We start from the raw sequence: 288,358 nt of genomic DNA, 5'->3' as shown, positions 1-288,358 counted from the left end.
CTTCCTAAATTGTCTTGTTCCTTGGCTATTGCCTCATCGAGACTGAGCTTTTTACAAAACCTCCTGATGTGTCCTGCCTCCCCACAGTAATAACACTGTCGTCCTCTCAAAGGGACTTCTTGAGGTCTCTCAACCCTTCGTGCACCGGTCAGTACTGGCCTACCTCTGCCTCCTCCTGGTGGTGGACCCGCCCACCCTGCACTTTCTCTAGCTACAGCAACCATGATCTTAGCCTTGGCCTTTACTTTTTCTTCCTCCCTCCTTAAATACACCTTCAATGCCTCCTTTAATAACTCATTAATGTCCTTCTCCTGCCAATCTTCCATCTTTTCCAGTTTTCTCCGTATATCAGGCCAAGATTTGGTAACAAATTGGACTTTTAGTAGCATTTGACCTTCCAGGGTGTCTGGGTCTATTCTAGAGTACAACTGGAAATTCCGCCTTAGGCGATTAAGCCAGGCAGCAGGAGCTTCATCTTTCTCCTGTGCACCCTCCAATGCCAATTGGGTATTAGTTCCTTTGGGAACTGACTCTTTGATCCCCCGTATTATCAAAGACCTATATTCCCTCATGGCCTTCCTCCCCTCCTCCTGATTAGGGTTCCAGTTGTGCTCCGTTAGTGGCAATTTCTGTTCACCTGATGGCACCTGGGGTCCTGGACTGTAATCTTTCTCCCAAATTTTTATGCCAGCCGCCCTTATCATCTGGACCTCTTCTGGGGAAAATAATATACTCAGGATGGAATTCATCTCCCCCCAAGTGTAGATATTTGGACCTAGAAATTGATCCACTTGTTTGGCTATGCCCACTGGGTCCTCAACCAAATGCCCCAACTCTTTCTTGAATCCTCTCACCTCAGAAGCAGTCAGGGGAGCATTCACAAAGCCAACACCTCCCGCTACTCCTCCCATAGGGACCTCTCTGAGGGGAAAGAGTCTCTCTGCCTTGGAGGTCTTGGATCTGGTGCTACAGTATGGCCCATCTTCAGATGCCAAACTACTTTGAGGGTTTTCTGGGTTACCCTGAATGTTCTGCCCATCAGCAGGTGTATTTGCTGATAGTTGTCTATCGGGTGAGGAGGCATTTGTGTCCCAGGTAGAAGGAGGTAAAGGGACAGCAATAGGAGGGGGAGAAGAGCCTGAGTAGATATTAAGCGGAGCTGGAGAAGGGGTGTAGAATGCATCAGGTGGAGTATGCACTCGTGGTGGTGCAGAAGGAACTGGAGGAGATACTGGGTTTATCATAGCAGAAGCTGAAGAGGTGGAAGGAGGAGTTTGGGCAGGTGGTAATGAGATGGCAGCCGGGGGAGGATCCGGACCTGCCCTTTGAGGTGCTTGAAGAAGAGGATTATAAGGTGGAGGGGCAGAAGGAGGGAAATAATCCAGGGGGTCCCATCTTTTACTAGTTCTATCATCCCCTCCTTCATTCCCCTCTTTCTTACTCTGTACCTTACAAATTCGCACCCCTTCATCCCCAACAGCGCTCTTTACGCAGCAAGATACATACAGTAATTGCTCAGGATCAGTATCACCTCGAGCTGTCAGATAATTATTTAATTGTTGGCACATCCACTTATCCTTTGTCCCACACCAAGGCCATCCTCCTTGCACCTCTAATTCTGGCCAGACTTCCATACAATAATGGATCATTTTCACTTTATCTAATCCCTCCGTGGCCTCTATAGAATCCCATTTTGCTAACAGTTCTCCTAAGGGACTATTGGGATGTATATCCCTCAGTCTCTTGCCAGTCTTTTTACTACTACAACATCCCATTTTTCAGGTTTCAATAAAAAATCCCGAAGATGCCTCTACTGACCGGGAATTTAAAAAAAACCTTCTTTGAGGAGCTCCAGCCTCCTCCACTGAACTTCAAATTTCTGCCTGATGCTCAGGACTTTATACTGAAACAACTGCCCAATCTCTTGATTGCCCAACTTCCCAGCGTCAGGTCTTACATCTATCGGGACTTGAACACACGAAGCCCCGGCCAAGAATCCGGGTCGTGCCTGACACCCTCAGTCAGGAAAAACAACTGCCTGATTTTTAGTTTGCCTAACCTGCCAATTTTTAGGCTTCACCGTATCAGGACTTAAAAGCAAACCGCAGCCTCCTTCGCTGGGGTTTGTGCCTGACTCCTTTGTCAGGACTTACTTTGCCTGCAGGGCTTGTGAACCACCCGAATCCTTCTCGGGACTGACAAATCTTACTCGAATCCTTCTCGAGACTTACAAAAGTGCCTGACCTCCCTTTGTCAGGACTTTGGGGTGTGTGCCACTCATACACAGTAATTTACTCCGCATGCCCGGAGTGGGGGGGCCCTTTATTCCCCCTTGGGAGACGACTTCACTCACGCTAATTCCACTCGCGTCCCCCTGTTCCTGGCCGCTTTTCTCGCGAAAAGCCGGAACCGCAGTACTGAGGGGTCCACTCTCGCTTCGAAGGTCCGGCTGCCAGCCCTCGTCTCACTCACAAACACATGCGCACGTCTCCCACTCCCGCCACCGAGTTTCTCACCAGTCCGGTGCTCCGGTGCTCCTCTGCGTCGCTGTTCTGAGCTGGTCCCTCTGGTCCTGGTAGCCAGCTGTCCTCTGAAGATCCAAGATGGCCAGTCCTGAGTCCTCTTGCGGCGTGGCTATCCCGGACGAGCGCCCCCAGCTGAAATAAACAAAAAGGGCCAGGAGACTTCTTCTCCTGTGTAATGCCTTTATTAAAAAGTGATCAGCTCAGGATTGGGCGGCTCGACGGTCTGCAGCGTCCGTCGTCTCTCCCAAGGCGACTCAGAGGAGGAGGATATGCGCAGCTCTGTCCACTAGGGGCAGAGCTGGGGGAAATCCAGTCCTCGTGGGAGCCTTTACGGCGTGATGTCCCCGTCAGATGTTACCTCGGTCCGGGTCTCCAGACCCCCCAGTCCTGGCCCGGGGGATCTCGAGGACAGGGTGAGGAACGATGAAGGTTTCCCGCATCTCTGCAGGCCCAGCGCTCTGCTCCTCACATCCAGACATCACTCCAGTCTCTCAACTCTTAGGTGGCTCGTTGTTTTTGGGGTTTCTCCATGAGTTTGGAGATGGGGGTCCCACAAAGCATTCTGGTCTTGGGAGTCACTTTGCATAACCCCCCCCACCTTCTCAGGTGTCTTCCCTATTCTGAGAAAGGTAAAACTTAGCTTCGGGCAAGGTCCCCACCCAGGAGAAGGGCCATTACCTCGCCCCAGCCAGGGCTTTTACTAATACAAAAACAACCATTAACGACAACGACCCGTGATTACAATAACAAAACACACAGAACTTGGGCAGGGCCAGTGATCTGGCTGCCTTTTTGAAACTTTTTCTCATAAAAAAAATATTAACCGAGTTTTTGTTCATAACACCCGGTATGTTTATTTACGGCGCCGGATGCATACGGAGAAAATTCTCCTCAAAAGGCATGCGTGCCCCTGAAGATCTCAGGTCTCCTTTTATCCCCCCTTCCAAATGCATATGCATACAATTTCACAATAGGTTCATACATATTCATTCTGCGCGACATTTATTGCCAGTTCTCCTTTATCAAAGGAATTCTTAGGTCGGGGGCAAATTGACCTTGTGGTCATTTCTGTTTTTCTTTCTCTGTCGTCTTGCTGTCTCCGGCATCTGACTTTTCCTTCACCTTTGGCCTCACAGACTTTTCACCTCTCTTAGACACTTCACCTAATTCAGAATGGATCTCTACTCTGTCTCACTGGCATTTTGTATCTCTCTGTTCCCGTGGGGTTTGTGAAATTTGGCAATGTTGCAGCCTGAATAGCTGCTAGTAAAGTCCAGAGTAAGGAAGTAAAAAGGGCATTTGCATGGTATCCACAGATGTTTTATTCAGCCACGCGGTATGATAAGATGTAATATGTTCAGGGTCCCAGGCACACTGTTGGGGAGTCCAGGTTTCTCTCTACCCAGAGGTCAGGGCTAGACAGTGGCATACGGGCAGTACAAAGACAAGGGCCAATGGGGGAAATAGGGAGGGAGTGGCTCAGGGACATAGGAACGGGCATAGGAACAGGGGAAGGAGCCAGTGGGGTCTTAACAGCTTTTTGAGGGAAGCTTCTTGTATCTCCCTAACCTAGGGGATGCCCCCCAGGGTCCCCACATGGCAATTTTGTATTTAGCTGTTATTTGCTGTTATTTTTGGCCTGTTTGTTGTGGTGTGTTTGTTTTACTCTCCCTTTGCTTGATTTGTTCTCCCTTTGCTTGAAGTTGGAATGCTCTGTTCCCCCCCATGTTGTAATGGTTCTGCCCAGGTTCTCCCTCCTCTCCCAGTTAAATGTCAATATTTCTGGTCTCCATGGCGCCAAATGTATGCAGTTCTACTCCTCCCCGGTTACCCTGACAACTCAATGTATCCTTTCCCCTACTCCTCCCTGTTATGAACAAAAATTCGGTTAATATTTTTTTTGTGAGAAAAAGTTACAAAAAGGCAGCCAGATCACTGTAGCTGCCGAAGTTCTTCGTGTTTTGTTATTGTAATCACGGGTCGTTGTGGCTAATGGCTCCTTTTGTATTAGCAGAGCCTTGCCTGAGGCTAAGGTGTACTTTTCCCTGAAGGGTGAAGAGACCTGAGAGGGTGGGGGGGGCTATGCAAAGTGACTCCAAGGACCAGCATGCTGTGGGACCCCTACTCCAAACGTGCAAGAACCCCAAAAATAACGAGCCAAATAAGAGTTGAGAGACTGGAGTGATGTCTGGACGTGAGGAGCCGAGTGCTGAGCCTGCAGAGACGCGGAACACCTTCGGACCCTCTCGCCCTGACCATGAGAGTTGACCCCGGCGGTGAGACCAAGCTGACGGAGTGGGAGGGGCACCATCTGACGGGGGACACCACGCCTTAAGGGCTCCCTCAGCTCTGCCCCTAGTGGACAGAGCTGCGCATGTCCTCTGAGTCGCCTTGGGAGAGACGACGGACGCTGCAGACCCGTCGAGCCGCCCAATCCTGAGCTGATCACTTTTAATAAAGGCATTAAAAAGGAGAAGAAGTGTCCTGGCCCTGTTTATTTCACTCCCCAGGGCCCTGCCAGTCACTCCCTGCTCACTCCCTTTTCTCCAGAAGCTTCTCTCCAGGGTTTGAAGTGATTGGGTCAGGGACTGGGGCCCCCCCTTTTTGCTGTACCCATTGGTCTCCTGTGTATGTCAATCCCTTGTACCCCCTTCCCCCCTGGATTCCCATTGGTCTCTGTATTGGTTCCACCCCTACCACCCACTCCCTTTATAACCACATGTATCAGGTGTCAAATCCTCTTTGTTTTGTTGGCTCCCCTGGACACCATTAAAGCCGGACTTTGCCCCAAAACAGAGAGCGATCTTTATTCCTGTTCATCACAGCGATTCCGGGTCTCGTCCGCACCTGGCAGCACCTACAGCCATAGCGCTGGGTGACTGCTTGAGGCACTCTCCGGAAGCCAAGCTATCGGGACAAGTGCCCCTCCGTACTGCTAGCGGTTGCTGGCTGGCTAGCCTGGGCGATTGACACTAACACCACCGCTGCACCGCTGCACTGTTGACATTCTGTTTGTTAGTAAACTTATTTTTTCATTTATATCTACTCCTATTTTGTTCCTTATTCGTGGAAAGGTGTTGTGATCCACTCAAATCACAGAAGAGCAAAGATAACTAACTCTCTGTGAATAGGACGGAATGAACCCAGAAAGTTTGAATATTCCCCAAATCAGATAAAAACCAAATAAAGTTAGATGTTGATTCCAAAAAAAATGGTGTATTTTATTTAATAGTAAAAGAGGCAAAGAGGAAGGAAGGAAGGAAGGAAGGAAGGAAGGAAGGAAGGAAGGAAGGAAGGAAGGAAGGAAGGAAGGAAGGAAGGAAGGAAGGAAGGAAGGAAGGAAGGAAGGAAGGAAGGAAGGAAGGAAGGAAGGAAGGAAGGAAGGAAGGAAGGAAGGAAGGAAGGAAGGAAGGAAGGAAGGAAGGAAGGAAGGAAGGAAGGAAGGAAGGAAGGAAGGAAGGAAGGAAGGAAGGAAGGAAGGAAGGAAGGAAGGTGTGGGAGGGACAGGGGGAGTGACAGAGACAGATTGAGTAGAAACATATTGAAAGAAATAAGAGACTTGTCTTTACAAATGGACTGTGGGTCTGCTGGTAGAAAAAACTAGCACTGAGAGATAAAAGAAACAGTGGGAAGGATTCCACTGATTGATGAATGAAATGAGACCTGTCTTTACAAATTGTAGGTCTGATGATAAATAACATTGGATACTGAGAGAAGAAAGAAACAATGGGAAAAACCATAAATTCCATAAGGAATTCCACTGAGTGACACAAGGAAAAGACAAAGGGGGGGAAGTATACATTAGAAGGGGGTATTAGGCAATTCAGGAAGTCTGTACCTCCTAAGTACCTCAGCCAATGAGGAAAGAGAGAGGGACATGTGGCCAGGAAATTAGGATAAAAAGGAGGCTGCATCCTCCAAAAATTTGAGACACCAGGGAAAATGTCCCTTTATTTGAATAAAGTAAAGGGACTCCTCTGTCTCCTTTTTGGACATAAGCCTCTGGTGTTTGTGGATTAATTGTTCTGACAATATCACTCCCCAGTGGGTCCCAACGGCGTCTTCTTGTTCCCCTTCATCCTGTCTTCTTGGTGGTGAGGATGCCTCGCCAAAAAGTATAGAATCCAATGGATTAATAGATGATTAAGCATATGGGAACGCCCAGGTACCTCCCTTGCAGGGTGCTAGGTTTGACATAGTCCCTTGCAAGACTGTGGATCTGTTGCATCATTTTGCATCATGTGCAGTGCTCTGGTGGAGGGTCTGGGGACACCTTTGGGGGATCTTTTGATGCGCCATGACACCCCCTCATCTGCACCCCATGTGAATATCCTGTAGAAATGGCTTTTCTGGGGTGAGGGGGGCCCCTCATGTGGGCTAGTCTGCACAGCAGAGGATGGGCATTCACTGCCTCTGAGCAGAGCCTTTTCTCCACCATACATCGAAAATCTTCTTTCTCCCCCCTGGATTGGGGGAGTGTGTGCAAGCCTGGCAGCAGATAAGCCTGGTGCTAATAGTCTCCACCTCAAAGCTGCTGGGCTGGGCCCTGCTGTGGATGCTCTTCCAGATGCTTTGAGGAATAGTGTCGCTTTTCTTATCTCTATCCCTTGGTGGTTTAAGTCACAGTTAGGGTTTCAGCCCCGATGCCCGTTCAGGGTGGGCTTCGGTGGTCTTCTGTGCAGCTTTTGTTATACACTTTTGCTGTAACAGACAAAAGTCCTTCATAAAAATGTTTAAGCCATAAACCATAACATTTCAGTCTCCGACAAAAATAATTGGTTGGAATTAAGAGGAGGTTACTAATTTTAATGTGCCCATCACTTTAAATTGTCTTAAACCAAGACACCATTTAGGGGTCTGACTGGGGTGGGAATGCCCACTGGGGGATGCTCTCATGGCCAGGGAGTCCTTTGTGTGCCTGGACTCAGGGAAGGGGCAAATTCTCTTCTGAAACGCAGCCTCATTCTGCAGTTTTACCATGCTGGTTGAGGACCAGACACCAGCGGGTGACCTGGTGGGCTAAAACATGCTCTGGAGTCAACACTCACATGTATAGTGGTAAAACAAGACTGTCCCACAAGTGTCCTTCCATCCCTCCCACTGGTGGATCAGCTGTGCTGCCCTGCCACTACAACTTGTTATAGATGAGTAATGCGATGGTTGACTCTCACAATTAAGGGGCCAATATTATGTATATGTTAAGAGAAATTCTGTAGATATATAGTTATGTTTCCCCTCCCCCTTGCATTGTTATCACGGGATGGACTTAGTAGTTGGGGCATTTGGGAGGGTCAGGTTGTTACTATGGCAACACCTGACCTCCAATCAAGATGTAGGAAAGTGATCTCCACCACTGGACAGCGAAGAAGGAGTCGATTGACAAGACTTTGGGAGGGGCTAGAAGTATAAAAGGCGGAACATCCATTTTGTAGATGAGCACATGGTGACTTAATCCTTTGCTGCTGGTGCTGTATTCTTTTTTTTAATTCAGTCTTCTGTTGTATTTTTGATAAGGTTTTAATAAACATTTTAAATTTTTTGAAGGTGAGTATCATTTCTCACAAGCTCCTCTCTCCCCTTCTGCTCAATCATCCACTCCTACCTTCCCATTTAACCTCCTTGGGAGCAGCGGGGAAGGTGTTGTGGAGTGGATTTCAGGCAGGCAGAATTTCTGCGTTCACCCTCTCAAACAGGATGCCTTAGGATAAGCTGTGGCCACCCAGCTGTAGAGAAAACCACAAGCATTCCCCAGTCAGGGCCAGCCCTACCAGGACAGCACAGCCTCCATTCTCCTCTTGTAATCACAGTAATTAAATAAAAACTTAAGTCTTTCTTTTGGCACCACACATTGCTGGAAATGACACAAAGTTTAATTTTTTTTTTTTACATAACTTTAGTCAGGTTTTTTTTTCACCTTTGCCTACGGGGAAAGGAATTGAAGTTTCTTTTCAAAGCACTCTGAGGCCTGATGAGCTTAACATATCAGCAGACTGGGAGTAGCACAGAAGATAGACAAAAGATAATGACAAATAATGACCATCAGCTCCAAGCATCACTCCTGGCATGGTCAGAGACACCTGGCCTGGGAAAATATAGATAAGAGAACGAAGAACGAGAACCTAATTAACACTGAAGGTGAAGGGATGAATAACCAATAGGAAACCAAATACTAAAAACTGTGTAACTTGGGACCAATGAACATTGAACCCATGAATTGCTCTGGGTTTTGATTGTATAAGTATGTGAAAATCTAGTAAAGAGTAATGTGTGATGGAATGATTTTCTCTGCACAACCTGGGCAATGTGGATGAAATGATTTCTGTTGCACATCCTGGCCAAAATAAAATAACGCCTTAATTCTCTAACACAAAAAATGTTGTTAGATAGTTTTTGTTTTCCCCATTGTTTCAGAGACAATGTGATGTTGGAACCCTGGATGCTGAGAATTTTAGACTTTCTGTGTTGAAAGGCACAGACCCTCAAGAGAATACTATATTTGACCTGAGGGCATGGAGAAGGCTTCCAAAATTGATTGATAGCACTGGGATTATGGGTGTGTAGTTTGAATAGAAGTGTATAATATCACATGGTGGAAAACTTAGAGTTTAAGGTTTTAGACTATAGTAATATACATAAAGCTAAGATGGAAGTTTTAGGGCAGTGACTAGTCCTTCTTCTTCACCACCTTCTTCATGGGTTTGGGTGGTATTTTGTAATTGGACAGAAAAGTCTGCATTGCGGGACACGGATGATTAGTTATTTGGGTTAAAAGTAAAAATAATTTAGGTGTCATTTCTTAATTGGATAGTTTTTCCTTAAAAGACCTTGCATAGATAGATATGGGGCCATTTTGTAGCTTGTTAGTGAAATGCTGTAGAACTCACGGCTCGTAAGACTGTAATATAGATAAGAATTAATAAACATCTGAGTCCGAACAAAAAATACCATCTCTGCGCATTTAATCCTGACCCTGACCAAGGCAGAAAAAGAAGATAAAACTCGACAATGTGACATCAGCCTATGCAGCCTCTGGATGAGTATGCCAGCTAAAAGCAATCATTTGACATAATCACTATGCTTGGCAGTCGTGTAAGGGAACAAATACATGCAGGCAGCAGCACCAGAGATATTTTTTTCATCTTGGGTTGCAAGGCCACCGCAGGATGCCACACACTGGAGATGGGCACTGGCCAGCAACTTAGTCCATTGATTGTTGCTCCTTGGCAATTGTCAGAAAAATTAATCCACAGACACCAGAGGTTTATGTCCAAAAAGGAGACAGAGGAGTCCCTTTACTTTATTCAAATAAAGAGAGAGGCAATGGGACATTTTCCCTGGAGTCTTTTAAATTTTTTGAGGAAGCAGTCTCCTTTTTATCCTAATTTCCCCGACGCATGTCCCTCTCTCTTTCCCCATTGGCTGAGGTACTTAAGAGGTACAGACTTCCCGAATTGCCTAATACCTAAGACCCCCTTCTAATGTATACTTCCCCTCTTTGTGTGGTAGTGAAACAGCAGGCCAAAGGCCTGCAAACTGAATCCCGAGTTGAGCTGACAGAAGTCATGAGAAAGCTGTCAGCTCTTCATGAGAACAGAGTTCTGCAGCAGTGAAAAACAACTTGTTTTTCCTCAGAAAGAGCTCTAAGACTGTGGAAAACAACCTGCTTTTCCTGAGAAAGAACTTTAGGACTGTGATAAACATTAGCCACCTGTATAAACTGGTTTTGCACCGTTAGATAGAAAAATGAAAACGGTTTTTCACAAACAACTTTTGCTGCACGTACACACCAGGGTTTTGAGTGACTAATCAAGACAGGGTCACAGCTTGTTACTGACTGATTGGGGGTAGACAGGGGATGTTTTTAAAAAACCATATAAAAAGGGACACACAAAATAAACCAGGATCAATCCCTTCTTTTTGCACCATTTAACATGTCCTGCATCCTTCTTTATCAAACACCATAGTGACCCCTTTGTCTTTTCCTTGTGTCACTCAGTGGAATTCCTAATGGAATTTGTGGTTCTTCTCATTGTTTCCTTCATCTCAAAGTATTCAATTTCATTTATCAGCAGACCTACGGACAAGTCTCTCTCATTCTATTCATCAATCAGTGGAATCCTTCCTATTGTTTCTTTTATCTCTCAATGCTAGTTTTATCAACCAGCAGACTCACTGTTTGTAAAGATAAGTCCAGCATTCCTTTCAGTGAAGAGGGCGCAAGGGCAAGAAACAGAAACCCACTTACCAAAACTTTATGAATACATTCATAGTCCAAGCTGTCATTTTTAAAGGCTCTAGTTTTACTTTAAACATCACAGCTGTCTAAAGGTGTTGGAAGCTTCTGTGTACCCAGCCAGGAGTCAACAAAGGGTGGCAGGGGGATGGAGGAGAGGAAGGTGCCGGCTTGTGCTGAGAATGCTGTCACCAAGCAATGCTCTTGTCTTCAGCTTTCTCCTTTGGGTCCTCCAGCACACTGATAAGGCACCTCCTTGTCACCCTGGCATCTGTAGCTGGCTCCAACCTGCACTTCATGGTGAGATGGGAAACATGCATGGTTATGAAAATTCAGAATTTTAGAGGCATATAATGTACTTAGGCAGTTGGTGGGGAAAACAGAAAATGTTTAGCAAGTTTGTAGAAGCAGATACAACTTGTACCAAGGACACAGAGGAACATAATTTGCTAGGTAGAAACAGATTGTAATAGAACATAGAAATTTAGTTGCTAGGCAAAGCCGTAAAGGTAAACGTATAATGTGTGAGCTCAGTAAAGCAGAACTTAAGGTATTGTTAAAACCCATAAAGAAGAACCCCAAACAGGCAGGACCAGGCTCATGGTTTTGGCCAGGACAAACTGACCTGGGAGAAAGCCAAAACTCCACTGCACCTGCCCAGAAGAAAAGGTCAAGCAACGAACACCAAGGAAGATGATGTTGCTTCATCAAAGACCCTCACCAATGACCAGCAGCAGGCATGGCACCACCAAAGACTCTGGGCGGGGAATGGGCGGGCAGGGAGGTGTGAGCTTGTGGCATCAATGTGTACTTAAACCTGGAACCTGTCTCACCAGGTATACATGTTTTTGGTGGAAATATCCCCCATGCATCCCAGCTAGAATAAAATATACCTGCTGTCCAATTTTTAATTGTTAAGTCCTTATTCTGCAACTCACAGGACAGCTCTGAAATGGCTTCAGCTGCAGGCAAACAGGCATCAATGCAGTGTGGAAAGTTGCCATCCTTTGTTGCTACCCAGGGGTGCTCAGCCCTCCCCATTCACCATGCACAGGGGGATAATTCAGTGGAATCACTTGCTGAGCTGTAATTTTCCTTCTAATTCATTTCTCATCACTTTGTGGGATGGTGAGACACACCAGGCTCACTAAGCCACCAGACTGACATTTCTGCTATCAGCTCCAGTATCATCTCTACTTGCAGCAAGGTGCCTGACATCCAGCTTCTCTGTTACCATCATGTCCCCCCCACAAGAACCCCACCACTGCCAAGTAGCAAGAGTGAAGAGCCCCTGGGGTCCCAGAAATTACTTGCTCACACCCAGGTTTGTATACCAGCAAGGCAAAACAGCGAGGAAGAAAAGTAGGGTAGAAATGATGCTCCAGTCAGAAAAAGTATTGTTAACCAATTTATACCTTCTCGGCTTTCCTCTTCATATGTGTGGGGATCCCTGTGTCCTCCTCTCCAGGTGCTGGCACCTATTACCCAGAAGAAAAGGTCTGACCACCGCAAAGTCACCCAGAGAGTAGACCTGCCTGCTGGCTGTGGGTTCCTAGTTCTCTCTTCATCACAACGAGGCACTGTGATGGTGCCTTCTCCCTGCCCAGCAGTGCAAAACCTACTTCTGAGAAGTCATCTTCAGGGGCACCAAAGAAATCCAATGCGACTGTGTCCCCCCCATCTATCACTAACTTGAGGGCTGCAGAGACCATTTACTCTGGATGCCTATTGCTGAAACAGGCCAGCCATGGCCAGGACATCACCAGACAGCTCCTGCATCCCACCCTCAGCAAGCAAAATGCCAAGCAGATGACAGCCCTCAACCTGCTGTGTCCCCAGGGCTTAGGGTCCAGTGGCTTGCTGAGTGCCAAGCATTGGAAGCAGCAAGCCAGGGTGAGTGTGTACCTTTAGGTGTGGCTAGAGAAAGGCAGGATGGCCATCATGTGAGCGTATGATGGGTTTGTTCAGGGAGCCAGAAGAAGGGATTTATTTGCCTTGGGGCAGGCAAAGCCAACTTTGCCAGCTGGCAGTCAAGCATGCAACAATGTCATGGATACTTACAACATCATCCTCTCCCTGTGGCTCTACACGCACCACCTGTTTGCCCCTCTCCCCTGATAGCCCCACTGCTGGTATGATCCCCATTGCCAGTCTGAGTCAGGATGGAGTTGACAGGAAAATTAATCCATAAACACCAGAGGTTTATGTCCAAAAAGGAGACAGAGTGTCGGAACTCAGTACATCCCTCTGGGTGTCCAGAGCTGCCGGGGCCCCTGCTGGGGGGCTCAGAGACCCTGGCATGCAACCCAGAACACCTGTGGGTTTGATTATGACCCGTGGAGCAAATTGCCAGCTTTGTATGAGGACCTGAAAGTCACAGAAGTTTAAATTGTGTAATAATAAAATTATCACTGGGTGAAGGGGTGGATTTTGGGTTTTTTTTGGAATGGGGGTTTTGGGGACAAGATGGAGGGACTTGGGTGTGTCTAGTCTTTCTTCTTGTTCTTCTTTATTTCCATCTTCTGCTGTGATGCTGGCACTTTGGGATTGGTTTAGAATAGAAGTTCACTGTTTAACATAGGTGATAGGTATTGGAAAGTAATTGTAAACATGGTATATGTAGTTTGTAGTAAAAAGAGACAACACCGCCACTGAGCGTGGTCAGAGTGCTGCTGGCTGCCCTGCTGAGCGGACCTCAGCTGGGCAGGAGAAAAATTTCAGAAAACTGAAGAGCTCTGACTCATTCTTCGGATACGCGGGCTGAAACAGAGACTTTTCACATATCTCAAGGCTGTGATTAACAGCATAACTCCTGAGTACAGAGGAGTCCCGTTACTTTATTCAAATAAAGGGAGAGGCCATGAGGCATTTCCACTGGGGTCTCTCAAATTTTTGGAGGAAGTAGCCTCCTTTTTATCCTAATTTCCCAGCCGCATGTCCCTCTCTTTCCCCATTGTCTGAGGTACTTGAGAGGTACAGACTTCCCCAAATGCCTAATACCTAAGACCCCTTCTAATGTATACTCACCCCCCCCCTCCTGCCATTTGTCTTTTTCTTTGTGTCTCTGTTCTTTTTCTCTAAATCTAGGGATTTAGCACAATTCTTAGTGAGTAGCAGTTTGTGTCAATTAGTGGAATTCCTATGAAATTTATGGCTTCCCCCATTGCTTCTTTGGCCTCGCTCTATCTGGCCTTATCTACCATCAGGCCTACAGTTTGTTTGTAAAGACACCTTCTCATTCCTTTCAATCCCTCCTCTTCTTATTTTCTCAATAATTGTCTTTACAAACCTTAGTTATCATTGACTTTGTGTTCTTGGGTTCTTTTTCGTTTTGCAACTATTTGCAGTGACATCATTTTGTCTTCTTGTAGTAATTTCTGGATTAACAGTCCTGGCTGCTACCTCTGTCTCCTTGATCACATGTTGAATAAGTTGCACTAAGCAAGGGATCATATATGGTAAAAAGATGAGAGTTGCTACAGTGCATAAGAGGAAAAAAAGCATTTGTTTAACCCATAGTCCTCCAGGTAACCACAAAAACGTTCCATTCTTATCCTTTCCATGTTTGACTGGTACATGACCTAACTTTCTTATTCCGTTTGTTATTTGTTTCACCACTTTTCCATTGTCATCTATTTGCAAACAGCAGTTTGAGTAATTTAATTTTTCACACGCTCCCCCTTCTTCTCCTAATAGATAATCTAATACCATCCAATGTTGAAATATTGCATTTTTCATCTGATCGGATTGGTCAGCAAGAAGGTCAAGAGCTGTAGCTGTCTTCTTGGTTATTATTTCAAAGACAGCTTGTAACCTAATTATCTGATTTAAATTATAAATAGGTTCTCTGGCACCTGATATTGATTCATTAGGATTCTGTGTGGCTGGTCCATAGTGTTGTATGATTCGCCCAGGTGGCCATTCATCTTTTCCCAGTTTTGGGTGCTCCCTCCAGCCAGGTGTTGGGGTTGGTTTTTTTTTCCTTTTCTTTCCTTTCCTTGTTACTTGTGGAATTTTTTTCCCATTGAGTTGCTAAGAAGCACTGATGACTGGGTGCTTGAGATAGCCAGGAGGGGGAACTCCTCTGGTTTTTGGGAGTTTCTCTGGGGGAGACAGAGATAACACAAGAATGGGGGGCAGGTAAAAAGACGGGGTTGGGGGCAGCTGCCCTCTCTCGCTCTTTGGCATTGAAGGAGGATGGCCAGGCTGTCGCTTACTGCAGGGAGAATTCACCAGCACCGCTGGAGCTCAGCCCTGAGGGACCTATCACCATCTGCTCGTGTGCCCCGGGAGTCCTGAACTTCGCCTCTCCCTGCCCTGCTTGGAGCTGGGCCGCTGCTGCCCCGCCACTGCTGTTCTTCGGTACTGCTCTGGATTTCTCCATGCTGTAGCTCACACCCTGCTGCCTTTCCGGCACTTGCAGATACTGCCGCGGAACTTCTGAAACATTTCACTCACCAGCCCAGGATTTTTGCTCATTCCTGTGGGCTGTGACGGTAACTTCACCAAAGAGGAAAGTGCCTGCAGTCAAGAAGACTGTTACTGGGTTCCTGGTTCTGTTTGTTGTTAATGTCATAGTTATTGTTTTGTTTGCCTTGTGTGAAAAACGCCATGCACTTGTGTTAAAATTTTAGAAGTTTAATAGTAATAAAAATAGTAATGAAAATAGTAATAAAAATTAGGACAATAAGAATTTGGACAATCAAAGTTAGGACAATAAAAGACAATAAAAAGCAAGGAATTATGGACGTCCGGGTGCTTTGCTCTGCCACAAAGCACATTTTGCTAACAAAGGATTAACCCTTAAAAGCAATAGCAAATTGCATATTCATGTGTGTCACACATGATTCAAGCATTCCTTTCAAACTAAGGATGTTTTCTGCTTAATGTCAACTTCTGCCCTCATCTTGTAAATCAGTTTTCTTGGTTCCTGGGATTCTGGGCCTTCCCAATAAGGAAGCAATCAATCTTCTCTTGGGGTCTTGTTGTCTTGTTGCTGTTATCTCTATCCAGATAGGATAATCCAAAGAATTTCTTGATTATCTTTTTCATTCCTTGAGCTAGTTACAAAAAGTATCTTACATCACATAGTTTCTATTTTAATATTATCTTATAGCCTAAAAACTATATTTACCACACTACTTAAAAGAGATTAATGCAGCATAACTTTCCAACATAATGCATATAGTAATAATTTTAATATTTTTGAAGAGTCAATAATATAATATAATCATATAATATGCATTTTTCACACCTTGTTATACTTACTAGTAAAGAACTGTTATTCTTATCCTCATATCTTTGCCTGAGACCCCCCTTAATTTCACAATTATACTAATTTGGACGGAGGAGGTTTACATTCTCTGTTCCAAGGGAGGCTCCTGCCTTCCCTAGCAGACACCTGTCTTTCAAACCAAGACACCAGGGATGCATTAATTGACCACTTTTCTCTAATTGAATCATCATATACCTTGATTCCTACCGGTTTTCCCTGAAGTTGTGCTAGCAAAAAGAACAATGGTCTAATATACCCTACATAACATATCCCTGACCAGTTTGGAGGTAACTTGAGATAGGAATGTTTGCCACCCATGGCCAGTTGTCAGATTTTCCTGGCCCTCCGCAGACCCAACAATTGCCCAGGGTAAAAGTTTTTTGCTACTTCTTCTCCTAGGACTTGTTTTGTGGAGATAAATGAAACTCTCCAACTTTGTGAAAGTTGTAAAGCTGGTATGTTTATTACAGCGCTGGACACATGTGGAGGCTACTCTCTTTAAAAGACATGCGTACCTCTGGGAACTCCAGATCCTTTTTTATCCCTCTCTCAAATACATATGCATGCAATTTCACAATAGGTTCATACATATTCATTTTTACAAATTTTGCGTAACATTTGCCACTAGTTCTTCTTTATCAGAAAGAATTCCTAGGTCAGGTTGGCCTGCTCTCATAGCAGTCTTTCTGTCTGCTCCCCCCTTATCTCTGTCTTTCGGCTGAAGCAGTTTCTCCGAGCACAGGCTTTTTATGAGAACAGGTAGTCAGACTAAACAGCTATATTTTCAAACTACAGACTTAACTCAAAGATGTACATTTCACCTAAATCAAAATGGATTTCTACTCTGGAAAATTTCCCCCCTTTCCTAGAAAATAAGTAAATTCTTTTACTTAATGGAAATCTCTACGACAATAAGTGTCTCAATGCTTTACCATGTACGTTTGATAAGGAGGTTAACACAGCTACTTGCTGTAGTACTCTCCAATTCTAAATTACCAATATAATGAATAACTGTAAACTTATTCTAACTAATATTAACAAAACTACAATGGGATGTCACAACTTATTAAAGATTCTATTTGCAATTGGTGATCACTTAAATATCACATCTTACTACTGATAATCTGCATTTTGTTTTATTCTTTGCAGAATTCTGGGTATTTCTTTTGTATCATGTTGGAAAGTAATTAAAGTTTTCTCTTTGCTTTCTTGGATTTCTTTCAAGATCTCCAGTAGGTCTTGGTGCTTAATTAATTGTTTCACTAATATAAGGTCTATCTTAAGAGGAATAGTTGATAGTCTGTGATACATTGTGTAATTGGTTTTAATCAACTGGTGGGATGTCACTGGGGCTAAGTACGAAAAATCACACCCGATACTCTTAACAAAATTACAAATACAAAAATTAGAATGATTTCTACTAGACAAAATAACATTGTTTTTTGTCACAGTGGTCACAAGGGTTTTCAGGGTGAGAGAGAGAGACGAGAATGTTGACCTAATGTTCAGAAGGCTTGATTTATTATTTTATGATATATATTACATTATGACTATACTAAAAGAATAGAAAGAAAAGTTCTCAGAAGGCTAGCTAAGCTAAGAATAGAAAAGGAAAAATAACAAAGGGCTGTGTCTCAGCAGAGAGTGAGACCCAGCTCTGCCGTGAGTGGTCAGTAAATCCAAACAAACACCCGAGACCAATCACGCATCCACCTGTTGCATTTCACAGCAGCAGATAACCATTGTTTACATTTTTTTGCTGAGGCCACAGCTTCTCAGAAGAGGAAAAATCCTAAAGAAAGGATTTTTCACAAAAGATGTCTGTGACAGTTGTTATCAATGTTTACAGCAGCACAAGCAGTTCTCAAGCACACACAACTTTTACCAGTATACACGAGCACAGTTTTCTGGTCAGTGACTGGATGAATTTCAAAGTGACAAATACTCTCTTCAGTATCCAAACACACATCCTGAGCATTAATAGTATTGCTTTCACAAATGAGTCCCATCTGTTCTCTAGTAATGCAGGATTCTAAGTTTACTGTCTGCCACTTTTCATTCATCTTTCGTGCCCACACTCTATGTTCTGAAGGATAGAGCACTGTTTTTTCATTATTTAATCCTAGTGCAAAGATGGGGTGGATAGCATAAACAGTGGCATTATGTATGGTAAGCACAAAGGCAGTGGCCACATAAGAAGCAGGATCATAGGTGAAATTTACTATAGTCTACTAGGATTGAAACTTCTTTTCAAAATCAATTGCATTATCTCAGACAACTTTTTGAATTGCAGATGGAAAATTACCTTCACCCCCTTCCCGTATGATCAGAGCTGCTGTTGCTTGCATCTATAACTCTGCTTGTATACAACTGAAAGCTAAAGACACATTATCTTGAACTGTACTAAGCGCTTCTACTATTAGTTTGTGGTCTTGGTCTCTGGCCTTTTCTTACTTTGGCAGTACTTTTGAAAACTGCTACTGGCTAGTTCTTAATGCCAATAGAGATTACTGTAAAGGCTGCTTCAATTTTGCTAAGCCACCTGCTGCAGTGGCCAGCTTATTCATCAGTATTTCTGAATCAATTTTAATTAAAACTCCTAATAATGTCTCTAATATCTCAGTTAGATCTCTTTAATTCTGCTCTTGAGGTATATCTCTCTTTGTAACCATGTTGTCTAGCCCTCAAAGGATGTTCTTAGGCAAGAGGAGCAGGCTGGCTGAATTTTTGAGATTTTAATTTGCATTCACAACTCAACATTTTTGAGACACTATTCTGGACTGAACAACAGTTGTTGTTCACTCACATTCTTCACTATGCATGGGCCTATTTCATACGCTTAAGGTTCAAGTTTGGGTTGGGTCTGAACTATTTGACTGTTGGGGAGGATGGAACAGGAAAGCCTTATAAATATGATTGCCTGGCAAAAGATTTTGAGAATATAGAAACTATAAGCGAGATTGAAATGAACAACTGGAAAACAATGGTGCGGCCAGCTGAAAGTAATCTCCTCTTGATGAAACAACACCCTCTGCAAGCAGGCAGGTCCAAGGGTCAGAGCAGGCCCTGCCAGATTGGCAGAAGGGGTCCAAAGAGGAGTTTTTAGGGTTTAAAATGTAACACAGTATGGTAATGTAGTGATTCTTATAGGCTGTATGGAAATGCTATAGGATTTGTATGTTGTACTAGATTGGTTAGTGAGAATTAGAATATTCAATACAGAAGATGATTTATTGTATTGTAACGGGAACTTTGCTCCCTTCACTTCTTCTTCTTCTTCTTCTTCTTCTTCTTCTTCTTCTTCTTCTTCTTCTTCTTCTTCTTCTTCTTACTTTTTCACTCACTCACCTACTTACTTTCCATTTACCCTCCTATACTTTTACATTCTTACTTCTCATCCTCTCTACCCCTCTCTTCTCTCGGGCCTGCTCCGAGCTGCGGCTGGCAGCTCCCAGCAGGGCCCTGCACCCACGCCCTTTGCAATAAACCGATAGTTCCATGACCTGGCTGCAGAGATCTCTCATCTCCGTCCATCCCGACCGTGCGTGACCCCCATCACTCCTACATTTGAGTACTAGTGTGAGTTGTATAAGGTCTTGCTGTTGTAAAAAGTGTAGTATCAATTTAAAATATAAATGAGAGCTCGATAGCATCACGAGCTCAAAGACAAGTCACGTCTACAGGCTGTATTAGAGTGAATTTACACTAACAGTCTGATTCACTTCAGCTGTCACAAACTTCTTGGTGTTTGTATACAGGAGAGGTTGAGACAATAATTTCATCTGGTCTCTTATAAGCTGTCTTATTGACTACTTGGCACTCTATTTTGATTTCTTTTCTTCTGATCTCATGAAGTGTCTACAGTTCCCGTTCCTGCCACTCTTGCTCTTCATATACTTGATTTCCGTGAATTACTACAGTGGATAGGTTTAAATATTTTATCTCCAAAGGTTGTCTTATGGATCTAGTATACTGATTAAAGCCTGGGACTAGGGCTATTCAGCATTGCTTTGGATAGATATACTCCCTAATTCTAAGACTCTAGTTATAATTATATACAAAGAAATTCTGTAAGTGAAAGTACGAACTACCCCCAGGCGCAATATACTCATTTTGCCTAAGTTTTAGTCTCAGTTCATTGTCTCCTGGTGTCACTCTTTAAGGGGCTTCTGGGGCATTCTTCACTCAAGAGTGATGGATCTAGCCATTCTTTTCTTTGATCTTGATTGCAGGGAAGGTGGTGAGAAGCACCTGGAAGAGTTTCTTTCACTGTGGTTCTAGAGTCTTTTCTGCAAGAGGCTTAACATATACATAATCCCCAGGCTGTATGTTATGTACTGGCTTATCGAACTCTCTGCTCCGAGTTCTAGCCACGTGTTTCTCAATTTCTCTGAGCTGTTTGCTTAAAGACACTATGTAGGTGGCCAATGTTAACTCCCCAATGTGGGTGGACATTTTATTTTGTATCCTATATGGTCTTCTATAAAGCATTTCAAAGGGACTCAGCTTTTCTTTAGCTTGAGTTTTAGTTCGAATTCGCAATAGTGCCAGTGGAAGAGCTTGGGGCCAGGGTAGATTAACTTCTTGCTCTAGACTTACAATCTGCTGCTTAATCAAATGATTCATTTTCTCTACTTGGCCGCTTGATTGGGGGCGATATGGAGTGTGAAGCTCTCAATTTATGCCTAGGTGGCTACTAATCTGTTGCACTATTTTGGAAATGAAATGTGATCTTCTATGTGAGGATATTGTGGCTGGAACTCTGAAGCGTGGTATTATTTCTTGTAATAATACTGTGATCACTTCTTGAGCTTTGACAGTTCTGGTGGGGAATGCTTCTGGCCACCCTGAAAATGTATCTGTCAATACCAATTATACCGATACTCCCCTTTCCTTGGGAGTTCTGAAAAGTCAATTTGCCACTGCTGTCCAGGCCCATGGCTTCTCCTAATCTGGCTGAGTTTCAGCCTGGGGGTATTTTTGGGGTTAGTCTGGAGGCAAAGATCACACTGTCGGGTTACTTGAGTAATAGTGGCATATAAATTCTTAGCAACGATACTTTTAATCAAGTAGGTGTATAGGGCATCTATTCTACAGTGTGCTTTCTGGTGTTATTCTCTTACTAGTGACTACAATAAATGAGAAGAGATTACTAGCTTCTCTTCAATGGTAACTCACTTTTCTTGGTTAGATGTCCTTTTTTGATCTTCAATTAGTTTTCTATCTGTCGCAGACATTTCTCCACAGAAATCCTTTCTTTCGGATTTCTGCGTCTTCTGGAGGCCAGAGGCTTCAGAGGACAAGGTAAACAATTATTATCAGCTGCTGTGGAATGCAACAGGGACACCTTGATTGGCTCATTTCCTATGTTTATAATTAAGGGCCAATCACCAGTGCAAGCTAGGGGACTGAGTCCTTGGCCACAACTTTGTTATAGATTCTTTCTTTCTATCTTTTCTTAGCCTAGCCTAGCTGCTCTGCAAACCTCTCTCTATATTCTATTAGTCTAGTAATAATGTATTATATATAATATCTTAATAAATCAAGCCTTCTGATTCAAGAAACAAGATTCACCGTCTCTCTATCACCACCAGCGCCCACTCAGGCGCGGTAATACTATCTTTCTTATTATATTCTGGCTTAATTTCAAGGGAAATTTGTCTATCTGGAATTAGGACTCCTTCAACAGTTACTTCACCTTTTGCTGCTTATTTTGCCTCTCTATCTGCTAGTTCATTTCCTTCTAATTCTGAGCTCACTCTTTGGTGTGCCTGAATATGCATAATTGCTACCTTTTCAGGCAGATGAACTGCTTCTAGCAGCTGGATTATCTCTTGTGCATGTTTGATGTTCTTTCTCTGTGAGGTCAGCAGTTCTCTCTCTTTCTAGATGGCTTCATGTGCATGCATGACTCTGAATGCATACCTTGAGCCTGTATAGATGTTTATTTTCTTTCTTTTTGCTATTTCCAAGGCACGAGTCAGGGCAATTATCTTGGCCATCTGCGCAGAGGTGCCTGTTAGTAAGGGTCTGAATTCTATTACTTCACTGCATGTAGTCACTGCGTGTCTAACATGCTGCTTTCCACTGGCAACGTAGCTACTCTCGTCAGTGAACTAGGTCTCTGCATCATCTAAAAGAGTGTCCTTTAAGTCTGGGTGGCTGGAGTAGGTAGCTTCAGTGGTCTCCAGGCAATCACGGTGTACTGCTTCTCTTTGATTTCTACTGAGAAAAGATTCTGGGTTGATAATATTAGTCACAACTATCTCTATATAATCTTGCTCTACCATGATGGTCTGGTATTTCAGAAACCTCTGTGGTGAAAGCCAGTGGCTGTCCTTTTCTGACAGTACTGTGGACACTGTGTGGGACACTAGCACAGTCATTTTTTGTCCTAGGGTAAACTTGCATGCTACTTGAATATTCAGCATGACTGCTGCTGCAGCTCTGAGGCAACCTGGCCATCCTTTGGCTGTTGCATGTAGTTGCTTGGAGAAGTAAGCAACTGCCCTCCAGTATGGACTCAAGTCCTGAGCTAATATTCTTAGGGCAATTCCCTGTCTTTCATGGGAAGATGGAAAGAATGGTTTACTTACATCTGGAAGTCCCAAAGCTGGAGTTGACATGAGGGCACTCTTTAGCTGGTGAAAGGCCCATGTGGTTTCCTTTGTCTACTGGAGATTTCTGTTTCCATCGGCAATAAGAGCATAGAGAGGTCTGACGAGCAGTCCATAATTATAAACTCACAGCCAGCACTACCCTGCTATGCCTAAGAAGCTTCAGAGTTCTTTCGTTGTCTGGGGTTTCGGGGTTTGGCATATGGCTTCTTTGCGAGTCTGCTGTAATGTCTATTGCTCAGCTCTCACCTCGTACCTCAGGTAGATTACTTTCTGTTTTACTATTTGTGCCTTTTTCTTTGATACTCTGTATCCTTGAAGTCCTACAAAATTCAAAAGGCTTACTGTCCAGGCCACACATTCTTCCCTCCTCCACGAGGCTACTAGAAGATCATCCATGTACTGCAACAGCCTTCCTTCTTTTTGTGGAGCTTCCCAGGACTCTAGATCTTTTGCAAGTTGTTCTCCAAACAGAGTCAGGGAATTTTTGAAGCTTTGAGGAAGCATGAACCATGTTAGCTGTGTTTTGCACTCACTTTTGGGGCTTTCTCATTTGAATGCAAAAATTTTCTGGCTGGCTTCGTGGATAGGGAGGCAAAAGAAGGCATCTCTGAGGTCTAAAACAGTAAACTAGGCTAGCTCAGGTGGTAGACAAGTTAATAAAGTATATGGATTTGCTACCACAGGATACAAATCTTCTGTTACTTTATTGACAGCCCTCAAATCCTGTACTATCTGGTATAACTTATCAGATTTCTGAAAGGGTAAAATGGAAGTATTGAAATCACATTGGCATTCTTTCAATAATCCTAATCACAGAAAATTTTCAATGATTGGGCTGATTCCTTCTCTGTCTTCTTTCTTTAGGGGGTACTGCTTAATTCTCACTGGTTGTGTCCCTTCCTTAAGCTTCATTACTATGAGGGAGGCATTTTTCACTCTCCTTGGTATATCAGAGGCCCATACCCCAGGAAATTCTTGAGTTAGTATCTCTTCATTGATTTCCTCCTGAATTTCAGTAGCTTTTAAGTTTAAACTTAATACCTCTATGTACTTTTGATCATTCTCCTCCAGAGTAACCTCTCAATTTTTGAATCTAATGGTTGCTTGTAACTGCTCCAATAACTCTCTCCCTGAAAATGCCTTTGGTGAATTGGGCATATACAAAAACTCATGAATACTCCATTGTTTTCTTAATTTATACTTCAAAGGTTTGCAAAAATATGCCCTTTCAGACTGGCCAGTTGCTCCCTGCACTACAACATATTCATTTTCTACAGGTACTAAAGCTTTATTTAAAACTGAACATGTGGCCCCTGTATCAACCAAAAATTCTACCCTTTTTCCCTTCTTCCCCTAGCTTCATTGTTATAACCAGTGGATCCGCTGGGGAAGAGCTTCACGGTCTTCCGCAGTTTTTTGTATGTGTGCAGCCACTTGTTGGTCACCTCATCTCTGTTCTGGGCATTGATCTTTCTAGTGACCAGTTCTTTTGCAGATCGCACATTGGTTCCTGCCCAGACAAGGTGGTCCTTGTCTGGGTGGTCCCTGGTTGCGTTTTCTTTGCCTTGCCTCTTGTACCACTGCTACCAACTTTTTCATTCCTTGTTTATATCCTTCTTCTTGGTTACTAAATACTCTTTATGCCTCTTCTAGCAAGACTTCGAGATTTCTCCCTTCCGGCCCCCCAGTCTTCTGAAGTTTATGTCTAATATCTCTTGCAGACTGCCCCAAAAATGAATTAACTAGCTGATTCATCCCTATCTCAGACACTGGATACAATGATGTATGACCATGCATAGCATTCCTTAAACACTCTAGAAACTCAGATGGAGTCTCGGAAGGCTCCTGCTTTAGGGGATATAAGGCAGACTAATTTATGGTTTTTGGAATAGCTCTTTCCACCCTTGTTGCTATCCACTCTTGATAATCTACTAATTTCTTTACATCTGCTGATACATTAGGGTCCTATTCTGGGTCTTGGAGGGGGAAATATTATTTTACATCTAGCTGCTCGGTCTTGCAGCAATCTTCTTCCAAAGTCTCTGCTGTCTTTAAGATCAGCTGTTTTTCTTTTTCAGTTAAAGCATCCAGTAGTAACTGGATGTCAGCCTAATGTGTTGCTTGATAACATATTGTAGATGTTTGGCAGTAAGTATCGGATCGATACAATAATTCTTTGCAATCTTTTCCTATGCCTCTAAATCAAGAGTGGTAAATGGCACTTTAATCATTAATCTCCCTCCTTCTGGTCTCACTGCCTCTTGCAGAGGGGCCTGTAATGCTGCTTGCCTCCTAGTTCTAGATGCAACTGGACTGTCAGGGCGGGGGGAGAAGGGGGGGGGTTTGAGGCAGAGTGGAAATTTTCCAGGGTAGAAATCCATTTTGATTTAGGTGGAACGTACATCTTTGAGTTAAGTCTGTAGCTTGCTGTTAAGTCTGACTGCCTGTTCTCTTGAAGGGGCGAAGGACAAGAGAGAGGGGGGAGGAGGGGGGCAGACAGAGCAGGGTAACCTGACCCAGGAGGTTTTTCTGAAGAATTAGTGTCAAGTGTCACTCGAAATCAGTGGAATGAATATGTATGAACCTATTGTGAAATTGCATGCATATTGAGAGGGAGATAAAAGGCGATCTGGAGTTCTCAGAGGTACGCATGTCATTTTAGAGGAAGGATTCCCACGTGCGTCCAGCACTGTAATAAACATACCGACTTTACAACTTTAACAAAATTGTGGAGTTTTGTTTATCTCCGCAAAATAGGTTTCTAGTGGATGTGTCTTCCCAGCCTGAGTCCTCCTCCTTTTTGGGGAAGTTCTCTTCCTCTTCATCTTCATCTTCAACCTCCCTTCTCCTAGGAGGAGCTTTTGTCAAATCAAATGTATTTCATTCTTGCCCTTCAGAATGATAAACGTTGTCTGACCTCATACACTGTTGTCCTATACTGCATGCTGAACAACAACGTTTGATTTGCCCCCTCTTTGCCTTGTTTTCATTTTCAAGGGCTAACACCAGCAGGTCCGAGGCTGGTCTGATCTCACAGTCTCTTTCCCATTCTTGGTGATTTTTTAAAACATAAAACATATCAGCATATGAAACTTCATCTTATTTACCTCTCCATCTTAAAAACAACATTAACTGCAATAAGATATTATATTCTGAAGTTCCAGGTGGTGGCCACTTCGCTCAGTCCTCTAACCTGTATAATGGCCACCAGTGCATGCAATATCGGATAAGATCCTTTTCTATTCTCAGAGCCCCCCCTGCTAGTGACTTCCTTCCAGTGGGCCAAGATGCACTCTAAGGGGCTAGCTCAAGAACCTTCTTTGCTCTGGTTAGTTCTCATTATCTCCTTCTCCTTGACCTATCTTGCTTCCACCCAAACCTCTCTTCACAGAGCTTCACATTCATTTCCCCATTTTCCTCCCCCACACAACTCCAGGTGGCAGGTATCAGATGCGATCTCTCACACATAAGCTTTAAGATCTTAGGTTCTGAATCAGCTTGATCAGGAAACTTCAATTTGCACTCAGCGCATATGCCTTGACACTTATTAGAATAGCAATACCAGCGTCTCTCACAAACTCTGCACTGCAATAGTACCCAAGCAGCGTGTCAGCCTCTTGATGCACCAAAAGCCCTCAGGAATTGCCCACAGAGGCAGGCTATTCTGTTTATCACAGGGAACTCTAAATCTTCCACAGCAGGTTGTTCCCAGTCCAGACTTACTATAGTACCAGCTGAAGTCCGATAAAGCCCCTCTAAATGAACTTGTTTGTCTCCTCTATCTATCTAATAATTCACAGGATTCACAAACTCTCAGGGGTTGAGTCCAAACCATAGGGGCAGAGTAACTCTTTGAGTTTGTCTAGCCACAGCAAAAATGTGCACAATCTACACCACAAATCACCACCTTTATACAATGAATGTCTTCACCCATGCTTTTCCACTTGCTCCCTGCCCCCACAGCCCGCCCCAGCCGGTGCCTCAGGCCTCACTTGGTCCCTTCAGATGCGGGTAGAAACCCCCCCCCCCCCACTGTAGGTATACTCGCTCGTTCTCTTTTGTACACCACTCACTTGCATGATTACAAACACATTAACATTAACCACACAATGCATTAACTATGCAATGATACAGTGTCCAGACACCACACACACACACACACACACACACACACACACACACACACGAGTTCACTCGACTCACCCCCAGAGTCACTAGCGGCCACTCTATCGTAAAGTGAACCTCCGTCTCTAGTCCAGCGGTTCTATTGACCGGGCTGCCTGCAGGCACAGGAATGAGGCTGAGCATTCAGACGTCTCTGAGTGACTTATTCAGCCATTCTATCTTTTTTCCCCCCAGGGGCTACTCAATACATACCATATCCTCCACACACCAGCAGGTCCTTGTCTGTCTCCACAGGAGGCAAGCCGAGACAAGTGGAGCTCCTCCGAGAAAAAAACCCGGGGTGCGCCTTGGAAGTCCGTCTATCCCTCTGCGTCTGCGAGGACAGAGATGGTCTCTCCTGCCTGGCTTTGCCAAAATGTTTTGTGGAGATAAACAAAATTCTACAACTTTTGTGAAAGTTGTGAAGCCGGTATGTTTATTACAGCGCTGGACGCATGTGGAGGTTACTCTCTTTAAAAGACATGTGTACCTCTGGGAACTCCAGATCCTTTTTTATCCCTCTCTCAAATACATATGCATGCATTTTCACAATAGGTTCATACATATTCATTTTTTACAAATTTTGCGTGACATTTGCTGCTAGTTCTTCTTTATCAGAAAGAATTCCTAGGTCAGGTTGGCCTGCTCTCATAGCAGTTTCTCTGTCTCTCTGTCTCCCCCCCTTATCTCTGTCTTTCACTGAAGCAGTTTCTCTGAGCCTACGCTTTTTACAAGAACAGGCAGTCAGACTAAACAGCTATGTTTTCAAACTACAGACTTAACTCAAAGATGTACATTTCACCTAAATCAAAATGGATTTCTACTCTGGAAAATTTCTACTCTGTCTCAGACTAAAAAAATTATTCTTCCACCTCTGGCCCAAGCCTAACTGACAATATAAAGGTAAAATTATTAAGAAAAACATTCCAATGGTGTAATCTAATTTCCTAATACAATTTTCACATTGTCTTCTGCACCACCTGTGATGAGTGAAGGCACAGAAACAGCTTAGCATAAAGAAAACAATGACAGTTGAGGATTAGCCCCCAATGACTGGAGATCTGAAAGGAGGGATGCCCATATAGACTATTTCAGCAGACAGTCTGTGGGTAGGCATGTGAGGCTACCCCCGATGTTGACACACTGACTGCTGCTCCAGTCCACTCCTGTGGAGTGTCAGTCATGGTTTCCCATCCTTCTCCCCCAGCTGAGATTTCCAAGTCTCTGGGGCTTCTGAGACCTTGACCCAAGTGTGATGGGTACACCCGTGATCAGCTGTCTTTACGGCCGTTTCTGTGGTCAGTAACACTTGGAAAGGTCCACGCCACTTCACCACCAGGGGTGCTTCTTTCTACTCCTTAACTAGGACCCAATTTCCTGGTTGGATGTTACGAACAGCAAATACCAAATGCAGGGTCCGTGCCAGCTGAGCTTCCTGTTGAAGAGATTTCACAAGAGAGTATTCTGGACACATATTTTTTAAATATACATCACTTATTTCTACCCCCCCACACTAGGTTGAGAATTACAAGGGTAAGCAATTCCAAACATCAATTCAAAGGGAGATAATTGAATATCTCTCCTGGGTCTGGCCCTTATTGTTGTTAAAGCCAGTGGCAAAAGCTGTACTCACAGCATCTGAATTTCTATCACCAGCTCCAGAAGGTGTTTCTTTATTTCTCCATTCATTCTTTCAACCCAGCCCAAGCTCTGGGGGTTCCACAGGGCATGGAGATTCCATTGTATTCCTAAAGCAGTCATAACCCCTTGAAGGATTTTCCCTGTAAAATGAGTTTCCCTATTCTGAGTCTATTGCTTCTACAATCCCATATCTTGGAATTATTTGTTCTAAAAATACTTTAATAACTGATACTGTAGTTGCTGAAACATCTGGAAATGCTTCTGGTCACCCTGTTAGTTGACATACTATTACCAGAAGATATTTAAACTTTGCCACTCGGGGTATTTTGGTAAAATCAGCCTGGTATCTTTGGAAGGGGCATACAGCCCAAGGCCTCCCTCCCCTGGCAGTTTTCTTCGTAACCCTGTTATTGGTTTTAACATAAAACAAACAACCCTCAATAGCTCACTTTGCCAAAGTAAAAAGACTCACAGTAACATATATTTTGAGGAAGGCTTGTGCCAGTTCTGGAGACCCCCAATGACTCCTTTCATGAAGTTGTTTTAATATCTGTAAAGACAGAGCTTTTGGTATCCATTGTTTATTATTTCTTGTAAACCAATTATCTCATCTTTCCTTTGTCCCACTCTTTTTAAATATCTCAACCTCCTCTGGTGGAAAACACAGTTTTTCTGGCAACAGTAGGGTTACTGGGAGCAAGGGGAGGATCTTAAAGATTTCTGGTAACAGTGCAACTTTCCAAGCTTCTTCATCAGCCAGTTGGTTACCCAATGCCTCCTTTGAGTACCCTGCCTGGTGTCCCTTAATGTGTATTATTGCTGCCCTTTTTGGTAAATTCACCACCTCCAATAGGTGAGAAATTAGGCTCTCATGAGCTAACATTTTTCCGCTGCAGGTTAATAAACCTCTTTCTTCCTATAATTTTCCAAATGCATGTATCACCCCATATGTATGTTTAGAATCAGTAAAAATATCCACTATCTTGTCCTGATATAATTTAGAGGGTCTCACAAGCACATACAGCTCCACTGTCTGAGCTGATCATGTGAGTGGCAACCTCCTATGATGGCATACAGCTGGACTGCATGCTTCATAAGAGGAGAAGGGGGGTTTGGCTACAGAGAGCCAATCCCTGATGAAAGCATAAGCAGGCAGCTATTGGTCAGTGAGGTGGGTGGTAACCAATCATAGCCACTCAGGTTTGAACACGTAGTCTCATGAATGACCTATATAAGAGGTATGCCTGCCATTAAAATTCTCTCTGCTGCTCGTATCTCCGTCTCCCCCCACCACGACAACTTCCCCCCTTCCTTTAATTCCCTTCCATTAGCAATAGCATATCCCACAAATCACTTCCCTTCTACCACTCTTGAAGACCCATCAATAAACACATTTTCTCCCTCAGGCCAGAGAGTGTCTCATTAATCTTCCCTATCCTGAGTCTGGAGATCTATCACTTGAATGCAATTATAGGTTTCTTCTTAGCCCTCCTCTTCAGGGCCATTCACAGAGGCTGAGTTAAACCCTTCCACACTTTTCAATTCTAAATCCTCCTGTTCCATTAAACAAGATTCATTCTGTTATAAATAACTATGTAGCTGATGGCTTTCACTGTTATGTGTTGGCTTTTGCAAATTATTATTATTAATCCCAACAATTATGATGCAGTACAGTTTGTAATCACTTTTTGACTGGTTTTGATATAGTATAATTTGCCAGCTTTTGTGGCCAGTGCTCTGGCCATGTGTATTTTATCTAGGCATTAGTGTGATAAACATATATTGCAGTTTAGGCTTTTGCAAAATATTAAAATAGAGACTAGGTTAACTTTTGCAGGATGCTTTCATTTTTGTAACTAATTGACAATACTGACTTAGATAAGTTTGTGGATATGGCCAAAAGTGTATGATTAGATAACATTGAAGGAATCACACAGATAACATGGAAAGAAAGGATGCGAAAAAGACTTCTACCACTGACCATGGGGCTATCAATAATTCCCCATTCGTTGTTGTGAGGAAATGGCATACACTACTCCCAAAAATCAAATCTACATTATTGCATGGCAGGTCAAAGGTCGAACAAAGCTAGAGAATTCCTGGAATATGTAAAAGAACTCAAAGGAATGTTTGAATATGTAAAATCTTCATGAATATGCATCTGATCAGTGCAATGAAAAAGTATATAAGGAAAGTTGTTACAACTAACTGGTGTGCTTCTGGCACTTTGCCAGGCACCCCAGTGCTGGATGCTGTTCCTTTTATCCCTTATTAAACTTTCAAAATTTTAAAGAGTGAGCCTTGTTTCTCACAATACTGTAAAAACCAAGTGCTGGTCATCCACTTAGAGGCTCTTTCAGTTAACAAAGCTTTACCCTGATCGGAAACTTTAACAATCAGATATCCTCCCTGTTGGGAAGGATGAAAGCTTAACAATAAAGTCTCACAGATATGTATGCTTGCCAGAAAGATTTTTGAATGCAGAATCTGAAGAAGGAATGGAAATGAAAGCAAGTTTTGATATAGAATAAAAGAATTTCTGAGCCAGTCTTACTGGATAACTAAGAAGGCAAATGGTATGTTAGTTAAAAGGGGTTTTTATGACTTAAAGGATAAACCCACCTTCAACAGGAAGATGTTTTTACCAAGCAGAAAGATATCACAGGCAAACAAGAATGCCGATGTTGCAAGTAGAAAAAATGTCTCAGAATTTTCCACTGCAAGAAAACTGAAAAACAACTTCTAGCTTAAACTGTAATGTACTAACTTTTAGTGATTGGAGAATAGTAACATGAATATGTGCAAGAATTCTGTGTATCTCAGGCTGTTGTATGAGTCCAACCCAGCTAGCTCTGGACTCTGGCCCACATGGTCTTACATGAACAAAGTAAAAGACGAGAAGAGCTCTTCTCCACGTGGGGACGAGTGTCCTGTTTATTGGCTTGGGAGGAGACACTTCCAGGTGAAACCTTCCAGGTGTAAAAAGGGCATGACATCCTTGCAGTGGACTTTTTTACCTGAGGGGATGGGGGCGGGGAAAGAGGACCGCGGCCAATGGGATACCATTGAGGAGGGGCGAGGGGAGGGGTAACCAGGGGTCAGACCACCAGGGGATATAGCAGAGGGGTGAATGAGGGAAAGACCATGTGATGGGAAAGGGTGATAGTGGAGCCCTGGAAAAAGTTAAAGATAGCATCTAAAATGTTAGGCTTTGTGCTTTCCCAGATCAACTGCACCTGCGTAAGCAGTATGATAAATTATATAATTGTTAGATGTGATGATTGTTTAGTAATTAAATGTAATTATTATATAACCATAAGAAGAATAATGAGAAACTATGTTGGAAATTCAGAGAGGGGCTAAATTTATGTATACAATAGAACAATATAAGTTAATAATTAACGTGAAAGTTATGTAACGATAGAGTATTGTCATGGTTTGGGTCTGTTACAGAGCCAGTGCCCCCATGAGAATACCCTCTCCCTGGTGTCTGCTGTGAGATGTGACCAGGAATAAGCAAAGCAGGCTCCAGCTTAGAAATAAAGAAAACTTTATTACCTAAACTACAAGAGCAGAAGGAAAAAAAAACTATAAGGGAAAAAATTGAAAACCTTACAAAAAGCACTTTCCTCCTCCCCACCACCAAAATTTCCCAATCCAATACATTCCCCCCAAATCACCAACTGCCCAGTCTGGCACCACCCTTTAGAATACTCAAACTTCAGTCCATGAAGAGGAGAGGAGTCCTTCTTGCACCACAGGCTTCCCCTGGAAACACACTGAAACCTCGTGTGCTTCCATGTCACTCAGCACCGCCCGGAAAGTCCTTTTGCCATTTGTGACATCTTCCTTCCATGCCCGGTGCTCTCACCACTGTGCATGGACCAGAGCTGCTTTTAGGGTTGTCTTTTAAGGATGCCTTGTCTCACTCTAAAAAAGGCACAGTCTCTGCTTTGGGACATCTGTCCCCCCCATTTTTTCCCACCCCCTGGGGCCGAGGGGTACCCACAATGAACCCTCCTGGTTTTGAGGCACTGCCTCCCCCTAAATGCAGTCTCTGTGTCACAGGAATAAAACTGGTTCAGTCTATGGCCAACAAGAAAAGTCCAGCCAAAAGGCCACTCCAATCATCTCTCTCCCCACTCAGCCAGTCTTCTCCACTTCCCTTGGGCCAGTTCCTTGTTATATCATCTCTTATCTCTCTTCTCATTCAGCTCTGAGGAGGATCAGCATTTTTGCGAGGTCCCAATCATGAAAGAAAGGGGTTAAAAATTTCAGTCTCTGCCTGTCCCAGAGCTCCGGCACTCCCACACTCGCTGCTGCTCCGGCCGGGCACCTTCTCGCTGCACTCCCCCCCCCCTTCTCCTCCTGGGCCGGCTGCTATCACATTCCGTCGTCGCCGGTCTCCCTCTCTCTCTCTCCTGAGAGGGCTGGGGGGGGGGGGGGGGTGGCTGCCCGATGCCTCCTGGGGCTCCTCCACCCTTCCATCCTCAAGGGCCTCCTCACCCCCCATTTCTGTCCAGGCCCAGGCCTACCACATGGCTGCCCCCCCCCGCCCAGCAGCAGCAGCTGGACGAGGGAGGGTGATCCGACCTCTTTCCCTCGAAGTCCCAAGAGAGCCTCCCAGGGCCGAAGCTCTGGTTTTTAACCCCTGTGTGTTCTCGGAGGTGTGTCCAAACCCCACTGGCCACACCAGGTGCCAATATCAAAATCTGAACACCCATTGGTTTGACCACAGCATCCCAGAATTCCCACGTCTTCCTGGTCAAACCGCCACAAGTATAAAACATGATCATTTCGGATGTATGGTTGGAATCAGATTTGGGTTGAATATAACCCGATTCCCAGCGCTCCTAATAAAAAGCACCGCATATAATCCCCCGTGATTATGTGTTTTTGAACACTAACAAGGGGAAATACCAATCTACGTGACATAACATACTCAGTACAAATTTCCCATCACTCAGTGCAAACAACAACTAAATAAACTATTTAGTGCAATACAACACCTCCCCCTTTTCTCTTAACTAAAATTAAAAGGAAATGCATTGGACTATTTCTGCTGCAGATTATGAATTTGTCCACCACTCATGATTTGCGGGCCTGTCAATTTGCTTTAGTTCCACAAACTTTGTGTGGTTGACTTCTGAGGTAGTGGAGACCAAACCGTTGATAGCCTTTAAAAGTATGCGACGTAGAATCCCAAATGCTAACATGACTAGGAAAAGAACAACAAAAACCAACAAAATTGTCCTAATTATAGAAGTCCACCACCTCGAGAGTCCCCAGTCCTTGAACAGTCTGCTGAACCAGTCCTCAGATTCCTGCTTGACTCGTCCGATCAGGCTTTTCACTTCTCAGAGAGCTGCGTGAACGTTGGGTGCTTTTGATGCTAGGTTCAAGCAGCACAGTCCCTCAAATTCCTGGCACTTGTGTCCATGCAGCAGCAGGAGGAAATCTATGCCCGCACGATTTTGGAGTGTGGCCTGCCTGGTAATCTCCTTGTTCTCTAGGAGGGAGCTGATGGATGTCAAGTTTGCCTGTTTGACTACCCAGCACTCTAGGTGGCCCAATTCACCTAGACCTTTGGCTGCTGCAACCCATGGAAGGAACAGGGATACAGCAACTCTTTTTGACTTGGCCCAATGGAAGATTACTGCAACACAATTTGGGTCCAAATTGTCAACGCTTCTCTTTTGAATTTTGCTGACCGAATTGTTCTTATGAGTCCACTCGCCAATCATGGTTTGGTTGGGTGTCAACAGGGACAACCACCCAATGGTACATGGCCCTCCTAAAAGCTGAGAAGGGATTCCTGCCCATGCTCGATCCCCACAAATTAAAAACAAACCTTTAGGGAGGCTTTTGGGATGTGAATGGTACGGATTGTCTGCTGCAACATGGCTTAAAACCTTACACCACCTTTTGGCAGTGAATTCTTCTCAGTACTGTTTAATGTTGTTAAAAGGTTTGGTGTTGGAACGTGTGATAAAGAAGTGTATGCAGTATGGTGCAGGGGAGGAACCCAACAGCTCTAGCTCTTGAGGCTCCTGAGCAGCTTTGGGTAACTTTGGCAGCCACTCTTCTATGGGGTTTTTAATCATTACAGCTTGCTGGTGACGGATATTGTGTGGTTGCGTGTGATTTAGTTTGGGACTTGGGTGAGGTACAGGCATATCTAACTTGTCTGTAATCTCTCCAGCTTGCAATGGAATCCCTACCAGGCAGGTAGACATTGGGTCTTTTGCTGCTGCTGTGGACAGGCATATATTTTCCTGTTGGAGTGTCTATGCCAGGATCACCCAGATGTTTTGGCGTGGCTGAGGAACGATCCACGCAGCTGTCAGACTGCTTAGCGTGAACAGGATGACAACTCAGACAGGGCTCATCGTGAGGTTAGGTAGGAGGTAGATTTCCTTTTCTACAAAGGAAAACAAACAATTAAAAAAAAAACACATTCAAGTTCATGGGTCTGCCGGAATGCAGATAACTCTTTTAGGAAGATTCTTCCGTCTTTTTCCGGCGGCGTCTTCTCTTTGAGGTGACAGCTGCTTGCTTCTCATCCTCGTCTGTTGGAGCTGGATTTTTGGAGACAAAAGGTTTTACCCACTTTTGGGGTATCCATCGAGGGCCTGAGGGGGTGGATACACACGCAAAACCACGCCGCCAGGTGACAAGCTCATAAGGACCCATGGTTTCCCAAGTTTCTGGGTCCTTAATGAGAACTGGTGGACGCTGTGACAACTTAAACCGGTTGTTATTATTGAAATGACGTATTACTGGAGGATTCATGTTTTTAAATGAACAATTCAAAAAATTGATGGTAAACAGGGCTTTGAAGAGCTTTTGTTGTGGAGTCATCCACGCTGCAGAATTGCCCTGCCTAGCCAGGACTTCTTTGAGTGTATGGTGGGCACGCTCAATCACAGCTTGACCTGTGGGGGAGTGGGGAATGCCTGTCTTATGCTCCACTCCCCAATGCTGGACAAACTCTTGGAACTCCTTGGAGGCATACGCTGGGCCATTGTCAGTCCTTATCTCCCTAGGGATCCCCAATACTGAAAAGGCTTGCAGCAAGTGTTGTTTGACATGCACAGCCCTTTCCCCTGAGTGGGCAGAGGCATAAACCGCACCTGAGTATGTGTCTATGCTGACATGCACATATTTCATGCGGCCAAAACTGGGAATGTGTGTGATGTCTGTCTGCCACACTTCGCAGCTCCCAAGGCCTCGGGGATTAACCCCAACACCCAGTGATGGCACTGCCTGAAGCTGGCAATTGGGACAGGTGGCCACAATGGCTCGAGCCTGACTTCATGTTAGCTGGAACCGACGGAATAGACCTGGAACATTTTGATGGTATTGCTGGTGACTTAGCTTTACCTGTTGAAAGATGTCTGGAAGGCGTGCCATTTCTGCTTGGGCGGCAAGGGAATCTGCTTTGCGATTACCTTCTGCCACCTCACCTGGCAAATTGGTGTGCGACCTCACGTGCATCACATAGAACAGGTGCTCCCGCTGGGAACTAAATAAATTAGTTTTGAGAGCAACCTGAAGAGATGTTCGTTCTCGATGTCTTTGAGAACTGCCTCCTCCGCCCTGGACACTACTCCCGCCACATAGGCTAAATTGATAACCAAATTAATTGGCTCTGAGAACTTCTCAAAGGCTCTCACGACTGTGGCCAGTTCAGCGGTCTGGGGCGACCTCTCCACAAACTCAACATCAGCTTCCCAATGCTTGGTCTGGGGATTTCTCCAAGTCATCACCAACTTGTGGGATGCCCCAGACACATCAGTGAACACTGTAAACGCCTTGAGTGGCCTACAATTCCTTTTTTCAGGAGCAATGAGGTGGAATTCCTCATTGAACAGCTTGTGTGACGCGGCCTGGACTGATACCTGTCCACTGTAGCTGTCCAGGGATAGCTGGAGACTGGCATTGCTCTGGAGCATGTCCGCAAACCCTTTTTTGGTCAACCTCTGAGGAGAGTTCTTTCTTTCCCTCCTTAGAAAGGTGGACTGGAAGGTGAATACACTGAAAGTCACAACCGGCCAGCTCAAGCAATCTTAACCTGGCCTTCAAGATCAGCTGAACTATCAGCTCCTGTGGCTGTGTGATGGTTTTGGATTGCTGATGGGAGAGGAAAACCCACTCTATGATTAGAAGTGGATCCTTCAGCCCTTCAAACCACTGGAATATCAACCCATGTATGTGTGGTAACTTGCCCAAAACAATGAATTTGAAAGGCAGCTTGGGCTTATAATGATGAGCCTGCCTCTCGGCCAAAGCCTTCTGCACTTTTTGGAGGGCAGTTTTTGCCTCTGGGGTCAGTTCACTGGGAGAAGATAGCTCTCTCTCTCCCTTCAGTAAATTGAGAAGGGGAGCTAGGTCCCTGTTGGTGAGGCCCAACCAAGGCCTGACCCAGTTCAAAGACCCACACAAGGAATGGAGATCTGCTAGGGTTTTGGGATCACTCTTAATTTCCAATTTCTGCAGAACAATGGTCAACGCAGTGATTTCCAAGCCCAGGTACTTCCAAGGTGGCATCCTCTGACCCTTGTCTTCCTGCAGTTGGAATCCAGCAGAGGTTAAAACTTTAACCACTAGGTCAAGTGTGTCTTGGAGTATTATGTCATCGGGGACACACACAAGCACATCATCCATGTAGTGCAGGATGATTGCGTCTTTTTTCTGGGTGCACACTGGGGACAGCAATGAAGCCACGTACCCCGGGCAGATGGATGGACTGCATTTCATCCCTTGAGGCAATACTTTTCAGTGGTAGCGCTTCATTGGGGCTTTTCGATTGGTGGTTGGAACTGAGAACGCAAACCGTGGTGCATCTTCCGGGTGTAGGGGAATATGGAAGAAACAGTCCTTGATGTCTAGGACAGCCAATTGCCAATTTTGGGGGAGCATCGTTGGGAAGGGCATCCCTGGTTGGAGAGACCCCATGTCCTCAATTACCTTGTTAATTTCTCTTAAATCATGGAGGAGCTGCCACTTATCCTTCCCTGGCTTTTTTTATTATGAAAACCAGGGAATTCCAGCAGCTAGTTGTCTCTTCAATGCGTCCTTTAGCCAATTGTTCTTTCACAAGCTCCTCAAGCGCCTCTATCTTTTCCTTACTGAGTGGCCACTGTTGTACCCAGACTGGATCATTATCTAGCCATGTTAACTTGTGGGCAGGGCAGTCCACAGTAGCCACTTCTAAAATCCTGGGGTGTCTTAGGGATGAACAATTTGACCCCCCACTGCGACATGGTGTCTCCACCCCACAAGGGAGCTTTGTAATCAGTGACAAATGGGAAGACACTGGCCAATTTTCCGTTTGGTCCCTCAATTTGCACCATGTTTTTTGATATCTTTGCCAATGTGACTCCTCCTACACCTTGGATTTTACCAGCCACGGGCTGCAAATCCCAATGTGACGGCCACAACCTTTCAGGTATGATTGTCACATCTGCCCCTGTGTCAAGCAACCCTTCCACGTGAAGATGTTCTGCTCCACGCATTTGGTTGCATCCCATAATGGGTTTGTCCTTGCCAACCACTTCTGCCCAGTATGTACCTGGTGCCTTGTCATCTACTGAAATTTCTGCAGGAACGGGGATGGCCTGGGCGATGATTTGCCCCTTGGCCAAATAGAAGGGTGGCTGTGGACAGCACGCCAGGAGAATGAGGTTAGGTATGTCCCCTTTGATGGTCATGGGAGCCACCTCAATCTCAATGGGTGTGTGTGCAGTGTCCCCAATAACAAAGTACTCACTGTCCAATCTTGTGCGATCTTTTGTCAAGTTCTGCGAGTCCTCTGGTAGGTCCACTCCAATGACTGTCCACTGGGTAGATCTGAAAACAAAAGCTTTGGTGGTCACAAGCTTTGAGCGTTTGTGAGGCCGCCAGATTTTATCCTGTATACAGTTATTTTGCTTTCCCGCACCCAGCTTCCCTTCTTCCCCCTTTTCTGTTTTGAGGGAGGTTTTCCCCTGAGAGAAGCCCGCTGCATTTATGTCATGGCGCGGGGTGGGCGTGCGCTCGTGTTCTAGTTTTTTGGTGTGAAGGGTATCTTTTGTTGCTGGCTTTGGGGGCAGTCATGGGCAAAGTGTCCTGCTTTTTGCATCTGAAGCAAATGACATGTTGAAGGTGCTCTGATTACATCTGTTGCCTTCTCGCTCCTGGAGATACAGCTGCCACAGTCTCTGGGTTTTTCGGCCTTGACCACGCCTCCCATGCAGCAAACAGTTCCGCCTTCCTAGCACACGCTTCGATCATCTCTGCCAGTGTAGGTGGGGGGTTGAGAGGCAGTCCCAGGAGCACCCAGCTGCAGACTTCATTGGCATTCTTCTGTGCCATCTCTTTCACTATCTCCACTTGTGTCTTGCGGTCTCATACTTGTCTCTCATCCTGTGCATGGAGCCAGTTGACAAAGTGCAAGAAACTTTCTGAAGGAGACTGTTTAATGTCAAGGAAACTACCACTAGGTTCCACAGTTGGTAGCTGGTTTAAAGCCTTATCCACAGCCTTTGAAATCTTATCTAGAATGTATTTTGATAACACCTGAGCTTGGTCCTCAGGCTTAGCTCACTCCCCCTTGCCGCACAGATGTTCTTAAGTAATGTTATTATTTTCTAAATCTTTGGCACCCTGAGGGATTTGCTTAAGTTCCTCCAAGAGATCCCTGAGAGATCTCTTCCAGGAGCTTTCCCATAGATCAAACTCTGACTGGGTAAGCAGGCACCAGAAAAGATCTAGGAGGTCAGTAGGAACCAATTCAAGGGATGTTAACATAGCTCTCATCATGCTTCTAAAAATTTTGCTTTCTCGCAAATTCTAACTGACTTTTACATAACTCGCGCTTTGTCTGATAGGAGAAGGGCTGGTAGGTTCTAGGGCCGCTTCTACTACCTGTGTATTGAACAGGGGCTACCAAGGAAATTACTTCTTCCTCCCAGTTTTGAACCCCAGGGTTTTCCCTTTCAGCCCCACCCCCGTGGGACCCGGCAGGGGGACCACCCCCTCCCCCAGTCCCACCCTCATATGAACTAGACAAGGGAATAACCCCCACCCCAGCCCCACTCCCTTGGGAAGCAGGCGGGGAAACACCGCTCACCCCACCCGCTTGAGGACTCGGAGGGGGCACACCCCCTGCCTCTGACCCCCCCCCACCCCGACGCCTTGGTATCTGGGAGGGGGGACATCCTCTCCCCTGTGGGAACTCAGCACAGCAGTCCTGATGTGCAGAGTCACCGAGACAACCCTTGGGGGGGCTCGGAGGTCCTGGAATGTTGCCAGAAGTGTTTGGTGGTTGGACTTTGACCCTGCACAGGATGTGACAGCTGTATGAGGATGGGAGGATCACACGGGGATAAATGGTGAAGGGATAGATTAATTATGGTGCGAAACACAGGTTTTAGAATCTCGGTACAGGGGGGTTCTATGGGGACAAGATGGAGGAATTAGGGCGTGTCCTGTCCTTCTTCTTCTTCTTCTTGTCATCCATCTTCAGTGGTGGTGGTGGCACTTTGGGATTGGTTCTTACTGGATGTGCACTTGTCAATAAGGGTGAAAAGTATTGGGGGGAACAGGTAAATATCTTATACATAGTTTTTAGTATAAAGATAAGTGACCGCCCCGAGGGCAGGCAGTGTGCTCATGGCTGGCTTGCTGTGCGGACCTCTGTCGGGCCGGGGGAAAATATTGTAGATAAAAATTAATAAACAACACCGAAGACCGAAAAACCTGAAGACTCCTTTCGTCCTTTGGAGTGCGGGCTGCCCCAAGGCCATCCCGAGCCTTTCCAGGCCATTGGAACAGCCAAGGGACGGGGCAACCAGCTTCTGCCGAAGAAGGTTCGTAGCAGAGCAGCCCGGATCGGAACCAGAAAGACGCCTCTGGATCCATCTCCTGTGACCTGCTGGATGGAGATTGGGAGCCTTCGGACTGCTCTGACAACAGAGATTCAGTGAGAAGGTCGAAATTAAGAACATGGGGGGCACACTTTCCCAAGAACAGCTGGGAATTTTGTCCGCCTTACAAGGCGTGGCAGAGACGTATACAGTCGGGATTCCAAAGAAGTAGCTGAAACAGCTTTTATTGTGGGTGAGACTCAATTACCCGTTTTCAGAGACACGTCTGTTGTTCGAAGTAGGGTTTTGGCAAGAAATTAATAGGCACCTCTATCTCCTAGCCACGAAAAAAGACGAGACAGCCTTAAAATTGCTGTCTCCGGCAAGGATTATGTTAGAAGGCATATCAGTGCAGTCAAAACGACTGGAAAGGCAACAAGCTGTTGCGGGTCCCTCAGGAGCAGGGGGAGGAGAGCAAGGCTCTAGGCAGAGATTGGCTCTGGCCCCAGTTAGCCAGGGGGAAAAAGCTCTCGAGGAACGGGAGCAGGGAATAATATCATTGCCTCCGATCCCACCACCCAGAAAGCCTAAGAGATTCCTAAAATGCCCTGAAACCCCAGAGAGTACAGGGACTTCAGGCTCTGACTCAGAAGCGGCGGGGTCAGAAGGGGGGGGTCCAAGGGGGAGAAAAAGGGTCGGGGGAAGTGCTTTCTCGCGGCAGGCACGGCGGGGCGGCGGCGTGTAGAAGTCCATCTGAAAATCCTTCATTTTTTGCCTCACAATTGTCATGAGAAAAGACTACCGAAGAGTTAAAAGTGCTGAGCCGGTTGGGAAAGAAAGTCTCCTGCTTATCTAGTGTGTTCACAAGTGATGCTTGCAGAACACGCCATGCTGTACTCGAAGGGGGCATGCTGCCCTTTTCTGGACAATTGAACTGGACTTTCTTCCAAACTCCTGAGCTGGCTGGACTGAGCTCTGGGGTGGCTCCGCCCCGCTCCATGAGAAGACCCCTCTTGCCTGTCTTCAACCACCGTGACAGACCAACAGAGATGCGAATCCCCTCATCAAGGAACCAAGAACCCCTCTGGCACCCTATTGACACCCCCATGGCACCCCCATGGCACCCCCCTGGCAACCTCCTTCCAGAGACTGGGACTGTACTCCCTCCCAACTCAGGGAGGGGGAAAACTTAACGTACATGTGAGCATTCGGCCATGAAAACAATGGACTTCTCCCCTCCATGGAAACCTAATTTCAGTTACCTTCCCCCAACCAAGAACAGTATATATATTGGGGTTCGGCCCGACTGTCCTTTGAGATCTCCCCAAGACGTGTACCAGCGAGTTTCGGCGGCGGGACCCCGAAGACATCACGTCTTGGTAGCTATACCCCATTCCCTGACCTTCTTTCCTCCCTTTTTTTTTCCTTGTCTTACCCTTCTCTTCCCCGGATCCCTTAACCAAACGCATATTTAACTGTGGTTATAATCAATAAATTGCACCTTGTTGATTTGTTACTGCAAAACCCCTGTGCCTCTTGTTGGTTATTTTTGCACCCAAAAATCATTCGTCACCCGTTTATTTCGGGCGGACCTTCACAGGGGCGAAAGGGATTGTGGGGAGAAGAGAAGTAATTTGAGGGCTCAAACACGTGGATGCCGCCATTTTGGGCTCCGACCATGCGGTCAGCGGTATCTTAAATGCCAACCATGTGGTCGTAGCCATTTTTGGAATAGGGGGGATCAGAACGCAAAATTGGGGTAACAGGAACTAGGTTAGAGGGGTGCAGGGAAGGTGTTCTGTCAGCCTGCACACAACTGCCAGAGCCAGGGTACTGAGAGGGAGGTGGGAGGCCAGGGAAACAGTGGCAGTGCCAGGTACCCTGTGATTGCCGGGGAGCCTCGCTCATCTCTCTCAGGTCAGGGGCAGAGGGTTTGGGAGGAGGGGTGGGAGAAGCCATGGGAGGGGAAATTTGATCTGGCAGTCCCTTCAAATCCCTCTTTAGCACTTCTTTCCAAATCACCAGGAACACAGGAAAAAATTGAGACACTGTCCCATCTCCCTGTTCCACTTTCGTCGGTAACAAGGTTCCAATTTTGTCGCAGGCAGAAACAGAATTAACATTTCCACTACTTAGAGTATCTAAAACTAGGGTATAAATGTTTCTCTGTGCTGCATAAAACTTTGCACCCATTCTGATGTTATTTGCTCTCTGCAGCACTCAATCTACCTTCTTTACAGCCAGCACAAACAATAAACGGAAAGCACTGAGTCCACAGCCAATCCGAGAAACAATCTGGGCAGCCTCCCCGTTCCTCCTCTCCGGGGGAGAGACAGAACTGCTTCCGTACAAACTGCATGGCTTTTAAAATGGTGAGCGGCAGCTGATGGCTCCCCCCGCTCCACGTGGCCACCATGCGGGTGCTCAGAGCCACCTGCGCTGGTCTGCTGGGGTCCGCCACTGCCCAGGTGCGACCGCTCATGGCAAAAACATGAGCCGCAGCCACTCTGCCACTGCCCACGCTGGCCGTGGCACCAAGATTACTGCAGAACCTGCCCGGACAGCTGAATCACTCTGTGCGCAACGGTGCGGCCGCTCCTCGGAGCTGTGTGCCGACCGGGACCCGACCGATGGAACCATGCAGCCTCCGGAACCATGCACAGGCACTGGCGCAGAACTGGATCGGCTCCACCTGCGTTCGACACAAACCCTCTTTGGGACTGGACCTTTCCCTGAACTGGGAGCTCACCCCCACCCTCTGGGGGCCCTCCCGGGGTCCCACTACCACTCGCAGGGAATACTCACCCTTCTTGGGGACTTTGGCTAGCTGGGAGAGATGTAAAGAAGTCCTCGTCCGAAATCAGTCTGCTGTAGGCACGGCAGGTTCCCGATCCCACCCTCTAGCCTTCTTGACGACAAAAACACGATGAAGAAGTCAGAGGAAGGTGAAAGTCCCAAAAGCTAACATAATCCACTCATGGGAATTACCAGCTCCTTCGTGACCATTGTGGGAGACGACCACTTGGGGCGCCACCTCCAAGAATTCCATGTATCTCAGGCTGTTATATGAGTCCAACCCAGCTAGCTCTGGACTCTGGCCCACACGGTCTTACATGGACAAAGTAAAAGACGAGAAGAGCTCTTCTCCACGTGGGGACGAGTGTCCTGTTTATTGGCTTGGGAGGAGACACTTCCAGGTGAAACCTTCCAGGTGTAAAAGAGGGCGTGACATCCTTGCAGTGGATTTTTATACCTGAGGGAATTGGGGTGGGGAAAGAGGACCGCGGCCAATGGGATACCATTGAGGAGGGGTGAGGGGAGGGGTAACCAGGGGTCAGACCACCAGGGGATATAGCAGAGGGGTGCATGAGGGAAAGACCATGTGATGGGAGAGGGGAAATAACAATCTATGTGACATAACATACTCAGTACAAATTTCCCATCACCCAGTGCAAAAAAACAACTAAATAAACTATTTAGTGCAATACAACAAATATGGTAATTATAGTAGTCATGACAGGCTATGGGTAAAAGTTAAAGTATAGAATAGTTCTTCTCTATTAAGATGCTCAGCAAAGTATATAATGCATTGTAACCAAAACTAAGGGGTCTCCAGGCCTGCCTGCAGCTGGAGCTGACAGCTGTAGGCACAGGCTCTGTCACCCATGACCCTGGACTGCTGTAATATCTTGGATGTAATAAACTGCATTTTGAAGAGCCATCTGGAGTGCCGCATCTCTCATTCAGGCTCTTACTCCTCCCATTATCAGTTTTCAGGCCTCACTTACCATCAAGGCTGTGGCTGCACAGTTCTGCAGACAATGAGGCCAGCTTCTGGCCACTGGGTCTAACAGCTTAGAAAAATAAGCAGCAGGCAGTCGTGTTCCCCCATGCTCCTGTACCAAAATTCCTTTAGCATGGCCCTGTTTAACATCCACCTATAACTCAAATTTCTTTTCTGAGTCTGGAAGAGCTCAGACTGGGGCATGAACCAATGTCTTTTAATTTTCTAAAGCTTTGCTCTCCTTCTGGTGTCCATACCACAATATAAGGACTGTCCTGTGTTAAAAAGTCATATAAAGGTCTGGCCACAATAGAAAAATCTTCAATCCATGCTCTGCAGTACCCCACCAACCCTAAAAACTGCCATAGCTCCTTTTTTTTTTTTTCCTGGAATAATGGTGCTTGCAAAATTTCTTGTATTCTTTCTGGATCAATACACCATAACTCTCCAGTCAAAATATGTCCCAGATATTTAACCTTTTTGGTTTTTAGTAACCAGTTGCTCTTTATCACAATTTTTTGTATCAATTCCGCTCTAGGGGTAGGGAGATGACTAACAAATTAATCAAGGAAAGATAACAAAATATTTTCCCCTAAATTTTTCCTATAGCACCCGCAGAGGAAGCTGCATCATAAACACCTAGGCCTGCATAAGGACACCACCATCCCGACAAGGCAGCAGTGGCAGAATTGGCTTCAGGATTAGAATCTGACAATTCTACTTCTCCACAACAAACTATAGACTGGTGGGGTGGTTCCTCACAAGATAGGAGTTGCAGAATTGGCTTCAGGACTGAAACCTGCGAACTCTGTCTTTATACAACAAAACACACAAAAAGTAGAGCGGTGTGGGTCCCTTCAAAACAGGAGCCTTTCGGCTCCACACAAAACTCCACGTAGACAAGGGAATTAATTTCCCAAATGTATTTATCACAATTTCCACAATTCTTTTCAGAGAAGGATGTGTTCAAACTTCTAAGCCTACAGAAGAAATCGCAAGTTCCACAACCCCTTGAATAATCAGAGATCTTTTTGACAATTTTCCCCCCTTAGGGATAAAATTGAAGGTGTCTCGAGAGGCCCCTGTGTCTCCAAGGAAAAACACTACCTCTCAATCTGGACTCAGCTTAAAAATTAAGAAGGGTACCATTGTGGTGGGTCCCTGGTATAATGGGAGCTCCTGACAGCCCTAACAATCCATCTCCATTAGCCTCTGGACTTCCTCCTCCTCCTTGTGCTCTCTCTTTATCACACACCATAAACCAGAGCCAGTCTCTGTCTTGCCACAGTGTCCAAACACAGCTCCCACCCGCCCCCTCCGGGTGTCCCGGTGGGCACAACTGGCAGCATCACTGGCGGCCCACTGGGCGTCCCGCAGCCTCATGGGGATCAGAGACCACTGCTGCCCCTGCCCGGGTGTGGAGGGGGTCAGGCACCACCTGGCACTGAGTCCTGGCTGCCCCACAGCCCCCATAGGCCCCACAGGCTGTGCTCCCGCTCCCACACTTCTGCACCCAGTCCTGCAGCTCCTTGCCTCAACCATCTCTCTCCACACTCCCACTCAACCAATTCTGTTAATCCACACCAACACTATCTGTCCGTCCCCTGTTGTCGAGACCCCCTCTTGGCTCCCCTTAATGCCCCCCCCCCGGTATGGATTGTCAAGACCCTTTCTCAACTTTCCCTTATTGCTCCCCCTGGGCATGGATTGTCAGACCCCTTCTTGACTCTCCCTTAATTACTTCTGGGAGAATGTGTAAACCAAGCCCCTTCCTGGCTTTATGTTTTCAACCCTCCATAGGTGCCTTTTTTCACCTGTGCTACCCTCCATGGGTGCCCTCCCGGGTTTACTCCCCAAAGATGCCATTGTACTCACCAGTGAGATTTTCAGGGGTCCTTCCTTGTGGACTCCTCCTGGTCCGCCACTCATCTGTCTCCTGGACGGTATCAAGAACTAATCAATCGCCCAGCGCCAGCCACCACCAAGGGAATGTTAAAAATGACCATATAATATTGGCTTTCAAATTTATGTATTAGCTTTTGCATGTTGTTATTGATCATAAGTGTTTAGATATGGTACAAATTATAACTCCTTGTTGCTTGTTCATATAACATAATCTATCAGTTCAAGTATGTACTGTATCGTTTATAGAAATAGTAGTGTAATTAATATAATCTTTATGTATAGCTTATAGAAATAGTGGCACGATGAAAGTATTATAGACCTTAGCAAAACATAAGATGTGAAAAGGCTTCTGTGTAACTAAGAAAACAGTGTAAAGCCATCTGCGGACTGACCTCTCCAAGTGATAACAGTGACACGTGACAGAGTACCGGAGGAGACTGGGGAAGAACTCGTTAACTCCTCTTATCAGAAACAGGGATGAAACCATCGGAAGAAATAAAATTTATTGACTTGATCTCAGGAGGTCATACAAATAAGTCAGGATGGGAAACCTAAACACAAGGAGTCCCTGGAACACCAAAAGCTCTCAGGAATGTTTGAATAATGTATAAGCTAATGAATATGCATGTAACCCCAGCAATGTAACCGTATATAGAGAACAGGATTTTAAGCGATTTTTGTGTTCTTTGACTGTTTGCCAAAAGCACACCAGCATTGGAAATATTGTCCTTCTTTTATCCTTTTATCCTTTTATTAAACTTTTAAGAAATTCCAAAGAGTGAAGTCTGTTTTTCACAATTTGGAGGTCCCACTGAGATATACCTCCAGTCTCTGTGGCTCCAGGGGTCTCTGGGTCTCTGGTGGGAGGTGTCCCACTTAAATTACAGCAGCCCACCTGGGCTTTCCCTGCTGCTACAAGAAACTGCTGGTTAATCCTCAGCCAGAAGGATAAAAAGGACAAAAAGAGAAAGTGAAGTAAAACTCCCTAAGAAATCATGGGAACTCCTAAACCAGCGCACAAAGAACCTAGACGGGTGAGTATATGGCAAAAAAAAGGGGATTGTGAAAAATCCGGGAGTGTGTGTACCTGTGTGTGAGATGTGGATGGGACAGTCCCCAATCTGCAAAGCGATTGCAGAGTCTTTCTAACTGCATTTCCATCTCCCTGCGAGGGGCCGGGCCTGTGACTACATGCGAATGATGTAGACTGAGTGATAACCCAGAATGCAGAAGGATTAGCTACCTTGGGGTTAAAACAGGGATTAAGGAAACAAAGGGGACTGGAATTGCCTGTAATTTTGACTGCAGGAATCCTAATTCTGAAGTAGTACTGCGTTCAACCCATGTCTGAGTGCCTGTAGGAATCTTGGCTATATTGAGGGTTGTGTTGGCGCAGAATCTGTGTGAAAAACAAGGTTCACTCTCCTGTAAAAATTTAAACGTTTCATAAAGGACAATAGGAGACAAAGACAATAAAGTAAAGATATACAGCCAGGTGCTTCTTGGCACGTAGCCAAGAGCACACCTGCTATTTTGGAAAAACCCTTTATATACCATTTCTATTGTATCGGCCTGTTACATATTCATAAACAATTATGCATATTAAACTTTTCCCCAAACTAGTTTACTGTGAATGTGTTCACAGGGGTCCCAGGTTGAGAGAAGAGACGAGGATTTGACTCCATGTTTCAGAAGGCTTGATTTATTATTTTATGATATATATTACATTAAAACTATACTAAAAGAATAGAAGAAAAGATTTCATCAGAAAGCTAGCTAAGAATAGAATAAGAAGGAATGATAACAAAAGCTCTGTCTCGGACTCTCTGTCCGAGCCAGCTGGGCTGTGATTGGCCATTAATTAGAAACATCTAACATGGACTAATCAAAGATCTACCTGTTGCATTCCACAGCAGCAGATAATAGATGTTTACATTTTGTTCTTGAGGTCTCTCAGCTTCTCAGGAGGAAAAATCCTAAGGAAAGGATTTTTCATAAAAGATGTCTACGACAGTTTACATGTTCCAAGAATTGTTTAGCATATTTCCTCCTCAGGTCCACCTTTTTAGAGCATGCGTATTTCTTGGCTGTGGTTTTAGTTCATTCTTATCATCACCTCCAGTTTTGGGCTTTGGTCCATACTTTCTTCATACCATGAGTGTTGCTAGTTAGCATATCTGTAGCAGGTGTCCTCATCATATGTTCATTGGATGTTATCCCATCCAAGCAGGCATTTTAACACAAGCATACCATATCAGCTATTTCTAAGTTTTAGCTAACAACAGAAAGAAAAAATATATAGCAAAGTTACTCTAACATTATGCATATAACATCCATTTTAATATTTGCAAAAAGCCAATATTATAATATGTATCTATAACAATCCCCCCTCTTATTCTTTATAAATCATTTGGCTTGAGCAATATTTCTTGTTCACTTGTACGTTTTGGTCTATGCTGGTGATTAGCTGAATAAAACAGGTTATCAAGGAAGAAATATCAAACCAGGAAGATGCTTAGCTTTTTCTATCATCCTATTCCCAATTGTCCTGGTTCAGGGCAAATTTGGGATAAAAGCATCATATAGTCAACCCAGGACACCAATACAGCTGGTTTTTAAATACTGATTCCCATTTTTGGACAGGTACCTGTGTCATTTGTCTGATATCTTTTGTTATTTCCAAGATGACATCCCCATTGTTATCTATTTTCAAGAATCTGATATATTAAACTTTCCACAAACAACCCCTTCTTTAGCCAATAGTCTAAAGCCAACCTATCCTGATACACTATGGTTTTTGTTTGGGTTTGTTGACTTGATATTAATTCCAATGCCTGTGCAGTTTTGTTTGTTATTATCTCTGTAACTGCTTGGAGTCTTAAAATATGATTCAGCATATAATTTGGGGCCAATACAGAGTTAGATTGCTGTGCTGGTTTTATCTTTTTTTTGTTAATTGTTCTTTTACCAAATCTTGGACTATACCTCTAAAGGCAAATGTAAAACAGATCCATCTCTCTCCTTTTGGACATTTACTTCCCCAACTATTACCACTTGTTCCTAAGTTTCTTGCAATACAGTATTTTTCCCCCATTTTTCCTACAGGTACTTAATTTGGATTGGTTATAACAGTGACTGTTGACATGAGTGTATGTAATAAAAGAGGAACTTAAGTTTCTTTCCAAGAAAAGCTTTCGGTAGCATTTGTGACAACATCATGCCGGTATCCCGAAAGGGAAAAGAGAACAAATGAGTGACAGAAACAGGAATAACAGAGGTCCAGTATGGCTTATACTCCCACCTCCCATGCCTGTAAGGTTGCAACCCACAGCAGGTGTATATGATCTTCTTGGTGGCGAGGACAGTGGCCAATCCGGTCTTGCCCTCTTTTTCCCCTGTCACTTCCTTTTTGCTAATTTCCAGGCAAATAGTTTTTGACACTTAACTGTAGTTTCCCAACCATTCCTCAGGTATCTCCCATTCAACAGGCACTAATAATTTCCATCCACAAAGCAAAGTTATTATTTCATTTGTTTTGAGTTCTATCTGCATAGGGGATAGATTTAGTACTCGGCACTTTTTGCAAGAAGAGCATCGATTTTGTGAACTACAATACCAATTTTTTCCTCATTTTAATAATTTACATTTATCACAGCTAGCGTGTCCGGTATTGGGATGAATCAAACAGGGTATATGGTGTGGCACTGATGGAGGTTGTAAAGCCTCCTCTTCTGTGTATAAGTCACAGGCTAAGGCCAGAATATGAGAACTCTCTGACCAAAGTAGTCCTGATCCTCCTATTTGAAGTGTAAGTATTCCTCCCCAAGGAGGTTGTCGGGGGTGTCTCAGGACTTGTCCAAGCAGCACTTGAAACCTCTGATGAAAGCCTGGCCTTATTTCCCAATTAGGAGTGATTCTTTGTACATTTCTTTGATTACTTGGGTCTTCCCAAACCATTACCACCCAGTCCCCATTTGAGAGTCAATTTGTTATCACCCAGTTTAGATGTGATAGTCCTTTCCACAGGTTCCTTCACAGGTCCTTTAATTCTCCTGGCATGAATCCACCCTCTTTCCCTGGTTTGGATTGCTGCTTCAGTAGTACCTGTAAAGGACTTCTTAATAGCACAGGGACAGTGACAAAAGGAAAAGAACACTACATCACCTTTTGCCATCAGCATTCTCCAAAACTTTCTGGGTTTAGCAAAAAACTTTTTTCCACACTTGCCTCTTCTTTTTGTATCCAGCTGTGCTAACAGCTGCAGAAGCAAATTCTTCTTGTTGTGAGTCACAATTAGTTAAACAAGAAAGGCCAGGCCAATTTTAACATGATGAATCACATCTATTGCTTTTTACCCTCTGAGCAATATTTAACTGTTTTAGCATCACAGACCCATTCCTCAGAAGAAAAGCCCCCCCTCCTAACAGCAAGAAATAAGAAAAGAAACAAACAGAAAGAAAAAAGAAATCTTGCTTTTAAAATAAACCAACTTTGTGAGGTGGACAATTAGCAAGAGATTAAAGCTATCTCCACCTTGGTCTTATCTCTAGCGCTGTGCCCTCTCTCTCTTTTCACAGCAGTGCTTTCAATGTCATCCCTTGCCCCTCCCCCGCTGACGTCACTGCACCACAGTGGCCCCGGCTCACTCCGGGAGCGAGGAGGGGAACTTGCAGACAGCCACCTGCATGGTTACCGTAGGAGTGTGCCTTGCCTCCTTTTTGCGCTCTCTCTCTCACTCTCCCCTTCGACCCACCTACTGGGGCCCAGGTTGCCATCCCAGACTCAGGACCTTGGCAGGCTGGGAGCGACCCCTGGTAGCTCTGCCACTGAGCCAGCCCTCTCCTCAGTGGCAAACCCACGCGATCCGTGCCCAGCATTGCCGGGCTGGTGAGCGCATCCACCAACCCCTCGCCTTCTGGGACCCTGGCACAACCAAGCCAGCTCCCAACCCCCAGTGGTGCCCCACGAAAACCATGCCCTGCTCCGCCTCCACTGGGTGGACAAACACTGGGAATTGCTGCTCCGGGTCACTCCCATGAATCAGCCCCTGCGGCAGCCCCTGAGACCTTGCTGCTTGCATGACAGTGGCCAAACACCTCCTAACCTTGACAACCCCCAACCTGGTGTCCTGACATTCTTTAGTAAGCATCTGGACAAACCATCAACATATTTTCTTTTCCCTTCAAGAAGGGCTTGTGCTGCTAAACCTTCCCGGACCCCAGTTCAACATTGAACAATCTCCAAACAACCATGTGTTAAGACATTTCCCTGCACTTCATACAGAAATTGTATTCAAACTCCTGTCCTCCTCCAGTACCAAGATATCATTATTCCACATTCCAACATCCTAGAGTCTGTTAACAACCCTTTTTCTTTGTTGAACCTCTCCTTTTCTTCTTTTTTCATTTTTTTTCCCGCTATTTTTTCCTCTTCTTTTCCCTCTGATTTAACATACTTTGGACTGCATGAGGTGTACACACAATTAGTTTATCTCTAAAAGTAAGTTCACAGCTCTCTCCTCTTCTGGTACAAACCCCACTTCCAGTTGCATCTGCAAGTCTCTCCCCAACAAGCTGATGCCTGCCCCAGGAACCAACAAGACATCTCCCATCCAAATTCTAGTTTCTCCCTCAATTACCACATCTTTAATGACAAGAACTGTAAAACTCTCTCCTTTTGCCCCATTACCTTTACAGTGTCTTTATTTACACTATAGCCAGTTGGAATATTTTACAGGCAGGTTCTTTATGCCCCTGTATCTACCACAAATTCTAATTTTTCTTCTTGGGAACTCACTTTTAAAGTTATCACCGGCTCCAGATGGTATTTGTCCCCCAGGAAATAGAGCCTATGACTTCCCTATTCCTCCTCTGGGCCCATCTCTCGGAAGATTTTCAGATCATTTATCCGATCAGGGCAATTTCTGCTATCATGTCCTTTGACCTCACAGTAAAAACATATTTTGAGAATGCTCCTGAGATTTGGTTTGTACTGGGATTCTGTTTTTTTCCTTTCCCCTGTCTCTATGACCTTCCTAGGAGTGGTGCCTGGGGGTTTTATATTCCTCTGGAAATTACTTTCTTGCATAGTGGTTACCATAATTTTTGCTTTCACTTTAGCTTTTTCTTCATCTCTCTGGAAATTAATCTTTCAAGCCTCCTTTAATAACCTATCTAGTGATCTATTGTGCCACTCTTCCATTTTTTCCTAGTTTTTTTCCTAATATCTGGCCAGGTATTAGTGACAAAATTAATCCTTAACAGAGCTTGTCCCACAATAGTCTCAGGGTCTATTTTAGAATATTGTTTCATATTTCTCTTAAGTCTGTCTAACCATTCAGTTGGAGTTTCTTCTTTCCCCTGCTGTCCCTCAAAAGCCGTTTTAGACTTTTGCCCTGGGGATGCCGCCTCTTTTATTCCATTAATTATTAAATTATGATAATCATTCATGTGTTTCCTCCCCTCCTCATCATTTTGACTCCAATTAGGAAGTGCTATTGGCATTTTCTGACCTCCTGAAGGGCCCTTCTTGTTTTCCCTTTACCAAATTTTTATTCCAGCAGCCCCGATCATTTCTCTCTCCTCCTGAGAAAAAACTATTTTCATTATAGATTGCATCTCTTCCCAAGTAAAGATGTTTGGACCTAAGAATTGGTCTAATTTCTCATCTGTGCCTATGGGATCTTCTAGTAATTCTTTAATTTCCTTTTTAAAATTTCTAATTTCAGACGAAGTTAAAGGAGCGTTTACAAACCCTGTTCCTCCATCTCCCATTGGAACTTCTCATAGTGGGAATAAGCTAATCTCTTCATCCCACTATTTTTGTTCTTTATCCTTTATAACCTTTCTCCCTTGTTTTGAGAAAAGGTTGGGGAGGGCTGCCTCTTAGCTGAGCTTCTTGTGTTTTGATAAGGTGATTCTTCTTCAGGGAGAAAGTTTTCTTGAACAGCAGGAGCTGTTGTTACCAAGGGAACGGGACCCAGGGCAGGGATGGATGGATGGATGGATGGATGGATGGATGGATGGATGGATGGATGGATGGATGGATGGATGGATGGATGGATGGAAGTGTCGAAGGAGGGATCCGCGCCAAGGCTTGATCCTTCAAGGGGAAGACATAGGCGGGGTCTGCTGCTGAAACTGCCAAAGGTGAGGGGTCTTCCAGTGGAAACCAAACCGGAGCATGGATTGTCTGCACATGGTTCATGTCAGCTGGGTCAGCAGCTCCCAGCGCAGGCAGCGTAGACAAAGCAGGAGGGACAGGGCCAGCAGCAGTGGTAGCACCCAGTGCAGTCAGCACGGGCAGAGCAGCCTGGGGTGGAGCAGTGGGGACAGCCGTGGGAGAAGAGGTCGGGGATGGAGCGAACAGAACAAATGGGATCCCCGGCATAGCCAGTGGAGCGTCTGGGACTGGGGCAGACAAATTCACCGGCAGTCCTGGAGCTGGCACAGGGGCTGGATTGAGTGGTGCAGCTGTGAAAGGTGGGCTAACAAGCGGGATCAGAGGAAACAATACTTGTAAAGGATCCCAATATTTTTCTTTTTTTTTTTTTTCCTCTTGTATCCAGCCCTTTTCTTTCCCCTTTTTCTTTTCTTGCTTTTTCTTGGGGGTTTCTGATATTTTAAAGATTTTTATTCTCCTATGATGTCCTGTCTAGCATGCAGCATATCCTCTTTCTTATGGATTAAATGGTTCTTTTGAATTTATAAATAAATCCAGAACCTGACAAATCCAAACTTCAAAAGAGACTTATCTAGGCCAATAAACATGGTCAGATCTTATTTCCTTCTTTGCTCATTTAATCATACAAAATTGGATCTTCACCTTGTCCTTCCTCCTTGTACAAGGATTTGTATCCCTGTTAGCTAACATAACTCCCAGAGGGCTATCTTGGGGTATCTCTGCTGATACCCTTTTATTCCCTTTTTTTTTCCTGTACCCAACTTACTGGTTTTCTGTCCTATTTTTCGAGATCTTATCTATTCTTCCCCTGCCTCTGTTTCCCACTTTCTCTAACAACCTAAATACCACCTTCTTCCCACAAGACCCACTTTCTCTCACAATACAATGCAATACAATACACCTCCCTTTCTTCACCAAGTTCCCCATCAGAGGCTCCCTCTGCCTCAGCCCCCCTGCCAGGTTCTGTTATCAGCCCCAACTCTTCGTCCGCATCTTGCTCTGTTTGTTCTCGCTCTGTTTTCCATTCCTTTAATGACTCAAAGAGCGAGTCCCAAGTAACTGCTAGATGGACAACTGTTTTATCTCCCGCACGAATGACTTGCCAAAGTCTGTCCCTGACTTTTTTCCATGCCTTAACACTAAATGCTGTGTTTGGATCAGTGTCAAAATTCTGTGATTTAGCCCACAGCAATATATTACGCAGCGCATAGTCTGACGTATCATTCCCCTTATTTCTTAACAAAACTTTCCATGTAGCCAGAACATTTTCTTCCTCTTTAGATAAATTATGTCCCATTATCACTAGTTGGTGGCTCACCTACTTCCAGGTGTCTTGATTGGAGGGAATCAGGTCCGGACCTCCCTGTGGCTTCCACCTGCCACTCTCAGCTGCACCAACGCCGCCTCCCCCACTACGTCCCAGTGGGTCACAGTTGCCAATTGCTAGGACCCCGTATGGGCCCCCACCGACTAGGTTCTTATCACGTTGGGGATCACCAAATGTCGCAGTCGAGGTGGTCACGACACAAAACAGAGACCACAAGCAGTCTCAGTTGGCAACACTTTATTAGTGAACATGGCTGATCTTTTATACACTTTGCAATTGTTTACCCTTCTTCTACCTTAACTATTGGCCACAATAAGTCAATACCATGCCATTGGTGAAAAGTTATAGTGACTTCACCTAACTTTCTAAAAATGCTTCATCCAGCTGCAAAGTGTTCTTATCTTTCTTCTCTCCATCTCCTTGGTTACAGCCTTAGAGAAAGCTCCTTATCAGCTTCTTCTTACTTCTCAACTTCTTCTCGCTCCTTTAGCTAACAGGCCCGCTGTTAGCCCCTTCCACATTGCACCTTGATACAGCCTGTAAAAGTGACTTGTCTTTGAGCTTGTGATGAAATGGAGCTCTCATTTAAATATAAAATAGACACTGTACTTTTTACAATGGCAGGAACTTATGCAACCCACACTAGTACTCAAATAGTTCAGACTCGACCCAAACTTGAACCTGAGTGTATGAAATAGGCCCCTACATAGTGAGTAATGTGGGTGAACAACAGCTGTTGTTCAATCCAAAATAGGGTCTCAAACGTGTTGAGTTGCTAATGCAAATTAACATCTCAAAAATCCAACTAGCCTGCTCCTCTTTCCTAAGTACATCCTTTGAGGGCTGGACAATGTGGTTACAAAGGGAGGTATACTTCAGGAGCAGAATAAGAAAGGATCTTATTACAGCGTCCTGAGTGGGTCGCTGCTGGTGAGAGAGAGACGGGAATCTTGTTTCTAGATCAGAAGGCTGGATTTATTGATATATCTTATATAATACATTATAACTATACTAATAAGAATAAAGAGAGAAGTTTGCAGAGCTGCTCAAGCTAGGCTAAGAATAGCAAGAAAGAATCTATAACAAAGTTGTGTCCAAGGACTCTGTCCCTAGCTTGCACTTTGTGATTGGCCCTTAATTATAAACTTAGGAACATGAGCCAATCAAGATGCCCCTGTTGCATTCCACAGCAGCTGATAATAATTGTTTACATTTCCTTCTGAGGCCTCTGCCCTCCAGAAGACACAGAAATCTGAAAGAAAGGATTTCTGTGAAAAAATGTCTGCGACAGGATCTAACTGGGATGTTAGGAGTTTTAAATGGAAATTATTCAGAAATACTGATGAATAATCTGGCCACTGCAGCAGGTGGCCTAACAAAATTGAAGCAGCCTTTACAGTCATCTCTATTGGCATTAAGAACTAGCCAGTGGCAGATTTCAAAAGTACTGCCAAAGTGGGAAAAGGCCGGGGACCAAGACCACAAGTTAATAGTAGAAGCACTTAGTACAGTTCATGATCATGTGTCTTTAGCTTTCAGTTGTATACAAGCACAGTTATGGATGCAGGCAACAGCAGCTCTGATCATACGGTGTCCTGGGTTGACTATATGATGCTTTTATCCCCAGTCGTCTCATTTTGTTTATGCTGAATAATAAGTTTTGTAAATTTAAGACTTGTTCCAGAGAGTGAAGGGGGGAGAGAAGAAGCGCACAGTTTGTTTTCAGACACTGTACTCACTCCTCCACATTCCTGCTCCTGACTGTTGTTTGCAGATGGACAGACAGTGGGACAGAGCTCTCTTTTGCTTTTAGTTAGTTTAGCTAGCTGAGGCAAAGAAGTTCCCTGAACTTTTGGGTTTTTTTCCCTTTTCTTTGGACCTGTTTAAACCTGCTCTGGACTGAACACCCAGGAGAGCACGGACAGCTGCATCTGTGGCCCACCGGGCCAGACCTGGCCTGCAACATTTCCAGCACCGGAGGGACTGATAAGAGACTGAGTGAGCCGAGCCGCAGCCCAGGGACAGGGTTTTCTCAGTTTGTAATCTCTTTTGGAGCGGCAAGGGGTTTTATTGTTTGATATTGTTTAGGTTTTATTGTTTAATAAACAGTTTTTTTCCACCTTTCTCCAAGGAGGTATTTTCTCCCGGACTGGTTGGGGGGAGGGGCCGATTGAATTTGCTTTACTACTGGAGCCCCTTTGGGGGATTCCCTCCCAAATTTGCTCTAAACCAGGACATATGGGAAGGGGGTAAAGGTAATTTTCCAGCTGAAATTCGAAAGTTGTCTGGGATAATGCGATTGATTTAGAAAGGAAGTTTCAATCCTGGTGGACTATGGTGAATTTCACATATGATCCTGCTTCTAATGTAGCCACTGCCTTTGTGCTTACCATACGTAATGCCACTGTTTATGCTATCCACCCCATCTTTGCACTAGGATTAAATAATGAAAAAACAATGCTCTACCCTTCAGAACATAGAGTGTAGGCACAAAAGATGAACGAAAAGTCGCAGACAGTAAACTTAGAATCCTGCATTACTAGAGAACAGATGAGATTCATTTGTAAAAGCAATACTATTAATGCCCAAGATGTGTGTTTAGACACTGAACAGAGTATTTGCCACTTTGAAATTCATCCAGTCACTGACCAAAAACTGTGCTCATATATACTAGAAAAGAGTGAGTGTGCCTGAGAACTGCTTGTGCTGCTGTAAAAATTGATAGCAATGATGTTATTTTTTCTAGTAGAAATCATTCTAATTTCTGTATTTGTAATTTGTTAAGATTACCGAGTGTAGTTTTCCGGTACTTAGACCAAGTGACATCCCACCAGCTGATTAAAACCAATTACACAATGTATCACAGACTATCACCCACTCCTATTGGGATGGACCTTACATTAGTAAAACATTTAATTAAGACCTACTTGGGAAAGAAGTTCCCTGGACTTTGGGTTTTTTTTCCTTTTCTTTGGACCTGTTTAAACCTGCTCTGGACTGAACCCCCAGGGGAGCACCGACAGCTGCACCTGTGTCCCACCAGGCCGGGCCTGGCCTATGACATTCCCAGCACCAGAGGGACTGACCAGAGATTGAGTGAGCTGAACTGCAGCCCGGGGAGGGACTTTCTCAGCTTGTCATCTCTTTTGGAGTGGCAAGGGATTTTATTGTTTGGTATTGTTTTGGTTTTATTGTTTAATAAACAGTTTTTTTCCACCTTTCTCCAAGGAGATATTTTTTCTCCTGGACCAGTTGGGAGGAGGGGCCGATGTAGATCTGTTTTCCCACCGGAGCTCCTGTGGGGAATTCTCCCCGAAATTTGCTCCAAACCTGGACAGCTTTCAATTTAGTATTATCAATTTTTGGGCTGATTTCTTCTCTATCTTCTTTTCAGGAGGTACTGCCTAATTCTCACTGATTGTGTTCTTTCTTTAAGCTTGATTGCTATGCGGGGCATTTTTCACCTTCCCTGGTACAGCAGAGGCCCATACCCTGAAAATACTTGTTCTAATACCTCTTCACTAATTTCCTTCTTCATTTCAATGGCTGTTAATGTTACGCTTGTTAAGCCTAACATTTTCATATCATTTGCTTCTAGAGCAACTTCTGCATTTGAGAATGTTTAGCGAATTGGGCATTATACAAAAGCTTCTCAGTACAGTTACTTTAAAAGTTTGCAAAAGAATTCTTTCTCAGACTGTCTAGTTGTTCTCTGCACTACAACATAATCATTCTCTAAAGGTACTAAAGCTTTATTTAAATGTGTATATATGGCCGCTGTATCAACTAAAATTCCACCCTTTTCCTTTCTTCTGGTCTCACTGCCTCTCACAGAGGGGCCTGTTACCTCCTAGTTCTGGATGAAATTAGACTGCCAGGAGGGGGATGGATGCGAATGGGTAGGCCTTTGGAGCCAGAGTCTTCTTCCCTTTTGGGGAGGTCTTCCTTAACCTCCCTTACCTTAGGAGGAGCTTTTAACAAATCATATGTACTCATTTTGGGAGTTGTAATTGCTTTGCAATTCAGCATGATAAACTTTGTCTGACTTCATACATATGCTGCATGCTGAACAACACGTTTGATTTGCCTTCTCTTTGCTTTGTTTTCTTTTCCAAGATCCAACACCAGTAGGTCAGAGGGAGCTCTGAACCCACAGTTACTCTGCTATTCTGGGTGGTTTCTTAAAGCAAAAAAACATCTCAGCATACGGGACCTTATCTCATTTACCTTCTCGTTTTAAAACAGCATTAACTGCAATAAGTTATTATAAATATTTTTATTTTCTGAGCCGCCACTACTGGCAGTTTTCTCTCAGTGACCCCCTCCCAAAGGGGCTAGTTCAGGAACTTCTCTGCTCTGGTTAGTTCTCATTATCTCCTTCTCCTAATACTATCTTGTTTCCACCCAAGCCTCACAGTGTCTTTTCTCAGTTTTTCTCACACACAGACCTCGAGGTGGCAGGTATCAGGTGTGATTCTCTACACATAAGCTTTAAGATCTCAGGTTCTGAATTGGCTTGATCAGGAACATTTAATTTACCTTTGAGGCACAGAACAGCAATACCAGCGCCTCTCACAAACTCTGCATTGCACACAAGGTGCCACCCTCTCAATGCACTAAAAGCTCCTGGGAATTGCCTGCAGGCTATTCCGTTTATCACTTCGGCGTTTATCGCTTAACCTCTATGGCAGGTTGTTCTTAGTCTAAATTTACTGTATTACTAGCTGAAGTCCCATAAACTCATTTGTCTCTTCTATCTAAACTGTTTTACAAAATTTCAATCTTTTCTAGTTCTCCTCCTGCGCAATCTAATTCAAGCATTTTTTCTACTGGCATTCACTTTACTGCCTTGAAAAAGGCTGTACTTGTTACAGCAAAAACTCTGATATGCCCACAAACACACACACACACCCACCCCCACACACACACTCCCTTCTCTCAAATTCAAGAGAGTCAGGGCTTGAATTACTGCGGGGGGGGAATTCTTGGAATTCCTTTAATTTGTTTTACTACAGTTAAACATAAATCACCATAGTGTTGTTTTTCTGTGTAAAATGCTACACTAGTTGCAAACAAAATCCTAAAATCTCTACACACGCCACTATAAGAATCAAATTGCCACAATGCGGGGGAAGAACCACACAAAATCACTGGGAAAGGACATATCTCTCAAAGTGCCCACTTTTCTCAACACAACACAGCATACAATACTTCAGCATTTACTCACATCAGCTTTCTCTGATCCTCACACACTTTGGACAAAATCAAAATAACAGCACACAGTAAAATTCTAGCGATCAAGTCCAAATTACTAGGGCAAAGGAACTCCCTGAGCTCGTACTCACGGTTAGAATGTGCAAAATCTACACAAATCACCACATTTAAACACAATAAATATCCTCACCAACGTTTCTCTACTTGTTCCATTTCTCCGCCGGGCACTCCCTGCCCCCACAGTCTGCCGCAGCCGATGCCTCAAGCCTCACTCGGCTGCTTCAAACACGGGTAGAACTACCCCCCATGCCATGGGTACACTCACTTGTTTGCTCTCTCTTTCATACACCACACACTCGCACGATTACAAACACATTAACATTAACCACACAATGTATTGACCATACAATGATGCAGTCTCGGCATCACACACACACACACACACACACACATACGAGTTCACTCGGCCCACCCCCAGGGTTGCTAGCGGCTGCTCTCCCGAACAGTTTACCCCCGTCTCTAGTTCAGCCGCTCTATTGACCAGTCTGTCTGCAGGTACAGGAACGTCTCACTCAGACGTCTCTGACTGACTTACTCAGACTTACTCAGCAGTCCTATCTCTCTCCCCTGAGGCCCCTCAATACATACCATATCCCCTGCACACCAGTAGGTCCTTGTCTGTCCCGCAGGAGGCAAGCCAAGATGAGCGGAGCTCCTCTGGGAAAATTCCGGGACGTGGCTTGGAGGTCCGTCTATCCCTTCTGCCCCTGCGAGGACAGAGATGGTCCTTTGTGGTCACCATAATGTTTTGTGAAAACAAACAAAACTCCACAACTTTTGTGAAAGTTGTAAAGCCAGTATGTTTATTACAGCACTGGACACATGTGAGAATCGTTCCCCTAAAATGACATGCGTACCTATGGGAACTCCAGATCTCCTTTTATCTCCCTCTCAAATACATATGCATGCAATTTCACAATAGGTTCATACATATTCATTCCACTGATTTTGTGTGACACTTGGAATGGACAAAAGGGCACCACAGAGGTCCTGTATGGCCTTTTATTGCCCACATCTACCGTGCCTATGGGGTTGCTACCCGTAGTAGGTGTATCTTTGATGGTGAGTACAGAGGCGAACTCAGTCTTGGCCTCTAGTCTCTGTTGTATTAAAAGACAGTTGAGGAATGACAGAGGTCCAGTATGGCCTTTTTGCCCCCACCTTACCATGCCTACAGGGTTGCTACCCACAGCAGAGCTATGGAATCTTCTTGGTGGTGAACACAGTGGACAACCTGGTCTTGCCCTCTGTTTCTTGTCTTACTCTACTTGTTGATTCTTAAGGAGACTTCTCCAATACTTCTTACGGTTCCCTGTGTACTTCCTCTCAACAGATGCTTGCAATTCCCATTTTTAAAACAGGAAGACAGTCCTTGAGCTGGCTGGTGGAAGTGTGAACCTACTTTTTTGGACATCCTGGTGTTTCTCTGGTTATCTCTTGGTCTCTGCTTGAGAGTCAATATTGTCTCACCAAGTCTGGATGGTATAGTCCATTCTTTAGGTTCTTCTACTAGTCCTTTAACTCTGTTGGCATGAGTCCATCCCTGCTCTGTAGTTCGCACAGCCTATTTGGTGGTGAACAGTACTTGAAAGGGAGCTTCCCACTGAGGAGTTAGAGGCTGATCTCTCCATGACTTGATCATTACCCAATCTCCAGGATTGATATTATGGATTTTGAAATCCAGGGTGGTAGTTTGAGGAATTGCTCCTTTATGTCTTAGCCCTTCTAAGGTTCGTGCTATAGACATATTTCTGGGCATTGTCTTCCCCTTCTTCATAGGTGGCAACTTTCTGGGGCAAGGTTAGAAAGAAAGGGTACCTGTGACAGTGTTCACAGGGGTCTTAGGATGAGGGAAGAGACGAGGGTCTGACTCCATGTTTCAGAAGGCTTGATTTATTGTTTTATGATATATATTATATTAAAACTATACTAAAAGAACAGAAGAAAAGATTTCATCAGAGGGCTAGCCAAGAATAGAATAAGAAGGAATGATAAAAAAAGCTTGTGTCTCGGGCAGAAAGTCTGAGCCAGCTGACTGTGATTGGCTATTAATTAGAAGTGACTGTTTTGCGGAGAAAAAAAAAAAAGTACTCCACAATTTTGTGAAAGTTGTAAAGCCGGTATGTTTTATAACAGTGCTGAACGCATGCGGAGATTGCTCTCCTCAAAAAAGGCATGCATACCTCTGAGAACTTCAGGTCTCTTTTTATCTCTCTCAAATACATATGCATACAGTTTCACAATAGGTTCATACATATTCATTTTTATGGGTTTTGCGTGACATTTATCGCTAGTTCCTTTTTATCAGAAAGAATTCTGAGGTCAGGTTGACTTGCCCTTACAGCAGTCCTTGTCTCTCTCTATTATCTTTTGTCTCCCCCCCTTTATCTCTGTCTTTCACTGAAGTAACTTCACTGAGCTTAGGCCTTGCAGTCTGGCTAAAAAACTATGGTTTCTAACTACAGACTCAACTCAAAAATGTACATTTCACCTGAATTAAAATGGATTTCTATCTTGGAAAATTTTTACTTCACTTCATTCCCCCCTTTCCTAAAAGGAGGAAGTAAATTCTTTTACTTCGTACGAATTCTTATGACAACAAGTGTACTTTTGTGCTTTACTATGGATGTTTGATAATGGATAACTGCAAACTTCTTCTAACTAATATTAAAAAAACTACAATGGGATGACACAACTTATTAAAGATTCTATTTGCAGTTGGTGACCACCTAAAGACTACATCTCACTAGTGACGATCTGCATTTTGTTCTGTTCTTTGCAGAATTCTAGTTATTTCTTTTTGTATCACAGTGGACAGTTGTCTCTGCTTCCTTGAGTTTTTCTTCAAGATCTTTAGTAGGTCTCAGGGCTTAATTAATTGTTTTACTAATCTAAGGTCCATTCTAATAGGAGTAGGTGATAGTCTGTGATTCATTGTGTAATTGGTTTCAATTAACTGGTGGGATGTCACTTGGTCTAAGTACAGTAAAACTACACTCGATAATCTTAACAAATTACAAATACAGAAATTAGAATGATTTCTACTAGAAAAAATAACATCATTGCTATCAATTTTTACAGCAGCACAAGCAGTTCTCAGGCACACTCACTCTTTTCTAGTATATATGAGCACAGTTTTTGGTCAGTGACTGGATGAATTTCAAAGTGGCAAATACTCTGTTCAGTGTCTAAACACACATCTTGGGCATTAATAGTATTGCTTTTACAAATGAATCTCATCTATTCTCTCATAATGCAGGATTCTAAGTTTACTGTCTGCGACTTTTCATTCATCATTTGTGCCTACACCCTATGTTCTGAAGGGTATATTATTGTTTTTTCATGGTTTAATCTTAGTGCAATGATGGGATGGATAACATAAACAGTGGCATTACGTATGGTAAGCACAAATGCAGTGGCCACATTAGAAGCAGGATCATATGTGAAATTCACCATAGTCTACCAGGATTGAAACTTCCTTTCAAAATCAATTGCATTATCTCAAACAATTTTCCGAATTTCTGCTGGAAAATTACCTTCACTCCTTTCTCGTATGATCAGAGCTCCTGTTGCTTGCATCTATAACTGTGCTTGTATACAACTGAAAGCTAAAGACACATTATCATGAACTGTACTAAGCGCTTCTACTATTAACTTGTGGTCTTGGTCCCCGGCCTTTTCATACTTTCTTACTTTGGCAGCACTTTTGAAATCTGCCACTGGCTAGTTCTTAATGCCAGTAGAGATGACTGTAAAGGCTGCTTCAATTTTGTTAGGCTACCTGCTGCAGTGGCTAGCTTATTCATCAGTATTTCTGAATCAATTTTAATTAAAACTCCTAATAATGTCCCTAATATCTCAGTTACATCTTTTCTTATTCTGCTCTTAAGATATACTTATCTTTGTAACTACATTGTCTAGCCTTCAAAGGATGTTTTTAGGAAGGAGGAGCAGGCTAGTTGGATTTTTGAGATGTTAATTTGGATTAGCAACTCAACACTTTTGAGACACTGTTCTGGACTGAATAATAGTTGTTGTTCACCCACATTCTTTACTACGTAGGGGCCTATTTCATACGCTTTAGGTTCAAGTTTGGGTTGAGTCTGAACTATTTGAGTCTTAGTATGGGTTGTATAAGGCCTTGCTGTTGTAAAAAGTCCAGTGTCTACTTTGAATTTAAATGAAAGTCTGATAGCAACTCGGGCTCAAAGGCAGGTCACTTCTACAGGCTGTATCAAGGTGAAATTACACCAACAGTCTGATTCACTTAGGCTGTCACAAACTTCCTGGTGTTCATATACACCAGGAGAAGTTGAGACACTAATTGCCTCTGGTGTCTCATAAGCCATCCCATTGACCATCTGGCACTTTACTCTGATTTCTTCTCCTCTGATTCTTTGAAGTGCTCACAGTTCTCATTCCTGCCATTCTTGCTTCTCATAAACCTGATTCTCGTGTATTACTACAGTGGATAGATTTAAATCTTTTATCTCAGGAAGTTCTCTCATGGAGCCAGTTTACTGATTAAAAGCCTAGGACCAAGGCCATTCAACATTGCTTTGGATAGAGGTACATTGTAGTTCTGAAACCTGAGTTATAATTTCATACAAAACAATTCTGTAAACTAAAGTATGAACTACCCCGGACCGCAATATACTCATTTTGCCCGAGTAAGTTTTAGTCTCAGTTCATTCTCTTCTGGTGTCACTCTCCAAGGGACTTCTAGGGCTTTCTTCACTTGAGAGTGATGGATCTAGGCATTCTGCTCATTGATTTTGATTGCAGTGAAGGTGGTGAGAAGTACTTGCAGTGGTCTCTCCCACTGTGGTTCCGAAGTCTTCTCTGTAAGAGACTTAACATATACATCGTCTTCAGGCTATCTAACTCTCTGCTCTGAGTTCCAGCCACATGTTTCTCAATTTCTCTGAGCTGTTTGCCTAAAGCCACTATGTAGGTGGCCAGTGTTATCACCCTTATGTGGGTGGACATTCCCTTTGTATTCCATATGGTCTTCTATAAGGCATTTCAAAAGGATTCAGCATTCCTTTAGCTCAAGGTTTAGTTCGAATTTGCAATAGTGTCAGTGGAAGATCTTGGGGCCAGGGTAGATTAAGTTCTTGCCCCAGTCTTACAATCTGCTGCTTAATCAAATGATTCATTTTCTCTACCTGGCTGCTTGATTGGGGGCTTGAGTGTGAAGCTCCAAATCTATGCCCAGGTGGCTACTAATCTTTTGCACTGCTTTGGAAATGAAATATGATTCTCTGTCTGAGGATATTGTGGCTGGAACTCTGAAGCGTGGTATTATTTCTTGTAATAATACTGTGATCACTTCTTGAGCTTTGACAGTTCTGGTGGGGAATGCTTCTGGCCACCCTGAAAATGTATCTATCAATACCAGTAAATACTGATACTCTCCTTTCCTTGGGAGTTCGGAAAAGTTACTTAGCCACTTCTGTACAGGCCCATGGCCTCTCCCAGTCTGACCGATTTTCAGCCTGGGGGTATGTTTGGGGTTAGTCTGGAGGCAAGGATCACATTGTCGGCTTACCTGAGTGATAGTGGCATATAAATTCTTGACAACGATTCTTCCAATCATATGTATGTTCTAGAAAGCCTGTGGAAATTGCTACTTCAAAGTCAATACTTCATTTCAATGCACTCTGTATCACTGGCAGCCTTGGTCATTTTGGGAAAGGAGCTACACTCTATAAAAAGCTTTTAAGTAGTTAGGCACTAGTGTGTTTTCTAGTGCTCTTCCTTCACTAGTGACCACGAAAATGGGAAGGGATTACTAACTCTCTTTCAATGGTAGCCCACCCCTTATAGTTGTATGTCTCTTTTGATTAGTATTATTGTATTTTGGCTTACCTTTGAGGAAAATCTGTCCATAATTACCTCTTTGCTGCTTTCTTTGCCTCTCCATCTGCCAGCTCATTTCTTTCTTCCAACTTTAAGCTCACTCTCTGGTGGGCCTTAATATGCTATTTCAGGTAGCTGAGCTGTTTCCAACAGTCGGATTGTCTCTTCTTCCCTTGTGAGGTTAGCAGTCTCCTCTCCTTCCAGATGTCTCCATGTGCATGCACGACTCTGAATGACTTTTGCTGTTTCTAAGGCATGGGTCAATGCATTTATCTCAGCCTTCTGTGCAGAGGTACCTGTTGGTAAGGGTCCAAACTCTATTACCTCTCTGCAGGTAGTCACTGTGTACTTTGCATGTCGCTTTCCACTGACAATGTAGCTACTCCCATCAGTGAACCAGGTCTCTGCATCATCCAAAGGAGTGTCCTTTAAGTTTGGGCGGCTGGAGTAGGTAGCTTCAATGGTTTTTAGGCAATCATGGTGCACTGCTTCTTCTTGATTCCACTGGGAAAAGAAGCTGGGTTGACAATATTAGTCACCACTATCTCTACATCATCTTGCTCTACCATGATGGTCTGGTATTTCAGAAACCTCTGTGGTGAAAGCCAGTGGCCACCCTTTACTTCCAGTACTGCAGACACTGTGTGGGACACTAGCACAGTCATTTTTGTCCTAGGGTAAACTTGCGTGCCTCTTGAATATTCAGCACGACTGGTGCTACAGCTCTGAGGCAACCTGGCCATCTTTTGGCTGTTGCATCTAGTTGCTTAGAGAAGTAAGCAACTGCCCTTCGGTATGGACCCAAGTCCTGAGCCAGTATTTCCAGGGCAATTCCTTGCATGGAAAATAGAAAGAATGGTTTACTTACATCTGGAAGTCTTAAAGCTGGAGCTGACATGAGGGCACTCTCTAGCTGGTGAAAGGCCCGTTTGGCTCCTTTTGTCCACTGGATATCTCTGTTTCCATTGGCAATAAGAGCATAGAGGGTTCTGACGAGCAGTCCATAACTATAAACCCACAGCCTGAACCACCCTGCCATGCCTAAGAAGGTTCGGAGTTCCTTCATTGTCTGGGGTTTTGGGGTTTGGCATATGGCTTTCCTGCTTTAAAGTCTGATGCTCAGCACTCATTTCTTACCCCAGGTAGATTACCTTCTGTTTCACTACCTGTGCCTTTTTCTTTGATCCTCTGTAGCCTTGGAGTCCTAGGAAATTCAAAAGGCTTACTGTCCAGGCCACACATGCTTTCTTTGTCTGAGTGGCTACTAGAAGATCATCCACATACTGCAACAGCCTCCTTTCTCCTTGCGGATCTTCCTGGGATTCTGGATCTTTGCAAGCCTTCAGGCACATGGACCATGTGAGCTGTGTTTGAATGCAAAAATTTTCTGGCTGGCTTCGTGGATAGGGAGGCAAAAGAAGGCATCTCTTAGGCCTAAAACAGTAAACCAGGTTAACTCAGGTGTTAAACAAGTTAGTAAAGTATATGGATTTGCTACCACAGGATATAAATTCTGTGTTATCTTATTGACAGCCTTCAATCCAGTACTATCAATTATTGGGCTGATTCTTTCCTTATCTTCCTTTTGAGGGTATGTCCAGGTTTAGAGCAAATTTGGGGAAGGATTCCCCAAAGGATCTCCGGTGGGAAAAAGGCAGATCCAATAGGCCCCTCCCCCCAAATGGTACGGGAGGAAAAAATACCTCCTTGGAGAAAGGTGGAAAAAAACCTGTTTATTAACCAATGAAACAAAAAAAATATCAAACAATGAGACCCCTTGCCACTCTAAAAGAGATGACAAACTGAGAAAACCCCGTCCCCGGGTTGCAGGTCACTCAGTCTCTCATCAGTCCCTCCGGTGCTGGAATTGTCGCAGGCCAGGCCCGGTGGGCCACAGGTGCAGCTGCCGGCGCTCTCCTGGGTGTTCAGTCCAGAGCAGTTTCAAGAGGTCCAAAGAAAAAAAAAAAAAAACCAGTCCAGGGAACTTTTTTGCCTCAGCTAGCTAACACTAACTAAAAAGCAAAAGAAGTGCTCTGTCCCGCTGTCTGTCCGCAGACAACAACAGTGTAGGAGGAGGAATGTGGGGGAGTGGAGTACGGTGTCTAAAAACAAACTGCGCGCCTCTTCTCTCCCCCCCTTCACTCTCTGGAACACTCTTAAAGGTGCAAAACTTATTATTCAACATAAACAGAATGAGGTGATTGGGAATAAAAGCATCACATAGTCAACCCAGGACAGGGTACTGCTCAATTCTCACTGGTTGTGTTATTTCCTTAAGCTTGATTACCATGGGGGGCATTTTTCACCTTCTCTGGTACAGCAGAGGCCCATACTCCCGAAAACACTTATTTACCTATTCTAATATCTCTTTACTAATGTCTTTCTTAATTTCAATTGCTGTTAATGTTAAGCCTAACATCTTTATATCATTTGCCTCCAGAGTAACCTTTCTCATTTGAGAATGTTTAGCGAATTGTACAAAAGCTTCTAAGTACATATAGTACACGTTACTTTAAAGGTTTGCAAAAGTATGCCTTCTTAGACTGGCCAGTTGTTCCCCACACTACAACATAAACATTCTCCACAGGTACTAAAATTTTATTTAAAACTGAATATATGGCCCTTGTGTCGACCAAAATTCTACCTTTTTCTGTCTTCTGATCTCACTGCCTCTCGCAGAGGGGTCCGTTACATCCTAGTTCTGGATGAAATTGAACTGCCAGGAGGGTGATGGGTTCAAGTGGGTATACTTTTGGAGCCTAAGTCTTCTTCCCTTTTGGGGAGGTCATCTTTATCCTTCTTCCCTTACTTTAGGAGGAGCCTTTAACAAATCATATGTACTTATTTTGAGAACTGTAACTGCTTTGCGTTTCAGCATGATAATATTTGTTTGACTTCATACGTTGCTATCTTATGCTGCATGCTGAACAACACGTTTGATTTGCCTTCTCTTTGCCTTGTTTTCCTTTTCAAGGGCCAAGACCAGAGGGCCGTCTGATCTCACAGTCTCTTTGCCATTCTGGATGATTTCTTAAAACAAAAAGACATATCAGCATACAAAAACTCTATCTTATTTATCTTGTTATTTTAAAACAGTACTAACCGCAATTAAGTATTATAAATCTTTTTATTTTCTGAGCTTCTCCTACTGGCAACCTTCTCTCAGTGAGCCCCTCCTAAAAGGGGCTAATTTAGGAACCTCTTTGCTCTGGTCAGTTCTCATTTTCTCTTTCTCTTTGCCCTATCTCGCTTCTACTCAAACTTCTCTTTACAAACCTTCAGAGTAGTTTCTCAGTCTTCTTCTTACACACACACAGCTCCAGGTGGCAGGTATCAGATGTGATTTCCCACACACGAGCTTTAAGATCTTAGGTTCTGAATCAGCTTGATCAGAAAACTTTAACTTACACTCGGGGCATGTGCCCTGACGCTTATTAGAACAGCAATACTAGCGTTTCTCACAAACTCTGCACTGCAATAATACTTAATGCAGCGTGCTAGCCTCTTGATGCACTAAAGGCTCTGAGGAATTGCCTGCAAAGGCAGGCTATTCCGTTTATTACAGAGAACTCTAAATTCCTACAGCAGGCTGTTCTCAGTCTAGACTTACTATTGTACTAGCTGAAGTCTCATAAATCTCATAAGTCTCATTCATCTCTTCTATTTAAACTCTGTTTTTCAAAAGATCAGTCTTTTTTAGTTCTTTTTTGTTCAATCTAATTAAGCACTGTGTCTACTTACACTTGTTTTACTGCCTTGCAAAAAGGCTGTGCTTTTCACAGCAGAAACTCTGATACGCCTACAGACACAGACACATGTACCTTTCCATTTTTATCTCAAATTCACTAGAGCTAAGGCTTGAATTGCTGTCGGGGGAGAATTCTTGGAATTCTTTTAATTCGCTTTATCATAGTTAAGCATAAATCACCATACCATAGTTCTCCTGTGTAAAATGCTACTCTTGTTGCAAACAAAATCTTAAAATCTCCACAAACACCAATATACAAGCCGAGAATCAAATTACCACAATGCAGTGGAAGAAAATCACCACACAAAATCACTGGGAAAGGGCATATCTCTCAAAGTGCCCACTTTTCTCAACCCATCACGGCATACCATAATTCAGCATTTACTCACATCACTTTTCCCTGGACACAATCAAAATAACAGCACACAGTCTAGAGATCAAGTCCAAACATCCAGGGTAAAGGAACTCTCTGAGCTTGTACTCACGGTTAAAATGTACTAAATCTACACAAATCTCTACATTTAAACACAATAAATACCGTCACTGATGTTTCTCTACTCGTTTTGCTTCTCTGCGGGGCACTCCCTGCCCCCACAGCCTGCTGCAGCCAGCGCCTCAGGCCTCACTCAGCTGCTTCAAACACAGGTAGCACTCACCCCCCCGCGCCATGGGTGAACTCACTTGTTCGCTTTCTCTTTCATATACCACACACTCACACGATTACAGACACATTAACATTAACCACACAATGATACAGTGTCTGGACACCACACACACACACACACACACACATACGAATTCACTAGGCCCACCGCCAGGGTCGCTAGCGGTCCGCCCTATCAGAACAATGAACCCCCATCTCTAATCCAGCTGCTCCATCAGCTACACCCAGACATCTCTGAGTGATTTACTCCCTCTGTTTTCCCCCGGGGGCCCCTCAGTACATACCGTTTCCCCAGCAGGCCAGAAGATCCTTGTCTGTCCTCGCAGGAGGCAAGTCGAGACGAGCGGAGCCTCACCAGGAAAAAAATCGTAGGGCGCACCTTGGAGGTCCGTCTATCCCCCCTGCCCCTGTGGGGACAGAGAACTCCCACCTGGGGTGCCATTACGTTTTGCAGAGAAAAGAAAAAGTACCCCACAACTTTGTGAAAGTTGTAAAGCCGGTATGTTTTATTACAGTGCTGAACGCATGCGGAGATTGCTCTCCTCAAAAAAGGCATGCATACCTCTGAGAACTTCAGGTCTCTTTTTATCTCTCTCAAATACATATGCATACAGTTTCACAATAGGTTCATACTTATTCATTTTTATGGGTTTTGCGTGACATTTATCGCTAGTTCCTTTTTATCAGAAAGAATTCTGAGGTCAGGTTGACTTGCCCTTACAGCAGTCCTTGTCTCTCTCTATTATCTTTTGTCTCCCCCCCTTTATCTCTGTCTTTCACTGAAGTAACTTCACTGAGCTTAGGCCTTGCAGTCTGGCTAAAAAGCTATGGTTTCTAACTACAGACTCAACTCAAAAATGTACATTTCACCTGAATTAAAATGGATTTCTATCTTGGAAAATTTTCACTTTACCTCACAACTCTATGAGACCAATCACAGATCCACCTGTTGCATTCCACAGCAGCAGATAACCATTGTTTATATTTTGTTCCTGAGGCCTCTTAGCTTCTCAGGAGAAAAAATCCTAAGGAAAGGATTTTTCAGAAAATATCATGGCTACAGGTAACTCAAAGATCATTTCATAGGGTAAGACTCCTAGATCTGACCAGAGTTGGGTTCTAATTCTTAACAAAGCTAAAGGGAGGCATTTTATCCATGACATTTAATTTTCAATCATTAGCTTACTTAAGAGTTCTTTAAATAGTTTGATTCATCCTCTGAACACGACCAGAACTCTGTGGATGCCACGGAGTGTGTAACTCCTATCTTACTCCCAGGGCTTGAACAACTTTCTACAATATCTTAGATGTGAAATGAGTTCCCCCATCTGAATCAATCCTATTCACCATCCCATACTGGGGAATGATTGATTCTCGAAGGGTTTTACTCACAGTATTGGTATTGGCTTTAACAGTGGGTACCGCCTCTACCCAATGGGTCAAGTGATCTACTATCACTAGCAAAAACTTCCACCATTGTACCTGGGGAAGCTCAGTAAAGTCTACTTGGATGTTTTGGAAGGACCGTAAGGCTAGTTTCTGCCCTCCTCTGGGTGCTTTTCTCAAGACTTTCCTATTCAATTGTTGACATACCACACATCATTCAGTTTTTTGCTTAGCTATTCCAAAAATCAATATGCATTCTCGGTCCTTTAGGAATTTATCGCTTAGTGCTTGAGTACCCCAATGTGTTTTACTATGCATGCCTTCTAGCATTTTTTCTTGGCAAGAGGTTCATTTAACACTTGCCTCCCATCTGCTAATCTCCATTTCTATGGGAAATGCTGGGTGCCCCCCCGACAAAGGAAGATATGCATCTGAGTCCATCTTATCAGAAGGGTAATTAATTACGTTATTATACTATATTGCTCTATACTATATTACACTATATTACATTTCATCTAAACTTAATCTGCCAAGCACTCAGCTCCACTGAACTGCGCAGAATCCCATGACTGTCAGCCAACAGTCCCGACACACACACACACACACACACGTGGATTCAATTGGTCAGTGAATCAAAACACTCATACCAGAATCCAATTTCCAACTCTCTTCAGGTAAACAATCTTCCACAATACATTCCACTTGTGAACAGCGCAGGCGCAGCAAATGAGATAAGAATTGTTTTGATCATTCTTTTCTCTGCTTCTCTCACTGCTTCTCTCAGGTTCAGAGAATATGAATCCCACACACTTTCCCTTGTTTTCCTTCTTGGCTCCTATTTTAAGGGGTACTCTCTTCTGTCTGACTGAATACGAGGACTTCTTGCATTTCTTTCATGGAGGTTAACACCATCATTAGTTTTTCTGTCCCTGATTTGGCTGCATTCTTAGCTTCTAAATCTGGTAAATTGTTCCCTCGTACCTCTTGAGTCACCCCTTTTTGATGTCCTTTAACATATACTACTGCCACTTCCTCTGGTAATTGTAAGGTTTCTAATACCTCCAAAATAAGCTTTTCCTGAATAAGTTCCTTTCCCTTTGAATTTAACAGCCTCCTCTCTTCCCAAATTTTTCCAAAGGTATGCACTACTCCAAAAGCATACTTTGAGTCTATATACATTGTTCCTCTTTTTTGTGTTGATAGTTCTAGAGCTCATTTTAGGGCATACAACTCACATGCTTGGACTGATCAGTTGGAAGATAACTTTCCCTTCTCTATGGCCACTAACGCTTCATCTACTATAGTGTACCCTGATACTCGGTGTCCCTGGATTACACTTGAAGATTCACTGATGTACAATTGTTTTCCTGCTTGGAGTGATTGATCCGTTAGGTCCTCTCTTACTCTAGTTTGATAGTTTATAACCTCTAGGCAATTACGCACCAGTCCCTCATCTGGTTCTCCATACAAAAACTGGGCAGAGTTGAGTTGGTTACTCACTATTAGCTCTAAATCATTATCTATTAAGATGGCTTCATATTTCAACATTCAGGAATCAGTGAGCCATTTCTCAGCCTTTTGGCTTAGGATACTTCTAACTGAGTGTAGAGTATATATTTTCAATTTTCTTCCAAAGGTTAATTTCTTGCTTTCCTCTACGAATAGGGTAGTTGCTGCCACTGCCTGAATGCAGGTTTCCCACCCCTAGCTGACAGGGTCTAGCAGTTTTGATAAATAGGCCACTGGTTTCCTGGATCCTCCCCAGTCCTGGGCTAGTACTCCATGTGCTACCCCTTTTTCTATATCTACAAACAGATAGAAGGGTTTGTCTAAGGCAGGAAGACTCAGTGCTGGTGCACTGACTAATTTCTGTTTCAAATCTTCAAAGTTTTGCTCACCTTCTTTTTCCCACCTAATCTCCTCATCTACTAACTTTTCGTACAAGAACTTGACGGCCTGCGTGTATCCTCCCATCCATAGCCTACAATATCCCAACAAGCCTAAAAACCTTCTAACCTTGCTTTTTGGCCATGGAAGTGAGACTATCCCCGCATTTCTCTCAGAGTTCAGTAGCCAAGTCCCTTGACAAATCACACGTCCAAGGTATTTTACTTCACGCTCTTCAAATTGGAGTTTCCCTTTTGATACTCGAAGTCCTTGGACCCCAGAAAATTTAACAATGGTATGGTGAATTCCTGGACTTCTTTTTCTTCCCATCCTGAGAGAAGCAAATCATCTACATATTGCATAAGTTTTATGTCAGGTGTGATGGAGAAAAGTTGCAGTACTTCTCCTAGTGCTTGACCTAATAGGTTTGGGGATCTGGAAAACCCCTGGGGTAACCTAGTCCACCAAAGCTGTTACTTTCTTCCTGAATTAGGGTCCTCTCATTCAAAGGCAAATATATGTCTACTTTCTGCTGCTAGTGGGCAAGCCCAAAAGGCATCTTTTAGATCTATCACACTAGACACTGGTATGATGGAGGAATATTACCCAATAGTGTATAGGGGTTGTGCACTTCTGGGTATTGATTCACTGTTCTTTTGTTCACTTCCCTCAAGTCTTGGACAAGCCTGTAAATTCCATCTGACTTCTTTACTGGTAATATGGCTGTAGTATGGGGGGACATACATGATTCTAAGGTCCTCTTTTCAAGTAGTTCCTGGATCACTGGCTGCAGTCCTTGTCTCCCAGGGAGAGTGGGTATTGTTGTACCCGAACTGGATGGTTTTCATTAACTATTTTTATTACTATAGGTTTCATGTTCAATTTACCTTGTTTTTTCAGTTTTGCCCACACCATCTTATGAATTTTTTCCTCAACTTCTTCCCTTAATTGGAGAAGCTTAACTACCATTTTCCCTTCCTCTGGGATCACTCCAATGTCCAACTGCACCTGTAAATCTAGTCCTAATAAATTGCACCCTGCTTCTGGAACTAATAGAACATCCCCAATTCCTATTTTATTTGGCCCTTAAAAATGTTTTTACAAATATATCAATGGTAAGAGGAAGGGTAAGACCAACCTTTGTTCCTTGTTAGATGTGAAAGGGAACTTAATAACTGCAGATGCAGAGAAGGCAGAGGTGCTTAACACCTTCTTTGCCTCAATTTTTAGTGAGAAGATGACTTGCCTTCAGGACAACTGTCCTCTTGGGTGAGTTGATGGTATCAGGGGGCAGAATGGTCCCCCAGTTATCCAAGAGGAGGCAGTCAGAGAACTGCTGAGATGCTTGGATGTTCATAAATCTATGGGACCAGATGGGATCCATCCCAGGATGACAAGGGAGCTGGCAGATGAGCTTGCAAAACCCCTCTCCACCATTTATCTCCAGTCCTGGCTCACTGGTGAGGTTCTGGATGACTACAAGCTGGCCAATGTGACGCCCATTCACAAAAAAGGTGGGAAGGAGGATCCTAGTAATTATTGACCAGTCAGCCTGCCCTCAGTACCCAGTAAGGGTATGGAACAGTTTATACTGAGTATCACCATGCAGCCCTTAGAGGGTGGCCAGGGTATCAGACCCAGCCAGCATGGGTTTAGGAGGGGTAGGTCGTGTTTGACCAACCTGGTCTCCTTTTATGACCAAGTGACCTGCCTAGTGGATGCAGGAAAGGCTGTGGATGTTGTCTATTTGGACTTCAGCAAGGCCTTTGACACTGTCTCCCACAGCATACTCCTGGAAAAGCTGGCAGCCCACGGCTTGGACAGGAACACTCTTTGCTGGGTTAAGAACTGGCTGGATGGCCAGTCCCCGAGAGTGATGGTGAATGGTGCTGCATCCAGCTGGTGGCCAGTCACCAGTGGTGTCCCTCAGGGGTCTGTGCTGGGGCCCAATCTATTCAATATTTTTGTTGATGACATGGATGAGAGCATTCAGTCTTTCATTAGCAAATTTGCAGACAACACTAAGCTGGGAGTGTGTGTCGATCTGTTGGAGGGTAGGAGGGCTCTGCAGAGAGACCTAGAATGGTTGAATGGATGGGCAGAGTCCAATAGGATGAAGTTTAATAAATCCAAGTGCCAAGTCCTGAATTTTGGCCACAATAACCTCCTGCAGCATTATAAGCTGGGGAAGGTGTGGCTGGACAGTGCTCAGGCAAAAAGGGACCTGGGGGTGCTGGTGGATAGCCAACTGAACAAGAGTCAGCAGTGTGCCCTGTGGCTAAGAAGACCAATGGCATCCTGGTCTGTATCAGGAATAGTGTGGCCAGCAGGACCAGGGAGGTCATCCTTTCCCTATACAAGGCACTGGTGAGGCCACACCTTGAGTACTGTGTCCAGTTCTGGGCCCCTCAGTTTAGGAAGGATGCTTGTGCACATCCAGAGGAGGACAACAAGGCTGGTGAAGGGCTTGAAACACAAGCCCTTATGAGGAACGACTGAGGGAGCTGGGGTTGTTTAGCCTGGAGAAAAGGAGATTCAGGGGTGACCTTATTGTTCTCTACAACTACCTGAAAGGTGGTTGTAGTCAGGTGGGGGTTGGTCTCTTTCTCCAAGCAGCAACTGACAAAACGAGAGGAAACAGTCTCAAGCTGCGCCAAGGGAAATATGGGTTGGATATTAGGAAAAAGTTTTTTACGCAAACAGTGATAAAATACTGGAATGGCCTGCCCAGGGAGGTGATGGAGTCACCATCCCTGGATGTGTTCATAAAAAGACTGGATGTGGCACTCGGTGCTATGGTTTAGTTGAGATCTTAGGGCATGGGTTGGACTTAATGATCTTGAAGGTCTCTTCCAACCTTGTCGTTCTGTGGATTCTGTGAATTAAAACTTTACTTGCTTTATGACTGATGCTTTAGCTGCTTCCCCTTTTGCACCTACTACTTGCACGGTATCTTGATTTTTTTTCCACCCCTTTGGAATTTCACAAACACAAGTTCTTTCAGCCCCCATGTCTACTAAGAATTCAAATTCCTCCTCCTGGGGACCTATTTTTGAAGTTATCAAGGGCTCCTGATGGTATGCTGTCCCCAGGAGGTAGAGCCCCTGACACCCCTAGTCTTCCGCTTCTTTTTGCTCAGTCTCATAGACCCTCAGGTCCTTTTATCTTTGGGGGCAATTTTTCTTGATATGTACATTCTCTTTAGAGTAAAAGCAAACTGGTCCTAGGTTCCCCCATTTCCCAAATTCTCCTTTTTGTGTCCAGTCCCAAGAAGCTGTATCCAGCCTCCATCTATCTTCTTGCATTTGGGGTCCCCCTTTACTTACATGGGTTGTTCTTTATGTGCTGTCTTCCTCCCTGTCCTGGGGTGACATTATGATGCTTGTATCCCCATTCATCTCTTCTGTGCCTTTAAGACTGTCTCTGAGGAGTGAAAGTTTTGTTTGGGTTTCTCTTATCAGGGACACAGAGATGGGCAGTACATAGGGCTGCTTTCGCTTTTTGCTTTTGCCTTTTGGCTTTTGGCTTTTCTGCTTTGCTTGCTGTCTCTCTGCTCTCACTTTTGCTTCTGCTTATTAGCTAGTTTAGCTAAACAGTCCAAATTCCTTCCTGGACTGTTTCTCCTCTCCTGTTTCTGTGACCATCTCGAACCTGCTCTGGACTGGGACCTGGGAACACTGAGGGTTTGCACCGTGTGGCTGCAGCAGCTGCCCAGCGCCGGAGGGACTGAGAACAGAGCAACCACCCCCGAAAGAGACTTTCTGATTTTGCCATCTTTCTCAGAGCGGTGTCATCTGGTATTGTTCATTTTGTGTGCTGGGGGCTGCTGAGCCAGTCAAATAAACAGGTTCTTTCCACTTCTCTTAGAGGAATTTTTTCCCGAACCGGTTGGGGGGGAGGGGCCGTGTGGGTTTGCTTTCTGGAGGGGCCCTCCTTTACAGATTCTTTAACAAATTTGCCCTAAACCAGGACACTCCCCTAATGGCAGTTACCATTACCCTGGCCTTTGCCTTGGCCTTCTCTTCATCTCTCTTGACATACACCGTCTGTGCCTCTCTTAAGAGATCTTCCAATCTCCTTTCTTGACAAGCATCTAACTTTTCTAACTTACTCTGTACATCTGGCCAAGCGCAAGTGCCCAAATTTATCTTTAGCAAGATCTGTCCAGTCACTGTATCAGGATCAGTCCCTGAATATTGCCTCATATTTTTTTTTTCTCAATCTTTCTAGCCATTCTGTTCGAGTTTCTTCCCTCTTACTGCTCATCAAAACCTTTGGGAGCATTTTGATTTCATAGAGCAGTTTCCTTGATACCTCTCATAATTAATGTTCTATATTCCTCCATGTATTGCCTTCCCCCAGTGGTGTTGTGGTCCCAATTAGGGCGCACTGTGGGCATTTTCAGATCCTCAGCAGGTCCTTGCATTTGTTCCCTTTCCCATATACGTACCCCAGACGCCCAGATCATTTGTCTTTCCTCTGGTATAAACAACATAGTCATTATTGATTGCATTTCTTCCCATGTATAAATATTGGGCCCCAGAAACTGGTCTAACTGTTCTGCTAATCTAAAGGGGCCCTCTAGAAGTCATTTTTTCTTGAGCATACATCAGAGGAATTGAGTGGTACAGTTACAAATCCAATTCTCCCCTGCACACCACCCAGTGGTACTTCCCTCAGAGGTTATAATCCTACTGCTTGGCTCCCATCCCCTGATCTGCTTTCCTCTCGTTGCGCCACTCTGTTTCTAGTGTTTTGACTAGGCCCATCAGGGGGCAAGGGAGGTGTGGTTGGTGCTAGTAGAGGGACAAATAGTCTACCGGGTCTCATTCTTAATTTTCTGATACTTTAAACATGCTCACCTTCGAGGGTGAAGTCTCCCCTTCCTAGCAGGCAGCATAGTTACCCTCTTCCTGACTGAATGTTTTTTTAGCTCTTTCATAGATGTTTAAAGATCAACATATCCTCCTTCATTCGACCCATATCTCAGCCAGTGTACATGACTGGTCCTGATTTCCCCTTTAGTCCATTCTACCATGCAATACTGAATCTTTTTTAGCTTGTCCTTATCTCTGGTGTTGGGGTAATATTTCCACCAGGCTAGTTTCCTTTCCAGTGGGCTATCTGGGGTTATACCTGGTGGTACCTCTTGACTTCCTCCTTCTTCCCCAGGGGATTCTCTACTTGTTCCCAATCCCATCTCGACAGATAACCACAGGCCCTCCTAACAAGCCCCACCTTCCCAAGAGGTGGAAAGGAAGGGAAGGGAAGGGAAGGGAAGGGAAGGGAAGGGAAGGGAAGGGAAGGGAAGGGAAGGGAAGGGAAGGGAAGGAAAGGAAAGGAAAGGAAAGGAAAGGAAAGGAAAGGAAAGGAAAGGAAAGGAAAGGAAAGGAAAGGAAAGGAAAGGAAAGGAAAGGAAAGGAAAGGAAAGGAAAGGAGAAAAGATAAAGAAGAAAAAAGCTTTGCCTTTCTTCTGAAAAGTAAAAACTACACAACTCGCCTACGATCCAGGGACCCCTGTATCACTGAATTGGTCCCTGCTGTTCCTCTCCTCCTCGGCTTGATGCCCTGGTCCCACAACCTTATGCCAGCGGGTATTTCAGGGAAGCCAGTACAGCCCAGCATCTGCCCCACTCTCCTCTTGGCCCAATGGTGGCTTTGCCCCTCTCCCGGCTCAGTCCAGCAGTGGCCCTGCTCCCCGCTTAGCTTATGTTGGTAAGCTCTGGAAGTTATTGTGCTGAGTGCACACCAGAGGCCCATCGCACCAAGCATTGTGCCTGCTGCCGCTCCATGTGGAGCAGCTCCCTGGCTCCCTTTGTGTCCGTGGGTTGGGAAAACTGCTGAAACTCCTCGTCCCTATATGAGTGCGGTCCCCATCCATGAGCGATTCTCGCTGTAAACCTGGGGACTCTCAATCTGATGTTTCCAGATGCTCTTGAGCCCCGGCAAATTCTTCAATCACATGTATCCTGCTGGGCATGGGGTCCCTGCTTTCCTTCTTTACATGTCCCGCCCTATATTTCCGACCATCCAATATCTTGAAGCTCCAACAGACAAGGACAGGTCCTGTGTACTACTTGTCTGAAGGTGACATTTGTACACCAGGACTATGGAATATCAATCTGGCCAAAATAGTTATGAGGATGGTACTCACCTTCCTCCTCCTCTTTCTCTTTATTCAGCCTTCCTCTGTCTTTGGGGTTTTGACCTGCAACCACTGGTGGTCCCAGGAGAAGTCAATCAAACCACTGAACTTACAGTGGGGTGTGCCTCTCTTTCAAAAACTCCTGGGACCATGGAGACAAGGTGTAAATCCTGGACTAAGACCCCATTTGTGAGAAACAATGCCCACTTTAAAAATTTTAAATGTTTATTAAAACCTTATCAAAAAATACAACAGAAGAGTGAATAAGGAAAATTACAGCACTGGGAGCAAAGGACTCAACTGCCATGTGCTCAACTACAAAATGGATGCTCCACATTTTAAATCTCTAGCCCCTCCCAAAATCTTGTCAGTCAACTACTTCTTTGCTGTTCAGTGGTGGAGATCACTTTCTTACATCTTGATTGGAGGTCAGGTGTTGTCATAGTAACAAGCCAATCCTCCCAAATGCCCTGACTACTAAGGCCATCCTGTGATAGCAATGCAAGAGGGAGAGGAAACATAACTATACATCTACAAAACTTATCTTAACATATACATAGTATTCACCCCTTAATTGTGAGAGTCAACCATTGCATTACTCATTTATAACAGTATCTCTGTGGATCTCCAGGTCACTGCTGGCTGCTGCCAGCAGGAACAGGTCTGGCTGGAGATTTTCATCAGTAGCCTGAGACACCTGCCAGTGGTGAAGCTGAACTGGGAGGGGATGATTGGTAGAGTCCAGCTGAGCATCTGGTGCCCCAGCTGGAGGCTAGAGCAGGGATGCTTTTCCTCTGTGATAATTTCTTGCTCAGAGATGATATGGGGAGTATATTGAATGGCCAGTGGTTCTCAGAGCCATGTGTTATTGATCATTTGTTGCACACAAGATATGATACATGGAATACATATCAATTATTTAAAAACACACAAAGGTAACTTGACCATACACTATCAAGTATTTAAACCATTTCCCAAGACCGAGGTCATCCAACCAAGAAAATAAACCCCACAAATCACCTTCATCATGTTGCTGCAGCTGTTTAGTAAGCTGCTGTGGCAGGACGTCTTCCTCCTCTCTTTACCACAGATGATTTGTGCAGATGGAAGAGATAACCCAGGCCTGGTCAAAGGCCCAGCAAGGGATCACCTCCTAGTGCCAAAAAGTCTGAAGTCCCAACCAAGAATAAACATCTTGGTATGGAGACATGATGTGGGAAGTGATAGAAGAAAATAAATATTAGTAATCAAAAAACCCTGTTTTACACGATAAAAGTCACACAGATTATCTCAGAGGTAGAAGCCTCTTACACACTCCCTGCAAACATGTGGGGGGGCTTCTCCAAAAAAGCTTGGATGCATCTTTGTAGGTACGTTTCCATAAATTGATGGAAAGGATCTTGATGTATGCCCCATCAGCAATTAGATGGTAAGATCCATTTAATCATTATCTATACTACTGAATCGAGAGAAAATATTCTATGTGCATTCCATCATCAATTAGGTGGAAAGTACATTGGATCTTAAGCTATACTGTTTCTTCCCTAGCTGTAATAATAGGTATCTTAATCATGCACAGTATCGTTTATCTACTAATAGTTTTTTTGTTTTATTCCTGTGTAGTAGTCTGTTAAAAGTCTTATGTCTGTTAATTTCGTGTCTATTAAATAAATAATTCATTTTGTAATAGACCTAATCAGCCATTATTAAAGAACTTGTGAACAAGAGTGCATTTTGGAGTGCTGGCCACCCCAATAAAGCTACTGCCTGCTGCCAGAGGCCTGGGCAAAAGGTGGGGGCTTATCTAAGCTTCCATCTCCATTCGTAACAGCTGTTTAAGATTGCTGATGCTTTTATGAGTGGACTCTGAATTATCACTCAGATTCATGCAACACATACATCAAACTCTTCACATCCATGGCCTTGGGCTAACAGTAAAACGTCAATGGCTGCTCTATTTTGTAATGTCGCATGTTGTACTGAATCAATGTCCACTAGCAGTGCTGAAAGAGCAGCACTAGTAGCATTAGCTCCTTTTGCAAGCCAGCAGACAATTTTTTAAGGGGGACAAGGCATGAGCAGTACCTATTGATGGTATCATGCTGCCAAAGATGCATTCTGCTGTCTTCCAAAAAGTCACCTTTGGGTCACATCCCTCATTAAGAACATGTGTACTGAGTTTAGTCTGACACTGTGTCCCTGTTATATTGAGGATGGGTGAATAAAGCAACATATAGACTCCAAGGTCTCAGAAGGCAAAATGCCGAGTTTATTAGATACTGCACATTCTTTTGATAGACAGTTATGATAAAGCTGGACCTGACTGGTCTTCAATCAACACCCCTCACACCATTGTCTAATTAGGAACAACACCCTTATTGCACCTCTTACAAGTAAACAACACGTTCAAAACACCAGCTGCAGGTTTGTTTTAAATTTTCTCTGAGCTTTCTCAAAACTTCCCAGAGGAATGTCTGGGAAAGTTTTTCTGACTTTCTTTCTAACCAGATTCTGTGTCTACAACACCGCACTGCAATAATTAGAGAAGTCTGATTTGGAAGAAACAAAGGTAACTGAGCGATGGTACATGGTCCACCAACAGCTTTCACTGGTATGCCTTTCCAGGCACGTTCTCCACAAATTAAAAATAAGTCCGAAGGAAGGCCAATAGCACTAATGCCAGGTGATATCCAACTTTCCAAAGTCTGATTACCCCCCAGAGAAGCGTTGCTAAAAATGCCTTTAAGAGATACATCAGTGCCAACATTATTTGCATAACTTCCAGATGTATGATTAAAATAAAGACATAGTGAAGCATGTAGAGTTCCTAGCATGTCTAGTTCCTGTGACTGCAAGGGTAAAGCTGGAAAGTCATGCATCCTTCTCAAATCTTTGTACCATGTTTCATCCTCTCCTGCAGTCTTTCGCCAGGTGTCCTGGCACCACCACCTGGGCTGCGATGTACCTAGTGCTGTGCAGTTTTGCTGCACACTTCCATTATACAGTTTACCAAAACACTTCTTGTCAATGGGCACTCCTACCAAACATGTGCGAAAGGGATCACTGGGAGTTGACACAGAACTGCACATGGTGCCAGTACATGTAGCATTAGCAAGGGTGATCTATACGTTTGATCCGTTTGATCCATCCATCCTAGGGGGTAAGACATTCGCAGTACTGTCACCAATCAGGATGATGCAACAAATGGTTGCGCACACTGTGAAGGAACCCATTTCACATGGTGATCTGTGGAGACACAAGCATAACCCCTGCTCCATGTTAGTAGACCTAAGGGTCATTTCTATTGCCCTGTCAACAGGTCCTTTACCATCACTGGAATTCTGGGACGAGCCTTTGTATCAAAAGAATATTGTCTTTTACATGCTGTTTGACCAACCTCATCTTGATTCAAAAAACTGAGAACATACAAGGCTTTAGCTAATCTGTCATGTGGATACCTGTTGCTGTTTGTTTGTGGTCCCCAGGCAGTCCCCGGGGGGTTCTCTAAGATGTATGTTTGCTGGTAGCAGTAGGCAGGCAAGGAGACTCCACATGGCTTCTGAAGGTGCTAATTAGATGAGGGTTTATTGGGGGTCCCACCTCCAGGAGCGACATGGTTTCTGAGGGAGAAGGGAGGAACAGGGAGGGAAGAGGAAAGAGGGAGAGCCTAGGGAGAAAAGGGCCAAGAGCAAGCCTGGTCTCCCTCGCATAGCTTAACAGGGACATTCAAAGTGAGCATGGAATAAAACTTGGGCCAATGGGATTACAGATACATGATACTTCAGGGGAGGATCACAGACTTGGGTTAAACTGTACATTTTCGAAGGATGAGACAGTGTCACTGACATCTTTTCATAAAAATCCTTTCTTTAGGATTTTTCCTTCTGGGAAGCTGAGGCCCCAGAAAAAGAATGTAAACAATGGTTATCTGCTGCTGTGCAATGCAACAGGTGCACCTGTGATTGGCCCATGTTGGATGTGTACAATTAAGGGCCAATCAAAGACCGAGCTCTCTCTGGGACAGAATCAGAGAGAGCTCCTTTGTTATTCATTCCTTTTCTATTCTTAGCTTAGCTAGCTTCTGAGAACTTTCTCTCTATTCTTTGTAGTATAGTCATAATGCAATATATATATCATAAAATAATAAAATCAAGCCTTCTGAACATGAGGTCAAGATTCTCGCCTCTCTCTTCACTCTGAAGACCCTTGCAAGCTCTGTAACAAGACAGCATACCATTTAACTAAAATGTAACACCACAGACACCCCAATTCCCCCTTCTTTTGTTTTTCAATCATTGTTTCCAATGTCCTATGAGCACGTTCTGCAATAGCCTGACCAGTGGGAGAGTGGGGAATTCCTGTGTTGTAAGAGTGTAAGAGACACCCCACTGTTGTAAGAACTGGCGAGTCTGTTCAGAAGTATAAGTTGGCCCACTGTCCATTTTAATAGTGTCTGGAAGACCTAAAGTTGCAAAGCAGGTGAGTCAGTGCTGAATGACATTGCAGGCCTTCTCTCTGGTGTGGGCAATTGCCATTAAAAAATGGAAGTGTCAACAAATACACAAACAGACTTCAAATGACCAAATTCTGAAATATGAGTGACATCAGTTTGCCAAATAGAGTTACCAGTCAAGCCTCGAGGAAAAACACCTTCTGCCAAAGGAGCATGAGCAACTCCAGGACAGGAGGAACAGGACATCAAAACATGGCAAGCTTGCAAGAAAGTTAATTGTCCTGGTTTAAGACAAAATTTGGAAGGGAACTTCCTGAAAGGCTGTCTCCTCTAAAGGGCAGATTCCAGCAGCCCCTCCTGCAACTGGTTCAGGAGAAAAATTTCCTTGGAGAAAAAAGGAAAAACCTGTTTCTTTAACAAGCAAAGTACTCAAAAACATGAAAAAATTAATAATATTAAACCATAAAACCTCTCATTGCTGTGAAGAGATGGCAAATTCAGAGAGAGAGTCCTTCTCTGGTTCAGAGACAATCCTTCTGTGGGTGTGTTTTTGTCTTGCTCAGTCTCTCTCAATCCCTCCGGCACTGGAATGCTGCGTCTAAGGCCCCAGTGGGTCACAGGTGTCAGCTCCTGGTGTTTTTCTGGGTTTTTGGTCCAGAGCAGAGCTGAATAGTTCCAAGAAAAAGAAGCCACAGACTTGGAAAGCATTTTCTTGCCTTAGCTAATGAGAAAAAGCAGCGAGAAAAAAACCCCAACTCCCTGTCTTCCTCTCTCTGAAGCTGACAACTTGGAGAGCACTGAGAGCCTTATATCTGTCTGTTTTGAATACAAGCAGTGAAAAATTCCACTGCTCCCTCCCCCCCTGCTCTTTTTCTCTGGGCCCAGCTTAAAGCTACTGGACCCATTTTCTGGACAGAAAAAACAATTGGATACCAGACCATACAGACAACCCAGTATCGCCCCACAGCCTTAAGGGCTGGCTTTGCCCCTGAGCAAAGCAGCACAGACCGGATAGCTCAATTCCTCCTGGGGATAGAGTGCCCGAATACCCAAGCTGCTCATAGCCGTGGCCACCTTAGCAAGCACAAAGGATATCAGCTGTTTAGTGATTATCAGCTCTCTTAGAATTCCAGCTCTTTGCTTGCTAAGGCGCCTGGCAGGCTAGAGGGGAAGCAGACAAGAGAGGAGAAGAAAATATCCTGGCGTTCCACAGCGATGGTTTTATTGAGGGATCTGTGAAGGGTTCCAGCGAGGGCTCTTCTTCTCCCGCATGGGCTAAAACAGCCCCTTTTTATAGGGTATAAATAAAGGGATCCCAACTTGTTCAATAGCAGGGGTTAGGGGAAAGTGACCTATAGGATTACAGAGATAAGCTAGGGTCTGAGAGGCGGAAGACAGGAGCTTATTTTGCTATTTCATCATGACTCAGCAATTCCTATTGTTAAGCCTCGGCCCTCCATGGAGCCCCAGCCAATTCCATGGAGTCTGCTGCACCCCAGGACATTAATTGAAACTGTTAGCATAAAGAGCGAGCATTCTAGTGAAAAAAGTCATTAGACAGTTTAGCCTGTGCAAAAGCTTTTGGTACAATACCTGACATAACAGTGATATCTGTGTAATTATTACCTTCTGCAATAGGGCCAGGCAAACCTGTGTGAGTGCAAAAGTGTAGCACATAAAAATCATGCTGTTGACTGTTAATCAAAGTCCACAACATCCGTAACTCTCTGAATAAAAGCAGATTGTTGACATCGTAAATTGGAGGATTTTAAGTGAAAGACCACATTAGCAGCATATGCAGAATCAGTGACAATATTAACTGGTTCCTGTGAAAATAATTGAAAGGCATATTGAATAGCAGTTAATTCTAAAATTTGCACTGATGCATTCTCCATTGTCAACACCTTTTTATGCCATTGAGCAGAGTCACTTATAATGCCAAACCACCACAGCTTTACTGGTTCTGCTGGATGCACTGGTAAAAACAGTCAGCCCATTGATGGGGGTCATACTGCAGTGGCATTTCAAATAGAAGGGGAGGTTCTCTACCTCTGTCTATAGATGATGTGGAGGGTAATGGATAGACAACTTCCCAGAAAAGTCTGCAAGTGCAATTTGAAAGTTAGTATTTTCAGATAACAGCCATGACAAATTGTCCTTGCAGGCATGTAAATAACATGAGGCTTCTGGCCATTGAGCATCTGCAGCTGCTCGCGGCCTCTCACAATCAGCTGGGCAAACATCTCACCACTGCCGCACCGCTGCAGTGGTCTACACAATATTTGTTGCACTGTGAGGTAAAAGCAACCATTCTAAAACATGCAATGGATCCTTCTCGTTAACAAACCACTGAAATAAAATATCAAAAGATTGAAATTTAATAGCAACTATCACAAGAGAAACAAGTTCATTAGGGTCCCATCTCTAACCTTGATGGTTTTCCAGTGTCTGAGCACAAAGCGAAAGGGCTTTTTTAGCCTCTGGGGTTAACTGTCACTGAGAATTCAGATGGAGATTTCCCTTAAGCAATGCAAATAAAGGATGCAAAAGTTCTGTAGATAAATCCAGAATAGGATGTAACTAGGTCAAGGAACCTATCAATTTTTGTAAGTCATTTAAAGTCAAGGTGTCCTGAACACAAAGCTTTAGAGGCTGAGGGCATATGGTCTGCTGAGTAATTTTCCACTCCAAATAATGCCATGGGGACTCATGCTGCACCTTTGCAGATGCAACGGTCAGGCCTGCTGCCTGAATTGCCTTAATAAGAGCCATCTGAATGGAACAAAAAACAGTGATCTTTAGCTGTAGCAAAATATCATCCATGTAGTGATATATGGTTGCTCTAGGAAATGTGTGGCAGACAGGTTGCAAGGCGAGATCAACCACTTTTTGGCAGATGGTTGGGCTGTTACACACGCCTTGTGGCAACACTTGGTTCCCCATGATTCAAGATGGGTACTGAAAAGGCAAAACCCAGCACATCGTTAGGGTGAAAAGGTATTGTAAAGAAACAGTCTTTTAGATTTATGACTACCAGAGGCCAATCAAGGGGAATCATTGCAGGTGACAGAAGTCCAGGCTGCAAAGCCCCTATTGGTTCAATGATCGTGTTTACTGCTGGCAGGTCATGCAGCAATCACCATGTACCACTTTTCTTGGGTATATGTAATACAGGGGTGTTCCAAGGGTTAGAAGATGGGCAAATATGACCTAAGGACGGTTGCTTTTCTATGAGCTGTTGTAGAATTTGCAGCTATTCCTTTTTTAGGGGCCATTGGTTGACCCATACAGGGTCATTCGTATTCCATGGGAGTTTGCATATGCTCAATATTTGTGATTGGAACAGCTGATCAATGGCCTCTATGAAAAAGATCCTTAGGTGAAGCTGACTTTATCTGTATGGTGGCTCCAAATTGCCCCAAAACATCTCTTTCCCACAAGGTACGTGGTATGGCAGCAATAAATGGTGCAATTCAGGCAGTTTGCCCATCAGGTCCCAGAACAAGCTGGAGATGAGTGCTCTGCCTAGGGTGCTGCAGTTCTCCCACCCCAATTAGGGTCAAGGTGGAGTTAATTGTGGGTCAATCACTGGGCCATTCACTACTTTTGATGATAGAGATATCAGCTCTAGTATCTACAAGGCCCTTAAACTTGTGACCATCTGTGCTTCATACCAAAGTAGGTTGAGCTGCCATAACAGAACCTGTCCAGAAAATTTCTGGTTGACCTGTGCTGCCAAAACTACCCATGTCACACTTATCCTTACTACCAGGGGTTTTGTTGGAAAAAGGAACAAGTTGCGACAAACGCTGACCTGCAGATATATAGCAAGGTGGCTCAGGGGTCCAAAGCATAATTTGTATTTCACCCTCATAATCTGAATCAGTAACCCCAGGGAGCACAAAAAGCCCCATCTTAGTGGTGGAAGAGCATCCAATTAACAAAGCATGTATATTATTCCCAATTGGTCCCCACACACCTGTAAAAACTAAGCACACAGCAGAGGTCATAAGGGTTACTGTCTGACTGGCTCCAAGGTCCAATCCTGCACTTCCTGCAGTTCCGAGAGTAAGATCGCTCACCAGGCACCTTTTTTCGCATTTGATTGATTCTGCAGGGCGCAACAGACTGCCCCCTGCTGGTGGTTTCCCGACTGTACAGGTTCCTCTTTAGCATTGTAGTGAGAACAGCATTTACTAGCCCAATGTTTCCCCCTCCCACATCGGGGACAATCTCTAGTAAACATCTTTTTCCGTCCCCCTGTTGCGAACAATCCCTCTTAAGGTGACCAGCTGAGCCACATTTAAAACACCCTTCCACTCTGCGGCAGGATGTCCCTGCCCCCCCCCCCCTCCACCACCACAGATGGTTGATGCATATGGAAGAGATAACCCAGGCTGAGTCAAATGCCTAGCAAGGGGTCATCTCAAAAGGTCTGAGACCCCCAACTAAGAATCAACATCTTAGCATGGAGAGCAGATGTGAAAAGAGATAAAAGAAAAATAAATATCATTGTCTGAGGGACACCGTTTTACAAAGTATAAAAGCTACACAAATTTCTACAGATAGAAGTCTGCTACACACTCCCTGAAACATATAAGGGATCTTGTCCCGCAAGGTCAGACGTGACTCTGTGGATACTTTCCCTGGGAATTCAGAGAAAAGATTGTATGTGCACTCCCTCATCAATTAGGTGGTAAGTACATTGGATCTTAAGCTGTACTGTTTCTTCCCTAGCTGTAATAATAGGTATCTTAATCACGGACTGTATGTTATCTACTAGTAGATCTTTTTTATTTTATTCCTGTGTAGTTAATAATCTGCTTAAAGTCTTATGTGTGTTAATTTCGTGTCTATTAAATAAATAATTCATTTTTTAATAGACCTAATCAGCCATTATTAAAGAACTTGCGAACAAGAGTGCGTTTTGGAGTGCTGGCCACCCCAATAAAGCTACTGCCTGCTGCCAGAGGCCTGGGCAAAAGGTGGAGCCTTATCTAAGCTCACATCTCCATTTGTAACACCCTCCTGCCCCCAAAACCCAGAGGTGAGCATCTGAAGCTGAGGTGAGAGAATTAGTTGGATTGGTGGTGGAACCCACACTCTGACAGGCCCTAACCATGTGTGAGAGTCTGTCCAAAAATCTTTCATTTTTGCCTCACAATTGTCATGAAGAAAAGACCACCAAAAGGTTAAAAACTGTTGAACCAGTGGGGAAGGGAAAGTCATATGCTTATTCAGTGTGTTCACAGGTGTTGTTTGCAGAACATGCCATGCTGAACTTGAAGGGGGCATGATGCCCTTTCTGAACAATGGATCTGGACTTTCTCCCTACCTCCCGACCTGGCTGGTCTGAGCTCTGTGGTGGTTCCCCCCTCCAAGAGAAGACCCCTCTCTCCTGCCTTCAACCACCGTGACAGACAAACAGAGATGTGAGTCCCCTCATCAAGGAACTAAGACAAGAAATCCCGGTGCAAGAAACCCTCCTGGCACCTTCTTCCAGAGACTGGGACTGAACACCCCCCAGCTCGGGGGAGGTGTGCACGAAGGGGGGGAAAAAACTTCCCAGAATAAACGCACCTGCGAGCATTGGGCCATGAAAACAATGAGGTGTATACCCCCCTCCCCCCCTTTTCCTATTCTTTACCCTCCCTGGAGACCTTGTTTCGGCTACCCTTCCCCCAATGAAAAAGAGTATAATTTGGGGTGCAAGTCAGCCGTGCTTTGAGATCTCCCCGGACGTGCACCAGTGAGCTTCGACGGCTGGACCCCGAAGGAAGAAAGCGGTGCCACGTGTCGGTAGCTATACCCCACCCTGTCCTACTTTCCTCCCTCTTCCCTTGTCTTATCCTGTTCTTTCCCAAATCCCCTCACCAACACATATCAGTTGTGGTTATTTCAATAAAACTGCATTTTGTTGATTTATTACTGCAAAACCCCTGTGCCTTGTTGGTTATTTTTGCACCAAAAAATCATCGTGTCACCTGGTTCACCGAGGGCGGACCTCGACACCATGTCTGCTATATCACAAGTACCCTGATTGCAAATAGGCAAAAACACCCTCCTACAGTCATCATTTTCATTGTCAAAAGCCAATTGTGGCAGCAGGATGGCTTGTGCTTTCTCGTGATCAATATGCCAAGAAAGTGCAGCTTGCAGCCTGTCAAGAAACTGTACAAATGATTCCAATGGACCCTGTAAAATCTTAGCAAAAGACAGATTAGCATCTCTGCTGTGAAAAATGTGTATTTTATGATTGGCTTTTTGCAAATATTAAAATGAATATTATATGTGTTATGTTAGAAAGTTATGCTGTATTAATTTTCCTAAGTAGTGTGTTAAATATAGTTTTAGGTTATAACATAATGTTATAATAGAAACTATGCTATGTAAGATACTTTTTTTTAAGAAAGGACTTGCACCGACATAGCAGCCACAGGGCACCTAAATTTTTCAGAGAAAAAGAATTTATTGCTCTTATCAGAAGAAACTAACTTTTTCCTGCCTCGCTCAGTCTTGAAGACGCTGTTAGGATTCAGAGGAAGAAGTTGACACTGACCAGACAGAATCCTTTGTTTGAATGGAATTTATGCATCATGTATGAGGCATATGAACGTGCAACAGGCTATTGCTTTTAAGGATTAATCCTCTGTTAATGGGTGTCCTTTTTTGGGCTTATTTTGCCCAGAAAAAGGTACCTGGATGTCCGTAACTCTTTGGTTTTATTGTCTCATATTGTCCTTATCCAAATTGTCCAAATTATTATTACTTTAATTATATTACTATTTTTATAAGCATTTTATTACTATTAAACTTTTAAAATTTTAAAAACAAGTGATTGGCATTTTTCACATCTGCCCACTCCAGGGAGCTGGTTCAGAATCTGTAGAACAAGCATCCAATAAAGTCATAGACATCCCAAGGATAGCCCGTTTGCAATGAGGAGGCTGCATGTGGCCCCTCCCGTCAACTGAGTAACAACTATAGGCAGAGCTCTGAATTGTAATGTCTCCCCCTGAGTAGTACATAGGTCACAGTAATCAGTAAGCCAAACCAGTCTTGGTTTACAGGACAGATGTCTACTAGGGAAGGCAGAAAAAGCCTCCAGTGGAATGGAGAATATAAACCTCCTCCCTCCAAATTATTAGAATTGTCAAATTAGGGGCTCTCAGGCAAAGATATGGGAATAGGAATAACAGTTCTTTACTAGTGTGTATAATAAAGCAAACAACCAACAACAACAACTACGGCATTTACAACAAACAGAACCCGGAACCCAGTAACAGCCTTTTGGCTGCGGCACTTTCCCCTTTGGTGTAGTTATAGTCACAGCTGGCAGGGGCGTTAGCAGGTTCCGGTGGGCGGGGCAGGTGCAGTGATCCCCACGTGGCTACAGGGGGTGGTCCAGTGGGGGCTCGGGGAGCACGTGGCAATGGCAACTTTTGTCCAAAGATGGGAAGGCATGGAAGAGAGACTCCACTTCAAAAACCCCTGGGACAGGTGGCTCCAGGGCCCCCAGCAGGACTGGGAAAGTAAGCAAGCTGGGCCAGCAGCATGTCTCGGCAGGCAGGGGGTGAGGGGCTTCCAGCAGGGCAGGGAGAGCCAGGCTCAGGATTCTGGGCACCTGAGTAGACAGTGACAGGTCTCTCCTTCAGTGAGGTAACTATCAACAAAGTCCCAGTTCAGTGGCTGTTCTCATGAGCAGAGGCTCACCCCACGGCAGAAGAAGCAGCCCTGGGCCAGGCTCCAGTAGCAGCAGTGGAACTCCCTTCCCAAAGAGCAGCAGCTCCCACCATCCTTCTCTGTAACTGAGAGAGGGCCAGCAGCTGCCCTCAGCCCAAATTCCCTGGCATCTCCACCCCCCTTCTTCCCCCTAGGGAAAACTCCCAAAAAAAAACAGAGTTCCCCCCTTGTCCCAAGTACCCAGCAATCAGCTCCCATCAGCAACTCAATGGGTGTTGTAGTGTGTTCAGTTAATTTATTTACTCCCCTATTTTCTGTATCACTCCCCCATTTTCTGTAATGGTTCTACCCTCACCAGTTCTTCCCGCCATGGTATTGTCTGTCATTTGGTTACCTTGGTTACTCCCGCCTCAGTTTATGTCAGTCCTCTCTGTTATATGATTTCCCCTGTGTTTCCTTATATGTAAATTTGTTCTCTTCCCTGGACCCAGTCAATCACTCCCCACTCCTCCTAGTTTGCCAGAATCTTCTGTGCTTAGGGAGACTTGATTGGCTGTGACTCCGGGGCCACTCCCTTATATTGTTTCTATTGGGTTTTCCCTCATGCCCATTATCCTAAGTCCACTCCCTTGCCTTCCCCTATTGGTTCCTTGTAAACCCCTCCCTTGAATTCCTCCCCCCCTTTATAACCCTGTTGCACCCTTTGTTCGAGGTCACTCACTGGCAGACACGTTAGATTCAACATCTGGGTGTCTGTCACTCCCTGGTTGACAATAAATCTGACAAGTCCCCAGTGAGTGTCCAGACTCTTTACTCTCATCGGTCAGCAGCGATTCCGTCCACTGTGAGCACAGCCCCAAGCCTTCTGACACCAAGGGGTGCTCACACATTTGCAGTTGGGTGTTGGCCGCCCTTCTGCCAGCCGGACACCTGACTTTAAGGCCACACCTCGCTGCAAATGGGAAGTAATTCCACAAGTGATAAGGAAGGAACAGAAAAGAAAACACAACCCCCAACAACAATGAACTGGGTCATGGTCAAAATCATCTTCATTACATTTCTCCAATCACTAGGCATAAGAACATAAGCGTTACTTATGGGCTCCAAGTAGCTTAAGACATGATACGCAGATACACCACTTTCTTTCACTACTTTTCTTAGTTCTTTGATAACCTGGTAATCTAAATCTTTATAACTGGGACATTGATATGGTGTATAAAAGGACAAGCAGTTACAACTGCCCAGTTGCCCGTGACATGCTGCATCATTACTATCACATGGAGGGTATGAACTTGCCCCTTTTTCAGGGTCCAAGAGTATGGGGTTGAGAGGACCCACTGGTTCAGGATTGTCATCACAGTCAAACAGCACCATGGGGGTTGGCATTACCTCTGAATCATCCAGTGTGTTGGAAGTGGGTGAGGTCAGGTCTGAGGGCTCAGGGGAATCAGTTGCTAAAGCCACCAATGGATGGTCCTGCATACAGGGTTCTTTAAGGACTAGCATCATAATGGCCCATGTTGCGAGGTGTCTGCAAGCATCGGCATCACCAATCCTGGCAATATGCAGAAGTGTCTCGCTGTCAGGATCCGTCCTAGTGGACAGATGACCTGATGGTTCGTAGGAATGATCTCAGAGTGCAAAAAACCAACACGGTACAAGGGGGTTTGCAGTGATAATCAAAACAAATGCAGTTTTATTGAAATAACCACAGCAAAAATGCGATAGAGGGATTAAGGGAGAGAAAAAAAGAAAGAAAGAGAGAGAGAGAGAGAGGGAGAGGGGATATAGCTACCAACGCAGAGACGGAGTCCTTTGGTCCAGTCCAGTCGAGGGTCCGCCTGTTGCGCTGGGGAGATCTCAAAGGCTCTAGCTAACTCAGAGGTTTTTATTACTGAAAATTGTGAGGGGGGGGGAAACAGATACAATAGGGAACAGATGTAACAGGTAGTCTATGTTCTCAGCAGTAAATGAGAGCCATTGTTTTCTCAGTTTAGTGGTCACAACCTGCAGGCAAGCATCTCGCTTTGGTCAGCTTGCCTCCCCCACACACCTCCCCCGGACTGGGGGTTTCAGTCCCACTCCTTGGAAGGAGCAGAGGGGCCTTTTAGGAGTTTCATGTCTCAGTCCTTGGTGGAGAAGCTTCTCACATCGATGTCTGTCTGTCACGGTGGTTGTAAAACAGATGAGGGTCTTCGGTGGGAGACCACCCGAAACTCAGGAGAAGTCCAGCCAGGCCGAGAGGTGGGACAGCTTCCAGAGCTGCTATTGTTGCAAATGGGGCACGGTGCCCTCTTCTTAGCATACAGCAAACACACTTGTGAAAACAATAGCTTAACACTGAGCTTTCAGGTCTCAGGGCCCATGGCGTGCGACTTTTCTCCTTCAGAGCCAGATATAGACGGGGGGGTCTTCTCTTCAGTGGTCTCCCAAGGACGATCATGAGGCAGATGAAGGCAAATTCTGACAGACTCTCACACTCTCTACTGCCTGCCAGACCTCCAAAGGAAAAGTCCCATTAGGAGGGAAGTCTTATACATGCATGCGTGCCCAGTCCAGCAAGGTACTTAGCTTAGCATCAGAAATGTCTCTATTTTGCTGATGCAGAAGTTGCCCTAAAGTTTCAAGGCTTTGTTTCTGTAATATCTGTTATGAAATAATTCATGCTTAAAGAGAGAATGTATTTTATAAGATTGTAAAATCCAAACGAGTCTCTGACCACAAGCAGCCCAGAGACAGATGTCTACTTTGGAATGTCAAAATTCCTGAATGCAACAGGAGAACAATACCCCCATTTACCCATGAATAGATGTGGCCAGCCGATGATCGTCCTCTGGAGTAATCAGGAGACACTCAAGAGCGATCATTGCTCAACTGATACCATCGATCCAGATAGCGGAAGTTGCCAGAAAGATACATCTGAATATGTGACTTCCCCTGACATCAACGCCTACCACTACTCAGGAAACTTCGATTGTCCAGCCCTGCACAGTGAAAGAAACTTTCATGCATATGCAGGATCACAAAAGAACTCAGGGCGCCTCTGCCTCAGGCATAAAAAACTGCATAAAATAGCCTCACTGGAAGCTGCCTAGGTGAACAGAGGGAGATTTGATGCGATAGAGGTCAGATCTAGGTTCACCCAGCCCCGATCCCAGGCTCGACGCTGTCTCTTTGGCTGTGGGTTTTTGAGGACCATATTTTGGTTGCGGAAAATAAAATCTTTCGCAATTTGATAATTTGGCTTTTCTGATTGATCATTTATAACAGTTTCTGTTCCAGGGACATTTTTTCCTCCCATGACTTCCCCACTGCTCCCCTGTTAGATGATGGGCACATGCTTTGGGTCTCTTTGTCTAATATTTCTGGTCAATTGTCTCCTGTGGTACAATAGAGATTGCTACCGGAATGATGAATGTCTTTCACCATCTGTGAGATATCTGAGCTGTTCGGGCGGCCATTTGTAGCAATGAGAAATGAATACATGGATCATCTTGGTTCTTGATCCAAAGAGAATTGAGTTTATTGCTGTCCTGGGCTGACTGTATGGTTCTGTATGCCCTATCGTCTACTTTCTGCCAGTTATGAGCCCTGTGCCTTTAAGATGGATTCAAGAGAGAAGGGGCAGAAGTGATAGTGGAACCCTGGAAAAAGTTAAAGATAGAATCTAAAATGTTAGGCTTTGTGCTTTCCCAGATCAACTGCACCTGCGTAAGCAGTATGATAAATTATATAATTGTTAGATGTGATGATTGTTTAGTAATTAAATGTAATTATTATATAACCATAAGAAGAATAGTGAGAAACTATGTTGGAAATTCAGAGAGGGGCTAAATTTATGTATACAATAGAACAATATAAGTTTAATAATAAACATGAAAGTTATGTAACGATAGAGTATAAAACATGATCATTTCAGATGTATGGTCGGAGTCAGATTTGGGTTGAATATACTCCGATTCCCAGAGCTCTTAATAAAAAGCACTGCATATAATTGCTCCATGATTATGTGTTTTTGAACGCTAACAGAAGCAGTGAGATTTTTTTGGCACCTGTGTTCAAAACACAGATAAGCCTCTCAGTTTTCCCAGCTCCCAGCTCTGCAGCAGGGAAGAGAGACGGAGAGTTTTCTTTGCTTTTTTAGCTAGCTTTTTGTTCATTAGCTAAGGGTAGAGGTTTTTCCTGGGACTGTGGTTTCTCCTTATTTTCTTTCTTCTTCTGGAACTGTTCAGCTTTGCTCTGGTTTGGAACATCATCTCCAGGGGCCCCCTCCCCCACTTCAGCCTGGAGAGGCCCCCGCCACACCCCAGCTCTGGAGAGAACAGAGCCACACCTATGGAAAGGACTCTGAATCTCTTCAAAGCAGGGAGAGCTTTTATTATTTAACTTTTTTTTTCATGCCTATGAACAACCTGCTTGCTAAATAAACAGGTTTTTTTTTTTCACTTTCTCCAAGGGAAAACCTTTCAAACCTGTGGGAATCTGCGGGGGAGGGGTTGCTAAAACTTACTCTTCTTTAGAGGAGACACCCTTTTGGGACATTTCCTCCTAAATTTGTCTCAAACCTGGACAATTGCCAACACACAAGGCCTTATATACTGTATGATTATGCTTAAGCTTTTATACTATGCTTAAAATACACCATGCAGGCTTTATACTCTGCTAAAACTACACTAGCTAAAATTATACCTGTTAGCATTTTTCTTAAGCAAAACAAACATACATGGGTCACATGCCAAGACCTGTGTTGCTGTCCATGTGTTCCCTTTACCAATCAGCACTCTGGTTACGAGGAGGTTACACAACTTACTTTTTCATCATGCCAGCTGCCCATCTTCCAAAGTGCTTCTCGAGAATGAACAGAAGTGATCAGAGCCCTATAATGCCCTTATTCTGTAAAATTTTTCTTATCTGCCACACAATACCATGCTCCTCCCACCAGTGTGCAGGTCCAGTTATGGGCCCTGAATGGAATTGCTCTTGAGATCCCATCTGCCAGAACACACTTATACAGTGGTTACCAGGCAGTCATGGTACAAAGGTCTCTGGACTTCTTCTGAAGCCTGGAGAAACATGGATGAGTTCAAAGCAGTGGTTACCTTAAGCAGCTCAACATTGTCCTGCTCCAATAGGGCAACCTGGCATTTCAGCATCCTGCTGGCCATATCCAATGTCTTTCTTTTTGTTCCAAACCAGCTATTACCATGTGGGGCACATATCAGCTTTTGTGATTTTCTGCAACTACCACCACTCTGAGGTATACGGGCCATTCTTTACTCACACAGTCCAATTGTTTGGACAGGCTGCTTCCATGACCCCAAATGATGCAGCAGTTCCCCTAGTGTCCAGTGCATCCTTTCATTCCCAAATAACTCAAATGGTTTGGTTCAAATGTGAGAGTCACAGTGCAGGCTTTGTCATTAAGGTTCTTTTAGGGCTTCAAAGGCCTTCTGACTCGCAGGAGTCCATACCAAGTATTTTTCAGTGGAGGATCATACAAGGGTTTTGCCATTATTCCATAAATGCCAATCCATAACTCACACCATCTGGCCATACCTAAGTAGTGATTTGTGTAAAAAAACCCAAAAAACTAACTCCACAACTTGTAAAAGTTGTAAAGCTGATATGCTTATTACAGCTCTGGACGCATGTGGGGATCATTCCCCCAAAGGACATGCGCACCCCTGAGAATTCCAAACCTGTTTTAATCCCCTTTACTTGTACATATGCATATGAGTTTCACAATAGGTTCATGCATATTCATTTTACTGGTTTCCTATACACTTGCAGCTAGTTATTTTATCAGTCCTTGTACAGAAAGAACTGGGTCATCCTGTCCATCTCCTGAAGCCTCAGCTTTGGCTCTCATCTTTGTTTCAAAGTTCAAGGGTCCCTCCTTATCTTCCTTTCCAGCTTGGAAGTTTGCATTCTTTTTCCTCGGCTGGAAACAGTTTTGCAAGCATGGGCTTTTCTGCGAGAACAGGCAGTCTTAAACACAGCACAGAGTTAACAGACCAAACAACATATTTCATCTATGCAAGCAAGCTACAGACTAAATAACTCAAAACAACACATTTCACCTAAATCTGAAATGGATTTTTACCCTGTTAAATTTTTGCTCTGTTTCACTAGGCTAGTAGTCCTTGGCTCCACATAGTGGAAAAGGCTCCTTTTCAGCTGCCTCTCAAACTTCTTTTTTCCTGAGAGATCTCAAAACTAAAATATATTACTGCTTCTTAGGCTCTTTGTGCCGTTTTCTTTGACACCCTGTATTCAGATTGTCCCAAGAAATTTAACAGACTTACAGTAGCATTGAGGTACTTATTTTCAGTCTTGATTGCTGGTAAAATATCAACCACACATTGTAGTAGAGTTCTGTCCAGATTTTCTTTTTCCAGCTTTCAAAATTTTTTCTTTTTTTTTTTTTTTTTAATTGTGAACACCATCCATGTCAGCTGCACTTTATACCCAGTGTTGGGACTCCCTCACTCAAAAGGAAACAATTTCTAATCATCTGAGTCAAGGGGTATTACAGAAAAAAGCATTCTTAAGATCAAGCATGGTAAACCATTTATATTCCCCTTTCAGTGCTGTCAAGAGTGTGCACAGATTAACTACTACTGGACGAATATCAGGTACTTTTTATTAATAGTCCTTCAGTCTTGTACTGATCTATATTCCCTATTTTACTTTTTAACTGGTAATATCAATGTGCTATATTCTAATTAACATTTTTCAATAACCCATATTCTAAAAATTTTTCAATAAGCTTCTCCAACTTTATCCTTGCCTCCCACTTAATAGGATATAATTTTTGCCTTGTCAGTTTGGCTTCAGGTTTGAAAGTAATCTTTACTGGTTTGGCCACTTTGATCATTCAGGCATCTCAGTTGCCCATACCAACAGGGTTAATCCTCTGTCATCTCTGGGATTCCTTCCAACTCTTTTTATTCCTGTAACATAAAAATCTTTGGTGCTGGTGCAGTTCTCCCCAACAAAAGTCCTGAAGACCTCAAACCAAAGAACCCTCACAAACCCTGAGCAAGCTACATTGCACCCAGCCCTTCCCTGCACCCGCTTCCTGGGGACAAGGTATGGGCAACCTTGAGGTCTGGGCAGAAGCAGGAGGACACAGTGGAGGAATGGGTAGGGTGGTGCTGTGGTATCTCTTAGATGTCACCTGCTCCTCTGAGACTGGTGACCTCAGGGCCAATGCCACCATGTGCCTCAGGAAAGCCTCTGTGACCTGCAAACTGCCCTCCTAAATGCTTATGCAAACTTCTCACAAAACATTGGCGCAAACCTCTCTGAATCCCCCTGAATGCTGGTGCAAACCTCTCCCCTAATGCTGGTGAAGTGGGTGGGGCTGAACAGCCTGTTTCTGTCCCAACTTTAAATCCCACAGAAGTGTCCTCATCCTTTGGTTTGAGGTCTTTGGGACTTTTGTTGGGGAGAATTGCACCAGCATTCAGTGGTAAGTTACATTCAACTCCTAATAAATACTATTTCTTTTGCAAGTTTTAATATAAGCACCTTGATATCATGAACTGTTTTACGTCATGCTGCATTCTACTAGTAGTTCTTTTTAGTTTTATACTGTGTAGTAAGTAACTCTGATTAAGATATTTTGTCTGTTAACTTTTTTCTGTTTAATAAATAATTCTTTTTCTAAACACATGATCTGCCGTCACTAGAAGTTGCAGGCCAGTGATTTCTTAAATTTAAACTGTTGCCAAAATCTGAGGCTAAGGCCAGGCTTGTCTGAAGCTCCCCCTTTCCTGTGACATTTTTTGGCATAGTTGAAGGCAGGATGGCAAACAATTTTGCGAAACAGGCAAAAGGCTTAGCAGATTACTTATGGAGGCACAGTATTCATATTGAAACTGATGAACCTTGGCCAGTAGATAACTGGTATGAGTGAGACAAAATACAAGAGAAAATAGATGTAAAATGGGGATACGTGAAAGATAAAAAAGGAAAAAGTATTATTTGTCATGCCCTGGAACTATGTATAAAATCTGCATGGCAATGGAGAGAACAGACGATGAAAGAAACCGATAATCTGAGAAATGAAATAGAGGAAAGAGAACATGTAGAATCGTCTCTACAATACCATAATGACAGACTAAAACAACAGTTAGAAAAAGCCAAGGGGAAAAAAATCTTGGAAGAAAACTTAGAATTTACATTATTAAAAAACCCCAATTCTATGGTAATTAAAAAAAATTTTCAAATTCATAACATCACCCAAAGATTGGGATGGTGATATTTGGGTAAGTCCTGGTGAAATTAGTGATGAAAATACTGAATGGGATTCTGATGTGTCTTGGTTTGAAAGACAGATGTCTGTCAAGGAAGGCAGGAACCTCCCTTGGAATGGAAACAATATTACCCTTGTCCCTCCAAATTATTATAACTTTGAAATTATGGGGCTTTCAGGCAAAGATACAGAAAAATGAATAACAATTCTTTACTAGTATATATATATGTATAACAAGACACACAAACAACAAAAATGGCAGTAACAACAAACAAAACCAGAAACCCAATAACAGCCTTGTCTCAGCTGTCAGGCACTTTCCCCTTTGGTGTAGTTATGGTCACAGCCAGCAGGGGCGGTGTTGGCTCCCAGCTGGACAGTGCAGGTGCAATGATTCCCCTGCAGTTGCAGGGGACGCTGTGGTGCAAGCTCAGCCACCTCTCTCCACATAGGTAATGGTGGGCAAGCTGGTGGGAGTAATAGAAATAGGGCTTCCTTTGCAACCCCAAAGGGGCAGCCAATCCTGGTGCCCCTTTGGATGGCAGAATAGACTGTAGCAGGAACCTTGGAGTGGCAGGCTGGAAGGGCAGAGAAGAACAGACCCTGAGGTGGAAAACAAAATATAGCAGAAACTCCACAGCTGTAGCAGGAGATGTGGGGGGTCAGGCAGACATGAGGTATCAGGTTAAAGTGTAGCAAAAACCCCAAAGCAGCAGCAGAAGACAGCAAGGCTGACCAGCGGCAGCTGGGCTCCTGCAAGCAGCCAGGAGAGGCTCCCTTAGAGGGGGGAAGGGGAAGAGGTCCTGGGTTTTCCCCTGAGACACCCAAATAGATGGTGAGGGTCTTTCTCCTGTGAGGTTGAGTGTTATAAGGTCCCAGTTCAACAGCTACTCTTATGAGTAAAGGCTTACCCATGGTAGGAGAAGCAGTGGGAGGACAAAGGCTCTGCAGTGGCAGCAAATCCTCTGGGCAGTGATGCACAAAAGATAGGCTAGAAATAAATCCTCATAGACCGATGTCTATAGAGCAGCCCTGGTGGTGAGAGGGATTTCTCCTCCTAACTCACCCACCTTTGTCAAGTCCTGTGGTATATTTATACAGTAAGTATTGCTTAGAATCACTATGTCACGATAACGTCATCACATACCCGCCGGAGCAAATTTGCATAGTATGATCTCATGGTTCTTAGATAGTCCTTTTGCACTGCGCTTGCACCTCCCCAATTTGGGGGTCGTTGGGGGTCTTTGATGAAGGCTTCCAAGGTCTTCGCATCTGAACTTTTCAACTTTCTCCTCGGAGCATTGAATCAAAGTAAAAATTTTCCAGGATAGAAATCCATTTTAATTTAAGTGAAATGTACATTTTTGAGTTGAGTTCTGGTTAGAAACCATAGTTATTTAGCCAGACCGCAAGGCCTAAGCTCAGTGAAGTTACTTCCGCGAAAGACAGAGATAAAAGGGAGGAGACAGAAGATAATAGAGAGAGACAAGGACTGCTGTAAGGGCAAGTCAGCCTGACCTCAGAATTCTTTCTGATAAAAAGGAACTAGCAGCAAAAGTCACACGAAACCCATAAAAATGAATATGTATGAATGTATTGTGAAACTGTATGCGTATGTATTTGAGAGAGAGATAAAAAGAGACCTGAAGTTCTCAGAGGTACGCATGCCTTTTTTGAGGAGAGCAATCTCCGCATGTGTCCAGGGCTGTAATAAAGATACAAAGCTTTACAACTCAACTTTTACAAAGTTGTGAGGTTTCTTCTTTTCTCCGCAAAACAGCATTATGGCACCCCAGGTGGGAGTTCTCTGTCCTCGCAGGGGGAGGGGGGATAGATGGACCTCCAAGGGGTGCCCTAAGATTTTTTTTCCTGGTGGAGCTCCGCTCGTCTCGACTTGCCTCCTGCGAAGACAGACAAAGACCTGCTAGCTGGATAAGAAGATATATTATGTACTGAGGGGCCCCGGGAGGAAAAGAGAGCTAAGGAATAAATCACTCAGAGACGTCTGGGTGTAGCTGATAGAGCAGCTAGAGTAGAGATGGGGGTTCATTGTTCTGATAGAGCAGGACAAGCGACCCTGGGGGTAGGTTGAATGAATCTCTATATGCGTGTGTGTGTCAAACACTGTGTTGCTGTATGGTTAATGCATTGTGTAGTCAGTGCACTGTGTTTGTAATCGTGCAAGTGTATAGTGTATAAAAGAGAGTAGATCTACAGTGCTCTACAGTGCAGGAGGAGGTGAGTACTACCGGTGTTTGAAGCAGTCGAGTGAAGCCTGAAGCTGCAGCAGGCTGTAGGAGCAGAGAAAAGTGCCCGGCAGAGAAGCAAGAGGAAGAACGTCAGTGATGATGTTTATTGTGTTTAAATGTAGTGATTTGTGTAAATTTAGTACATTTTAACCGTGAGTATGAGCTCAGAGAGTTCCTTTGCCCTAGATGTTTAGACTTGATCTCTAGACTGTGTGCTGTTATTTTGATTGTGTCCAAGAAAAACTGATGTGAGTAAATGCTGAATTATGGTATGCCGTGATGGGTTGAGAAAAGTGGGCACTTTGAGAGATATGCCCTTTCCCAGTGATTTTGTGTGGTGATTTTCTTCCACTGCATTGTGGTAATTTGATTCTCGGCTTGTATATTGGTGTTTGTGGAGATTTTAAGATTTTGTTTGCAACAAGAGTAGCATTTTACACAGGAGAACTATGGTATGGTGATTTATGCTTAACTATGATAAAGCGAATTAAAAGAATTCCAAGAATTCTCCCCCGACAGCAATTCAAGCCTTAGCTCTAGTGAATTTGAGATAAAAGTGGAAAGGTACATGTGTCTGTGTCTGTAGGCATATCAGAGTTTCTGCTGTGAAAAGCACAGCCTTTTTGCAAGGCAGTAAAACAAGTGTAAGTAGACACAGTGCTTAATTAGATTGAACAAAAAAGAACTAAAAAAGACTGATCTTTTGAAAAACAGAGTTTAAATAGAAGAGATGAATGAGACTTATGAGATTTATGAGACTTCAGCTAGTACAATAGTAAGTCTAGACTGAGAACAGCCTGCTGTAGGAATTTAGAGTTCTCTGTAATAAACGGAATAGCCTGCCTTTGCAGGCAATTCCTCAGAGCCTTTAGTGCATCAAGAGGCTAGCACGCTGCATTAAGTATTATTGCAGTGCAGAGTTTGTGAGAAACGCTAGTATTGCTGTTCTAATAAGCGTCAGGGCACATGCCCCGAGTGTAAGTTAAAGTTTTCTGATCAAGCTGATTCAGAACCTAAGATCTTAAAGCTCGTGTGTGGGAAATCACATCTGATACCTGCCACCTGGAGCTGTGTGTGTGTAAGAAGAAGACTGAGAAACTACTCTGAAGGTTTGTAAAGAGAAGTTTGAGTAGAAGCGAGATAGGGCAAAGAGAAAGAGAAAATGAGAACTGACCAGAGCAAAGAGGTTCCTAAATTAGCCCCTTTTAGGAGGGGCTCACTGAGAGAAGGTTGCCAGTAGGAGAAGCTCAGAAAATAAAAAGATTTATAATACTTAATTGCGGTTAGTACTGTTTTAAAATAACAAGATAAATAAGATAGAGTTTTTGTATGCTGATATGTCTTTTTGTTTTAAGAAATCATCCAGAATGGCAAAGAGACTGTGAGATCAGACGGCCCTCTGGTCTTGGCCCTTGAAAAGGAAAACAAGGCAAAGAGAAGGCAAATCAAACGTGTTGTTCAGCATGCAGCATAAGATAGCAACGTATGAAGTCAAACAAATATTATCATGCTGAAACGCAAAGCAGTTACAGTTCTCAAAATAAGTACATATGATTTGTTAAAGGCTCCTCCTAAAGTAAGGGAAGAAAGATAAATGTGACCTCCCCAAAAGAGTAGAATTTTAGTCGACACAAGGGCCATATGTACAGTTTTAAATAAAGCTTTAGTACCTGTAGAGAATGTTTATGTTGTAGTGTGGAGAACAACTGAACAACTGGCCAGTCTGAGAAGGCATACTTTTGCAAACCTTTAAAGTAACATGTGTACTATGTGTACTTAGAAGCTTTTGGACAATGCTCAATTCGCTAAACATTCTCAAATGAGAAAAGTTACTCTAGAGGCAAATGATATAAAGATGTTAAGCTTAACCTTAACAGACACTGAAATTAAGAAAGACATTAGTAAAGAGATATTAGAATAAGTAAATAAGTGTTTTCAAAGGTATGAGCCTCTGCTGTACCAGAGAGAATGAAAAATGCCCCCCATAGTAATCAAGCTAAAACAAAACACAACCAGTAAGAGTTGAGTAGTACCCTCAAAAAGAAGGTAAAGAAGGAATCAGCCCAATAATTGATAGTACTAGATTGAGGGCTGTCAATAAGATAACACAGAATTTATACCTTGTGATAGCAAATCCATATACTTTACTAACTTGTTTAACACCTAAGCTAGCCTGGTTCACTGTTTTAGGCTGAGGAGATGCCTTCTTTTGCCTCCCTATCCAGGAAGCCAGCCAGAAAATTTTTGCATTCAAACACAAGCTGACATAGTCCATGTGCCTGAAAGCTTCAAAATTCCCCACTCTGATTGGAGAACAGCGTGCAAAGACCCAGATACCCGAGAAGCTCCACAAGAAGAAAAGAGGCTGTTGCAGTATGTGGATGATCTTCTAGTAGCCACTCGGACGAGAGAAGCCTAGATGGTAAGCGTTTTGAATTTCCTAAGACTCCAAAGATACAGAGTCTCAAAGAAAAAGGCACAAGTAGTGAAACAGAAAGTAATCTAAGAAAGTAATCTACCTAGAGTAAGAAGTGAGTGCTGAGCAGCAGACTTTATGGCAGAGAAGCCATATGCCAAACTCCGAAACCCCAGACAATGAAGGAACTCCGAACCTCTTTATGCATGGCAGGGTAATGCCAGCTGTGAGTTTATAATTATAAACTGCTCGTCAGACCCCTCTATGCTCTAATTGCCGATAGAAACAGAGATCTCCAGTGGACAAAAGATGCCACATGGGCCTTTCACTAGCTAAAGATTGCCCTCATGTCAGCTCCAGCTTTGCGACTTCCAGATGTAAGTAAACCATGCTTTCTATTTTTCCATGCAAAGAATTGCCCAGGGAATATTGGCTCAGGACTTGTGTCCATACTGAAAAGCAGTTGCTTACTTCTCTAAGCAACTAGATGCAACAGCCAAAAGATAGCCAAGTTGCCTCAGAGGTGTAGCAGCAGTTGTGCTGAATATTCAAGAAGCATGCAAGTTTACCCTAGGACAGAAATGACTGTGCTAGTGACCCACAGTGTCCGCAGTACTGGAAGTAAAGGGTGGCCACTGGCTTTCACCACAGAAGTTTCTGAAATACCAAGCCATCATGGTAGAGCAAGATGATGTAGAGATAGTGGTGACTAATATTGTCAACCCAGCTTCTTTTCCCAGTGGAATCAAGAAGAAGCAGTACACCATGATTGCCTAGAAACCATTGAAGCTACCTTCTCCAGCCGCCCAAACTTAAAGGACACTCCTTTAGATGATGCAGACACCTAGTACACTGACAAGAGCAGCTACATTGCCAGTAGAAAGCGACATGCAAAGTACACAGTGACTACCTGCAAAGAAGTAATAGAGTCTAAATCCTTACCAACAAGTACCTCTGCACAGAATGCTGAGATAAATGCATTGACCCATGCCTTAGAAACAGCAAAAGGCATTCAAAGTTGTGCATGCACATAGAGCCATCTAGAAGGAGAAGGGACTGCTAATCTCACAAAGGAAGAAGAGACAATCCGGCTGCTGGAAGCTGTTCAGCTACCTGAAATAGCATATTAAGGCCCACCAGAGAGTGAGCTTAAAATTAGAAGAAAGAAATGAGCTGGCAGATGGAGAGGCAAAGAAAGCAGCAAAGAGTGAAGTACAGATTTTCCTTGAAAGTAAGCCATAATACAATAATACTAATCAAAAGAGACATACAACTGCAAGGAGTGGGCTACCATTGAAAGAGAGCTAGTAATCCCTTCCCATTTTCGTATTTACTAGTGAAGGAAGAACACTAGAAAACACACCAAGGCCTAACTACTTAAAAGCTTTTTATAGAGTGTAGCTCCTTTCCCAAAATGACCAAAGCCGCCAGTGATACAGAGTGCATTGAAATGAAGTGTTGACTTTGAAGCAGTAATTTCCACAGGCTTTCTAGAACATACATCTGATTGGAAGAATCGTTGTCAAGAATTTATATGCCACTATCACTCAAGTAAGCCGACAATGTGATACTTGCCTCCAGACTAACCCCCCCAAAAAAATATAGTCCCGGGCCAAAACTTAGACTGAGAGAGGCCATAAGCCTGTACAGCAGTAGCAAATTAACTTTTCAGAACTCCCAAGGAAAGGGGGGTGTCAGTATTTAATGGTATTGATAGATACATTTTCAAGGTGGCCAGAAACATTCCCCACCAGAACTGTCAAAGCTCAAGTGGTGACCAGATTATTTTTACAAGAAATAATACCATGCTTCAGAGTTCCAGCCACAATAACCTCAGACAGAGAATCATATTTCATTTCCAAAGCAGTGTAACAAATTAGTAGCCACCTGAGCATAGATTAAAAACTTCACACTCCATACCGCCCCCAATCAAGCAGCCAGGTAGAGAAAATGAATCATTTGATTAAGCAGCAGATTGTAAGACTGGGGCAAGAACTTAATCTACCCTGGCCCCAAGATCTTCCACTGACACTATTGCAAATTCGAACTAAACCTTGAGCTAAAGGAATGCTGAATCCTTTTGAAATGCCTTATAGAAGACCATATGGAATACAAAGGGAATGTCCACCCACATAAGGGTGATAACACTGGCCACCTACATAGTGGCTTTAGGCAAACAGCTCAGAGAAATTGAGAAACATGCAGCTAGAACTTGGAGCAGAGAGTTAGATAGCCTGAAGATGATGTATATGTTAAGTCTCTTACAGAGAAGACTTCGGAACCACAGTGGGAGAGACCACTGCAAGTACTTCTCACCACCTTCACTGCAATCAAAATCAAGGAGCAGAATGCCTAGATCCATCACTCTCGAGTGAAGAAAGCCCTAGAAGTCCCTTAGAGAGTGACACCAGAAGACAATGAACTGAAACTGAAACTTACTCAGGCAAAATAAGTATATTGCAGTCGAAAGTAGTTCATACTTTAGTTTACAGAATTGTTTGGAATGTAATTATAACTGAAGTTTCAGAACTAAAGAGTACTTCTATCCAAAGCAATGCTGAATAGCCTTAGTCCCAAGCTTTTAATCAGTAAACTGGATCCATGAGAGAACTTCCTGAGATAAAAGATTTAAACATATCTACGGTAGTAATCCACAGGAATCAGGTATGTGAGAAGCAAGAATGGCAAGAATGAGAACTGTGGGCACTTCAAGGAATCAGAGGAAAAGAAATCAAAGTGCTGAGTCATCAATAAGACAGCTTATGAGAGACCAGATGCAATTAGTGTCTCAACTTCTCCTGGTGTATATGAAGACCAAGAAGTTTGTGATAGCCTAAGTGAATCAGACTGTTAGTGTAATTTCACCTTGGTACAGCCTGTAGAAGTGACCTGCCTTTGAGCCTGAGTTGCTGTCAGACTTTCATTTAAATTCAAAGTAGACACTGCAGTTTTTACCACAGCAAGGCCTTATACAACCCATACTAAGACTCAAATAGTTCAGACTCAACCCAAACTTGAACCTGAGGTGCATGAAATAGGTCCCTACGTAGTAAAGAATGTGGGTGAACAACAACTATTCAATCCAGAATAGTCTCTCAAACGTGTAGAGTTGATAATGCAAATTAACATCTCAAAAATCCAACCAGCCTGCTCCTCCTTCCTAAAAACATCCTTTGAAAGCTAGACAACGTAGTTACAAAGAAAAGCATATCTCGAGAGCAGAATAAGCAAAGATCTAACTGGCATATTAGAAACAAGATAAGGAGTTTTAAATGGAATTGATTCAGAAATACTGATGAATAAACTGGCCACTGCAGCAGGTAGCCTAACAAAATTGAAGCAGCCTTTACAGTCATCTCTATTAGCATTAAGAACTAGCCAGTGGCAGATTTCAAAAGTACTGCCAAAGTAAAGAAGTATGAAAAGGCCAGAGACCAAGACCACAAGTTAATAGTAGAAGCACTTAATACAGTTCAAGATAATGTTTCTTTAGCTTTCAGTTGTATACAAGCACAGTTATAGATGCAAGCAACAGCAGCTCTGATCATACGAGAAAGGAGTAAAAGTAATTTTCCAGCTGAAATTCAGAGAATTGTTTAAGATAATGCAATTGATTTTGAAAGGAAGTTTCAATCCTAGTGAACTATGGTGAATTTCACATATGATCCTGCTTCTAATGTAGCCACTGCCTTTGTGCTTACCATACGTAATGCCACTGTTTATGTTATCCATCCCATCATTGCACTAAGATTAAACCATAAAAAAACAATACTCTACCTTTCAGAACAAAGAGTGTGGGCACAAAAGATGAATGAAAAGTGGCAAACAGTAAACTTAGAATCCTGCATTACTAGAGAACAGATGAGATTCATTTGTGAAAGCAATACTATTATTGCCCAAGATGTGTGTTTAGACACCGAACAGAGTATTTGCCACTTTGAAATTCATCCAGTCACTGACCAGAAAACTGTGCTCATATATACTAGAAAAAAGTGTGTATGCCTGAGAACTGCCTGTGCTGCTGTAAAAATTGATAGCAATGATGCTATTCTGTCTAGTAAAAATCATTCTAATTTCTGTATTTGTAATTTTATTAAGATTATTGAGTGAGATTTTTGTACTCGGCCCCAGTGACAGTGATATCCCAACAGCTAGTTAAAACCAATTACACAATGTAACACAGATTATCACCTACTCCTATTGAAATAGACTTACATTAGTAAAACAATTAATTAAGCCCTGAGACCTACTAGAAATCTTGAAGGAAATCCAAAAAAGTAAAAAGAAAACCTTAATTACTGTCCAACATGATACAAAAGAAATAACTAAAATTCTGCAAAGAATAGAACAAAATGCAGATCATCACTCGTGAGATGTAGTCTTTAAGTAGTCACCAACTGCAAATAGAATCTTTAATAAATTGTGTCATCCTACTGTAATTTTGTTAATATTAGTTAAAATTAAGTTTAAAATTATCCATTATCAAACATACATAGTAAAGCACTAAAGTACACTTGTTGTTATAAGAATTTGTATGAAGTAAAAGGATTTACTTCCTCCTTTTAGGAAAGGGGGGAATGAAGCAAAGTAAAAATTTTCCAGGACAGAAATCCATTTTAATTTAAGTGAAATGTACATTTTTTAGTTGAGTCTGTGGTTAGAAATCATAGTTATTTAGCCAGACTGCAAGGCCTAAGCTCAGTGAAGTTACTTCAGCGAAGGACAGAGATAAAGGGGAGGAGACAGAAGATATTAGAGAGACACAAAGACTGCTGTAAGGGCAAATTAGCCTGACCTCAGAATTCTTTCTGATAAAAAGGAACTAATAGTAAAAGTCACACGAAACCCATAAAAATGAATATGTATGAATGTATTGTGAAACTGTATGCAAATGTATTTAAGAGAGAGATAAATAGAGACCTGAAGTTCTCAGAAGTACCCATGCCTTTTTTTGAAGAGAGCGATCTCCACATACGTCCAGCGCTGTAATAAACATACCAAACTTTACAACTTTTACAAAGTTGTGAGGTTTCTTCTTTTCTCCGCAAAACAGCATGTGCAGTAACGGTGTTCCTCGGTCTGTGTTATATGTAATGTAGTTAATTCATGCTGTATAAACAGATACATGTAAGTATAAAATATTGTAGAAATAATGTTTTAACCTCCCAGTCAGGAATAAAGCTCTATTCACATTATAACTAATTCCTGGCAATGTCAAGTTAGCATCAGACCTGTTTAACGTCTGAATGGAGCCTTCCTGGACCATCAGTGATGATTTCCTTGCCTCCTGCACCTGGGAGATAACATCAGGAGCCTCCCTGGCCCATGATTAATTGCAATGTCCCAGGAATCTCACAAGATTCAGACCCATCCTGATTGCATCAGGGTACTCAGGAATCGATATCAACTTATTCAAACTTCTCCGGTGTGCTCAGACTTCTGTCTACCCGTCTTTGTCTATTTCAACATATGTATAGAAATAGATTTGCATTCGAAGAAGGGAATGGAAAGATGCAGTCATCTATGCCGTGGGCGAAACAAACTGTATATAAGCTGGACGCTGGAGACATCCAGTGTGAACCTTAGAGGGGACACCGTCACTCTGTCGGACGAACCTCTGGTCTCACCCAGCACCCGTACCCAGGACTGACACTGTCTTGATTGTGGTGGTTGCTCAAAATTCCATTTTTTTGTAATTGACCTAATAAATAATTGTTAAATTTTTAATAATTTGGCTATTGATTTTGTTGCCCGATTGATAAATGACACAAAACTCGGATAAGTTTTGTGGGTGCTTTATTAAGGGCCCAGGGAACTGGGGGACTCACGTCCCAAAATCCGAGCCCCCAAATTCACGTATGGATGCTTCCCTCTTATACATGCGATTCACAACAAAGTCTCCAAGAAACAGTTTCCCGTTCCCCTTGCCTAGCCTCCAAGAAACAGTCCTCCGTTCCCCTTGCCTGCTCACAGACCCCTTGTGATACATTCCTTGGTTCACAAACAAGATCATTAATCCTCTGCTTATCTTATTCTAAGAGCATTGTATGCTGCCTCCAGACAGGTTAGCATTCTTACTTTCCTGCACTAGTTTAATTATTTATTAAATCCCTAAGACTACCTGCTAGGTAACACACAAAACCCAACACACACTTTCAACGGCTACAAAACTACTTTTTAACAAACCAGTTCACACACAACTCACTATAATTAAATATTTTGCTAAATTTAATTTCTTTTCCAACAATTTGATCATTTGTAACAAATTGGTGATGAGCCAGTGTGATCTAATTGGGGTCCGGGAACCCCGGTCCCGTTCGGGCGGCGCTCCGCTGAAATTCAGCGGACTGAATGGAATCGGATTCCGAAAACCAATCAGATCCACGAAAGAACCGCAAGGGAAGCGGCGGACCGTAATCAGATCCACTTGCTGGAAGCTTAAAACCACAATCAAGGGAAACAGGAGGGCCCATTTCTCCGAGAAAACTTGGAGAACTTTGGAGAAGTCTCCAAGACCCGAGGTTTTTTTCCCCATAAAAATCAACGTGCACGAAGAAATCCATGCAAAGAAAGGAACCATAAGTATTTGTGTGGCTGGGAAGGAAGTGTGAACGGACACGTTGTGTGTGAGACGTGACCTGGTCACGAGGCTAGTGCGGACCCCCAAAGGCTGCAGTTCCATGCTCGCCAGGGCAGTGGTCAGTTACGGGGGGAAGCGAAAGGCTTTTTGTCGAAAACACATGGGACCTGGGGCTCGGGGAGAGTTTCGGGGGAAAACCGATCACACTTTGGGGACAGAAGGGGAGAAGTGAGCCTGGAGAGATCCAGGAACTCGCACACCTTCTGAAACTGGAAAAAAAGTGGTAAGAAACAGAAAAAGCCAGCGGGTCGGTTCGCCGCTTGGCTTGAGCAAAACTGGTGGCTTTGCACAAGACAGAGAGCCCGGCAGCAGAGAAAGGAACGGGGCTCATGGCGAACATCATGAAAAAGCAAGAGAAGGCAAGAAAAGTCACAACATTCCTTGGGAGAATGGGTTTGGGGAAAAGTAAAAATCAGAAAAGAGCTCAGAAGGAACCCTCCAGAATCAAGAAGGAACCCTCCCCAGTTCCTGGGAGAAAATTACCAGAAATTCCTAGAGACAGTGCTCTTGGTTGGATGTTGGAACACTGGCACGAAAATCCATGAAGGGTGGGGAGATCCAAGGAAAGGATGATCCATTTTTGTATGGAAAAATGGGGAGGGAGAGAAATTGGGAAATACGTAGTCTGGCCGATATTCAGCACCTTTGAAATGTGGACATGTGAGTCTTTGTTCGACCACGTGTCCGAGCGCAGCCCATGGGATGAGGAGGAAATCGAGTACACAGACATGTGGAGACATGCCTTCCCAGGTCTTTACCCGGTGCGGGCTCTCCAGGGCTCGGCAAAGGCAAGAAAAGAATGGGAACCGTTGGAAAACCTTCCACCACCATACCTGGTAGCTCCGCAGCAGCCAGACCAAGCACAGGCTCAAGCGGCACCGGGAATAGTTCCCAGGGGTGGGATTCCTCAAGCACACGCAGGTGGGATTCCTCAAGCACAGGCGGGTGGGATTCCTCAGGCGCAGATGACCGCTCTGCCGCCACCAAAACCTGAACAGGTGGCATCCACTTTCCGGCAGAGCCAGGGGGCAGCGGAGCAGCCGCATTCGCTGACACCACCAAAGAAGGAGGAGGAGAAGGTGGGTGTCTCCTGGGACGCCTCTCCTCCGTCACACTGAACTAGACAAAAAACAAGGCAGGCAATCTTGAAAAACCCGGTATCTACCCCTTAAGGGAGGTACCGACAGCTCCGGGGGTGCTCGGGTATGTGCACACCCCGATCGACACAAGCGACGTGAGGGCTTTCAAAAAGGAGATGGGAAAATTAATGGATGATCCCCTGGGGGTGGCAGAGAGGCTGGATGAGTTTCTAGGAACTAGCATATACACCTATGAGGATCTCCAAGCGATATTAAAATCGTTGTTTAACACCGAGGAAAGGGACATGATTCGGACAGCCGCAATCAAGGATTGGGAAAAGCGGAACCCAAACGGGAGAATGGGGGAGGAACGGTGGCCGAACCAGAGACCGTCTTGGGAAGCCCAGACCGAGAAGGGGAGGCAAAAGATGATAAATTTAAGGAATATGGTCATTTCAGGTATCCGGGAGGCGGTACCAAAGGGACAGAATATGAGCAAAGTGCTCATGGAATGCCAGGGGAGGGATGAAACACCCACAGACAGGCTGGAAAGGCTCTGGAAGGGCCTGAGGATGTATTCAGGTATGGACCCAGACTCCCCGGTGGGAATGATATTGTTAAAAACGCGGTTTGTAGCAAAATCCTGGGATGACATCATGAAAAATCTGGAAAAGATGGAGGGATGGCAAGATTTAGAGTTACAGGATTTACTGCGGGAAGCACAGAAAGTTTACATGCGCTGGGACAATGAAAAACAGAAGATCCAGGCTAAGGTTCTCATGGCAGAGGTGAGAGAAGCCCAGAAACTGGAACAGGGTAAGGACACAGCCAAAAAGGTGCTGGCAAAAAAGCCAGGTCCGGCCCTGGTAAAGGGGGCAAGCGAAAAAAAGCAGGAATTTGAGTGCTTTTACTGCAAGCGAAAGGGACACATCAAGAGTAATTGCCCAAACCGAGCCAAGGATCAGGCAATGTTCCAGGAAGATTAGGGAGGTCAGGGGCTTTTCAATTTGGGGTCCAGAACATCTAGGGAGCCCTTGATAAAATTAGAAGTGGAATCCTACAAACAGGAAATGTGGTTTATGGTGGATTTGGGGGCGGCATGGACAACAGTATTACAGGTACCTAAGGGATTTGCTCTAAGCAATGATACTACGATAGTAACCGGAGCCAAGGGGGATCCCTTTGAGGTACCAATCATAAAAAACGTAGAAATAAAAATTGGAAAAAATAAACATAGTGGTAATATACTACTGGCAAAAGGAGCTGACGTCAACTTGCTGGGGCGGGACATGATGGTCGCTCTAGGGGTGGGGTTGACTGTGGAGAAAGATCGTCTCAAAGTAAGGCTGTATAGTCTCACTATTCAGGATGAAGGAAGAATTAACCCAAAGGTCTGGTATGTTCCAGGGGAAACAGGGAAGCTGGACATAGCACCAATTCGGGTTGAGATTGAGAAACCAGAAGACCCCATAAGGGTCAAACAATACCCTCTCCCAATGGAAGGGAGAAAGGGATTGAAACCAGTGATCAAAAAATTAATAAAAAAGGGCACACTAGAACCTTGTATGTCAAGGCACAACACTCCAATTTTGGCGGTAAGAAAACCGGATGGTAGTTATAGATTGGTGCAGGATTTACGGGCAGTGAATCAAAGGACTAAAACTCTTTTCCCCACTGTTGCAAACCCTTACACGTTGTTAAATAACCTCTCTCCTGAGGATACATGGTACAGTGTGATAGACTTAAAGGACGCTTTCTGGGCCTGTCCTCTTGCTGAGGACAGCCATGATTATTTTGCATTTCAGTGGGAGGACCCAGAGATGAACAGCAGGCAGCAGCTAAGGTGGACATCATTGCCTCAGGGCTTCGTGGATTCCCCAAATTTATTTGGGCAGGCACTGGAGCAGGTTTTAAGTCATTTCGTACTGAGTGAGAACACAAAGCTGTTACAGTACATGGATGATTTGTTGATTGCAGGCAGGGGAGAGGAGGAGGTAAGGTCAAGTATGATTGATTTGTTGAACTTTCTTGGGGAAAAGGGGTTGAAGGTTTCAAAATCAAAGTTGCAATTCGCTGAGCCGGAGGTCAGGTATTTGGGACACTGGCTCACGAAAGGGAAAAAGAAATTAAACCCAGAAAGGGTGGCAGGAATCTTTGCCCTAATGAGACAGAGTAGAGATCCATTCTGAATTAGGTGAAGTGTCTAGGAGAGGTGAAAAGCCTGTGAGGCCAAAGCTGAAGGAAAAACTGCGGGCCAGAGACAGTGAGGAGACAGAGGAAAAAAAACCAGAAGCGACCACAAGGTCGATTTGCCCCCGACCTAGGAATTCCTTTGATAAAGAAGAACTGGCGATAAATGTCACAAGGAATGAATATGTATGAACCTATTGTGAAGCTGTATGCATATGCATTTGGAAGGGGAATAAAAGGAGACCTGAGATCTCCAGGGGTACGCATGCCTTTTGAGGAGGATTTCCTCTGCTTGCGTCCCACGCAGGTCGTAATAAAAGCATACCGGGCTTTACAACTTTTATAAAGTTGTGAGGTTTCTTCTTTTCTCCGCAAAACACTGCCACCCCCTCAGACTAAGAAGGAAATTCAACAGGTGTTGGGATTGTTAGGATATTGCCGTCAATGGATTGAGGGATACAGTGAAAAGGTGAAATTTCTTTATGAAAAACTCACCGCAGATCGAATCAAATGGACACAGGAGGATAACGAGGAATTTCAGAAAATCAAGGAGGCACTCACGGAGGCCCCAGTGTTGAGTCTCCCCGATGTGAGAAAACCCTTACAGTTGTTTGTGGATACCAGCAACCACACAGCACATGGTGTGTTAACACAAGATTGGGTGGGGGTCAGAAAACCGGTGGGATATTTATCCAGGTTGTTGGACCCAGTCAGCAGAGGGCAGCCTATGTGTCTGCAGGCGATTGTGGCTGTGGCGCTGTTGGTAGAAGAGGCGAAAAAGGTGACATTCGGGTCACATCTGATGGTGTTTGTATCACACAATGTGAGGAGCATACTCCAACAAAAGGCAGACAAATGGCTCACTGATGCACGGTTGTTAAAGTATGAAGCCATTTTGATTCATTCGCAGGACTTGGAGTTGCGGACCACAACTGCACGTAATCCCCTGCAGTTCTTGTTTGGGGAGGTTGCAGAGGGTTTGGTTCATAACTGCGTAGAAGTGGTGGAATTGCAAACCAAGATCCGGGAGGATTTGGAGGAAGAAGAATTAGACAAAGGGGAAACATGGTTTGTGGATGGCTCAAGCAGGGTGATTGAAGGAAAGAGAAAATCAGGCTAAGCAGTGGTGGATGGTAAATCAGGAAAAGTGATAGAAGCAGGACCCCTGAATGCAAACTGGTCGGCACAAGCATGCGAGCTGTATGCTGTTTTAAGGGCTTTGAAGGGACTGGAAGGGAAAAAGGGGACAATTTTCATGGATTCAAGGTATGCCTTCGGGGTGGTTCACACATTTGGGAAAATTTGGGAAGAAAGAGGGCTGATCAACACAAGGGGAAAGGAATTGATGCATGGGGAGCTAATACGGCAAATCTTAGAAGCTCTAAGGGGGCCAGAGGGAATTGCCGTCGTTCATGTGAAGGGACATCAGACTGGGATTCAGTTCCGGACCAGAGGGAACAACTTGGCTGATCACGAAGCCAAGGCTGTGGCGTTGATGGTGGTGAGTACCCCAGAAATCGGAGGGGTGAAAATCTCAGACGATTCCGCCCCTGCTCTCTCAAAGGGAAATTGAATGTTATGAGAAAATTGGAGTAAATTTGAAAGAAGGTAAGTGGAAACTGCCAGACGGGAGGGAAATAGTTTCCAGGGGTTTTGCCAGAAGAATTTTGCGAAAATTGCATCAGAAAACACACTGGGGGGCACAAGCCCTAGCAGAACAATTCTTAAAGTTCTTTGGGGGCAAAGGAATTTATGAGTTGGCAAAACAAGAGGTACAAGGGTGTGTGATTTGTCAGAAAATAAATAAATCAAAAGCCACAAAGGCTGCCCTGGGGAGTCGCCCCATTGCTTACCGACCATTTGAGAGAATTCAGGTTATTTTTACAGAATTACCTAAGGTGGGAAGGTTCAAATTTGTCTTGGTGATTGTAGATAAATTGACTCATTGGGTGGAAGCCTTTCCCAGCCCTAGGGCAACAGCACAAACTGTGGTCAGAAAATTATTGGAAGAAATTATACCCTGGTATGGGGTGGTGAACTTTATCGATTTGGATCAGGGAACACATTTTACTTCAAGGTTTATTAAGCAGCTGGCTGATGCCCTCAGTATTTGATGGGAATACCACACCCTGTGGCATCCTCAGAGCTCAGGACAGGTGGAAAGACTGAATCAAACATTGAAAGCCCAATTGTCAAAATTAATTTTGGAAACAAAAATGTCCTGGCTTAAATGTTTGCCCTTGGCTTTGCTTAATATCCGGACCATGCCTCACTCAGAAATGGGGCTCTCACCTTTTGAAATGCTATATGGAATGCCATACGAGCATGGAATGTCGGTGGGGCACCTCAGGTTTGAGGATGCTCAGATTCAACCATACCTGGTTGCAATCAACAAAAACTTGCAGGAAATGCAGAAACAGGGAATAGTGACTCAAGGTACCCCTCTGGGATTTGCAATTCACAAAATTCAACCAGAGGACAAAGTGTTTATCAAAGTGTGGAAAGAGACATCGCTCTCTCCTCACTGGGAAAGTCCTTTCCTTGTGCTCCTGACAAAAGACACGGCCATTCAGACGGCAGAAAAGGGCTGGACTCACGCGTCCAGAGTAAAAAGAGTGGAGCGACAGGAGGAAGAGCCCGAGTGGAAAGTCGTCTCTTCCCCCGGAGACTTGCAGATTAAACTCCAATGTCCTTGTAAATGACCGACAACGACCAGATAAGTTGTACACAGCCAGATTGTGAATGTTATCCATTTGTACATTTCAAGTGTGAATACTGTCAGGGACGTTTTGTTATTCATTGTGTAAGAGGGCAAAGAGCAAAGGGGTCGTGTACCCAGTGTTTAGACGAGGAGTACAAATTGACTGATCGTATCCTGACCTTAGCCACAAATTTGGGAACTATTGAATTAGATTCATTTGAGTGGTTTCGGATTTTTCAAAATGGGTTCCTTGGAAAGCTCAGGTCTAGGGTAGCAGTATTGGCTGTGGAGTGCCAGAGGTCCATCAGAGTCCCGTGCAGTTCTGATGCAATCAGAATACCACAGTAGGGCGCCTTTAAGAGGAGGTATGCAGCTAGGTCTCAGGGTGTCTTCCCTGAAGATGACTCCTGCTGCCAAGAAGATGGTCTTCCTCGCCACTGGAGGCCACCCAGGGGGCAGAGGCAAAGGCAGAGGAGTCTGTCTGGTGGGAATGCTGATTGGCCTGAGCCTAGTCATGTGCAAAGCGCAGAGCATGCACACGGAGACCCCTGGAAAAAGTGGAAGCTACAGCTCCGTGGACGAGTGCAGAGCATGCACTCAGGTAGTCCCGATTGCAAGGGACGAGGGGTAATCAACAGACCAAGCCCCAAAGGAATGTCTTAGGAGAACTGGCAGGTACTGTTGAACAAATGGCACTTGGGCAAAATTATGTGAATTGGAAATTGGGACTTGGTGTGTCAGTCCCGAGGCAGGCAAAGGATATGAACAGTCAAACGATAACAGACATCAGATGAGGAACTGAAGTGTGGAACCAATGTCAGTCCCCGTTTGCAGTCAGTGCAACTGAACCATGTGGGTTGGGGGGGAAAACAGAACCAATTTCATTGCATATCATCAGGTAAATCCATTGTGTTACAATAACGCACGGTTGGGAATATGCAAGATGAATGGGAAAATGTATTGGATGGCAAAGAACGTGAAATTTGACAGTAAGATTGCTTTAAGTAAAGACTCGCTTATATTGGATTTGGCACAGGCTAATGATGACAGGGTGTGCCTCCAATATGACTGAGTTCTTTGCTTTTCTAAGAACAAAAATTGTTGTAGTGCATTTTTAAGTTTCTCTTGTGTTCCCACATTTTATGTATCATTCCCCTTTTGTCCTTGTAAAATGGTTCTTCCCTCCCCAGTTTTCCCGCTACAGCTCTCCTTACAGTTATGTTACTATGGTTACCCCTGCCCCCTTCAGTTGTCAATCGCTCAAGTTATGTAACTTCCCCTCCCTTATTTTACCATATAAGTAAGCTTTTCCTCCTCCATGGGCTCAGTCAATCACCCCTCACTCCTCCCAGCTTTCGAGAACCTTCTTCTCTTTGGGGGATGTAATTGGCTGGGGTCCCGGGGCTCCTCTCTAACCTTGCGTTTATTGGATATGTTTGCATGTCAGTTATGTTGTGCATCTCCCTATATGTTTTCCTATTTGCTAGCGGGGTTTCCCTCCTTTCTCCGCCCCTTGTCTTTAAAACCTCGCCTCTCCCCTTGCTCGAGGCCATTTTGCTGGTCGGTGCCCTCCCTCCGTTGGTACCTGTCATCCTTCAATAAACCGACGTTAACCCCCAGCAAGTGGTCTCTCCCTTTCCTCATCTCGTCCAGCGCATATAATCCAGTCCGCGATTCGGCCCAGCCCGAGGCCACAACGCCAAGGGGGGCTGATCTCAGATGCAGCAGAGGCGTCGGCCGTTTCCCCTCTAGCTAGCCGGACTTTGAGCCGCATACGCATTCGCGCAAAAAATAATGAAGATCCTGAGGGAAGAATGAAAGAAATAACCCAAGAATTAAAACCGAGGGAGTCAGAAATGAGGAGACAAAGGGTGGAACCAGAGAGATTAAAGACCCCGGGCGAACAATATGAATTATTGGAAAAACAGTATTCGGACGGGGAGTTACCTTCTCTGGACAGGAATTTATTCATTGATCTAATGCAGGAAATTGCTACCGAATTAGGTCTGTCAAATTGCTGGATTTGTGGGGGATTGAAATCAGCGGAAAAATGGCCTTGGAGAGGGGAAAGTTTGGCTCCAGAGCAACTATTAAAATGGGACAATCCTCGGGTCTCAAAATTGGCACAGAGACCGGAGGGGTGGATTTTGGATCAAAGGGTAATTGGCACAATTTGCGTCAGTCGAGAAGGGAAAGAGTACACTGAAACGGTAGGTTACATTCCATGTGCAGCCACCTTAACGGTGAGCTCAGATGCAAAAATCAAAACGTGGCACCCAGCACCTCCTTTAGGTTACTGGAGCCGGAAAAATGATACCAATTGTGAGTGGGATCAAAGAATGGAATTGTGCTGGATCAAAAGTCCAGGACCCAACCATTTCCAATCCTCAGAAGGCATGAGGGAACACTGGGGAGACCCAGGGAAGTTAAATATTAAATGGAAAGCCCCCAATGGAATTTACTGGATATGTGGAAAAAAGGCATACAGTGAGTTGCCCACCAGGTGGAAGGGGTCATGTACTCTAGGTATGATTCGACCAGTCTTCTTCACTCTCCCCAGGACAAAAAGTAACCTATTAGGGGCTCTGTTGTACGAAACCCTAAGGAGGGAGAGGAGAAGCCTGAAAAAGATAATACCAGTGATAAGTGGCAAGCAAACCTGGGGGGAGGAGGAATAGCCAGCAGCAAGAATAACTGATTATTATGGGCCCGCCACGTGGGCTCAGGATGGAAGTTACAGGTATAGGACTCCTATTTATCTACTGAACAGGTTGAATAGGTTGCAAGCAGTCATGGAAATTGTTTCAAATCACACCTCCGAAGCTTTGGACTTATTAAGTCAGCAGCACACCCAGGTACGAGCCTTTGTATACCAGAATCGGATAGCTTTAGATTATCTGCTGGCTGAGGAGGGAGGGGTGTGTGGAAAATTCAATGAATCTGAATGTTGTATTGAAATTGATGATTATGGGGAAACCATAAGAGGTTTGGCAGCTGAAATTAAAAAGGTGGCCCATGTCCCCGTTCAAAACTGGAATTCACTTTTACAGTCATCTTGGTGGGACAAGATATTTGATGGGGCTTGGTGGAACAAAATAATGTTTCTCGTACTCTGTTCAGTAGCAGGAATCCTGTTCCTCCCATGTCTGATTCCATGCTTTATCAGACTGATTCATTCTGTGGTCCAGGGAATGCAGATCGCTATAATTCCTATGGACTCAGAAGGAGCTTCTGGAGGCAACCCCTCAAAAATCCTACAGTTGGAAGAGAAGAAGTATACCAGCAGTCCTGCCAAAGCACTGGCAAAATTTGAGAAACAAACAACAGTTAAAATGAATAATGTAATGTACCAGGGTCTCCCACCAGGGGAATATCAAATTGTGTAACATTCTACTTGTGGGAGTCCTGTTATTAGTGAAGGGTAGAAGTAGAAAATTAAAATTGCAGCATGAATTAAATGGGTAAAATAAATGGGGAGGGATTTGTTTTATGTAATGTAGTGATGCCGAATTTTGCCCCAAAAGGCGAGAATAACTGCTTAAGAGACTCAGCTTAAGTCAGATAAGCAGGAGGTATTTTATTGCGACGCGTCGGAGAAACCACAAAATGGATTTCTGAGTTTCCCGTAACAAAGGCAGGCCTTTTGTACAGTTTTTGGATATAAGATTACATCAGATCATATACATAATCATATCTTTGCATGAATATTCATATGGGGCGTGGCGTAGGCGGAGCGTGGGCGGGGACACCTCTTTTGAGGATCATCTTGGTGGTCGTTCCGGTTGCCTTCATCATGGGCTGGGGTCTCCTGATGAGTCTTCCTCCTTGAACTTTTGAACTTCTTTCCTAATTTGGCCAATTCCCGGTGTACTTGGCTTGGTCCCTATGGCTTGGCAAGGCTCCTAGGGTCAGTTTGACATTGTTGGCTCTAAACATGCTTAGCCCATCAGTTCCCCTATCCCTATCTCTCTTTCCTGTCATTGTGTTTCATGCTTTAGCCGATTTATTGCTTTATGTGTTTCCTAATGCTATGCTTTCTTCAAATGCCTCACATTCTATGTTTTAACTCATTATTTCTTGAAGGCTATCTGTTTTGGGGCTTCAGTAGTTAATTCATGCTGTATAAACAGATACATGTAGGTATAAAATATTGTAGAAATAATGTTTTAACCTCCCAGCCAGGAATAAAGCTCTATTCACATTATAACTAATTCCTGGCAATGTCAAGTTAGCATCAGACCTGTTTAACGTCTGAATGGAGCCTTCCTGGACCATCAGTGATGATTTCCTTGCCTCCTGCACCTGGGAGATAACATCAGGAGCCTCCCTGGCCCATGATTAATTGCAATGTCCCAGGAACCTCACAAGACTCAGACTCACCCTGATCGCATCTGGGCACTCAGGAATCGATATCAACTTATTCAAACTTCTCCGGTGTGCTCAGACTTCTGTCTACCCGTCTTTGTCTATTTCAACATATGTATAGAAATAGATTTGCATTCGAAGAAGGGAATGGAAAGATGCAGTCATCTATGCCATGGGCGAAACAAACTGTATATAAGCTGGACGCTGGAGGCATCCAGTGTGAACCTTAGAGGGGACACCGTCACTCTGTCGGACGAACCTCTGGTCTCACCCAGCACCCGTACCCAGGACTGACACTGTCTTGATTGTGGTGGTTGCTCGAAATTCCATTTTTTTGTAATTGACCTAATAAATAATTGTTAAATTTTTAATAATTTGGCTATCGATTTGATAATTTATAACTGTCTGGTCCTAACCAGTCTAAATTTTTCATTTTGTGACTACTTAGCTTTACATTTGACAATTTCTTATTAGTACTATACTTATCTAGCTCTTAAGCTACCCACCTAGTGAGTTTTAGCTTGTTTTGTTTTTCTATTAGCATTAAGCATCTAGTTAACCATATACTACTCATTACATTGTATAAAAAGTTATTTAGATCAGGTTATATAGGTACAAAACTTATGATTCAGATGATATAGGTATAAAAAGCTATGATTCTGGTTATATTGATATCAGGTTATATAAATATCTTACAACTCAAGCTATATAAGCACCTTGTAACTTTGACCTAAGTTATATAAGCATCAGCAGCAACAGTCTGGCACCAAATCCCACCTCTCTCCACTCTGATCTGGAGAGAGAAGCCGAGCCCAACCCCTCACTCCCCAGCCAAAATCCCATGGTATCTCTGCCCTACTAAACAAAAAAAACCCCCAAAAACAGCTAAAAGAATAGCCAGCTGTACCCTTCCCCTTCCTTCTTGTGAAAAACGCATGTATTTTATGATTGGCTTTTTGCAAATATTGAAATGAATATTATATGTGTTGTGTTAGAAAATAATGCTGTATTAATTCTCTTAAGTGCTGTGTTAAATATAGTTTTGATTATAAAAATTGTTAAAATAGAAACTATGCTATGTAAGATGCTTTGTTTAAAAGAAAGGACTTGCAGCGAGATAGCAGCCACAGGACACCTAAATCTTTCAGAGAAAAAGAATTTATTGCCTTCTTATCAGAAGAAACAAACTTCTTTCCGCCTCGAAGGCGCTGTTAGGATTCGGAGGAAGAAGTTGACAATGACCAGACAGAATCCTGTATTTGAATGGAATTTATGCATCATGTATGAGGTGTATGAATATGCAACAGGCTATTGCTTTTAAGGGTTAATCCTTTGTTAACGGGTGTCCTTTTGTCATGCTGGTGCTGCCCAGAAAATGGTACCCAGACGTCTGTAACTCTTTGTTTTTATTGTCTCATATTGTCCTAATTTAATTTGTCCAAATTGTTATCACTCTAATTGTGTTCCTATTTTTTTAACCATTTTATTACCATTAAACTTTTAAAAATTTTAAAAACAAGTGATTGGCGTTTTTCCACACTTCTCCTCCCAGACACATCTTTTGTTCTCTTAAGTACCAGCAGTTATCATTTCTTAGGCAAGAGATGGGAAAAAATTTCCTGAAGGACAGGAGGAAGAAAAAGAAAAATCATAGCCTCCAACATGATGAAACCACAGAACCCCTACTTCATTAAAGAGGAAGAAGTTCCAGAATTTAAAATGAGACCCATAATTAAGACACTGGAGATCAAAATCTCTTTGATTACTGCTAAGCAAGCCAAATAGCTAAAGTTAGGTTTTAAAAATAATTTCCTGAGTTGTTTAACTGGCTTTAACAGAAAAAGTATTATTTGTTATGGTGCCAAAATCCATTTTGAAGTAATTAAAAATTTAGAACAAAGAGGCATTATATATAGAATGCATTCTGCTTACCTGTCCTAGGGTGACATTATGATGCTTATATCCCCAGTCGTCTGTTCTGTTTATGCTGGATATTATGTTCTGTGCCTTCAAGAGTGGCTCTGAAGAGTGAAGGTTTGTTTTGTTGTGTTATCAGCCTGCTCACTCCCCCAGAGTCAGCGGGACACAGAGATGGTGCAGTACATAGTGCTGCTTTTGCTTTTTTTGGTTGCTTTCACTTTGGTTTTGCTCCTGCTTTGCTCCTGCTTTTGCTTCTGCTCATTAGTTAGTTTAGCTAGGCAGTCCGAATTTTTCCTGGACTGTTTTTCTTTCCCTTTCTTGGAACCACTCGAGCCTGCTCCGGACTGGGACCTGTGAAGCATCGAGAGTTTGCACTTTGTGGCCTGCAGCAGCTATTCCCAGCGCCGGAGGGACTGATAACAGAGCGATCACGGCCAGAAGAGACTTTCTGAATTTGTAATTTTTTTTCAGAGCGGTGAAAGAATGTTGTCATCTGGTATTGTTCATTTTGTGTGCTGGGGAGTGCTTTGCCTGTTAAATAAACAGGTTCTTTCCACTTCTCTCTGAGGAATCCTTCCTGAACCGGTTGGGGGGGGGAGGGGGCATGTGGGTTTGCTTTCTGGAGGGGCCCCCTTTGGAGGTTTTCTCTCAGATTTGCACTAAACTGGGGCATTATCATTCCCCTGTTTGGCTGGTGAGAAAAAGCAGAGGGGAGCAGGCATTTAACAACTGACTATCAAAGGCTTAATGCTAACATGTGACCACTCACTACAGCCAAATATTGCAAACCTCACTGCTATGCTGCAGGCAGCTGTCCATAACTGTGTACGAAACAAGGCTCACTCTTTAAAACTTTTAAAAGTTTAATAAGGTATAAAACTTTTAAAAGTTTAATAAGGTATAAAAGGGACAGTATCCAGCACTGGGGTGTCTGGCAAACTGCCAGAAGCACCCCTGTAGCTTAAAATAACTATCTTATATACTTTTTCATTACATTGGTTAAATGCATATTCGCAGGGATTATACATATTCAAACATTCCTATTAGCTTACATGCTCGGGGAATACTTTTGCTTGGCTCGATCTTTGACTTGTCTTCATGCCATCCTGTAGATGATATTCATATGTTTAATTTCTTCTCAAGGCTCTATTTGGTTGTTTAACACTTCCAAATAACCTGGAGGGTCAGCCTTGGCATTTTTCTCTTGGTGTTTATTCTCCTGGTTATTGTCCATGTTATCTTATCATTCAGATAAGATACTCCACAAGTAAATTGAATCAACATAGCTATTTCACACCATTATCTGAGTTAGTTACACAAATAAAAGCATTTAACATTACAAAGTCTCTATTTTAATATTTTGCAAAAGCTTAAACTACAATATATGTTTATCACACTACTATTTATATAAGCTACATGGTGCATACAAAAGCTGACAGATTATACTATATTAAAGCAGTTAAAAGTGGTTACAAATAGTACTATATCAAAATCATTGTGATCAATAATAACTTGCAAAAGCCAATACATAAATGCAAAAGCCAATAACTCTATTGTCATTTATAACAAATGGATGTCAGTTTTGGATTTGAAAGACTTTTTTATGGTCCCAATTCAGGAAGAAGATAAACCCAAATTTGCATTCACTTGGGAGGGAACACGATACACCTTCAATGGCCTACCCCAAGAGTATAAGCACTAACCCATGATAACACACAATGCTTTAGCTGAACTCTTTCAACAAATAATTCAAGAAGGAGTACAAATTTATCAATACACTGCTGATGTGTTGGTAGGAGGTGAGGAAGAAAATGTAGTAAAAACAACAGCAAAGGATATATGGAATAGATTAAATGAAGAGGGGATAGAAGTGCCTTCAGCTAAGTGCTGTGAGAATAGCCACTCACTTTTTATCAATTTAGAAAGGTTGATTAAACCTTATCAAAAATACAACAGAAGACTGAATAGAGAAAATGTTATGGCGCTGAGAGCAAAGGATTTTCCCCATCATGTACTCACCCACACAATAGAGGTTTTGCCTTTTAACTCTTTAGTCCCTCCTAAAATTCTGTCTATCGATTCTTTCTTCACTATCTAGTGGTGGAGTTTACTTCCTCAAATTTTGACTGGAGGTCAGATGTCATCATAGCGACAAGCTGACCCTCCCAAATATCTAAACCTCGGTTGTCCCTTGATAACAACGTAGGGGGTAAAAAAAACTTTTCTTAACCTATATACATTATATGTGTTTGTTAATTGTGAGAGTCAATCGTTGTATTACTCATCTATCACAATACTCCCTTTTCCTTTTCTACAGATTATTTGGCTCAAACAATTTAACTCAATGAGTCATACTAGCATCTGTTGATGTGGGCAAGGACAGAGAGAACTAAAGGGAAAAGAAACATAAATTTCTTCCGTCACCCTTATCTAGAATGAACAAAAGGACATTACAGGGGTCTGGTATGGCTTTTACTCTTTATCTACTTTGCCTATGGGGTTGCTACCTATAGGAGGTGTCTCTTAGTGGTGAGTACAGAGGCCAACTCAGTCTTGCCCTCCAGTTCCTTTTGTATTCAAAGACAGTTGAGGAATTATAGAGGCCCGGTATGGCCTTTTGTCCCTTCCTTACCATGTCTACAGGGTTGCTACCTGCAGCAGGGCTATGGAGCCTTCTCGGTAGTAAAGAAAGGGGCCAACCCCGTCTTGCCCTACTTCATTTTTCTTATTTTCTTAAGGAGGCTGCCCCAATACCTCTTACAGTTCCTTGTGTACTTCCCCTCAACAGATGGTCCTAATTCTTTCTCATTAAAGCATAAAAAACCCCAACAGTTCTTGGGATGGTTTGTGGAAGTTTGACTTTACTTTTTGGGCATATTGCTGTTTTTCTGGTTATCTCTCGGTCTCTGCTTGAGAGTCAATCTCATTTCCCCTGGTCTGGATGTTACAGTCTATTATTTGGGTTCTTTTACTGGGCCTTTAACTCTGTAGGCATGAGTCTAGTCCCGCTCTGCCGATTCAGTGGTGAGCAGTACTTGAAAGGGACCTTCTCACTTAGGAGTTAAAGGCTGATCTCTCCACGACTTAATCATCACCCAATCTCTGGTGTTAATATTAGGGATTCTGAAATTTAGAGTGGTAGTTTGAGGAATTTCCCCTTTATGTCTTAGCTCTTTTAAGGTTTGTGCTATAGACATATTTCTTGGCATTGGTTTCGTTTTCTTCATAGGTGGCAACCTTCTGGGGTGAGGTCAGGAAGGGTAACCCAAACATTATTTCATAGGGCAACACCTTTAGATCTAACAGGGGTTGGGTTCTAACTCTTAATAAGGCCAAAGGGAGAAATTTTATCTATGACATTCAGGTTTCAATCATTATCTTAACTAGAGCTCTTTTAAGAGTTGGATTTATTCTCTGAACTCAACTGAATCTCTGTGGATGCCATGGAGTGTGTAACTCTTATTTTACTCTTAGGGCTTTGTCCAGGTTTGGAGCAAATTTGGGAGAGAATTACCCAAAGGAGCTCCGGTAGGAAAAGCAGATCCAATCGGCCCCTCCCCCCAACTGGTCCAAGAGAAAATATCTCCTTGGAGAAAGGTGGAAAAAAACTGTTTATTAAACAATAAAACCTACACAATATCAAACAATAAAATCCCTTGCCACTCCAAAAGAGATGACAAACTGAGAAAGTCCCTCCCCAGGTTGCGGCTCAGATCACTCAGTCTCTGGTCAGTCCCTCCGGTGCTGGAAATATCGTGGGCCAGGCCTGGCCTGGTGGGCCACAGATGCAGCTGCCAGTGCTCTCCTGGGTGTTCAGTCCAGAGCAGGTTTCAAGAGGTGTAAAGAAAAGGAAAAAAACCCCCCAAAGTCCAGGGAACTTCTTTGTCTCAGCTAGCTAACACTAACTAAAAGCAAAAAAGAGCTCTGTCTTGCTGTCTGTGCATCCGCAGACAACACAGTTCAGGAGCAGGAACGTGGAGGAGTGAGTGCAGTGTCTGAAAAAAACTGCTGCTTCTTCTTTCCCCCCCCCTTTACTCTCTGGAACACTCTTAAAGGTGCAAAACTTCTTATTCAACATAAACAGAATGAGACGATTGGGGATAAAAGCATCATATAATCAACCCAGGACAGGCTTGAACAACTTTCTGCAATATCTTTGATGTGAAATGAGTTCCCTGGTCTGAATCAATCTTGTTTACTATCTCATATCAGGGAATGATTGATTCTAGGAGTGTTTTACTCACAACATTGGCATTGGCTTTTACAGTAGGTACCACCTCTACTCAATGAGTCAAGTGATCTACTATCACTAGTAAAAACTTCTACTGTTGTACCTGGGGAAGCTCAGTAAAGTCTATTTGGATGTTTTGAAAGGGCTTTAAGGCTAGTTCTTGCCTTGCCCTGAGTGTTTTCATGACCTTCTTTTTTACTTGTTGACATATCACACACTGTTCAGTCACTTGCTTAGCTATCTTGAAAATTCTTATGCATCTTTAATCTTTTAGAAATTGATCACTTAGCCCTTGTGTATCCCAATGTGTCGTCTCATGAATGCCTTCCAACATTTTCCTGGCAAGGGGCTTATTTAATATATGCCTCCCATTTGCTAATCTCTACTTCTCTTTTTTATCTTTCTTGGTTCATATTTTGAGGAGTTCTTCCTCTTCTGCCCCACTAAACACTGGGAATTCTATATTTCTGTCATGGAGGTTAACACTACCATTACTTTTTCTGTTCTTGATTTTGCTGCATGTTTAGCTTCTACATCTGCTAAATTGTTCCCTCGCACCTCTTGAGCCACCCTTTTTTGATGTCTTTTAACATATACTAAAGCTACCTCTTCTGGTAATTGTAAGGTTTTTAACACTTCCAAAACAAGCTTTTTGTGAATTAGTCTCTTTTGTATTGAATTTAATAGTTCCTTCTCTTCTCAAATTTTTCCAAAGGTATGCACTACGCCAAAAGCGTATTTTGAGTCTGTATATATTGTTCTCTTTTTCTGTGCTAATATTTCTAGAGCTCATTTTAGGGCATATAGCTCGCATGCTTGGGTTGATCAGTTGGAAGGTAACTTTCCCTTTTTTATGGTTACTAACTTTTCATCTGCTATATTGTAATTTGATATCCTGTGCCTCTTTATTACCTGTGAAGATGTGTTGATATACAATCGTTTCCCTCCTTGGAGTGGTGGATCTGTTAGGTCCTCTTAATCTAGTTTTGTAGTTTATAACTTCTATACAATCATGTATTAATTCCTCACCTGGTTGTCTGTGTAAAAACTGGGCAGAGTTGAGTTGGTTACTCACAATCAGCTCTAAATTACTATTTATTAAGATGGTTTCATACTTTGGCACTCAGGAATCAGTGAGCCATTTCTCAGCCTTTTGGCTTAGGATACTTCTAACTGAGTGTGGGGTATATTCTTTCCATTTTCTCCTAAATGTTAATTTCTTGCTTTCCTCTACGAGTATGGTAGTTGCTGCCACCGCCTGAATGCAGGTCGGCCATCCTCGGCTGACAGGGTCTAGCAGTTTTGATAAATAGTCCACTGGTTTCCTGGATCCTCCCCAGTCCTGGGCTAGTACTTCATGAGCTACCCCTCTTTCTACATCTACAAACAGATTAAAATGTTTGTCTAAGGCATGAAGACTCATTGTTGGTGCACTGACTAATTTTTGCTTCAAAGCTTCAAACTTTTGTTCATCGTCTTCTTCCCACCTAATCTCTTTCTACTAACTTTTCATACAAGAACTTGATGGCCTGCATGTATGTTTCAATCCATAGCCTATAATATCTCAACAAGCCTTGAAACCTTCTAACTTCTCTCTTAGCTTTTGGTCATGGGAGTGAGGCTATCTCTGCAATTCTCTCAGGGTTCAGCCACCAGCTCCCTTGACAAATCACGTCTTAGGTATTTTACTTAACAGTCTCCAAATTGGAGTTTCCCTTTTGATACTCAAAGTTCTTGGTTCCCCAGAAAATTTATAGTGGATTCCTGAACTTCGTTTTCTTCTTGTCCTGAGAGAAGCAAATAATCTACATACTGAATGAGCTTTATCTCAGTTTTGATGGAGAAGAGTTGCAGTACTCCTCCTAGTGCTTGACCTAATAGGTTTGGGGATTTGGAAAACCCCTGGGGTAACCTAGTCCACCAAAGCTGTTGCTTCATCCGGGAATCGGGGTCCTCCTATTCAAAGGCAAATATATCCCTACTTTTCTCTGTCAGTGGACATGCCCAAAAAGCATCTTTTAGGTCTATCACACTAGACACTGGTGTGAAGGGGGGATGTTACTTAGTGGTGTATAGGGGTTAGGCACTACTGGGTATTGATTCACTGTTCTTCTGTTTACTTCTCTTAAATCTTGGACAAGCCTGTAAGTCCCATCTGACTTCTTTACTGGTAATATGGGTGTATCATGGGGAGACATACATGGTTCTAAGGTCCCCTCCTCAAGTAGGTCCTGGGTCACAGGCCATAGTCCTTGTCTCCCCTCCAGGGAGAATGGATATTGTCACACAGAATCACAGAATCCCAGAAATTCTAGGCTGGAAGAGACCTGTAAGGTCATCGAGTCCAACCCATGTTCTAACACCTCAACTAGATCATGGCACCAAGTGCCACATCCAGTCTTTTTTTAAACTCTTCGAGGGATGGTGACTCCACCACCTCCCTGGGTAGATGATTCCAGTATTTGACCACTCTTTCTGTAAAATACTTCCTCCTTAATTCTAGCTTGCATCTCCCTTGGCGCAGCTTGAGACTGTGTCCTCTTGTTCTGTCTGTTGTTGCCCGGAGAAAGAGACCGACCCCCAGCTCACCACAGCCACCCTTCAGGAAGTTGAAGAGAGTGATAAGGTCACCCCTGAGTCTCCTTTTCTCCAGGCTGAACAACCCCAGCTCCCTCAGTCGTTCCTCATATGGCTTGTGCTCCAAGCCCCTCACCAGCCTCGTTGCTCTCCTTTGTACCCAGACTGGATGGCTCTCATCAACTATTTTTATTACTATAGGTTTCATGTTCAATTTACCTTGATTTTATGGTTTTGCCCACACCATCTCATGAATTTTGCATTCATCTTCTTCCCTTAATTGGAGAAGCTTATCTACTATTTTTCTTTCCTCTGGGAGTACTCTAATGTCTAACTGCACTTGTAAATCTCACCCTAATAGATTGCACCCTGCTTCTGGAACTAATAGAACATTCCTGATTCTTACTTTATTTGCCCCTTCAAACTTTACTACTTTTATAACTGAGACCTTGAACACTTCCCCTTTTGCACCTACTACTTGCATGGTATCTTGACTCTTTTCGCACCCCTTTGGGATTCTACGAAAACAAGTTCTTTCAGCCCCTGTGTCTACTAGGAATTCAAATTCCTCTTCTTGGTGACCTATTTTTAAAGTTATCAAGGGCTCCTGATGGTATTCTGTCTCCAGGAGGGAGAGCCCTTGACACCCCTAATCTTCTGTTTCTCTTTCCTGCTCAGTCTCATAGACTCTTAGGTTTTTTTTCCCTCTGCAGGCAATTCTTTCTGATATGCCCATTCTCTTTACAGTAAAAGCAAACTGGTCCTAGGTTTCTCCATCTCTTTGACTCTCTTTTTCTTGCCCAGTCTCAAGGAGCTGCATCCCCCCTCTGTCTATCTTCCCACACTCAGAGCCCCCTGCCTTACCTGGGTAGTTCTTTATGTGCTGCTTTCCTTCCTTAATGGCATTTACTATTACCTTGGCTTTTCCCTTGGCTTTCTCTTCGTCCCCCTTTACATACACCTTCTGTGCTTCGCTTAAAAGATCCTCTCACCCCCTTTCTTGCCAACTATCTACTTTTTTTAACTTTCTCTGTATATTTGGCCAGGCATGAGTGATGAAATTTATCTTTAGTAAGATCTGTCTGGACACTGTGTCAGGGTCAACTCTTGAATATTGCCTCATATTTTTCTTTAATCTTTCTAACTACTCTGTTGGGGTCTTTTCCCTCTTTTGCTGCTCATGGAAAGCCTTACGGGCCTTTTGATTATGTGGAGCTGCCTCTTTGATACTTCTTATAATCAATGTTCTATATTCCTCTGTGATGATGATCACAAGGGTTTTCAGGTGGAGAGAGAGGCGAGAATGTTGATTCCATGTTCAGAAGGCTTGATTTATTATTTTATGATATATATACTACATTATAACTATACTAAAAAGAAATAGAAGGAAAAGTTCTCAGAAGGCTAGCTAAGCTAAGAATAGAAAAGAATGATAACAAAGGAGCTCTCTCCAACTCTGTCTCAGCGAGAGGTCGGTCATTGATTGGCCATTAATTATAAACATCCAAGATGGCCCAATCACAGGTGCACCTGTTGCGTTCCACAGCAGCAGATAACCATTGTTTACATCTTGTTGCTGAGGCCACAGCTTCTCAGAAGGGAGAAAAATCCCAAGAAAGGATTTTTCACAAAAGATGTCTGTGACATTCCTCTGTGTCTTAACCGAGGGGGTCCTTGCCTTCCCCCAGTGCTGTTAAACATTCCCATATCTGAGGAACTGAGAGGTACAGTTACAAATCTAATTCTTCCTGTACCCCCTCTCAGGGGTACTTCCCTCAAGGGGTACAATCCTAATGCTTTGCTCCCCTCTTCTGATCTGGTTTCCTCTTGTTCTGCTACTCTGCTTCTGGTGTTCTGACTAGGCCTATCAGGGGGTAGGGGAGGTGCAGTTGGATCTACTGAAGGGGGGGGAAGGGTAAGTGGTCTAACAGGTCCTATTCTTTATGTTCTGCTATCTTAAACATGCTCACCTTCCAGGGTGTGGTTTCCCCTTCCCAGCAAGCAGCATATTCACGCTCTTCCTGGTTGAATGGTTTCTTAATGCTCGGCATATCTATTCCTCATTTGACCTATATCCTTCTCAGTGGACTATCTGGGGGTATGCCCATTGGTTCCTCTTCAATCTCTGCTTCTTCCTTTGGGGATTTGCTACTCACCCATGATCCTATCCTGACCAGCAGATCACAGGTCTTCCTCCAACAGAGCTCGCCTTTCCAACTACAGTCCCTCCTGACAGAGCTCGCCTCCCCAATTAGCTAACTACCCACTCTCAGCAAGGCCTGCCTCCCTAAGAAGGGCGAGGGAAAGGGAGGAAAAGAAAGAAACCAAGGAAGGAGAAGGAAAGGGAAGAGAGTGGGAAAAAAGGAGAAAAAAAGGGGAAGAGAGAGAATAAAAACTAAAAAAATATTTACCTCTCTTCCAAAAAAAAACTTATGGTCTGGCAGCTCTGCCCTAACTTGCTGTGGCACAGCTTGGCTAAGGTCTGCCCTTGACCCACCCTGGCTCGGTTCCTGCCGCTTGGCTTGCCCTGGCTTGGTTCCTGGCACCGCTGCCACCACCACTTGGCCCACTCTGGCTCGCTTCCTGCTGGTGCCGCTGCCACTGCTTGGCTTGCCCTGGCTTGGCCCCTGCTGGCGGCACCGAAACTTCTCAGCCAGCCTGGAATTCCACAGTGCTGGACACGCAGCAGAGCTCAGCAGTGCTGCAAGTGAGGGCCCACTCAACGCCCTTTGTGTGCCCTGGCTCTGTGCTGCGAAACCCTTCATAAACTCTTCTATCTCACGTGTCCTGCTGTCCATGGGGGAAAATTCACACTTTCTTCTTCACTATGTGTCTTGCCATTCTCTCTAACTGCTTAATATCTCAAAGCTCTAACAGACCAGAATGGGTCTGGTATAGCACTGGCATGGAGTTCGCTTTCTTATACTGGAATTACGGAGTAATTATCTGACCAAAAATAGTTATGACTCACTCCTCTTCTTTTTTCTGTATCCAGCCTCCTGTTGTCTCCGGGCTTCAGCATGGGACCACCGGTGGCCCTGGGAGAGTCCAATAGACTCCACCAAATTTGTGGCGTGGGCATGCCTCTTTTCGAAATCTCCCAGCACTACCAGGGTGAGGTGTTTATCCCGGATGAGTCCCCAAAAACTGTGAGAAATAGTCACTCACTTTTTAATAAATTTAGAAAGGTTGATTAAACCTTATCAAAAATACAACAGAAGACTGAATAGAGAAAATGTTATGGCGCTGAGAGCAAAGGATTTTCCCCACCATGTGCTCACCCACACAATTGAGGTTTTGCCTTTCAAATCTTTAGCCCCTCCTAAAATTCTGTCTATCAATTCTTTCTTCACTATCTAGTGGTAGAGTTTACTTCCTCAAGTTTTGATTGGCATTCAGATGTCACAATAGTGACAAGCTGACCCTCCCAAATATCTAAACCTCGGTTGTCCCTTGATAACAACGTGGGGTATAAAAAAAGTTTTCTTAAGCTATATACGTGATATTTGTCTGTTAATTGTGAGAGTCAATCATTGGATTACTCATCTATCACAGTGCCAAGGTCCCTCTAAGGAGGTATGTGAAAAATTCATATTATATGATTGGTTCTTCGCAAATATTAAAATGAATACTATATGTGTTATGTTGGAAAGTCATGCTTTATTAATCTCTTTTAAGTAGTGCTTTATTAATCTCTTTTAAGTAGTGTGGTAAATATAGTTTTTAGGCTATAACATAATATTAAAATAGAAACTAGGTGATGTAGGATAGTTTTTGTAACTAGCTCAAGGAATGGATAAGATAATCAAGAAATTCTTCTCATAGAGATTACAGCAACAAGACACCTGAATCCCCAAGAGAATAATTATTGCTTCCTTATTGGGAAGGCCCAGAATCTGAGGAATCAAGAAAATTAATTTACAAGATGGGGGGAGAAAAGCTGACATTCAGTAGAAACACCCTTAGTTTGAAAAGAATGTTTGAATCATGTATGAGATATATGAATATGCAATAGGCTATTGCTTTTAGGGTTAATCCTTTGTTAGCAAAATGTGCTTTTCGGCAGAAGAAAACACCTGGGCATCCGTAATTCTTTACTTTATATTGTCTCTTTTATTGTCCTAACTTTGATTGTCCAAATTCTGATTGTCCTAACTTTTATTAGTACTTTTATTAGTATTTTTATCACTATTAAACTAGTAAAATTTTAACACAAGTGAATGCTGTTTTTCATGATTGGTGCCATGACTCAGGTCTAACACCTCACTGCCGAAACCTCAGAGGATTCTGATTGTGGGAGGGGCACCTTGTCAAGTTTGGCAGCCTCGCTCTGTTTCTTCTGGTGTGATCGGCAGATGCAGGTTCCAACCCAGTGGACAAAAAGAGACAATAAAACAAAGAAAAGGGAAAAGGCTCCCTAAAACCACAGTAATTGGCCCCCTAAGACTAAGTGTACACTAAGATCTGGAAAGGAAAAAGGATTGTAAGTACTTTTTCAGGTGGACCAGGTACAGGGGGGATGATGAACGTGTATGTGAATGAGAGGTGGGCTGGTTATGACAGACCTGCTACATGAGTGAGGGGTCTCCCACACTGTGATTCTGCCTTTTTGAGAGAAAACCGACCAGTAAAGAGACGAAGGGAAAGATAAAAGGAGTGAGATAATCCCCTGGGTTAACTGTGACTGGGTCTCAGGGAAGGGGGGGAGACCCCTTGGAGAGAGGGAGCTGAGGGTTTTCTTGGCACAATCCACTGGGAAAGTGGGATAAAAAGGTGGAGGTGGCCCCTAGAAATTTTGCTAAGTTGAGAGTCTAAAACCACACATGAGATTCAGGAGGGCCAAACTCAAGAGCACCTAGGCTTAAAAGCTGCTAGGCTGAGAGTAGCAAACACTAGAGACTCAGGGGTGTGGGATCCAAGAGCACCTTGAAATGGACAATAACATCTGAGTTTTTAACAAGTGATTTGAAAGTAAAAGGTACCTTATTGTTGTCTTGTTGTGTATGAGAGTGAGTCACATGCAAAATCAGCTTCAGCTTCCTGGGTGGATGGGGATCTGTGGCAAAAGGTGCATGTGACCCGCAAACAAGCCATTGTTCCCCAGCGTGTAGGGACTGTGACGAGAGAGAGTGAGTCACACGCAGACAGCCTCACAGGTGAACTGGCACCAGAGGCAAGCAGATTCAGGGCCCTTCCAGGAGGCCCGGCAGTACTGAAGCCCGGAGAGGCCAACCCCAAGGCAAGGGGGGACTATAGTATCATAGGAACTTTTTTAGCACCACGGCTGAGAGGGGTAATCATGTGGCCCATTCCTCAGGGTAGGGGGTTGGGAAGTCCAGCTTGGGCAAGGTGCAGAGGTGTAAGAGACGGTCTTGCCTCATGACCGTCGCAAGGACAGAGACTCAGACCCTGAAGACCCTGGCCTGGAATTCTGGCCTGGTTGAGGTGGATGGTTGCCAAGTTATTGTTTGCAGGTGTGCTTGCAGTGTCACCACAGTCTTACACCTGCTTCATGATCCCCGCTCATCACAATAGCCCATGAATTTCCTCACCTCTTAGCCAGATGCCACCCGCTTTGGAGAAAGTCTGACTTTCTGAGGTAACTTTGGTGATCTCCCATGGAAAATCCCTCATCTGCCTCATGACTGCCATCAAGGACAGAGATTGAAGCCCCCCGCAAGGACTGAGACTGAGACCCTTATAATTCTAACACAGGGGTGCTGGCCTGACTGAAGCAAGATGTTTGCCAAGCTTTGCCTGGAGGTGTGTTTGCTGGACCAAGAAAACAATGGGTCCCGCTCACTGCTGAGAATATGGACTGTCTGTACTCGTTGTTAATAGACTTATTACCTGTTCCCCCCTCGGCAGAGGGCTATAATAGACCCCTGAGTTAACCAAGGCCTTTTAGATTCTCCCCGATGGATCTATTGGCTGGATCAAGAGGATTTTGTCTCCCTGTTGGTAGCTATATTCCCCTCCCCCTCTTTCTCTTTCTCTCTATCCTTTATCTCCTTTCTAATCCTTCTATTGCATTTGCTGTGGGCACGCAATAAAAGGTGCATTTGTTTTGATTAATAATGAAATCTCCTCTGTGCTGTTTTTGTACTCTGAGATCAGTTAATGAACCATCACGACTCCTGCTTGTACTAGCAGATCGTGACATTAAATTGGTGTCACGGACAAGATTCTGACAGACAGGGGTTTGCAGGGTTGTGTGTAGTCTGTAACAGGGAAAGGACGTTTCACTCCAGCTACACCAAGCCCATCACCCCGAAAGGGTTGAATGGTGTCTAGATAGAAAGGGGGGGGTGACTCGAATTTCCCGCAAACTGCACACACCTAGGTGAAAACCACCCCCATACTCAATTGAGGGTTCTGTCTTCAGAATTTCACAAAAGATCTCTCAGTGCAAAAGGGGAAACTGTTTTTGTGTATGTGTGAATCCGGACTGTCTGGGAAGGGAAGGGACAACTTGAAGTAACTAAGCAGAACCTCCCAGGCAGATTTTGTCTCTTCACCCACCCAGGGAAGCGAAGGGAAACACAGCAAAAGCTGTGTGATTGTGTAACTTAAGTCTGTACATCTCTGCTGTGGTTTTGGTCCCTTCACAAAATGACTGAAAACCTCAGTGCAAAAGTTAAAGCTGAATTTTATGCTCTACTAGCTAAACATAATGCCAAACCTTCTCCGGGAGGAGAAGAATGGGCACAGAGTAACTGGTTTAATTTGGAAAATGTTATTGATAGACTATGTTCTTTACAACATGGAACAAAATTTAAACTGGGCAAAAATAAAACTATTCTCTGCTCAATTTTGGGAGCTTGTCTTACAGCAGCTATAGAAACTCTCTTAAAGTGAAGAAGCGAGGAAAAAGCTATAATAGACTCCCTTCAAACCTAGTTGAAATTTTGCAAAAACAACTAAATGAAGAAAGGAATGAGATCCATCTGTTGTGAGCTGCCCTTAGAGAGGGACATGTTAAGAATTCACAAAATGCTGATTCTTCAACAGCGGCAGAGGAAAAAGAAACTCCTCACATTAAACAGATTTATCCCCATAAGGAACTTGAAGCAGTAAAAAATTGTGGGGAAAACTGCTGCCCTCATTTGAGACCCTTGGTTAAAACAGAATATAATTATATTAATGATGAAGATTTTGAACCACATATCACAACTAAACAAATACCATACAGTGCTACCAAATTGGCTAAGCTTAAGAAAGAATATGGGCGCCTTCCCCAAGAATTGGAGACAGAATATATCTTCTGAGTGTCCCTCACTGGTGGAGATCAAATTAAATTAACTGAACAGGAAGCCAGTGGATACTGGGAACATGGAGTTTTCTTAACAACAGGAGATAAGTGTGCCACATGGTCCTTGACATAGTGCACAGTTTTCTGGGCGGGGGGAATTAATCCTTTGGAAAGGGGAGACCCTTTAGCTATAGTTAGTCGCCCTGATCAACTTTTAGAAAGCGTCCACAAAGCTGCCTGCCTGCAAATGATTCATCAAAAGAAATTGATTCCTGGTTTTGAATCCCCAATGCAATTACCTGTGAAGCCTGAACTGATGTCCCTTTTAATTCAAGGGCTTCCAGAAACACTTAAACCTACAACAATTATTTTAAAGAGAACCATAATGCCCTTGTGTCCTGTAGAGAGACTAGATAGATTCCTTGGTAACCTGACCGACCAAACTGGATCTATTGATCCTGGTTTCACTCCATACTCCACCCCCTCAGAGCCCCCAACTTCTCAATCTAATTCATCTCCCAGTGGCCATAAAGTTTGGACATGGAGTGAGGTTGCCATAGATTTGATTAATTATAGTAAACAATATGGACCCGTAAAAACCCTGGAGGAGAAATCAGAAAAAACAAAAGGTGTTCGGTTTATCGGAGCTCCTCACAGTGAAAATTTAGAGAAGGGGAAACAGATCTCTAACTGCCACTGTTGGTGGTTGTTGGGAGTTAAAAAAGGGGTTCCTCAGAGAAGTGATGGATGGTTTGCCCCTTGATAAATTACAGAAAATAATAACTAATTGGCACTATTGAAAACTGAATTTATCTGTTCAACTCAGTGCACCCCTCCCTTCTCAGAATCTGGGCAGTGAGCCAAAACAAACCCTCTCCAAGCCTCTCCCTCAGAATTCAGAATGTGAGCCAAAGCAAACACAGAACCAAGGAAACTAGGTTTTCCACCCCTTACAGGTGAGCAAAGGGCCAGAGCATGGATGTATCTGAGAATGCTCACTAAAAATAATTCAGGAGATATATTGATCACAGCTATCGCAGGCCCCAAAGGGGCACTTGTAACCTTTCTGATTGACACTGGGGCACAAATCTGTGCATTAACAAAAAAGGATGCCCAAAAGTGTGGAATTACTCCAACAAAGAAACAATGTTGTGTTTTAAACGCCCTAGGAACTACAGAATCTATGAATGCTGCCTTAGTAAAACTCACGCTCCCTGGAGAGAAGAATCAATTAGCTGTCAAAATCGTAATTGGGGATATTCCACACAATTTATTAGAGATGGATGTTCTTGCTGGGAGGGAGTGGGAAGATTCTGAGGGATTCCTGTGGTCATTTGGCATGCCACCTCTTAACATTAGACTGCTCCAAGCTGCACCCTCCCTACTGTTTAGCAAAATTAATAATGCAAAACAACGCCCTCTACCTTCTGATGCCATAGAGGGTATCAAACCAGTTATACAGGACTTGCGAGACCAAGGAGTTATAGTTAATACTCATTCTCCTTTCAACTCAACAGTGTAGCCAGTTCGAAAACCTAATGGGAAGTGGAGGCTGACAGTCAACTGCTTTTGCTCTTGCTTTTGATTGTTAGCTAGTTTAGCTAGGCAGTTCGAATTTTCCCTGCAGTGTTTTTCTTTCCCTTTTCTTGGAACCATTCAAATCTGCTCTGGACTGAGACCTGGGAAACACCGAGAGTTTGCACTTTGTGGCCTGCAGCAGCCATTCCCAGCACCAGAGGGACTGATAACAGAGAGACCACCCACCAGAGAGACTTTCTCAATTTGTCATCTCTTCAGAGCAGTGAATGAGTTTTGTCATCTTGTATTGTTCATTTTGTGTGCTGGGGGGTGCTTTGGCTGTTAAATAAACAGGTTCTTTCCACTTCTCTCTGAGGAATCCTTCCCAAACCTGTTGGGAGGAGGGGCCTGTGGGTTTGCTTTCTGGAGGGGCCCCCTTGGGACATTTTCTCCTAAATTTGCCCTAAACCAGGACAAATTTTGGCGCTCAACATGTGGGGCTTGGAGAGAGTGGAAAAAACCTGTTTTGAGTGCATTTTGGTTGCCATTACTCTGTGTTGTTATAAAGCAGTTAATAGCCATGTTTTTTGAATTCATAATGTCTCTTGGGGTGAAGGCTTGCATGCATTTCTGGTCCCTAGGTTTTTTTGAGATCTTAATACCTCTAAAGTCCCTAGGTTTATTTTCTTATCCTGAAATAGGTCTAAGTATTGTTCGTAATACATTGTTTTTACAGCAGAGGGTCAGTGACCAGAATAGCTATCCTGCTGGGCTTGGTGGTAATGATTTGTAAGAACTTTATAAACATGCTGGAGTCTGCTCCAGGTATGAATGGTTTGTGGCTATGGTTATGCACCCAGTTTGTTAGAGGAGGAGCAAGGGATGAGGCTTTTCAGCCTTTGCTTTCCTTCTTCTCCTCTGAATCTGTTACATCACTATTGGAGAATGTTCAGTTTCCCCTGAATGTTAAAGAGACCATCTTTCTGGTATTCAATCTGGTAAGCTTCCTTGATATGGTCAGCAACTTCTCTAGAATGAGGGCTGAGATATCCAGAGGAGTTGGTGAGACCCCTGACCCAGGAGTAGATCCAGGCATGGAAAATCCTAAGTGGTGTGGGAAATGGGAGGATATGGGCCAAATCCTGAAGGAATTCTCTGACCCTATAGTCTAGGACTTTCCACGCAAACAAATTCAGAACCCAGCTGTGTCACAGACATCTTTTGTGAAAAATCCTTTCTTTAGGATTTTTCCTTCCGGGAAGCTGAGGCCTCAGAAAAAGAATGTAAACAATGGTTATCTGCTGCTGTGGAATGCAACAGGTGCACCTGTGATTGGCCCATGTTGCTTGTGTACAATTAAGGGCCAATCACAGGCCAAGCTCTCTTGGGGACAGAATCAGAGAGAGCTCCTTTGTTTATTCAATACTTTTCTATTCTTAGCTTAGCAAGCTTCTGAACTTTTCTCTCTATTCCTTTTAGTATAGTCTTAATGTAATATGTATCTTAAAATAATAAATCCAGCCTTCTGAACATGAGATCAAGATTCTTGCCTCTCTCTTCGCCCCTGAAAGACCCTTGCAAGCCCGGCAACACAGCTGAGGTGGGGAAATACCTGAAAGAGAAGTACCATGATGACCCTAAGGAGAGAAAGATCATTGCAGTAAGCTGGGCCTTGGCATATGCTTATTGCACACTGCTAGATACTGTAGGGCAGCAGACAGAGGAAGGGGGGCAGGGAGATATAAATCAACAGCTATCCCAGTCACTCAGGCTACAGCCAACACCCCAGGCTCAAATCCAGCAGCTAAACCAGATAGTAAGCCTCAATCAATGGCTGTTGCTACTAGCACTAGAAGCAGAAAGTGCACAGACAAGATCGATCGACCAGTGGATAATTGTCGAAACCCGGGGAACTGGGAATATTTCTTGGTCTGCTCTGGGGTGCCCTGACCCCCAGGGGAGCACTGACTTTGACCGTCATTCATGGAGAAAATTTCCTAAACTTCAAGATACACTAGAATCCACTAAAATGTGAAGTAAATTGTAGAGTAGTGTAGGTGTATCACTTAGGTGAGAAATTTAGGTTTTGGGATTTTTAGTATGTTGTAGGTGGAAGCAAGATGGAGGGCACAGGGTGTCATCCTGGGTTTCTTCTTTATGTTTCTTCTTCCTCCTTCTTCATGGGTTTGGGTTGCATTTTGTAATTGGGTGGAAAAATTCACATTGCGAGCTTTTAGGGATCAGGTATTGGGTTAAAAGGGGAAATAATCTAGGTGTCAGTTCTTAATTGGATCGTTTAGTCTTAAAAGACCTTGTAACCAGATATTGTTAGCCATTTCTGCAGTGTTTTTCCAGTGCACTGAGCCTGGTGTGGACAGCGTGCAAAACTTTAGATAACAATAAACAAGAACCTGAAGACCAAAAAAATCCAGTGCATCCCTCTTTCCTGACACAAAACTGCTCCAGGAGGGTCTCCCCCAACAGGGGATCCCCCTGGGAGGGCCCAGCCTGAGACTCAGAAGTTGGGGAAGCGGCAACAGGTACACCAAAAACTGGTGCCCAGTGTTGGAGTCCCTCATCTCAGAAGAACTCATCCCACGATTCCCTGGAATGGAGCCACCCCAGCCAAATTCCTCCAGAGATGAAACAACTCGACTATCAGACATCTTAATTCCTTGTGGCCAGAGGATTAGGACCCCATGCTCTGCAGGACGGAAATCAGGATTGATAGCTGAACTCCGGATTCGGTAAGCTCTTGTTATAAATGATCAAATCGAGAGCCAAACTTATAAGAAAATTTAGCAATGATTTATTAATTTGTCCGTGAGACTGAATTTCGATCGTCAAAAACCACCACAGCCAAGGGCAGTGTCGAGCCCAGGTTCAGCGCTGGGTGAACACAGATCTGACCTCTGGGTGTCAGAGTCTCCCCTGTTCACAAATGCTGCTTTGTGCAGCGAGTTCTTATACAGTTTATTCTGCCTGAGGCAGAGATGACCGAATGTTCTTTATGTCTCTTCACATGCAGAACCGGGGCTTTGCATGTGCAGAGGTAGACAAAAGTCCAGTCCAGGTGTCTAGATGTTGTCAGAGAACCTCGGGGAAGTCAGTATTCACATGTAACAGGGTGACACCGTTAATAATCGTGGTAGATATAATCTTCGAGGCGATAATCACTCTTGACTGGTCCTGGCAACCCAGGGAAGCCGGTGATTATCACCCAGGAAGTTTCCATTCTTATGTTAAAGAACCCGATGTTATCTTAACGTGTCCGGGAACCAGATGAATATGAATAAGTCACTGCTCCCGGCTGGGGTGGTCAAAATACATAGTTTGGATCTTACAGTATTTTATACATTAATAGCATGAATTATCTCTATCATATACTACAGCTCTCAAAGGGATCAAGATGGGAGGGAATCTCTCCACCAAAGACAGAGACGCTTTCCAGAAATTAAAACGCTTAGTAAATCAGCACCCAGCAAAAGTGCAAAAAAAGGGTTTGGAATCCCTCTTGCTTTGGGCAAAAGAAACTTATCCAGCACTAAAAGAAAAATATCTATTTCAACCCTGGTTTTGGGCAGATGTTAGCATGAAGTTATATGAGTGTGTCACCCTGCAAGACCCAAATGCAGGGGCACTGTTGGCTGCTTCTAGAGCTCTTTATAAAGTGACATATGATGCAAAATACCCAGAATCTGTTGTACATCCACCTTTGCAGACGCTCAGGGGAGCTGAGGGCTTTTGCCCAGGGGCAGAAGGGCATGAGCCCGGAGCCCCCCCACCCAAATCCCCAGAGACTTCTCCAGAAACTCGTGATCGCCACAAAATCCCCCCCCTCAGGCCCCGGGGGCAGACACTCCCTCTGAGGAAGAGGGGGAGTTTTCCGGGGAGGAGATGGAGACGGGAGGAGACTCGGAAGGGGAGGCGGGAGGAGATTCAAGGGAGGAGGAGGATATTCGTGATACCCCGGCCCAGGCAGACCCCGAGAAAGAACGAACCCCCAAGTTTAGACTACTCCTCGGTAAAGAGGAGGAAGATGATATGTCTTTTTAAAAATTTCTTACATCTGTGCAAACTCCTGGGGGGGGGGTTTGAAGAGCTGCCCCGTTCACCGCCGTTTTCCATATCCCCATATCCCCGCCCCTTTCCTCGCCCAGGGAGGCATCACAGGCGCCCGAGGCTTCGCTGGCAACGCCTTCAGTTCTCGGCGGGCCAACCACAGCCTCCGCTGCCACCCAGCCTCCGCTGCCACCCAGCCTCCCGAAAAAGACGTCAAAATGGCCCGTCTCGCCTAGCCGCTCGGTTAGACCGGTTCCGGGGCTGGCTGACGTCATCCAGGTCCCTCCCCCTCCCGCCCCTGAGGTCTGAGCTGCTTCACGGAGGGCTGGACCCACCGCAAATGGGTCTGACGTCACCACAAACCCCTCCCGTCAGTCTGGACAGGCCCAGTCCCAGACAAGGGCCGCACATGCTCCCTGCATACCCAGAGTCCATCCCACCAATGTCATGGCAGCTGCGCCCCTTCCCTCTCCTGCAGCGGTGGCTGTGCCCAGCCAGCGTCCGATGCGGTCAAGCATTGCTGACCTGGGGCAAACCCCATCCCCGAAAAAGCTCACACCGTTCCGTCACGTCCCCACCAAACGGAGACTTCCAAACCACATCAAACAGCAGCAGCTGCTGCAAGGAGCAACACTCGGCCGATCCATGGAGCAATCGCACCACCTTGTGGAACTGTGACATCATTACAGCAAACATTACAAAACCTCCAAAAGAAATGCAAAATTATTGTAATGCAGGACATGCCTAATCGGCAACAAACAATTAAAGCCCTCAAAGCTTCTCTTGCAGAAGAAGACCAAGACACAATAGTCATCTTTCCAGGCAAAATGGGAATGACCGACCAGGACACAACACACACTGAACAGTGGACCAGCACTCAAGCCATGGATGCTCTACAGCAACAATTCCCTGTAACCCATGATGCCAGTGATGAAGACATCATCTCCATCACAGCAGGACAAGGCATTCCTATGTCATCTAAAGAACCACCTGGCTTTTGGACATCATCAGGCACTTCAGCCTTTTACATGCCTGCTCCAAAGACTTGGCTTTCAGGGCAACAATCCAGTTCCTCAACCAAACCACGATTTTTTCATTTTCTCAAGGTTTTGTAAATAAACTTTTTCTCCTATTACAGCGTCCTGAGTGGGTTGCTGGAGGTGAGAGAGAGAGACGAGAATCTTGTTTCTTGATCAGAAGGCTGGATTTATTGGTATATGATATATAATACATTATAACTATACTAAATAGAATAAAGAGAGAGGTTGCAGAGGCTGCTAGCTGAGCTAAGAATAGAAAGAAAAAGCTCTATAACAAAGTTGTGTCCAGGGACTCTGTCCCTAGCTTGCACCTGTGATTGGCCTCCAATTATAAACATGGGAACATGAGCCAATCAAGGTGCCCCTGTTGCATTCCACAGCAGCTGATAATAATTGTTTACATTCTCTTCTGAGGCCTCTGCCTTCCAGAAGACGCAGAAATCAGAAAGAAAGGATTTCTGTGAAAAAAATGTCTGCGACATCTCACCTTTCTAAACTGTATAAAATAAAAGAAAAATGCTGATGTGAAATGAACAGGAAATTTCTTCACCTGTAAAATATACAATACTAACAAATCACTAAAACAATCCTACAATCTAAGAAAAATGCAAAAAACAATGCAAAGAGAATTCAAGTCCATGCAGCTGAGTTTCAGGAACAGTCCATCAGCTGAAGTTGTTTCTTTTGGACATCTGAGAGTCCTTTTTGGTCCTGAAAACAAACTCGCTGCAAAAGAATCCCATCAATAGTTATCAAAAACCATTGACAGTCTTACAACAATTTCAAACAATTTCAAACAATTTGAACAACTTTTGGAATGTCCTTTTCTGGCCCTTCAGTGCTTCAGTGCTTCAGTGCTTCAGAGCTGCTGTCTGCTATTTTCAATTTTTTTTTTTTTTGATCGAAAAACAAAAGAGCAGCAGCCGAGCAGAGCAGTGCCAGAGAAGGAAAGGCCCTGGGGGCCCTGGCCCATGCTGGACCAGGAACTCCAAAACTGGCCCACAAAGGGGGACCAGGACCAGTAGGACAAACCAGAATTCCCAGAAACATCAGGAGGCCACGCAGTGGGCCCGGCCCAGAAACTTCCTGAGCCCAGCGGCCCAGGCCAAACCCATGACACAGGCTCTGCATTCCCACAGGCCTGAACCCTGCTGCCAGCACAATGGCAGCACGGGTAGTGAGATGCTTCCTTTCCCCAAAACCACTGAGGCATGCCAGCAGCAGGGAAATAGAAGCCTTCCCCAGCAATCCCATCTGGGGTCTGGAGATGTTTGTTTCCCACAGCAAACCAGCTATGGTCTCCTCCAGCTGTGCCCTCTCCCTCTGCACTGCATCGGGTTTGTCTCTCATCCGCCCTGTGGCATCACCCCCACCCCCTCCGGGCTGGGGATCAGAGGCAGGGCTCTCGGGATGCACCTGCCCCCCCCCCCCCACTAGGGCACAAGAGAGGCGGCAGAGATGTCAACCATGGGACAATCCCCAAAAAACCACCCCCCAAACCGCCGAGAATGCTGATCCTAAAAACCGGGAGACGGGCTGCCCCCAGAGTCAACTGGCGGGCAGCCCCCGCTCCACGGAAGGAGAGACCAGCCACCGGGCCGGCTGCTACAGCAGCCAGTCTGGGATGGTCCGAGTTCGAACAAGCCGCCGGTTCCAGGGCAGTCTCTGACGCCGACACGGAGGGTTGAGCCTCCGACAACGGCTGAGCTGCTGGGACGGCCGGTCCGAGCGGCGGGGGGGCCAAAGGGGCCGGAGGAAGTGGCGGAGAAATCTTCTCCTCCGCTGAGCCGGAAGCTGGAGACGCATCCTCATCATTGCTTAGCAACAGCTCAACCACAGGAAATGCCTCTTCTGCAGTGTCAGACGCAGGCGCTGGCAGGGGCGGGGAGGCCGGTGAAGCCGTGGGTGGCAGAGACGGGATCACTCGGAGAGGCGGAGACGGGATCACTCGGAGAGGCGGTGCTGGCAGGTCCGGAGAAGCCTCAGAGACCGGTACCGCCCCCATGTCTGAAGGTGGAGTCTGAGAGGCCGGCTGTGGCAGCACCGTCTCCTCCCATTCCCCCGGAGAGAGAGAAGGGGGGATAGGAGAACAGCTCATCTGCGCAGGCTCCTCGGGAGAAAGAGTAAAAAAATCTTCTTCACGTGGCGAAGTTTCACCCCCCCCCGCCGCGAAGCAGAGGGGGCCAGGAAGCCCAAAGTCATCCCCCACGGGGTCTTCTCCCAGGGACGGTGGAAATGGAGCCTGCCCATAGCAGTTAGAAATCCATTGAAAGACAGCTGCTCTGCGTTTCAGCACTGGGAAGAGCTTTATAAATGCTGGGTAGATAGAAGGCAAAAGACCTCCCTGACTGTAGACGAACTGGAGAATAGAGTCCAGGCATTCCCAGACAAAAACATCCAAAGCGTATAGGACATCGGTAAAGAACCCAAAAAGCTTTGCCCATCGAAAGAACTCATAGAGATCTGTTTTTTCAAAAAAAAAAATCCGTCTTCTCTACACCAGTGTGGCCAGAGGGCAATAAGCTTCTCCTCTGAAGGAGTAAAATGAACCACGTACTTCAAGGGGTATCTCCCCCATATAAACAGCCATAATTTTCTCGCTGCTGAACCCTCAGGGATAGAAAAGTGAACAGTACCTTTTTCAAAAGTCCAGCTTGCTCTGGCCAGCTCTGCAGGTATGCTGCTCTTCTCTACCATGTTTCCTGAAGGTTTTCCAGAAGAAGGTTCTCTTTGTGGTCAGCCTTGGCTGTGAACTCTGTCCAAATCAGGATCTTCAGTTCTTCAGCTCCTGGCTTGAATCCACTTCTGTGGTCACTCCAAAGCAATCATCACAAGCTACACATACAGGATTTTTACCCAGTGCAGCAATTTTGCTCCTCTGGTCTTATCAAATCAATCTTTGCTCTGACACCAGGGGTCACCAGATATTACAGCGTCCTGAGTGGGTCGCTGGAGGTGATAGAGAGAGACGAGAATCTTGTTTCTTGATCAGAAGGCTGGATTTATTGGTATATGATATATAATACATTATAACTATACTAAATAGAATAAAGAGAGAGGTTGCAGAGCCTGCTAGCTGAGCTAAGAATAGAAAGAAAGAATCTACAACAAAGTTGTGTCCAGGGACTCTGTCCCTAGCTTGCACCCATGATTGGCCTCCAATTATAAACATGGGAACATGAGCCAATCAAGGTGCCCCTGTTGCATTCCACAGCAGCTGATAATAATTGTTTACATTCTCTTCTGAGGCCTCTGCCTTCCAGAAGACGCAGAAATCAGAAAGAAAGGATTTCTGTGAAAAAATGTCTGCGACATTCTCCAACTTCAGGAGTGTGCTCATCGCTTTCAATCACAGAAACACCATACCCGCTCTATTCCAACAACACCAATGCAGACAACAAAATCAAATATTGCTTCCTCAATTCCCAGGCAACCACAGCCTGCAACCCCTTTTTCCTCCCCTCAAAGAGAAGGGGGAGGGATGCCTGGGATGCATGCACCCTTCGGGCCAGAAGAAAGTGCATCCAGGCAAATTGCAAGCCCACTGGATACAGGTGTGGATTTGGTCCCCATTCCCAGAAGAATCCTAAGAGATGCTTCATCAACGAATTGGGCCAATGTCACAAAGTCAGCATTACAAGACAGAGATTATGAAATACTGGATATAGATAGCCAGTGAGGTATGGAAGAAGAAATGAAAACCCTAGATGGGAACCTTTGGATCATCAGGTCTTGAACGATTTAGATGCTGCAAGAAAAGAAGGACTTGCTTCACCATGTTTTAAGCAGCTCTTTAGAGGCATCTTCAACAATTATGACTTGGTGCCTTTTGACTGTAGGTACATTGCCGTGACAATTTTTACAGACTCACAACTCCTGCTGTGGGATGTGAGATGGTGAAGGGCTATCGCTCAGCTGAGAAACAGATATGCAGGAAGGCCACATGCAGGTCTCACATTGGCTCAACTAGCAGGGGATGAACCACACGATAAGCCGGAAGACCAGTCAGAATTGCCTTGAGAAGTGATCACAGACATCAAAGAGGCAGCCCAAAAGGCAATTTTGCAAATCCAACCATTTGTAACTCCAGAAGGTGTTTACACAGAAGTGAAGCAAAGTCTCTCTGAGCCTTTCACCTCATTCATCGATCGTCTCATGCAAGCAGTGGACTGACAAGTAAGTGATGAAGTGGCGAAGCCACACTTACTTCGAAGTTTCGCTTTTGCAAACCCATCATCAGTGCCATGCCTGGCCAACTAACCATAACTGAGATGATAGAAGCATGCAGCAAGGTAGGCGCACCTCAGCACATTGCAGCAATTCAAACAGGCATTTTGACGGAACAAGTCGGAAAAAATTCAAGAGCAGTGAGAAGACTTCTTGAAAACACTCAAAGCACTTTGTCCAGTTCTTCAACAGGCAAGTTCTGCACAAGCGATGGCAACGACATTTGCCGGAGAGCCATGCTTCAAATGTGGAAAATATGTCCAGAATCAGTGAAAAGCCCAAAAGCACCAAGTCTTTGTCCCAGATGTAGAAAAGGAAAACATCATGCAAATCAGTGTTACTCCAAAATGGATGTAGATGGAAAATCTCCACCCATTCCAGGAAACTCAAAGAAGAGCGCAGGACACCAACGCGCCACAACACAAATTGTGGCAGTGCCTCAGCCACAGATCACACAGGGGTTCCCGGTGGGAACATACGATTGGGGAACATCAATCACATTCCATCAGTAGAGCCATTTGTCAATTCCTCAGTGACCCAGAATTATTACCCCCAGGCACACAATGTGAATTGGCCGCATCCAAATTAGTATGCTTTTATAATGACGATCACGCTGTGATCCCCACGGGGGTCACTGGAAGATGCAGGACTTTTTAATTATAGACAAAGACAGATGCAGCATTTTAGGGCTCATTGTTTATCCATCGATTGCTGTAGATTTCTTTGTTGCTTTTTGCTGATTTAAGCTGATTTATTTTAGGTTGATTTATGTTTGTCGGTTTTCTGTTTCTCCCGGCTGGCTGATTTATGTCCGGAGATAGCTCAGGGATGCCACTTGCTCAGTTTCTCGGCTGTTTCAAAGACCTGGAAAGGCCCAGAGTGGCCTTGGACAGCCCGCGCTTCAAAGGACGAGGAGAGACTTCTGATCTTGTTTCGGTCTCGGTGTTTATTAATTGTTTATCTAAAAGATTTTCTTTCAGCCCGACAGAGGTCTGCACAGCAAGTCAGCCATGGGCACACTCCCCAACCCCTGGGGCGGTCACTTATCTTTATACCCAAAGTTACGTGTACAATATTTATGATTTTTCTCCAATACCTTCTACTCTTATTAACCGGTGCACTTCTAGTAAAGACCAATCCCAAAGTGCCACCATCACCACAGAAGATGGAGGCCAAGAAGAAGAAGAAGAAGGACAGGACACGCCCCAATTCCTCCATCTTACTTCTCTAGACCCCCCTGTACAGAAATCCTAAACCCTGTGTTCTACACCTTAATTAACTTATCCCTTCACCATTCACCCCAGTGAAATCCTCCCAGTCCTCATACAGGTGTCATCTCCTGTGTAGGATCAAAGTCCTGCCACCAGACACTTCTGGCAACATTCCAGGACTCCCGAGCCCCCCAAGGGTGGTCTCGGTCTCTGCACCACAGTCCTGAGGTGCTGAGATCCCACAGATTGCTTCGGCAAATCACAATGAAGAACTATCAGTTTTGGCACAAGCTTTACGTCCTCCATTGATTCTCCCAGAAAATATTCCAATAGCCAAGGCCATTGCTTTGCCACCTCATGTGACAGAACAAATCATGCCAGTGATGGGTCAGCAGATTCTACCTGTCAATGAAGACGTGGACATCCATGACACCTGGGTGAAACAAATAGGTCACAATCGACACGCGATTGCCTGCAACTTGTCGTGCGGCAACAAAACTATTTCCATCACAGGCATGCTGGACACAGGTGCAGATGTCACAGTCATCTCCTACCTCTTTTGGCCTAAAGAGTGGAACCTGAGAACACCCTTGGGTGTCCTCTCAGGCATCAGAGGAAACACACTGTGCCTGCAAAGTGAAAACCCCATTGTTGTTTCAGGGACAGGAGGGAAGACAGCCATTATTTGTCCCTTCATTGTGCAAAAGCCCATCACAGTATAGGGGAGAGACATTTTATCCCAATGGGGGATGAAAATGGAGATGGATTTTTAATGGGGGTCACTGTGGCACTCACCACCTTGAAGTTGACCTGGAAGACTGATGATGCCATTTGGATGGATCAGTGGCCCCTTGAACAAAAGAAATTGAGTGCTCTCAAAAAACTAGTTGAAGAACAATTGCAAAAAGGTCACATCAAGCCAACAACTAGTCCCTGGAACTCTCCAGTGTTTGTGATCCACAAGAAATCTTCAGATTAATGGAGATTGCTCCATGACCTCAGGAAAATCAATGAGGTCATTGAAGAGATGGGAGCACTTCAGCTTGGACTTCCATCTCTCTCAATGATTCCGAGAGAGTGGCCACTTGTGATCATCAATCTCAAGGATTGCTTCTTCAACATCCCGCTTCATCCAGAAGACACTCCTCAATTTACATTTTCTGTCCCAAGCATCAACAGGCAGGAACCCTTGCAGAGATATCATTGGGTTGTTCTTCTGCAAGGCATCAAGAATTGGCTGACCATTTGCCAATGGTTTGTGGCATGGGCCCAGTCTCCAGCGTGGAAAAAACTTCCACAGGCGTTGATCATTCATTATGTGGATGATCTGCTCATTGCAGCACCAACGCATCAAGAGCTATGGAAAGCTCATGAGAGCGTGATTGTGGAAGTCCAGAATGCCGGATTGGAAGTTTCCCCCTCAAAAAATCCAAGAAGTCTCACCATGGAGTTACTTGGGATGGAAAGTCACAGAACAGACAATAAGACCACAGAAGATACAAATTAGGACTCAAATCAACAATCTACAGGACTTACAACAGCTTTTGGGAGAGATCAATTGGATCAGGCCAGTTTTGGGGATCACAAATTATGAACTTTCATTGCTTTTCAATCTGTTAAAAGAAGACTAACATCAGATCCCCCAGAGTTCTCACACCTGAAGCTCGTGGTGCCCTTGAGAAGATCACTGAAGCTCTTCAACAAAGACAAGCACATAGTTTTGTAATGATGCAACCATTTTTCCTTGCGGTCTTGGGAGAAAAAATACAACTGTGAGGTCTCATATTCCAATGGGACTGGTCAAAAGTATAATAGAGTGGATTTTCTTACCCTACAGATCTCCCAAAACAATTTTCACCACATTGGAAATGACAGCCCAGATTATAATCAGGGCCAGAGCCAGATTGTTAGCCATGGCAGGGAAAGATTTTGCAACAATTTACCTGCCTTTGAAAAAGGCACATTTCACATTTCCAAAGACGAAGGGAAGGCCATCTGTAGAAGTCCATCCGAAAATCCTTCATTTTTTGCCTCACAATTGTCATGAGAAAAGACTGCCAAAGGGTTAAAACTGCTGAACCGGTTGGGAAAGAAAGTCTCCTGCTTATCTAGTGTGTTCACAAGTGATGTTTGCAGAACACACCATGCTGTACTCGAAGGGGGCATGCTGCCCTTTTCTGGACAATTGAACTGGACTTTCTTCCAAACTCCTGACCTGGCTGGACTGAGCTGTGGGGTGGCTCCCCTCTGCTCCATGAGAAGACCCCTCTTGCCTGTCTTCAACCACTGTGACAGACAAACAGAGATGCGAATCCCCTCATCAAGGAACCAAGAACCCCTCTGGCACCCTATTGACACCTCCATGGCACCCCCCTGGCAACCTCCTTCCAGAGACTGGGACTGTACTCCCTCCCAACTCAGGGAGGGGGAAAAACCTAACGTACCTGTGAGCATTCAGCCATGAAAACAATGGACTTCTCCCCTCCATGGAAACCTAATTTCAGCCACCCTTCCCCCAACCAAGAACAGTATATATATTGGGGTTCGGTCCGACTGTCCTTGGAGATCTCCCCAAGACATGCACCAGCGAGTTTCGGCGGCGAGACCCCCAAGACATCACGTTTTGGTAGCTATACCCCATTCCCTGACCTTCTTTCCTCTCTTTTTCCTTGTCTTACCCTTCTCTTCCCCAGATCCCTTAACCAAACACATATTTAGCTGTGGTTATAATCAATAAATTGCACCTTGTTGATTTGTTACTGCAAAACCCCTGTGCCTTGTGTTGGCTATTTTTGCACCCAAAAATCATTCGTCACCCGGTTAATTTCGGGCGGACCTTCATACCATCATAAGTGCTTGCCCTGGTTGTCAGCTTGTAAAACCTCCTGTCTCAACAGGAGCGGTCAATCTGAGAGGATTGCAGAGCCTGGAATTACAACAAACAGATGTCACAAAATACCCAACTTTTGGCAGACTTAAAAATGTTCATGCGTCAGCGGACACCATCTCAGGCGCAGTCTTTGCTTCCCTGCACACAGGTGAAAGAGTGAAACATGTGTGATCAGCATTTTTTGCAAGCTTTTGCATCATTAGGTCTTCCTCAACAAGTAAAAACCAACAATGGCCCAACATATAGAGGAAAAGCATTAGACACATTTTTTAAAAAATGGGATGTTCAGCATAGTTTCGACATCCCTCATTCTCCTACGGCCCAAGCTATCCTTGAGAGGACACACCACATGTTGAAATCTCTTTTGGATAAACAGAAAAGGGGGGAAGCAGAGGCTATGCCTCAGATGTGACTGAACAAAGCTATGTATGTTCTAAACTTTTTAAACAGCTCCTTTGCAGAACCTGCTGCACCAATTGTCAGGCCTTTTTCAAATAGTAGCCAGGCGAAACTAAAGGAAAATCCTTTAGTTTTGATTAGGAACCTAGAAACAGGGCAAATTGAAGGACCATTCCAACTAATAACCTGGGGCAAAGGGTATGCGTGTGTCTCCACAGGTCCAGGACTGAAGTGGATTCCAGCAAAACATGTGAAAACATATAGAGTCCAGAAAAAAGCAGGCATCAAACTGGGAGCAGTGAAGCAAGCATGCAGACATGAACCAGTGTCAAGATTGCAGTTGACGTCGCAGACATCAGTCATCTTTACATCACGCGTGCAAAATATATAGACTGGGTTTTGTGAGGGAGGGTTGTGTGGAAGTTTGGGAATTTTTACTGGAGATGAGCATGAAGCTCAATCAAATATTGTGCTTCTGCCTTATCTCTCCGCTGGTTGCTTTAGGCAACACAGCCTTGCCAGTGAGCCAACCAAGGGAAAATGTCTGGGAAACTCTGGCCAATGCGTCAGTTCTGGACACCATTTGTTTGACTCAGTGCCGAGGAAGCCATTTTCAACATGTTTGGTCAGATTACCGGTAGACAAATGGCCAATTCCAGAAAACATCCCTTTAAAACGGTGACGATTCATTTTGAATTGGGTGGACGAGTAGGGAGTTTGGACCAAATTTCTCCCTGAGGCTCCTTATGAACCTCAAGAATCAGAATTTTTTGGCTCAGTGAAGATGGATTTCTGTATAATATTAAGTCTTCCTGGGTCGAAACAAAATAAGGACAAAATAACAGAAGTAACCCCAAATCACATTATAAATAGAAATGCAACATCTTGGTGCCATTTCACAGCAAGGATGTTCACACCGTCCAACAAGGTTCCATTGCAATTACCGCAAGGAATCTTTTTCATTTGTGGGGACAGAATTTGGCCCGCCATCCCATCCAGTGTCAAAGGTGGCCCATGCAGCATTGGGAGACTTTCTTTACTGACACCCAACATGACAATGATAAGAGAACAGAGACGTAAAGGGAAAAGATCTGTGAGTCAATACGACCCCAATTGTGATGATAATGTTAATACATGGAAAAAAGGCCAGAGATTTATAACAGTTTTGCTTCTACCACAGGAAGCTGCAGTAGCGGCCTTGAAACAATTGGACCAAATGGGGTGTTGGTTGAGTAAGCACTCTCATGCTACCTCTCTCACACTGAGCAATTTATTAACTGATGTTAAAGGCGTGAGACAGGGAACTCTACAAAATAGAGCGGCAATTGATTATCTTTTGTTAGTGCATGGGCATGGATGTGAGGAATTTGAGGGAATGTGTTGCATGAACTTGTCCCATCATTCAAAATCTATTCACGAAAGTATACAACAACAACAATGATGATGATGATGATGATGATGATGATGATGATGCAGGAGAAGGACCCTCAATGCTTTCTGACATAAAATCAGGAGTCAAAGCAACAGGTGCAAGATCAGAAGCCAATACTGAGTCCTTTTCCCTGAAGGACCTTCATGGGCTAAGAAAGGATTACACCCAACGATCTGATGAATCTATAATTAGTTGGTTAGTCTGTCTTTGGGATGCTGCAGGCGAGGCTACAATTATGAAGCAAGGCATTTGCAATCCCTGTCACATGATCCTATTACTGCGCCTGAGTGGGTCGCAGCTGGTGAGAGAGAGACGGTGAATCTTGTTTCTTGATTCAGAAGGCTGATTTATTAAGATATTATATATAATACATTAAGACTATACTAATAGAATAAGGAGAGAGGTTTGCAGAGCAGCTAGGCTAGGCTAAGAATAGATAGAAAGAATCTATTACAAAGTTGTGTTCAAGGACTCAGTCCCCTAGCTTGCACTGGTGATTGGCCCTTAATTATAAACATAGAAAATGAGCCAATCAAGGTGTCCCTGTTGCATTCCAGAGCATCTGATAATAATTGTTTACCTTGTCTTCTGAGGCCTCTGGCCTCCAGAAGACGCAGAAATCCGAAAGAAAGGGTTTCTGTGGAGAAATGTCTGCGACATGATCCTGTCATGGACAAAGGAATGATGAGGAGGCTAATCCTCACAGCCTCTGGTCACGGGTCCTGGAAAGTGTAGCACAAAGATATCTGTGTGCAGATGATCTCTATATGCAGCAAACCCTGTGGAAGACCATAGATAAGGGATCCAACACCTGAGAGAAACGGCAGTGGCAAAGATTATCTTCTCAGATGACATAACTAGGAATCCAGACTTGGTACCATGCCTTTCTGTGATATGGCAAAAACTTGTACCACTTGGGCCACACAAATATGCTTCTGCTTTAGCCATAATGAAGCGGGATGACAGGGATGAGACCGTGCTTGATATGGCAAAGAAGCTCCTAGCATATGCAGATGCTGTACATGGCCCAACACATGCCAGAATCGCAGCAGTGGAAACACGTCTTCAGAAATTAGAGGACAAGATAGAGGAGAATCATAAGAAACTCAGGGAGGAGATTAAAGAAGACCTTCTCCAAATCTCGGCAGTACAGACCAGAGGTTCTGGTACCCAACACAGATGTTCCCCAGATGGAGAGAGAAGATACACCCCACAAGCTGAGCTGTGGTCCTTCCTGCGTGATTGCGAAGAAAACATGAGGAGATGGGATGGAAAATCTACTGCTGCTCTGGCCCAACGGGTGCGTGAATTGAAGGAAGGCAGGGCTCAGAGAGGAAGTTCCACCAAAAGGAAAGCAGCTTCAGTTGCCTGTAGCCGAACTGCCAGGTATGATCGTGACAATGACATGTCAGATCCTCTTGAAGGAACCTCCAAGACATATGTCCAAGGAAAGAAGGATAACCAGGCTTAGAGGGGCCCTGCCTCTAGCCAGGTAGAGGCTAGGGAAAATGTGTTTTCTGGACTGTGTGGATTCGTTGGCCTGGCATATTGGAACCACAAGAATATAAAGCTTTGGTCGATACTGGTGCGCAGTGTACATTAAACCCATTGAGACATGTGGGGGCAGAATCTCTTTCTATTGCTGGTGTGACAGAGGGATCACAGGATTTGACTTTGGTGGAAGCTGATGTGAGCCTGACTGGAAATGAGTGGAAGAAACACCCTATTGTGACTGGCCCAGAGGCCCCATGTATTTTGGGCATAGATTACTTCCGAAGTGGGTATTTCAAAGACCCAAATGACTCAAGTGGGCATTTGGGACAGCGGCTGTAGAGACAGAGGGCGTCAAGCAATGGAACACCTTGCCTGGACTGTCCGAGAATCCATCTGCAGTAGGACTTCTGAAGGGAGAAGAGCAACAAGTACCAATTGCCACTTCCACAGTGCATTGACGACAGTATAGAACAACTCGAGATGCTGTGATTCCCATCCATAAGATGACCCAAGAGCTGGAGAGTCAAGGGGTAGTCAGCAAAACCCACTCACCCTTCAACAGCCCCACTTGGCCTGTGCGTAAATCTGAAGAATGGAAATTGACGGTGGACTACCGTGCATTGAATGAAGTGACTCCACTGAGTGCTGCCATGCCAGACATATTAGAGCTCCAGTACGAGCTTGAGTCCAAGGCAGCAAAGTGATATGCCACTCTCAATATTGCCAATGCATTTTTCTCTATTCCTCTGGCAGCAGAATGCAGGCCTCAGTTTGCTTTCACATGGAGGGGAGTGCAGTATATCTGGAACCGACTGCCCCAGGGGTGGAAGCACAATCTTACCATCTGCCATGGACTGATCCAGACTGCACTAGAAAAGGATGAGGCTCCAGAACACCTACAGTATATTGCTGACATCATTGTGTGGGGGAACACAGTTGTGGAAGTGCTTGAGAAAGGAGAGAAAATCATCCAAATCCTCCTGAGACCTGGTTTCGCCATCAAAAAGAACAAAGTAAATGGGCCAGCTCATGAGATTCAGTTTCTAGGAGTAAAGTGGCAAGATGGACAGCGTCAGATTCCTATGGATGTCATCAACAAGATCACAGCTATGTCTCCACCAACAAATAAGAAAGAGACACAAGCTTTCCTGTGTGCCATAGGTTTTTGGAGAATGCGCATTCCTGAGTACAGTCAGATTGTGAGCCCTCTTTACCTGGTGTCAGGATCCGTCCTAGTGAACAGATGACCTGATGGTTCATAGGAATGATCTCAGAGTGCAAAAGCCAACACGGTACAAGGGGGTTTGCAGTGATAATCGAAACAAATGCAGTTTTATTGAAATAACCACAGCAAAAATGCTATAGAGGGATTAAGGGAAAGAAAGAGAGAGAGAAAGAGAGAGGAGAGAGAGAGGGAGAGGGGGGATGTTATGGTTTGACGCTGGCACAAGGCCAAATGCTCCCATGAAAATACACCTTCTCTGGTGTCTGCTGTGAGATTTTGACCAGGAATAAACAAAGCAGGCTCTCACTTGAAAAAAAAGAAAAGTTTATTGACTAAACTACAAAAAACAATTACTAAACTACACACAAAAGGAAAAAAAAAACCACAAGGAAAATGAAAACCTCACAAAAACACTCTCCTCCTCCCCCCTAAATTCCCAATACAATACATCTTCCAAAATCACCGGTTCTGGGTCCAGCACCACCCTTTAGAATGCTCAAACTTTCAGTTCCTCAAGAGGAGAGGGAGTCCTTCCATGTGTCGTGGTGGCCTTTTCCGTCCTTGTTCCGGTGCTCTCACCACCGAACAGGGATCAGGACTGCTTCCAGGGTTGTCTTTTTAAGGATGCTTTGTCCAGTTCCAGAAAAGCACAGTATCCCACCTTTGGGACATCTGTCCCCCCCATATTTTATATACCCCCTGGGGCCGAGGGGTACCCACACTGAATCCTCTTTGGCACTGGGACATTTCTCCCCCTGGACTCAGTCTCTGTCTCACACGGAAACATGGCTCTGTCCATGGCTACACGAAAGAGTCCAGCATAAAATGCCACTCCATCTTCTCCATTCTTTCAACATCTCTCACTCTCTCTCTCTCTCTGGTCCAGACCTCCATCACTTGTTCATTTCCTTCGTCCTCCTCCACTCTTATCACTTGTCTAGGAAGGGTTAATGTTCTGTAAGGTTTTCATTGTCCAAAAAGGGTTAAAAGCTCCTCCAGGCGGCTGGACTCCTGGCTGCACCCCCCCCCATCTCCTCAGCCGGGCTGCCTGCTGCCAGCACATGTTTACTGAGTTTCAAGATAACGACACAGGCTGCACTCTCTCTCTCTCTGTCTGTCTCCAAGGGGGGGGACCAGGCTGCCCATTGCTTCCCAGCATTTCTTTACTTCTTCCTTCCACCCTTGGGGGGGGCCAGGCCTACCTCTCTCGGGCCGGGCCGCATGGCTTTTCCTCTCCCCCCGCCCAGCCAGCAACTGGGCCGGGGGACAGACACCCAACTCCTTCCCGCCGGAAATCCAAAAAGAGGCCTGCCAGGGGGAGAGCCCTGCTTTTACCCTGTGTTCTCGGAGGTGGATCCAATGCCCAGTGGTTGGGCCAGATGGCAATATTCAAATCTGAGCACTCATTGGCCCTATCCACAGAATCCCAGAAATCCTGTTTCCGGGTCAAACCATGACAGGGGATATAGCTACCAACGCAGAGACAAAGTCCTTTGGTGCAGTCCAGTTGAGGGTCCGCCTGTTGTGCTGGGGAGATCTCAAAGGCTCTAGCTAACTCAGAGGTTTTTATTACTGAAAATTGTGAGGGGGGGAAACAGATACAATAGGGAACAGATGTAACAGGTAGTCTATGTTCTCAGCAGTAAATGAGAGCCATTGTTTTCTTGGTTCAGTGGTCACAACCTGCAGGCAAACATCTCGCTTTGGTCAGCTTGCCTCCCCCACACACCTCCCCGGGTTGGGGGTTTCAGTCCCAGTCCTTGGAAGGAGCAGAGGGGCCTTTTAGGAGTTTCATGTCTCAGTCCTTGATGGAGAGCCTTCTTACATCTCAGTCTGTCACGGTGGTTGTAAAACAGGTGAGGGTCTTCTGTGGGAGACCACCTGAAACTCAGGAGAAGTCCAGCCAGGCCGAGAGATGGGACAGCTTCCAAAGCTGCTATTGTTGCAAACGGGGCATGGTGCTCCGTTCTTAGCATACAGCAAACACACCTGTGAAAACAATAGCTTAATACTGAGCTTTCAGGTCTCAGGGCCTTTGGCATGTGGCTTTTCTCCTTCAGAGCCAGATATTCTACACAAGGGGGGTCTTCTCTTCAGTGGTCTCCCAAGGACGATCGTGAGGCAGATGAGAGAAAATTCGGACAGACTCTCACACCTGGTCACCTGCAAGAAGAACAATTTCCACTGGGACCTTTAGCAGCAACAAGCCTTTGCCCAGATTATGCAGGAGATTGCTCATGCAGTAGCCCTTGGCCGAGTCAGGACAGGACCTGAAGTGAAGAACATGCTCTACTCTGCATCCGGGAACCATGGTTTGTCCTGGAGCATTTGGCAGAAGGTGCCTGGGGAGACTTGGGGTCTACCACTAAGATTTTGGAGTCAAAGTTACAGAGGGTCTGAAGCTAACTACACCCCAACAGAGAAAGAAATCTTGGCTGCCTATGAAGGAGTCCAAGCTGCCTCAGAGGTGATTGGTACAGAAGCGCAACTCGTCCTGGCACCCTGACTACCGGTGCTGGGATAGATGCTCAAAGGCAAGGTTTCTTCCACCCACCATGCCACCAGTGCTACATGGAGCAAGTGGATTGCTCTTATCACAGAGCATGCCCGCATAGGTAAACTGAATCGCCCTGGGATTTTGGAGGTAATTACAAATTGGCCCGAAGATGAAAATTTTGGTCTCACAGATGAAGAACAAGAACCACTGACATGGGCTGAAGAAGCTCCTTCATATAACCAACTGCCACCAGAGGAAACACACTAAGGTCTTTTCACTGACAGTTCCTGTCGCATTGTAGGGATGAATCGGAAGTGGAAAGCAGTCGTATGGAGCCCCACACAACAGGTCACAGAGGCCACTGAAGGAGAAGGTGGATCAAGCCAACTTGCGGAACTCAAAGCTGTTCAAATGGCCCTGGACATTGCAGAAAGAGAGAAGTGGCCAAAGCTCTACCTCTACACTGATTAATGGATGGTAGCCAACGCTCAGTGGGGATGGCTGGAGAGGTGGAAAGAGGCTAACTGGCAGAATAGAGGAAAACCAATTTGGGCTGCTGATGAGTGGAAAGACATCGCTACCAGGGAAGGGAGGCTACCTGTGAAAGTCCACCATGTAGATGCCCATGTCCCCAAGAGTAGAGCTAATGAGGAGCACGAAAACAATGAGCAGGTAGACCAGGCTGCAAAGATAAGGGTGTCAAAGACAGACCTAGATTGGGAATAAAAGGGAGAGTTATTCCTAGCTTGATGGGCCCATGATGCCTCAGGCCATCATGGTAGAGATGCCACCTATAAGTGGGCACGAGACCGAGGGGTGGATCTAACCGTGGACAGTATTTCGCAGGTTATCCATGACAGTGAGATGTGGGCTGCCATCAAACAGGCCAAGCGAGTAAAGTCCCTACGGTATGGTGGGCGGTGGTCCAAGTACAAGTATGGGGAGGCCTGGCAGATTGACAACATCACATTGCCCCAGACACGCCAAGGCAAGTGCTATGTGCTCACAATGGTAGAAGCCACCACGGGATGGTTGGAAACCTACCCTGTGTCTCATGCTACTGCCCGTAACACCATCCTAGGCCTTGAAAAGCAAGTCCTGTGGAGACATGGCACCCCTGAGAGGATTGAGTCAGACAATGGGACTCATTTCAAGAACAGCCTTATCAACACCCGGGCTAGGGAACATGGCATTGAGTGGTTGTACCATATTCCCTACCATGCACCAGCTGCAGGAAAGGTAGAGAGGTACAATGGACTACTAAAAACCCAGTTGAAAGCCTTGGGTGGGGGATCTTTCAAAAATTGGGAGCAGCATTTAGCAAAGGCCACCTGGTTAGTTAACACCCGAGGTTCCACCAACTGAGCAGGTCCTGCCCAGCCTGAGTCCCTGAATATAATAGATGGAGATAAAGTCCCAGTGGTACATGTCAGAGGTTTGTAAGGGAAGACTGTGTGGATCAATTCTGCCTCGAGTACAGACAAATCCATTAGTGGGGTTTTCTTTATTCAGGAACCAGGTTGCACATGGTGGATAATGCAGAGAGATGGAGCAACACAATGTGTACCTCAGGGAGATCTGATTGTGGGGTGAGAATGATATGCAAATATCACTGTTTGTTGGATGTTACTGCCATTGTCTGTACATTAAACCATACAGACATGAGATAGAAGGGAATGTGTAAGTGTCGAAGGTCTGAGCAAGTGAAAGATGGAGTTTTGAGTGAGTAAAATGAAAGTGGGAAATCCTGCATCTCTGCAGGGGCCTGTATTCAGTGGTCCGGTGTGGGGATGCAACAGGGGCATGATGGGTATTGCTCGTAATTTTGGGGGGAAACAGATGGAAGATTTTACGTGATGTTTAGTAGTATGTTGACAATATGAGGATAAGGGGTGGAATGTCCTAGGGTGATGCTTGTATCCCCAGTCATGTGTTCTGTTTATGCTGGATATTATGTTCTGTGCCTTCAAGACTGGCTCTGAAAAGTGAAGGTGTGTTTTGTTTTGTTATCAGCCTGCTCACTCCCCCCCACAGTCGGTGGGATACAGAGATGGGGGCAGTACATAGGGCAGCTTTTGCTTTTTGTTTTGCTTTCACTTTGCTCTTGCTCCTGCTTTGCTCTTGCTTTTCCTTCTACTTGTTAGTTTAGCTAGGCAGTCCAAATTTTCCCTGGACTGTTTTTTTCTTTCCCTTTCTTGGAACCACTAGAGCCTGCTCTGAACTGGGACCTGGGAAACACCAAGAATTTGCACTTTGTGGCCTGCAGCAGCCATTCCCAGCGCTGGAGGGACTGATAACAGAGCAACCACTCCCAGGAGAGACTTTCTGAATTTGCCATTTTTTTTCAGAGCAGCGAAAGAGTGTTGTCATCTGGTATTGTTCATTTTGTGTGCTGGGGAGTGCTTTGCCTGTTAAATAAACAGATTATTTCCACTTCTCTCTGAGGAATCCTTCCCGAACCAGTTGGGGGGAGGGGCCCCCCTTTGGAGGTTTTCTCCTAAATTTGCACTAAACCAGGACAAAGCATTAAAAATCTGATGTTCAAGATTGGCTCGATTAGGAAATCTCTGTCTCCACTCTGGGCATATGCCCTGCTGCCTACTAGAACAACAATACCAACACCTCCCACAGACTCTGCCCTGCAATAGTACCCACACAGAGTGCAGCCTCTTGATGTGCCAAAGGCTCCCGAGAATTGCCCACAGAGGCAGGTTATTCCATTTATCCCTTCGGGGGTTTCTAAATCCTCCACGGTGGGTTGTTCCCTGTCCAGACTTACGGTATTACCAGCCAAAGTCCGATAAAGCCCCTCTAAATAAACTCATTCACCTCCTCTATCTATCCAATGATTCACAGGACTCACAAACTCCCAGGGATCAAGCCCAAACCACTGGGGTAGAGGAACTCCCTCCATTCGTCTAACCATGACTGAAAGTACAAATCACCATATCTAAACAATACCTGTCCTCACCCACACTTCTCCACTTCTCCTCAGCCATCTCCCTGCAGGGCGCAATCTGCCCCCACAGCCGCCCGGGCCGGTGCCTCTCAACCGCCTCCCTGCGGCCCGCTCAGCCTCCAAAGACACGGGTAGAACTGCACCTCCCGGCTGTGGGTACACACACTTGCTCGCTCCCCCTTTTATATAACTGAGCCCACTTAAGCTACTCACACAATCACAAACACACTCACACACTAGCAATGTCTGGACATCGCAAGCACACAATAGCAGTAGATGGAATAATAGCAATAAGATCCAGATTCACTTGGCCCCTCCCTAGAGCCGCTAGTGGTCACGCAATTAAACAGTGAACCCCTCCCTGGTCGCCCTATCAACCAGGGGACCCCCCCTCTGCCGCCAGTCACACTCGGCCGACAGCTGCTGGCAAAACTTCAAACCTTTACTTACACGGGGACCAGGCTGTGCACTCAGACATCTCTGAGCAGCCCAATTTCTTCCCCCCTCCAGGGCCCCTCTAAGGTTACATACCATTTAGCCACACATCAGCAGGCTGTTGTCTGTCTCTGCAGGAGGCAAGCCGAGACACAGAGCCCCTCCAGGGAAAGTCTCCTGGGACAAGCCTAGGAGGTCCACCTCCCTGCTCTGCCACTGCAGGGTACAGAGACAATCACGTGGCTGGCTGTCACCACAACTGATTGGAGGAAAAAAAACTCCACAACTTATAAAAGTTGTAAAGCCCTATGATTTATTTCAGCTCTGGACACATGATCCCCAAGGACATGTGAACCCCCGAAAATTCCCAAGTCTACTTTATCCCCTAACCTGTTGCATATGCAGAAAAGACATATGCATATGCATTAAACTGTCTTATCAATTTTATGAGCCTGCGCAGTTTTTCAGTCACATAGTTGTAATGTAGTGTTTATAACCCAGATTCAGTTTTTCTGTTTGCTTCAGTCTCAAGGTCAGTGGAGGGTGTCTTCTTATCTCTCTTCAGCTTGGATGATTGCTGTGAAAAATGCATATTATATGATTAGCTCTTCGCAAATATTAAAATGAACACTACGTGTGTTATGTTGGAAAGTTATGCTGTATTATTTTTTTTGTAATGCTATATCAATCCTTTTAAGTAGTGTGGTAAATATAGTTTTAGGCTATAACATAATATTAAAATAGAAACTATGTGATGTAAGATACTTTTTCTAACTAGCTTAAGGAATGGATAAGATAATCAAGAAATTCTTCTCATAGAGATAACAGCAACAAGACACCTAAATCCCCAAGAGAAGAATTATTGCCTCCTTATCGGGAAGAACCAGACTCCTTCCAGATTTCGAAGAGCAAAAGAATTCATTTACAAGATGAGGGAGGGAAGTTCACAATAACCAGAAAACACCCTTTGTTTGAAAAGAATGTTTGAATCATGTATGAGATATATGAATATGCAACAGGCTATTGCTTTTAAGGGTTAATCCTGTGTTAGCAAGGCACGCTTTTGTAGCTTAGTGCAAGAGCATCTGGACATCAATAATTCTTTGCTTTTTATTGTCTTTCATTGTCCTAACTTTGTCCAAATTCTTATTGTCCTAATTTTTATTACTATTTTATTACTATTAAACTTTTGAAATTTTAGCTCAAGTGATTGGTGTTTTTCACAGTTGCATTCCTTTCTAAGTAGCCTTGAGTCTCTTTTGTTCTCTCTGCAGGCCTTTTTGTGAGCACACAAGTTAAAAGACTAAAAAAATCCAAAATTGGTTTCTACCCTGAGTTAAATTTCCAACCCCCTAGTTTCATGGTCTATGGTGGTTGGTTGAATTATGTTTGTTGTATCTTAAAAGTATGTAACTGATAAAGGCCTTACTGCATAAAAAGGCCTTATTTTTGCAATAAAGGGGTTCTCTTTTGCACCTGCCTGGGGGGTCTGTGTCACTCTGTTTCCTGACACAATGGAGCTGTACTCTGTTCCCTAGAGAATATAGACCTGAAGTAAAGATGTGTTTGTATGAAAATCTTTTAAATGAAAACTTTTTTTGTATTTCATATGAGAACTTTGTATGCTAAAAGTTAGATATTGGGCTAACATCCAACAGGCACAGTATTGTGGAATACCTTGATTCAAGCAAAGGCATCTTTTAATAACCAGACCACAATATTATTTCAGAAGTGGTATCCTAACATTATTCCAATGGATCTTAGCATTAAATTGGTGTCAGAAGTGGGATCATAACAGACAGTACTAAAGCAAGGCACTTGGGATCACCATCGTGTGATGTGGATATCACCCAGGCAAATGTGAGGAGGCCAGAACCTCTCAGTCTCTGGACATGACTCTTAGCAAGCGTGAAGGACAGATACCTTCATCAAGACCTCCAGCTGCAGCAAAGCCCTTGGAAGACGATGGAGCAAGGAATTCAATGTTTGTGAGAACTGGCTGTGATAGAGATTCTTTTTTCAAATGATGATCAAACCACTAAGAGTCCATACCTGGTAAAATGGGCAACACTAATGTGGGTCAGACTCACATTATTTGGGAATACAAGCATACTCCCACTTGCTAGTGATGCTGCAATGGAATGAGGGAAATGAGACAGTGGGTGCTATGACAAGAAGGACATATTAAGGTATTGTTGACACCCTTACATGAGCCCAAGTCTTGACAATGGAAACAAATTTGACCAAGTGTATGTGGAAATTGGAAAAGAGGATTGAAGAGTCCTGTCAGAAATTCAGCAAGATGATTAAAGAGAGCTTTCTCTAAGTCTCATCAACACAGACCAGAGCCCCTGTTATCAGAAACAGGCATCCTCTGGCTAGGGAGAGGGAGTACACCCCAAAAGTCTACCTGTTGTTCTTCCTATGTGAGCATGGGGAAGACATAAGATGATGGGATGGAAAACTCACTTCTGTCCTAGCCACATGGGTGCGTAAGCTAAAGGAGGAAACTACTAACAGGGGGAATTCTGCAAGAATGAATGCAGTTCCAGTTTCCTGTGACCGAGCTTCTAGGCATAACAGAGAGGAGGATGACATATCTGATCCCCTTAAAGGGACCTCCAGAATGTCTGCCCAGGGATGGAACAATAGCCAGAACTAGAGGGGCCCTGCCTCTAGCCAGGTAGAGGCCAGGGAAAATTTGGTCTATTGGACTGTGTGTATCCGATGGCCTGGCACATCTGAACTGTTGCAGACATTTTTTCATAGAAATCCTTTCTTTGGGATTTGTGCATCTTCTGGGAAGCAAAGGCCCCAGAAGAAGAATGTAAACAATTGTTATCGGCTGCTGTGAAATGTAGCAGGTGCTCCTGTGATTGGATCATGTTCCGTGTTTACAATTAAGGGCCAATCACAGGAGCAGCTTGGGGACAGATTCCCTGGACACAGAACTTTGTTATTCATTCTTTCTATTCTATTCTTAGCTTAGCAGCCTCTGCAACTTCTCTCCTTATTCTTTTTAGTATAGTTATAATGTATTATATATCATATATCAATAAATCCAGCCTTCTGATCATCAAACAAGATTCTCCACTTCTCTCACCCCAGTGACCTCCTCAGGTCGCTGTAATACTGAACCACAGAAATACAAGGCTTTGCTTGTTGATGTGGTTGTACAATGTACCCTGATACCATTGGGATATGTGGGGGCAGAATCCATTTCCATTGCTGAGGTGACAGGGGGGTCTCAGCAGCTGACTCTGTTGGAAGCTTAGGTGAGCTTGACTGGGAAGGAGCAGAAGAAACACCCTATTTTGACTGGTCCAGAAGCCCTGTGCATTCTTGGTATTGATTACCTCAGGAGTGGGCATTTCAAAGATCCAAGAGGGCTGATCAAGTGGGTTCCTCGCTCTTGCTAGCCATGCAGGCGCAGGATGGGGTTTTGTCCTGCTAGTGGCAGAGTGATTAAAAGAGGGCTCTAGGGAGTGTGGCTACCCAGAACAGGCAAAAGTCTCTGAAGGCGTGGCACAGCAGTTTGCACGCTCAGGGCAAGCAGGCAGGGTTGCAGGTATCTTCCTGCTAGTGGGGTTTTAGCTTGTTTTGTGTTGTGATTTGGTTGGTTGGTTGGTTGGTTTTGGGTTTTTTTTTTTGTTTTTCCTCTTTAGCAATGGTCTATACACGATCAAAAGCTGCAGCTAGTAAAAGTGTATTTAGCCAAAAAGAACCCTTCAAAAAGGACATGTCTGTCCAGACCCCTTCCTGTGAGGAGTGTTTGATCTTATCAGTGGTACCAGGGGGTAATGAAGCCTCATATTTTGGCCTTATTATCATGCAGAGCAAGGTAGCTGAGGAACTCAGTCCCCAAGGGGGACCCAGGTGCCAGAAGCCAGCTCAAGCCGAATAGCCGCAGGCCCAAACCATAGCAAGCTCAGTAGTGATTAGCTCTCTAGTGGTATCATCTCTATTAGGATTTTCAGCTCTGCTTGCTGGGTAGTGGTGCCCTTGGCAGAGGCTGCAGCAGACGGAGAGAGAGGAGAAGAAGATGCTGGCTGTTCCACGAAGATGGCTTTATTTTGGAGAGGTCCGTGAAGGGTCTCAGCTCTTCTTCTAACTTATGGGTTACAGTATGCCCTTTATATAGGTTTGGATAGGATCCAAGCTTAACCAATGGTAAGGGTTTTTAGGAATATCCATAATTGGCCGATAGTAAAGGTTTAGGGGTAACATTGCCATATAGGGTTACAGAGATAGGTAATAGGTCGGGGGGGCAGAGAGACAGGAATTTCTTTGCTGCCTCAGCATTCCTATTGTTCAAATCCTCCATGGTGCCTTTCCCAAACCTATGGGGTTTACTACAAGGAGACATTGCAGAAGAAGCCTGCTTGCAGTGTGAACAGGTGAATGATCTCCTTTCACTTGTGGCTGAGCTTAGGGAGGAAGTAGAAGGACTAAGGAGTATTAGAGAAAGTGAAAGGGAAATAGATTGGTGGAGTTCTACCCTTCCATCCTTGAGGGACGCCCAACAGGAGTCAGAGGACTCCCATGCCTCTCACCGTCAAGCAATAGGAGGGCACCCAGTGGATGAAAGGGAGTGGAAATGGGTTCCTATTCAGGGAGGTAATGGAAATTCCTCCTGACCCCCATCACCTACCCAGGTGCCACTTCAGAACAGGTATGAGGCCCTGGATCCAGAGGATCAGTTAGATGACATGGAAGAAAATAATCTGCCTGGAGACCCTCCCAATTATGTGTCATCTGTCAGACAGATCACCACCTCTAGCATTTAAAAGAAAAGAAGGGTAGTGATAGTGGGTGACTCCCTTCTGAGGGGAACAGAGGGCCCCATATGTCAACTGGACCCATCCCACAGGGAGGTTTGCTTTAAGAGCCTGTGACGAGAGGTGCGGGACTTCAGGTGCCTCTTCAAAATGCAGTTTATTGTACCCAAGATGTTACAACAGTCCAGGGTCATGAGTGACTGAGCCTGCACCTACAGCTCTCAGCTCCAGCTGTAGACAAGCCTGAAGATCCTTTCATTTTGGTTACAATGCATTATATACTTTGTTGAGCATCTTAATACATAAGAACCAATCTATACCTTTACTTTTACCCATATGTAAAAAATGCATATTATATGATTGGCTCCTCACAAATATTAAAATGAATACTATGTGTGTTCTGTTGGAAAGTTATGCTGTATTAATCTCTTTTAAGTAGTGCTGTATTAATCTCTTTTAAGTAGTATGGTAAATATAGTTTTTAGGCTATAGCATTATATTAAAATAGAAACTATGTGATGTAAGATACTTTTTGTAACTAGCTCAAGGAATGGAAAAGATAATCCAGAAATTCTTTGCATTATCCTATCTGGATAGAGATAACAGCAACAAGACACCCAAATCCCCAAGAAAATAATTATTGCCTCCTTATTGGGAAAGCTCAGACTTTTACGAACCAAGAAGATTGATTTACCAGATGAAGGGGGCAGCTAAAATGAAGCAGAAACACCCTAGTGTGAAAGGAATGTTTGAATCATGTATGAGATACATGAATATGCAATAGGCTATTGCTTTCAAGGGGTAATCCTTTGTTTGTAAGGGATGCCTATTGGCAGAATGCCAGGCACCCAGAAGTCTGTAATTCTTTACTTTTTATTGTCTCTTATTGTCATAATTTTTATTACTATTTTCATTACTATTAAACATCTAAAATTTTAACAAAAGTGAATGGCGTTTTTCACACTATAGCCTATCATAACTACTATCATTACCATATTATGGTTGATACTATCCAATCACATGAGTTAGTATGTTACAGTTTAAGCCTAAAGTTGTTTTTCAGTTTTCTTGCAGTGGAAAATTCTTAGACCTTTTTTCTACTTGCCACATCGACATGTCTTGTTTTCCTGTAGTATCATTGTGCTTGGGAACAACATCATTTTGTTTGTGGTCAGCTTATCCTTTGCTCTAAGTCATAAAGCCTCTTTCCATCTCGACATAACCTTTGCTTTCTTAGTTGTCCAGCAAGACTGGCTCAGCAAACCTCAATTTAGACATCTATTATTCTTCTATATCAAAACTTGCTTCCATCTCTATTCCTTTCTCAGATTCTACATTCAAAGATCTTTCTGCCAAGCATACATATCTGTTAAAGTTTCTTGTCAAACTTTCATCCTTCCCAACAGTTTGCTGCCTCCCTGGGGCCCAGGTATGGGAAAATACTGAGAGACTCCCTGGGCTGATTTGGCCCTCTGATTATTATCCACTGCTGATACTCCAGGCTGGCAGTGATGAGGCTGAAAAGAGGAGCATCAGCGCAGTTAAAAGGGACTTCAGGGCACTGGGTCAAGTGATTGATCGGGCAGGAGTGCAGGTGGTGTTCTGCTCAGTCCCTTTGGTTGCAAAGACAAATGATGGAAGGAATAGGAGAGCCTACATTATCAACAAGTGGCTCAAGGGTTGGTGTCCACAGCAGAATTTTGGGTTCTTTGATCATGGGGCAACCTTTACAGCATCTGGCTGGCTGGAACTGGATGGACTTCATCTCTGTGTTAAGGGCAGAAGGATTTTAGCTCATGCACTGGCAGAACTCATTGAGAGGGCTTTAAACCAGGTTTGAAGGAGGAAGAGGATGGAACTGGGCTTTCTAGAAGCAAGCCCAAGGGTGGTAGGCTAGAGTTAGGGGTGAAATCAGCAGCCCAGCTGAAGTGCATGTGTACTAATGAACACACCATGGGTAACAAACAAGAAGAGCAGGAAGACATGGTCTTGGGTTGTTGGTTGTTAATTGCTACCCCGAGATGTGCAAAAGGTCTCTGTTTTGGCCCACACATCTGAATAACGAGACAGAGCTCTTCAGTTTTCAGTCTTGAAGTTGTTCATTAATTCTTATCTATAAAATTTTCTTTCTGCCCACCTGAGGTCTGCTCAGCAATGTCGCAGACATTTTTCCACAGAAATCCTTTCTTTCAGATTTCTGTGTCTTCTGGAAGGCAGAGACCTCAGAAGGGAAGGTAAACAATTGTTATCAGCCGCTGTGGAATGCAATAGGATTCACCTTGATTGGCTCATTTTCTATGTTTATAATTAAGGGCCAATCACCAGTGCAAGCTAGGGGACTGAGTCCCAAACAACTTTGTTTGGGATTCTTTTCTATCTATTCTTAGCTTAGCTAGCAGCTCTGCAAACCTCTCTCTATATTCTATTTAGTATAGTCATAATGTATTATATATAATATCTTAATAAATAAGCCTTCTGATCAAGATACAAGATTCACCGTCTCTCTATCACCAGCTGCGACCCACTCAGGCGCAGTAATATCTGGTGACCCCTCGTGTAAGAGCAAAGATTAATCTGATAAGACCAGAGGAGCAAAATTGCTGCACTGGGTAAAAATCCTGTATGTGTAGCATTTGAGGGTTGCTTTGAAGTGACCACAGAAGTGGATTCAAGCCAGGAGCTGAAGAACTGAAGATCCTGATATGGATAGAGTTCACAGCCAAGGCTGACCACAACAGAACCTTCTTCTGGAAAACCATCAGGAAAGATGATGGAAAAGAGCAGCAGACCTGTGGAGCTGGCCAGAGAAAGCTGGACTCTTTCAAAAGGTACTGTTCACTTTTCTATCCCTGATGAACCAGCCCTTCGTAGCTTGTGACTGTTCGTATGGCAGACCCATGCCTTGCCAGAAGAGATTCAATTCTCCCCTTCAGAGGAGAACGTTATGGCCCTCTGGAAACATTGGTCTAGAGAAGATGGTTTCCTTTTGTCAGAAACAGATATCTATGAATTCTTTTGATGGGCAAAGCTTTTTGGGTTCTTTGCTGATATTCTGTATGCTTTAGATGCTTTCGTCTGGGAGTGCATGGACTCGATTATCCAGCGCATCTACATTGAGGGACGCATGTTGCCTTCTACCTACCCAGCATTTATAAAGCTTTTCCCAGTCCTGAAACGCAGAGCAGCTTGTTTTCAATGGATCTCTAACTGTTATGGCCAAGCTCCGTTTCCACCACCCTTGGCAGAAGACCCGATGGGTGATGACTTTGGGCTTTTTCCCCCCCCCTGCTTCGCGGTGGGGGGGGTTGAAACTTCGCGGCCTGAAGAGGTTTTTTTTACTCTTGCTCCGGAGCATGCTCAGATGGAGTGTTCTCCTTCCCCCCCTTCTCTCTCTCCGGGGGGATGGGAGTGGCTGCTCAAGCCAGCGCCGGCCTCTCAGACTCCGCCTTCAGACATGGGGGCGGCACCGGTCTCTGAGGCTTCCTCCACGCCCCTGCCAGAGCCGTCACTCCAGGAGATCCCGTCTCCGCCTCTCCAGGAGGTCCCGCCCGCGGTTTCACCGGCCTCCCGGCCCCCGCCAGAGCCTGTGTCGGAGAAGGCAGAAGAGACAGCACTTTCTGCGATTGACCTGTTGCTAAGCAACAGCGATGCTCCGCCGCTCCTCCCGGTTCCACTGCTGCCCGTGCCGTGCCCGCCGCCGCTTTCAGAGCCAAGGGACGCAGCAACAGCGTGTTCCCACGCGTCCCCGCTGCCTCCGCAGCGGACCCCAGAGTCAGCGGCAGAAAACCGCGTTGAACCTGCGGGACCCTCGGAGCAGCCCGCGGCGGATCCCACGATCAGCGCGGTTCCCTCCCCAGTTCCGGCTCCCCCCCCGCTGCTTCCACCGGACGTCCCAGCGGCTTTGCCGTTGTCAGAGACTGCCCCGGCGGGGGGTCTCTCCTTCCGTGGAGCGGGGGCTGCCCGCCAGCTCACTGTTGCGGCAGTCCAGCTGCCTGTTGTTAAGATCAGCATTCTCGGCGGTTTGGGGGGTGGTTTTTTGGGGATTGTCCCATGGAGGCCGCCTCCTCTCTTGTGCCCTAGTGGCATGGGGGGGCAGGTGCATCCAGAGAGTTCTGCCTCTGATCCCCAGCCCGGAGGGGATGGGGATGATGCCATGGGGCTGATGAGAGACAAACCCGATGCATTGCAGAGGGAGAGGGCACAGCTGGAGGAGACCATAGCTGGTTTGCTGTGGGAAACAAACATCTCCAGACCCCAGATGGGATTGCTGGGGAAGGCTTCTATTTCCTCACTGCTGGCATGCCTCAGTGTTTTAGGGGTAAGGAAGCGTCTCACTACCCGTGCTGCCATTGTGCTGGCAGCAGGGTTCAGGCCTGTGGATATGCACAGCCTTCCTTATGAGTTTGGCCTAGGCCGTTTGGCTCAGGAGGTTCCTGGGCCAGGGCCATCACTTGGCCTCCTTGTGTTTCTGGGGGTTCTGGTTTGTCCTACCGGTCCTGGTCCCCCTTTGTGAGCCAGTTTTGGGGTTCCTGGTCCAGCATGGGCCAGGGCCCCCAGGGCCTTGCCTTCTCTGGCACTGCTCTGCTCGGCTGGCTGCTGCTCTTTTGTTTTTCGATAAAAAAAAAAAAAAAAAAAAAAAAAAGATTGAAAATGGTGGGCAGCAGCTCTGAAGCACTGAAGCACTGACTGAAGGGCCAGAAAAGGACATTCTAAAACTTGTACAAATTCAAATTGGTTTAAATTGTTTAAAATTGTGTTTAGACTGTCAATGGTTTTTGATAACTATTGATGGAACTCTTTTGCAGAAGTCTGTTTCAGGACCAAAAGGACTCTCAGATATTCCAAAAGAAACAACTTCAGCTGATGGACTGTTCCTGAAATTCATCTGCATGGACTCAAATTCTCTTTACATTGTATTTTGCATTTTTCTTATATTATAGCATTGTTTTAGTGATTTGTTAGTTATTGTATATTCTATAGGTGAAGAAATTTCCTGTTCATTCCACATCAGCATTTTTCTTTTATTTTATACAATTTAGAAAGGTGAGATGTCGCAGACATTTTTCCACAGAAATCCTTTCTTTCAGATTTCTGTGTCTTCTGGAAGGCAGAGGCCTCAGAAGGGAAGGTAAACAATTGTTATCAGCCGCTGTGGAATGCAATAGGATTCACCTTGATTGGCTCATTTTCTATGTTTATAATTAAGGGCCAATCACCAGTGCAAGCTAGGGGACTGAGTCCCTGGACACAACTTTGTTTGGGATTCTTTTCTATCTATTCTTAGCTTAGCTAGCAGCTCTGCAAACCTCTCTCTATATTCTATTTAGTATAGTCATAATGTATTATATATAATATCTTAATAAATAAGCCTTCTGATCAAGATACAAGATTCACCGTCTCTCTATCACCAGCTGCGACCCACTCAGGAGCAGTAATACAGCAAGGCAGCCATAGGCACTCTGACGGCCCCCGAGGCGGTGTTGTCTTTTTATACTACAAACTACGTATAACACATTTACAATTACTTTCCAATACCTATCACCTAGGTTAGACAGTGTACTTCTATTCTAAACCAATCCCAAAGAGCCAGCATCGCAGTAGAAAATGGAGACCAAGAAGAAGAACAAGAAAGGCTAGACACACCCAAGTTCCTGCATCTTGTCCCCAGAACCCCCATACCAAAAATCCTAAAAGCTACATTTTCACCCTGTGATGATTTTATTATTATACTGTTTAAACTTCTGTGACTTTGAGGTCCTCATACAAAGCTGGTAATTTGCTCCAGGGGTCATAATCAAATCCGCAGGTGTTCTGGGTTGCGTGCCAGGGTCTCCGAGCCCCCTGGCAGGGTCCTCGGCAACTCTGGACACCCAGAGGGATGTACTGAGTTCTGACAATGGTGCAGCAGCAAAGCTATGATACAGTCGCCATCACGGAAACGTGGTGGGACGACTCACAGAACTGGAGAGCTGCACTAGATGGCTACAAGCTCTTCAGAAGAGACAGGATTGGGAGAAAAGGAGGAGGCGTGGCCCTTTATATTAGGGAGGATTTGATGCCATGGGTATTGAAACTAGTGACGGTGAAGTTGAATGCCTATGGGTAAGAATTAAGGGGAAGATGAACAAGGCTGACATCCTGCTGGGAGTCTGTTATTGTCCATACGGCCAGGAAGAAGAGGTGGAAAACTTATTCTACAAGCAGCTGGGGACATTTCTGGATCACTAGCCCTTGTTCTTGTAGATGACTTTAACCTGCTAGACATCTGCTAGGAACTTAATACAGCAGAAAAAAGGCAGTCCAGGAAGTTCTTGGAGTGTGTGGAGGACAACTTTTTGTTGCAGCTGGTGAGTGAGCCCACCAGGGGAGGGACTATGTTAGACCTGTTGTTTACAAATGGAGATGGGCTGGTGGGAGATGTGGTGGTTGTAGGCCGTTTGGGGCATAGTGATCGTGAAATTATGGAGTTCTTAATATTTGGTGAAATGAGAAGGAACATCAATAAGACTTTTACATTGGACTTATGGAGGGCAGACTTTGGCCTGTTTAGGAGACTTATTCAGAGAGTTCCTTGGGAAGCAGCCCTTAAAAACAAAGGAGTCCAGGAAAGGTGGGCATGCTTCAAAACAGAGATCTTGAGGGCACAGGAACAGACTGTCCTTGTGTGCCGAAAGATAATGTTTTGCGGAGAAAAGAAGAAACCTCACAATTTAATAAAAGTTGTAAAGCTTGGTATGTTTATTTACGGCGCCGGACACATGCGGAGAATGCTCTCCTTAAAAGGCATGCGTACCTCTGAGAACTTCAGATCTCCTTTTATCCCCCTCTCAAATACATATGCATACAGTTTCACAATAGATTCATACATACTCATTTTTATGGGTTTCGTGTGACTTTTACCACTAGTTCCTTTTTATCAGAAAGAATTCCGAGGTCAGGCTGACTTGCCCTTACAGCAGTCCCTGTCTCTCTCTATCATCTTCTGTCTCCTCCCCTTTATCTCTGTCCTTCGCTGAAGTAACTTCACTGAGCTTAGGCCTTGCAGTCTGGCTAAATAACTACGATTTCTTACCATAGACTCAACTCAAAAATGCACATTTTACCTAAATTAAAATGGATTTCTATCCTGGAAAATTTTCACTTTGCTTCAATAAGTCGATGAGGCAAATGTCCAGGCTGGATGGACAACGAGGTTTTGAAGGAACTTAGGAATAAAAAGAGGATGTATCATCTTTGTAAGGAGGATCAGGTCTCTAAGGAAGTATTTAAGGGGGTTGCAATAGCATATAGAAAAAAAATGGAGAGGCCAAAGCTCAGTTTGAACTTAGAACGACAACTTCGGTAAAGGATAATAAAAAATGTTTTTACAAATGTATTAATAGCAAAAGGAAGAGTAAGACCAACCTTTGTTCTCTACTGGATGCAGGAGAGAATTTAGTAACTGCAGATCGGGAGAAGACGGAAGTGCTTAATGCTGCCTTTACCTCTGTCTTTAGTGGGAAGATGGCTTGTCTCAGGATAACTGTCCTCCTGGGTTGGTAGATGGTGTCAGGGAGCAGAATGATCCCCCTGTTATCCAGGAGGAGGCAGTCAGAGAACTGCTGAGCCACTTGGATGTTCATAAATCTATGGGACCAGATGGGATCCATCCCAGGGTGATGACGGAGCTGGCAGATGAGCTTGTGAAGCCGGTCTCCATCATTTACCCACAGTCCTGGCTCACTGGTGAGGTTCCAGATTGTTAGCATTCAAAAACACATAATCATGTTGGGATTATATACGGTGCTTTTTATAAAGAACTCTGGGAATCGGGGTATTACCCAAATCTGATTCCGACCATATATCCGAAATGTACATGTTTTTATACTCTATCGTTATATAACTTTCATGTTAATTATTAAACTTATATTGTTCTATTGTATACATAGATTTAGCCCCCCTCTGAATTTCCAACATAGTTTCTCGTTATTCTTCTTGTGGTTATATAATAATTATATTTAATTACTAAACAATCATCACATCTAACAATTATATAATTTATCATACTGCTTACGCAGGTGCAGTTGATCTGGGAAAGCACAAAGCCTAACATTTTAGATTCTATCTTTAACTTTTTCCAGGGCTCCACTATCAAGATGACTGGAAGCTGGCCAATGTGACGCCGATTCACAAGAAGGGTAGGAAGGAGGATGCTGGCAATTATAAGCCAGTTAGCCTGACCTCAGAACCTGATAAGGTAATGGAACAGTTTTTATTGAGTGTCATCATGCAGCACTTGCAGGATGTCCGGGGTGTCAGACCCAGCCAGCATGGGTTTAGGAGGGGTAGGTCATGTTTGAACAACCTGGTCTCCTTTTATGACCAAGTGACCTGCCTGGTGGACAGGAAAGGCTGTGGATGTTGTCTATTTGGACTTCAGCAAGGCCTTTGACACTGTCTCCCACAGCATACTCCTGGAAAAGCTGGCAGCCCACGGCTTGGACATGAACCCTCTTTGCTGGGTTAAGAACTGGCTGGATGGCCAGGCCCGGAGAGTGGTGGTGAACAGTGCTGCGTCCACTTGGTTGCCAGTCACTAGTGGTGTCCCTCAAGGATCCGTGCTGGGGCCAGTTCTGTTTAATATTTTTATTGATGACATAGATGAGGGCATTGAGTCTGTCATTAGTAAATTTGTGGATGACACTAACCTGGGAGCATGTGTCGATCTGTTAGAATGTAGGAGGGCTCTGCAGAAAGACCTGAAATGGTTGGATAGAAGGGCAGAGTTCAATAACATGACATAAGTCCAAGTGCCAAGTCCTGCATTTTGGCGACAATAACCCCATGCAACGCTATAGGCTGGGGATGGTGTGGCTGGACAATGCCCTGGAGGAAAGGAACTTGGGGTTACTGGTGGACAGCCAACTGAACCTGAGCCAGCAGTGTGCCCTGGTGGCCAAGAAGGCCAAAGGCATCCTGGCCTGTTGTCAGACTCTGTCTGAAGTTTCTTTCATCTGCCTCACAATCGTCATTGGGGACCACTGAAGAAAAGGCCCTCATCTGAAACTTCTGGCCCCGTTGGAGAAAGTGACATGCCAAGAGCCCTGAGGCCTGAGCACACTGCTAAGCTATTGTTCACAGGTGTGTTTGCTTTATGCTACGCTGAACCTGATGAGAAGTAAAGGGCGTTCTGCCCTTTTTTGCAACAATAGCTCTGGAATTTTTCCCCACCTCTCGACTTGGCTGGACTTCTCCTAAGGTTTTGGGTGGTCCCCACAGAAGACCCCTCACCTGTTTACAACCACCATGACAGAGATGTAAGAAGCCTCTCCATCAAAGACAAAGACATGAAGCCCCTAAGTGAAAAGGCCTGTGTCCTCCTTCCAAGGACTGGGACTGAAACCCCTAACCTGGGGGAGGTGTGGGGGAAGCAAGCTAACCAAACCAAGATGTTTGCCTTCAGGTTTTGACCACTGGACCAAGAAGACAATGGCTCTCGCTTACTGCTGAGAACATGGACTACCTGTTACATCTATTCTTTATTGTATCTGTTTCCCCCTCCCTTGCAATTTCCAATGGAGTTATCATAATAAAAATCTCTGAGTTAGCTAGAGATTTTGAGATCTCTACGATGTAACAGACGGATCTTCAGCTGGACTGGACCAAAGGACTTCATCTCTATGTTTGGTAGCTATATCCCCCCCCCGCCTCTGTCTTTTTCTTTCCCTTAATCCCTCTATCGCATTTTGCTGTGGTCATTCAATAAAGGTGCATTTGTTTTGATTATTACTGCAAATCTCCTGTGCCATGTTGGCTTTTTGCACCCTGAGATGAGTCCACAAACCATCACGAAACCCATCCGTAAGGACGCATTGTGACACCTGTATCAGAAATAGTGTGGCCAGCAGGACCAGGGAGGTCATTCTTCCCCTGTGCTTGGCACTGGTGAGGCCACACCTTGAATGCTGTGTCCAGTTCTGAGCCCCTCAGTTTAGGAAGGGTGTTGAGACACTTGAATGTGTCCAGAGGAGAGCAACAAGGCTGGTGGGGGGGCTTGGAACACAAGCCCTATGAGGAACGACTGAGGGAGCTGGGGTTGTTTAGCCTGGAGAAAAGGAGACTAAGAGGTGACCGTATCACTCTCTACAACTTCCTGAAAAGTGGTTGTAGTCAGGTGGGGGTTGATCTCTATTTCCAGGCAGCAACTGACAGAACAAGAGGACACATTCTTAAGCTGCACCAAGGGAAATGTAGGTTGGATGTTAGGAAAAAGTTTTTTATGGAAAGAGTGATAAAGTACTGGAATCATGTGCCCAGGGAGGTGGTGGCATCACCATGCCTGGATGTGTTTAAAAAAAGATTGGATGTGGCACGCAGTGCCATGGTTTAGTTGAGGTGTTAGGGCATGGGTTGGACTCAATGATCTTTAAGGTCTCTTCCAACCTTGTGATTCTGTGATTCTGTGACTGGGACCCACACTAGAATCTTGGCAGAATAAATCCTTTCAGACAAAATAGTCTTCCAGGTTTTGTTTTGCTGTTTTTGTAGGAAAACCATTTTTCTCTGCATTGTTGGGTTGTTTGTGACTTTTACATCAGTAAAATCGTGAATCTAACATTGTTAACCTCTTGCAGTCTTGTTTTCTTTGCTTTCCCCTTCACTGCAGTAGGCGTAGGGGCTCGAGCAGTCCTAACTTTTCCTCACTGAGTTTTTAAAACCAGTACAAGGGGATTGCTCGTTATTCAAAGCCTTATAGATTACCTCCAGCACAGCTAATCCTCTCAGGTACTGGATACCTTTCTTGATGGTGTTCCTCTTGCCTGGGTGCACTACTAGATAGTCCTTGAGAAAATAACTTTCCCTCACGCTTGACAGGAGTCATCTTCAGAGGCTGAGAGTTTCTGTCTATAGTAGCATGTGTCCCCGCTGGGTAATAATTAGCATTGACTCCATGATTCCAGAAGGTTGATCAATTGTTTAATTATACTATACTATACTATACTATACTATACTATACTATACTATACTATACTATACTATACCATACTAATTAGGAAACTCATCACCCTTACAGACAATCCGATACAGTCAGACCAGGTTGGTCCTTGATTCCAAAACACCATCACCATTGGCCAATTAAGAAATCACCCGTTGGTAAACAAATTTCCATAACACATTGCACATGTTCACAACAACAGGTGCAGCAAGTGAAGATAAGAATTGTTTTTCATTCTTTTCTCTGATCTTCTCACAGCCTTCCCCAGGACAATGCCTGGGAAAGTTGTGCCTGTCGCTCACTGTAGCCAGAGAGCTGCGGCCACATTCTGTCCTCTTCCCAATCCCCTTGTCAATGCCCACATCCCAGGACAGGGATCCCAGTTGCTTGTGTGAGAAACGATACTGTTATAAATGATCAATGAGAAAGTCTAATAAATGCGAAAGATTTTATTTTCACAACCGACAATTCAGTCCTCAAAAAGCCACAGTCAAAGAGACAGCGTTGAGCCCAGAATCGGAGCTGGGAGAACCTAGATCTGACCTCTATCGCATTGGACCACCCTCTGTTCACAAATGCCATCTCTGGCAGGGCTGTTTTATACAGTTTTTTCTGCCTGAGGCAGAGGTGCCCCCATTTCTTTTGTCACCCCGCATATGTATGAAATTTCTTTTTACCGTACAGGTCTGGACAATTGCTGTTTCTTGGGTGGTGGCAGGCATTGATCATGTCAGGAGAAGTTGTGCATTCAGTGTATGTTCTTGACAACTTTGGTTATCTCGATTGATGATACTTATCAAGTACTGATCTTCCTTGGGTGTTCCCGGGTGGTTCTGGGAGAAGCTCATCTCCGCACCAGCCACGTCCTTTTTACTTGTTAACGAGGCATTCTTTCCTGCTGCCACCAGGAGTTTCGCAACTTTGGTGTGGTAATCTGTCTCTGGGTTGTCCGTGGTCAGAGGCTCATTTGATTTTCATTACATGTTTAATTTATTTTACAATTTTTATTTTATACATTTTCCACCTAAGCATGAATTACTTTACGTCACATATTACAATACTTTTAAAAAATGTACAAGGTTTGTTAAAACCTTATTAAATACAACAGAAGACCGAATAAAGAAAAATACAGTGCCGGGAGCAAAGGATTCAATCACCATGTGCTCGTCTACAAAATGGATGTTCCGCCTTTTATACCTCTAGCCCCTCCCAAAATCTTGTAAATCAACTCCTTCTTCACTGTCCAGTGGTGGAGATCACTTTCCTACATCTTGATTGGAGGTCAGGTGTTGCCATAGTAAAAAGCCGATCCTCCCAAATGCCCCGACTACTAAGGTCATCCCGTGATAACAATGCAAGGGGGAGGGGAAACATAACTGTACATCTACAAAACTTCTCTTAGCATATACTTAATATTCACTCCTTAATTGTGAGAGTCAACCATTGCATTACTCATCTATAACAAATCCCCCTGTTCTTTTTCTATAAGCAATTTGACTTGAACAATTAACTAAAAAAAATTTTTCTCTCTCTCTTGAATGCGCCCTACTAGCATCTGTTGATGTGGGCAAGGATATTGGGAACAGGGGAAAAAAAATGTCTCAGGTTTTCCCTAGACACACTTATCTTGGAATGGACAAAAGGGCATCACAGAGGTCTGGTATGGCTTTGACTCCCATCTACCATGCCTGTGGGGTTGCTACCTATAGTAGATGTATCTCAGTAGTGAGTACAGAGGCCAACTCGGACTTGCCTTCTAGTCCCTTTTGTATTAAAGGTCAATTGAGGAATAATAGAGGCCTGGTATGGCCTTTTTGCCCCCACCTTACCATGCCTATAGGGTTGCTACCTGCAGCAGGGCTATGGAGTCTTCTTGGTAGTGAACAAAGGGGCCAACCCAGTCTTACCCTCTATTCCTTCTCCTACTTTACTTGTGGTTCTTAAGGAAACTGCCCCAATACCTCTTTCAGTTCTTTGTGTGCTTCCCCTCAACAGATGCTTGTAATACTTGTCTATTAAAACAGGAAGACAGTCCTTGAGAGGTTGGTGGAAGCTTGACTCTACTTTTTGGACATCTTGTTTCTCTGGTTCTCTCTTGGTCTCTGCTTAAAAATCAATCTCGTCTCACCTGCTCTGGATGTTATAGTCCATTGTTTGGGTTCTTCTACTGGGCCTTTAACTCTATTGGCATGAGTCCATCCCCGCTCTGCAGTTCGCACACCTGATTTGGTGGTGAGCAGTACCTGAAAGGGACCTTCCCACTGAGGAGTTAGAGGCTGATCTCTCTGTGACTTGATCATCACCCAATTCCCCCGATTAAAACCATGGATTCTGAAATCCAGGGTGGTAGTTTGAGGAATTGCCCCTTTAGGTCTAAGCCGTTCTTAGGTTTGTGCTATAGGCATAACACATTTCTTGGCATTGGATTCCCCTTCTTCATAGGTGGCAACTTTCTGGGGCAAGGTTAAAAAGAGTAACCCAAACATCATTTCATAGGGCAACACCCCCAGATCTGACAGGGGTTGAGTTCTAATTCTTAACAGGCTAAAGGGAGACATTTTACCCATGACATTTGGGTTTCAATTATCAGCTTAACTAGAGTCCTTTAAAGAGTTTGATTCATCCTCTCAACACGACCAGAACTCTGGATGCCATGGAGTGTGTAACTCCCATTTTACTCCCAGGGCTTGAACAACTTTCTGCAATATCTTATATGTGAAATGTGTTCCCTGGTCTGAAGCAATCCTATTCACCATCCCCTACTGGGGAATGATTGATTCTAGAAGTGTTTTACTCACAGTACTGGTATGGGCTTTAACAGTGGGTACCGCCGCTACTCAATGAGTCAAGTGATCTACTATCACTAGCAAAAACTTCCACCATTGTACCTGGGGAAGCTCAGTAAAGTCTACTTGGATGTTTTGAAAGGACCGTAAGGCTAGTTCTCGCCCTCCTTTGAGTATTTTCCTCATGACTTTCCTATTCACTTGTTGACATATCACGCACCGTTCAGTTACTTGCTTAGCTATTCTGAAAATTCCTATGCAGCCCCAGTCCCTTAGAAATTGATTGCTTAGTGCTTGAGTACCCCAATGTGTTGTACTTTGCATACCTTTCAGCATTTTCTTGGCAAGGGGTTTATTCAACACTTGCCGCCCATCTGCTAATCTCCACTTCCTTTAATTATCTTTCTTGGCTCCTATTTTAAGGAGTTCTTTCTCTTCTGTCTCACTGAATGCAGGGACTTCTTGCATTTCACTCATGGGGGCTAATAGCATCATTAATTTTCCTGTCCCTGATTTGGCTGCATTCTTAGCTTCTAAATCTGCTAAATTGTTCCCTCGTGCCTCTTGAGTCACCCCTTTTATGATGTCCTTTAACATATACCACTGCTACTTCCTCTGGTAATTGTAAGGTTCCTAACACTCCTAAAACAAGATTTTTGTGAATCAGTCCTTTTCCTTTTGAAGTTAATAGCCCACTCTCTTCCCAAATTTTTCAAAAGGTATGCACTACTCCAAAAGCATAATTTGAGTCTGTATGTATTGTTCCTCTTTTCTGTGTTAATAGTTCTAGAGCTTGTTTTAGGGCATACAACTCACATGCTTGGGCTGACCAGTTGGAAGGTAACTTTCCCTTCTCTATGGCCACTAACTCTTCATCTACTATAGCATACCCTGATACCTGGTGCCCCTGGATTACCCTTGAAGATCCATCAATGTACAATCATTTCCCTCCTTGGAGTGGTTGATCTGTTAGGTCCTCTCTTACTTTAGTGTAAGATTTTATAACTTCTAGGCAATTATGCATTAATTCCCCACCTGGTTCTCCATGTAAAAACTAGGCAGGGTTGAGTTTGTCACTCACTATTACCTCTAAATTATTATCTTTTAAGATGGCTTCATACTTTAACATTCAGGAATCAGTGAGCCATTTCTCAGCCTTTTGGCTTAGGATACTTCTGAGTGTGGGGTATATATTTTCCATTTTCCCCCAAAGGTTAATTTCTTGCTTTCCTCCACGAGTAGGGCAGTCGCTGCCACTGCCTGAATGCAGGTTGCCCACTCCTGGCTGACAGGGTTGTGGTAGCTAGGGAAGAGGCGCTGCGGAAAATGTCGCGATGTCACGGAAAGCCAGGACCCTCTGCTTCCCGTAGATAAGACCCTCAGTTACTCATAGATAAGAAACTAACAATAGGAACGTGGCCCCACTAACAATAGGAGTGCTGCCCCACTAACTGTAAAGTCAGCAACTCTCTACTCCTTACTCAGTACTTTTCCATTCCCTACTAACCATAGATAAGGAAGACAAACCCCTTTTGACGTAGAGACCCCTAAGACTATAAGACCCCAGAAGAAGAAGTAATAAACGCCTTTTGACCGTCCACCACATTGGTGTCTGCGTGTGTCATTGGCCCGAACGGCCCTGGAGAGTGGGCTGTCGAGCTGTACCTCAGAACCAGGTCGCCTGCCTTGGCATAGAAGGCAACATTCTGGTGCCGAAAACCCGGGACAGCGGCTTGCGCCCGGGGAACGGGGACACTCCTGGAACGAGGACGGCGGCTGCAACAGCAGGACTGATCGCAGCGGAGGGGACGCCCTCGGACCCGCGTGGACGATGGAAGCCATAGCGAAGGTCGTAACAGAGATGCATGCGCAATGGGGTATAGAATGTAAACTTAAGGATTTAACTCTCGCATTGACGAGATTGATTAATCTTGGGGCTATTGAAAGCCCCGTGGACGTCCTACATTCGGACGTGTGGGATAATTGTACAAAAGCTCTGGCGGAGGACACTATGTCCTTGGGTTCAGGGAAAGCCCTAAAATCGTGGGGCAGAGTTGTTCAGGCTCTGCAAAAAGCTCGACAAGAGCAAGAAACCTGGAAAGCCGCTCGAACTTGTTTATTAGCCGTGCCGCAGTTGGGGGTGGGCGCGGCGACACAAACCGCGGAGGTGCCTGATCCGGGCGGGTGTGCAGAGGCGCGAACACCGGATCCCCCTCAGAGAGCGGACTCACCATCGGAGGGAGGGGAGCACACGCGGGCATTCTGGCAGGGGCTTGCGGAGGAGGCGCGGAACGTGGCCAGAACGTCGGACCCCATAGGGACCAATAAAAACGCCCCCCCCACCATATGCGTTTGAAAATGGCGCCGGACCGCATGGTCAGGGCAGAAAGGAGGAGGAGGGGGGCGGAAACGCTGTCAGCCCGCTGAACAACGCATGCACGGGCGAGCGGGGAGATGGGGTGGCCCCCGCGGAGGCGCGTAAGACCAATCAGAGCGCTTCACTCACATTAAGTCCTTGTAGGGCAAGGACCTGCCCCAGCAGGAGGCGGGGGGACCCCAGGGGGAGGGAACGGCCCGGCCCCCGCAAGAAGGAGCGGGGTCGGAGCCCGAGCAAAAGGCAGAGCAGCCCGGAAGCGTTTCTTTACTCGACTTCCTGCTCGGACTCGGATTCAAGCTCGGAGCCCGAGACAGGGTCGGAGGATTCCGGCTCAGATTTTAGCTTTAACAGAGAGAGAGCAGCGGCATGTAAGGTCACTAGCCATAGCACTCCTGCATGGGTGAAGGAGTTACCAGAGAAAAACCGAACCCCGCTTACAAACTGGTGGAAAATAAAAATGGCTTGCGCGGAATGGGCTCCGTCCGCCACTCTGGTGTTCCCGGTTCGTGTGGGGGGGGCAGGCAGAAACCAAAGAATTTATTTACCGGTTAATCCAAAAGATGTGCAGGCAATTGTTAAAGCGATTGCGGATAAGGGAATTAATTCTGCCATGGTTTGCACTCTTATTGACGGCCTTTTCGGTGGGGACGATATGCTTCCCTTTGATATTAAGCAGACGTGCAGAATGATATTTGATGGTGCGGGGATGATCGTTTTTAAACAAGAATGGGAGGATAATTGCCTCAAACAGCTAGCCTTGGTAACGGGGGCAGACCACCCACTGCACGGTTCCAGCATACAGAGGCTAATGGGCACAGACCCCACCATGATCACCCCCCAGGCGCAGGCTGAGGGCTTGCGTGCCCATGAGGTTATGACAACAACCCGTGCTGCCCGAGAAGCCATCCGTGACGCCTCTAAAGTGGTAGCTAAACCATCCCCATGGTCTCTCATAAAACAGGGTGAGAGTGAGAGTTTCACTCAATTTGTAGACAAACTTCAGGCCGCATTAGATTCCTCTGCGTTACCCCCAGAGGCGAAGGGTCCCGTGCTGGCAGACTGCCTACGCCAGCAATGTAACTCAGCCACCAAAGACATTTTAAGGTCGCTACCACAGGGGTCCAATATAGCTGCCATGATCAGACACGTTGCAAAGGAGGAACATCTAGTTCCCATCCAAGCAGCAGTTCACACCGCAATAACCAGTGTGATGGCGTGCCTTAAGTGTGGCCAGGCAGGCCACTTGGCAGTAAACTGCCCCCAGCCAAGGCGCCCATCAGCAGACGCTCCACCACGCCAAGGGGGAGGTAGGGGGCCGTGCTGGGTGTGTGGAAGGAAGGGGCATTTAGCTAAGGAATGCAGATCCAGGTTTCAGGGAAACGGGAGAGGGAGGGGGCAGCCAGGCCGTATCCAGCCCCCTCCCACCTGGAATATGCAGCGGCCCAGCTACAGCAACCCCCAGTGGGGGAGGGGACCCTCATACCCTATGCCCCCACAGAGAGCAGTCACTTTTGCATCCCCTCCAGCAATACAATGGCAGAGTTCTGCAGCACCCTCAATACCCTCGCACCCCCCACCGCCACAAGCCGCGCCGGTGTCGCAGGAACAGCAGGGGACGCCCCAGAGCGGGATCCCTGGGTGGCCTTGGTCATGAAAATAGGGAAGGAACCCCTGAAGGTGTGGGGGACATGCCGCCTTTACGGCAGCCAGGATCCCCACGTCATAGGGTTTCGGTTCTGGGTGGACACGGGATCTGACTGCACGATTTTCCCCCAAGCACACTGGCCCGGGCATTGGCAATTCAAAGAAGTCCCTCCAGTGAACGGAGTGGGGGGGCAGTCCCGGGCGTGGAAAAGCACCCAGCTGGTGGCTATAACACTTCACATGAAAAAGGGACCAGAAAAGACAGTGGCAATCTACCCCTACATTTTGCAAAATTCTCCACCCCTGTTAGGAAGGGACGTCCTTTCCATGCTCGGATTTCGGATTACAAATTTATCATGAGGGCCACTGCCGTGCACCCCCCGCTGCCAATCAAATTGACTTGGAAATCATCAGACCCTGTATGGGTTGAGCAGTGGCCCCTGACAGAGCCTCGAATGGCAGCCTTGCTAGAACTGGTCGACCGCGAACTGCAAAAGGGTCACATAGAACCCTCCACCAGCCCATGGAACACCCCTGTATTCGTGATCCCCAAGAGGTCCGGACAAGGCTACCGTCTCGTCCACGACCTGAGAGAGGTGAACAAGACGATCCGACCCCTGGGTCCAGTCCAGACACTGCTACCCGCGAACTCAGCCATCCCCACAGGGCAGCCGTGCGCAGTACTGGACATCAAGGACTGTTTCTTTTCAATACCCCTGCACCCTGAGGACAGAGAACGATTCGCCTTTTCCGTGGCGTTGCGGAACGGAGAGCGGCCCAACCTTCGCTTCCAATGGAGAGTGCTTCCACAAGGTCTGGTCGACAGCCCAACCATATGCCAGATCACCGTGGACAAAGCACTGACGCCAGTCCGACACTCCAATCCCACCGCAACCATCATCCAGTATATGGACGACATCCTGGTTGCAGCACCATCGACAAGCCAAGTAGATGACCTGGTGACCACAATCACAGAGACCCTTCAGGCCAACGGCTTCGAGATCGCGAGTGCAAAGATCAAGAGAGGACCCTGCGTGACCTTCCTGGGAGTAGGAATCACAAGTTCCTACGTGACACCCCCCGAGATGAAGATCAACCGAGAAGTCGAGACGCTCCACGACGTGCAACGCCTGGTGGGATCGCTGCAGTGGCTTCGCAACGTTGTCCTGATTCCCCCCGAGGTCATGGACCCTCTGTATGACCTCCTGAAAGGGAAGAACCCCTGGGATCCCAAGGAGCTGACGCCGCAGGCAACGAGCTCCCTCGACTTCATCGAAAACCAGATGTCCGCTGGCACGCTTGCCAGGTGGAACCCAGCCATGCCACTGGACCTGTACGTCCACTTTACACCGAAGGGGGGAGTGGGAGCACTGGCCCAAGGACTCGCTGAAAAGGCCCGACCGATCCAATGGGTGGTCCTCGGAAGACCCGCTCGTGCATTTTCCCCGGGAATCGAATGTATCGCCAGCCTCATTATGAAAGGCAGGAGACTCGCCTTGAAACACCTAGGAACAGAGCCGACAAGCATTCACCTTCCGTTTCGCAAGCAGCCGACCTCGGAGTCAGCCACAATATCGGAGTACCTGGCCCTTGCTCTTTCCGGCTTCGGGGGAGAAATCTCCTACTCCTCCAAGCCACCCTGGACAAAGCTGCTGACCGTGGTCGACATGGACATGCCACCGAAGGTCAAGGACAGACCGCAGCCAGGACCAACGGTCTTCACAGACGCTTCCTCCACGACTTCAACCGCAGCAGCAGTGTGGCAGGCAGGAGAGCAATGGCACTGCGTCAAAGCGTGTGACCCCACACTGTCAGTGCAACAGCTGGAGGCAGCAGCAGTGGTTTTGGCGTGTGGACTCTTCCAAGAAGAGCACCTCAACATCGTAATGGACTCTATATTCGTGGCAAGGCTCTGCCTAGCCATGGCAGGACCAGGTGTGTCAACATCAGCAGCAGCCCTAATGCTGGAAGAAGCGCTCTCCTCGCGACAGGGCACCGTGTCAGTCATCCACATCAACAGCCATGACCCAGTCAAAGGTTACTTCCAGATTGGCAACGACAAAGTGGACGCCGCAGCGAAAGGCGTTTGGACGTTGCAAAGAGCTCGTCAACTGCACGAGTCGCTCCACATCGGAGTCAAAGCACTGGCGAAGAGATGCGGAATCCCGACGGCAGACGCGAAACACGTGGTAGCCACCTGCCCTTACTGTCAAAAGTCACCCCTTTGGACCTACGGAGTCAACCCGAGAGGTCTCAAGCCCTCAGAAATCTGGCAGTCGGACTTCACCTGGTGCGAACTGATGAAGCCCCGAGCATGGCTTGCAGTGACAGTAGACACTTATAGCGGGACCATCATAGCCACACAGCACCCCAAAACTAACTCCAAAAACACAATTCAGCACTGGCTGACAGCCATGGCTTGGCTTGGTATCCCCAAGCAGATCAAAACGGACAACGGGTCCAATTTCACCTCCAGACAAATACAGGAATTCGCTGCGAAATGGGGCATCACGTTAGTGCAAGGCATCCCACACAACAGTACCGGGCAGGCCATAGTTGAGAGAGCAAACCAGACCCTGAAAACCAAGATAGAAGTATTGGCAAAAGCAGAGGGCTTTGCCAATGCCATTCCCCCAGGAGATCAGGCACGCATGCTGGCAACCGCTTTGCTGGCACTGAATCAATTCCCTAGGGGAGACGAAACAAACAGTCCCATCCAAAAACACTGGGCCACTCGAACACTAGAAGAGGGCCCACAGGTGGTAATCAGAAACGAGCTAGGCGAGTGGGAACGGGGTTGGAGCCTGATGCTCATAGGGAGAGGGTACGCGGCTGTCAAAAAGGACGGCAAAATCAGGTGGTGTCCACTTAAGTCGATTAAACCGGACCTTCATAGCGAGCAGGATGAGACTGACGAGAATTGCGAGTCTTTGTTTACAGGACCTGCTCGTGGGACGTCCTCGTGACGCGTACATCCCGGTTCCAGACGAAAGCGACAGACCACCAAGCCGTCAGGCAGCACCCGAGAGACCCGCACGGGTGAGACCCAACCATCAAGGGTGTTTCTGTGTGATTTTGCTGTTGGGGCTTGTCACCAGAGGGCAAGCCAGCCCAGACCACTACCCCCATCAGCCCTTCAGGTGGGTCATGCGACACCTTAGTAGTGGCAGAGCACTCAGAGAAATCACCACACCAAACACCCCATCCTTCGTGCTCCGCATCACAGACCTGTTTCCAGGACAGCCAAGGGTAAACCCCTATTCCCTACACGTCAAACACTCGTACCTATCCTACTGGTGCCCAGCTTCAAACCCTGGGAAAAGCTACTGCAATCACCCAGGGTGGGGATATTGTGGGCACTGGGGCTGCGAAACCATAGTTACAGATGCCAGACCGTCGGGGCCTGGGTGGGACCCACAAGAGCCAGACAAATTCTTACAGTTCACCTGGGCACCCATCGGTTGCAAAATATCCGTCTTCTTTCGCGAAAACTCCCATCGAAACCAACTTAAAATCCCTAACTTTCGGGCATGCACTGATTACAACATGACGGTCTTGCAGCCAGATCACCCTAGCTGGGCCACAGGCAGAACGTGGACAGTGGTCCTTCAAGGGTCAAAAGAGAGGGTGAACGTGCAAATTATCAGGCTCCAGCCGTCAGCACCCCGAGCAGTCGGACCCAACAAAGTGATTAAAAGCGTGCCGAAAGGGAGAAACATAACCTACCCCAAAACCTTACCCACAGGGGTCAACAATGTCCCGACCGGTCAAGCGGAAACCTTTCAGATGAGTCGCTTAACCGGGTCAGACGCAGACCCAATCCTTCGTATGTTAGAGGCTACCTTTGTATCCCTGAACGAATCCAACCCTAACCTAACCGAATCCTGCTGGCTTTGTTACGATGTCAAACCCCCCTTTTACGAAGGAGTCGCTTTAAACACTCCCTTCAGTTATTCCTCAGCCGACGCCCCCTCACCAGTGCAGATGGGATGCCCCTCGCAAAGGAATCACCCTGAGTCAAGTCACAGGCCGAGGCAGATGCTTTGGCAATTCAACCTTAGCTAAGCGGGGAGGTAACGTCTGCGCCAAAATTGGCAGGCCGAACAGGAAAATCAATAAGTGGGCAATCCCATCCGCATCGGGGATGTGGGTTTTCCAGCGATCCGGAGTGAGTCCCTGTGTGTTCCTTCCCAAATTCAATGACTCTAACGACTTCTGTGTCCAAGTTCTGATTGTTCCTAGGGTCTTGTACCACTCAGACGAGGAGATGGACCATCTTCTTGAGGGACCCAGCCGGATCCACAAAAGAGAAATAATAACAGGTATAACTATCGCAATGCTGCTCGGTCTGGGAGCAGCAGGAACGGCAACGGGTGTCTCAGCCCTAGCGACCCAACACCAAGGACTGTCCCAACTGCAGGCAACGATTGACGAGGACCTGCAGAGGATCGAGAAATCCATCTCCTATCTAGAGAAGTCGGTCTCCTCACTCTCAGAAGTGGTCTTGCAGAACAGGGCAGACCACACGGGAGTCGTGAGAGACTCCATGACGGAACTCCAGAACAGACTGGCTCAGAGGCAGAAAGACAGGGAGGCCCAACAGAGCTGGTACGAGTCCTGGTTCAATCAATCACCTTGGCTAACCACTCTGATTTCTGCCCTGACAGGTCCATTGGCGATGCTGTTTCTAACGGTCACCTTCGGACCATGCCTGCTGAACAAGCTGGTCTCGTTCGTCCAGAGCCGCCTGGAACGGGCTAATATCCTATTCATAGGGCGACGACAATTGCTGTGAATTCAACCAGGGAATTCAACCAAAGAACACTGCCAGTCACGAGATTCTCTAAACTTGTCTGGCAAAAACTTACTCAGGTTTCCCAAGACCCCTTTCCCTTGTCAAGCTACAACCTTATACCTCAATTCAGTACCTATGTACACGACTACCTCATTCATTTGTGAAAAGGGGGGGGGGAGATGTGGTAGCTAGGGAAGAGGCGCTGCGGAAGATGTCGCGATGTCACGGAAAGCCAGGACCCTCTGCTTCCCGTAGATAAGACCCTCAGTTACTCATAGATAAGAAACTAACAATAGGAACGTGGCCCCACTAACAATAGGAGTGCTGCCCCACTAACTGTAAAGTCAGCAACTCTCTACTCCTTACTCAGTACTTTTCCATTCCCTACTAACCATAGATAAGGAAGACAAACCCCTTTTGACGTAGAGACCCCTAAGACTATAAGACCCCAGAAGAAGAAGTAATAAACGCCTTTTGACCGTCCACCACATTGGTGTCTGCGTGTGTCATTGGCCCGAACGGCCCTGGAGAGTGGGCTGTCGAGCTGTACCTCAGAACCAGGTCGCCTGCCTTGGCATAGAAGGCAACACAGGGTCTAGCAATTTTGATAAATAGGCCACTGGTTTCCTGGATCCTCCCCAGTCCTGGGCTAGTACTCCATGTGCTATCCCTTTTTATATATCTATAAACAGATAGAAGGGTTTGTCTAAGACAGGAAGTCTCAGTGCTGGTGCACTGACTAATTTTTGCTTTAAAGCTTCAAACTTTTGCTCATCTTCTTTTTCCCACCTAATCTCTTCTTCTACTGACTTTTCATACAAGAACCTGATGCTCTGAGTGTATCCTTCAATTGATAGCCTACAATATCCCAACAAGCCTAAAAACCTTCTAACCTCCCTCTTAGTTTTTGGCCGTGGAAGTGAGACTATCCCCATAATTCTCTCAGGGTTTAGTTGCTGGATCTCTTGAGAAATCACACGTCCTAGGTATTTTACTTCATGCTTTACAAATTGGAGTTTCCCTTTTGATTCCTGAAGTTCTTGGTTCCCCAGAAAATTTAACAACACTATGGTGGATTTCTGGAGTTCTTTTTCTTCCCATCCTGAGAAGCAAATAATCTACATATTGGGTAAGTTTTATCTCAGGTGTGATGGAAAAAAGTTGTAGTACTTCTCCTAGTGCTTGACTGAATAGATTTGGGGATTCAGAAAACCCTTGGGGTAACCTAGTCCACTGAAGCTGTTGCTTTCTTCCTGAATCGGGGTCCTCCCATTCAACGGCAAATATATCCCTACTCTCCTCCTAGTGGCCAAGCTCAAAAAGCATTTTTTAGGTCTGTCACACTAAACCACTGGTGCGATGGGGGAATATTACCCAATAGTGTATAGGGGTTAGGCACTACTGGGTATTGATTCACTGTTCTTCTGTTTACTTCTCTCAAATCTTGGACAAGCCTGTAAGTTCCATCTGACTTTTTTACTGGTAATATGGCTGTATTATGGGGGTACATACATGGTTCTAAGGTCCCCTTGTCAAGTAGGTCCTGGATCACCAGCTGCAATCCTCGTCTCCCTTCCAGGGAGAGTGGGTATTGTCGTACCCGACTGGATGGTTCTCATTAACTATTTTTATTACTATAGGTCTCATGTGTGGCTGCAGCTCCCTTCACAGAGAGCAGCAGGCACAACCTTCCCAGGATTTTTCCTGGGGAAGGCAGTGATAAAGCTCAGAGAAGGGAATGATAAACAGTTCTGATCTCTACTTGCTGCTCCTGTTGTTTGGCACATGTGGAATGTGTTATGGAGATTGTTTACTGAAGAGGGATTTCTTAATTGGACACTGGTGATGGTGGTTTTGGATGGATTGATTAAGTCAAAGCTGTGTTCTGACTGTCTTAAAGGGTCACAGGTTTTTATTTAGTATAGTATAGTATAGTATAGTAGTATAATTTAATATAGTATGGCCTAATAAAGCAATTGTTCAGCCTTCTGAATCATGGAGCCATTGCATGTTATTCCCTGGCTGGGGGTCATCCTGCATCAATAGCCATGTGTAATTTACCTCGATTTTTCAGTTTTGCCCACACTATTTTATGAATTTCTTCCTCATCTTCTTCCCTTTATTGGAGAAGCTTAATTACCATTTTGCCTTCTGCTGGGAGTACCCCAATGTCCAACTGCATCTGTAAATCCCATCCTAATGAATTGCACCCTGATTCTCAACTAATAGAATATCCCCAATTCCTATTTTATTTGCCCCTTCAAACTTTACTTGATTTATAACTGATGCTTTGAACCCTTCCCCTTTTGCAACTACTACGTGCACGGTATCTCTACCCTTTCTGCACCCCTTTGGGATGCTACAAGCACAAGTTCTTTTAGCCCTCGTGTCTACTAAGAAATCAAATTCTTCCTCCTGGGGACCTATTTTTAAAGTTATTAAGGGCTCTTGATGGTATGCTGTCCCCAGGAGGTAGAGCCGCTGACACCCCTAGTCTTCCACTTTGCCTTTTTGCTCAGTCTCATAGACTCTTGGGTCCTTTAGTTTTTGGGGGCAATTTTTCCTGATATGTCTATTCTCTTCACAATAAAAGCAAACTGGTCCTAGGTTCCCCCGATTCCCAAACTCTCCTTTTTGTGTCCAGTCCTGAGGAGCTGCATTCCCCCTCTGTCTATCTTCTCGCATTCGGGGTCCCCTTCCCTTACATAGGTTGTTTTTACATGTTGGTATCCTTCCCTAATGGCAGTTACCATTACCCTGGCCTTTGCCTTGGCCTTCTCTTCATCTCTTTGCACATTCACCTTCTGTGCCTTTCCTAAGAGATCTTCCAATCTCCTTTTTTGCCAACCATCTAACTTTTCTAACTTACTCCGTATATCTGGCCAAGTGTGAGTGATGAAATTTATCTTTAGTAAGATCTGTCTGGCCACTGTATCAGGGTCAACCCTTGAATATTGCCTCATATTTTTCCTCAATCTTTCTAGCCACTCCATTGAGGTTTCTTCCCTCTTTTGCTGCTCATCAAAAGCCTTACGAGCATTGTGATTTCATAGAGCTGTATTACCGTGCCTGAGTGGGTCGCAGCTGGTGAGAGATAGATGGTGAATCTTGTTTCTTGATTCAGAAGGCTGAATTTATTTAATATAAGATATAATACATTATTACTATGCTAATAGAATATAGAGAGAGGTTTGCCGAGCTGCTAGGCTAGCTAGGAATAGATAGAAAGAATCTATAACAAAGTTGTGTTCAAGGACTCAGTCCCCTAGCTTGCACTGGTGATTGGCCCTTAATTATAAACATGGAAAACGAGCCAATCAAAGTGTCTCCTATTACATTCCACAGCAGCTGATAATAATTGTTTACCTTCTCTTCGGAGGCCTCTGCCCTCCAGAAGACGCAGAAATCCAAAAGGAAGGGTTTCTGTGAAGAAATGTCTGCGACAGAGCTGCTTCCTTGATACCTCTGATAATTAATGTTCCATATTGCTCCATGTCTTGCCTTCTCCCGATACTGATGTGGTCCCAATTGGGGTGCACTGTGGGCATTTTCAGGTCCCTGGGTGGTCCCTGCATATGCTCCCTTTCCCATATCCGTATCCCAGCTGCCTGCCTGTCATGGTTTAGCCCTGGCACAAAGCCAGTGCCCCCATGAGAATACCCTCTCCCTGGGGTCTGCTGTGAGATGTGACCAGGAATAAGCAAAGCAGGCTCCTGCTTAGAAATAAAGAAAACTTCATTAACTAAATTACAAGAAAAGAAGAAAGGAAAAAAAGAAAAAAAAAAACATAAGGGAAAAAATGAAAAAAACCTTACAAAAGCACTTTCCTCTTCCCCCCCACCAAATTTCCCAATGCAATACATTCCCCCAAAATCACCAACTCTCAGTCCGGCACCACCCTTTAGAATACTCAATCTTCAGTTCATGAAGAGGAGTCCTTCTTGCACCATAGGCTTCCCCTGGAAACACGTTGAAACCTCGTGTGCTTCCATGTCACTCAGCACCGCCCAGAAAGTCCTTTTGCCATCGTGACACCTTTCCTTCCATGCCCAGTGGTCTCACCACTGTGCATGGACCAGAGCTGCTTCTAGGGTTGTCTTTCAAGGATGCCTTGTCTCATTCCAAAAAAGGCACAGTCTCTCCATTGGGACATCTGTCCCCACCAATTTTTCACCCCCTGGGTCCGAGGGGTACCCACACTGAACCCTCCTGGTTCTGAGGCACTGCCTCCCGCTAAATGCAGTCTCTGTGTCACAGGAAAAAAAATGGTTCAGTCTATGGCCACACAAGAAAAGTCCAGCCAAATGGCCACTACATCATCTCTCCCCCACTCAAGAGTCTTCTGCACTTCCCTCGTGGCCCATTCCCTCTTATCTCATCTCTTATCTCTCTTCTCATTCAGCTCCAGGAGGATCAGCATTTGCAAGGTCTCAATCATGCAAGAAAAGGGTTAAAAATTTCAGTCTCTGCCTGTCCCAGAGCTCCGGAACTCCCACGCTACCCTGCCGGGCACTCCCCCCTTCTCCTCCTGGGCCAGGGCCAGCACCACTATCGAATTCAGACGCTGGCGCTCTCTCTCTCTCTTCCGTGGGGGGGGGGGGGGGGCTGCCTGATGTCTTTTGGTCTCTTCCACCCTTCCATCCTTGGGCTGGGCCTACCTCATGGCCGCGTGGCTTTTCCCCTCCCCCTGCCCAGCCAGCAGCTGGGACAGGGGGAGAGATCCAAAGCCTTTCCCGATGGAAGTCCCAAGAGAGCCTCTCAGGGGCGCAGCTCTGCTTTTAACCCCTGTGTGTTCTCAGAGGTGTGTCCGAACCCCACTGGCCACATCAGGTGCCAATATCAAAATCTGAGCACCCATTGGTTTGACCACAGCATCCAGAATTCCCACTTCCTGGTCAAACCAGCACACACTGCCTCATCTCTTTCCTCTAGTGTGAACAACATGGTCATTATTGATTGCATTTCTTCCCATGTATAACTATTGGGCCCCAGAAATTGGTCTAACTGTTTTGCTAATCCGTTGGGGTCCTCTAGTAATCCTTTTAATTCTTTCTTGACCATTCTCACATCAGAGGAATTGAGTGGTATGGTTACAAATCCAATTCTCCCGGCACCCCACCTAGTGGTACTTCTCTCAGAGGATATAATCCTACTGCTTGGCTCCCATCTCCTGATCTGCTTTTCTCTCATTGTGCCACTCTGTTTCTAGTGTTTTGACTAGGCCCGTCGGGGGCAAGGAAGGTGCGGTTGGAGCTACTGGAGGTGGAGAGAGCAAATGGTCTACCGGGTCGCATTCTTTATTTTCTGATACTTTAAACACGCTCACCTTCATGGGTGAAGTGTCACCTTCTGAGCAGGCAGCACAGTTACTCTCTTCCTGATTGAATGGTTTCTTTGTTCTTACATAGATACCTAATGCCCAACATATCCATCCTTCATCTGATCCATATCTTGGCCAGTGTACATGATCGCTCCTAATTTCGCTTTCAGTCTATTCTACTATGCAGTACTGAATAATTTTGAGCTCGTCCTTATCTCTGATATTGGGATCATATTTCCACCAGGCTAGTTTCCTTCCTAGTGGGCTATCTGGGGGTATACCTGTTGATATCTTCTCACTTCCTCCTTCTTCCCTGGGGGATTCCCTACTTGTTCCCAATTCTGTCTCAACAGATAACCACAGGCACTCCCAACAAAGCCCGCCTTCTGAGGAGAGGAGAGGAGAGGAGAGGAGAGGAGAGGAGAGGAGAGGAGAGGAGAGGAGAGGAGAGGAGAGGAGAGGAGAGGAGAGGAGAGGAGAGAGGGAAGGAAGGAAGGAAGGAAGGAAGGAAGGAAGGAAGGAAGGAAGGAAGGAAGGAAGGAAGGAAGGAAGGAAGGAAGGAAGGAAGGAAGGAAGTAAGGAAGGAAGGAAGGAAGGAAGGAAGGAAGGAAGGAAGGAAGGAAGGAAGGAAGGAAGGAAGGAAGGAAGGAAGGAAGGAAGAAAGAAAAAGAAAGAAAGAAAGAAAGAAAGAAAGAAAGAAAGAAAGAAAGAAAGAAAGAAAGAAAGAAAGAAAGAAAGAAAGAAAGAAAGAAAGAAAGAAAGAAAGAAAGAAAGAAAGAAAGAAAGAAAGAAAGAAGGAAAGAAAGAAAGAAACTTACTTTACCTTTCTTCTGAAAAGTAACAAAAATAACTTGCCTATGACCCAGGGACTCCCATATCACGATTACTGGATTAGTCCCTGCTGTTCCTCTCCTCTTCACCTCTTCAGCTTGATGCTGTGGTCCCATGGCCTTATGCCGGCAGATATTACAGGGGAGCTGGTACAGCCCAGCGTCTGCCCCACTCCCTGTCCGGCAAGTGGCAGTCCTGCCCTGCTCCCGGCTCAGCGGGCGGTGGCTCCGCCTCACTCCCGGCTTGGTGGGCAGCGGCCCCACCCCCGGCTCGCCTCGGCAGTTGGTGCCCCCCCCCCCCCCCTCCGCTTGGCTGGCGGTGGCCGTGCATCACTCCTGGCTGAGTGGGCTCTGGAAATTATTGCGCTGACCGTGCACCAGAAGCCACCCCCCCGAGTGCCTCCCGCACCACCGCTCCACGTGGCGTAGCTCACTGGCTTCCTTTGTGCCGGCGGGCTGGGAAAATCACCAGGACTCCTCGCCCTAACACGAGCGTGGTCTCCGATGGGCGACCCCAGCCGCAAACCTGGAGACTCTCAACACAGCAACCCCCAGTGCTCCGGAGTCCCCGCAAATCCTTCAGTCTCATGAGTCCCACCGGCCACGGGGTCCCCGCTTTCCCCTCCCATGCATCCTGCCCTTTATTTCCCCTCTACTATCCTGAAGCTTCAACAGACCCAGACGGGTTCCGTGTATTACTTGTCTGATGCTGACATCTGTACACCTGGATTATGGAATAACAGTCTGGTCAAAATAGTTATGAGGATAGTACTCATCTTCCCCTTCTTTTCATTATTCAGTCTCCTAGTGTCCTCAGGGTTTTGACCTGCGAACACCAGTGGTCCTGGGAGAGTCCAATTGAACTGGTGAACTTGTGGTGGGGCATGCCTCTCTTTCAAAAACTCCTAGGGTCATGGAGGCAAGGTGTATATCGTGAAACAATACTCATTTTTAAAAAATTTAAAACGTTTGTTAAAACCTTATAATTGCTCCTGCTGGCAAGTTCTAAGAATGGCCAACATGATTTATTATGAGTTATTTATTGAATAGACAGGAGATAACAGACAAAAGGCGTTAAACAGAGTTATTGCACAAAATAAACAAAAGAACTACTAGTAGATTACATAAAACAGTGAATTACATTAAGGTACCTATATTAAAGCCAGCAAAGAAATACTATAGATTAGGAGTCAATGTAACTTATCACTGAAATTATAATAGCGTACAGAGTCCTTTCACTAAACTCCAAGGAGAGTAACCACAAAGTAGGTGTATGTTACAGGGCTTGCAAGGGTTTTTCAGGGTGAAGAGGAGAACGAGAATGTTGACCTCGTGTTCAGAAGGCTTGATTTATTATTTTATGCTATATATTACATTATTACTATGCTTATAGGAGTAGAGAGAAAAGTTCTCAGAAGCTTGCTCAGCTAAGAATAGAAAAGGAATCAATAACAAAGGAGCTCTCTCTGATTCTGTCCCAGAGAGAGCTCGGTCTCTGATTGGCCCTTAATTGTACACATCCAACATGGGCCAATCACAGGTGCACCTGTTGCATTCCACAGCAGCAGATAACCATTGTTTACATTCTTTTTCTGGGGCCTCAGCTTCCCAGAAGAGGGAAAAATCCTAAAGAAAGGATTTTTATGAAAAAGATGTCGGTGACAGGTGTAAACTTTGGGGACAAAGCCCCACACATTTCCAGGGAATGTACACATGATTTCCGCTTCGTGAAAGTTTGGTGTAGCTTTCATAGTTTGTAAAGTGAAGTGTCTGTCAGTCAGAAATTCCAGCTTATCTTTCCAGATCTCGCTTCCACAGCAAGATGTCTATTGTCAGCTGAGAGCATTACTCCCATGGTGCCAAAATAACTCATGACAAGAGTTATTTCACTGTAGCAGGTTGACCCTAACAAGGTGCCAGGTGCCCATTCAGTTGCTCTATCACTCTCCCACTGGGACAAGGGAGAGAATAAAATGGAGAACAACCAGCAGGGTGCGATAAGGCCATTTTATTACAGCAAAAGAAAGAAATAAGCAGAAAGATGCATGAGCAACAGCTAAAGAGAAAAAAGGTCAGTCTCTACTTCCCATCAGCAGTGATGTTCAGACACTTGTGGGAAGCAGGGCGCTTCAGCATGTGTAATGGTTCCTCCGGAAGTCAAACACTGAAAAATTACAAATGCTCTCCCCCTCCTCCTGTCTCCTTTAGCTTATATATCTGAGCTGACATCACATGGTATTGAATATCCCTTTGGCTAATTAGGGTCAGCTGGCCTGGTTGTGTCCTCTCCCAGGATCTTGCCCACTCTCATCCCCTTTGGCTGGGGAAGGAATGTCAGAGGGACAGTGCTACTCAGCAGTAGCCAAATCACTGATCTGTTATCAACATCCTTCCAGCTACCAATGGAAACCACAGCACTGTAAGAGCTGTGGTCTTTACCTGGGTCAGACCTAATACAATCTCCTGACACGTTGATGGTCCATGATGATCATATGTTTGAGACTTAACACACAACAAACCACTCCATGTTTCCTCAGCCAAACAACCTGGTTTATTGTCCCCAACATCCTTTTATAGGCAATTCAAAAACTCCTGGTGCTACACAGACATTGGGCTCCTTTCTGTGCCCCCAGACTCTCAACCAACCAAATGCTTGCATGTTAGGAGAGTTGCCATTGGTTGAGGACTCTGTGAGTTAGCCCAGAGGCTAGTTCATGGAGGTGGGCTGGACTTCTTATCCATAACTGGATTAATGCTAACTACAGATCAGCTTTCAATGCAACATCTCCACCCCTTATTCCATACCATTTGCATCATGCTTGGATCCCATATAATTTTTATAGTCTTATTGCAAGAATCCTTAAGCCTTCTTTATATCAAACATACATTTTATTAACGACTATCATCTGTCCTTTCACATCCTTCCAGGTGGTCTCCATTCCAGCAGGATGTGGGGTCAGGACAGGAGAAATAGCACACTTGGTGGTTGATGATTAGGCACTGGCACTGTCCCTTTTCATCATCGCCTTTTTCTTGCTCCTCACAAAATTCTTTCTTCGTCAGTTCATGTGATTCCTGCTATGTTACCTCCTGTAACATACACTATAGGTTATTCTTACCCTAAGGTTAAATCTCCTTGAGGTACACACTGGGTCTCCCCATCCTCCCACCAAGGTCCTTGGGCAAAGACAATCCCACAAATGGGTTTGCCTTTTCCCATGGGGGAAGAAATCCACAAGAACTTCCCCAGCTACTTCCCTATGTGTAATGCAGGAACCTTGTCTCCTTCCACAGTGTCTAAGGGATTTGTTTGGGTGGGACCGGGGTGGTTAGCAGATTCCGTAGTATTGACCAGCCAAGTGACTTCTGCCAAGTTCACATCCCAGTGCTTCCATGTCCCATTACCTAGTGCCCTTAACATAGTTTTTTCTTACAGCAGCCCATTATATCTTTCAGTCTTCCCAGAGGCCTGTGGATGATAGGGAATGTGATATATCCACTTAATGCCATGCTTCTTTGCCCAGGAGTTTATAAGATTATTTTAAAAATGAGTTTCATTTTCTGACTCACTTCTATGTGGGGTCCCATGTCGCCACAAAATGTGTCTTTCAAGACCTGAAATCGTGTTCCTGGTGGTGGCATGATTTACTGAGTACATTTCTAGCCAGCCAGTTGTGGCCTTTACCATGGTGAGGAGATAACTCTTGCCTTGGTGTGTTTGTGGCAATGTCCCAATGTAATCAATTTGCCAGGCTTCACCATACTGGAAACCCAGCCACCTCCCTCCACTTCAAAGAGGCTTCACTCATGTGGCTTGCTTGATGGCAGCACATTTTTCACACTGATGGATAAATGTGTAATGGCCTCCATGGTCAGGTCCACCCCTCGATCGCAAGCCCATCTGTATGTTGCATCCCTTCCAAGACACCCATATGTTTTGTGGGCCCATCAGCTATAAATAACTCATCCTTTCTTTTCCAGTCTAGGTCCACCTGAGCTATTCCAATTTTGGCAGCCTTATCTATCCTTTCATTGTTTTGATGCTCCTCAGTGGCAGGACTTCTGGGCACATGGGCATCGACATGACATACTTTCAGAGTCATATTTTCTCTCTGTGCAGCAATGTCCTGCTATAATGCAGCAGCCCAGATGGGTTTACCCCTGCACTGACACTTGCTTTTCTTCCGCTGCTGCAACCATCCCCATAAGGCATTAGCCACCATCCAGGAGTCAGTATAAAGTATGGGCCACTTTTCTCTCTCAGCAATCTCTAGGGCTAGTTGAATGGCTTTCGCCTCTGGAAATTGACTTGATTCACCTTCCCCTTCAGCAGCCTCAATAACTTGTTATGTAGGACTCCACACAGCAGCTTTCTACCTCCAATGGTTTCCTATCACTCGGCAGGATACATCAGTAAATAAAGCATAGCTTCTTTCATTTCCTGGTAACTCATTATATGGTGGTGCTTCTTGGGCACGAGTCACCTTCCCAGGCAGTGCTCCAAAATCTCTTCTAGGATTCCTGGGAAATTGGGTTTTCCCATTTGGACTCGTTGTGTATTTAATGCTACCCACTTACTCCATGTAGTGATGGTTGCATGATGTATTGAGGGAATCTTTCCTTTGAACATCCAGTGTAGGACAAGCAATCATAGCAGCAAGATGAGACATGCTTCTGTCCCAACAACTTCTGAGGCAGCTCGAACCCCCTCATAAGCTGCTAGTATCTCTTTTTCAGTTGGAGTATAGTGGGCTTCATATCCTTGATAACTCTGGCTCCAAAATCCAAATGGTCGACCTCAGGTTTCTCCTGCAGTCCTTTGCCAGAGGCTCCAGGTGAGGCCCTGCTCCACAGATGAAGTGTAGAGTATATTTTGCACAGCTGGTCCTGTCCGAACAGGCCCAAGAGCTACTGCATGAGCTGTTTCCTGTTTGATCTGCTCAAAGCCCTGTTGTTGCTCAGGGTTCCACTCAAAGGGATTCTTCTTCTGGGTCACTCGATAGAGGGGGCTCACAAGCTGACTATAACCTGGAATGTGCATTCTCCAGAACCTCACAAAGCCCAAGAAAGCTTGTGTTTCCTTCTTATTAGCTGGTGGAGACATAGTTGCAATTTTGTTAACCACCTCTTTAGGCACATGACGGCGTCCATCCTACTATTTTATTCCCAAGAACTGGATCTCCTGTGAAGGTCCCTTCACCTTACTTTGTTTTATGGCAAGACCAGCTTTCAGAAGAATTTGGATTATTTTCCTTCCTTTCTCAAAAACTTCTTCTGCTGTATTGCTCCATACAATGATATCATCAACATATTGTAGGTATTCTGGAGCTCCACCCTGTTCCAGGGCAGTCTGGATCAGGCCATGGCAGATGGTGAGGCTGTGTTTCCACCCCGGGGCAGTTGGTTCCAGGTGTATTGGACACCCCTCCAGGTGAAAGCAAATTGTGATCTGCACTCCTCTGATAGAGGGGCTGAGAAAAATGCATTAATGATGTCAATTGTGGCACCATTTGGCTGCTTTTGACTCCAGCTCATACTGAAGTTCCAACATGTCTGATATGGCAGCATTTAGAGGTGGCGTGATTTCATTCAGGCCCTGATAGTCTACTGTTAGCCTCCATTTCCCATTTGACTTCTGCACTGTCCATATGGGGTTGTTGAAGGGTGAGCAGGTTCTGCTGATTACTCCTTGGCTCTCCAGTTGACTAATTAGTTCATGTATAGGAGTTGCAGTCTCGGTTTGTGTGATACTGCTGCCAGCGTGCACGGTCCTGATAGCAAGTAGTACTTGTTGGTCTTCCACCTGAAACAATCCTACAATGAAGGGATCTTCTGATAGGCCAGGCAGGGTGGATAAGTGATCTTCTCTGTATTCACTGTAGCTATACCAAAAGCCCATTGATACCATTTCAGATCCTTGAAGTACTCTCTACTGAGGTAGTCGATGCCAAGGATAAAAGGGACCTCTGGGCCAGTCACAATGTGGCGCTTTCGCCATCTGTCCCCTGTTAATCTCACTTCAGCGTCTATTACAGACAACTACGGGCATCGTCCTGTCACTCCAGAGATCCAGATGGGTTTTGCATTCCTGTGCCTTGATGGCATCAGTGTATACTGTGCACCGGTATTGACTAAAGCTTTATATTTTTGTGGACCTGATGTGTCAGGCCATTGAATCAACACAGTCCAGTATACCCGGTCATCCCTTTCCTCCTCCTGACCGAAGGCAGGGACCCTCTATTCCTGTTCCTGGTCAGAGTATTCACTATCTGACCTTTGAGATACTAGATCAGAAGTTCGCTCATCAGGGCCATAGGAAATGGTTTTAGTTCTCTTATATCTGGGAGATCACTGATTGTCTTCTGGTCTCTCTGCAACAACTACACTGACAGTCTTCTTGTGCAGTTCCTTCTTAACAGCTCTCTTCCCTCTCAGTTCATGGCACAGGCTTTCATCTTAAAGGTGAGTTCACCATCCCACTTCCTCATATCCTCCCCCTGCTCACACAGAAAGAACCAGAGTTCATTACGTGGCCTGTTTTTGGGGCTTCACTTCCCTCTCACCGAGGTTGGAGACAAGCAATATCTTGGGCTGCCCCTAAAAGTTGGGATGAGGAAGTACCCAGAGTTTCTTCTACATTTCAGAACCAATTGGTGTATTCATTTGCAAATAATACAGTGCTACCAAGCTGCTGGAATATGATGCAGGGGCACCTTGAACCATGTTCCTTCACATGGCAAGTGTACAAGGGACATCCTCTGGATCGTTAGAGACACCATCATTCTTTAGATCACTATAGACAACTTCCAGCACTGCTAGTTGTCTCAAGTACTAGCTACCTTCATCTGCAGTGGTCCATTTCCCTGGGGATTTCACATGATCTTCCTTAAATAAATATCTTGCCTGATGCCTTGGAGTAGTGTCACGATCCATCCTTACGAACGGGTTTCATAATGGTTCGTGAATTGATCTCAGACTGCAAAAAAATGACACGGCACAGGAGTTTGCAGTAATAATCATAAACCAATGCACCTTTATTGAAATGACCACAGCAAAATGTGTTGGGGAGGAATTGGGGAAAAAGGGAAGAATAAGGAAAAAAAATAGGGAGGAAGAGAAAGGAAGGTGTATAGCTGCCAAACGTAGAATGGCGAAGTCCTTCGATGTCCAGCTGACAAAGTTCACCTGGTCATGTCCCAGGAGATCTAAGAGATTCCAGTCAATTCTAACTCTTATTATACTCTTTTTTGATGGGGGAAGGGGATGAATCTTGAAATGGAATCAAAAGTAGAACAGAATAGTCTATTGTAATTTCTGAGGAAAAAAGTTATTTGAAGAAGGGTACACACAGTCCGTGATCTCAGCAGTGGGCAAGAGCCATTGTCTTCTTGATCCACTGCTTGCACCTGCAATATCCATCTCTCTTTGGTTAGCTTGCCTTCCCCACACACCTCCCCCGGGTTAGGGGTTTCAGTCCCAGTAATTGGAAGGGGAGGGGGGCTGGAGTGGCTTTTCCACATAGGGGTTTTCATGCCTCAGTCCTTGATGGAGAGGCTTCTCCGATCTCAGTCCGTCCACCACGGTGGTTGTAAAACAGATGAAAGGTCTTCCATGGGGACCACCAAAAGTTACCCCAGAAAAGTACAGCCAAGTCGAGAGGTGGGGAAATTCCAGGGCCATTGTTGAGAAGAGAGGGGCAAGTGAAGAAAAGGGCAAAGTGCCCCTTTTTTTCTTTCACTGGGCTCAGTGTAGCATACAGCAAACACACCTGTGAACAATAGCTTAGCAATTCCAGGGGCTGTGCTCAGGCCTCAGGGTCTTGGCACGCAACCATCTCCAACAAGACCAGAATTTCAGACAGGGTCCTTTTTCCTTGGTGGTCCCAATCTCTGTCCCTTTCACAACGATCGTGAGGCAGATGAGAGAAACTTCAAACAGAGACTTACAAGTGGCTACCTAGAACAGAGGCTAGACAAGATTAAGAGAATAAAGTGGATATTTATTAAAGGCCTTCAATAAGCACACCTTGGGCAGTCAGAAGCCTCCCAGAGGCTACAACCAAGATGGATGATGGTCACAAGTTTTTCAGACAATTGTAAGTTTGGTCCATTTACATATCAGGAGTTAATCCTCCAATTACATATCAGGTAATGAAGTCATACACCCCCAGTTTGCATCCCCCCAATTCACTCTTGTTTATACTTTTCAGGGCCTGAGGCAGTAGGGTGTCCTTGAGTTACAGGCCTAGAGGGATTGTTTTGTCTGAATAAAACAGGAAAACCAGGAACTGACAAGCTATGGAGTTTTAGAGCTATACCCTAAAGCAGTACAAGATGTGAAAAATATAAAAGATAAAATCCTAATGCATCAGCCCTCATACTTGGGAGAAGTTGTTTCCAAAGGCTTCAAATTGGTTCTTCCTTTCCAAGTCCTCTTTCAATTTCCTGATCCTTAGCAAGAGATCCCAGCTGTTGGGCTTTATTATCTTCTAACAGCTGACTATTGGCCCCATTATCCCAGCAGCCATGCAGAAATCTGCTCACCTGGCTGGCAGCTGTAATCTTCGCAAGTGCCGTCGTTCTGATGAGGTCAGGGACCACATAACTTCAATTTCCTGTTTGACTTGCCACACTCCCTTCGAGTTTTTTTTTAAGGGACTGTCTCTTGATCCTCCTTTCCAACTATTACTTCCTCCTCTTCTTCTTCCTCTTCTTCTTCCTCCGTTTACTAATTGGTGGTATGGGCCTGAAACTTGCCTTGTTCATTTTTTTGTTTTCACTACTGCAGCAATTACTGTAGTTGTTGGGGTTTGGGTTCCTATCCCAGCCATAGTTGTGGTTTGTGCTCCTGCCTCAGCCATATAGTGTCCTCAAACACAGTTTGGGTTCCTGCCTCAGCTACAGTCCTCTGAGAGTATTGAACAGAGGCTCAGTAGGCCCAGACCAGGCCCCAGTACAGGGTAAGAAAATGCTCACATTCCTGGGAGTAAACAAGACACCCTTCTATCAGCTGATGGGCCAGTTTGTTAGGTTTGTTTACCTCTTCAGGAGTAAAGTCCCAAGCAGTGGAAGGTCATAACCACCCTAGGAACCTTCCCAAATCCCTCCACACACCTTTCCACCAAGGAACTTGGTGCCTCAGGACAGATTTTAACAGCTCCTCACACAAAAGTTTTATCCTCTTGTGGAAAATGCCAATCACTTGTTTTTAAAAGTTTAAAAGTTTAATAGTAATAAAATGGTTATAAAAATAGCAATATAATTAGAGTAATAAAAATTTTGGACAATTTGAATAAGGACAATATGAGACAATAGAAACAAAGAGTTACGTACATCCGGGTACCTTTTTCTGGGCAACATAAGCCCAAAAAAGGTCACCTGCTAACAGAGGATTAACCCTTAAAAGCAATAGCCTGTTGCATATTCATACATCTCATACATGATGCATAAATTCCATTCAAACAAAGGATTCTGTCTGGTCAGTGTCAACTTCTTCCTCTTAATCCTGACAGCATCTTCAGGGCTGAGCGAGGCAGGAAGAAGTTAGTTTCTTCTGATAAGGGAGCAATAAATTCTTTTTCTCTGAAAGATTTAGGTGTCCTGTGGCTTCTATCTCGGTGTGAGTACCTCATTCCTTTCTTTAAAAAAATATCCCACATACATAGTTTCTATTTTAACTACAAAAGTTACATTTTAACTACAAAACTACATTTACCATACTATTAAAATGTTAATACAGCACTACTAATCAATACAACATAATACATATAATAAATATTGGCGTAGAGCCATATAATATGTACTTTTCACATTTCCAGGGTGATGTCTGTTTTATCTTTTCCTCTGCAATGGTCAGTCCTGCCTCTGACGGTAGCTTTTAAAGTTGCATTGAAAGACGGATTATTTCCAGTCGCAATAAGTATATTATCCATATGATGATGAACAATTGTCTGTGAATTATTCTGGCAAAGGGAAGCCAAGACTTTAGCTTTATGCATGATTTACTCGGCCTTCACTTTATTTCTACAAGGCTAGTGCAGGTGTATTACTATCAGGCACTTGCATGAGTGCTTTCCTTGCTGCATTTTTTATGTCATCAAGCACTGCCTTTGAGAGGTTTGCAGCCTGCTCATTGGGCTGGGAATATGGCTCTTCTCCAGCTAGGTGTTGTAGTGTTAGCACTGACCGTGCTTGGTCCTCAGCATAGACAAACAACTGTTGATTTAACAGTCTCTCCCACCCCCTCTCCCACAGAGTGAATTCAAGTGGGGATAGCAGCACAGTCATCACGTGTTTTAAGTCATGAGGGGTTAGAGGATATACAAAGTAGCTTGCATTAGATTGTTAAAGAAAGGAGAAGCCCTTCCATAGTTTTTGGCAGCCCTACTCAGTCCCTTTATATCCCTGTAAGCTAGAGGTTTCCATGTAGGGCCAGTCCTCCCCCTTCCATTTTTTACTGAGTCTTCTGCAATGGATTGATGGAATTACTGGATCTAGGAGAAGTGAGGTCTTCTTCTGAGGAGAGGGGGGACAGTGCAGGCACAGCGTTGTTTTTATCCCCCGATACTCCTGCCCACGAGGCCGGCATGAGAGCCACCATTTTGGGGATCAGCGCTTCTGGAACTGTGGTGGGCACGGTTCCGGTTTCCCCAGGAGAAGTGGTCTGAAGCATGTTGGGAGTTGTAGTCCGGAGCGGGAGCGGTGGGATGCGGAGCTGTAAGGGGGGGGGCTGCAGGGTGAAACTTTAGCAGGCATAACTTCTAACAAGGAATACACATTAGTAGAGTCATTACTAGGCGATTTAATATAATTTTCACATGAATAGGAAGGCGATTGGGATTGTGGAGGTGCAGGGAAGATGGGGGAGGGGAGGGGGTCAGAGACAGAATGGCCACTAGAGTCTCGGACCCCGAGGTGGGGTGAAAAAGCTGAACTCCGGGCAGCAAAGTAACGGGAGGGGGGAACCGTGCCTCCTTCGAGCATGCTGGCTGTATCGGACCCGTGTTCAGCTCTGGGGTAGAGCAAGGGGTGAGGAGGGAGGGGGGACGAAGGGTTAAAAGCAGTCTCGATTTGGGGAGAGGTCACATGTTATGAACAAAAATTCTGTTGATTTTTTTTTTGTGAGAAAAGGTTACAAAAAGGCAGCCAGATCACTATCGCTGCCGCTGCCGAAGTTCTGCGTGTTTTGTTATTGTAATCACGGGTCGTTGTGGCTAATTACTCCTTTTGTATTAGCAGAGCCTTGCCCAAGGCTAAGTTGTACTTTTCCCAGAATAGTGAAGACACCTGAGAGGGTGGGGGGGGCTATGCAAAGTGACTCCAGGACCAGCATGCTGTGTGGGACCCCTACTCCAAACGTGCAGAAAGAACCCCAAAAACAACGAGCCACCTAAGAGTTGAGAGACTGGAGTGATGTCTGGACGTGAGGAGCCGAGTGCTGAGCCTGCAGAGATGCTGAACACCTTCGGAGCCCCTCTCGCCCTGAGCAAGGAAGTTGTCCCGAAACCGGGAGCGGGCAGGAAGGAACAGAGATAACTAACATCGGACGGGATCACCACGCCCTAAAGGCTCCCACGAGGACGTGATTCCCCAGCTCTGCCCCTAGTGGACAGAGCTGTGCTTATCCTCCTCCTCCTCTGAGTTGCCCTGGGAGAGACGACTGGAGACTGCAGCCCCGCCGAACTGCCCAATCCTGAGCTGATCACTTATAATAAAGGCATTAAAAAGGAGAAGAAGTCTCCTGGCCCTGTTTATTTCAGGTCACATGTGGTGTAATGGGTTAAAACTTTAAGTTTGTTCATCAACACTGACAAAGTTATTTCAGTAAGACTGTTGCACCACCTCCAGTTGTTTGCTTAATAAATTTCCAGACTTAAAAGATAAGGAAGACGAAACCAAAAACAATGGGTTTCACAAACATTTGTTTATCTGCTTAGTAAACTGTTAATATGGGTGATGGGCTTGCTATGATTGATAGCACAGTATTAGCTTATCCGCTCAGTAAACTTTAAATTCCAGGAACTCAGTAGATTGAGCTTAAAATTCCAGGAATCAGACAAAGGAAAAATACCAACATTCATCTTCAGACCTCCGGGAGGTGGACTATGACCACCTAGAAACAAGAGAAGAATACGCAGAGTACTATACGTCAACCCGGAAGCAGGACTGTATAAGAACTCCACGGAAAATCAGAAGAGTGCGGCAGTGGTGGAGCTCCCCTGTCGCCCAGTGCGCCCGGGGCACTGACTTTGCCTATTATTGCTTGCTCTATCAATTAATAAATTTCATTTTATTTGGACTTACTAGGCGGTGATTAATTCCCCACCGCAACTAACCTATAACATGTGGCAGGGTGGTCTCAGACCCCCCCGAAATCCTTCCGCGCTAGCAAAGAGAGGGGAATTAGAAGTTTTCAACCTTCAGTTTTTCAAAAATTTTGAGGAAAGCAGGAAGCAGATGTGCAGCGAGGGAGTCTCCCTTGGTTGCTAGGTTGTGTTATAAGTGATCAATGAGAAAGTCAAATTATTAAACGCGAAAGGTTTTATTTTTGCGACCAAAATACGGTCCTCAAAAGCCACAGTCAAAGAGACAGGGTCGGGCCCAGGATCAGCGCTGGGTGAACCTAGATCCAACCTCTATCACATTGGATATCCCTCTGTTCACAAATGCCGTCTCTGGTGGGGCTGCTTTATACAGTTTTTTCTGCCTGAGTCAGAGGTGCCCCCATTTCTTTTGTTACCCCACATATGAATGAGGTTTCTTTTTACTGTGCAGTGTGACCGTGGTCACAAGGGTTTGCAGGTGAAGAGAGAGGCGAGAATGTTGATTCCATGATCAGAAGGCTTGATTTATTATTTTATGATATATATATTACATTATGACTATACTAAAAAGAAATAGAAGGAAAAGTTCTCAGAAGACTAGCTATGCTAAGAATAGGAAAGAATGATAACAAAGGCAGCTGGCTCACACTGAGAGCGAGAGCCAGCTCTGCCATGACTGGTCAGTAAATCCAAACATCTACAGGAGACCAATCACGGATCCACCTGTTGCATTCCACAGCAGCAGATAACCATTGTTTACACTTTGTTGCTGAAACTTCTCAGCTTCAGCAGGAAAAATCCTAACTAAAGGATTTTAATGAAAAGATGTCTGTGACAGTGCAGGGCTGGACAATTGCTGTTTCTTGGGTGGTGACGGGCACTGATCATGTCAGGAGTAGTATTCAGAGGAATGCTTTTTTTGACAACTCCGGTTATCTTGATTGATGATACTTATCAAGTACTGATCTTCCTTGGATGTTCCCAGGTGGTTCCAGGGGAAGCCCATATCCACACCAGCCACGTTCTTTTTTTATTTGTTAACGAGGCATTCTTTCCTGCTGCCACCAGGAGTTTCGCAACTTTGGTGTGGTAATCTGTCTCTGGGTTGTCTGTGGTCAGAGGCTCTTTGGATTTTTAATTTATTTTACAATTTTTATTTTATACACTTTCCACCTAAGCATGAATTACTTTACATTACATATTACAGTCATAAAGAGCAACCCCCACGGAATCCCAAAATTTCAGAGAGATCACTCCACAGTCTGTGCCTTTTTCTGCCGCACTGTGCAGGACTGGATTGTCAGCAGGCGATGCTGTAACATGGGCTACTGCAGCCGGGGTGGAAGCAGGTGGGGTTTCTCTGTGGGCAGCGGTGGGAAAGTTTTGAAACACCCATTTCAAGAGCCATTTTAACTCACGCTTTCAGATTTTCTTGCCGTAGACTGCTAAAAGTATTTTAAATTGTCCATAAACATTCCTCTGAGTTCTCGACAGTCTTGTTCCGATTTTAATCAGGTTTAGGTGGGCTTGCCCACCCGGTTAGGGAAGAATCAGTCGGGAATAACTGTCCCCTTTTTTCTGCTTACCTGCTTTTTCGAGCAGGAGTCCGAAAGAACCAAGCCAGGTCTGAGAGGCAGCTTCCAACCACGTCAGCTGACGATTTAATCCACAGCAGAGAAAAGTCATACCGCTTTGCTAAGACCCGGCCAAACTGAAACCAAGGAAGGCACCTCAAGGGGAGACCCTTGTTCTTGGGTACCAGATATGAGCTTTGAAGCTCACTGTGATCCCCACTGTCAGGAAAATTAATCCACAAACATCAGAGGTTTATGTCCAAAAAGGGGACAGAAGAGTCCTTTTACTTTATTTGAATAAAGGGAGAGGCCATGGGGCATTCCCCTGGGGTCTCTCTAATTTCTGGAGGATGCAGCCTCCTTTTTATCCTAATTTCCCAGCTGAATTTTCCTTCTCTCTTTCCCCATTGGCTGGACCGATGGGCTAGCCCAGAAAATAAAAACTTTAATAATGAAAATAACAAACATGACACAGGTTGCAGAGGCTAGATTCCAAAGACCCCTTGGGTGGGGCAAATGCAGCCATGTATGGGGGCAGAAATGAAGCCATATGTGGAATAAATGGACTCCACAACCCGATGTAGTTATGAAGTGGGTATGTATTGTCAGCACCCAGCACAAGCAAGATAGCTCTCGTGAAAACTTGTGCCCCGAGCCCTGGTCTGAGCCCCATTTTTTATTCACAAAGGTGTTCCATATACATTACATTGCTCAACCTTTTAATGCATATTCAACCCCTGGCCCTGCCTGTCCTCACCTCACATGGTAATTAAATCCACTCCCTTCTGAGCATGTGCTGTTCACATTGTTCACGTCTCATGGGGGGGGTCTTTGGTGGTCTCTGAGACTGAAGGCTGTGGTCTTCTTCATGATTGAACTTTTGAGCTTTTCTTCTTTGCGTGTGCACTTTGGTCCCTTGGTGCTTATCTGAGTACAACTGTCAATTTTGATCAGCTTGGATACAGAGGAGACCCTTTATCTGGGTTTCTGCATCCCTTGGTGTTTTCCCGGTATTGTTCTTTATTGAAGGAAGCTTCATAAATTTGCATTTTTCTATGCCCTTTGTACCATGGCAGAGGTTTCTTAAGTAAAGGGTTAAAATTCAACACATAATTCTACAAGCTAAAATTTAAATGCTTAATTCATATTGCTAACTTAAGTGAACTCCCAAAACCTTCATTTCACAAGGTCCAATTAAGAAGGTGAACTCAGAACATGACATTATAAGAAGAAAGTTCTGAACCAACAGAGAAGAAGAACTGGAAACTTGACCAAATATAGGAAGATTCTATTAGCATACTACTAATTCGCATGACTCCACTCTTCCCACCATGGCCTGGTCAGCTATCTCCTCCCCTCAGTGCCCTGCCTGCCATGGTTTGTGGCCAAAGCCCTCTGCAAATGCATCTGAAGCAGGAATCCCAGTTGGGCGAGATTTCACAGGGTGTTTTTGGTGATCAGCCAAAGAACACACCATTTTCTTAAAACAATGTTCTCTGTGAAAATCATGTTCACTGTCCTGTGAAAATTTAAAAAGTTTAATAAAGAACAATAGGAGACAAGGACCATAGAGCAAAGATTATTATGGCCAGGTGCATCTTGGCACTCAGCCAAGACCACACCATCACCTTCAGGGATATCCCTTAAATACCTTTTCCATTACATCAGCCTGTTGCATATTCATAGACCCTTATGCATATCCATAAACTAGTTTACATTTTCCAGGAACTGCTTTACATGGCCCCTCCTTGGGTCTGCCTTTTTAGAGCATGCGTGTTTCTTGGCTGTGGTCCACACTGTCTTCAGGCGGTGAGTGCTGATAGTTGGCATATCTGTAGCAAGTGTCCTCATCCTGTGTTCATCGGATGTTATGCCATCCAAGCAGGCATTTTAACACAAGCATAGCTATTTCACTACTATATTTAAGCTTAATTAATAACAGAAATAAAAACTATATCTTTATAGCAAAGTTACTTTAACATCACACATATAACATCCATTTTAATATTTGTGGAAAGTCAGTATTATAATACGTATCTATAAAATTCTCTATATACTGTTACATTGCTGGTGTACATACATATTTGTGAATTTATGCATTATTAAAAACATTCTTGTGAGTTTTTGATGTTACAAGAACTCTTTTGTTTGATTTTAACCTCTGACTTGTCTTCATGACATCCTGTAGATTAAGTCAATATATTTTATTTCTTTATGTGATTCCATCCTGTTGTTTCACACTCCCTGATAATAAGGAGTCAATAAATTCTTCCCTAATTCTTTTTTGGTGCTCTGGTTTTTGTCACTGTTGTTACTCAGAAAAGGCAGTCTGCAGATGTGAGAAACATCATAATTATTTTACACCATTCTCTGAATTAGTTACATAAAAGCATTTTAACATTCCACAGTCTCTATTATGCTACAGTCTAACATATAATATACATTACACTACTATTTCTATAAGCTATACAGGGCATACATAAACTGACAGATTATACTATACCAAAAGCAGTTAAAAGTAAGAATAAATCGTACCATATCAAAATACTTGTGATTAGTAGCAACATGCAAAAGCCAATAGAAAGCAAATATTATATGGTCGTTTTAACAATCTCCCCCTGTTTTCTCTTTCTTACTCAATTTTGGCTTGAGCTACAGTTTTTGAACCTCTGTGCTCTTGGCGCACTGATACCTTTCATAGATCATAAGTGCCTTCTTTAGGTTTTTACCATCTTTTGTCTTCTGTAACACCATAATTTTCTGTGTTCCTCTCGAGGCTTCCTGACTTGAGATTGGTGGGTATTGTTATTAATTGCATATTTTGATCTACATAAGTAATTAATCAGATAAGATATAAAATTAAACATGGAAGAAAAATTGAACTTGTTATTCTACATAGCATTATAAATCCCACTTTTTTCTACTAGGATATTCCACAAAATCTTCCTACTGAAACAAAATGGAAATTTAACAGGGTAGAAATCCATTTCGGATTTAAGTGAAATGTGCCGCTTTGAATTATTAAGTCTGTCACTTGCTAGCATAGCTGAAATATGCTGTTTTAACTTGTTTGGTCTGTTAACTCTGCTGTGCTTGCAAAACTGCCTAAGCCTAGGAAAAAGAATGTGAAGTTCCAAGCTAAAAAGATTAGAGGGGCTCCTTGAACTTTGAAACAAAGGCAAAGAGCCAAAGCTGAGTCTGCAAGAGATGGACAAAGTGACCAGAGAGTTCTCTGTACAAGGACTAATTGCAAATTGCAACACGAAACCAGTAAAATGAAAATGCATTAACCTATTGTGAAACTCTATGTATATATACCAGTAAGGGAGGATAAAAAAGGATCAGGAGTTCTCAGGGGTGTGCATGTCTTTTAGAGGGAACGATCTCCACATGTGTCCAGCACTGTAATAAACATACTGGCTTTCCAACTTTTACAAGTTGTGGAGTTGTTTTTTTTTTTCCGCAAATCACTACCATCCTTTATTCATTACAGATTCCCACTTTTGGACTGGTACGTGGGCTATTTTATGGATGTTTTTGGCTATATCTAAAACTGCATTCCCATTATCATCAATTTGTAGACAACAATCACGTGTTAAACTTTCCGCAACCACTTCCTTCTTCTGCTAATAAATAGTCTAGCGTCAACTGATTTTGATGCACTTTAGCTCTGGTTTGCCTTTGCTGGCTGACTATTAATCCTATGGCCCTGGCTGTTTCATTAGATCTGATTTCTACAAGCACTTGGAGTCTTATGATATGGTTTAACGTATATATTGGGGTACGATACCCCCTACTTCCATCCTGTGCCCAGGTGGCTGGACCATATATTTGTATTACTTGTTCAGGAGGCCACTCCTCATTACCCCATTTATGATGTCCCCCAATTTCCCTGATTAAGTCTCTTTTGTCTCTTTTTAAGGCATCATAGACCAGTCTTCCTAAATTATCTCCATCTTGGTTTGGCGTCCTGGTTTAGGGCAAATTTGGGAGAAAAACCTCCAAAGGGGGGCCCCTCCAGAAAGCAAACCCACATGGCCCCTCCCCCCAACCAGTTAGGGAAGGATTCCTCAGACAGAAGTGGAAAGAACCAGTTTATTTAACAGGCAAGGCACTCCCCAGCACACAAAATGAACAATACCAGATGATAACACTCTTTCACCGCTCTGAAAAAAGATGACAAATTCACAAAGTCTCTTCTGGGAGTGGTTGCTCTGTTATCAGTCCCTCCAGCACTGGGAATAGCTGCTGCAGGCCACAAAGTGCAAACTCTTAGTGTTTCCCAGGTCCCAGTCCGGAGCAGGCTCGAGTGGTTCCAAGAAAGGGAAAGAAAAACAGTCCAGGGGAAATTCAGACTGCCTAGCTAAACTAACAAGCAGGAGCAAAAGCAAGAGCAAAGCAAGAGCAAAGCAGGAGCAAGAGCAAAGTGAAAGCAAAGCAAAAAGCAAAAGCTGCCCTATGTACTGCCCCCATCTCTGTGTCCCACCGATGTTTGGGGAGTGAGCAGGCTGATAACAAAACAAAACAAACCTTCGCTCTTCAGAGGCAATCTTGAAGTCACAGAACATAATATCCAGCATAAACAGAACACATGATTGGGGATACAAGCATCACCCTAGGACATTTGGCAACAGAAAAAAACCTGGTTGTATAACTCCTAGAGTACAACTTTCTTTCCATAGGAGAGGGAGTTTTGGATAAGGTCTTTTCTCACATATCTAGAATAAGCCATCTGGTGCTTTCCAGTACTCCTTTCCTTGGTTATTCATGTTGTCCCAGAATTTAGATATTTTGGGGATCCCATAATAGGGATTTTTCCCAGGATTATTACACAGGAAACTTTTGATTTCTTACTCATATTCACAATTCTTTTTCTTCTCCTGGATCCAATATTGTGCCAGATTTTTAGGGATCCACCATGTGGAAGTTCCATTATAGACTTTATATCTTTTATAGGAGATTTGTCCTACATTATCCAAGAATTTTCTTCCCATACACCAGAGGCACTCCTCTCCTATTATTTTTGAACTTAATATCCACCTCTCTGGTCAGTTTTCTCTTTTTTTTTTGTTGGTTCTATTCCATTTGAGAAGTTCAACTGGGCCTAGGCTACTACCTTTCCATGGGTACTCTTCCAACATTAAAGACCCCCCACATACCTAGAAGTTGATAACATTAAGTTCTTTGCTGTTTCTTTGTCCCAGATCTACAAACAAATTCTTTCCTAACCTTGGGATTTCTATCTCATTTTCTATTTGTTGTTCGAGTTTTGCATAAAAATCTCCACATGGAGTTGGCTTGGGGTTGGATTGCTGTATCTGCTTTCTTTGCTTGGTTATTATTTGCTCCCGTATTAAATCTTGCATCAAATCCCATTCTTTTTTCCATTCTTGGGTCTGGCCCATGGAGAAACAAATCCATTTGTCTCCCTGTGGGCATCTACGATTTGACCGTAGAATTTTTGTAGGCCCATACATTTGGCCATTCTGTAGGCAGGTGTCTACTTTAGATGAATTAAAGCAGTGGTGGCTGAGAAAGTTATGAAAGTTAAAAAAAGAACTTTGAATTTTTCCATGGTATAGTGGTCTGTAGCACTGGTGACATGGATCATCCAGATTCCCAAGAAGGAAAAGACTAACAAGGAATAATAGGAGCCCAGTATAACGTGCATGTGAATGCAGGGGGAGTGGGTCGGAGACAAGGAGAACCACTCACCCGATGTCCATATGGCAACAGAGAGCCTTTAGTCTCAAGCCCTTCTTTATAAAGGGCATTTGAAAACCCGGTCTGGATAACTCATTGGTCTGATCATTTATGCCCCCCCCGATCCTGAACCAGTGATATGACTGCATCTTAGGATGGAACGTAATTGGTTGAGGTTCCTGTCATTTAACCCAGAGGTTGGTTTTATGGAGCTGGCTGGATTTCTTATTTATAGCCAAATTAATTGCCCAGTACAAGCCAGCTTCTACTGTGATATAGTGTAGCAACACGTGTACCCCCACCTTCTATGCCTTATGGGATTGCTGCCCACAGCATGTAAGTATGATCTTCTTGGTGGCAAGTATAGTAGTTAATCTGGTCTTGCTTCCTTATCTCCTTGCCACAAAATTATCTGTCACCTGCTTTTCTTAAATTGTGTTTTTTTACTGTTCCTTAGTCAGCCAGCACCTATTAATTTCACTTGTAGAATAGGGTCTTACTACCTCCCCACCATATGGAGTTGTTGTCTGCATTTAAAATATGGTCCTCATTTTTTATATACTATAGTCTCTCACTCAGCTTCTAATAGCTTGTGAGTATTGGGGATCATCCATTCAACTCCACAACAAAGCACTAAAATTGGTACTTCACCTTGATTTGTGTTTGAATTTTTCCCTATCTCTCGACAGATTTTGCAACACACTTGCCGTTTGAGGGAGCTACACCACCAGAGCTGGCCACAATTTTCACACTGACATTGTACTCAACTTGAGTGTCTTGCCCAAGGGTGTTTAAGCAGGGTATGTGACCAAGAATAAATCCCAGAGATGCTTCAGCAGGGAGAGTTGGTGACCTTTCTTTCTATAGGTTGCAAACAAGAGCAAAAACTCTAGGATCATGTATGGACCTGGTGTTTGTTAATCTATATAACCCTGATTCCCCCGAATTGGGGAGGAAGTAGACTACTGCCCCAAAGGTTGTTTCAGAGTTTGGAAAGCCTCTGGTCTTTGGGAATACACAAGAACCGATAAAGCCCACAGGGAACTCCCTCCCAGTCTGGATTGATGTGTGATTGCCCATATTGATTGATGTGCGGTTGCCCACTTGCCACATTGAGCCCACGCATTTCATTTCAGAGTAATTTTCAGTTCTTCTGTGGAAGTGACAATCTTCCAGTCGTGGGGTTCTTCTACTGGCCCTTTTATTCTGCTGGCATGAGTCCATCCTCGTTCCACAGTTTGTACAGCTGATTGGGTGATCAGCAACACCTGAAAGGGACCTTCCCATTGTGGGACTAAAGGTTGGTCTTTCCATGATTTAACCATTACCCAGTCCCCAGGATTGACATTATGAATTTTGAAATCTAGAGTAGCAGTCTGAGGGATTATCCCTTTTCCTTGCAGTTCCTCTAGGGTTTGTGCTATAGATAGCACATATTTCTTGACACTGTCTTCCCCTTCTTCAAGTGGCAATATTATTCGGTGAAATCAGAAAGGGTAAGCTACACGTTATTTCATAGGGTGAAATCCCCAAATCTGATCTAGGTAGTGTTCTGATTCTCAATAAGGCTAGGGTAGGCATTTTGCGCATAACATTTGGGTTTCAATCATCAGTTTACTTAAAGTTCTCTTGAGAGTTTGATTCATTCTTTCAACCCATGCTGAATTTTGTGGATGCCATGGAGTGTGTAATTCCCATTTTATACCCAGAGCTTGGATCACCTGCTGTAGTACTTTTGATGTGAAATGGGTTCTTCAGTCTGAGTCGATGTTGTTTACTATTCCATCCTGGGGAATGATTAGTTCTCAAAGAGTTTTGCATACAACATTGGCAGTAGCTTTAACAGTTGGTACTGCCTCTACTCAATGGGTTAGATGATCTACTATTACTAACAAAAATTTCCACTGTTGCTCTTAATGGAGTTCAGTGAAATCTACTTGGATACTTTGAAAGGGTCGTAAGGCTAATTCTTGCCCTCCTCGGCATGCTTCCCTCATGACTGTTCTGTTTACTTTTCGGCATATTTCACACTTTTTGGTTATTTGCTTAGCTTTTCCAAAAATTCCCACACAATCCCAATTTCTCAGGAACTGATCACTCAGCGCTTGGGTATGGCAGCAGCTCTCTGTCCACAGAGAGAAACAGATAACTTTCCCAGGCATCAGGCTGGGAAAGGTTGTGAGAAGATCAGAGAAAAGAATGAGAAACAAATCTTGTCTTAACTTGCTGCACCTGGTATTGTGAACATGTGGAATGTGTTATGGAGATTTGTTTACCAAAGGGTGATTTCTTAATTAGCCAATGGCGATGGCATTTGGATTGGAAGACCAATTAGGTCAACCTGCAGCAAACTAGGATATAAAAGACAATGGGCTTCTTAATAAATACTATTATTGATCAGCCTTCTGTGAATCATGGAGTCTATTCTAATTATTACCTGGCCAGGAGTCCACTTGCAATGATACTTGGGTACCCCAATGAGTCTTATTAAGCATGCTTTCTAATATTTTCCTGGCCAGTGGTTTATTTAATAACTGTCTCCCATCAGACAACACCCACTTCCCTTTGTTCTCTTTCTTTGCTCCTATTTCAAGGAATTACTTTTCCTCTCTTTCACTGAATACTGGTATATCCTGAATTTCTCCACTAGGGATCAGGATTATCATCACTTTCTCTTCCCTGGACTCAGCTGCATTTTTCGCCCCTAAGTCTGCTAAGTTGTTCCCTCCTATTTCTTAGGTGGTCCCTTTCTGGTGCCCCCGAATATGCACAACAGCAATTTTTGCTGCCAATTGTAAGGCTTCTAATACTTCTGAGATAAGCCTTTCATGAATTAATCCTTTCTCTTTTGAATTTAGCAGTCCTCTTTCCTCCCAGATTTTCCTAAACACATGCACGACCCCAAAGGCATACTTAGAGTCAGTATATACAGTCCCCCTCTCTTGTGTTAATATTTTGAGGGCTCGTTTCAAAGCATACATCTCACATGCTTGAGCCGACCAGCTGAGAAATAACTTTTTCTTTCCTATGGTTACTAACTTTTCATCTATTATAGCAGATCCTCACATTCGCTGCCCCTGAATTACCCTCATGGATCCATCAATGTATAATCGTCATCGTCCCCCTCCCATGTGCCCCCCCCTCCCCCAAAGGGGTTGGTCTTTCAGATCTTCTCTCACTTTGGTCTGATAGTTTATGATTTCTAAGCAATCATGCATTACTTCATCTATTGCTTCTCCATACAAAAACTGGGCAGGATTGAGGTGCTTATCTGTAATTAGTTCCAGATCATTTTTGTCTATTAAAATTGCTTCATATTTTAGGACTCAAGAATCAGTGAGCCATTTTTCAGCTTTCTGGTTCAAAATATTTCTAACTGCATGTGGGGTGTGCACTTTTCATTTCCCTCCAAAAGTTAATTTTCTGCTCTCTTCTACTAGTAAGGCAGTGGTGGCTACTGCCTGGATACAGGTTGGCCACCCCCTACTAACAGGGTCTAACAATTTGGACAGGTAAGCCACTGGTTTCTTGGAACCCCCCCCCTCTATTCTTGGGCTAGGACTCCATGGCCTACACTATTTTCCACATCTACAAATTGGTAAAAAGGTTTAGATAAAGTAGGAAGACTTAAAGCAGAGGCCCTAACAAATTTTTGTTTCAAACTTTCAAATCTCTGCTCATCTTTTCTCCCATAATTTCATTATATACCCTAAGTATTTTACTTCATTCTCAACAAATTGAAGGTTTTTTTCAATACTCATAGCCCTTGGTTTCCCAAGACATTTAGTAACAATATGGTGAATTCTCTGACTTTTTCTTCATCCTCCCCAGAAAGAAGTAATTTATCAACATATTGGATAAGTTTTACTTCTGGTACTATAGGGAAAGGTTGCAGTACCTCTTCCAAGGCTTGTCCAAATAGGTTAGGTGATTCAGTAAATCCTTGGGGTAATTTAGTCCATTTAAATTGTTGCTTTCTCCTTGTATCAGGATCTTCCCATTTGAAAGCAAATATATCTCTGCTTTCTCCTGCTAGGGAACAGGCCCAAAAGGCATCTTTGAGGTTTATTACACTAAACCACCGATATGATGGGGGAATTTTACTCAATAGTGTGTAGGGATTGGGCACTACTGGATATCGATCTGTAGTTCATTTATTTACTTTTCTCAGATCTTGGATAAGCCTGTATGTCCCATTTGATTTTTTTACTGGTAATATGGGGGTATTGTGGGGAGATATGCACGGTTCACAAGTTCCATCTTTAATTAATTCTTGATTTGCTGTCTGGAACCCTTTTCTCCCTTCTAAAGAGAATGGATATTGACATACTCAAATTGGGCAAGTCTTGTTAGTTATTGTAATTACTATAGGGGTTATGTTTAACTTGCCTCTATTTCCAAGTTTGGCCCAAACTGCATCTTCAATTTGCTTTTCATCTTCCTCTTTTAATCGGAGGAGTTTGACTACCATTTTCTTCCCTTCTGGAAGCACCGCAATACCTAACTGTACTTGCAAATCTCTTCCCAGAAAATTACATCCTGTCCCTGGTACTAATAAAACACCCCTTATTCCTATTTTGTTTGTTCCTTCAAATAGTACATGTTTTATAACTGGTGCTTTAAATCCTTCACCTTTTGCCCCCATTACTTGAATGGTATTTTGGCTTTTTTCACATCCTTTTGGGATTCTACAAACACGTCCTCTCAGCCCCTGTATCTACTAAAAATTCAAATTCTTCCTCCTGGGGACCTACTTTTAAAGTTATCAAGGGCTCCTGTTGATACTTTGACCCCCTCACAGCTGTTGCAAAAATTAACTCTCACCTGGCCAGAACAAGGACACTTTAGGACAGTTTTCTATGACCAGCTCTTGTGATCTTCCTGCTCTCTAGAACTTGGCAGAAGGTAGCATCACCTCTTGTCAGCAGTCATTTGGCAAGGGGCACCCTCATTATCACACCCTAAGATAGATAGGTGTAGTGGGTTGACACTGGCCAGATGTCAGGTACTCACCAAAGCCACTCACTCCCCTCTGCAGCTGGACACAGGAGTAAAAATTTAATGAAGGGTTCATGGGTTGAGATAAGCACTGGGAGAGAGATCACTCATCAAATACTGACAGGGGCAAAACAGGCTCAACTTAAAGAGATGAACTGACTTTATTACACTAACAAAATTAAGCAGGATAATGAGAAATAAAATAAGCCCTTAAAAACACCTTCCCCCCACCCCTCCCTCCTTCCCACCAACAGTGCAGGGAGACAGGAAATGGGAGTTATGGTCAGTTCATCCCCTGCGGTTTCTCCTGCTACTCAGGGAGAGGAGTTGTTCCCCTGCTGCACCACGGTGTCCCTCCCATGGGAGACAGTTCTTCACAAACTCCAACATGAGTCCATCCCATGGACAACAGCCCTCCTCAAACTGCTGCAGTCACTTCCACAGGGTGAAGTTCTTCAAGGACAGGCTGCTCCAGCATGGGAGCAGAGCCCTGTGGCTGCATTTCTTTTCACAGACAAAAGCAAGGCACAATTTCCCAAGGATATTTCCTGGGAATCACAGCAAGGAGCCTCAGAGAAAGAAAAAAAATTCTTATCTCATTTGCTGCTCCTGTTGTTGTGTTCACGTGGAATGTGTTCTGGAGATTGCTTGCCCAAGGTGATCGCTTGATTGGATTCTGGTGATGGTGTTTTGATTCATTGACCAATTGGATCCACATGTGTGTCAGGACTGTCGGCTGACAGTCACGAGTTTTCAGTAGTAGTAGTTAGAGTAGTAGTAGTTAGAAATAAGTATGAAGTAGTATAGTATGTACCTCTTTAATATAGTTGTAATGTAACATAGTATAGTTTTAATAAAGCGAGTGTTCACCATTCCGAAGCAATGGAGTCAGATGCCAATAATTTCCTTCGTCGGGGGCACCCTGATTTTACAATAGAGCCCCTCTCTCCTAGGGTTCCCTACGGGGTCACAGCCTCCTCTCAGGCATCCACCTGCTCTGGCATGAGGCTCCTCCATGGGCTGCAGGTGGATCTCTGCATGCCCATTGATCTCCATGGGCTGCAGGGGGACAGCCTGCTTCACCATGGTCTTCACCCACAGGATGCAGAAGAATCTTGCCTCTGATGCCTAAAGTACCTCCTTCCCTTCCTTCTCCGCTGACCATGGTGTCTGTAGAGTTGTTCCTCTCACATATTCTCACCATGCTCTTCTCTGTCCACAATTACAACTGCACAAGCCCTTTTTGGTTTTCTTTCTTCTTAAATATGTTATCACAGAGGCATTACCACCATTTCTAATTGGCCCAGCCTCGGCCAGGGCCATCTCCATCTTTGGAGCCACCAGGGATTGGCTCTTCTGGAACTAAGGAAGCTTCTAGCAGTTTCTCACAGAAGCCACCCCTGTAGCCCTTCCCCCCCGCCCCCCCCCCTTCCCCCGCTGTAGCTGCAACTCTCTCCATAGAGAGCAGCAGGCACAACTTCCCCAGGCATTTTCCTGGGGAAGGCTGGGAGAAGATCAGAGAAAAGAATGAGAAACAATTCTTATCTCCACTTGCTGTACCTGTTGTTGTGCACATGTGGAATGTGTTATGGAGATTTGTTTACCAAAGGGTGATTTCTTAATTGGACACTGGATAGTGTTTGGATTGATGGACCAATTAGGTCAAAGCTGTACTGGACCGTCTGTAAGGGGATGAGTTTCTTAAGAAGTATAGTATAATATAGTATAGTACAATAAAGCGATGGATCAGCCTTCTGGAATCACTGAGTCAATGCTAATTATTACCCCTGCTTCCAAAACCAGGCCATGCAAACCCAGTACTTTAGACCCTAAAAATATTAGGTGTGCTTGTTCAGCCGTCTGCATGTTATGAATCCAACTTTTCCTGAAATATTATTTCAGTCAGTGCTCAATTCTCTGATAATGTGAGGCTCCTTATTGATACCCAAATCTCACATTCAAACTATAAACTGTTATTTTATCTTGATAAATTCTCAAGTCTGCCAATAATAACAAATTAGAATGAAAATACCTCAAGGATAATGGATGAGGAAAAAATAAGTTACTTTCTGATTGAGAACCAGCATCCTGACTTTCAAGGATGTACCAAACACAGCATATTAGCACCATCTGGTGCCAGTCAGGACAAACTACATGGTTTCTACATACTGGCTTAGGAATAATTTTACAGTCAGGTATAAAAATTTACCCATGTTTCAAGTACATAAGTGACATAACTGAGCAATTGGCTGCCTAAAATGAGTCTGCAGTAAGAGAGAAATGAAGACAACTAAGAGGACCTTTTCATTTCATTTTGAAGAAATGTAAGTGAGATGCTGGAAGCATTTCAGGAGTGATATGCTCAGACATGGACAGCTTTTCTAAATCAAAACTCCTTTGTTTAAAATTCAGTTACACTTTCTGAGTAACAACAGTGCTTTTATCCATCACATAATTTCAAAAATATCAGGCACTTCAAGTGAAGATGTGTCCTTACCAATACATAGTGGCACTTTGGAAATAGTTTTACTTTGCTTTGTCAAAACAGTTCTATGACCTGATATTTAAGTATTGCCTATAACTCCAGCATCAATACAAATATTCTCCACCACCGTTTTGCTTACATGATGTCCTTTTGTAGATGTGATGTATGCAGCTATAGAAACAGAATTGAGTGGGAAATGGGACTTCACAAAAGAAAATTTTTGCAGGAAATGTTTTTTGGTCAAATAATGGTTTTCCAATGGGTAATTTAGAATAATCTGTCCTGTTTTCCAGGAAGAAAAAAGGGAACCTGCAAGGAAATGACAAAATGTGACCATTTGTAAAGTGGCGGTCTCTTTCTTACTTTTAGAAAACAACTTTTTAAATGTTGATTCTAAGATCCAAAAGCTAGAAAGAGGAAAAATTGACTCTTTTAGATGCTGCATGGCTCTGAGTTTCTGTTGGATGAAAACCCAAGTGGTGTCACTCCAAAATTGGAAACTATTACAAGGGCTGAAAAAGGAGTGTTCTGAACTTATTTTGAAAAAAAAAAAAAAAAGGTACATGAAGTAGTAACTCTTCTTTTCCCCTCCTTTGTATATGGATTTAACTAAACCCTATCTTCCAACAAAACTATATTTGACTTCTTTCCTACCAAATCTACCTTCAAGTTTTCTCGGGTGAAGTGAGTGCCTAAAGGTATGTGCAACCTTCCTGTCATCTGCATCCCATTAAACAAGTGCATAAGCAATAATCTGCTGAGATAAAATGCTTTTTTCATACTTTCTCCTACAACTTTTGCCTTTGCCTATCACTATCATGGTTTGATATGGGCTAAAAGCCAGGCACTCAAAAAAAAACCTATTTATTCATTCTCTTCTGCTATAGTTAAGCAGAGGAGGGGGAAAGAAAAATTGAAGGGCTCATGACATGAGATAAGGATTAGGAGAAAAAACACTCTAAGGGCAAAATAGGTTTAAACTTAAACAGTATAAAAATTTTTATTATTAACAGAATTAAAACTGGGTAATGAGAACTAAAATAAACCTTTAGAACACCTTTTTTTTTTTTTCCAGTCCCTCCCTCTTTCCCACCAACAGCGCAGAGACAAAACATGGAGTCATTAGTTAGTTTATCATTTCTAAAAATCTTTCTTCAGTTTGCTTAGAGAAAGGAGTTCCTTTTTTCTGCTGTGCTATGGGATTCTTCTCACGGGAGACAGTTCTCTGTGAACTTTTCCAGCGTAGTTTTAATTTTCATGAGTAGCAGTCCTGCCTGACCTGCTGCAACATCCCTCCCATGGTCAGTCTTCCCACAACTGTTTTGCATGGGTCATTAGTTCATGGGGTGTAGTCTTATAAGGATGAGCTGTTCTTGTTTGGAAGCAAGGGTCCTCTTTCTTTATCTCTGGAAGCAAGGGTCTTCTCTGTCTGAGTTTCCCACTAGATTACAGCTGGATCCATTCAGCACCTCTCTTCATGCAGGGTGCCAAAAAGGAGAAGCTGCTGCTGCTGCTGTTGCCTGGCTGGTTAAAAGTGACTGAGCAACTGAAGTTCATTTGCCCTGGCCCTGGCACCTCCCCATCCCCAGAAGAAGAAAAACTATTGCGTGCATTTTTTCTTTCTGAAATATGTCATCACAGAGGCTTTACCAACTTCTCTGATTGGGTCAGCAACATGTCCATTGTCAGAGCCTTCAGGGATTGCTGGACACAAAAGCTTTGAGCAACTTGTCTCTCAGAAGCTGCCTCTGGTTGCTTCTCCCACCCACCAAAAAAACCCAGACTGTTTTAAACTAACACAATCACTTTAAAGCAAATGATTGCAGGTTATTTCTATGAGTCTGGTTGTTCTTGGTGGTGTTTAGGTTTTGCTCAGTTTTGCTTTTGGGGGGGGGGCTTAGCTCAAGAGGACAGGCCACCACAGAGTGCCATATGTTAGGTGTTGGCCTTTGCTCCAGCTCTCAGTTTCAGATAGCCAAGCCCAAATGCCTCAGCAAGGTGGTGTTCTCCCAGATCTTGTTACAAGGCTACTGCTGTGTGGTTGTGCCTGACTCCTCACAGAGGACAAAACTCTCAGTGAGAAACTGCTGTGAGGAATTTTATGTATGGAGTGTGACAAAGTGTCCCTTGCTCCTTTTCCCAGGAAAGGGATGAGGTGGTATTCTGATAATGTGGCACAACCATGCAGGCAGCCCCACACTGCACAGTCCTGTGGAAATGACCCACTGGCCTTGGCAGAGGCAGGATGGCAGCCAACTGAGGTGATGTTGGATGAACCAGGGCCTTTTGGCACCAGCTGTCACCACAGTCATCCCCCATCTCTCCCCTTTCCCCACAGGGGCTATGGGACCTAGCACACCCTTCTCCTTTGCTGTAAGACAGCCCAGGTGCATTCTGTCCTGACACTGGGCTGGGCTGCATCATCACCTCACTTGCTGTGCCTGCTATCTGTTTAAAGAGCCCCAGCAGCTGTCGGGAAGCAGCATGGGGGTGCGTGAGGTTGAGGTGGCATTACCTCCTCAGCAGCCAGCATTCTCGAGGCATGGCTGTTCCTTAAGCTGCTTTCCCTACAGGTTATTGTTCATGTAGACTGTTTCCCATATCTGCCCTGTGATTTGAGGAAGCAAACAAACTCCACAACTTTTGTGAAAGTTGTAAAGCCATTATGTTTATTACAGCGCTGGACACGTGGGAATCGTTCCCCTTAAATGACATGCATGCCTCTGGGAACTCCAGATCATTTTTATCTCCCTCTCAAATACATATGCATGCAATTTCGCAATAGGTTCATATATATTCATTCTACTAATTTCACGTGACATTTGCCGCTAATTTTTTTTTATCAGAATGAGTTCCTGGGTCATCCTGCCCTGTTTCCCGCAGCAGCCTCTCCGTCTGTTTCAGAGTTCAAGCCCCCCCCCCCCCCATCTCTGTCCTTCCGCAGAAGCAGTTTCTTTGAGCATAGGCTTTTTGCGAGAACAGGCAGTCAGACTAAACAGCTATGTTTGCAAGCTACAGACTTAATTAAAAGATGTACATTTCACCTAAATCAAAATGGATTTCTACTCTGGAAAATTTCCACTCTGTCTCACCTGCCTATCAGTTTTCCACTTTATGGGCCATCTCACCTGCTGGGACCCACCTAAATGTCAGGTCATCTTGTTATCCCGAACATGGTCTCATTACTTAGTGCACAGTGCCAAGTCACACACCAAGGAGACGTGTTTTACTTTTTTATTCTAGTTGGGGCAAAGTAGGGAGCTGTGTGATAACCCCCAAAAGGCTGTCTCCCCAATCATCAAAACGTTACCTTATATATACATTTTAACAAAAAAAGGCATCAGTATTTTTTGTTACATAATTTTTTTATTAGTTAGCACTCAAACTTCTATTTGCTAGTTGTATCTCTTGCTTCTCATGCTAATTAGTCTGCACGTGCAGTTCTTCCTTCCATTTGAGTCAGGGGTCCATTTTGAGTAAGTGGCCAATGGGTCGGTGGTTGTGATCTCCCCTGACGGAATTACCTTTCCCCCACTTACTGCTCAGTTCTGCTGACTTGACTCCTGGTGGCTCTCATCCAGACAGCCCATTCATCTTGGGATTGTCTTCCCTTTTCCTTAAAACAAAAGATTAGCCAAGCATACAATGTTCACAATGCAACTGCTTAATCACAACTGTCTAGCTATAGCTACTGATTAACAACTAAAGAAAAATTGCAAAGTTTGATTCAAATCTTGAGGAGCTTGATATCATTTCCCTCCCTAGAGGCTATGAGATTTGTCCTTATGACAAGGCTTGTAAGCCTCACTACTTTTCTTAGCTATTATCATGTGAACTCCTACTGTTGATTGTATAATTAATCTTTTGACACAACTTAAGGTAATACAAACAATGATAATGACAATAAGTATTGCAATTATAGTTTTAAGCAAACTTGCCAACCATCCAGTAATGGAGAATCCAAAACTATGTAACATTTCATTTACTCTTCATTGAGTTCCTCAAGTCTCTACTTGACTTAGCTACTTGGTTTTTTTTTTTCAGTTTGACAGTCTAAAACTTTTGTAACACTAGAGATGTGTACACAACAGTCTTTATCATTAGAATTTAAATATCCATACACTCAATGTTCTTGTAATAATAATAATAAGCCTTAAGGTAACCTGTTCTATAAACTCATTTTTGAGGTTGCCTGTTATGCCCTAAGATTTTGCTTTTTTTTTTTTTCATATATTTCTACCTCCATAAACTATTATTGTATAGTTATATGGTTTCATAGCTTCTTCAGTACTTTTCCAGTACTTTGTTAGACAAACACATTCTAGGCAAACACATTTCTGGAATCCTACTCTAATCTTGCTTCTACAGTGAACCAAGGCCATTCTACTTTCCCATGTATGTAGACAAAAAATGTGGGACTAGAACCAAGCGGGGGAGGCTTCAGTAGGAGGCCAAACCAAGGGGGGAATTACTTCCTTAACTGTACTTCTAATTGGGGATGCTTGTCAATTAGGCTAATTTGCTAAACTTATAATAAATGTTATAACCCTATATCATATGTGCATTTTAGTGTGCATTCTGCTGTGTATTTTTGCCATAAGAGCACCTGAATGACCTTCAATAAACGGTAACCACTTTTTATCCTTTTAAACTTGTTTGGCTTCTGATTTCAGGGCGAATAAAGGCATCAACTGGTGCTGAGCATTCAAGTCTTACAATTCTTCTCTAGTGGCATTTGCTAAGACCTCTACTTGTCCAGTTAAATTATACAACCACGTGCAATTTGGGAAAGACCTAATGTGTGGACTGAATATGGATTCTAATACCCACCCTACTACAGTTCTGGTTGAAGGGTGCCTCCGAGGACTATTATTTCCTCTTTATTCTTTCCCATAATTTTGCTTCCAAAGGCCTTTTTCTTTCTAAGGGGCATGAAGTCAACATTCTTAAAGTACATCTTTTTACTTTCCCCCATAAGGGTAGATGGATCATCCATGTCCTACCATCATTTACCCAGACTGTATATCCCATTGATGGAACGTTGTTGATTTTACATGTAATGGGGGTATTTTTCATAGCCATATTCATCCAAGTATCTTTTATTGTTGTGGAATAATTCCTGCACAAACATCCTAATCTTAAAGCACCTGCTATTGGTCTGACTCTTTGGATTTCTATTTTGGAAGTTGAACACACTCTGGGAGAAGAACCTTTTCCTGATATCCAAATGAAACCTCCCCTGACTCAGCTTCATGCCGTTTCCTCTAGTCCTGTCACTGGTCACCAAAGAGAAGAGATCAGTACCCACCCCTCCGCTTCCCCTTGTGAGGGTGTTGAAGACCACAATGAGGTCTACCCTCAGTCTCCTCCAGGCTGAATGAATCAAGTGATCTCAGCTGCTCTTCATATGACTTCCCCTCCAGGCCCTTCACCATCTTCGTGGCCCAGGACATGGTTGGCCCTTCTGGCTGCCAGGACACTGCTGACTCATATCCAACTTTGCATCAACCAGGACCCCCAGGTCCCTTTCTGCAGTACTGCCTTCCAGCCTCTCGTTCACCAGTCTATACACACAACCCAGGTTGCCCTTTCCCAGGTGCAGAATCCAGCACTTTCCATTGTTAAACTTCATACAACTGGTGATTGCCCACATCTCATTTGTTCAGGTCTCCCTGCAGGGCCTCCTTGCCTTCAAGGGAGTCAGCAGCTCCTCCCAATTTAGTGTTTTTGGCAAATTTACTTAGTATTCCTTTGACTCTTGAGTCCAAGACATTAAGGAAGATGTTGAAGTGTTGCGGTGTAAAGCAATATCCTGTCCCGGTTCCTCCCTCAGGTGTGCCAACCTCTCCCTTCCCCTCTCCTTTTCCCCCTTCCTAAGTGCTGTCCGTCAAGCTCTACATTCCAGCAAGGGTGTCGTGTGATTGGCAGAAGTTCAAAAAATACTTCTCAGACCTGTGGTCATTGGCCTGTCTAAGTGTCATTGTCCCCTGACACCCGCCTCCTCCCACCTGATTGGTGGCTCACGTATCCTTTCCCTTCCCCCTCCCCCTGGGCTTAAAAAGACCTTGAGACCATGCGGCTGGGATTCTTTTGGGAGCTGTTACCAATATTCAGAGCTCTGTGACCTTGGAATAAAACTCTGGATTTAACCCTCCGGCAGAATCCTCTCCTTTTCCTCTTCACCATTGTCTGAACCCTTTCCACCAGAGGTAAACTGAATTTCTACCAAGCCTGGACTTGTTCCGAGTGCCTAACTGCAACTTCCAGCCAGCCAAAGGTGTCTCTGAGGTGAAATACCACAGCTGCGGCCTTTGATCCAGCAGCAAGGGCCCGACGAGCCCAGGCATGTTCCACCCAGTAATTTTGGGATTTTATTCCAATATTGAAGATCACCGGGCCAAGGATGGAGTCCTGTGGAATGCCACTAGTGACCCATCCCCAGTCTGATGTCACCCCATTCGCTATAACCCTTTGTGCCCAACCCATGAGCCAGTTGCTCACCTGTCATGTAACATGGTTATCCAGCTGTGTGCTGCACATTTTGTGCAGAAGGATCCTGTGAGAGTGTTGGACGTTAGGATTTTTTCCTTTTTTTCTTTCTCTCGCCATGTGGAGGGGCATCAAGATTGGCAGATGCTGTGAGGTTGCAAAGGAAGCCCCTTTTCTATCTCTTCTGCAGGCGTGTCTGCTATTACCAATGTGGAGAGAGGTGACGGAGCTCATGCCACAGCACCCCCTGCAGCTGTGGGGGAATCATTGCATGTGTCCTGCCAGGAGGCAACAGCGCCCCTGCTAGCTGTGACCATAACATAACTACACTTAAGGGGAAAGGGCTTGACAGCCGAGAGAAGGCTATGGTTGGGTTTCTGGTTTTGTTTGTTGTTGCTGCCATTGTTGTTGTTTGTTTGCCTTGTTAAACATATACATACTAGTAAAGAACTGTTATTCCTTTTCCCATATCTTTGCCTGAATGCCCCTAAATTTCAAAGTTATAATAATTCAGAGTAAGGGGGTCATATTTTCCATTCCAAGGGAGGTACCCACCTTCCTTGGCAGATACCTGTCTTTCAAGTCAAGACAGAGAGACAGTATCCAAAGCTTTGCTGAAGACCAAAAAGATTATATCTACTGGCTTTCCTGGATCAACTAGGTTGGTTACCCTGTCATAGAAGGAAATCAGGTTTGACAAGCAGGACTTTCCTCTCATGAAGCCATGCTGGCTGTGACCAATGACTGCATTGGTCTCGCACTGTTTTTCAATATCTCCCAGAATAATTTTTTCCATGATTTTACCAGGTACTGAAGTGAGACTGACATGCCTGTAGTTTCTGGGGTCCTCCTTCTTGCCCATCTGGAAAACTGGGACAATATTATTCATCTTCCAGTCAGCTGAGATCTCTCTGGATTCCCAAGAGCACTCAAAAATCATCAAGAGAGGTTTTGCAATGACATCAGCCAGCACCTTTGGGATTCTTGGATGAATCCCATCAGGCCCCATAGATTTGTAGGGATCTAGCTGGAGCAGCAGATCCCACACAAGTTCAGGATCGACTGGGAGTTTAACATTCTTGCAGTCATAGTCCTCCTGCTCAGAGCACTGAGACCCCCTTGGTCCATCATCAGTGTTGAAGACAGAGGCAAAGAAGGCATTAAATATCTCTGCTTTGTCCATGTCCCTGTTTGTGAGGTGACCATCCTCATCCTGTAATGGGTCAATATTATTTTTACACTGCCTTTTTCCATTAATATAGTTGAAAAAAACTCTCTGTTTCTCCCCCATTTCTGCCCAGCTTAAATTCCAGTAGAGCTTTGGCCACATGAATTTTCTCCCTACAGTGGCAAGCAGCATCTCTGTATTCTTTTCATGTCACCTCATCTTGCTTCCACTAGGAATCCACAGATTTATTGCTAATCAAAATCATGGCAGGATAATGAGAAATAAAACTGTCCTAGATTACAATATGGGGTGTAACCAAACTATGTATTCTACACCCATCTACATTTTTCCTGATGAACTTTTAATGGTGGGTAATGTTTCTTTTTCTTCACACCAATGACTCAGCCCTGATAACTCCCTCCGTGAAAGCAGCAGCACAATCCCACACATCCCGAGGGGGTTGTCTCTGTTATTGGGCCATCATGAACACAATGGCACCAGCAGAATAGATGGCTGCAATGACCATTAAGGACTCCAAAAATATCCTATGACTCATAGGACTGCATCATTCCCTTGTGAAACTCCCCTCCCTGAAGGTGGTACTGAACATTCCCACCTAGATTTGAGTGTATATAATCTGGGGGTTTGGGGACTGGAAACACAACCACCACTGGACAGATCCAGAGGAGGACCAGAACTTCACAGGAGAACCTGACCTTCCACAGGACCACCACTTTTGACTATACTGCAACCATCACTTCAGCAGGACTGCAACCACTGCTTACTCAGACTGTGACCAGCAGCCTGACCAACAGGGTGCCAGGTTGTACTCTGACTTTGTGGTTTTAAGCCAGCTTCTCTGTATCATTGCATTTGATGTAACCTTTCTATTAAATTGTAACTCCAACCTGAAATATCTCTCAAGGTATTTGTATGGGGTTCATTTCTCTCACTGGTTTACTTTAAAACCAACAAAAAACAAAACCTAAAAACACCTTCGTCCCACCCCTCCCTCTTTCCCAGTCTCTTTTTCCCTTCAGCGGTGCAGGGAAACAGGGAATGGGGGTTACAGTCAGTTCATCGCATGTTGCTTTTGCCACTGCTTCCTCCTCAGGTAAGGTAAAGGAGTCCTTCCCCTGCTTCAGCATGAGTCCCTCCTATGGGAGACAGTCCTCCACAAACTTCTCCAGCATAACTGTAAGGAAACAGCAAAGTCTGACACTGCAGAAAATTCCTGGGAAGCACAGAAGAACTTAGATTACACACTATATGAGAACATGAAAGGCATCCTGTTTCTTCAAAGCTTGCAAACCTTGAGGAAACTAACAAACTGTCAGGCCGATGGTTTTGTTACAGGCCTGCAACTGGGTTGCATGTGAAGGACTGGACAAATATTCTCACTCTAAAAGTGTAGGAAAGACATTTTGTGCTGTTCTTGTGAGCCAGTGAAGGCTTCCTAAAGATAAGGAAACCCCGTAGTTCTCTCAAGGAAGACACCAAGGCTGTCACCATGGTGACGTGATGAAAGAGAGAAAGTTAAAAGATACGGACTCTAGCTGGCTCACAGAATGACGTGGCTCCTTATTCACCTATTGAGAACTTTGTTTCTTTCTTATGACCACTGGTCAGTGAATGTGTCTATTAAGTAAATGTAAATATCTTTAAAAACTATAAAAGCAACATGTTGCTATAATAAATCTCTCTTATGCACCCTTCTGATGGAGTCTTGGTACTTTGCACTGTGTTGCGCTCTATAGCGACATATAAGTACTATCTTAACTCTGCAATAAGCAGATTCATTTTGCTCTCAGTTTGTGAGTCTTACATTCATACACTACAAATGGCTACTGATTTTACAGGGACTTCATTACTACTGACATGATCCAGTCCGGTGGCGTACCCCAACCAAATCAAACGTGTTCAGCTGATCACCAAGGAGCTCCTTTCATTGCTGGCTATAGAACAGGTCAGCCTTTTGCAAATGGTTGGGCTGCATTTCTTATAATGGGGCAAGGCACAACAAAATCCCAAAAACTGCATAAAGACTGTCTGTTGTGTATCCCCAGGGTATAGGATTATAAACTCCAACCCCAAAGCCTCATCCAATTACCTATTTGGGTCAAACATTTTTGTTCCTGGTATCCATCAGATGGTTCCTATGATCTTACTTGCTGGCAAAAGATTGAATGTTTACAAATCCACCAAATTTCTCATCATGATGTCCACCCTGATTATATTATTTCTTGGCATATGGTATACTCGGCTTTGCAACAATTCAAGGAAGCAGATCGCATCCTTGTAGATGATCCGCCTGCATCGCTGTCAGATACTGTTGTTTTTATTAATGAAACATCACCTGAGGATAATGATCCAGAGAAAAAAGGATCTGTTTAATCCTGGTCCTATTGTTTCTGGACAAGAACTAGATCTATATCCTCCTTTAGCCCCAGTGCATGCTATGGCAGCAGCTACTCCTAGCACAGAAGAAATACTACAAACAGCATGCAAAAAAGGCTGCAGCAAATACTTCACATATTCCACCACCATCTTATACCTCGTGAGACAGAGTAAAGATCCATTTTGAATTAGGTGAAGTGTCTAGGAGAGGTGAAAAGTCTGTGAGGCCAAAGCTGAAGGGAAAAACTGCAGGGCAGAGACAGTGAGGAGACAGAGAAAAAAACCAGAAATGACCACAAGGTCGATCTGCCCCTGACCTAGGAATTCTTTTGATAAAGAAGAACTGGCGATACATGTCACGCGGAATGAATATGTATGAACCTATTGTGAAACTGTATGCATATGTATTTGAGAGGGGGATAAAAGGAGACCTGAAATCCTCAGAGGTACACATGCCTTTTGAGGAGAGTTTTCTCCGCATGTGTCCGGCGCTGTAAATAAACATACCGAGCTTTACAACTTTTATAAAGTTGTGAGATTTCTTCTTTTCTCTGCAAAACACTCGTCCTCTTCCTCTAGCGACTATGATGAGGAAAGAATACCACCCGTAGAACCTGTGACAGAAAGGTTTATATATAGATGGCAAAGGCTAGCATTGGAGGAGGGCAATATTGAATTTGTTCAAGCAATGTCTGCTGTATACAGTGATCAAAACCCACATCACGAACAATTGTCATATGAGATGGTAAAGGAACTGAGGAAATTGGTGAAAGAAAATCGTTTACATTCCTCCATTACTATGAATTTATTGGATGCAATTGCAGAAGGACATACTATGTTACCAGTGGATTGGAAATCTCTTTTTAAGACAATTTTGACAGGAGAACCATACTCTCTCTGGTAGAGGGAATTTGTAGATTTGGCTCAAATTCAGGCACTGAATAATGGTAATCAACAACCACCCCTTAATATCACTGCATCACAGTTCTCTGGCACAGATGTATATGCTACTGTTCAGGCTCGATTAAGAGTCTCACCCCAAGCGTGGGATCAGTCTACTGTTATTGCCATAAGGGCACTAGGAAAGGTACCTGATACAAAAAAGTTGGAGTCTGGTTTTGCTGCTGTGAGGCAGGGGCCTCAGGAACCATATATTACCTTTATTGATCAATTACAATCTGCTGTTAGATGGCAAATTGACATGCAGGAAGCAGCTGATGCTGTCTTAGAATCTCTTGCTTATGAAAATGCTAACAATAACTGTAATAAAGCCCTAGACCTGATTCATAATTGTTCTAATGTTAAACTTTCTGAATTATATCAAGGCATGCACTAATATCAGCTCAGAACAATTTAAAGCAGAACTAATTGCGACTGTGTTAGCCCAACAGCTGGAAGTGGCCAGAGCCTGGCAGGATATGATCCAGCAGTCACACATCTCCCTATTCCTGCAGCAGAATTGGACAATCTGTTCAGGGATTCACTGCCATTTCAAATTGCTCTTGCAGACTTAAATGGACAATTTTTTCACACGATGCCTCAACATGACCTGCTACAATCCTTCAAGGAACTCTCCTTTCAACAATGACGACTACAAATGAAAACTCCAATCCCTGAGTCAAAGACTGTTTTCACTGATGAATCAGGAAAGACACACAAAGCCATCATCCTGTGGAGAAATGATAAGGGAAAGTGGGAACATTCAGTAACTGTGGAAGATCAGACAGCTACAGAAGCTGAGCTGGGTAGCACTGCAAACCTCCTGGCCCTGGTACAGTGGAAGTTGTGCAAGAGATAAACTCAAGGCAGCAACAAGAAGTAAAGACACCACATCTGACTGCTTTGATGCAAGAGGATGTCAGCAAGGACACTGCTGGAGCAAGGGGATGTTAGCAAGGACTTGAAAACCAAAAAGATTATGTTGCTAAGGGAACAAGGGCAAGGGGGTCTGAGTGGAAAATTTTGTGCGGAAGTTGGAGAACTATAAATACTGGTAATCAGTGTAGTAAACTGGCTTTGCTTGCACAGCATGGTCCGTCTCTCTCAATTGCTGTAAATAGTGTACCCATGTGAGGAATGACAATTCGCCTAGCTGGTGTCTGGCAGCAAGCCCCACAGAACTGGAAGTGCTGCTGAGAGGAAGCAGGAGTCTGGCTGGCATCAATCCCTTTTGATTTTGAAGGTGAGCTCTGGGGAACATGGGCAGTAATACGTCCTCGGAAGAAAAACATGTTTTCAAACTTATGTCTAAACTTCTAGAGAAGCATGGGAAATCAGTTGCTTCTCACTCTCTTAAGCTGATTTTACGCTGGACGGAATCACAAGTCTGTAGGAATGTGCCCCCTGTTGACGGAGTGACCAAATTATTCTTTGTCTGCTTAAAATGGCAAAAAGCCCAGAAGTTTCTTTCCTCAATTTGGTAAAAAGACACCTCATAGGACCTTTGGGACTTCACCTCAGACCTGGGGCTGTCCAATTGGACAGAGGCCAAGAGGTCCCGCCTAGGTAATTCACTAGAAAAATAAGAGAACAAAGGAAATAATCACTTTTGTGGAGTGTTTTAGCAGGAGCAAGGACCTCTTGACCGTGGCTAGGTTTTTCTCTGTAAGAGTTTTGTTATTTTGCCTTTTATTAAAACTTTTCCTGTTTCCAACACTACCTCAGAAGCCATCCTGCTAATTTTATGCCATTCCAGGTAGCAGAGCTATCTCAGGTGTAATGGGTTCCTCTTAGAGCTCCTAAGACCTGGCTCAAAGAGTAACATATTACACGTCAAAGGGTTAAATGCCAGCACTACTTTTACAGTGAAGTTATGGGATGAAGTGGAGGTGAAACTGGGATTGGGCAAAAATAGCAGTCGGCTTGTTACCCCTTTAGAGAGCTGTTTTGAGAACCTGTAAAGCCCAGGAAGGTGCCAGGAAAGTATTGTGAGAAACAACTGCTCACTTCTCAAAATTTTAAAAGGTTTATTAAAACCTTAAGAATAATTGCAACAAAAGGACTAAAGAAGGAAAAAATTATAGCGCTGGGAGCCTCTCCACCTTGTGGCTGGTAGCCACGTGGCTGGCTTCTCCATAAAATGGCTGCTCTACCTTTTATACCTTTGGTGTTGCAGCACATAACCCTAGCTCCTCCCTAAGTCTGTCACTTCGTCGCTCTCCATTGGTGTAGACTGCTTTCTTGTAACTTGATTGAAGGTCAGGTGTTGCTATGCCATGCCTCTCAGTAACAAGCCTGCCCCTCCCCCAAATGCCTGGATTACCAAGACCATCCCAGCATAACAATGCTGGGGGGGAACACATTGCAGTAACATAACTACACATCTATATAACTTCTCCTAACATACTTATAATGTTCACTCTTTAATTGTGAGAGCATACCATCTCATTACCCATCTATAACAGGATTGTCTCCAGCTGCCCCTTCGGCAACACTGACTTCTTGCCAGCGCACTGCAGAAGAGACTTTAACGCCCTCTGCGCCCCCTGATTTCTGCAGAAGAACAAGCCTCTAATATCCCAGTATGCGCTCCTGAAATGCAATTTACTGCTTTTGATGGGGATTCGGATTTTGAGGACAATTCCTTTGATCTTGGACCTGTTGACACAGAGAAGGATCCTGATTTATATCCCCCTAATCTGCATAACAATTGGTGCCAGCTGTGGCACCAAGCATTAGAAGCAGGTCATTTAGACATTGCATAAGCTGTTGTGACTCCCATGATTGATCATGGTCAGAGACACCCTCCATGGGGTGTTTTGCTTTTTTCAGTCATTATAGAATTGTGGCACACCATAATGGAATAGGGTATTACTTCTCCTTATTTTACTAATATGCTTTCCACTCTTCTCATGTCCTATGCTATGACTACTCATGATTTAGAATCACTTTCCCAACTGCTGCTTTTGCCAATGCATTATGTATTGTGGAAGACAGAGTGGAAAAAGCTTTTAAAGCAAGACTTTTAACCTCATAACTCTGGGATGGATCCCATATGGTCCCATAGATTTATAAAAATCCAAGCGTCTCAGCAGTTCTCTGACTGCCTCCTCCTGGATAATAGGGGGACCATTCTTGCTCCCTGATGCCATCTATCAACCCAGGAGGACAGTTGTCCTGAGGACAAACCGTCTTCCCACTAAAGATGGAGGCAAAGAAGGCATCAAGCACTTCTGCCTTCTCTCCATCTGCAGTTACTAAATTCCCTCCCGCATCCAGTAGAGAACAAAGGTTGGTCTTACCCTTCCTCTTGCTGTTAATACATTTGTAAAACATTTTTTATTATCCTTCAAAAAAGTTACCAAATTAAGTTCTAACTGAGCTCTGGCCTCTAATTATTTTTTCTACATGCTATTGCAACCCCCTTAAATACTTCCTAAGAGACCTGACCCTCCTTACAAAGATGATACATCCTCTTTTTATTCCTAAGCTCCTTAAAAACCTCGTTGCCCATCCAGGCTGGACATTTGCTTCATCAGCTTATCTTTCAGCACACAAGAACAGTCTGTTCCTGTGCCCTCAAGATCTCTGTTTTGAAGCATGCCCACCTTTCCTGTGAGACAGAGTAAAAATCCATTCTGAATTAAGTGAAGTGTCTAAGAAAAGTGAAAAGTCTGTGAGGCCAAAGCTGAAAGAAAAACTCGCATGCCGAAACAGCAAAGAGACAGAAAAAGAAAAACAGAAAAGACCACAAGGTCGATTTGCCCCGACTTAGAAATTCCTTTGATAAAGAAGAACTGGTGCTAAATGTCACGCAGAATGAATATGTATGAACTTACTGTGAAACTGTATGCATATGCATTTAGAAAGGAGATAAAAGAAGACCCGAAGTCTTCAGAGGCACGCATGCCTTGTTGGGGGACTTGCGTCCGGCGCGCGTCGTAAATAAACATACCAGGCTTTACAACTTTTATAAAGTTGTGAGGTTTCTTCTTTTCTCCGCAAAACATTATGGCGAGCCAAGCCAGGAGTTCTCTGTCCCCGCAGGGGCAGGGGGGATAGACAGACCTCCAAGGCGCGCCCTAAGATTTTTTTTCCTGGTGGGGCTCCGCTTGTCTCAACTTGCCACCTGCGAAGACAGACAAAGACCTGCTGGCCTGCAGAAGAAGATACGGTATGTACTGAGGGGCCCCCGGGGGAGGGAAAGGAGAGCAAGAGAGTAAACCACCCAGAGACGTCTGGGTTCAGCTGATAGAGCAGCTGTATTAGAGATGGAGTTCATCGTTCTGATAGAGCAGACCGCAAGCGGTTCTGGGGGTGAGCCGGGTGAACCCGTGTATGTGTGTTGAGAGTTCATAGTTCTGATAGAGCAGAACTGTTGAGCCCGTGTGTGCTTTGTTTGTGTGTGTGTGATGTCCAGACACTGTGTTGCTGTATAGTTAATGTGTGCATTGTGTGGTCAGAGCACTGTGTTTCTAATTGTGCAAGTGTATAAGTGTATGGTGTATAAAAGAGAATAAATCTACAGTGCGGGGGGGTCAGTACTACCCGTGTTTGAAGCAGCCAAGTGAGGCCTGAGGCGCCAGCTGCAGCAGGCTGCGGGGGCAGGGACAGAAGTGCCCTGCGAAGAAGCAAGTGGAGGAACGTCAGTGATGGTATTTATCGTGCTTAAATGTAGTGAATTTTAACTGTGAGTATGAGCTCAGAGAGTTCCTTTGCCTTAGATGTTTAGATTTGATCTCTAAACTGTATGCTGTTATTTTGATTGTGTCCAGGAAAATAGATGTGAGTAAATGCTCAATTATAGTATGCTGTGTTGTGTTGAGAAAAGCGAGCACTTTGAGAGATATGCCCTTTCCCAGTAGTTTTGTGTAGTGATTTTCTTCCGCTGCATTGTAGTAATTTGATTCTCAGATTGTTTAGTAGTGTTTGTAGAGATTTTAAGATTTTGTTGCAACAAGAGTGGCATTTTACATAAGAGAACTATAGTACAGTGATTTATGCTTAACTACGATAGAGTTAAAGGAATTCTAAGAATTCCCCCCCTCACAGCAATTCAAGCCTTAGCTCTAGTGAATTTGAGATAAAGGGGGGGTGCGAGTGCAAGTATTTGTATCTGTAGGCATATCAGAGTTTCAGCTGTGACTAGCACAGCCTTTTTGCAAAGCAGTAAAACAAGTGTAAGTAGACACAGTGCTTAATTAGATTGTGCAAAAAGAGAACTAGAAAAGACTGATATTTTGTTTGATCAGAACATAGTGTCTATGTCACGTTTTTGATTAGCATGCTGTGTGAAGCGACAGTGGCTGTCCCCTGGGCACAGGGGCAGCTCTGGCTGCCCCGTCTCCCCAGAGAACACGAGAATGGCCTGTGAGCAAAAGCTAGATGTGCAAGTATTATTGCAGTGCGGTGTTTATGAGAAACACTAGTATTGCTGTTTTGCTGTTCTAATAAGTGTCGGAGCACATGTAAATTAGAAGTTTCTAGTCAAGCAGATTCAGAACCTAAAGTCTTAGAGCTTGTGTGTGAGAACCACATCTGATACCTGCCACCTGGAGCTGTGTGTATAGGAGGAAAGTTAAGAAACTACTGTGAAAGTCTGTAAAAAAGTTTGAGTGGAAGCGAAATAGGGCAAAGAGAAATAAATAATGAGAACTGACCAGAGCAACGAAGTTCCTAAATTAGCCCCTTTTGGGAGGGGCTCACTGAGAGAAAGCTGCCAGTAGGAGCAGCTCAGAAAATAAAAAGATTTCTAATACTTCATTGCTGTTAGTACTGTTTTAAAATAAGAAGATAAATGAGATAGAGTTTTTGTATGCTGAAATGTCTTTGTGTTTTAAGAAATCACCCAGAATGGCAAAGAGACTGTAAGATCAGACCGCCCTCTAGTCTTGGCCCTTGAAAAAAGAAAACAAAGCAAAGAGAAAGCAAATCAAACATGTTGGTCAGCATGCAGCATAAGATAGCAATGTATGAAATCAAGCAAAGATTATCATGCTGAAATGCAAAGCAATCACAGTTCACAAAATGAGTACATATGATTTGCTAAAGGCTCCTCCCAAGGGAAAGGAGGAAAAGTAAAGATGACCTCCCCAAAAGAGAAGAATTTTTGTCGACACAAGAGTCATATACTCAGTTTTAATAAAGCTTTAGTACCTGTAGAGAATGTTTATGTTGTAGTGTAAAGAATGAACAACTGGCCAGTCTGAAAGGCATACTTGTGCAAACCTTTAAAGTAACATGTGTACTATGTGTACCTAAAAGCTTCTGTACAATTCACTCAATTTGCTAAACATTCTCAAATGAGAAAAGTTACTCTAGAAGCAAATGATATAAAGATGTTAGCCTTAATATTAACAGACACTGAAATTAAGAAAGACATTAGTAAAGAGATATTAGAATAAGTAAACAAGTGTTTTCAAAAGTATAGGCCTCTGCTGTACCAAAGAGAGTGAAAGGTGCTCCCCCATGAGCATCAAGTTCAAAGAAAGAACACAACTAGTGAGAACTGAGTAGTACCCTCAAAAGGAAAATAAAGAAAGAATCAGCCCAATAACTGATAGTACTAGATTAAAAGCTGTCAATAAGATAACACAGAATTTATACCCTGTAGTAGCAAATCCATATACCTTACTGACTTATTTAACACCTAAGTTAACCTAGTTCACTGTTTTAAGCCTAAGAGATGCCTTTTTTTTCCTCCCTGTCCACGAAGCCAGCCAAGAAATTTTTGCATTCAAACTCAAGCTCACATAGTCCATGTGCCTGAAGGCTTCAAGATTCCCCACTCTGATTGGAGAACAGCTTGCAAAAACCCAGAGTCCCGAGAAGCTCCACAAGAAGAAAGGAGGCTGTTGCAGTACGTAGATGATCTTCTAGTAGCCACTCAGATGAGAGAAGCAAAAGAAGCCTAGACGATAAGCCTTTTGAATTTCCTAAGACTCCAAAGATGCAGAGTCTCAAAGAAAAAGGCACAAGTATTGAAACAGAAAGTAATCTACCTAGAGTAAGAAGTGAGTGCTGAGCAGCAGACTTTAAGGCAAAGAAGCCGTATGCCAAACCCCGAAACCCCAGACAACGAAGGAACTCTGAACCTTCTTAGGCATGGCAGAGTAGTGCCAGCTGTAAGTTTATAATTATAGACTGTTCGCCAGACCCCTCTATGCTCTTATTGCCAATAGAAACTGAGATCTCCAGTAGACAAAAGACACCACACGGACCTTTCGCCAGCTAGAGAGAGTGCCCTCATGTCAGCTCCAGCTTTGAAACTTCCAGATGTAAGTAAACCATTCTTTCTATTTTTCCACGCAAAGAATTGCCCAGAAAATATTGGCTCAAGACTTGAGCCCTTACTGAAAGGCAGTTGCTTACTTCTCTAAGCAACTAGATACAATAGCCAAAAGATAGCCAAGTTGCCTCAGAGCTGTAGCACCAGTCGTGCTGAATATTCAAGAGGCATGCAAGTTTACCCTAAGAGAAAAATGACTGTGCTAGTGTCCCACACAGTGTCCGCAGTACTAGAAGTAAAAGGTGGCCACTAGCTCTCACCACAGAAGTTTCTGAAATGTCAGGCCATCATGGTAGAGCAAGACGATGTAGAGATAGTGGTGACTAATATTGTCAACCCAGCTTCTTTTCTCAGTAGAATCAAAGAGAAGCAGTACACCATAGTTTCCTAGAGACCACCGAAGCTACCTACTCCAGCCGCCCAGACTTAAAGGACACTCCTCCGGACGATGCAGAGACCTAGTTCACTGACAAGAAAACGACATTGCAAAGTTCACAGTGACTACCTGCAGAGAAGTAATCGAGTCTAGACCCTTACCAACAAGTACCTCTGCGCAGAAGGCTGAGATAATTGCCCTGACCCGTGCCCTAGAAAGGGCAAAAGAGAAGAGAATAACCATCTACACAGACTCGAAGTATGCATTTAGAGTCATACATGCACATAGAGCCATCTAGAAAGAGAGGGGACTGCTGACCTCACAGAGAAAGAAGAGACAATCCAGCTGCTAGAAACAGTTCAGCTACCTGAAAAGGCATATGAAGGCACATTAGAGAGTGAGCTTAAAATTGAAGAAAAGAAAGGAGCTAGCAGATAGAGAAGCAAAGAAAGCAGCAAAGGGTGAAGTACAGATTTTCCTCGAAAGTAAGCCATAATACAATAATACTAACCAAAAAAGACGTACAACTGGAAGGGGTGGGCTACCATTGAAAGAGAGCTAGTAATCCCTTCCCATTTTCGTAGTTACTACTGAAAGAAAGGCACTAAAAAACACACTAGGGCCTAACTACTTAGAAGCCTTTTATAGAGTGTAGCTCCTTTTTCGAAATGACCAAGGCTGCAAGTGATACAGAGTGCATTAAAATGAAGTGTTGACTTTGAAGCAGTAATTTCCACAAGCTTTCTAGAACACACATCTGATTGAAACAATCGTTGTATCGTTGTCAAGAATTTATATGCCACTATCACTCAAGTAAGCCGACGATGTGATCCTTGCCTCCAGACTAACCCCAAAATACCCCCCCCGGCCAAAACTCAGTCAGACTGAGAGAGGCCATGGGCCTGTACAGCAGTGGCAAATTAACTTTTCAGAACTCCCAAGGAAAGGGGGGTATCAGTATTTACTGGTATTGATAGATACATTTTCAGAGTGGCCAGAAACATTCCCCACCAGAACTGTCAAAGCTCAAGAGGTGACCAGATTATTTTTATAAGGAATAATACCACGCTTCAGAGTTCCAGCCACGATATCCTCAGATAAAGAATCACATTTCATTTCCAAAATAGTGCAACAGATTAGTAGCCATCTGGACATAGATCAGGAACTTCACACCCCATACCACCCCCAATCAAACGGCCAGGTGGAGAGAATGAATCATTTGATTAAGCAGCAAATCATAAGACTAGGGCAAGAAGTTAATCTACCCCAGCCCAAGCTCTTCCACTAGCACTATTGCAAATTCAAACTAAACCTTGAGCTAAAAGAATGCTGAGTCCTTTTAGAATGCCTTATAGAAGACCATATAGAACACAAAGAGAATGTCCAGAATGTCCACCTACATGGTGGCATTAAGCAAACAGCTCAGAGTAATTGAGAAACATGTAGCTAGAACTCAGAGCAAAGAGTTAGACAGCCAGTTAGATAGCCTAGAAATGATGTATATGTTAAGTCTCTTACAGAGAAGACTTCAGAACCACAGTGAGAGAGACCACTGCAAGTACTTCTTACCACCTTCACTGCAATCAAAATCAAAGAGCAGGACGCCTAGATTCATCACTCTCGAGTGAAGAAAGCCCAGAAACCCCTTAAGGAGTGACGCCAAGAAACAATGAACTGAGATTAAAACTTACACAAGCAAAATGAGTATATTGCAGTCGAGAGTAGCTCATATTTTAGTTTGTAGAATTGTTTCGTGTGTAATCATAACTGAAGTTTTAGAACTTGAGAGTACCTCTATTCAAAGTAATGCTGAATAGCCTTAGTCCCTAGCATTTAATCAGTATACTAGATCCATAAAAAAACCTTCTGAGATAAAAGATTTAAACATATCTACTGTAGTAATCCACGAGAATCAAGTATGAAGAGCAAGAATAGCAAGAACAGGAACTGTAGACACTTCAAAGAATCAGAAGAGAAAAAATCAAAGTAAGGTTCCAAGTCATCAATAAGATAGCTTATGAGAGACCAGATGTAATCAGTGTCTGAACCTCCCCTGGTGTATATGAACACCAAGAAGTCTGTGATAACCTAAGTGAATCAGACTGTTAGTGTAATTTCACCTTGATACAGCCTGTAGAAGTGACCTGCCTTTGAGCTCAAATAACTATCAGACTTTCATTTGAATTCAAAGTAGACACTGCACTTTTTACCACAGCAAGGCCTTATACACCCCATACTAGTTCAGACTCTCAATAGCTAGTAAAGAGTGCTAAACTGCAAGTAGTAAATTAATCCAAGCAAAGAAAGTGATTTTCTTTATTTATAGCTATCCCTTTTCCTACTGAAATCTAGATCAGTGACTGTCCCAGTCTGAAGCAGTTAGAATATGCTTAAAAGAAGTAGAGAGAGAGAGAGACCCCCCCTCAGAGCTCAGCAGCAAGCTGTAAGTTGAGCATCACTTTTCTGCTGAGTGTTTCAAGTAGCAGAAACCTGATCCCAGTTTCTTCTGAAGCACTGCAATGAATTTAAGCTCTTCTCTCAGACTTCCCCTTCATTATTTATTTGAAGCTTAGACCTGAAGCTGGAGGCAAGGTGAGTGAAGTTTTGTAGAACAAGAGAGACATTCCTGCTTGCCACACATCTGAGAAATCAGGTGCTTTAAAAGAGGAAAGAGATTCCCTGAAGTCTCTACATTTCAGAACAAACATCTGCCTCAGATATGACCTAAACCTCTGTCAGATACACTTGTGAAGTGTGTCTGAATTTGCAGTGTGAGCCCAGCACATCCCTCTGGCAGAGATTGTCATAGACAGAAAGCAGTTCCTGTTCCCCATAACAAACATCTAACTGGCATATTAGAGACAAGATTAAGAGTTTTAAATAGAATTGATTCAGAAATACTAGTGAATAAACTGGCCACTGCAACAGGTGGCCTAACAAAATTAAAGCAGCCTTTATAGTAATCTCTATTAGCATTAAGAACTAGCCAGTGACAAATTTCAAAAGTACTGCCAAAGTAAAGAAGTATGAAAAAGCCGAAGACCAAGACCACAAGTTAATAGTAGAAGCACTTAGTATAGTTCAAAATAATGTGTCTTTAGCTTTCAGTTGTATACAAGCACAGTTATAGATACAAGCAACAGCAGCTCTGATCATATGGGAAAGGGGTGAAAGTAATTTTCCAGCTGAAATTCAAGAAATTGTGTTAGATAATGCAATTATTTTGAAAGAAACTTTCAATCCTAGCAGACTATGGTGAATTTCACCTATGATCCTGTTTCTAATGTAGCAACTGCCTTTGTGCTTACCATACATTATGCCACTGTTTATGTTATCCATCCCATCATTGCCCTAAGATTAAACCATGGAAAAACAATACTCTATCCTTCAGAACATAGAGTGTGAGCACGAAAGATGAATAGAAAATGGCAGACAGTAAACTTAGAATCCTGCATTACTAGAGAACAGATGAGATTCATTTGTGAAAGCAATACTATTAATGCTCAAGATGTGTGTTTAGACACTGAACAGAGTATTTGAAATTCATCCAGTCACTGACCAGAAAACTGTGCTCGTATATACTAGAAAAGAGTGTATGCTTGAGAACTGCTTGTGCTACTGTACAAATTGATAGCAATGATGTTATTCTGTCTAGTAGAAACCATCCTAATATCTGTATTTGTAATTTTGTTAAGATTATTAAGTGTGATTTTTAGTATTTAGTACCAGTAACATCCCACCAGCTGATTTAAGCCAATTACACAATGTATCACAGACTACCACCTACCCCTAGTGAGATAAACCTTACATTAGTAAAACAATTAATTAAGCACCAAGACCTATTAGAAAGCTTGAAAAAATCCAAAGAAGCAGAAAGAAAACCTTAATTACTGTCCAACATAATACAAAAGAGATAACCAGAGTTCTACAAAGAATAAAACAAAATATAGATCATTACTAGTGAGATGTAATCTTTAAGTAGTCACCAACTGCAAATAGAATCTTTAATAAGTTGTGCCACCCCATTGTAGTTTTACTAATATTAGTTGAGATAAGCTTAAGATTTCTATTATATTGCTAATTTAGAATTGTAGAATGCTACAACGAATAGCTGTACTAACATCTTTGTCAAACGTACATAGTGAAGCACTAAAAGACACTTACTGTCATGAAAGTTTTCATTAAGTAAAAGAATTTACTTATTTCCTAGGAAAGGGGGGAATGAGACAGAGTAAAAATCCATTCTGAATTAAGTAAAGTGTCTAAGAAAAGTGAAAAGTCTGTAAAGCCAAAGCTGAAAGAAAAACTTGCATGCCGAAACAGCAAGGAGACAGAAAAAGAAAAACAGAAAAGACCACAAGGTCGATTTGCCCCCGACTTAGAAATTCTTTTGATAAAGAAGAACTAGTGCTAAATGTCACGCAGAATGAATATGTATGAACTTACTGTGAAACTGTATGCATATGCATTTAGAAAAGAGATAAAAGAAGACCCGAAGTCTTCAGAGGCACGCATGCCTTGTTAGGGGACTTGCGTCCGGCGCGCGTCGTAAATAAACATACCAAGCTTTACAACTTTTATAAAGTTGTGAAGTTTCTTCTTTGTTTTTAAGGGCTGCTTCCCAAGGAACTCTATGAATAAGTCTCCTAAATAGGCCAAAGTCTGCCCTCCATAAGTCCAATGTAAAAGTCTTTTTGATGTTCCTCCTCATTTCACCAAATATTAAGAACTCCATAATTTCACGATCACTATGCCCCAAACGGCCTACAACCACCACATCTCCCACCAGCCCATCTCCATTTGTAAACAACAGGTCTAACATAGTCCCTCCCCTGGTGGGCTCACTCACCAGCTGCGACAAAATGTTGTCCTCCACACACTCCAAGAACTTCCTGGACTGCCTTTTTTCTGCTGTATTAAGTTCCTAGCAGATGTCTAGCAGGTTAAAGTCATCTACAAGAACAAGGGCTAGTGATCCAGAAATGTCCCCAGCTGCTTGTAGAATAAGTTTTCCACCTCTTCTTCCTGGCTGTATGGACAATAACAGACTCCCAGCAGGATGTCAGCCTTGTTCATCTTCCCCTTAATTCTTACCCATAGGCATTCAACTTCACTGTCACTAGTTTCAATACCCATGGCATCAAAAACCTCCCTAATATAAAGGGCCACGCCTCCACCTTTTCTCCCAATACCGTCTCTTCTGAAGAGCTTGTAGCCATCCAGTGCAGCTCTCCAATTCTGTGAGTCGTCCCACCACGTTTCCGTGATGGCGACTTGTTGCAGACATCTTTTTCACTAAAAATCATTTCTTTAGGATTTTCCCTTCTGGGAAGCTGAGGCCCCAGAAAAAGAATGTAAACAATGGTTATCTGCTGCTGTGGAATGCAACAGGTGGATCCATGATTGGTGTCCTGTGGATATTTGGATTTACTGACCACTCACGGCAGAGCTGGCTCTTGATCTCTGCTGAGACACAGATCTTTGTTATTCATTCTATTCTATTCTTAGCTTAGCCTTCTGAGAACTTTTCCTTTTATTTATTTTAGTATAGTTATAATGTAATATATATAATAATCATAAAATAATAAATCAAGCCTTCTGATCATGGAGTCAACATTCTCGTCTCTTGCTTCACCTGCAAACCCCTGTGACCACGGTCACAGTGACTGCATCATAGCTTTGCTGCTGCACCATGTCTTCCTGCTCTTCTTGTTTGTTACCCATAGTGTGTTCATTAGTACACATGCACTTCAGCTGGGCTGCTGATTTCACCCCTAACTCTGGCCTACCACCATTGGGCCTGCTTCTAGAAAGCCCAGTTCCATCCTCTTCCCCCTTCAAACCTGGTTTAAAGCCCTCTCAATGAGTTCTGCCAGTGCATGAGCTAAAATCCTTCTGCCCTTAACACAGAGATGAAGTCCATCCAGCTCCAGCCAGCCAGATGCTGTAAAGGTTGCCCCATGATCAAAGAACCCAAAATTCTGCTGATGACACCAACCCTTGAGCCACTTGTTGATAATGTAGGCTCTCCTATTCCTTCCATCATTTGTCTTTGCAACCAAAGGGACTGAGCAGAACACCACCTGCACTCCTGCCCGATCAATCACTTGACCCAGTGCCCTGAAGTCCCTTTTAACTGCACTGATGCTCCTCTTTTCAGCCTCATCACTGCCAGCCTGGAGTATCAGCAGTGGATAATAATCAGAGGGCCAAATCAGCCCAGGGAGTTTCTCAGTATTTTCCCATACCTGGGCCCCAGGGAGGCAACAGACCTCTCTGTGGGATGGCTCCGGTCGACATATAGGACCCTCTGTCTTGGTTTGGAAAGACATGTGCCTGCTAAAGAAGGCAGGACCCTCCCCTGAATCGGAGAAAATTAAACTCCCCTCTCCGAATTACTATAAATTTTAAATTAAGGAGCTCTCAGGCAACAAAAATTATGGTAGCAGGAAATAACAGTTCTTTAATAGGGAAGAAAATAAAAGGATAAAATAAGCAATGTAGTAAACTAAAACAATACTGACAGAGTCAGAACACAACCTGACACCCTGTTGGTCAGGGTGTTGGTAGCAGTCTAATTGGAAATGTGGCTGCAGTCCTCTTGGAGTGTCAGGTGTGGTTCTGCTGGAGCAGGGATCCTGTAGAAAAGGGTGTAGTCTTCCTCTGACAATCCAGTAGAAGAAGAGGCAGCTGCTCTTCCTCTGGGAAATCCAGTGGAGAAGCTGTGTTGGTATTCCAGAATCTCCAGATTATATCTGGGTAACAATGCTTGGCTCCTCCTTCTGGGCGGAGCATCTCACAATGAGATGCTATAGTTCTTATCAGTCATGTAGTGACATTCAATAACCTGTTATCAGCAGATGTCCCCTCCCGAATGAGTGATTGTGATCACTCAGAGAGAGATAAGGAAAACTGCCCACTTGACAAAAGACAACTGCCATACAGATGGTAATAGAATACATCTTGCCTTGCCATCTGGAACAGCCTCTGTTCCCCTCAGAAGGGAGTCTCCTTCTACGACTACCCTTCTTTTCTTTTTAATGATAGAGGTGGTGATCCATCTGACAGATGACACGTAATTGGGAGGGTCTCCAGGCAGATTATTTTCTTCTACATCATCTGGCTGACCCTCTAGATCCAGGACCTCATACCTATTCTGAAGTGGCACCTGGGTAGGTGTTGGGGGTCGAGAGAAGTTTTCATTACTGCCCTGAGTAGGAACCCACTTCCACTCCCCTTCATCCACATAGGTATCATCCTATTGTCTGATGGTGGGAGGCATGGGAGTCCTCTGACTGGTACCACTGATGAGTTCAAACACTTTGAACATAAAGGGGTCTGGACAATCTTTTTTGGAGGGTTCTATTTGGCTCTGTACACTTACTAACTGCAGCTTTAGATAATTTAAAAACCATTGCTAAAAAAAAATCCAAAACCAACCAACAAAAACACAACAAACATAAAGCCCTACTACCAGGAGGAAACCTGTAACCCTGCCTGCATGAACTGCCATGCAAACTGCTGTGCCACACCCTCAAAGACATGCCACACCCGTGTTTGCCTGCTCCTGTTTGCCATGCTCTGGGTCACTGTGCTCCCTAGACGCCTCTTTTATTTACTCCGGCACTCGCTGGAGGAAAGCCCTGCCCCTGCATGGCTAACAAGAACGAGGAACTCACCTTCTCAGCTCAATGCATATCATGCTTTTATGAAACTCCCCAATGCCAGTAAACCACAAAAGGCTTTTACATCCATAACTCAAGGGGCAAAAGACCCTTATATGCAGTTTACTGATCACCTTCAAGAGGCATTAGACAAACAAGTTGCTCATCAAGAAGCTCGCAAGATTATTCTTTTAAAATTGGCAATAGAAAATGCTAACAGTGGATGTCAAAAGGTTCTTAGGCCACTTAAAAATCCCACAATTATAGAAATGGTTGAAGCCTGTAATCTTATTGGAAAGGTTGAACACAAGTTTGAAACCATGGCTGCTGCTTTTGCTGTACTTAAGGTAGCCCCTGGTTCCGTGGGACAGAATTTTTTTGGTTGTGGAAAGCCAGGCAACCTTAAAAAAGATTGCCATGTCTTAAAGGAGCAAAACCCAAAAAAGAAAGCTTAGAGTTTGACCATGATGCCACAAAGGATGGCACTACGCTAACCAGTGTTGCTTTAAATGTGATATTGATGGCAACCAATTTTGGGAATCTTGAATCGGAGCTTGAATCTGCACTGCGCTCAGACACACATCCCTCAGCCGAGCTCTGCAGGGGGAATGTTGCTGCCTTGCAGCCAGCACCAGCCGCAGTGCTAGCATGAATCTGCTAGCTGCCTGCACAGTAACTATTTTAGATTTCTCCGTCCATCTGATCCCCATGGGGGTTAATGGACCTTTAGGTCAGGGATGGAATGCGTTGCTTTTGGAGCGATAATCAACCACTTTAATGGGATTGTTTGTGCTTCCAGGAGTAATAGATACAGACTTTTTTAGGAGAAATCAAAATCATGGTCTGGACTCCCTTCTCCCCATGTACTGTAGCCCAGGGTTCTAAAATTGCCCAATTAATATTTTTTACAATGTTAATGTTTACTAACACAGTGCAGAAATGAAGGGAGGAGGAGGGTTTTGGATCCACAGGCACACCTCAAATTTTCTGGACTCAGCAGTTAACTGTTCAACATCCAACTTGTAAATGCAAACTATCATGGGAAGGACAGCATGTCACACTCACAGGCATTATTGATACAGGAAGCGATGTCACTGTCATCTCACAAGCTAAATGGCCCCCTAGATGGCCACTAACTGCGGTTCCCCAAGCACTCACTGGCACTGGGGGGAGCAGTACTAGCTTTCAAAGAAAAATTTTATCCTAATTGTAGGTCCTGAGTGTTACAAGACTTGTGAGGGTTCCTCAGGGTGAGATAGATAGACGAGAATCTTGCTTCATGATCAGAAGGCTGGATTTATTAATTTATTATATATAACACATTATGACTATACTAAAAGGAATAGAGACACAAGTTCAGAAGCTGCTAAGCTAAGAATAGAATAGGAATCTAAAACAAAGTTCTGTGTCCAGGCAGAAAGCAAGGACAAACTCTCCCGTGAGTGGTCAGTAAATCCAAACACTCACAGAAGACCAATCACAAATGCACCTGTTGCATCCCACAACAGCAGATAATTATTGTTTACATTCTCTTTCTGGAGCCTCAGCTTCCCAGAAGAGGAAGTCTCCTAAAGAGGATTTTCTACAAAAGATGTCTGTGACACCTGAGGGACATACTCCTTCCATTAAGCCTTTTGTTTTGCAAATTCCCATGGTATTATGGAGTCATGACATGCTCTCACAGATGGGAGTCAGAATTGGAACTGATTTTTCATAGAGGTCACTAATTTGCGCACTCCCCTAAAAGTGACCTGGAAAACTAGTGAACCGGTATGGGTAGATCAGTGGCCCCTGCAAACTGAAAAATTGCACACCTTACAAAACTTGTTCAAAGAATAATTGCAAGCAGGACATATTATCCCCTCCACAAGCCCATTGAACTCTCCTGTATTTGTCATTCAGAAAAGGAATCGTAAGTAGTATTTGCTTCATAATCTCAGAAAAATAAATGCAGTTATGGAAGATATGGGAGCCCTGCAGCCAGGACTCTCATCTCCAACCATGATTCCTCAAAATTAGCACTTGAAAATTATTGATTTGAAAGATTGCTTTTTGCAATTCCTCTGCACCTAGAGGATGTACCAAAATTTGCCTTTTTAGTGTCCAGTTTAAATACGCAAGAACCTTTGCAAAGATTCCACCGGGTGGTTTTACCCCAGGGCATGAAAAACAGTCCCACAATTTGCCAGTGGTTTGTTGCACAGGCCCTTAACCTAGTATGATAGGCAAAACCTCATGTGTTACTATATCACTATATGGATGATATTCTCATTGCAGCTGAAAAACAAGATGGTATGGAGGAAACCTTAGCCCTCACCACAGAAGCTATAAAATGTGCAGAATTGTGAATAGCTCAGGACAAGATTCAACAAATACCTCCATGGCAATATTTAGGTTGGCATATTCGATCCCAAACCATATAGCCACAGCAATTACAAATTCAAAACAAAATTTCTACATTACATGACGCACAAAAGTTGCTAGAGACCATTAATTGGGTGAAATACTTTAAATTTGTCTTCCCCAAGACATTTGAATTACAAAGCACAATTGGCCTTGCAAAAGGTGGCAGATGCTATTGCCCATATGTAAGCCTCATGATGGGTGCCTGATCTCCCATTCTTACTAATCCTTTTAAATCCTTCATGACAACCACATGCTTTGCTGTTCCAGTGGGATCCTAATATAGCCAATCCTTTGCTTATCATTGAATGGATTTTTTACCTCACCAAATGAGAAAGACAATTGTTACTCAACATGAAATGTTTGCACAGCTCATTATTAAGGCACGACAGAGATTACAAATGTTGGCAGGTTGTGATTTTGAACAAAATTGTATAGCCATAACTACTGTTTACCTGCAATGGCTTTTGCAGACATCAGGACCTTCTCAGATTGCACTAGCTGATTTTTCAGGTCAGATTACTTTCCATTCACCACCTCATAAATTATTAACTACTAACTGTAATATTGTTTTAAACCTCAAGTGCAGTGAAACTCCTTTACAAGCTCTTACAGTATTTACTGGTGGCTCCTGACGATCCCATAAATCTGCTTTACTTTGGAAGGATAATGACATTGGTACATGGGCCTCCAATGTGACTGTAGTTTCTGGGTCCCCACAAATTATGGAATTACCTGCAGTTGTTCGTGCTTTCCAAAACTGGCCTAAACCTTTTAATTTACTAACAGATTCTGCTTATGTTGCAGGTATTGTTGAAAGTGCTGAAGCTGCTGTTTTGAGAGAAGTTTCTAATGCTGATCTTTTCCAGTGGTTACAGCAATTAATTTTCCTTTCAGATGCCAGACAACACCCTTATTTTGTTATATGTGTTCGCTCTCACACAACGTTACCTGGCTTTATGGAAGAAGGAAACTGACAGGCTGATTTACTTACTTGACCTGTCCATGTACTCCCTGATGGTGTTGCACAAGCCAAACTTTGCCATTCCTTTTTTTACCAGAATGCTGCAGCTCTTTGTCGCACATTTGCTTTAAAGTGCCAACAAGCAAAAGACACAATTGCTGCTTGCCCTGATTGTCAATGTCATAATTTTGTGACAGGCTCGCGGGGAATTAACCTGCATGGCCTACAAAGTATGGCAAACTGATGTCACCCACTACCATGAATTTGGTCGCTTCAAATATGTTCACTCATCCATTTACACCTTTTCAGGTGCATTATTTGCATCATACCATGCAGGTGAAACTGCCAAAGATGTTTGCTGCCATTTTTTGGCTGCTTTTGTAACTTTAGGGATTCCTCAACAGATTAAAACTGATAATGGTCCTGCTTACACTACTCAATGACTTTCTTCCTTTTCCACCCTATGCGGGATCTCTCATATTACTGGCATCCCTCACTCCCCCCAAGGGACAAGCAATCATTGAACATGCTCATTCAAAGCTTAAGCATCTTTTATCTCAACAGAAAGGGGGAGTGCAGGGATGTACACCAATGGAACGGCTACATAAAGCGCTCTATGTTTTCAATTTCTTAAATTGCCATGCTGATAGCAAAGTTCCCCCAAAAATAAAACACTTTTCTACTTCTAAGGAAACATTATTAGACATAGGGCAAGAAGCACAACTTCTTGTAAAAGACCCAGAAAGTGGAAGAATTATAGGCCCATTTCCCCTCATTACATGGGGAAGGGGTTATGCTTGTGTTTCCACAGATAACAGTCCTTGTTGGGTTCCAGCCAAGAACATCAGGCCCTTCATCAAACAACCAGCTGATCAAAATACGGAAAAGCATTAATGCCCTTGAAGAAGTGGTTTGGGTTTCCTAGAGACATCAAAGTAATAAAAGATAAATCTTCCATCCTTGGGGAACCAGTCAATCATACATCCAGAGGTGGTCAGAACTGTGCTTCCTTTCCTTTTGATAACCGTTTTCTTGCTTTAGACTGGCAACACCCAGACACCAACCAGTTTGTAACCTCTTTTGAGTGTGAACTTTCTGCAGGTCTGTTAATTTCCTTTCCCTGCTTGGCCTGTGTCCTGGTTAGGGACAAATTTTGGAGGAAATTCCCAAAGGGGTCTCCTCTAGAAAGCAAATTCAAGCAGCCCCATCCCAACCGGTTTGGGAGAAAAATCTCCTCATCTCTTTGGAGAGAAGTGGAAAAACCTGTTTATTTGTGGGTGTCTTTGGTATTGTGCATCTCATAGAAGAAGAGCTGACTGTCAGCATTGTGACCCTTTAAGGAGCAGTCAGAGAAATATACCAATTAAACAGCTGGTGTGCAGACATCAATATGGTTTGCCCGGACATCAGGAATTATCAAGTGAGCAGTGGCTTGCCATTGTTAATAAATTTTGTAGTGTTAGTTCTAGCTCCTCCAGCAGCAATGGGGAGTCCTCTATCACCATTGCCTCAAGGTAATGTTCAGCTTATGCTAGCAAAGGCTTTTTTAATATTATTGCTTCCTCCTGTTGCTTTTACTTGGCCTGGTATCCAGCCAAAAACAAATGTATGAATAACTTTAGCCAATTTAACAGGACATGATACTTTATGCTTGGCTATGGCCTCTCCTGGAAATCCATTTTCTACTTGTCTCGTTGGCTTACCTTTAGACACATGGCTACATCCCCCTTTAGCTCATGTCCTTCATTTTATAAATCATGCTGATGCTTGAGACCAATGGGTCCCATATCTCCCTCGTGCAGCTCTTGAGCCCCAAGAATTAGAACTTTTCGGATCTGTAAAACTGGACCTTTGTGTTAAATTTAATTATTCTGCGGCCAACCAATCTAAAGCATGGGATGTTTCTCTGAGCCAACCCATATTCAAAAATGAAAGTGCCTGGTGTAATTACATTTCCACCAAAATCTCTCACTCTATTAATGCTGTTATTGTTACCAGCAGGAGTGTTTTTTATTTGTGGAGACAGAGCTTAGGCTGCTATTCCATTGCATATTAAGGGAGGCCCCTGAAGTTTAGAGCAATCCTGGCTGTTGACACCCAACACATCCATGATTTTACAACATCGATTTCTGCTGAGAAGGAAGCACAGTATTCATGCATTTGTCCCTGATTGCAACAAATAATCTCGACTTTTGGTCACTACAACAGCATTGGGCTGCCTCCTTTTTTGCTCCAGGAGTAGCAGCAGGAAAGGCACTGGGATTGTTAAACTACACTGCTGGTTAGCTTGACAAACTAAGGCTACTTTGCTTGCTTTAACAGGATTCTTAACCAATGTTGATTCAATTAGACATGCTACATTGCAGATCCAGCCATTATTGATTTTTTGCTTTTAGCGCATGGACATGGATTTGAAGATTTTGATAGAATGTGTTGTATGAACCTTTCTGATCACTCACAATCTATTTATGCAAGTATTAAAGCTTTACAAGACAATGTAGCCAAATTAGAAATAATAGATGGAACGCATTAGTTTAACAGCCTTTTTGGAGACTGGAGGATCACTGGATGGGTCAAAAATTTAATTAAGATGGGAATGTTTGTATTAAGGATGCTATTAATTATAGTGATATGCCTGCCTTGTTTGATTCAATGTATTCAGAGATTGAATAATAAATAAAAAAAAAAAAGATTGTTGAACAGAAAAGGGGAGCTGTGGAAGATCAGACAGCTACAGAAGCTGAGCTGGGTAGCACCGCAAACCTCCTGGCCCTGGTACAGTGGAAGTTGTGCAAGAGATAAACTCAAGGCAGCAACAAGAAGACACCACATCTGACTGCTTTGATGGAAGAGGATGTCAGCAAGGACACTGCTGTAGCAAGGAGATGTTAGCAAGGACTTGAAAACCAAAAAGATTATGTTGCTAAGGGAACAAGGGCAAGGGGGTCTGAGTGGAAAATTTTGTGCGGAAGTTGGAGAACTATAAATACTGGTAATCAGTGTAATAAACTGGCTTTGCTTGCACAGCATCGTCTGTCTCTCTCAATTGACGCAGATAACCTTTCAACCTGGAACTACCCAGCTAGTCGAACTGGCAGTGGTGGTAGAAGCATTTTGCCTTTTTTCACAGGAACCTATTAACACTGTGATTCTCTTTATGTTACTGGAATAGTTGAAAGGATTGAGCATTCATTCCTGAAGGAAGTCTCTAACAAAGATCTTTTTGTGTTTTTAACCACTCTGTACAACTTTTTACTTCACAGGTCTCATGAATATTAAATTCTGCATCTTAGGTCACACACCATTCTGCCTGAACCTATAGTAGAAGGCAATTCAAGGGCGGATGCCTTTGCCACAACAGTCACTATATCACAAAAGTTGGGGCAGACAAAACTTTCTCATGATTTCTACCATCAAAATGCCCAAGCATTGGCAAAACAATTCAATCTAACCTTGCCACAAGCATGGGATGTAGTGAATACTTGCTCACAATGTCAGCAGACTCTTAGGTACAAACCCACAAGGGTTGAAACCTAATGACATTTGGCAAACAGATGAAAAACACATATTGAGCTTTGGGACTTTTAAATATGTCCATGCTTTTGTTGATACCTGCGCTGGTTTTGCATTAATTGATTTTTAGTGAGGAGGGAAGATGCTACCTACGGAAGTGATTTTCTGAGAGGAGCTGCTAAGAGCTTCTTCTGTGCCCGAGAAAACCTATCAGTGACTAGTTTTGAGGATTGACACCTGGTTAAACAACTTTAAAAAGTTAAATACACCTCTGTGACACACATTTTAAAGACAGCAAGCCTGGGAAAAGCTCTCTTTCTTCTGGCCTGGGAACAGGTAACAGGCCAGCCCAGCCTCCCCGTGCAACTGGGCCGGGCCAGGCAGGCTCTGCCATGGGGCTGGGCCCCTTCCCGGTGAACCTGCCAGGCCCTGTCCTGGCAGGGCCAGGCCCTGCTCTGCTGCAGCACTGGCTAGGCCGGGCCCCCAGCGGCTGCCGGGCAGGGGGAGGGGAGGCCATCGGCCCTCTTCTGAGCTATAGTCTGGCTACTGAGATCATAGCCACTTCCACCCCACAGCATGGGAGATCATGTGGCTAAGACCAGGGGCGGCTCTGCAGCCCATGCAGAAAGTGGCCCCATGGCTGGAATTGAACGCAACAGGGCCTGGAAGGAATTGAACGCAACAGGGGCTGGAAAACATCCCTGCAGCCAGAACGGTTGCCACTGTTCTGGCCCGGGCCCCTGAGATCCTGGCACAGTCCCCAGCACAGCCTTAAATACATCACTGTGAGTGCTCTGGCCACTGCCAGGCAGAGATCACATGACCATCCACAGGCCTGGGCGGGATATTAAATCTTTCACTGCACAGATGAAACTGGAAAGCATTAATCCTCTCTTGAGTAAGAGAAAAGGCAGGAGTGAAGACAGTGAGGTCAGTAAAGGAGTCAAGTCTCAGATAGGAGGAGAATGAGGAGATGCCTTAGTCTTGGGCTGAAATTCTTTTGTGAGTCCATGGTGATGGACTATGATACACTAGAATATCCCTGTGATTCATGAAAAAGCATGGGGGGATGGAGTGTTCAAACTGTAAACATGAGCAAAGGTATCCGTGCTGAAACAAGCAGATGTTGAAGTAGCTGTGATCCAGATGATAAGGTTGAACAGAGAGAGACAAAAGTGATGAAGACACTTTGCTCCCAGGGAAGAAGACCTCTGTTCCCAGAGATTAAGATGATCTCAGAGATAGATGAAGAGAACCTTTGCTTTTGAACAGCTCATCCTTAAAAGTGTACCCCATTAGCCAAAGACTGAGCCCTCAAAAACAGTTGTGGGGAAAGCTGTAAGTCAAGGGGAGGGACTTTCATACAGTGATCAGATTTCCTTTTTCCCGGGCAGCTGATTCACTGTGACATTGAAGCCACGAGAGAACTGTTTCTGTGTAGAAGTCTCCATGGCATGGCAAGAGAGACTCCCTAAGTGAACTGAAGAAAGACTATTCTAGAGGTGGTAAACTGACTGAAAGTCCCAGGTTTTGTCTCTGTACATTGTCAGTGAGAAAGAAAAGAAGGTTGTGTGGGGAGAAGTGTTCTGAAGGTTTATTCTGTTTTCTTACTGGTTTTTTTCCTTTCAGTTTTGTTAATAAAGTTTTCTTTATGCCCTTTAAAGTTTGAGCCTGCTTTGCTCCTCCTAAATCCTATTTCACAGCAGAAAATGAGTAAATAATTCTAGTGGGTGCATGAGCATTTGGCCAGGACTAAACCCACTACATTAATTTGGTGTATTGGCCGGGAAAACTCAGATTGACAAACCAAAACCACTACAATACCTTTTTAGGATTCATAGTAGCAACAGCACACAAGGGTGAGAAATCAAGAGATGCCATCTGACATTGGCTCTGTGCCTTCAGCATAATGGGTGTCTGTCATGGTTTGACACTGGTGCAATGCCAGTGCCCCCATGAAAATATATTCTCCCTGGTGTCTACTGTGAGATGTGACCAGAAATAGAGCAAAACAGACTCCAGCTTAGGAATAAAGGAAAAAAAATTATTAACTTACACTATATAAAAGAAACACACAGAACTCAAAATTAAAACCTTCCATAACATTCCCCCCACCAAATTTCCAATACATCACAGTAAGAAAAAACCTTGGTTTCTCAATTCAGTTACCACCCCTCAGATCACCAACTCTCAGTCCATCACCACCTTTCAGATAATCAATTCTCAGTTCATCAAGAAGAGAGGAGTCCCTCATATACCATATGCTTCCCCAGGAAACACAGTTGAAACCTCTTGTGTTTCCATGTCACATGTGGCACCGCCCAGAGATCATTTGCCATCGTGACATCTTCCATGTACAGTACTCTCACCACTGCACATGGACCAGAGCTGCTTCTAGGGTTCCCCTTTTAAGGATGCTTTGCCCAGTTCCAAAAAGAAGCCCAGTCTCTCACTTTTGGGACACCTGTCCCCCCTAAATTCACCCCCTGGGGCCAAGGGGTCTCAAGAACAGAGATCTTCTTCTTCACTGAAGATCGAGGGCCCTACCACTCTCCTCATCTGTCATCTCTGTTCACGCCACTCCTTCACATAACATCACTGCACTCTCTTGGCTCCAAGCCATTGCCTCCCCCTAAATGAAGTCTCGGTGTCACAGGAAAAAATGGTTCTGTCCATGGCTATACAAGAAAAGTCCAGCCAAAGGCCACTCCATCATCTCCTCCCACCTAGGATTCTTCTCAACTCTTCTGACATCTTTCACTTGCACAGACTTTCATCACACTTGCCCATTTCCTTCTATTTCATCTCTATCTCTCTTCTCATTCAGATCCAGGAGGATCAGTATTTGTAAGGTTTCCATCATCCAAGAAAAGGGTTAAAATCTCAGGCTCTGTCTGCCCAGAACTCCCATGATGGCCCTGCCAGGCACCTTCTCACCCCCCCCCCCCCCCATCTCCTTCTTGGATGTGCTGCCAGCACATGATATCAAATTTCAAGGTGGCACATGTATAGGCACAGGGTCTCTCTCTCAAATCTGACCACCTATTGGTTTGACCACCAAACTCCCAAAAAGCTCACTTCCTTTTCAAACCAGGACAGTGTCCCTCAACAGATAAAAACAGATAATGGACCTGCACATACATCTCATAAAACACAAGAACTCTTCCACACTTGGTGTATCAAACACGTTACAGGTATTGCCCATTCCCCAGCAGGGCAAGCCATAGTCAAAAGGGCACATTGCACATTGAAAAACATGCTACAAAAACAAAAGAGGGGGAATCGGATCAGCACACTCCCTCAAGAGCAGCTTGACAAAGCAACCTATGTTTTAAATTTTTTTAATCTCTCCAGTAGAGATCACTTAACTGCACATCAAAGGCTTCTGGGCCAGACTGCTGATGGAGAACGAGTCTACCCAGAAGTTACATACAGGATGTATATAGTGGTCAGTGGAAAGGTCCAGTTCCACTGTTAGCTTGGGGAAGAGGTTATGGGTGTGTTTCTTTACTTACAGGACCATATTGGCTCCCAGCAAGATACATCAAATCCAGCCAAGGATAGCAACAATGAACCTTGTCGTCTTTCTTCTGCTATACTGCCATCAAATGGCGGAAGGGAGAATCTACTGGGCCCTGTTTTGCGGAGAAAAGAAAAAGTATCCCACAACTTTGTGAAAGTTGTAAAGCCGGTATGTTTATTACAGCGCTGGACGCATGCGGAGATTGCTCTCCTCAAAAAAGGCATGCGTACCTCTAAGAACTTCAGGTCTCTTTTTATCTCTCAAATACATATGCATACAGTTTCACAATAGGTTCATACATATTCAATTTTATGGGTTTCGTGTGACATTTACCACTAGTTCCTTTTTATCAGAAAAAATTCCGAGGTCAGGTTGACTTGCCCTTACAGCAGTCCCTGTCTCTCTCTATCATCTTCTGTCTCCCCCCCCTTTATCTCTGTCCTTCACTGAAGTAACTTCACTGAGCTTAGGCCTTGCAGTCTGACTAAATAACTATGGTTTCTAACCACAGACTCAACTCAAAAATGTACATTTCACCTAAATTAAAATGGATTTCTATCCTGGAAAATTTTCACTTTGCCTCAGCCGACATGATTCAACCTCCACTCTTTCAGCCTCTGACCTGGTGAGAACCAGAGCCTCCCCTAAACAATCATGGAACAGAATGGGTAGGAGGATCTTGGTTTCCTCCCCTAGATCAGGATATTGTAGATACATATAGTATTAACACTACTTTTGTAACCAATTTACCACCTATATGCTTAACACTGATTCAAACAAGTACCTCTTTACCTTGTGCTAACTTTTTAATGCAATGACATTCGATATATATCCACTCAGAAAATGCAAGAAACTTGACTGCTATTACATTGCCAGCCATTCTGTCCACCTCTAAAAAATCTCTGGATGTCACTCCACCTAATTTCCCCAAATGTTGTTTTACATCCATCTCCAATATATGGCATTTGGAATGGACATGATGTATAGGCCACTGGCCACAACAATTCTTACAGTATGAGAGGGTAATTGATTTGGGATCATATAGTATCTTTAAAGAAATGCAACCATTCACCTGTCCCAAAAGGCAAAGTGCTGTATTGTTTGGCATGATGGTGGGATGGCCAGATCATTAATGCAATATTATTTAGGTAATAATCAGTCCCGTGTTCACCGTTGTGGAAAATGTTACCTGCTTATGGTAATAGGATGTACCAAGTAAAATTAGATAAGAACGCTACAATTGCTAATTTAACACTGCAAGAGGAACAATTACTAATGACTTGTACTTCACACCCCTATACTTTTGCTTTAGATAATGATTTTTTGATAGATCATAGAAATGGTTTGTATCCACTGATTCTTTTGTTTTCAAATCATGTATAACCTATGAAGATATGCATGACTATTCTGTCCTTCTTCCATTTAAAAGAAGATCTGAAATTTGAGTACCAAGAAATTTGACTCAAACTTGGGAAGGACAGGATGGTCTCTCACAATTGGCTCGAATAGTCCAAGAGGAAATCCAAACGAGTTCGCAAATTTCTGGGTTGATTAATCTTTGCTATTGTTTCTGCCGTAATAATATTAACCACAGCCTCTGTGGTTGTCATTGTCTTAACTTATTCCATTTAAACTGCCCATACCATGGGACAGGCTTTAACTAATATCACAAAAGAATTACAAGCACAAGAAAAAATTGATAAAGAACTAATGGCTAGATTAGATGCCTTGGAAAGTGTTTTGATATGGGTAGGTGAGAGAGTTGAGGCCCAAAAAACTCACCTATCCCTGCTCTGTGATTGGGAAGATATCCAGAATTCCTTGTGTGTTACTCCTCTTCTGTGGAATGACACAGAACAGAATTGGGAGACAGTTAAAAACCACCTTCAAGGGGCCTTTGATAAATCCTTACAACAGAATATACAGTCACTTCACACTGAATTAAAAGATCAGCTCAATGTTACAAACTCTGCAGGAACAAAAGGTGTTGACAAATCTGAAACATTATCTTTCTTGGCTAAATCAAAAAAATTAGTTTTCTGGGATAAATTTATGAGTTTGGGTTTTCATTGGACCGAGTTGTCTGGCAATGATATCTTTTCTAATCTTCTGTCTTGTCCTTTTTAACATAATCAGAGCTGTTAAAAGCATGCAAAAACAAGTTATGGTTACCTTACCTTTATCTTAGGACTTCAATAAAAAGAAAAAAAAAGGGGGAGATGTCAGGAAACAGCAAAGCCTGACAGTGCAGAAAATTCCTGGGAAGCACGGAAGAACTTAGATTACACACTATATGAGAACAGGAAAGGTGTCCTGTTTCTTCAAAGCATGCAAACCTTGAGGAAACTAACAAACTGTCAGGCTGATGGATTTGCTACAGGCCTGCAACTGGGTTGCATGCGAAGGACTGAAAAAAGATTCTCACACTAAGTGTATCAGTACTATCTTAACTCTGCAATAAATAGATTCATTTTACGCTCAGCTTGTGAGTCTCACATTCATACACTACACGAGTCCTTCCCAAGGGCTCCAACATGGGTCCCTTTCCACAGAGTGCAGTCCTTCAGGAATGGGCTGCTCCAGTGTGAGTTCCCCTCAGGATCACAAGTCCTACCAGGAAACCTGCTCTAGCATGGAATCCTCTCTCCATGGGTCCACAAGTCCCTGCCAGGACTCTATTACCGCGCCTGAGTGGGTCGCAGCTGGTGAGAGAGAGACGGTGAATCTTGTTTCTTGAATCAGAAGGCTGAATTTATTATATATTATATAGAATACATTAAAACTATGCTAATAGAATATAGAGAGAGGGGTTGCAGAGCTGCTAGGCTAGGCCAAGAATAGATAGAAAGAAATCTATAACAAAGTTGTGTTCAAGGACTCAGTCCCCTAGCTTGCACTGGTGATTGGCCCTTAATTATAAACATAGAAAATGAGCCAATCAAGGTGTCCCTGTTGCATTCCACAGCATCTGATAATAATTGTTTACCTTGTCTTCTGAGGCCTCTGGCCTCCAGAAGACTCAGAAATCCGAAAGAAAGGATTTCTGTGAAGAAATGTTTGCGACACTACTCCAGCACAGGCTTCCCACAGGGTCACATCCTTCTTTTCAGGCATCCACCTGCTCTGTCGTGGGTCTCTTCCACAGGCTGCAGGTGGATCTTTGCTCCCCCATCGACCTCCATGGGCTGCTAGAGCACAGCTGCTTTACCATGGTTTTCACCACAGGCTGCATAGGAATCTCAGCTCCAGTGACTGAAGCACCTCCTCTCTCTCCTCCACTGAACTTGGTGTCTGCAGAGTTGTTCTCACATATTCTCACTCCTCTCTTCTCTGTCTGCAATTACATCTGTGCAATAACTTTTTTTCCTTCTTAAATATTTTATCACAGAGGCATTACTACCATTTCTGACTGCCTTGGCCTTGGCCAGTGGCAGATCCATCTTGGAGCTGGGTGGCATTGGCTCTGCCAGACACAGGGGAGGCTTCTAGCAGCTTCTCACTGAAACCACCCCTGTAGTCCTCCCCCATCAAAACCTGGCCACACAAACCTAATACACTATACAATTAAGATAAAGTCTGTAAAAGAGAAGTTGAATATTCTTTTATATCTCCCTATCTCTTTACATGCATATGATCTACTTGCCCAGGTAAAAGATTATACTGGTAGGCATTCCCATATATTATTTGAAAAGTGCTCACTCCTTTTAATCTGGGGGTAATACAAATTTTCATGAGTCAAAGGTAAGACCTCCACTCATTTCAACTGAACCTCTTGGCATAACTTAGATATTTGCCTCTTTATTGCCTGATTCATTCATTCTACCTTTCCACTAGACTGTGGTCTCCATGAGGTATGTAACTCCCAACTAATCTGTAAAAACTTAGACACTTCTGTCAGCGATGGAGAGAGATGGGGAGACTGACTCGGTGATCAGAGTCCAATTTTATTGTGGGATACAAACGCATATATACTATTTCAGGGAGACTAGTAATGTGTACTACAATGATTAGGTTGAAATCACGTATACAAACTTATGCATATAACAACATCTCTTGCTTGCAGAGTTTAATGGGATTTTCTTTTTCCGGTAAACCTGTTTGATTTAATCTTCTTGCAATCTAGGTTGTTGCAGTGTGTTGCAATTTCCTGTTTTACCTATCCTAGTCCTTCAGGTGTGCCATCTTCCCCCGCCCTGCTTTGTTCCCTGCTAAGGGCTGTCAGTCAGTCTTGGCATTCCAGCAGAGCCGTCGTGTGATTGGCAGAAGTTCAAAGATGCCCCTATGCCCAGAGATCATTGGTCTGTCTGGGTGTCATCGTCCCCTGAGACCCTGCCCCTCCCACCTGGTTGGTGGCTCACCTGTCTCTTCCCTGCCCCTCCCACTGGAGCTTAAAAAGTCACTCAGGCCATGCGGTCGGTATTCTGTTGGAGCTGTTACCTAAGATTCAGATGTCTGTGACCATGGAATAAACTCTGGATATTAACCCTCCGGCAGAATCCGTCTCCTTTTCCTCCTCACCTTGGCCTGGAGCCCTTCCACCTGAGGTAAACTGAGTTTCTACAAGCCTGGACTTGTTCAGTGCCCAGCTGCAACACCCAGCCAGCCAAAGGTGTCTCTGAGGTGAAACACCACAGTTGCCGCCTTTGGCCCAGCAGCAGGGTCAGACAAACCCAGGTGCAATCTACCTGGTAATATTGGGATCATATTCCAATACTACGTCTAATTCTCAAAGTTCCATTTGCTTTTGCCAAGGCAATCTGTTATCAAATCTCTTATGTTAACCAGGTCCAAAGTCCATCATCTGTCTTGTGTCCCCCAACATTCCAACATGTCCCCATTTCCTTTTGACTAAATGGTCGTATTAATTAATGGCCTTATAAATTAATCTCTGCACACATGGAATGGTATCATGATTATTACAATTGTTATCAAAATTACCACATACATACCTATCCTAAAAATAATCTTTTAGTCAAAAACTCCGGCCACTAAAAGGCTCAGGCTTGATCTTTAGAAACTAAAAACATTCCTGATGGCAGCCGCATTACTGGATTTAGAAAGGCTGCCAGAAGTGTAATTGTATCAAAAGTTTTGATTCTTATATACAGGGTGATAGGGAGAAACATTTTTAGACTGACTCCTTCCCATGTATTTAAAATTAGCACAAAAATCCAATTTCACAGAATTCAGGAATTCTAGTTCTTGGGATTCCACCAATGGCATTTCAGGAGGGTAAGGGATCCAGTGTAATATGATTTGGTTTGCTTTAAAAAAAATTTAGTGTAAATATTAGTGTAAAATTATGGAGGGGCTATATTCCCTTAATTTTTGCTTTTTAATAACATGTGTGTTTCTCGTTATGAACATTGAAGGTAACATGAAAGCATAACAATATGTAAGAAAACAATAAACTCATACTAAGTAAAAATAAATCAGATAATAGATACAATTAGTAGCATGTGAAAAATAAAATGATTTAAAACAACGCATTACCAATTTCTTTAATATTGTACTATTATTTTGAGTCTGTATAATTGGCAAGCTTTATTTTTTAAAGTGAGGGCTTAGGAAAATCATTCCCGGATAAGATTTCCAAGTCCACCTTAAAAGGAGGTTTAGCTATTATAGGTCCAAATTTGGTAAGTCAAAATTACTTGAATATAATTTTGGTGCAGAAAATTTTCTCTACTAGTTAGGGCCAGGACTTGGCCAAGGTCCAGGCTTTTAACTGGAAGAGTCTTTTTCATATATTTTAGAAACCTCTTAGTAATAGTAGTTAGAAAAATAATATATGTCTTATAAATAGCTATACAACAATAAGTGAAGATTTTTAAAGTAGCTGGTTTTCTCATTTATCGTTAGTTAGTCAATGGTACCATAGACAAATAGCAAATGAATAAAGTAATGCTTGTTATAAAAAGTCAGTGAATTCACATCATAAGATTAACAGCATAATCAGGGTTACTTCATATATCAGTAGAAATTCTCTTAAGAAATTAAGGTTATATTTCCCTAGACATATATGACATTAAAGCAAAAAGTAAAAGAAAGCATTAAATAACTCATAGCTAATTATATTCATAATATGGAGACTCATTCTTCAATACTACTTATAAGAAAAATAGCAAAAACTTTTTATTTCTATAGCAAAATAGCATTATCTTGTAATTTAAATGAGCAAATTATGACAAAAATTCATTCAGACTTTATGTCATTCACTTGTATACCAAAGGAATTATATCTTATAACTCAAACAGGTATACTTCAATAAAACATAAAATCAACTTCACTAAAACTTAACCTTAATAAATATATCTCTAGAAGAACTTAAAGTTAACTTCACTGAGACTAAAAAAAAATCAATCTTAACAAGAATTAACTTATTTAAACTCTATTATTACAAAAAGTTTACTGAAAATTTGTGATATAACAGTTAAACATCAAAATAAACAACATGCAAGTAAACAACTGTACTGAAATCTTTACAATAAAATTACTTTGTTAGAACTATGGAGTAAAAAGCAAGCACTTAATAAACATGACATTGGAGTTTATATATTAATTACAGTTAAGTCTCAAATAACTACTGCAGATAACGTTCAAGGTTTGTCTTGAATGTGAGCTAAAGAATATTGAATTTATGACTTATCTAATTACTCTCAGTGAACTATGTAGTTTTGCTATGTTAGTAATAGGTAAAAAGACACCACTGCTATACCAATACCTTTGAATTTTTCTAGTAACCAACCTGTTAAAAATCACAAATCACAAGTTAGAAGGTAAATCTCAACACTGTCTGGTGCCAGGAGGGGCTGCACCCCCTGCAGCAACTTTAAAGATTGCTTGTAGGATAGATTTAAGTTTGGCTTAGTAAGAGTAATGGCATATAAACATTGAAGGCTAAACCAAAAAAAGATGTAGTGATATAGTACTAAATAGTTGCACAAAAAAATTCACAACAAAATATATTGTTGAAAAAAAGCAAGTAACTGGAAATTTGACCAGGTGTCTTTCAGGGCTTTATATCTGTATGAACTGTGGCTTTTGATAGCTGGGCTGCTCTTTCCAATACTTGAAAGGGCCTGGGGCACTTCAGCCAGGGACCGTTGGGGGGGTATGGAGTGTCTCCAATGACTCCTGTACAAAATCTGAATGCATAAAAATTCCCCACTGTGTTAACACATCCCTCCCCCACAAAACCAGCGGGACAGACAGCACAAAAAGTTTAACTGCGATGATCAACCCATCACGCCCTGTTATTTGCACCGAGTGTTGGCTTTTTAGGCTTTCACAATTCCCACCCATGCCCGGAAGTACCTGAGGAACAGTCATTAGCGGCCATTCATTGGCTATTGGTTTCTTGAGATAACAGTCACATCGGCTCCTGTATGATTGAGTCCTGTTAGGAGTGTCTTTGCCTTTCAGAGTCACTTTGCATTGCCATGTTGGATGCTCAGATGTAATATGTTGTGTCCATAAAATCTGTGGGACCCCTGTGGAACCAAAAATCCCCCTCCCTCTGTTCAGTTATTGGGGATGCAGATAGGGGTGCTGAAATAAACAAGGGCAGGAGATCTTTCTCCTTGTTAATGCCTTTATTAAAAGTCATCAGCTCGGGTGGGGAGAACTGATGGGTCCGCGCTCATGTCACCACTGCTTCCAGGAGTGGCACGGAGGAGGAGGAAGAGTGCAGCTTTGTCCGCTGGTACGCAGGCAGAGCTGGGGGTTCCGTCCTCACAAGAACATCAGGAGATTCTCAATTTTTTGATTTGACATTCAAGGTCCTCTGTCCAGCCAACATCTTTTTAGGTTAGAGTGAGGGGTAAAAAGGGTCTTAGCGGATACTGGATTCTGTTGCTCACATCTAGACATCACTTCGATCTGTCAATTTTGTGTTGGCTCGTTGTTTTTAGGGGTTTTTGGCTAGGTTTGGTGAGGGGTTTCTCCAGTTGCATGCTGGATCCGACGTCATTTGCCTGCCAACTTGATGTCCCCTCCTCTTTACCGTCTGGGTGCCATCCTCCAGGAAGCAGCAGGGTGCCACTCGACAAAACGGGGAATTCTTAACCATCAACGACAGGTGGTTAATGAAAACGACAGGTGATTACAATAACAAACAGTTACAACTCCACCCTGGCAGCAACTAGCCCAACCTGTGAACTCTGCAACCTTTTAAAAAGATGGGCAGCTTTTCTACTCATAACAGGTGCTGCTGGGGAAAATATGAGTTGGGCTATATGGGTCCCCACCAGGACTACACAGGTAGGCTGGGGGTCCATGCCATGAGTGGCAGTCAATAGCTCCAGGGAGAACAAACAAACAAAGTATGTATACGCTGTCCAAGTGGTCCAAAAACTCCTGTGGGAATCAAATGAACAGATGAATCAAGCAACGTTACTGTGTTGGAGGTTGATATGTTCAGTCCTATGCTCCCTGGTGTGGCTGGTCATATGTCAGCGACAGTGGTCTGGCCAGGGCTGTCTGTGGGTTCAGCAAAGGCTGCTTGGGGAGACTGGGCTGAGGCTTGCGGTGGTCCCTCCAAGGCATCGGCTGGGGCATCTGTGTCTCACATGGTGCCACTCAGCACTTCCGATCCAGTTTCCTGATATCGGATGACCTTCAAAATCATACTTGGACAGACATTGATTATGGCACTGAGGGCAAATACCGAGAGTTTTGGATCTGGCCTCCCCCTTTTCAAAGCAGTCTTTTTTCAAATGCCAAGATTTTTTGCAGGTTGGGGGTCCCCCTCCTTAAGAATCTTTTTCTTTAGTTGCATCCAGTTATCATGAGGGTCAGGAGGGAATGGATCAGTCTCATAATCTGAGTCTATTGGCCCTGGATTGAAGGGCTCCCCCTCCTCCCTGCTTGAGCCGAGGTCAGCGATATAAACTGCTAATGATAGTGAGAAAGGATGCCTCCTCCTCCTTTGTCTGGGCAGGGGTGAGGCTGATGGCTATGGCCGCTCTTCAGTTTGAGAGATGCCAGTTTTAAGTGGGCAGGGAGAGTCAGAGGGAGGAAAGAGCGGGGTAGGGAGCCGGCAGCATTCGGCTGCTCTCGCTTTTTCAACATCTTAAAAAGTATTCTCCAGGACGGGAGTAAAAGTGACTTAAGGTCCTCCTTTAGGATGGGGGAGTCATGCTTGTCCAGAAGGGCAAGCATGGTTTCATGGATGTCTCTCTCTTTGGCCATTTCCTTTCCCATTCCTTTAGTTCCCCTGGCTCACCTGTCAGACAGGTGATTACGGGCCCAGATGCGGTTCTCTCACTGTCACGATCAGTTCCAGGAGCTCCCTGACTGCCGCCAGTCAGGCCGATTCATTTCCTCACATGGAGGCACCAATTGTCGGCAATGGAGACAGATGAGGAGACTGACTCAGTGATCAGAATCCGATTTTATTGTGGGATACAAACACTTATATACTATTTCAGGGAGACTAGTAATGTGTACTACAATGATTAGGTTGAAATCACATATACAACCTTATGCATATAACAACATCTCTTGCTTGCAGAGTTTAATGGGATTTTTTTCTGGTAAACCCATTTGATTTAATCTTCTTGCAATCTAGGTCTAATTTTCAAAGTTCCATTTGCTTTTGCCAAGGCATCCTGTTATCAAATCTCTTATGTTAACCAGGTCCAAAGTCCATCATCTGTCTTGTGTCCCCCAACATTCCAACACACTTCCTGCACTATTTCTGCTACAAAGTGGGGTCCATTACCTAAAAAAATTCCTTCTGGTATACCAAATCAGGGTATTATTTCTTTTAACAAAACCTTAATTCTCAACTGTTTGTTGTTATGAGAGAGGAAAGCCTCCAGCCAAGAAGAAAAGGTATCTACTAATACCAATAAATCTTTGTATTGATTACATCTTGGTAATTCTGTAAAATCTATTTGCCAAAGTTCCCTGGGTGTAATTCCTCAGTTTACACTTCCTCCCTATATTTTCTTTACTGTAATATGTGATGTGAATAATTCATGCTTAGGTGGAAAATGTATAAAATAAAAATTGTAAAATAAATTAAACACGTAACGAAAATTGAATGAGCCTCTGACCACGGACAACCCAGAGACAGATTACCACACCAAAGTTGTGAAACTCCTGGTGGCAGCAGGAAAGGATGCCTCCTTAACAAGTAAAAAGGACTTGGCTGGTGCAGACATGAGCTTCTCCCAGAACCACCCGGGAACACCCAACGACAATCAGTACTTGATAAGTATCATCAATCAAGATAACCGAAGTTGTCAAGAACATACATCTGAATACCCAACTTCTCCTGACATGATCAGCACCCGCCACCACGCAAGAAACAGCAATTGCCCAGCCCTGTACAGTAAAAAGAAACTTCATACAAATGCGGGGTGACAAAAGAAATGGGGGCACCTCTGCCTCAGGCAGAAAAAACTGTATAAAACAGCCCTGCATTTGTGGATAGAGGGAGATCCAATGTGATAGAGGTTGGATCTAGGTTCACCCAGCGCCGATCCCAGGCTTGACGCTGTCTCTTTGACTGTGGCTATCGAGGACTGTATTTTTCGGTCGTGAAAATAAAATCTTTCACATTTATTAATTTGGCTTTCTCATTGATCATTTATAACATTTACTATTTCTGGATTATTAGCACAGAAACGTACATATTTTTTTTGCTACTATGTCTGCAAAACTTTGCATCTTGGGTCCAAAGAAATTATTGTTTGCTAAAAGCAACAATGCATCTGGTCCTGCATGTGTCTTTTGATGCAACCTTTTGAGTTGGGTTTCTATCATCTTCTCTGGGACCAATACCTGCTTTTCAGGTATTTCCCATCATCCTTCTTTATTTATAATACAGTCCAACTCTTGTGCTAATCAGTCCTCTTATTTTACATAATTTGGTGGAGATAAAGATATACAGGGTTTTGAAAGCAATACTCCTTCAGAATTTAGTTTCTTCAGCACAGCCTCTTTTGCTGTTTGATCTGCTCTTCATTTCCCTTTATGATGTTGGTATTCCTTTTGTGGTGTGATTTGCAATGTATTATTGTGACTTTCTTCTGTTGAAGAACTGCTTGAAGTACCTTAATAATTTCAGTTCCATATTTCACTGGGCAGCCCTGTGAGTTCAAAAGTCCTCATTCTTTCCAAATTGCTCTGTGCATGGACTATGTCTGTTTTGCCAGTGAGCAGGGTCAGCACAAAAGACACAGACACCAACTTAAGGAATAAGTGTAATTTAATATAACGCAAAACTGCAAAGAATCACAAAAGGATAGGCTAAGCAATGCACATAATCTTTACTACAAAAGATTGCCTGTAGTGATTAAGAAAGATACACCACTAGTTACCCAAATACTTCACTGTCATCCAGGTCCATACATCAACTGGGGAAGATGTCACATTGAAGGACTGGAGAACGATGCCCGGCAACTGGGAAATCCTGCATGTGCATCCACCTATAGACATCAAGGCTTCTGACTCCACTGAGAGAGTCCAACTTTATATATTGTTGAATAAACAAGCTACCATAACTTCTAGTGCAGGTACATCTGGTTTCATCCTCCTCTTGGGTTACTCCCAAAGCCTGGCCAGGGCTCAAAGAGGAACCAACGGAGTTGTCTTTCATCGTGCACCCCTAAACAAGGCCAGATGTCTGATTTCATGGCCTTATCCTGTTTCTAAGTATGGAAAGTTAAATACATGTTTCACTAATGAATGAATACATATATCATATTGCTAATATTGCTTTGTTAATGAGCGGATACAAATATAATGTTTGGTTGGAAGGTTCATCTAGAGGTCAGCTTTGGCTCAAGGTCTGTTGTTCAGGCCTTAGTACTTCAACATCAAAGGCATATTTTTAGTCAGTATATATATTGATTTTCTTTCCTTGGCTCAATGCCAGGGCTCAAGTCAGAACTACCAATTCAGCTTTCTGGGCAGAGGTGTTTCTAGGCAGTGGTTCACTTACACTCTGATATAGCTACCACCACGTAACCAGATTTCCACTGTCCATTTAACATGTTACTGCTCCCATCAGAAAAAAGGTCCATCTCTGCCTCAGGGAGCGTCTTGTCTCGGATATTTAGCCTACTGGAATATACTTGTCCAATAGCTTCCAAAGAGTCATGATGCAGTTCTCCTGCCTCTGAGACCAGAAGCAAAGTGTCTGAGTTGAGTGGAGGTTCAAGAGAGGGTCACATTGTTCTAATAACACTGCTTGATATTGAGCTAATCAACTTGGGAACATCCAATAATGTCCCTTATTTTCAAGAAGTGAGATTACAGCATAGGGTATGTACACAGTAAGGGTTTGGCCCGATGTCAGTTTTCATGATCCTTTAATAAGGATTACAGCTGAAGCTACTACTCTCAAACAAGCAGGCCATCCTTTACTCACTTCATCCTGTTGTTTGGAGAAGTACCTGCTAGTCTTTTCCAGATACCTAATTTTTGTGTGAGCCCTCCCAATGCCACCTGTGGTCTCTCATGTGCATACAATTGGAATGGTTTCTGTAAGTCAGGGATTTCTACTGTGGGGGCATCCATGAACTTTTTCTTGATCTTACCAAAGACTTTTCGGCATTCTGGAGCCCATTCTAATACTGCTTCTGGCCCTTTTGTGGCAGTATATAAAGGTTTGACTATTAAGCCCAAATTTTAAACCATAGCTGACACTATCCAGCTATCCCTAGAAACCCTCGCAACTGTCTCTGAGGTAGAAGCAGCAATCATACATATTGCTTTTTTCCTGTCAGAACCCAGTGCTCTCTGTCCTTTTGTTGTTTCAAAGCCTATATAGTGGACTTTTTCTTTCCCAATCTGAGACTTCTTTCTGGACACTCAGGATCCTGCCAAGCCTAAAATGTTGAGCAGGGTTATCATCACCTCCAAATATTCTTGCTGAGTGCCTGATCCAATCAGTATGTCATCTACATACTGAAATACTGAAATGGTTTCATACTCACAGTGCCACTGTTCCAGCTCCTTTGCAAGATATTACCAAATATCATAGGACTGTTCTTGAATCCTTGTGGGAGGACAGTCCAACACACCTACATATTCTGTCCTGTAGTTGGATTTTCCCATTCAAAAGCAAAGGCAAGTTGACTCTGTTCATCCACAGGTATATAAAAGGTGGCATCTTTAAAATTAGTCTCTGGTATTGAGGCAAGAAGGGTATTGGGATTTAGGACTACCAGATGGACATCAGCTATCCAGGCATTAATTTCCCATAAATTTTCAACTAGTCTATATTCTGATGATTTAGGCCTTTTCACTGGGAGGATTGGAGTGTTAAATTCTGATTGGCTTTCCCTTCAACACCTGAGCTCTAAGAAAGAGTTTATTGACAGCTCCAATCCTCGTTGAGCCTCCAATTTTATAGGTTATGGTTTTTCCTTACTGGTTGGACTCAGTTTCAGCTCAATATTTAACAGATTCATGATTCCCAATGACCAAACCAATGGTATAACTGATAGTGGAACCCTGGAAAAAGTTAAAGATAGAATCTAAAAATGTTAGGCTTTGTGCTTTCCCAGATCAACTGCACCTGCGTAAGCAGTATGATAAATTATATAATTGTTAGATGCGATGATTGTTTAGTAATTAAATGTAATTATTATATAACCATAAGAAGAATAGTGAGAAACTATGTTGGAAATTCAGAGAGGGGCTAAATTTATGTATACAATAGAACAATATAAGTTTAATAATTAACATGAAAGTTATGTAACGATAGAGTATAAAACATGATCATTTTGGGTGTATGGTCGGAGTCAGATTTGGGTTGAATATACCCCGATTCCCAGAGCTCTTAATAAAAAGCACTGCATATAGTCCCCGTGAGTATGTTTTTGAACGCTAACATTTTGGCGAACCCAGAAGGGACCGTTGTGAGTGCTGCTGAGCGAGTTCGCGACTCGATCACGCTCCAGCCGGCACCGAGGGATTCTCGGGGAGCCCATCAGCCGCAACCGCTTCCGCTGCTCACAAACACCCCTGGGAGAAAGGTAAGGTGCTTTTCACTTTGGTTTGGTTTTGGATGCCTGCCAATAAGACGCAGCGAAAGCTACACTTGGTTGGGCTAAAGGAATTCCTGTTGGTACAAGCCTAGGCGCCGTTCCATAAGACAATCGCGAAAACGTTGCGGGTTCGGCATTTGTGGTATTTTTGAAATGGAGAAACTTAAAGGGATTTTGGGCAGTAACACCCCTATCCCGCAAAATTCTCCTTTGGGGTGCTTATTAGCACATTGGAAACAAGGTAACTTTGGGGAAAAATTACGTAAAACTAAGTTGATTGATTATTGTAATTCATGGTGGCCAGAATATGCCTTGGAGAACAGTGAAAAATGGCCAAAATATGGTACTCTGCAATATAACACTATTTCGCAGTTAATGTCATTTTGTAAACAAGAAGGAAAATGGGATGAAGTCCCATATGTTGATCTATTTTTCTACTTACGGAGAAAGCCAGAATGGCAGGATGAAGGTGGATTATTAGTGGTTAAAACATCTGCAAAGTGTGGGGTTTGTGAGGAACGTTGTTTAGAACACTTGGCATTAAGAGAAAGCTTGAGTAGAGAAAATTATACAGATATTGATTTAAAAGTAGCTCCAACAGGAACAAGAGAACCTAACCCTATCCCACCTGTTTCATCTGTCCCTATCCCACTACCTGCTCCTCACCCACCTAGTCCTGAGCCTGTCTCGTCTAGTACACCTTTCCCTCTTTATCCTCTTCTCCCATCATCACCTGATCCCTCTTCCTCGGAAGATGAGCAAAACCTGTGATAGAAAGGAGAAAGAGGTATGCGAGCGAAAAAGATAGCAATGGTAATGAATCAGTGACCCCAATAGCCCATAGAACCCAGGGTCGGGCAAAGCTTGCTCCAGTTGTGCATAGAAAAGGCATAAGCAAACAAAAACGGACTGTGATTGCCCCCTTACGACAAGGTGTCGGAGTGGAAGGGCCAGTATTTGTAAAAGTGCCTTTTTCCCCAGCAGACTTAGTCATTTGGAAACAGTCAGCCGGAAGTCATAGAGAAAATCCTGATAAAGTGGCACACGTAGTAAAAATGGTTATGAAAACTCAAAATCCTGACTGGGATGACATACAAGTAATATTAGATACTCTGATGGATTCTACTGAAAAAGAAATGGTACTTAAGGCAGCCAAAGAGAGGGCAATAGAAGATATTAGAAATGGGCTGGTAACAGGGAATTTAGATGTGAATTTCCCAATTGAGGATCCAAATTGGGACCCTAATTTATTGTGCAATATGAGGAAATTGCAGAAATATCAAGAGTGGATCCAAATAGGAGTTCAGAATGCTGTGCCCAAAACTATAAATTGGTCCAAACTATATGAGGTTCGACAGGAAAAGAAGGAATCTCCCACTGCGTTTTTGGAGAGGCTTAAGGAGGTAGCAAGGAAATATACAGACCTTCAAATGGATACAGAGCAAGCAAAGGTTCAGCTCGCTCTCATATTCTTGGGCAAATCACAGGATGACATTCGTAGAAAATTGCAAAAATTAGAAGGGGAAGAATTAAGGAATTTGGATAAGTTACTTGAGGTTGCTTGGAAGGTATATAACAATCGGGAAAAAGAAGCTAGTAAAAGGCAGCAGCCGAATCTTTTGGCAGTAATACAGGGGAAAGGGAACCCAAATTTCAGGGGGTGTAACAGGAATGGTCGGGGTAGGAGACCAGTTACCCAGGGATTAAGCCTGAATCAATGCGCGTATTGTAAGCAGGAGGGGCATTGGAAGTGAAATTGTCCAAGTTTGAATAACCAGTTTGACCAGGGCAATCAGTTCCAGCAGGCTACCAAGGAGATGGTCCTCGGGGAGTATACCAGCTGACTAGACGTAGAACTGGTAGAACAAGTTAAGGAACCTGTTGCAAATATACAGTTAGGGCATAAAGAGGTCAGATTTCTAATAGATACGGGAGCTACTTTTTCTGTATTGAATGATTTCCAAGGACAAATTGGGGACAAGGAAACGACAATAGTCGGTGCTACAGGGAAAGAGGAAAAATGGCCTTTCCTGCAACCCCTAGATTTGTGTTTTGGAAACAAGGTTATGACACACAAATTTTTATATGTACCCGAGTGTCCAATTCCGCTTTTAGGGAGAGATTTGCTAGTGAAACTTGATGCGGTAATAACCTTTGAAAATGGAGAGCTTATAATGAAAATACCTGAATCAAAGACGGGACAGATATTAATGATCAAAGAAAAACCTGTCCCCTCTATCCCTAGGGAGGTAGAAGATGCAGTGATTCCCTCTGTATGGGAGACAGATATACCAGGGAAATCTAAATTGGCACAACCAGTGCATGTAGAGTTAAAAGAAGGGGCAAGGGCTGTACAAGTCAAAGAGTATCCCATAAAACCAGAAGCACGGCAAGGAATAGTAAAGATTATTGAGAAATTCTTGAAATACCGAATTTTAGAAGAATGTGAATCAGAATTTAATACACCAATATTTCCAGTAAAGAAGCCAAATGGTGAATATAGATTAGTGCAGGATTTGAGAGCAATAAATAAAATAACAAAGGACATTTATCCACTGGTAACAAATCCTTATACATTGCTAACATCCGTAAAGGAGATATATAAATGGTTTACTGTAATTGATTTAAAAGATGCCTTTTTCTGCATCCCCCTTGACAAAGAAAGTAGGAAACTGTTTGCCTTTGAGTGGGAAAACCCAGGGAACAGAAGAAAGACCCAGCTCACCTGGACACAACTCCCACAAGGCTACAAGAACTCGCCAACCCTATTCGGAAACCAACTGGCAAAGGAACTGGAGATTTGGACTGAAAATGGGCAAGTACCAAGAGACCAATACTTATTGTTGCAGTATGCTGATGATATACTAATAGCTACAGAAGAAAGAGCAACCTGTATAAAGGTAACCATTGAGATTTTAAATTCACTGGGGATGGGAGGCTATAAAGTATCCAGAGGAAAGGCACAAATCACACAACAGACTATGATTTACCTGGGATGTGAAATTTCACAAGGGCAACGAAAACTAGGTACTAACCGTATCCAATCTATTTGTGCTATTCCAGAGCCCCAGAATTTACATGAGCTGCGAGTCTTCCTCGGGATGGCAGGATGGTGTCGCCTGTGGATCATGGACTATGGACTGATTGCGAAACCCCTGTATGAAGCTCAGAAGATGCAGCCATTCACCTGGGGCAAACCACAGAAAGAAGCCTCCCTAAAATTAAAGGAGGCACTGACAACTGATCCAGCACTAGGGTTACCTGATATGTCTAAAGATTTTCAGCTGTTTGTACATAAAAGGCTGCGCCTAGCACTAGGAGTCCTGACCCAACATCTGGGAAGCTGGAAAAGGCCAGTGGGCTACTTTTCCAAACAACTCGACAACATAAGTGCCGGGTGGCCCCCATGTCTGCAGGCAGTCGCAGCTACTGTGATCCTGATACAAGAAGCCAGGAAACTTACTATGGGAAGGCACATAGATGTCTATGTACCACACATGGTAACCACTGTCTTAGAACAAAAGGGGGGCCATTGGCTATCTCCCAGCAGGATGATGAAATTCCAGGTAGTCCTGACTGAGCAGGATGATGTCACATTAAAAACAACTAACCTCTTGAATCCAGCTTTATTCCTAGGTACCACAACTGAAGAAGGCCCATTAGAACATGACTGTGTAGAAGTAATAGAGTACACCTATTCAGCAAGAGAAGACCTGAAAGACGTCCCACTAGAGCAGCCGGAGTGGGAGCTGTTTACAGATGGGAGCAGCTTCGTAGAAAATGGAACCAGATATGCTGGATATGTGGTAACAACAGTCAATACAGTAGTGGAGGCAAAGGCATTACCACCAAATACATCTGCCCAGAGGGCAGAACTGGTTGCTTTAACCAGGGCACTAGAATTAAGTGAAGGGAAAAGGGTAAATATCTGGACTGACTCAAATATGCTTTTGGAGTGGTGCATGTACACGGAGCACTGTGGAAAGAAAGAGGACTGTTATCTTCTCGGGGTACGCACATTAAACATCAGGATGGAGTCCTGCAATTGATAAAGGGAGTACAAAAACCTGAACAAGTGGCAATCATACACTGCAAAGCACACCAACTAGGAAACTCCAAAATCTGTGAGGGAAATCGAAAGGCAGACTGGGCAGCCCAACAGGTTGCTCAAGAGGTACAAACAACAATGGCATTGATACTTTTGAAGCTTAATGTATCCCAATTCAATTTGTCTCCAAAACCAAAATATTCAGTAGAAGATGAGAGACTGGCACGTTTGCTAAATGCACAAAAGAATTCAGAGGGATGGTATGTGACCGCACAAGGACAAATAGTGGTACCCCCCTTGATAATGAGAGAAGTTCTACAAATTAAACATAACGAATGTCACTGGGGAGCAGAGGCATTGGTAAAATTGCTAAAGCAGAGTTTAATTTCAGTACGGATGTTAACAATGGCAAAATCAGTAATGTCAAAATGTGATATCTGCTTGAAAAACAACCCAGTGGCCAGGCGACAGGCACAGTTAGGAAGAATTCGGATAGGAATAGAGCCAGGAGACTATTGGCAGGTAGATTTTGTAGAACTACCAAGGACTCGAGGATACAAATACCTGTTAGTGGGGGTTGACACATTCTCTGGGTGGCCCGAAGCCCTTCCCTGTCGCACGAACCAAGCAAAGGAAACAGTTAAGTGGTTACTACAGGAGATTATTCCCAGGTTTGGGGTACCCCTAGGGGTATCATCAGATAGGGGACCCCATTTCATAGCTAATTATTAAACATGAAAGTTATGTAACGATAGAGTATAAAACATGATCATTTCGGATGTATGGTCGGAATCAGATTTGGGTTGAATATACCCCGATTCCCAGAGCTCTTAATAAAAAGCACCACATATAGTTCCTGTGATTATGTGTTTTTGAACGCTAACATAACTGCATGTACAACTTCATTGGGTATTTCCTCTTCTGCAGGATTTTCCTTGGTAAGTAGGCAGATCTGCACTTCCCATACATTTTCTAGAGGAATATGCAACTGGACAAAGCAATCAGAAAAAGTCAATTGTGCATTTACCTTGCATGGCAAATCCCATTCAAACAATGGCAAAGGACAGTCTACCATACAGAGAAACTGATTTCTTAATGTTGTGTTTCCACTTGTGAATTCCATTGGTTGTAAAGATTCCGAGGGATTTCCTCCCCGTCGCACCAACAGCATTTACTTTTTTTTTGCATAAATGTCCCTTACAGCTGGTAACTACAGAATGAGTTGCTCTAGTATCCACTAGAAAAAACTATTGTTTCATTCTCCAGATTAATTGGAATCAGAGCATCAGCTCGGGAAATAATAAGGGATGGCTCTGGTCCCCTTCAATTCAGCCTAATTTCTGCCATAATTTCTGTCCCTTTTAATTCTCCCTTTTCTACATTAGCATGTTGGGGGGACTCCTTTTTCCAGTGCCCTTCCTCTCTTGATTTAACCCCAGACAGCAGCATGCAGCTTCTTGCTCCCACCCCCACCAGCAGGATTGAGGAAAGAACTGGAAGTGTAAATGCAGGTTGGTGTCATGATCCGTCCTTACGGATGGGTTTCGTGATGGTTCGTGGACTGATCTCAGGGTGCAAAAAAACGACACGGCACAGGGGGTTTGCAGTGATAATCAAAACAAATGCACCTTTATTGAATGACCACAGCAAAATGCAATAGAGAGATTAAGGGAGAGAAAAATAGAGAGAAAGAGAGAGAAAAGAGAGAAAGAGGGGGATATAGCTACCAAACGTAGAGACGAAGTCCTTTGGTCCAGTCCAGTCGAAGATCCGCCTGTTATGTTGGGGAGATCTCGGAGGTGCAGTTCATCTGGACTCCAATTATACTCTTTTTCAATGGGGGAAGGGGGAATGGATTTTGCAACTGAATCAAAGGTAGTTTATTGTATCTTCAAGGGAAAGAATGGTATTTGGAAAGGGTACACACAGTCTATGTTCTCAGCGGTAGGCGAGAGCCATTGTCTTCGTGTTCCAATGCTCACACCTGAAACATCCATCTTGCTTTGGTCAGCTTGCCTCCCCCCACACACCTCCCCTGGGTTGGGGGTTTCAGTCCTAGTCCTTGGAAAGTATGAGAGGAGGCCTTTTCACATAGGGGTTTCATGTCTCGGTCTTTGATGGAGAGGCTTCTTACATCTCAGTTTGTCTGTCACGGTGGTTGCAAACGAGTGAAAGGGGTCTTCTGTGAGGGAACCACCCAGAACTCAGGAGAAGTCCAGTCAGGCCAAGAGGTGGGACAGCTTCCAAGGCTACTGTTGCAAAAAGGGCACGGTGCCCCCTTCTTCTTCTTCTCATTGGGCTCAGTGTAACATACAGCAAACAACACCTGTGAAAACAATAACTTAGCGATGCTCTCAGGTCTCGGGGCCTTGTTGGCATGTGAATTTCTCCTTCAGAGACAGAGATTTTAGACGGGGGGGGTGTGTGTCTTCTCTTCAGTGGTCCCCAAATGACGATTATGAGGCAGATGAGGGATATTTTGGAGGGATATTTCGGACAGACTCTCACAGTTGGTTACACCCCACATAAGCACTGTCCTTCTGTAACTCAGGACAGTTGGAAAGGACCTTAAAAATCATCTAATTCCAACCCCACTGACATGGGCAGGGACACCTTCCACTTGAACAGATTGCTCAGAGCACTGTCCCACCTGGCCTTGAACACTTCCAGGAATGGGGCATCCACAATATTGCTGGGCAACCTGGGCCAGTGCCTCACCACCCACCAAGTAAAACAATTCCCTCTTGTCATGTCACTCCGTGCCCTTGTAAAAAGTCCCTCTCCAGGTCTCTTGTAGCCACTTTAGCTACTGAAAAGCTGCTATAAGGTCTCTCCATAGCCTTCTCTTCTCTAGGCTGAACATACCCAATTCTCTCAACCTTTCCTCATAGGAGAGGTGTTCCAGGAATGTAATCATCTTCCTGGCCCTCTTCTGGACTCACTCCAAAAGGTCCATGTCTTTCCTGTGTTTGGGACCCAAAAGCTGGATGCAGTACTTCATGAGGGGTCTCACCAGAGCAGAGTAGATGGGGAGAATCACCTCCCTCTACCTGATGGCCACACTGCTTTTGATGCAGCCCAGGATATGGCTGGTTTCTGAGCTGCAAGCACACATTGCCAGCTCATGTCCAGCCTTTCATCCATGCGGTGATGCATTCCCCCTTCCTCCTTTCTAGGCCACAGTGTGATCTGAGAAATGCTTGTTAGGCCTTGAAAACAGCACCTGGGCTCAGCTCTTCCTGAGCTTATCAGAAACACTCTTGCTCCCAGAAACTGCTGTGTCTAACAAGCTCCTGTTTCCCTTATGACCAGCCTTGGAAATTATTTTTCTTGCCCAAATGGCATAACATTCCTATTTTCACACTTCCAAAGAAAGTGCTGACCCAAACTGTGGCCAGAATGAAACACTGTTATGTCTAAAGCCCACTCTCTTGTGACTCTATGAATAGTGGGCCAAAGTGAGACCCTTTGGAGCTCTCCTGGAACTGCAACAGGCTGTGACCAGCAAGCTCCCTCGGGGGGGGGGGGGGGGGGACGTCTCTCAGAGCTAGCAAACCCTTAGGTTTGCTATACTTGGAAGATCAGCAAAAAACAACATATCCTGGGCTGATACCTTCACTCCTCAATGCCCAACCCTTTGCTGGTCAGGACATGCAAAAGCATCGGAAGTATTTCACTGACGTCTGAGGAGAATTTTTCACAGGTACTTTGCTTGCACTGATTCTTTCTGTCTGGGTGCATAAACATGCACGTATGCTATAGCAAATCTGAAATAAATACTGCTTTCTTAGATGTTTAAGTACCTTGGATATATAAGTAAGTTAGGCCTGTAAGTAAGGTTAAGTTATAAACTTACTTAAATGCTGCTAAGTGTTGTTCTTCTGCTGAGTTGCTAAGTATAATTTCAAAGTTATAGCTATGTTAGGTTAAATGCTGTTAAGTGTTATTCCTCTGTTTAATTGTTACAGCTGAGCTATAAATTAAGTTAGGTATAAGTGAAGTCTTTTTCCTATATTAAATTGTTAGGCCTAAAGTATAAGTTAAGTTAAAGTACTGTGGTGTTTGAGTGCTCTTAAGCTTTTAGGCCGTGTTCCTTTTCATCCTTGCCCACACTGTCTTTTGACACACACACACACACACACACACACACACACACCCCCTTAGATAGTTCTCAGTTCATTTTTGTTTTGAATACCTGGATTTTGTTTGGTTTTGTTGTTGCTTGTTTTCGCTTGTGGTGCCTTAACTGTCCTTTAAGTAGTAGAGTGAATCTTGTCAATGAACTTGTTGTACTTTGATATTTAATATTAAATCTAACTTTTGCTCATACTGAGACAGAGTAGAAATTTTCCAGAGTAGAAATCCATTTCTAATTTAGGTAAAATGTACCTCTTTGAATTAAGTCTGTAGCTTGCAAACATAGCTGTTTTGTCTGACTGCCTGTTCTCGCAAAAAAAACCTGTGCTCGAGGAAACTACTTCAGCCAAAAGACAGAGATAAGAGAAGGGCCCCTTGAACTTTGAAACAGATGGAGAAGCTGCAGGAGACAGGGCAGGGCGACCCAGGAGTTCTTTCTGTACTTTCTAATAAAAAAACTAGCTGCAAGAGTAACTAGCTGCAAGTGTAAGGTGAAATCAGTTAAATGAATATGTATGAACCTATTGTGAAATTCTATGCATATAGATTAGTAAGGAAAATAGAAAAAGGATCGGGAGTTCTTAGGGGTATGCATATCTTTTAAGGGGAGCGATCCCCACATGTGTCCAGCACTGTAATAAACATACCGACTTTACAACTTTTACAAAGTTGTGGAGTCTTTTTCTTTCTACAAATCAATACCCCTGCCAGTGATTTTTTAAGTGATCGCAAACACTTGTTCATAATAATCCACCAGCAACCCCAAGTCCTTCTCAGCAGGGCTGCTCTCAATCCATTCATGCCTCAGCCTGTATTGATCCTGGGGATTGCCCCAACCCAGATGCATCACATTGTACTTGATTTTCTTAAACCTGATGAGGTTCACATGGGCCTACTTCTCAAGCTTGTACAGGTCCCTCTGGATGGCATCCTGTCCTTCAGGTGTGTCAGTTGTACCATTCAGCTTAGTGTCATTCTCCAAACTTGCTGAGGGTGCATTCAATTCCACTGTCATTGATAGAGACATTGAATAGCACTAGTCCCAATATGGACCCCTGAGGGAAACCACTTGTCACTGATGTCCATCAGTGTAACGAAATGGGGTGACACAGACCCCCCCACAGGCAGGTGCAAAAGAGAACCTTTATTGTAAAAAAAACAGGTCTTTTTAAGCAGTTAGGCCTTTATGAGTTACATACCTTTAAAATACAACGAATATAATCCAACCGACCACCATACACAATGATGTGAACATGTAATGGTTATATAACTTTTTTTCCTACGTCTAATTCAGCTGAGTCATTCCCATAGTCCTTTTCTACCTAGAGAAAGTAACAGGAGTGAGCCATAATTTTACAAGGCCTTAATTTTGTAAGGTCCTACCTATCCGCAACATCTTCCCCTTTCTTTGTTTTTTCTGCAAAGGGTTCATGTACTCTAATGCCAAAACGGTCTGCACCTGTAAAGGCATTATCTTATTAAGACTATTACTGGTCATCTGCTGGACACAGGATAAGATACATGGAATACAGGTCACAGTCAATAGAAACCCATCAAAAACAACCATGCCACTGACAGACACCTGCAGCATAGGAGAACAAAAAGATGGCGTCCAATGTCCACAGGGAGTGGAATTAAATGGCTACTGTTCCAAAGCTCATATGGCTGGAGTTCAAGGGCTGTGCTGTTTAGGCAGGAGGAAGTCCATTAGCTGGAAATGCTGACTTTGACATTACTGAATGTCCTTCTGGAAGCATGAAACAGGGAACAACCGAAGAAGGTCAGCTGGAACACAATAATATGATGGTGAGTGCAGTGGGACACAAGGCAGTTGGCAGGCTGCCTCCATCTCTTACTATGAACATGATGACAACATTAAAGTAAGACAATACATGTAATAAAACAATGAACTCACACCAAGTAAAACTAAGCAGGGCAATACATCTATTCAGTAGCACACAAGAGAAAGGATAGTGATTTAGAATGATATATCATCAATTGTCTAAATACTGTATCATCACCCAGAGTCTGCAATAGCTGGCAAGGACCTGGAGATCCATTCCCGGACAAGGTTTCCAAGTTTACCTTGAAAGGGGGTCCAGCTTTTATAAGCCCAAATCAGCAAGCAAAGTGACCTGATTACATTTTTAGTGCAGAAACACCTGGGTCTGCTGGCTTACTTCAGACCAGCTAGGGCCAGGGCTTGGTGAGAGCCAAGGCCTTAACTGGACTGGTTTCCCTAACATATCCTATAAAAACGCCTCTATTGATAGCTGTGGGAACTCAGCATATCCCTCTGGATGTTCAGAGTTGCCGAGAACCCTCTCGGGGGGCTCGGAGACCCTGGCATGTTGCCCAGAACACCTGGTGGCTTGATTTCGAACCTTCTAACGAAGTGCCACCTGTGTATGAGAACATGAGAGCCACACAAGTTTGAATGGTACAAAAATGGAGTGTTCACAGGGTGAAAATATAGATTTTAGGATTTTTGGTATAGGGGTTATGGGGACAAGATGGAGGAACCTGGGCGTGTCTCGTCCTTCTTCTTTCTTCTTCATGTTCTCCGTTTTCTGCAGTGATGTTGGCACTTGGGAATTGGTTTAGAATAGAAGTGCACTGTCTAACATAGGTGATAGGTATTGGGAATTAAAAGTAAATATGATATACATAGTTTATAGTATATAAAGACGACACCACCTCGGGGGCGGTCAGAGTGCTTGTGGCTGCCTTGCTGAGCTGACCTCGGCCGGGCAGAAAGAAAATTTTGTAGGTAAGAGATAATAAACAACCAGAAGACCGAAATTCAGAGCGTCCAGAGTCATTCTTCGAGCGCGGGCTGCCTCAGAACCATCCCACACATCTCGGGGCAGAGACTAGGAGCCGGACCCAAGAGATAGCAGTTGGGAAAGTTTCTTAAAATTATACATGTCTTGCAGATAGCTACACAACAGTATGGGAAAGTTTGTAAAGCAGCTGGCTTTGTCCTTTAGCTGAGTAGTCAATGGTACCATGAACAAACTGCAAACAACCCAAAGGAATGCATATGTGTAACATCAAATAATATCTTATGGAAAATGCTCATTATAAAAGGTCAGTGAAATCACACTATGGCATTAACAACATATTCAGAATCATTATTACAGCAACAGTAACTGTTCTAAAAAATTGAGATTATATTTCTCCACACATCTATGCATATATGACAATACAGCAAAATAAAAACAAGAAAGAAAGCACTAAACAGCTTACAATTAATAATATCCATACTTTGGAATTGCTACTCATTCTTCTGTGCTACCTATGGAAGATAAAGCAGCAAAGATTTTTATGAATAATTATGTTGACCAGTGTAGAACATCTATACCCATGGACTCTTGGACAAAATTAAGGATCTAATAAACCACATCTGCACATATCTTTACACAACCTATTACCTTATATTATTAAACACATGCTTACCAATTCCCCATCACAATTGCTTCAGTCGGTTCCATCTTATCTCTACAACAAAAGAACTGTATCTTTCAATTTAAATGAGCATATTTCAACAGAAAATTAACTGCAGTCAAACCTAAGGTCACCTAAACATGACAAAAAGTAAACCTAACAGAACCTAAAATTAACATCACCGACACTGAACAAAAATTAATCTTAATCCAACTTAACAGAACTTAAAATAATAGAACTTAAAGTGAACAACACTTAACTTTGCTTAAACTTATCAACGCTTAAACTGGACAGAAATTAAACTTCACAGAACTTAACCTTAACATCACTTAAACTCCACAGTATTAATTCAGTCCATTCACCCCCCGATGTATTGGTAAGGAGGTCTTTCACCATTACCTTGGGTTTAGGTATCTGGACATCGCTAGATGATTGTAGTGATAAGAAATTATTCAGAAAAACTGTTCTAGGACTTTTCCAATACTGTTAGATTATTTAGCGCGTATATGGCTTCAGCTATTCTATCCTGTGGGGTCTTGCCACATATACTTCCCTTTTGTTTATTAAGTATACCATTTAAGCACCATGTGTTCTTTCCACTATTGCTTCTCCTGTTGCTACATGGGGAACACTGGTTTGGTGTGACACACCCCAGAGCTGTAGAAATTGCCTAGTTTTCTGTGAGGTGTATGCCAGGCCATTGTCAGTTTTGATGGTGTGAGGGATGCCCAAAGCTGCAAAAGCTCATCTCCAGCATGCAATGGCATCCTGACCTTTTTTCTCTTGTGTGCACTGTAGCCCATGTTGCTGATGAAAAGATATCAAGACATGCACATATTTTAAATGGCCAAATTCAGGGATGTGTGTGACATCACTTTGCCAGATTTGTAAAGCATGCAGTCCACAAGAGTTTATTCCCATCTGCAGTGGTGCAGCGTAGCCTTGGTAGTCTGCACAGGTGCAAACAATATTGCAAGCCTCTGTGTTTGACAGCTGGAATTGCCGCTGTAAGGCTCAAGCGCCTCGTTGGAAAAACATCATGTCATGCCTTTGCTTCTGCCAGTGTATCTGGTTGTGGTGCCATCCAAGCAGGGCTAGCTAGCATATCTGCTCTAGCATTTCCCTCTGTGATAAAGCCTGGTAAATTTGAGTGACTGCTGATGTGTAGGATGTAATATGGGCAAATTCTGGATTGGATGGGGAGGCATAGAGTTTTGAGTAAATTAAATAGTTGTGCATTATTAATTTCCTTTAGTAGTGTTCAGTCTAATCTTTGTGTGATGTCAGCCACATACGCAGAATCAGTTACAGCATTTAGAGGAGTGTGGGGAAAACATTGGAAAGCCATAGCTACAGCACGTAGCTCTAATTGAGGTGATCCATTCTCATATCCCTCCAATTTTTGCCACTCACCTTCCTCTTTCCATGTCACAATGGCCTTTCCGATTTTTCCAGAACTATCAGTAAACACTGTAACAGCTTTTAAGGGTGTTCGGCTGTTCAGGGGTTTTAGAGATAGTGTGGTTTTGCCGCTTAACTTTAGCAGTCTATGGCTTGGTAAGTGCTAAGTGATTTGTCCAGTAAAATTTTGCAAAGCTGTACAGTTAGCAAGACACCATTCAAACTGCTCGTGTTGTAGGAATAATAATTTGGGAAAAATCTTGGGCATTCAATTGCAGACACCTGTGATGACATTTGATGATTAACGGTGCGGTCAGCTCAGAGACGGTAGGTGCCATCTTTTTTGGTTGGTGAGGTAAGAATACCCACTCTGGAATGTGCAAAGGGACAAGCCAGTGTGTGTTCCACTGCCCAATAATACCAGTAATATGAGAATTAACAATGAAAATGAATACAGTGATACATACCTCTGGGCATATCCAGTGAGCTTATCTGTTTGTGACAGCTTGCTCTACTGTTTGGAGAGCAGCTTTTGCCACTGGGGTTAATTTTCTGGGGGAAGTCAAGTCAGGAGCCCCTCTCAGGAGGTTGAATAAGGGTGCTAATTGTGAATTGGTTATCCCTAGGTATGATCTGACTCAGTTGATAGTATCCAAAAGTTCTATGCATCATTTAAAGTTTCAGTTTTGGTCAAAAATGGAATTGCTTGTGCCTGTATTCTTTGGTTCATTACTTTGAGTCCCAAATATTTCCAGGGAGCTTGCTTTTGCACCTTCTCTGGTGCTACCTGCAGCCCAAATGATTTTAATGCTTGCAGCAGGTTTGGCTGAATCTGCAAAAGTTCCTTTTTTTTTTTGGGTTGCAATCAAAATGTCATCCATGTAGTGATAACAGTACACCACTGGAAACTGTTCTCTCACAGATGGGAGTGCCTGTGCAATGTACCATTTACAGATTGTGGGACTGTTTCACATCCCTTGCGGAAGAACAAGCCATTGATAGCACAAGTGCAGTGTTATTGATGGAAGGCACTGTAAAAGCAAACTGCGGCATATCATCTGGGTGCAGTGGAATAGTGAAAAAACAATCCTTCAGGTCCACTATCAGGATGTCCCAGGAGGCAGGTATCATT

Source organism: Melospiza melodia, chromosome W (genome assembly GCF_035770615.1).
Source record: "Melospiza melodia melodia isolate bMelMel2 chromosome W, bMelMel2.pri, whole genome shotgun sequence".
In the NCBI taxonomy this organism is placed as follows: domain Eukaryota; kingdom Metazoa; phylum Chordata; class Aves; order Passeriformes; family Passerellidae; genus Melospiza; species Melospiza melodia.
Note: the sequence above shows the minus strand (reverse complement) of the source record.